Raw genomic sequence first — 288,358 nt, forward strand, 5'->3', positions numbered from 1 at the left:
ATCTGATGGAAGCAGGGCTAAGGGGTGCGCTCCCCTGCAAAAGGATTGCAGTGCAGGGTGAACTCCCGCCGCGCGTCCGGCCGCGCACCTGGTAAGGGACCGGTTTCTGTTGAATGAATAATACAGGTGTCATAGGAGGGGAAGACGCGCGTTTCATGATGCTTAAGACTTAGTGAGCTTGCAGAGTCCTAGGGGCACTCACTGCATTTTTAACTCCTTTAATCCACCAGAGTCTTGCAATCCTGGTATTGTTCCATATCACAGATGGGGACACTGAGCCACAGAGAAGTGAGAGGAGCTCGTGCAAGGTTATACAGAACCCATAGGATATAGACAACCCCCTAAAGGCTGGCTTCCCAGCTCCTTCTGGTAATTTCCTAAGCGGGCCTGATTTGTAAGAACCCAACTGGGTCACTTCAGAGTGAGAAATCATATTCTTGAGGGCCCACAGTGGAGTCAGTCAAGATTGTGTGGGTTTTTTTGTTTTTGTTTTTTGGCTACACCTGCGGCATGTGGGATCTTAGTTCCCTGACCAGGAATAGAACCTTTGCTCCCTGCAGTGGAAGCTCAGAGTCTTAACCACTGGACCACCAGGGAAGTCCCAAGAACATGTGCTTTCATTATTTAAAAATAGTTTTGTTCTTAAATATGCTGTGAAGATACAGTCCAGTATTTTATTTGTGGTTCAAAAATTTAGGGAGAGCAGAACTCCTCTGCCGCAATTCTTTTCAACAAATGTTCATGGAACATCTTTTATGGGGCCAGCCTAGAGTTGCACACTGGAGTTGCAAAATGAAACTAGTCAAAGTTTCTGCCTGCAGGAAGTTCACTGTCTAAGAGGAGAGATAAACAAGGAAATCAACCACCTTAGAAGCCCAGAAAAGTGCTCACTGAGCCCAACTGCCCTTGGGTGCTTCTGTGCTTGGAGAACAGAAGAGGACTCCCGGGTCAGGAAGACCTGGGGTAAAGTCACCCTTGACTGACTTTTGAAGAATGTTACAATTAGCTTCTCCTGTTGATGTATGACAGAAACCAACACAACATTGTAAAGCAATTACCCTCCAATTAAAAATAGATTAAAAAAAAATTAGCTCCTGGAGGCAGTGGGAATAGCTTGAGGGAAGGCATGGAGGTGTGAGTCCATGACACTGTGTCTCCAGGAGCCAGGTCCTTGTGGCTGGCATGAGAGGCATTCAGACAGGAGCCCATGGGGTACTGAGGTTGAGCTGAGTTTGAGTTGCATGTGGATAGTCATGGCAGCCTCTGAGGGCTCCTGCCTTCCTACTTGCCTTCCTTTCTGGTCCCTACTGTCTTACCCCCTTCTCTTTCTTCTCATCTCTTCTTCAGGTCTCACCATCATCTTCCTCTCTTCCCACCAAGGTCTTCTCTGTTTCTTCAGCCTCCCTATCATTCTTTGCTGTCACCCAACCCTCTCAAGCCTCTTTACTTCCTTCTCTTCATGCAACACAGTCCTCATAAACTTCAGCCCACCACGTGGAAGCATAATCACTTTATACAGTATGAAGATGGATGGAAATTGTACCCACAGAGGGAGGTGACTGCTAGCCTAGTTATAGTCTGTTTATCTTCACTAGTGTCTGTTGGGTGTCATGGCTCCACCCCACTTGATCCTCTGGGCCTCGCCTGGCTGCCCTCTCTCTCCACGTTCTTCTTACATGAGTCCTCTTGTTGTCGTTGTTGAGCCTTAACCACTGGACTGCCAAGGAAGTCCCCACATGAGTCTTTTCTTTTTTTAAGCGTGATTTATTTATTTATGGCTATGCTGGGTCTTCATTGCTGCATATGGGCTTTTTCTAGTTGTGGCAAGTGGGGGCTACTCTTCCTTGCAGTGCACAGGCTTCTCACTATGGTAGCTTCTTTTGTTGAGAAGCACAGGCTCAAGGCACATGGTTTTCACTAATTATAGCTCTCGGGCTCAGTAGTTGTGGCACGTGGTCTTAGTTGCTCTGCCGCATGTGGGATCTTCCTGGAGCAGGGATCGAACCCTTGTCCCCTGCAGTGGCAAGCAGGTTCTTGACCATTGTGTCACCAGGAAGTCCCCCACACGAGTCCTTTTAAACTGGCTCCTTAAGGTCATCCTGAGAGTGGTCTTTGAGTAGCCCTAGATGGTTGGATGGCATCACCGACTCAAGAGACATGGGTTTGGGTGGACTCCAGGAGTTGGTGATGGACAGGGAGGCCTGGCGTGCTGCAGTTCATGGGGTCACAAAGAGTTGGACACGACTGAGCGACTGAACTGAACTGAACTGAAGACACTAAAGCGGGTATTACCCAGGTTTCATGCCTGCATCCCTGACTAAACTTTTTTTCTGGACACCAGGCCATCGTGTTTGTTTGTTCACTGGTTCACTTGTTTATCCATTCACTTATGCATGCTTCAAATATTTATCCAGTTTTGACTCTTTGCTAATGATCTTACGAAGATCAGTGAGATCTAGCCTCTCCTCAAGGAGCAGGCCATCTAGAAGAAGGAAACGGACTTATAATGAAGCGTCTAGGGAGGATGATGGGATGTGGGGGAGGGCACGGGGCGGGACACAGTGGAGAAGCAGAGAATTCATTACATGTTGTGTGATGTGGCAAAAAAAAAAAAAAATGGTGGGACCCAGAGAAATGCATAGGAACTTAGGAACGTTGACAATATCAAACTTTTTACCTTCCTTCCTGGGATGCCCGTTAAGCCTAAGATGTCACACCTGGGACCAGACAAAGCAGCCCCTCGGAGCCGGTAGCTGACACTCTGGAACCACAGAACAAGCAGTCTGGCAGATCTCAAACCTTCTTGGGGCCCGCTCCTCACTCACCAGGCAACAGGTGTGTACACTGAAGATATCTTTAGCTTCTAATATAATTTTTCAATTTAATGTTTGAATAATCCATACATTTACTTGCTCAGATATCCAAAAATGCCAAAGGTGAAGAGAGAAGTTCCTTTCCAGTTCCATCATTTTCTCATCCCCTTCCACAACTGATCACTCTTTCTAGTTTTTTTCAAATCTTCCCAGTTGCTTTATGCACAAATAAGCAAATCGGAAAGTAGATTCTTTTTTTATTCTTTCAGCTGTGCCCCACAGCATGTGGGATCTTAGTTCCCTGACCGGGGATGGAACCTGCATTGGGAGGGGGGAGTCCTAATCACTGGACAGCCAGGGAAGTGCCCTGGAAAGTAAATTCTTATTCCTCCACTTTCGACACAAATTGTATAATCGGACATCCAGCATTCCACCCCTTGCCTTTGCCCATTGGCCATTGGGTCTTGCAGACTTTCCGGGTTGGTTTGCAGGTCCTTCCTTGTTCTTTTCACAGCTGCGTGATATTCTCTGCATCGCTTGTAGGGTTTTCCCGATTCCTGGTTTTTAGGAACAATAGTGCAATTGTATAACATATGTTGATTCCCCAACATGCAAGCATATCTATTGGATACATTTCTAGAATTTCTGGGTCCAAGTGGACAAATTTCCCTTCCTATTTTTTTTTAATATTTATTTGGCTGCACTGAATCTTAGTAGGAGCATGAAGGATCTTTAATCTTCGTTGAGGCATGTGGGAACTATTTCTCTGACCAGGGATCGAACCCAGGCCCCCTCCATTGGGAGTCTTAACCACTGAACCATCAGGGGAGTTTCCTTCTTAGGGGTTTTATCAATATACCTTGCTACTGACCCCACCTGGGCTTCTCAAGTGGCACAGTGGTAAAGAATCTGCCTGCCAATGCGGGAGACACAGGTTTGATCCCTGGGTGGGGAAGATCCCCTGAAGTAGGAAATGACAACCCACTCCAGTATTCTTGCCTGGAAAATTCCATGGACAGAGGAGCCTGGTGGGCTACCAGGATCGCAAAGAGTCAGACATGACTGAGCACGCACGCACACAAGCACATCAGCCTCACCTCTGTCCCTTGGCTTTGGCAATAGTGGGTTTTGAAACCTTCAGGGTTTGACAGTTGAATAGGGTGAAAATTGAGATGCCAAGCAGAATTGTAACTTGCATTCCTTTCACAAATGTGGCTGAGTAGATGTTTAAGAGCCATTCAAATCTGAGTTTTCAGACCATTTTTTCATCTAAAATGAACAATCCTAGAAGTCCAAGCTCAGCACTTTCCACATGTATCTGCAATTCATCTTAAATTTTTGAGAAAATATAGACCTTTATTAAAAAAAAATAACAGCTTTTGACATTCTTTGAAAATGAAAGAAGTTCCATCTATAAGTCACTGCTGAACAGTATGGAAACGCTAGAGGTATTTTGAAATTGACTTTTGGCAAACACGATAGAGTCTGCAAAGACTTAAAATCAGGTCCCCAGAAATTCATGACACTGTTTAAAGCAGCCTGGCTGTGATTAAAACGGATTCACTAGAGTCTTTGTAAATTTAGCATTTTATTTCCTATAATAAATATTTTCCCCATGAATTCACCTGTACTTCCCCCAATAGCACCTGTGTTCTCTTGACTTGAAAATATCAGAAGGAAGCCCAGAGGTGCTTTAGATCAACTCACCCTGTGCCCTGACCCCCCCCTGCAGTGTGGGCCCCCTCCCCTAATGGTCCCCAAATGACCACATTACGGACAGGCTTTTAGGAACCAGGTGAGTGGCAGGGTGGGCTTCCCATGTGGCTCAGTGGTAAAGAGTCTTCCTGCCAATACTGTAGATTCGGGTTTGATCCCTGGGTCAGGAAGACTCCCTGGAGAAGCAAATGGCAACCCACTCCAATATTCTTGCCTGGAGAATCCCATGGACAGAGGAGCCTGGTGGGCTATAATCCATGGGGGTTGCAAAAGAGTTGGACATGACTGAGCCACCAAACAACAACCAGAGGCAGGGCTCTGTCTTTCCCCACATGTAGCAAGCTCCGCTGAGAGAGGCATGCACTGTGGAGGGCATAGCTGCTGGAACACCTGGGCTGTGATGAACCACCCATTCGAGAAAGCTTGGGGTTTTTGCTGTTTTTAACCCTAAAATTAAGATGATGGCCCATTGACTTGTGGGCCTTAATAAACACGAAATAGCTGTTCCCAAATGGCTCACTCCCCAGATAAGGCCCAACCTGAGCCTTTTCTAGTGTCCTCCTCAAGGACCCCCAGCTCAGGTGGCATCCCCAGGTGACATGACCTTGACCAGCGGCTGATAGCAGCTGGGTTCCGTGTTCACTGAGATAGAAGCGTCCCTGCCAAGCACAGCTGTTTTCCTCCCCACCCTTCCTCACCCAGCCCAGCCTGGGAATCCACCCCAGGAACTGGCCTGGCTGGTGTGGCCTCTAATGAGTGGTTGGTCACAGGCTGGGCGGGAGGCGGGAGCCCCCAGGGGCTCATGTGCCCACATAGTTCTCAGCTGACTCAGGTCCCAGCCACCAGGCAGCTCCTGCACTGCCCACCTGGCAGGCCATCCTTGAAAACCCCAGGACTCAAAATCTGGGCCATTGTTGGGCTGGGAGGGCTTGGGGAGCCCTATAGCTCTGTTCGTGGGCCATTCCGCTGGCCTCTACCTTTGTCAGCAAACCCCTAATTCCCGACGTGGCCTCAGCTCCCCTTTTCTGTCCCTTCTCCTAGCAATTCTGGGCCGCAGCCCCTGAGCTCAGCCTCTCCCGTAGGGAAGACTTTCCAGACTGGTGGTTCCAGGGGCAGGAAGGCGCACACCCAACTGTGGGGGTCAGAGGCAGGGGGGCGGGTGCTGAGATTCTGGGGAGCACATGTGCCTTGGCCCCTGTGCCACCCCATCCCTTCTGACTGTTCCTGGGAGCACGCCAGGGATCCTGGCCCAGAGTTCTGACCTGGAGGGGTCTCGCCTGTGGGCCCCTCCAGCAGGAGGTGCCCCGACTCGGAGTCCCACCTGGCTTTGGGTAGGTCACCTGGCACATGGGGACACCCACAGGTGGGGCAGCTACCCACCCCACCCCCAAACTCGCTGGGTTCTAGCCTCGAGGAGGGACGCGTATCTGCTGAGGTGTACCCCCGCTGTGGTTTCTGAGTAGGGGCATCCATCACTTCCTCCCCAGCTTGGAACCTGGAGTTTCCTTCTCAGCTCAGAGTTCCCCTGCCCCACCCAAACTCTTGCCTCAGAGGTCCTGCCTCCTGGTCCTTTCTGATCCCTGCTGGGAGCAAAGAGCCGGGTGATGCCAGTCAGCACCCTTACACCCCATCTCTGCCCCAGGCTGCCCCTGAGGCTCTGTTGGCCAAGGCCGCACTGAGGCCCCTCCCAGGCCACGGCCAGCCTGGCTGTGCGAGCGGGCAGCTTCCAGCGGGGCTCTCTGACTGGTGCCCCCACTCACGCCTGCTTCCTCACCAGCAGCACCCAGGGGAGGATGGCGGCCACCACGGCCACCACGGCGATGAGGGTGATGAGCAGCAGGGCCCGGGAGCGGCAGCAGAAGGACCGGGTGGAGCTGGGCGCCAGGGAGGCCCCAGAGAGCTCTGCCAGGCTGCGCCGCGGCAGGACGCTGTCCTGTTCCCCGAGGGGCATCCCATGGCGGCTGATGATGAAGATCTGTGGCTCCCGGGGCAGGCTGGGTGGCGGGTCCAAGGGCAGCTGGCCACCCTGGCCCGGGGTTGATCTCCAGACTGGCTGGGAGAGGGCCAGGGGGTTGGCGTGGCCCAGGGCATCCGGCAGTGGTGAAGGGGGCAGGCCCACGGGCACGGCCAGGATCTGGGAGCTCTTGTCCAGCTTGGCAGGCCAGCGGGAGCTCTTCCTGCTGAGGAAGGTGACGTAGCGGCAGATGGGGCAGACAATGGTCCTCTGGACCTGGCCATCCACGCGCGTGGACAGGAGGTACTTGACCAGGCAGTCATGGCAGAACACGTGGCCGCAGCTCAGTGTCCGGCTGGCGCCCTGCAGCTCTCGGAACTTCTCATAGCACACGGGGCACTCGCTGCCCGAGCTGTCCTTGCTCTCGCCCTCAGACATGGCCGAGCAGGAGGGCAGGGCCCTCGCTGTGGGCGGGAAGGGTTGAGCATCAGCGCCTTTTCTGGCTTGGTTCCCCTGCCTGCCTCCCTGCTGCCTCTCCTGCCACTCCTCCTCAGGGGCCTCCCCGAATCACACCAGGACCCTGGGGAGGAGACGAGAGGGCACTTGTGGAAGGGGAGTTGGGGGACTGACAAGCAGAGATCCCAGCCACCCCTACTGGAAGGAGGTGTGCGGAGGCCAAGGTGTAGCCCCCTGATCCCTCACCACCACACGTGTGTCGCCTGTGGTCTCCCCTCCCCTCTCCCTGGTCCCAAGCCCACAGTGGAGGCAGCAGGACCCATTCCCCAGGGGAGGCAGGTGGCTAAGCCGAGGTTGCCCCCACTCCGCCTGGTCCAGGCTCCAGTGGGGGCTGTGTGTTGTGCCCATTGTGGCTGTTCTCCAGAAGAGCCTCTGCTGCCACTCCATCTCCCTGCTCAGGCTGGCTGACCCATACAACTGTCCTCAGCCCCTGGCTCCCATCCCTCTATGCTAAGTGCAGCTGGAGAGCAATGAGGGATTTGAGAACAAAACTCAAAACTTACATCCAAATGCCGGCTGGCCAGCCGCGCAGTCACCTCAGGGAGCTGTGGGCTCCTTCCTCCGCCCACCACAGCTCAGTCATCCTTCAGATTCTTCTCGGCAGCCTGCCCAAGGTTGCGAGAGAACCTTCCAATCAACCTCTGTGAAGGCAGGTTTTCATCCTTTGAGGATACGTCTGGTATTTGGAAATAGCCAAAGGTCACCTGGCGCCCAGTCTGGTAAAAGCAAATGAATGCCCAAGTGGCACGAGATTATTTTAAATCAAAGACACAGAGTCACCATGAAGTGACAGGTGGGTTTCAGATGTTGTCTGAGAGCTGGAGAGAGGCTCCAAGGACGCTCTGAGCAGTAGCGGTGTTGTTGGGTTAAGTGCAGTTCCCCAGGTGACGATTTGACGGGAAGCCCCTGTTTGGGTGTGTGACGCAGTGCTGGTGTTCTCATTCCTCCACGCGTTCCCAGTATCGCAGCTGTGTCATCTAAGTCCATTTCCAACAGCCTGTTTATTTATCTATCTATTTATTGGCCTCACTAGGCAGCGTGTGGGATCTTACTTCCCTGGCCAGGGGTGGAACCCATGTCCCTGCACTGGGAGTATGGAATCTTATCCACTGGATCGCCAGTGAAGTCCTAGAACAGCCTCTTTAGAAGGACTGTGATCAAATGGTCACGTGATTGCGTGGTCCTGCTGAAGGGTTACTGATGTGATATATTCTTCCATCAAAACACCCCTGGACACACTGAGAGCTAAAGTGGTGTGTGGCAGCCCCCAGACCTGAGAGATGGCATTGTTATTGTTTAGTCCCTCAGTCGTGTCTGACTCTTTTGTGACCCCACAGACTGTAGCTTGCTGGGCTCCTCTGACCATGGGATTCTCCAGGCAAAAATACTGGAGTGGGTTGCCATTTCCTTCTCCAGGGGATCTTCCTGACCCAGGGATTGAACCCACGTCTCCTGCATAGCAGGCAGATTCTTTACTGCTAAGCCACTGAGAGATGACATAGTGGGAACAAAACTAGTTAATGGGGAAGGACAGACGAGAATTGGTTCAATCACCAATTGAATGCTCTCTTCCCTGTTAGCTTGGTTCCAAGCCCATTTTGCCAAGTTGAAAATATCCCATAACCAACAAAGGGCACAAATATGTAGAGGTGGGGGTAGGGGACCGGGCACCCTGGTGGCAGCACCAAAGCCTTTGCAGGTGTTTTCAAACCTCGATCTCCAAGGTGGTCAGTGTGGCCTCCAGGCCAGGGGAGGGGGTTCAAGTACTCAGACCCTGAAGCTGCCTTCAAATCCTTGATATGCCCACTACTGTCTGTATAACCTATTTGAGCCTCAGTTTCCCATCTCTAAGGTGGGGTTGATAATAATAGTACTGGCTTTTTCTCAGAGTTGTCCAGAGTGTTAAGTGAGGTGCCATGAATGAAAAATCTGGCACATAGTAAATGCTCAATAAATGGCTGTTGTTCCGTCACTAAAAAGTGTCCAACTCTTTGCAACCCCATGGACTGCAACACACCAGGCTTCCCTGTCCTTCATTATCTCATGGCAAACTCATGCCCGTTGAATCAGTGATGCCATCCAACCATCTCATTCTCTGTTGCCCTCTCTCCTGCCCTGAATCTTTCCTAGCATCAGGGTCTTTTCCAGTGAGTCAGCTCTTCACATTAGGTGGCCAAATATTGGAGCTTCAGCTTCAGCATCAGTCCTTCCAATGAATACTCAGGATTGATTTCCTTTCGGATGGACTGGTTGGATCTCCTTGCAGTCCAAGGGACTCTCAAGAGCCTTCTCCAGCACCACAGTTCAGAAGCATCAATTCTTTGGCGCTAGATGTTGTCAATCAGGCTCAGTCCTTTCTCCTCCTAGCACTTGCCTTCCCTCTCCTCCCCAGATGTTTCTTATCATGTAGATGACTAAAAACACTCATGCCCCTGACAAAGGGTAGCTCCCCTGGAGTTAGAATAACAACCAGAAAAGATGACAATGGAGTAGCTAAGTGATGGGCAATAGGTTAAGTTGGTGTTCCAGTGTCTCAGACATTTCTGTTTCATAACATGCAGCTATCTAAACAGGTTTTTCTCAGGATGACCTTGATTTTCTTAAGCTGACCAACTGCTAGCATGTCCCCCTGCGTTTCATAACTCCCCAGAGGCGTATGGTGGCAATTCCATCCGTCCACCTATCCATCCATCCATTCATTCATGTATCCAGTTATTCAACAATTACTTATTGAGTGTTGCAGGCTAGGTACTGAGCCAGACATTGGAAATAAGCAGTGATTAAGAAAACCCTTCAAGGGTGTTCCCTGGTTGTTAGGATTGAATTCTGGGCTCTCACTGCCATGGCTTTGATTGCTGATCAGGGAACTAAGATCATGCAAGAGTGGCATGGGGGTAAGTGTCCTTCATGAAGCTTTTAGAATCTAGTGGACATTTGTAAAGTTCTTGAAGAGAGATTTTTTTTTTTAAAGGAGGAATGATGATCAATACCCTAAGTTGTTTGGAAAACTGAGAAGTGAGGTATCAAGATAGGCAAGAGAATAGAGCAGATAAATTCAAGAATGCTGGAGGGGAAAGGATGTTGGAGGTCATTTAGTAAAATCGAGTGTTATAGATGAAAAGACCTGAGCCCTGGGAAGGGAAGTGACTTGTCTGAGGTCACCTTGGGGAGGGGTTGGAGAGGGAGATGGGAGTGGGGAGATATTCATTGATTTCCTAGAGAGTGTAGAAAATATTTGAATCAGTTGATAGATTGGGTGAGTAGATATTAGCTGCAGCAGGAAGCGCTGTCCTCCTTGGGTTGAGCAGGGGAGCAGAGAGAACTGAGTTTGAGAAATAATGGGACGTGGGGGATGCAGATGACATCCCAGATCCCTGCTGATGGCCTCCTGTGCAGTCCCTTCCCATCCTGTGCTTCAGGAGAGCCTTGTCCTCCATGTCTGGGCAAGGCCACCCGTCCTCCATCCCTACCTTCTTGCCTTCCATGCTCAGTCCCTCCCTTTCTCTTCATATCATTTCATTCTCCATCCTTGAGTTCTTCTTCTGAACCTGACTCTGTCTCAGGTGCTGGGGAGAGGGCAGCAGAAGAAATCTGAGGAACATGCTCTGATTGGGGCACAGACTAGCTAAATGAAGGGGAAGACATTATATCCGAAGGCATTCCCGTTGGTGCTTCAGGAAATTTTGGGGAGAGGAGGGCTGGAAGGTCTTCCTAGGTGAGGTGGGACCAGTGTCCAGCTAATAATAAATAATTACAACAGCAGCTATTTATTGAACACTAATTGTGTGCTTGGCATTCTGCATCCCTTCCTCATTTCATCGTCAACAGCTCCAGGAGGTAGATATTATCTCTGTTTTACAGACGAGGGAACCAAGGCTTAAGTAACTTTGTTCAAAGCCAGGCTGCTGGGACTTCCCTAGTGGTCTAGTGGCTAGGACTCTGAGCTCCCAATGCAGGGGGGCCGGGTTCAACCCCTGCTCAGGGAACTAGATCCCTCATGCTGTAACTAAGACCCAATGAAGCCAAATAAAGAAGCCAAAAAAAAAAAAAGAATAAACAGTATACAGTGGGAATTAAAAGAAAGTCCAGGGCAGATCCAGGGTTTGAGGCCAGGTCAGCCTGGCTACACTGTGAACCACCCCATCCACTGAGAATGTGCATCCATGGAGGGTGTTCCAGACCTCGAGTGAAGGAGTAGGTGAAGAATTGAGAGTAAGATAGCATTACTAGGAGGTCCCAGCCTTTATGCCTCTACAGAAACACCAATTTAACAAACAACCAAGGATGAAAATGCCTCCTGAAAACTCCAGAATCCAGTTGTATATGTTAAATATGTACATCTTGTTGAATGTCAATCATACCTCAATAAAGTTTTTTTTTTTTTTTAAAGAATGATGAGGAAACCTGTATGGGAAAGTGACCCTCCCCCAAACTTCCCTCCTCAAAGTGACTGTAACTGGAGCTGCCCCTCCAGCTATGAGAGGCAGGGGGAGGGGGAGGGCTGGCCCAAGGGTAGCCGACCCCATGAAGCCCCAGTGCCTGGCTTCACCCACAGCAGCAGCCCACCACCCATCTTGAGGACTGGTGGGGGGTGTCACCAGCTCAGGTGACCCCCACCTCCCCACCTTGGGACAGTGAGTCTGTGAGGCGGGGTGACACTTGTGCGCACCTAGGTTTCCCTCCTGGATTCCGAAGGCTTTATAGCTTCCACTGTCTCTCTCACACACACACACACACACCCCTGGCATCAGTGCAGAACTCTGCCAAGCTCCTTCCCTGCCCCCAGCCCGGCCCCCAGACTCACTTTGGCTAGGACCAGGGCGAGCAGCATCCACCTCTCCACCCGCAGGCCTCCACAGAGCAGATCTGAGCCACCCAGAAGCACTGGGCGGGCGGCACGTCCTCCTGCTGCTGTTACTGTGACAGCTGCTGCTGCCGCGGCCGCCGAGGCATTTGCTAATGACTGAGCAGGTCTGGAGGCCAGCGCCGGGAAGTGAATGTCGCCCAACCCGTTTGAGGCCAGGAGGCTTTGGCGTTGCCCAGGGGTTTGGCCCCTGTTGGAGTCAGGTGATCTTGATGAAGATGCTCAGAGAGGAGGGTTCCCCCACCCAAGGAGGAGTACAAGGATGGGTGCTGGAGACAAGCAGAGGGTCTCAGCATGGGGGCAGTGACCCAGGACCCATCCCCAAAGATGAGTCTCCACGTCCCTCCAATAATGAGAAAGTCATACAGTCCTCCAGCCTCCAGAGTTCATTTTGGTGATCCTCCGGTTGCTTCCTGCTCCCTTGCCATGCCAGGGCGCAGGGCGAAGGGCTCAGATCAGCCTCAGTAACTCTTTGCCACCCAAAGTCATACACAAATATTTGGGTGATGTGCTTATATACACTTGTCCTTCATCTCACACTCAGAGGGGCTCAGAGCTCCAAAGATCAAACACCACAGGGATAAAGAAGGAGGCAGAATAAAACCAATAAAGGAGAACTGTCCCTGATACCACGTGAAACAGAAGTAAGTTTCAGAACAGTCTGTGTGACTCTATGGAAATGATAATATATGATCGTTTTTATAGAGGAAAAATCTGGAAGTAGACACATCCAACTTGTTAGTGGTTATCACTAGAGAAACTTTCTGACTCATACATTCCTGTGATCGTTGAATGTATATTTCTTTCATGATCAGAAAAAAATAATCAAGAATAAGGCAGGAGTTGGGACTTCCCTGGTGGCCCAGTGGTTAAGAATCTGTCTTGAAATGCAGACTGGGGCTTCCCTGGCTGTCCAGTGGTTAGGACTGTGGGCTCTCACTGCCACAGGCCCATTTTCAGTCCTTGGTGGGGGAACTAAGATGTCACAGGCTGTGCCGTGAGGCCAAGAAAAATTATATTACCTACTCTATAGGATTGTGATGATGATTAAATAAATGGATACAAATAATGTGCCTGAACCTACAAAAATGGGAGGAAATATTTGCAAATGATATGACTTATAAGGGATTAATATCCAACATATGTAAACAGCTCATACAACCCAACATCACACACACAAAAACCCAAGAAAATGGGCAGAAGAACTGAACATTTTTCCTAAGAAGAAATGCAAATTGGCCAACAGGCACACAAAAAGATCTTCAGCATCAGTAGTCATCAGGGAAATGCAAATCAAGTGTCCGCTCAGCCCATTGCAGGCTGCCCTGTTTGGTTCCAGGCAGATCAGGGGTATCTGGGGGTTTCAGTTCATTCCTGCCCCCATGAGTTTCCTGGACTCACCCCCTCCCGCCAGGCTGCCCATACCTCTGAAATCTCAGTCTTACCTGTTCTCTATGGCCGACCCCCTGGCTCTCCTTCCATCCTTACATAGCCTGGGGCTGCTGGTACTCAGGGGAAACCTGGGGCCTTTGAGCAGAAAACAGGCCCTGCCAGGGCACCCGGCTTGGAAGGTGGACAGGGGCTGCTTTCATTCCCAAGACCCCCGCCCCTGGCCCTCAGCCCCCTCTGTCCAACCTACACTGAAGCAGCCACAGAACATGTTCACGGGTGTTCCTCTTCATCCCTTCCCTCCCTCTAGACTTCCGTGGCTCCCCACTGCCCTCGGTACACGGCCCACCCTCCTCAGTCCGCACATGAGGCCCACACTGCCTTTCTCACACGTTTTCTGGACAGTCCCCTTGCCCTGGGCCATCTCAAGCCACGCAGCATAGCCGCAGGGCTGGCTTCTAGTTCAGATCCCTTGAGGCCTTGGGTTTCTGGGGCTCTGTGATTTTTTTCCTGCCTTTTTTTGTCTGGCTGCAATGCCTTTCTTCCTCATCACTTCCCCGCTGGCATCTTTAAGACCTTGAAGGAGGAGTTCCTAATTCATCTCTGTTGACTGTAGCACAGGGTCTTGTGTCTGGCAATAGTGTTTAATAAGTCAGTGTTTGTGAAATGAATAAATCCAACTTCTCAAGCCTAGTTTATGTGCATGAGGTGTGTGTGTGTGTGTGTGCACGCCTGCACACGAGTGTGTGAAGTTTAGGCAATCAAGTCATTTATCTTCTATTTTTTTTAATAGTTTTATATATTTATTGGCTGCACAGGGTCTTCCTTGCTGCCTGGGCTTTTCTCTGGTTGCACAGAGTGGGTGCTGCTCTAGTTGCCATGCTCAGGCTTCTTGTTGCTGTGGCTTCTCTTGTTGCAGAGCACAGGCTCTAGAGCACAGGTTCAATAGTTGTGGTGCACAGGCTTGGGCTTAGTAGCTCCATGACATGTGGGATCTTCCTGCACCAGGTATCGAACCAGTATCTCCTGCACTGGCAGGCAGGCAGATTCTTTACCACTGAGCCACCAGGGAAGCCCCTACCTTCTATTCTAATGGCTTTTGGAATCCACACCAAAATTCTCCCCACCCCCTCAAGTCATAATAGATTGAGAACTTCCGGTCTGGCTGGAGATGGGAGGATGAGCTCACCACTGGGTTAGAGCCTTACTTAGGCACTGTACACCAATGTTGTCTTTGAAAAAGCCTGATCTCTGGCAGATTCTCCAGGAGGTGAGTCTGGGAAGGGGAGGGAAGATGGGCTAGGAAAGAAGGAGGGACAAGTGATGGAATCTGAGGTTTTTAAAGAAGAAATCCCCCAGGGAAAACTTAATCTAATGGTTTGTCTTGGTAATTTTTGCCACATCAAAATATTGCATGTACAACTGTTGATTTTTCTTAAAAACAAAAATAACAAATAGGAGCCATATTTTAAACATAAATATTTACTCTCACCTCATTCTGAGCATCCATACTGTGAAATCACAGGTCTGATGTTCTAATCATATTTTTAATAAACAGCAATATGAATACATACTAAGTAAAAAAAAGATTCACTTGGGTACCACCAGAAGTGGTGGCGTGCATAGGCCTCTGAACACGCTGATCTGAGACGTGCACGGACCTTTGCACACCCTGATCTGAAACGTATGAATGAGGATGACGACCCTGGGAGCTACAGAGGCTCAGGATGGTCTCGGAGCTGAGAGAGTCCACTTCAGGACTCTTGAAGGCTGAGCCCAAGGCTGGTTTCAGTGCTTGACAGCCCACTGGCCGGGAAGCCACAGAGTGGGATCAACCAAAAGAATCCTGCGCAAAGGAGAAAACTAGCTTGGACTTGAGGATGAAACTGGCAAGGACCGACGGTGACTCGAGGGTGCTGCGGGCTGCGGGAGGAGGCCGAAGGGAGCAGGGGTGGGGCACCGGGAGAGCAGGAAGGCTGAGTCAGGTCCCAGTCGCGTACGAGCCGGCGTGGATTGCGTCCTGCAGCTAACTCACCTGGGCTGCGTGCGCCCCCGCCCCATTCCCTGCACCGTCGTAAAGCGCCGACCGCAGGGGCAGAGATGCTCTGGGACAGGTGGGGGGAAGGGAAGCTAAAGATCCGGGAAGCTCGGAGATTTGGAGATTTGTTCGCCGGGAGGTTCGTGGAAGGGAAACTTCTCACTTCCTGGGGGTGGTGGCAGCTGCAGGAGAAAGACTGTTTGAAATCAGCTCTTTGTTGGAGGATTTTCTCAGCCTTCACTCTTCATCCGGAGCTGAATGCCTCCCAGACAGCTGAGAGTCCTCAGTGCTTGAGACAGGTAAGGCCAGGGTCGGGGAGGAAAAAAATCAGGAATCAGGAGAGGAAGAAAACAAATTTTTTTAAAAAATAAAAATAGCGATTAGTGTTGAAAAAAAGTGGAAATTTCGTAAAAGCACACATGAAAACATCAGCTTTGTGCCACCTCTACAGATAAATATAAATACTTTGATGTTTATTTTTTCAGGTCCTATATATAATATATATGTAGCTATGCTAAAAATAATTATATATTATGTGTAATTATAGCATGTAATGATTTTAGAATAAGTGGACTCATACTGAATAAACACTTTTAGGACCTGATTTTTTCAGCATCTGAAAACTATTTTCTTTTACACCCTTATTTTGAATGGATTGTTGTTGTTCAGTTGCTGAGTTGTATCTGACTCTTTTGGACCCCATGGATTGCAGCATACCAGGTTTCCCTGTCCTTCACTATCTCTTGGAGTTTGCTCAAACTCATGTCCATTGAGTCGATGATATAGTCATTTAACTAATGTATCTATTGATTGATATTTAAGTTTCTAGTTTTCCCCTATTATAAAATTTTCTGTATAAGTGGGTTTTTTTTAATTGCAAAATCTTGGTTTTATTTCCTTTGTCAAACCTAAAAATAAACAGCCAGTTATATTGCTAGCAAAAAAAAAAGTTTTTGTTTTCTTTTTTCCAGAATAGTAGAGAAATTGCAATTTGGGGCAAGAAAGCTATAGCAAAAGTCATAGGCAAGTCCAACAAAGGAGAGGAATGTTACTTTGTAGAGCAAAAGGAGGCAGTTGGGAGGAGTTAATTTGAAGAAAGTCCATTGGGGGAAAAGAAGAGTCAGGCTGGTGGGCACTTCCCATTGGCTGGGCTGGTTGCTGGCCAAGGAAAATTCTTCCTATTGGGGTCTGTAATTGATGTGGAGTGGTAGCATGTGAGTTCTCCCTTCTGGCCACCCAACTTCATTTAATTAAGTTAATTAATTTAATAGCTTTTGGCTACACCACAGGGTATACAGGATCTTGGTTCCTTGATCAGGGATCCAACCCATGCCCCTTGTAGTGGAAGTGGGGAGTCTTAACCACTGGACCATCAGGGAAATCCCTCAGCTTCATTTTAAATGAGGTTTCCTGGGAATTCCTTGGCAGTCCAAAGGTTAGGACCTGAGTTTTTGCTGCTGAGGCCTTGCAGGCCAGCCAAAAAAAAAAAAAAAAAGAGGTTTCCTTTCTTCTGTTTCACACTTTAAATAATTATTAGAAATGGAACTGAGGAGTCAAAGTATAATATAATTCAAAGACGTGGTAAAAATTGTCAAATTCCCTTTCATAAACTGTGCCAATTTAAACTTCCTCCAGTAGCATTTGAAATTGCCTCTTGTCTCACTCACCTTGCTTGGGTATTATAAATTGGTCTTTACCCCTACTGTCCCCAATACATTCAAGAAAGTAGATGGAGAACTGGAAACAATTTTTTTAAAAAGAACTAAGTAGAAATTCTAGAATCGAAAAATATAATTCCTTAAAAAAACCACAACTCTATAGATGAGTTTAACAACAGGTTACTATTTTTATTGTTGTTGTTGATTATTTTTTGGCCACACTGTGTGGCTTGTGGGATCTTAGTTCCCTGACCAGGGATTGAATCTGTGTCACAGCAGTGAAAGTGCTGAATCCCAACCACTGGACTGCCAGGGAATTCCCAGGTTAGACATAACAGAAGACAGGATTAGTAAACTGAAAGCTAAGTGGGCAGAAAATACTCAGTCTGAAGGATGGGACTGCGTTGAGGGGGAAAGATGGAAAATACAGAAAAGAGCATAAGAGAATATGGAATGTGATGTAAAGATCTAAATACATTTAATTTGACTCATTTAAGGAGAGTGACTTGTTCAGAAGCAATAGATGAAGAGTTATGGATCACAAATTTTACAGTATTAGTGAAAGACATTAAACCACAGATTCAAGAAACTCTACAAATCTCCAGCAAAATAAATACCACCCCCCAAAAAAAATCGCTACCTGACCACACTGTAGTAAAACTTCTGAAAACCAAAGTCAAAGATAATTTTGAAAAATTGTCTGAGAAGAAAAGACACATTACCTTCAGAGAAGCAAAATAATAACATCTCATTTTCAAGATAAATGATGCAATCCAAGAGAGGGTGCATGTCAAGAATACATGTTATAATCTTTTAAGGACTGAAAGAAAATAGCTGCCAATCTAGAATTTTATTCAGAGAAAAATATTCTTAAAAAATGTAGGTGGAGGGACTTCCCCGGTGGTCCAGAGGTTAAGACTGTGCACTTCCAATGCAGGGGGCAGGGTTTGATCCCCGTTCAAGGGAACTAAGATCCTACGTGCAGGGTGGCTTGGCCAAAAAAAAAAAAAAAAAATGAAGGTGGAATGAAGAAGTTTACAACTGAAAATAGAATTCACTGCTGAAAGAGCTTCACTAAAAGTCCCTAAATAAACAAATGATACTACTAAATAATTTTCTTTTTTTATTTTTAATTTTTATTGGGGGTAGAGGACGTTCTTTAGGCAGAATGAAAATGATACCCGTGGAAGCAAAATCATACAGGAATGAATGAATGACAGGAGGGAAATGAGTGGGGAAAATCCATGAGTGTTGATTGCATAAAATAAAAATAATATCTTTAGAGTTTAAAAATTCATAAAAATTATAATACTTGATGAAAATAGAAAGCAGGAGGAGGATAAATGGAGTTAAATTGTAATATTCTTGCATTATTCTGGGAATGGGATTGCTTGATAACCATTAAAATGATAGTGTACTAAAAATAATAAAACTATAATTAGGATAATGGAAACAGCAATAATTTTTAAAATCTAATTCAAAAGAAGGTAAGAAAGGTTTAAAATAGGGACATTTCTTTAAAATGTCTTTGACTAATGGTATTTCTTCTGTTATGAGCTTACCTATATCTATTGCATAATACTCTGTTTAGATATTTTCCTTCTGTGATTGACTTTAGATGGATATAAACATAGGTAAATAGAAATATGTCCATGTGAATTCTTTCTTATACAGGTCAGTTTTAAATCTTTATGCCTTGTTTATAACTCTAAGGTCTCGGTTTCTCCACTTGCTTTAATGTTATTGAAAACAGAAATGGTCAAGTCTTAGGCTTTGCACCCCTGATGAGCTGAACTGAATTGAGGTCAAGGGACTAAGCAAACATGAAGTGCTGTATTGCTGTCATTTAGACAGCAAGGAGGAGAAGGCAATGGCACCCCACTCCAGTACTTTTGCCTAGAAAATCCCATGGACGGAGGAGCCTGGTAGGCTGCAGTCCATGGGGTCGCTAGAGTCTGATACGACTGAGCGACTTCACTTTCACTTTTCACTTTCATGCATTGGAGAAGGAAATGGCAACCCACTCCAGCGTTCTTGCCTGGAGAATCCCGGGTACGGGGGAGCCTGGTGGGCTGCCGTCTCTGGGGTCGCACAGAGTCGGACACGACTGAAGCGACTTAGCAGCAGCAGCAGACAGCAAGGAGTTATCTGAATCAGTGACAAGAATAACGAATGGTGAGTGTTGAAGGGTAAAGAAGGAAGAGAAATAAACTGCTGGGAAAAACTACAGAAGTCCCAAAGAGAAGGTTTAGCCCCTGCAGACAAGTAGCCGCCGCTCTGGGATGGGATGCCTGGAGCAGAAACTTGTGATGCATAGCTTAGCATGACCAGAAGGTGGCGCTCTAAAGCCATCCGATTGCTCTCTGAACTTCCAAAGTTGAGATTTTGCTTGAGGACCTAGAAAGCGGAAACTGAGGCGGGGAGGGCCCCAGAGCCCTAAATTTTTGTCTCTGTTCTTTCTCTAGAGGCAAACCCCCCCAGATCTAGAGCCCTGCTGGGTTCTTTGTCTATACTTATTTTGCTTGTGGGTCTGTGTCTTGCGCTACCCATTCAATTCAATTTGGACCAAGGCTAAAATCTTGAAGAGCAAACCAATAACCTGGTTCTCTTGTGAAAATGCAAATTCTAATTCAGTGGGACTGGGGTGGGGCCTGAGGCTCTGCATTTCCAGTCAGCCCTCTGGTGATGACTCAGGCTCAGTATTTCCAAAACTTTGAACAGGCTAACTACAAAACTCCCTTCTCTGTGAGACATAGAGGTGGGAGAGTTTATAGCTTCCTGAAATAAAATCCCACTGAAATGCCTTCAAGTTAAAGTTGGGCCAGTTGTGTGACCTCTTTGGGGCTCAGTTTCCTCATCTGTAAAATGGGAATAGCAACAGCCTTTACTTGGAGAGATATTTGAGGGTTAAAGCAGGATATTATATGTAAATCACTTAGCACACAGGAATTCTCTGCAGTGGACACACCGATTCCACTGCAGAGGGTGTAGGTTCGATCCCTGTTGGGGGAGGTAAGATTCCATGAGCTGTGCATTGCGTCCAAAACAAAACACACTAAGCACAGAGCCTGGCACCCAGTAAGCCTCAACAAGACCTGGGGTATACTAAGAGAAATGTGGAGGTGGGCAGACTTGGTGGGGTGGTAAGTTGGAGGGAACAAGAGGTGAGGGGCAAGGACTTCCCTGCTAGTCCAGTGGTTAAGAATCCTTGTAATGCTAGGGAATAGGGTTTGATCCTTGGTTAAGGAATTATCACTTCATGGCAAATATATGGGAAAACAGTGGAAACAGTGACAGACTTCATTTTCTTGGGCTCCAAAATCACTGCAGATGGTGACTGCAGCTACTAAATTAAAAGACGCTTGCTTCTTGGAAGAAAAGCTATGACAAATCTAGACAGCATATTAAAAAGCAGACATTACTTTGCCAACAAAGGTTCGTCTAGTCGATGCTATGGTTTTTCCAGTGGTCATGTATGGATGTGAGAGTTGGAACATAAAGAAGGCTGAATGCTGAAGAAATGATGCTTTTGAACTGTGGTGTTGGAGAAGACTCTTGAGAGTCCCTTGGACAGCAAGGAGATCCAACCAATACATCCTAAAGGAAATCAATCCTGAATATTCATTGCAAGGACTGATGCCGAAGCTGAAGCCTCAGTACTTTGGCCACCTGATGTGAAGAGCTGACTCACTGGAAAAGCCCCGGATGCTGGGAAAGATTAAAGGCAGGAGGAGAAGGGGATGACAGAGGACAAGATGGCTAGATGGCATCAGTGACTCAATGGACATGAGTTTGAGCAAGCTCCGGGAGATGGTGAAGGACAAGGAAGCCTGGCATGCTGCAGTTCATGGGGTCGCAAAGAGTTGGACATGACTAAGTGACTGAACAACAACAGGGAACTAAGATCCCACATGCCATGGAGCAACTAAGCCTGTGAGCCTCAACTGAGAATCCTTGCACCACAATGAAAGATCCCATGTGCTGCAACTAAGACCTGATTCAACAACAACAAAAAAAGAAGTTAAAAAAAAAAAGAGGTGAGGGGCGATCCTTACAATGTCATCTCAGCTATCAAGATATCTGTCATCTGAAGAAAAGGGGACCAGGGAGCTGAGGACAGAAAGCCAGGAGGAGGGCTGCTCTCCCAATCAGGTGGCAAACCTTAGGCTGCTTTTGAGGGAGATTTATGTATTTTGCAAGCTACCCAGCCTTTCTTCTAGAGATGAGGGCAGGAGCAGGATTTCCAGGCAGCTCGAGCTACAGCATTCAGCATCTTCCCCCACTTCACATCTTTAGTGCTTTTAGGGATTGTGAGAGGAGCTAAGAGGAGCCAAGGATCACCCAGGTCCTGCCTTCCTGCAAGGCTTTGCCACAGCCTGCAAAACTGTTGCTATGGTGACCTCAGCCCAGGTGCAGGAGTTTACCAGAATGCTTTAAATAGGTTGGTGTTACCATAGCATCTTTTTTTTTTTTTTGCACTGAAGATACATATTTTAACAGCTTTACATGTAATATTCATATATAAAAAAACTTCAAGTGCTTTCAATTTAAAAAAATCTTAAAAATTCCAAAATAAGGCATTTAATATTTGAAAAAAGTACAGATGTACAAAATGTTATTCTGTCATGAAAGCTCCACACCAACATTATACACTTGGGGAAAAAATACAAATAGAATATATTACAAATTTATGTAAGCAATAACTTAGTTCATACCATGCAACAAAAAGTACATTCATCGATACACAAGCTTTTGTATGTTCTAAATTGAAGGGCTTTTTCCCCCCTGCAGAATCCTTAAAACCGGTGGCACCTGAAATATGTTAGCCTTTCTACTGAGAGGTAAATTACAATGATGAAGAAGATTAACAGACCATTTGTGTATTATGAATCATTCCAGCCTTATTCAACAATGGCCAAAACTTTCTCATATTCTCATTTGTTTTCCTGATAAAGCTGTGCTGCCTGATTATTGGCTGGACTATTTGGATTTAGTTCATCCAGCAGAGACTAAATTGGTGTTAAGATAGAAGGTCGGACTCCACCAATTCTGAAGGATATCTAAACACCTAACAGTTGGCATTTTATTTGGATATTCTTCAGAAAATTTTATTACTAGTTTAAAAGTACCATCTTCAAAGAGTGTCCCTTCTGGTCCAAATATAACTGCATTGCACTGCAAGATGTTTTCAGATGGTGAGCTACTGACACCCACAGGTGAGTCCTCTTACCATCAACTGAAGTCCTGCATAAGCCTCCTGTAGGCTGGAGACACGGAGAAGGCAATGGCAACCCACTCCAGTACTCTTGCCTCTGAAAATCCCATGGGCGGAGGAGCCTGGTAGGCTGCAGTCCATGGGGTCGTGAAGAGTCGGACACGACTGAGCGACTTCCCTTTCACTTTTCACTTTCATGCATTGGAGAAGGAAATGGCAACCCACTCCAGTATTCTTGCCTGGAGAATCCCAGGGATGGGGAAGCCTGGTGGGCTGCCATCTATGGGGTCGCACAGAGTCCGATACGACTGAAGTGACTTAACAGCAGCAGCAGCCCCAGGCTGGAGACAACATGCTCCTGAGCTGCCCTGAGGTCAGTCTGAAACCTTCATAGCATCTTAAAAGCCCATGAACATTTATGGACTAACTTCCAGTGCTCTGGTAGATGCTCCTGGGGAAAGAGAGACAAATCTACGCAGCCCTTACCCTCCCTGGGTGACCTTGGGGAGATAAACAGCCCGATGGGAAGGAATTATCGGTGAAGGGCCTCAGTCGTAGTTCTTAACCGTGGTGCTTCTCCTACACTGTGGGACTTAGTGACACATTTGACCTGCAGCCACTGTGGAGGCAAGAAGTGACTCCAGACCAGGGTGGCCTGACCTGCCAAAAACTTAAGGAGTGGGTCAGATTTGGAGAGGCAGAAAGGAGGGGGGATGCCACAAACCACTGAAGGGAATGATTGGATGTATATGAAGCCAATTACACATGTTATCTCATTTAAGTCCAAACAACACCATGAGGTCAGTACTGGTGTTACCTCCATTTCATTTTGCAAAGACGAGACACAGAGACACACAGCAGCTCATTCAAGGTCTTGCCACCAAAAGTGGTAGGTGGAGGCTACCACTATCTGACTTCCCATTGTTTCTCTGAAGTGCCACATGTGTGCTTTGCCAGGTTCTGGGCATCTCCTGTGTGCTCAGTTGCACAGTCGTGTCTGACTCTTTTGCAATCCCATGGACTGTAGCCCACCATGCTCCTCTGTTCATGGAATTTTCCAGGCAAGAATACATGGGTTGTCATACCCTCCTCCAAGGGATCGTCCCAACTCAGGGATTGAACCTGAGCCTCCTGTGTCTTCTGCATTGCAGGTGGATTCTTTACGCAGTGAGCCACTGGGGAAGCCCTACCCTTTATTTATTATTTTTGGCTGCACTAGGTCTTTGTTGCTGCACGTCTTTCTCTAGCTGTGAGCAGGGGCTACTCTCTTGTGGTCCACGCGCTTCTCTTTGCAGTGGCTTCTCTTGTTATGGAGCAGGGGCTCTAGGGCACTTAGTGTTTCAGCTCAGTAGTTGTGGAGCATGGGCTTAGTTGCCCTGGGGCATATGGGATCTTGGTTCGAGGACCAGGGATCGAACCTAGGTTGGCAGGTGGATTCTTACCACTGAATCAACAGGGATCCTGCATCTCCTACCCTTCATGTGGGAAAGCTCTCCTTCTCGCCTTTCCCCTCTAATACAGGGCTGGAGACAGACAAAGGGGAAGCTTGAAGTTCTGGCTAAAGAGTTAGGGCTTGAGTTTCTTTTTCTACTTCCTCAATGCTGAAGTCTTGCTCAACAGCAGCTGAGCAGTGGGGCTGCAAGGTTGCCTCACTTCTAGAAGGCCGGCCGCAGCCTTCCTGGCCCAAACCCACTTCCGGTCTTCGTGCCTCTTTTGTCACAAGGTGATTCTCACACTTCCTGTTGATTTCCACTTTGTTTCAGCTGCTTCAGCTCCAGCCACTTTGCGCTGCTGTTTATCTGATCTGCGGGGCCTGGGACACAGGACCAGGTATGTTGGGATGGTGGGGGCTGGGGGGGTCAGCTTGGATAAGGTCAGGGCCAGATCAGGGCCAGAGTGGGGGGCTCCTGGTGGACCCTTTCTGTTCATTGTGGGGGACTGTCAGAGGCTGGGGTCAGTTTGTGAAGTTGGTTATGTCCCTGTGAAGGATGGTACCAGGGGTGGCTTCCTGAAACCACATCATCTGACCTCTACCGCCCCTAAAATCTCATCACCTTGATTTGGTTGTGTGTTACATGAGCTGCCCAGGTAACATTTTTCTAGGCTGTAGAGAGAGCTTCTTGAGTTCTGACAGGCTTCTCTGGGATTGACTTTGACACAGCTGGTGTGATGCCTGAAAGTTTGCTGAGCTGACCAAGCTGGGGCTTGTGATTAAGTCTTGGCTCCTTGTCTTACTGATGGGCAATTCACTGTCCTCTGAACCTTTCTGGTCTACACAGTTCAAAAATGTCTCTGTTTTGTGGGATGTTGGTGATGCTTAAGCAGGACGATGACTGTGAAAGTGTTTTGTAAACTGTAAGGTGGCATTCTCAGGGTGTGAGGTTACTTTCATTTTCTAAATGGAACTAGATACCTTTTTTTCCTGATAGTGGTAATTGGTGAAAATCTAAACAGAGAAAGGGAAAATTTTTACATAATTCCAGCCCCAGAGATTATTAGTGACACTGGTATATAAATTTCTACTTAAAAATTGAAATTTTTTATTTTGGTGAAATATACTGATTTAATGGACACGAACATGGGCAAACTCTGGGAGATGGTAAGGGACAGGAATGTCTGGTGTGCTGCAGTCCATGGGGTCACAAAGAGTTGGACACAACTGAGTGACTGAACAATAACAACAAAATATACATAAAATAAAAATTACTGTTTTTAAGCATACAGTTTAGTGGCATTAAGTTCATTCATGGTGACATGCACCCATCACCAAGATCCATCTCCAGATTTTTCTTCTTCTTCTCCAAGTGAAACTTTGTACCCATTAAACAGTATCTCCCTAATCTTCCCCACCCCCAGTCTCTGGCAACTACCACTCTACTCTCTCTTGAATGGACCTATACAGTATTTGTCCTTTGATGGCTGGCTTATTTCACATAGTGTAATGTCTTCAAGGTTCATGCATGTTGTAGCAGGTGTCAGAATTTCCTTCCCTTTTTAAGGCTGAAAAATATTCCATTGTCTATAGACACCACATTTTGTTTATATTATCTGCTGATGGACAGGATTGCTTCCACCTTTTGGTTATTGTAAATAATGCTGCTGTGAATACGAGTGTACAGATGTCTACTTGAGTCCTTGCTTTTAATTCTTTTTCGTATATACTCACAAATGGATTTGCTGGATCATATGGTAATTCTGTGTTTGCTTTTTTGAGGAACTTTCAGAATGTTTTCCATAGTGGCTGTACCATTTTGGAGTCCTACCAGCAATGCACAAGGGTTCCAATTTCTCTACATCCTTACCAACACTTATGTTCTGGTGGTGGTTTTCTTCCTCCCGGTGGGTGCGGTATCTCATTGTAGTTTTGATTTGTGTTTCCCTGATGATTAGTGATGTAGAGCTCCTTTTCATGTACTTGTTAGCCATCTGTATACTTCTTTGGAGAAATATCTGTTCAAGTTCTTGGCCCATTTTTAAATCGAGTTGTTTGGTATTTTTGTTACTGAGTTGTAGTAGTGGTAGTTGTAGTAGTTCTTTATATATTCTGGAAATTAACTAGACTTCTAAAACAATATTTCTTGTGTCAAACTGTATTTACTGTTCTCTAACCATTGTACAAAAAAGATCTTCACAACCCAGATAATCACGATGGTGTGATCACTGACCTAGAGCCAGACATCCTGGAATGTGAAGTCAAGTGGGCCTTATAAAGCATCACTATGAACAAAGCTAGTGGAGGTGATGGAATTCCAGTTGAGCTATTCCAAATCCTGAAAGATGCTGCTGTGAAAGTGCTGCACTCAATATGCAAGCAAATTTGGAAAACTCAGCAGTGGCCACAGGACTTGAAAAGGTCAGTTTTCATTCCAATCCCAAAGAAAGGCAATGCCAAAGAATGCTCAAACTACCACACAATTGCACTCATCTCACACGCTAGTAAAGTAATGCTAAAAATTCTCCAAGCCAGGCTTCAGCAATACATGAACCGTGAATTTCCTGATGTTCAAGCTGGTTTTAGAAAAGGCAGAGGAACCAGAGATCAAATTGCCAACATCTGCTGGATCATGGAAAAAGCAAGAGAGTTCCAGAAAAACATCTATTTCTGCTTTATTGACTGTGCCAAAGCCTTTGACTGTGTGGATCACAATAAACTGGAAAATTCTGAAAGAGATGGGAATACCAGAGCACCTTACCTGCCTCTTGAGAAATCTGTATGCAGGTCAGGAAGCAACAGTTAGAACTGGACATGGAACAACAGACTGGTTCCAAATAGGAAAAGGAGTACGTCAAGGCTGTATATTGTCACCCTGCTTATTTAACTTATATGCAGAGTACATCATGAGACATGCTGGGCTGGAGGAAGCACAAGCTGGAATCAAGATTGCCGGGAGAAATATCAATAACTTCAGATATGGAGATGACACCACCCTTATGGCAGAAAGTGAAGAGGAACTCAAAAGCCTCTTGATGAAAGTGAAAGTGGAGAGTGAATAAGTTGGCTTAAAGCTCAACATTCAGAAAATGAAGATCATGGCATCCAGTCCCATCACTTCATGGGAAATAGATGGGGAAACAGTGGAAACAGTGTCAGACTTTATTTTTCTGGGCTCCAAAATCACTGCAGATGGTGACTGCAGCCATGAAATTAAAAGACGCTTACTCCTTGGAAGGAAAGTTATGACCAACCTAGATAGCATATTCAAAAGCAGAGACATTACTTTGCCAACAAAGGTCTGTCTAGTCAAGGCTATGGTTTTTCCTGTGGTCATGTATGGATGTGAGAGTTGGACTGTGAAGAAGGCTGAGTGCCTAAGAATTGATGCTTTTGAACTGTGGTGTTGGAGAAGACTCTTGAGAGTCCCTTGGACTGCAAGGAGATCCAACCAGTCCATTCTGAAGGAGATCAGCCCTGGGATTTCTTTGGAAGGAATGATGCTGAAGCTGAAACTCCAGTACTTTGGCCACCTCATGCGAAGAGTTGACTCATTGGAAAAGACTCTGATGCTGGGAGGGATTGGGGGCAGGAGGAGAAGGGGACGACAGAGGATGAGATGGCTGGATGGCATCACTGATTCGATGGATATGAGTCTGAGTGAACTCTGGGAGTTGGTGATGGACAGGGAGGCCTGGCGTGCTGCGATTCAAGGGGGTCGCAAAGAGTCGGACATGACTGAGCGACTGAACTGAACCATTTTTAAACTTATTTTTTATTGGCTGTGCTGGGTCTTTGCTGCCTGTGAGCTTTTCTCTAGTTTTGGGAAGTGAGGGCTACTCTTCTTTGTGGTGCTCGGGATTCTCATTGCAGTGGCTTCTCTCGTTGCAGAGCACGGGCTGTAGGGCACGTGGGCTTCAGTAGTTGTGGTGTGTGGGTTCAATAGTTAGTGGTCACCCGGCTCTAGAGCATAGGCTCAATATTTGTTGTGTGCAGACTTAGTTGCTCTGTAGCATGTGAGATCTTTCCGGATCAGGGATTCAACCTGAGTCTCCTATACTGGCAGGCAGATTCTTTACCACTGAGCCACCAGAGAAGCCCTCTTTTTTTCACTTAGTATCACTTGAGTATCATCTCATGTTAATTTATAAAATCTTCCTTGTCCTTCCTAACAGCTGTGTAGTATTCCAGTGCTTGGATTATACTGTGATTTATTAAATGAGTCTCCTGGGTGTTTAGGTTGTTTCCAGTTTATTGGCATAATGATAAAACAATGCTGCAGTAAACATCATTGAACATATGTCTTTGCATATTACTTCTATAATTTCCTTAGGATAAATCCTTAACAAGTTGAGTGGTGGGTAAAAGGTTATACATATATTCACAGTTTTAATTCATTTGTCCAGATTTCCTCTAATAAATGTCATACCATTTGTTTTACATTTCATATCCACTTTTATTAAGGCAATTACAAAGATTACATTGAAGAATAGCAATTCCTTGCCTCTTCTCCCCTCTTCCAAGTTCTCCCTACTACACACAACATTTCCAATTATTTTAGTTGTTTCTATTTCCAAATAAAGTGCCTGTATGACTAGTTTTTTCTGTTTTAGTTATCATCTATTGACTTTGTATTATGAAAGGTAAGAACACAGCACTCTTACTTGATCCACATTATTGCTCCCCCATCTTCCTGATGTGGTTAATCACATATTCATATAATATCCTTATTTCTCTAAAGATATTTATTAAAGTTCTTTCTCTTTCCAGCTTATTTCTGCTCCCAGTATTGTATTCATTACTCCTATATTTCTTTTGTGTTATTTTGCTATTTCACGTTGGAGAGTGTTTGGTGGTTCCTAGTTGAATGTTTATTTTTATGACCAGGGAACTCGAAGCTGATTGGTGTGTGTGTGTGTGAGTGGAGTTGGGGCTTGTTGACTGTTGGACCAGGGAACTCAAAGCTGATTGGGGTGGGTGGGTGGGTGGGTGTGTGTGTGTGTGTGTGTGTGTGTGTGTGGAGTTGGGGGCTTGTTGACTGTTGGACCAGGGAACTCGAAGCTGATTGGTGTGTGTGTGTGTGTGTGTGTGTGTGTTTGTGTGGAGTTGGGGGCTTGTTGACTGTTGGACCAGGGAACTCGAAGCTGATTGGTGTGTGTGTGTGTGTGGCAGGAGTTGGGGGCTTGTTGACTGTTGGACCTGTGTGTATGTGTATGGGGAGTTGGGAGCTTGTTGACTGTTGGACCTGTGTGTATGTGTATGGGGAGTTGGGAGCTTGTTGACTGTTGGACCAGGGAACTCAAAGCTGATTGGAGGCTGTGTGTGTGTGTGTGTGTGTGTGTGTGTGTAGTTGGGGACTTGTTGACTGTTGGACCAGGGAACTCGAAGCTGATTGGAGGCTGTGTGTGTGTGTGTGTGTGTGTGTGGAGTTGGGGGCTTGTTGACTGTTGGACCAGGGAACTCGAAGCTGATTGGGGTGTGTGTGTGTGTGTGTGTGGAGTTGGGGGCTTGGTGACTGTTGGACCAGGGAACTCGAAGCTGATTGGTGTGTGTGTGTGTGTGTGTGTGTGTGTGTGTGTGTGGAGTTGGGGGCTTGGTGACTGTTGGACCAGGGAACTCGAAGCTGATTGATGTGTGTGTGTGTGTGTGTGTGTGTGTGTGTGTGTGTGTGTGGAGTTGGGGGCTTGGTGACTGTTGGACCAGGGAACTCGAAGCTGATTGGGGGGGGGGGGTGTGTGTGTGTGTGTGTGTGTGTGTGTGTGTGTGTGTGGAGTTGGGGGCTTGTTGACTGTTGGACCAGGGAACTCGAAGCTGATTGGGGGGTGTGTGTGTGTGTGTGTGTGTGGAGTTGGGGGCTTGTTGACTGTTGGACCAGGGAACTCGAAGCTGATTGGTGTGTGTGTGTGTGTGTGTGTGTGTGTGTGTGTGTGTGTGTGGAGTTGGGGGCTTGGTGACTGTTGGACCTGTGTGTATGTGTATGGGGAGTTGGAAGCTTGTTGACTGTTGGACCAGGGAACTCGAAGCTGATTGGAGGCCGTGTGTGTGTGTGTGTGTGTGTGTGGAGTTGGGGGCTTGTTGACTGTTGGACCTCTCTGAGTGATCAAGTGGACAGGCCAGGTCATGTGGTTCTGTTGAGGAAAATTCTTTGATCTCCTGCCTGGAGGGCAGGCTGCCACCAGCATTCTTGGAGGGTCGGTAGGGTAAGGAAGCTGAGTTCTCATCATTTGATACACAGCCTTTGAAGAATCCTCCCTCCCTCTATCCACTTCCTTTTGTAGTGCAGTGACAGCCTAGCCCTCTGCTATGCCCAGGGTCCCCAGGTCTGGAGCTTCTCTGGTTTAATTTCGCCAGAGAAGGCTCCTCCTGCTGGGCCGGTGCTTTGGCTGGTCAACTGCCTGGGCTGTGCGGTCCAAGTGCTTTTGTAAACACACTGGTGCTTTCAACAGCCCTTCCTGTTTTCGGTCTTACCCCACTCTGCCTTCTGACGTAGCTGGTACCTCCAGTTCCTGGGCCTCTCTGCGGTTCACAGGCAGACCCCCACTTGCTTCCAGTTGGCATTCAGTTTCCAGCCTTCTCTGATACAATCTGTCAGCTGCCAGTCACCAGTCTGCTCTCCCTCTTTCAAGATACTGTTGACATCTTGCCCTCTGTGGTCCTCTCCTGTACTCCGTCTTGGTGGGTTTCTGCCTTTTAAAATTTCCGTCCTGCCTTTTTTTGTGGCATTTCAAGAGGAAGAGGAGACATTTAGATTCAATCCATCATGGTAACTGCTATGGTTTATCGCATTTTTCACTCAGACCAGTGTTGTCTGAGAGTGTTGGCTTCCTCACACTGTATCAGCCCTGGATATTATCATTTATTTATTTACTTGGCTGCACCTCGCGACTTGAGGATCTTAGTTCCCCAATCAGGGACTGAACCCATGCCTCCTGCAGTGGAAGCACGTAGTCCTAACCACTGGACCACCAGGGAATTCCCCTATCATTTGTTTTAAGCTCTGCTAATCTGCTAAGCAAATGAACAGTATCGCCTTTGTCATTTTAATTTACATTTTAAAAGTTATTAATGAACCGATTGAGAGTCTTCTCACATGTTTACTGACCATTTGTATTTCTTCAGTGAACTACTTATTTGTGTTAATTGGTCATCTTTCTACTGGAGTAGGATAATTGTTAAATTGCTAGCATATGGCCAGCTCAGAAAAGAGGTTTGTGGTTGATTCCTTACTTTTCTGTATGTGCAATCTCAGAATACAGGCTTCAGAAAACAACAGTTCTTAATGACAATGTCAGCAATTTGAATTTTTTTCTCCTTTGGATTATGAAAGTAATCTGTGTTCACTGTAGAACATTTGGAAGATACAGATAAACACAAAAAAGAAAATATAAATCACCTAGAGATAGCTACTGGGGCTTCCCAGGTGGCGCCAGTGGTAAAGAGCCCGCCTGCCAATGCAGGAGACATAAGAGAAACAAGTTTGATCTCTGGGTCAGGAAGATCCACCGAAGGAGAGCATGGCAACCCACTCTAGTATTCTTGCCTGGAGCATCCCATGGACAGAGGAGCCTGGCAGGCTACAGTTCACGAGGTCACAAAGAGTTGGACGTGACTGAAGCGACTTAGCACACATGCATGCACGCACACACAGAGACAGCTACTAAACACATCTCTTTTTTCCCCCCTATAGATATATACTTATAAAAATGCAGTCATTTTATTTTGTATTTATGCTGTCGACTTACTAATCATAATTTGTTCTCATATTGTTATACAATGTTCTATGACAGTCATGGCTAGCCAGTCTTCCACCGTGTACAATCATTGAGTTTACTCAGTTCCCTTTGGACACTTAGGGTCTTACTGGCTTAAAATTTACATTAACAAGTTCCTCTTTTGATCATGACCCCACCTAACCTTGTTTTCCACTGACTATCTGCTTAGCAATCTCTTTTTTTCGTGGGGAAAGGATGAAGGTAAACTTTAATCTTTTTCTGGTTAAATTATGACTCATTCCAAATTAATGAATACAGACTTATGGAGATTTTCTAGCACTTTTTTTTCTGTAGGTCAGAGGGACAGATGGTGAAGGGTCACCCTAGGATTCTCATTAGATTCCTCCACAGCTTTCAATTAGACAGAAAATGATGAGTGACAAAAGCACCAGGGAGGAGAGATGTATGCAATGATGAGAAAAAGAAATCGATCGGGCAGGCCTCTGAAAAAAATCATCCGAGAAATAACAGCTTACAAGAGAGAATCTGAAAAACAAACAAGTCTGAGAGCTGGGGAGCCAAATTCTGTCCCTGAGTCTGCCACTAGCTGTGTGCCTTTGGGCAGGTTGCTCAACCTCTCTGGTTTCCTCATTGGCATTCCTCATCTCAGGTTGATTTCTACGTTCTCTTGTGTCTTTTTAAGTACAGACTTTGTCACACTAGCTGTGTGACCCTGACCACTTGCTCAGCCTCTCTGGGATGTGGTGTTCTCATCCGTAAAGTGGGAACACTTACAGCTACTTCATAGCGTTGCTGTGAATGGATATGTGTAACCCACTCATCACAGGGCCTGTCCCAGATGAAGTATCTAATAAATGAAAGCTAATTTTATTGCATGTCAATCATTATGTAAGAGGAGGGCCATTATATCATCCCACACCCTGTGGATGGAAAGGACTCTGTCTTCTTAAAAGCCATTTCCAAGTCCAGTCAGCAGCTGGGACACAAGCCAAGGGGCACAGTACAAAGTCACCACCAGCACAGACCTCCCTTTGTAGCGTATCCTTCCCTGAGACCTGGATGCTGTCCAGATGTAGGTCAAGTAAACACCCTCTGCTCAGCACTGATAAGTAGGATGCATGAATGTTGGTCCACAGGGGAGGCAATAGGAAACCCCACTTTCCAAATATAAAATATCCGTGAGTGTAGCAGAAGGGGAACTGAGCCCTAAATGATATGAATCACCGAGGGAGGGATGCTATTAAGAAAAAGCTGACATCCTTTCAAGCTGTGATTAATGACCACAGAGACAGGAGGAAGAAGTCGTGGGTGTAGCCTTGCTCTTTGCTGCTGGTGACTTCTTGGACAAATTACCCTCTTCTGTAAAATCAGGAGGCTGGATTTTTGTTCCCCAAAGGACAGTCTGTGTACTACTGGTGGCACGCACAGTGATGTTATGTGGTACAGAGATAAACATTTGACATCTTGATAGTCGTGTATTTATGAAATAGTAGGGAAAATATGACTAGCCATCAACTCTAGGATTTCATAGATATTATTTTTATAAAGTTCATTATTTATTTTGTATTGGGGTGAAAGTGAAATTCCCTGACTCTTTGCGACTCCATAGATTATACAGTCCATACAGTGCATGGAATTCTCCAGGCCAGAATACTGGAGTGGGAAGCTGTTCCCTTCTCCAAGGGATCTTCCCAACCCAGGGATCAAACCCAGGCCTCCCACATTGCAGGCGGATTCTTTACCAGCTGAGCCACCAGGGAAGCCCTAAGTTCGTTTTTTAGAAAGTGGTCTGAATCAAAGAAAAATTCAAAGATGATATGCAGAAATGGCAAATATTGTGAAGATGGTAACGTTGGAGCATGAGATGTGGTAGGCAGCATAAAAGCCCCCCAAAGATGTCTAGGTCCTAATCCTCAGAACCTGTGAGTATGTTACCTTTTATGGCAAAAGCACTTTGTGGTAGTGATTAAGGATTTAGAAATGAGATGATTCTGTCAAGAAAAGTTCTCCAGGGACCTTCACTGGTGAGCCAGCATTAGGAATCCTCCTTGCAATGCAGGGGATGGGGGTTCAACCTCTGGTGGAGGAGCTAAAATCCCGCATGCCATGGGGCAATTAAACCCACACCATGCCTAGAGAGTCTGTGAGCTACAGTGGAAAGACCCAGCATGACACCACAAAGATCTGGGTGCCACAACGAAGACCTAACACAGCCAGATAAATAAACAAAAGGTCTCTGATCTCCTGCCTAGAGGGTACAGGCTGGCATTCTGGGAGACCATCAGGGAAGGAAGCTGGGGTCTCATCATTTGACATTCAGCCTTTCAAGAATCCCATTCCTCTCTCTTGCTTCCTTTTATATTGCACTAACTTAGCCTGGCTCGAGCATGCCCAGTGGGGCTTCCCAGGTGGCTCAGTGGTAAAGAAACTGCCTGCCAGTGCAGGAGATGCAGGAGACACAGATGTCATCCCTGATCGGGAAGATCCCCTGGAGAAGGGAATGGCTGCCCACTCCAGTATTCTTGCCTGGAGAATCCCATGGACAGAGGAGCCTGGCAGGCTACAGTCTATGGGTTGCAAAGAGTCAGACATGACTGAGCTACTGAGCATAGTATGCCCAGTGTCCCAGGTCTGGAGCGTCTCTGGTTTAGTTTCCCCAGAGAATGAACTTCCTCTTCTTCCCACTGGGCTGGATTATCTGGATGGGCCCAATGTAATCAGAAAGGTTCTTATAAGAGGGAGGTGGAAGGAGTCTGTGATAACAGAAACAGCTGCTGGGGTGATGCGGCCATAAGCTAAGGAATGCTGTGGCTTCTAGAAGCTGGAAATGGCAAGGAACTGATTCTTCCTGGAGCCTCCAGAAGGGACCAGGCCTGCCAACACCTTGATGTTAGCCCCGAAAGTCTCACTTTGGACCTCTGACCTCCAGGACTGTAAGAGAATCAATGTGGGTTGTTTTAAGCACTAAGCTTGTGGTAATTTGTTACAGCAGCTTCAGGAAATGAATACAGCAGACATTAGATGCACTGGAAGGTGATTTAATCTGCAGGTTCAGCGATTCCCTGGACGCAGCAAAGGGATGTTGGCAGGAAGGAGAATGTCCTTGGTCACTGGCCCCCATCCATCTAGGACTGGGCTGGCCCTGCCATCACATTGGGCAAACTGGCCAAGGAGAGGGAGGGTCTGAGCGCCCCCAGGAGGGTGCTTGGCACCTGGAAGACAGGGTGGGTTCTGACTCACGGGAACTATCAACATTGTCATCTGGTCCAACCATCACATTTTACAGAAGAAATTGAGGCTCAGAGAAGGGAAGCAGAGTCACCTGTGATGGGGCTGATTTGGCAGAGAAGAACAAACACCTGAATTCCTGAGGTGCTGGGAGGGAGGAGTCGCAGGTGGGGCGGGGCTGGCGTCTCACACCAGGGTGGGGAGCCTGAGAAGGGGTGGGGCCTGCACCTTTGGCTGGGGGTGGAGGGTGGATCTTGCCACCCTTTGATCACCACCTCTGTGTCTGGGGCCTCTTTCACACTGCTTCCTCTAGCATCTTTTTATCAGGGTTTTAATAACCATCTGTCAACATAAGACTTTGGAAAGTTGTTGAAACAGCAAGATGCTTGAAGAAAGGGTTTCCTTGCTCCCCGCTTATCCTGCCCCCAGCACTTTAACGTCTCCTCTTCTGCCTGGCCTGCACCCCTCCTCATTTGCTTTTCATAGAAGAGACACTTCTACTGTAATTAATAGCAAACCTGGGATGTTTTATTTCTGCATTTAAGCATTTATGGATCAAAATTGGCCTCTGTGGTCAGGACTCTCCTGAGTAAAGCCTTTTCTGCTAATTTTGAGGGGAAAATATTTTTTCATGTAAAGGCCCCCAAGCCCCCTTGTAATCTTCAAAGAGGAGGGATTTCCCTGGAGGTCCAGAGGTTAAGCCTGTACCTTCCAATGCAGGGTATGCAGGTTTGATCCCTGGCTGGGGAGTGAAGATCCCACATGCCTTGAGGCCCAAGGGCAAAAAAAAAAGTAAAACAGAAGCAATATTGTAACACATTCAACAAAGACTTTAAAGATGGTCCATATAAAACAAGAGATCTTTAAAAAAAACAAGACAAACCCCCAAAGTGGACATCAAGGCCTGTGTTGTTTTTATACAGAAATAGATGAAAACTAATGTGAAATTTCTTCTGAGATCCCATGGGCTGTCATTTTACCATAATAGGTTGTAATGATAAATGGTCAAGGTATCATTCCCCTAACATTAGACAATGGTCACCAGGCAAGTGATCCCTGGAGAAGCAATCCTTACATTCCAGATTAGTTACGGTTGACATCCCAGGTGGTTCTACCAAAGTCCCAAATATCATTATGCTGTCAGTTAAAAGATGTGCAGAAGATACGGCATCGAAAAGATTGTAGGGGTGTTCCCTGGTGGCACAGTGGGTAAGAATCTACCTGTCAATGCAGGGGACACAGGTTCGATCCCTAATCCAGGAAGATTCCACATGCTGGGGAGCAACTAAGCCCGTGCGCCACAACTACTGAGCCTGTGCTCTAGAGCCTGTGAGCCGCAACTACTGAGCCCTTGAGCTCTAGGGCCTGTGCTCTGCAATAAGAGAAGCCATAGCAGTGAGAAGCCCGCGCACCACAATGAAGAGTAGCCCCTGCTCACAGCAACCGGAGAAAAGCCCACGTGCAGCAATGAAGACCCAGCGCAGGCAAAAAGAAAAAAAAAGTTTCCTTAAAAAAAAATAAATTGTAGGGTGGAAGCTTTACACCTGTGGAATCAACCCATACGTACAGGAGAGAATAACATCTCTCCTGAGAATAACATAGGGAGTCAGAGCGGAAGGACTTTTTTTTTGGCTGCACCACATGGCTTGTGGGATCTTAGTTCTCTGACCAGGGATTAAACTTGTGCCCACAGCAGAGGAAGAGTGGAGTCTTAACCACTGGACCACCAGGAAATTCCTAATTGCTCATTTTTTATTAGAGGAGTTTTTAAAGTTGAGAGTTCTAAATGATAAAAGTGCTCTGATGAAAGAAAAAAAATAGAGAAAGCAGAAGAGAGCAATGAAAATAACTTATTCACTGCAAGTTTTTTATTCTTCAACAAATGCTAAGAGCCTACCACATGCCAGGTGCTGTCTTAAATGCCATCCTAAATATAAAATATTGAAAAGCTCTGACTCCTTTTTTCTTCCTCAGTGCTTATCACTGCCTGACGTGCTAATGTTTTTTAATTTTTGGTTTCCATTCTTTCTCTTCCCTAAGCTTGTTTTGTTGCCTGCTGTATCTCTGGGGCCTAGAACAGTGTCAGGCACTCAATTATATTCATTTAATGGTTGAATTAATGATCACTTATTCCTGGTAACTTTGACTCATTGGTTTACTGGTCATGGGAATTTGGGTGAATTGCCTGATGACAATCAGCTCAGGTTGCTGGTAAGAAACACTCCATTTTTCTTCCTAGCCCTGTCATTCCATTAGAATGGTTTGGGAGTAGGCAAAACTGGTGCCACCTTGTCTGTGCAAAGGTGTATGAGCAGATACTGCTTTTGTCTGGGGACAGTCACACTGTTTATGTAGGTGTGATGTTAACAGCCCTTGGCGTTGCCAGGTGTTAACCCAATTAGCAATTAACAGTGTTGTGCCAGGCTGTTCCATGGAGGCGGCTCTCACTCTGGGGTGTGGGTAGGGACCATGAAGGGTTGGGGTGGGGGACGGGGCTGACAGTGAAGACCGGCACTCAGTGGAGTGTAGGCTCTGAAGCCAGGAAGCCCAGGAGGCTATAGACAGTTCTGGAACGGGAGGAGTCTGCTATTCAGGTAGGCTTCTGGGGAAGAAATGGGGCAGCCCCAAGAAATTCATGGGGCACAGCAGGATCTCAGGTTCCACTAACAGGGGAAAGAGACTCTGGTGACATCAGTTCGTGCCCCTGGATGAGGACAAGGGCAGCTTTCCTTCCAGCTACCAGTAACGGGGGCAGCGCCCTGGGAGGAAGGCCTTTTGCAGGCTCAACCTAAATTGTCCTCATTTTTCACACCTGCAAGAGCCCTTTACAAGGCCCTCAGAGCGGGGACTCTACCTCCCCCCTGCCCTGCTCTGGCTAGGGCAGAAGCAGGCTGCATTTTCAGACATACCACGCAAGGGAAGGAATGGCAAGGAGGTTTGGAACCTAAACCCCTCATAGCAAATTCTCAGCATACCCATGTCCTGCCTTTCTGTTGACTTAACAGCCAAATTCTGATGGAAGCACTGATTGGGAGTCTGAGTTGCTTTGGATAATTGGTGAGCTCTGTTTGCTTAAGATGCTACCAAAGATGCAATAAAAGCAACAAATGGAATTTTCTTTTCCCTTTGGCACAGGGATACCCTAGGCTGAGCTGTTGATGGCTGGCTGGGTCAAGGGTTAGGGACCCACCAGAAGTGGGAATTTTAAAAAGTTATTTAAGAAAATATTTATTTGGCTGCATCAGGTCTTTTGTGGCATTCAAACTTAGTTGTGACATGTGGGATCTAGTTCCCTGACCAGGGATCAAACCCAGGCCCCCTGCATTGGGAACAGAGAGTCTTATCCACTGGATGACCAGGGAGGTCCCTAAAAAAATATTTTATTGAAGTATAGTTGATTTACAATGTTGTATTAATTTTTGCAGTACAGAAAAGTGATTCAGTTTTTTATATATATATATAATACATACATTCTGTTTCATAGTCTTTATGAAACCATTATGGCTTACCACAGGATATTGAGTGTAGTTTTCTGTGTTATACAATAGGACCTTGTTGTTTATCTGTTCTGTGTATATATGCAGTTTGCATCTGCTAATCCCGAACTCCTGCCTCCACCTTTTCTCCCCTTGGCAACCACATCTATTCTGTACATCTGTGAGTTTGTTTCTGTTTTGCAGATAAATTCATTTGTGTCATATTTCAGATTCCAGATATAAATGATATGATGTCTCTTTCTTACTTCACTTAGTGTGATAATCTCTAGGTCCATCCATGTTGCTGCAAATGGCATTATTTCATTCTTTTTTATGCCTGAGTAATATTCCATTGTATGTGTGCCTGCATAGATCTATACATAGATCTCTCTCTCTATATCCAGATTATATCTAGATATCTATCTCTACATATCTAGATATATATACCATCCCTCCTTTATCCATTCATCTATTGATAGACATTTAGCTTGTTTCCATGTCTTGACTATTGTGAACAGTGCTGTTAGGAACATAGGAGTGCATAGAAGTAGGCATTTAAAAAAATTAGTTTTTGGGTTTTCATTGCTACACATGGGCTTTCTCTAGCTGAAGCTAGCAGGGCCTACTCTCTAGTTGCAGTGCATGGTCTTCTTATTGCCTTGGCTTCTTCTGTGGGGCACGGCCTCTAGGGCATGAGGGCTTCAGAAGCTGCCCTGCAGCATGTAGCACAGGGATCAGAACTGTGCCTCCTGCATTGGCAGGTGGATTCTTAACCACTGGATCACCAGGGAAGCCCTGAAGTGGGCATTTTTGAATCAAACATGGACTGGTTATTCCTTATCTTGGAAGGGTAAATTTACCATTTGGGTCCAGGCTGGGTGGGAGGGGCAGTGGCCTTGGAAGATGATGCCAACACTTTCTGCAGGGCCTGGCCTGCCATTAGGTGACTCAGTGTGTTTCCCAGGACTTCAGCCAGGGACCAGAGTTGCAGCCTTTATTTTTTCCTCTTGGGGTGGGACTTGTCTGTCTTGGCACCAGATCTGCAGGAAGGCCTCCCTGCTTACTCACCTCTGGGGCTCTGCTTTCCTGGCTGGGGCTGTGCTCTGGAGGATGAGATCATAGGCTTCTGTGATGTCCCAGGTCACTGGGCGTGGACTGAGACCTGTTTGGGTTTAAACCTCAGCTCCCCTCGGCCTCAGTTTTCCAACATATAAAATGGATGTAATAATTTCAGTCTCACAAGCTGCTTGTGAGGAGATGTATGTAAAGCTTTCAGCACAGTTCTCTAGCCCAATAAATGGTAGTTATTAATAGCCCTCTTTTTTTTTTTTTGGCTGTGCCACATGGCATGTGGGATCTTAGTTCTCCGAGCAGGGACTGAACCCGTGCCCCTCCAGTGGAAGGGCAGGGTCTTACCGACTGAACCGCCAGGAAGTCCCAATAACCCCCCTTCTTTAGTGGAAGTACAGTAGTGGTTAACAGTCTGGTTTCTAGAGTTAGACAATCCAGACTAGGTGGGTTTGAACCTTAAGTCCTCTTTTTATCTAGCTGAGTGACCTTGGGCAATTCCATCTTGCTGAGTCTCGATTTCCTGTTGGTAAACTGGGAGTAATAACGGTCCCTATATCATGGGGTCATTGTTAAGAATTAAATTATGCAAGCTAAGCATTTAACACAATTGCCAGTATATACAAACGGTAGAACAAAAGCAAACTAGTCTTATTATCATGAGCTTTTCAGAATCTAGTTCAAGGTGTCAGCTTTCCTACAACCCCATTAATTATTTCTTTGATTTTCACTGACTTGGATACCTCTTATAATCTATCTTGCGCTGTTCCTGTTTATGTCCATGCCCTCAAAAATATAACTGAACCTCTCAGGCTCACCTTGTTCTCACCTTGAAATCTGTCTTACACATCACTGTGTCCAAAAACCTCATATACCCAATCCCAAGAGCGCTGACATCACAGAGAATTATGTTGTACATTACACAGCAAAAAGTTCCAAAAATTGTCTTTAAAAACAGCTCTATTCAAGTTTCCCCTCCCTAAGCAGATACCCATCATTCTCCTTCTGAGCTGGTTCCTTTCCCCTCTCTTCCTTCTCCAAGTCTCCTGGGGGGAATATGTATAAATGAAATGGACTCCATTAGTTGGAGGTCCTACGGGAATGAACACACACACACACACACACACTTACATAAATATACGCTTAGGTATATAAAATATACAAGTGGAAATATGTGTATTTCCTTGGTGCCCTCAACGAGTTCAATCAACAAATATTTGAACGCCCACATGGCACCAAGTTATCTTCTGGGAGACAAAAGGAATGAGGTTCCGATTCTCATGGAACTTACGTTTTACTGGAGAAAGACAAGAAGTAGTATAAAATTTCAGCTAATTTCAGCTAGCGGGATTGCTGTAAAAACAACACAGGTCTTTGTCAGAGTGATGGGGACTAGGATACGCCTGGTATTCTACTGCGTGGTGGAGGTGACGCGGAGGTGAAATCTTATTATATATGGGAACACTGAAACAGTCACTTGCGGGACTCGGTTAGTGGCTGAAGATGGGGAAGCAGGTTGTCACCCACGGTGATGCCACTTTCCCGAACTCAGAGCCTTTCCAGGATACCGCGAAGGTCGCAAACTCACCTGCGCAGACGGCCGCCGCCTGTTTAACGTCAGCCCGTCGGGCCTGGCCCGGCCCCCTGTGACGCCGTTCTCCCGACAGCCCCGCCCAGGCCGCCCTCACGCTCGCGCGCATGCTCAGAACCCCGCCCCCGTGCGTCACAGAATGGCCTCGGACACCCAGGCAGCCCCTGACGTGTCGGGGAGGAGCCGGGCGCGGAGGTACGCGGAGTGGAGCTCAGGGCTGCGGAGGGGAGCGGAGCTGAACGTCTGGGCGGGCCTGGCCTGGCCAGCAGAGCGGAGACGTCGGTCGAGCGGCGGCGAACATGCGCTTTTGACACATTGGAGGTGAGTCTGCGGTGCGGGGCCGCTCCGGAGGGCGCCGGGCCAAGCCGGCTACGCCTTAGGCCTGTCCCTGGGGACCTGCCAGCCCGGAGGCTGTGTCCGAGGCCGGGCCGGGCCTGGGTTCCGGGGCGGCCAGTCCGGGGGTAACTGTTCCAACCGCTTTAACTGCCCCTTCCACGCCCTGGTCCGAGGTGTGGCCCACCGGGGGCGCCTGGAAGGAAGCGAGCCGGGCGGTCTCGGGAGGATGTGCCCGCGTCCGGGGGAGGGGTGAGAGGTGGCGGGGACGGAGGCCGGGACGTGGCACCGTGGGCCCGGGCTCTGGTGGCGCAAGGAGCGGCTCCGTTGAAGGTGGCAGCGGCGAGCCCAGCCCGCCCCCCTCCCCCATCCCTTCATCAGGGAAGGTGGTTCGGAGCCGGGTTGGATTTTGAACTCTCCTCGCCTCTTTTCCGCGGGGGGTCGAGGGCAGAAGTTGCCCACCTTTGGCTCCGCTGGCTTTCTGACTGTCCGCCTTAAACTGCGGACACTTCTGGAGTTCAGAAACGTGTCACCAAACGGGTTCGGACTGCTTGTGGTCACCTCTTTTTTTCCCCCCGCATTGGTAAGCAACAAAGTAATCTTAAGTTTGCTGAGGAATTGAGGATTCTTTCAGTGCTGATAATTTCATTACGTTTCTGTAGCGCCTTCACAGAACACTCTTGCTCTTTTGTAACCTCGTCACCTAGTTTTAGTGGTTGTGCCTGGTTCTCATATTGGTTCTCATTTGACGGATGGGGGAATTGAGAACAGGTCGGGTGGGGGCTTAAGTGATTTCTACTGTGGACTCTCCCAACCCGTGAGGGGCTTCATGTGGTTCAGGATTTACGATTCCTGGCTTGGAGTTCTGGTTTCTTTTAGTGGGATTTTTCTACCTTTCTCAGGTAGAAAGCAAAGTAGAAAATCTGGCTTGCTAAAAATATACCAGAAGCTAGTAGATTTATTCAAATATTTTTGAGCAGACCCACCTAGGATAAGAACTGCTACTCAATTATAAGAGAAATTCTACGCTGAAACTTGTTCATGGTTGCTGGCTAATTATTTTGTCGGATGAGTTGTGTTGCTTTTTATCGGTTTATCAAATAGGGCACTGGCTTTGCTAAATCATGAAGTTGGTGAAGTAAAGCAGCATTAGATCATGTGTTGAAAAGAATCAAGGGGAACTAAGATACCTCTTCTGAATCTTTATTAAAGTTTAAAAGATCAGAAGGAACAGCAACAACAAAAAACCTTTGGCTAGTCCTAGTTGCAATTTGACCTGGCCCAGATAGAAATCTTAGGAAGCATTTGTTTTTTAGTTTTGTTTTGGCTTTTTAAATTAAACTGAAATTGGATGAGGAACACTTAAGTAGAAACCTCAGTAAAATCTTAAGAGCTTGCTTTCATGACATCTCCAAAGCTTATTTTTATTTGCATCTTAAGTCATGCTGGGATAAATTTGGTCACTGAAGCTTAAAATTGCTTCTGACATAAGTTTCTGACCACTTCATGAGGTAGAAAAAGAAGTTTGATAGTCAGGACCAAAAGGAGGGCCATATTTATGACTGACTTAAGAGTTTAAAATTCTGTAATTGTCACCTTTGAGAGTAGAAGAATTTTGGTAAAAAAGTATTGGTTATCTGTGGTAAGTTCCAGAATAACTCTTCCAGTCTCACTAGTTGATTCTATAACTATTAACAAGGAGGCAATATCATATGAAATGGATTTTCTTAGCATTGTGCAAAGAATAGTTTCTTTGTAAATATAGCATTTAAGACAGGCAGTTTTATGCACAGTTGCTAGGGATCTGAAGGTCACACACAGTACACCCCATGTAAAAGTTGTCATCATTTTGGGATTCACACTCCATCCCTGTGAGACAGGATATTGAGGGAAGATTTGGGTAGTGGGGAAGAGTATGTAGTTATCTACCTTCATTTCAGCTTCAGGAGATTACAGATGTGTCATTAAAGCATTTTTTTTGGTAGCAGTGTAGTTTTCTGTATTGGCTAATTTTCTGTGGCCTAATATCTCCAGTTACATAGTTTCAAACAACACATCTTCCTGCTCTAACTTGAAGCAAAATGAACAGATTGTCTTTATACACCCTGAGAAGGCCTGTTGAATGTCTGCAGTGGTGGCAAATTTTTATTTGTGAAAAACCCAATTTTTGGAAAGGATAAGTCTGATGAATAAAATTAGAGTGATAAAGCTGGGTAATACCAATTAGGAAGCAGTAGAAATGAGATGTGACCACAAAGAAAGGGTTTTCTGTTTATTTCTTAATCTGGCTCTTCATGGCTGTTCCAAAAGAGATTTTAGAGATGTTTTCAGTAATGGTGGTGTAACTGAAATATGCACAGAACTTCTGGAGGTTTTTAAGGAATCATTTGTTTTAAATTCTGAAGCATTGTGGTTATACTTCACAGGCCTGCAACTGAATGACCAGTTTTTAAGAATAATTTAATGAATTTATGCTGTGTTTACTGTGTACCAGACTCTGTACTTAGTACTTGCAAATATTAACTCCCTTAATCTTCTTTACAACCCTATTTTAATTATTATCCCCATTTTACAGGTGAGGGAATGGGTCATTGAGTGGTTAAGTAACTTGCTCAAGGTCCTGAGTAGAGGACTCTGATTGAAATCTGGGCAGTTTGGCTCCAGAGTCTGGTCTCCTAACTGCAAGTCCAGTTAAAAGCCCAGACTGAGCTACTCCTACCACCTGTTACCCTCTTAAGTGTTTTTAATTGGCTTTTTCTGGAAAAGCTGGTCCTTTAGTAAAAGGCTTCTGGCCTCGATTGTTAGAAGGACCAATAAGCGAGTTCTAAAAGTAGCCTGTTAATTAGAAAAAATTTAGTCAACATTCAGTTCACATAAGATTCAGCAAAAAAAAAAAAAAAAAAGCATAAGCCTTTGTGAAATAAAAACACATTAAAATAATTCTGCTAGAGTCATTTGACTTTGAGCTAAGTAGTTAGACAAGGAGGGTATGAGAAATAGAACTAGATGCTCAAGAAATTTTACAGGAAGGGCTATTTAAAACCTGAGTTGCCAGGGAACACTGATGGAAAAATTTGATAGTTGTATTAATATGGCCCTATTTGAGAACCAGAAAACCAGGAACAAATGGATACCTTATAGTTTACCCACAGGTGTAAACAGTGAGATTGCTCAGGGAACCATTCTTAACAGTCTTCAGAATAGTAATTGCCGTAGGTCTTCTGATACTGTATAAATGGGTCAACAGCTAAAAGCCTCATACAGAAAAGTCTGAAACTGGGCATGTGAATGATAACATTTATAGATAAAAACAACTCTAACCGTATTTGTAGAAGGGTTGGCTCCACATTCAAATATGTTCAAGTAAACACTAGATGGGCTTCCCTGGTGGCTCATACGGTAAAGAGTCTGCCTGCAATGCAGGAGATCCGGGTTCGATTCCTGGGTCAGGATGATCCCTGGGTCGGGACGATCCCTTGGAGAAGGGCATGGCAACCCACTCCAGTATTCTTGCCTGGAAAATCCCATGGATGGAGGAGCCTGGAGGGCCCCAATTCATGGGGTCGAAAAGAGTCAAGAAACGACTGAGCTACTGACACACTCAAGTGTTAGATGCCAAGGAAGGCATCTAGTAGTCCTTACTGCTACTGCTACTGCTAAGTCACTTCAGTCGTGTTTGACTCTGTGCGACCCCAGAGATGGCAGCCCACCAGGCTCCCCCATCCCTGGGATTCTCCAGGCAAGAACACTGGAGTGGGTTGCCATTTCCTTCTCCAATGCATTAGGGACTTCCATAAGGACACTTCCACATGGTCACCAGAATCAAATGCTGCATGCTAACAGAGGGAGTGCTGGAAACTTTAAAGAATCCTACCCATGAATAAAATGTTGATATGCCGAAGTAGCATCAGTTCCTCGCCTTCAGAAAGGCATATATGTAACCCGGAGAAAGTCCAAAGCATGACAACAAAAATATTTAAGGGACTGAGATGGCTGTCAAGTGAACATAAAGCTAAGAAGACGTCTGGGCTGAGTGACTCTCTGGGCGCAATGGACTAGGCTTCATCTTGGGTGGTTTCTTCTTTGCAGTCCTGGGTTGGAGCCACTGTTTCTTGCACCCTGTGCCATCCAGTTCTTGGTTTTCTCTCTTCTTTTGTAGCTGTCTATACACTCCTCTAACCCTCCTGAGGTGTTTTATGAGAAAAAAGTAGTTCTCTCCTTTCCTGAATTATGTTTCCTCTAGGTTCCATAGGTCCTTGGATTTTCTTACTTATGCTACTGGCTTTTCTCATTTGTTTGGTGGTTCTTGGTTGTCCATATATATTTAAGAATTTAGAGCTGGGGAACTTCCCTGTTGGTCCAGTGGCTAATACTCTGCACTCTGCATTCCCAGTGCAGGGGGCCCAGGAATGTCCATCCCTGGGTTGGGAACCGGCTCTCACATGCTGCAACTAAGATTGAAGATCCTGCAGGCTGCAATTAAGACCCAAACGAAGATTAAAAAAAAAAAAAGAATTAAGGGCTAGACACTGATTATTTTAGGTAGCTAGTGTGCAGGGTATCTCTAAGGCTCTCCCCAGTAAGCTCCATCAGCTCCCTATTCTGTGATGTGGAGCTTATATGGAGGCTTTATAAGTGGCTGTGAATGCGGCTTGGCATGCCTCAGACTGATAATTTTGTCTAGCTGAGAATGGTAGGTTTTTATAATCCTGGTATAATACATGGTGGTGTGTTGTGAGGTAGGAATAAACTACCCTCACATTTCTGAAATAGAAATTTCAATATTAATAAAGGAAAGCAGTACTTTGGGAGCAAAGAGGGAATAATTTAAAAAGATTGTAAGTCAGATTCAGATATCAAATTTTTACTGTGTTTCATGTTTCTGGTAATGCAGAAGGGATTTATAAGTAAAACACAGGTCCTGCCTTCACAGAAACTCTTTGCGACCCCATGGACTGCAGCACCGTCTCCCGGAGTTTGCGCGAACTCATGTCCATTGAATCGGTGATGCCGTCCAACCATCTCATTGTCTGTTGCCTCTTTCTCCTGCCCTCAAGACCTTTCCCAGCATCAGGGTCTTTTATTTGTTAATTGGGATATTGACCAACATGCCAAAAGTAGTAATGGACAATGTGGTCAGGAAAGACTTAACTAAAATCAGTTTGAAAAAATTGCTGCTGCTGCTAAGTCACTTCAGTCGTGTCCGACTCTGTGCGACCCCATAGATGGCAGCCCACCAGGCTCCCCTATCCCTGGGATTCTCCAGGCAAGAACACTGGAGTGGGTTGCCATTTCCTAGGCTGCAAAGGCATTACACTGAATGTATATAGTTATATTTTAATTTTATTCAATTAAAAGCCATTCTTTTCTTTTGTATACCTCCTCAAGTTGAAGTTGTATATGTACTCTTGTCTGTGTCTTTTCTAAACATTGATGAGTAGTGGGTTGTGCTGGATGAATTCTACATTCTCTACAACTCCCAAGTTGTATTAATTTACTTTTAAAGCTGGCCTTGAATTCTCACTACCCATTTTGGATTAGGTTGAATCAATTGTGGTTTAATTTAATAAATATTGAGTATCAGCTATAGTACAGGCAGTGTGCTGGAGTTGAAATCAGTAAGAATAATACCAGCCTAACAGGGGACACAGAGTTGTAAGCAAGTGTATTACTATGTGTTAAGTGTATTCATGTAATCTTATGCATAGAGGTATCCAAGATGCTGGGAGATTTTGGTGCTGTATTGGTGAGGACAGGAAATGCTTTCTGGAAAAGATGACAGCTGGCTTTTAAAGGATAAATAGCTTTCCAAATGCACAAGGAAGGAGAGCCATTCCAAGTAGGAAAAATATCTAGACCGAAGCAGAATGGTGCATTAGGACAGTTTTGAACAGTATTGCTGGAATATAAAGTAGAGGAAGTAAGACTGAATCACTTCGGCGTTAATCTGGGACAAGCCCAGCGTCTGTGGTATTCTATTGGGCCTGACAATCAATTGGGAATTTTAGGTAGTCAGTCCAAATGCAAGGTTAATAACTAAACAAATACTTTTTCACCCACTCTGAATGCGTTGGAAGAAGAACCGAGATGAAACAATATTGAAATTTGAGGATTAGTGGACTTTAATGGAGGAAGCTTGGGACTTTTAGAAATGTAGTGATTTAAATTATTGGGAATGTGCTTGATCTTCTGGCAAGGTCACCTGGCATAAAATGTTTCAAGCAGGTGTTTGAAGCAGTTGTATCAATACAACAGAGAAGGATATGCAGGTAATAGCAGCTCTGATAATAAACTTGTTTTCTGTCACCTGATTCCCAGAAGATCAGTTAGCAGTAAACCAGCTGCAGGCAGATCTGTGGGGCCAACCCCAAAACCTAGTGCTGTCACCAAAAGTGCTTCACCTGGCTTCTGTGACCTTGTTCATCTCCTCTCCTGAGCCTGTCCATGATGTTGGTGGTCCCTGCAAGTGGGGCAGCCAAGTGATTTATGTGACTGAGTTTATTGTAGTAGAGTGTTAACCCCTCAGAGTCTTTCATGTTTGACTCCCTCCAGAATGCTGCGGATTGAGTGTTGTCCCAGGCTTTATCCTTTTACTAAGATTCCTATGTTCTCAATTTATTTTCCTCTTTAACATTTCTCAGGCTTTCTTGATCATGGATGGTGAAGATATACCAGATTTTTCAAGTTTAAAGGAGGAAACTGCTTATTGGAAGGAACTTTCCTTGAAGTATAAACAAAGGTAATGCCAGAAAGCATCCTAGAAATAGAAGAGGGCTTTGGAATACATAATCTCTAACTTTTTGCTCTTTTTTCTTTTGTTTGTTTTAACAAAGCTAAATTTAGAGTTTACAGTATAGGATTGGGATTCTAGAAATAGTCATAACAAAATAACATTGCTTGTATTTAAGATAAAGTGCCATAAAAGCTTACATTACTTGAATTATTAAAATAGTAAGAAGACAGTGTCATTTATGATTTCTTCTGGTAGCTTACCTCCTTTTAGAAAGCTTATTATTGCTCTTGGCTATCTTTGGCTTGCTGGGTGTGCACTGATTCTGTCTCATCTTTTTGGTCTTTTGGAGATTCTAATAAGCTCTCTGGGACTCCATAGGGCAGACTCTCTTTGGGCAGGTGTTATCAGTGTCTGGAGCCAACAAAGCTTTGAGGGAGGGACAAGAGCTTCGGGGTATACGGAGTATTTTAGAAAATCTCAATTATTTCAGTTACTTGAGAGAACTTTTAGGTAGCCTTTTAAGTAGTAAAACTGAAATTTCTTTTTAAAATGAAATCTTTTTAAAGTATATATATATCTTCCTACTTTGGTTAGCAGTTTACTAAGACTTATTAAACCTTTTATTGCTATTTCATTATTGCTGAAGCCAGTTATTGTATCATGCTAGTTATATGGAAGGTGTGTCTATGGCAAGACTTGATAGTCCTTTTTTTGTGTCATAGATACCTTCTCAGGCTGGGAAAATCCACGGAACCCTTTTCAGAATAACATTTTTAATGCATAAAATTAAATAGAATTACAGAGGAAACCAATTATATTGGAAAAAACACATCTAAATGTTAAAACTGATTTGTGGATAGTCATATGTGCTTCTTTGTTGATATGTTAAATAAGAAAGGGGTGAGTGTATAAAACGTGAATCCTTCTACGGCTTATAACTTACTTCATTAAACCCTGAATATATAGAGTAAGAGATGCAAAATAGATTGCCTTTATTGTTTAGTATATTTTATGGTAGCATAACACTCAGGTGAAAATTTTTGAATTATATATAATCATCTTCAGGATGATGCTTACGGTTTCTGCTATAACTGATCTCTCCCACTTTGTTTCTGATTAGCTTCCAGGAAGCTCGGGATGAGCTAGTTGAATTCCAGGAAGGAAGCAGAGAATTAGAGGCAGAGTTGGAGGCACAATTAGTACAGGCTGAACAGAGAAATAGAGACTTGCAAGCTGATAACCAAAGACTGAAGTATGAAGTAGAAGCATTGAAGGTAATTGTGGCAGTATAAGCTGGTGTCTCTTTGGCTGGGTTTTGTTAAAGTGAGAAATACATTCTTACAGGTAGAGCTTAAGAGCAGCAGGCAACATAAAAATGTAAAAAGGCCTAAAGTGAGTTTTTGACATAAACTGTTTTCATGGAACCAAGAGAGAGGTGTTTTAGAATTCAGAAATTCACTTCAAAACTCTGTAGCTGTCAATTTTTTTAGCTATAATGTTCCTAGCTCTATAATATTATGTTGTAGTTCTATAATTTTCAAAAGCTGCCTGGAAAAAAAAGGCTGCCTGATTATTTGTTATGATAGAGTGCCTCATTCTGTAGTACTTTAAAATTATCTTTGTATGACACATACTTTTATTTCATTATGGTTTATGGTCACTTTAGTTTTGGAGTTTAATTTTTAAAAATTCCCTTCTAACAAGAAATTTTCAGGAGTAGAAAGGTTAACCTCTCTTGCTGTTGTTCATCACATGCCTAAGCCAAATGTTTGGGGTGTTCCTGTGTCTGGGCAGGGGTAGGTTTAGAGAAGGTGAGGTTGGGCAGGCAAGGTGTAAGAAATTTGAACTCTGTCACTCACCTGCTTTGTGTTTACTCTGGGCTGCATTCAGCCTGAGAACCCAGAGGTTTTTAAGGCAACAATTTTACTATTTTACCTCTTTTCAGAGAGATCATTTTTAGATTTCTTTAAGAGAAGTGATTGACTAATATTATATGAATTAAAGCACTGGAAATGAATGTGTCATTTTAACATTTTAAAAAGGAGAAAAGAGTACTATCAGATTGTGGGTGAATTTTTTTGGATCCTTCCACAGCCTGCCTCTTATTTGGGTTACTTCCTTTATTAAAGAAAACTATATGCTAATGATGCGTTCTTTCCTTCCTATATACCCACTCCTTCAGGAGAAGCTAGAACATCAATATGCACAGAGCTACAAGCAGGTCTCAGTATTAGAAGATGATTTAAGTCAGACTCGGGCCATTAAGGAGCAGTTACATAAGTATGTAAGAGAGCTGGAACAGGCCAATGATGACCTGGAGCGAGCAAAAAGGTAAGTGAATGATGTGCATATTGTTAGAATAACCAAAGTTGGCAATCTGTGATTAAAAAGTCATTTTAGATTTAACCAGTTACCTAAATCTTAGTCCCAGAACAATTCCTTTTGGTATTTCAAGTCACCTGTAAGTCCTCACATTGAAACTTGCCCCAGATCTTTATCTCCCTAGATAATGCCCTTCCAGGCTTTTCTTTCCCTTTTTCCTTCTTTCATGTACCATTGTGGATCCTGTTGGTTTTTCTTTAAAAGGTCTCATTCATTCCTCCGTCTTCCCTCTGTGTTCTCAATACTGCGACACTTTTTGAAGGTCCTCATGTTGTATACCTGAATCCTGCAGTTACTTCCTAACTGATCTGTCTTGAAGTTTTCACTCCTTTTCTCTTCTGTTTTAATACTTACCACTGAATTTTCTTGAAATAATGCTTCTATTATGATTTTGCTGAACAGCCTATAGGAACTTGCCATTACTTTGCCAAGATTTCATATATCTATCATTATTTCTTAACCATCCCAAATGTAATTTGTATTACTTTACAGTCATTGCCTGAGATTTCTTTCCTTAATATTTGAGTAACTCTGAAATGCTTGGCATGATGCTAGAGTTGAGGATACAAAGATAAGCTTGCCATTGCCCTTGGGTATGATAGATATGGACAGTCCATGTGATAGCACTGGTATTAGTACAAAGAATGTACAAGCTGCTCCAGGGAATAGAGAAGGGAGCCGCTCAACTACCCTTAGTAACTGGGGAAGCTGGGTCTGCAAGGAGTAGATGTTAACTGATGAAGAGAGAGATTCGAAGGCAGAGAGGCAGGAAGAGGGCATGAGGTGTTAATATTTTACTTCAGCTGAAGTGCTTAAAGACAGTTTGGCTGAACAAGATAAGACTGGAAGGTGTTTGGGGCCAGGTTGCAGAGAACCTTGTGCTTGGCTATGTTTGAAAGTCATTCTGTAAGCAAAGGGGCACTCATAGTTTTTTAAACAAAGGAGTGTTATCAGGTTGTGATTTGAAAGATTTGAGAAATTAGAAGTAGGGAGGAGAAGATGTGAAGACCATTTTGAAGTAACCTAGATGATGTTTTGGTTTGTTAGTAGCTCAGTTGTGTCTGACTCTGCGACCCCATGGACTATTGCCCACCAGGCTCCTCTGTCCATGGAATTCTCCAGGCAAGAATACCGGAGTGGGTAGCCGTTCCCTTCTCCAGGGATCTTCCCAACCCAGGGAACGAACCTGGGTCTTCTGCATTACAGGCAAATTCTTTATTGTCTGAGCCATCAGGAATGGGTGAAGAATTAAGCCTGGGGCAAAAGATTGGAGCTGAGAGACAGTTGACAGGACTTGGGAAAATTGGACATGGCATTGAGAGTTCTAACTTGAGGTTAGGAAATTTTAATTCTGTAGCAGATAGCACATAGTGGATAGAGGGCACATAGTAGGTACCTGTCAGTGTTTGCTGAATAAATGAGAAATGCAGGAAGAAGAAAAGGGTTGATAGGGAGAAAGTATGTGGATGGGGACCTGAGACTGTGTTTTAAACAAATTCTTAGTACATTTTTACACATTCTTATATACTCTGAAACCACTGAACAGTTTTCTTCCTGAAAATGTGTAAACTTCATTGAAACATGTTTAAAATCCAGTGGGGAGATATAACTTGTATAATAAGTAGCCTGTCTTTAAGAAACTTGAAGGAATTTAGATAGGAATATAAAAGAAAAGAATAGATTGAATGGCCAAATGATAATAGAGACAGTAAATGCACCAGAGATCAGAAGGGGTGAGATCATTTTCTTTCAGCTGGGCCAGGCTTTCTAGGTCAGGAAATAGCATGAGATAAACTGTTTCCTTTTGTAGTAGCTAGTTGCACATTATTTGTTTAATTCTTAGACTCTAATTTTTTTTTTTTAGGGCAACAATAGTTTCACTGGAAGACTTTGAACAAAGGCTAAATCAAGCCATTGAACGAAATGCATTTTTAGAAAGTGAACTTGATGAAAAGGAATCTTTGTTGGTCTCTGTGCAGAGGTTAAAGGATGAAGCAAGAGGTAAAATTTATAACTTAAAAAATATTTATTACTTACTGTCCCTAAGCCAGAGTGCTAAGCTTGCTTCAGGATCAACTTTTTAAAGCTGTTCATTTGTATGCTTTGGTCAGACACTGTGCCACATACTTTTAGTCTGTTAACTTAATAGCTGTATCATCAACTCTAGGAGGTAGGTATTATTATACCCATTTTATAGGTTAGAAAACCAAGGCACAGTAACTTTGGGTTTTGTCCAAGGTCTTCTAGCTTGTCAGTTGGGATTCAGACCTGGTCTGTTTCCCAAAGTCTTAATCATCATCACTGTGCAGATACTGCTTGGTTTATTTGGATTTTTTCCTTTTTCTTGTACCTAAATAATTTTGTGTTAGGCACGTAATAGCATTATATATGTATGCATATTGCAGTATCAGTTCAGCTCAGTCGTATCCACCTCCTCGCAGCGCCATGGATTGCAGCACTCCAGGCGTCCCTGTCCATCACCAACTCCTGTAGCTTACTCAAACTCATGTCCATTGAGTCGGTGATGCCATCTAACCTTCTCATCCTCTGTCGTCCCCTTCTCCTGCCTTCAGTCTTTCCCAGCATCAGGGTCTTTTCCAGTGAGTCAGTTCTTTGCATCAGGTGGCCAAAGTATTGGAGCTAACATTCCAGTGAATATTCAGGACTGATTTCCTTTAGGATGGACTGGTTGAATCTCCTTGCTGTCCATAGGACTCTCAAGAGTCTTCTCTAACACCACAGTTCAAAAGCATCAATTCTTTGGTGTATATTGCAGTATACATGTGTATAATACATAGAGTGAATATATACTTTTCTTTAAAAATTTTCCTTCCCTCCCTCTTTTTTTCTTTTATGCATTATAAAGAAGAAACTGAAAGTCACTGTTAATCTCTTTATCTTGAGAGAATTCACCAAGAGTTTGGTGTCTTTCCAGTCTTCCTATAGCTATACATAAGCATACCTGTTTGTTTTTTTCCTTTATATAATTGAACCATGTTTTTTTTTTTTTTTTTACTCCTTAATAGGTCCTTTGTTATTGGAAGTTACATTTTTGCTATACATAGTGCTGTAAATAGAGTCCTTGTACATAATATTTGGGGGTATCTTTGATTTTCTTAGACTAGATTCTTAGAAATAGCAAAGAATATAAGTGTCTTTAATGGTTGTAACAGATGCTCCTAAATTACTTTTTAGATAAATTGGTACCTTTACTTTGGTAGTGATTGAGAGTCCTCTCAGTCGTCCTCACACTTTACTAGTATTGTGAATAATAAAAATAAATTTAAAAATTATTTAAAAATCTGTTTGAAAATTGATATTATATTGTTTTTATTTATTTATTATTTTTTTTTTAGCATTAGACTTGTCCAAATATTTCCCACATGATTACTGGCTGGGAAAATGGAATGAAATTAAAAAAAATTTTTGGTTGTGTGGTCTTAGTTCCCCAGCCAGGGATTGAACCCCAGCCCTTGATGGTGAAAGTGAGGAATCCTAACAACTGGACTACCAGGGAATTCCCAATATCACACTGTTTGGTTTGTTTTTTTAAAGTTTTTAAAATTTTACTTATTGTTTTAAACTTTTTATTTTGGACTGAGGTTTAGCTAAATAACAATGTGATAGTTTCAGATGAACAGCAAAGGGACTCAGCCATACAATACATATATCCATTTTCCCCCAAACCCGCCTCCCATCCAGGCTGCCACATAACACTGAGCGAAGTTCCATGTACTCTACAGTAGGTTATTGTTGATTATCCTTTTTAAATATAGCAGTGTGTACATGTCCATCTCAAACTTCTTGTCTAATATCACCTTGCTTTTAATTTGTAGTTTTTTGGTTGGTACTTGTGAAAACTTTTTATCTGTTTATTGGGTCTTTTAAAAATTCTTTTTTCAGGAATTCTCTGGCAGTCCAGTGGTTAGGACTCAGGTCTCACTGCTAGGGGCCTAGGTTTAATCCCAGGTCAGGGAACTAAGATCCCACAAACTGTGCAGCCAACAAAAACTTTTTTAATGACTTCCTTTTTTTTGGGGGGGGGAGCTTTATTCATTTGAAGAACTTCTCATAATTTATATAATGTATAAAATAATAACTTTATTCTAAAATTTACAATTATGGTTAAAAGTAACATAAAATTTATCATCTTAATGATTTTTAAGGGTACAAGTCAGTAATGTTAACTATATTCACATTGTTTTGTAGAGCTCTAGAGTTTTTTCGTTTTGTAGTATTGAAACTCTTTGCCTATTGGACAACAAATCCCCATTTCTCCCTTCCCGAGCCCTGACAACCGCAGTTCTACTTTCTGTTGTTATGTGTGACTACAGTAGTCCCCCCTTATCTGTGGTTTTGCTTTCCACGGTTTCAGTAACCCATGGTCAGCTGCAGTCTGCAAATATTAAGTGGAAAATTCCAGAAATAAGCGATTCCTAACTTTTAAATTGTGCACCATTCTGAGTAACAGGGTGATGTTTTTTGCTGTCTCGTTCAGTGCATTATCCGCTGGGGGTCTTGGAACATACCCTCCTCAGATAAGGGAGAACTGCTACATTTTAGATGCCTTATATATGTGGAATCATACAGTTAGCAAGTATTCTTGATATTGGTCAGTTGCATTACAGGAAAAGAGAACATTAATTTTGGGTTAAAAATTCAATATTTGAAAACCAGAAAGCAGTTTGCAACTATTTTGACTACTTCCTTTCTAAAACAAAATATTTCATAGGAAAATGAGTAAAAGAATGTCAACCCATTAAAAATGACAAAATTGCTCTTCATTGATCTTGTAATAATCCCCAAACTACATCATCATTTCAAAATAAATGCAAATAAGTTGGTAAAGAATATTTATATTTGTGTTGTATCTGTTCACTGTGAGTTCTGCTTCAGACTCTGCCTTATTTTTGCATAAAGGCAGAATAATTGTTATAGAATTTTAAAATTCTAAATGACCATTTAGACAATAGGGTTGTCATTTTTATTCCCTTGGAAGTAAAAATTATTAAATATGAAAATCATTTTTGAGAAGTAATTTAGGAAGAATGTCTTGATGGCATCTCAGATGTAACTTTCCTTGATGTATTTGCTCCCTCTAGTGAATATTGCTACCTTTGCAACATTTTACAGATTTAAGGCAAGAACTAGCTGTTCGGGAAAGACAACAGGAAGTAACTAGAAAATCAGCTCCTAGTTCTCCAACGCTGGACTGCGAAAAGATGGATTCTGCTGTCCAAGCATCACTTTCTTTGCCAGCTACCCCTGTTGGCAAAGGAACAGAGAACAATTTTCCTTCACCGAAAGGTTTGTAATGTCTTTTCTTTCTGAACCTATGGCTGATTATCAACTAAGAGGCTTTGCTGATGAAGCAGGGGTTGCTAAGGTTTAAGCAGTCTTTTTAGTTTAAAGGTTGGTTTAGTGTAGCTCTTTGTGAAACAGAAGGAATTGTTCTCCTAGACCACTCACTCATACATAGGAACCAGTGAAGTGAGAGCTACATTTGAGATAAGAACAGCTTAATAAATTGAAATTTTATTTATTTATTTTTAAATTTTATTATTATTATTTTTTAAAATTTTATTTTATTTTTAAACTTTACAATATTGTATTAGTTTTGCCAAATATTGAAATGAATCCGCCACAGGTATACCTGTATTCCCCATCCTGAACCCTCCTCCCTCCTCCCTCCCCATACCCTCCCTCTGGGTCGTCCCAGTGCACCAGCCCCAAGCATCCAGTATCGTGCATCGAACCTGGACTGGCGACTCATTTCATACATGATATTATACATGTTTCAATGCCATTCTCCCAAATCTCCCCACCCTCTCCCTCTCCCACAGAAAATTGAAATTTTAAAAAGTTGAAGATCTTAAGGAAATTTGTTTTGATTATAGCAGTAACACATGTTCATGTAGAAAAATATAAAAATATAAACAAGAGAAAAAGAAAATAAAATTATCTGCAATCTTAGTGCTTAAAGTCAACTATTATTAACACTGAATTTTTTTCTATTGTGTGTACTTTTTTGTGTTCATGCCACTTTGTTACAAGTTTGGGGATCATATTTAAATGCAGTTTTATTTCTGGCCCCTGCCACTGAACATATCATGGGAGACTAGAAGCCTTTATACATGAAAAGTGCAGAGACTCATTGAGTTACCATTCAGGCTCATCTAAGTTGGCTTGGATGGGCATGTCCATTCTATGACATGCCTCAGTAGCTGCCATATTCACAGGTGAGATACTATTCATAGGTGAATAGTGCATAAAAATATTCCTTTTGCCATCAGTCAAGGTGTTTTTTAAAATCCAGATAAAGCAAAAAAAAGGATTAAGTAGCCACTAGATAGAATGTTAAGAATGGAACCCTGAAACTCTTGAGATTTATTTAGTTTTTGCAGCTTGCAGATCATATTTCAGCTACTTCCACTACACTGTACTTTCTTCTTACCCTGTTTTAAAATACAGGATTTTATCTTTCAGAATGATATGAAGTAATTTCAGTTAGTACAGTTAGCCCTCCGTATCTCCATATTTGTGCTACCCAATACAGTAGCCACTCAAGTGTGACTATTTAAATTTTTATTAATTTAAATGAATTAAAATTTTAAACTTGAGTTTCTAATTGTGTTGGCCATACTTCAAGTGCTCAGAAGCCCTTGAATAGATAATTCACCCTTTTTTTGTCTTTTTATGAGGGTGAGGTGAGGTAAGGTATGTAAAAGTTCTGTGTAATTTTGTTGCTGATTGCAGCAGTATGTGTGGAGTTTGCTGCTGAGAATACAGAGTAGGCAGTATATAGATTACAGCAGGCATCAGAAGCTGTCACTTTTCAGAATGGCTGCTTGTATATTTGAGGACCTTAGAATTAGTGGCATATGAGAATTAGCATTTAAGATCTTTTTTTTTTTAATGTTACTAATTAGAATTATGCAGATAAGTTCTGAAAATTCTTCAGCTAAGCACTAATTGGAATTATCTGGAGCCTCAAGGGGGTGTCACTAGGACACAGAGCTTGCTGTGGCACAGAAGGAAGATATTTCAAGCCTAAGGCAAGAATATTTGTCCAGAGAGACACATTTTTAGATTGGAACTGATGGCATAAACTTTCGCTGGCCTAAAAGCTGCTGTTCCATCGGAAGGAAGTTGGCACACAGACAGTGAGAAGCCGAAGGTTAGAGAAATCAGTGGCAGGATTGAAGAGCTGATCTCTATGAAGTGGTCTGGCTGTAATTGCATTTCATTGATAAAATGCCTGTTTCCAAAAAACATTTAAAACAACTTTCCATAAAAGTACAAATTTAATAATACTGAAAATGTAAAATTCGAGTAGAATAGGAACAAGATCCAGAAATCCCTGCCAAGGAAAGTATAGCACTTTGTATCACATTTGGTACCTGTTAAGTGCCATGTATTACTCAGGATGCAGGGAGGAGGGTGGTTAGACAAAGTTGTGACCTTTGGGACTTCCGTGGCGGTCCAGTGACTGAGACTCTGTGCTTCCACTGCAGAAGTACAGGTTTAATCTCTGGTTGGGGAAGTTTCATGTACTGCATAGTGTGGCCAAAAATAAATAAATGTCACATTGGGAGATATATGTAAGAGAAAGGATGTATATCTGTACCCAGCAAGGTTACAAGCGCTCTTGCAGGCTGATGAAAGAAAATACAACCCAGTAGGAAAAAGTGCAGAAGATAAAACAGATGACTTCCAAAAAAAGAGATTTAAATGACTCTTGGATTAAGGAGACAAAAGTTAAAGTGACTAACAAGTTGGACGCAAAAAAAAAAAAGATCTCTGATATTATTGCGAGCACTACCATACGGACCATTATATCTACTACTGCGGGCAGGAATCCCTCAGAAGAAATGGAGTGGCCATCATGGTCAACAAAAGAGTCCGAAATGCAGTACTTGGATGTAATCTCAAAAACGACAGAATGATCTCTGTTCGTTTCCAAGGCAAACCATTCAGTATCACAGTAATCCAAGTCTATGCCCCAACCAGTAATGCTGAAGAAGCTGAAGTTGAATGGTTCTATGAAGACCTACAAGACCTTTTAGAACTAACACCCAAAAAAGATGTCCTTTTCATTATAGGGGACTGAAATGCAAAAGTAGGAATTCAAGAAACACCTGGAGTAACAGGCAGATTTGGCCTTGGAATACGGAATGAAGCAGGGCAAAGACTAATAGAGTTTTGCCAAGAAAATGCACTGGTCATAGCAAACACCCTCTTCCAACAACACAAGAGAAGACTCTACACATGGACATCACCAGATGGACAACACCGAAATCAGATTGATTATATTCTTTGCAGCCAAAGATGGAGAAGCTCTATACAGTCAGCAAAAACAAGACCAGGAACTGACTGTGGCTCAGACCATGAACTCCTTATTGCCAAATTCAGACTTGAATTGAAGAAAGTAGGGAAAACCACTAGACCATTCAGATATGACCTAAACCAAATCCCTTATGATTATACAGTGGAGGTGAGAAATAGATTTAAGGGCCTAGATCTGATAGATAGAGTGCCTGATGAACTATGGAATGAGGTTCGTGACATTGTACAGGAGACAGGGATCAAGACCATCCCCATGGAAAAGAAATGCAAAAAAGCAAAATGGCTGTCTGGGGAGGCCTTACAAATAGCTGTGAAAAGAAGAGAAGCGAAAAGCAAAGGAGAAAAGGAAGGATATAAACATCTGAATACAGAGTTCCAAAGAATAGCAAGGAGAGATAAGAAAGCCTTCTTCAGCGATCAGTGCAAAGAAATAGAGGAAAACAACAGAATGGGAAAGACTAGAGATCTCTTCAAGAAAATCAGAGATACCAAAGGAACATTTCATGCAAAGATGGGCTCGATAAAGGACAGAAATGGTATGGACCTAACAGAAGCAGAAGATAGTAAGAAGAGATGGCAAGAATACACAGAAGAACTGTACAAAAAAGATCTTCACGACCCAGATAATCACGATGGTGTGATCACTGACCTAGAGCCAGACATCCTGGAATGTGAAGTCAAGTGGGCCTTATAAAGCATCACTATGAACAAAGCTAGTGGAGGTGATGGAATTCCAGTTGAGCTATTCCAAATCCTGAAAGATGATGCTGTGAAAGTGCTGCACTCAATATGCCAGCAAATTTGGAAAACTCGGCAGTGGCCACAGGACTGGAAAAGGTCAGTTTTCATTCCAGTCCCAAAGAAAGGCAATGCCAAAGAATGCTCAAACTACCGCACAGTTGCACTCATCTCACACGCTAGTCAAGTAATGCTCAAAATTCTCCAAGCCAGGCTTCAGCAATACGTGAACCGTGAATTTCCTGATGTTCAAGCTGGTTTTAGAAAAGGCAGAGGAACCAGAGATCAAATTGCCAACATCTGCTGGATCATGGAAAAAGCAAGAGAGTTCCAGAAAAACATCTATTTATGCTTTATTGACTATGCCAAAGCCTTTGACTGTGTGGATCACAATAAACTGTGGAAAATTCTGAAAGAGATGGGAATACCAGAGCACCTGACCTGCCTCTTGAGAAATCTGTATGCAGGTCAGGAAGCAACAGTTAGAACTGGACATGGAACAACAGACTGGTTCCAAATAGGGAAAGGAGTACATCAAGGCTGTATATTGTCACCCTGCTTATTTAACTTATATGCAGAATACATCATGAGAAACCTGGACTGGAAGAAACACAAGCTAGAATCAAGATTGCCGGGAGAAATATCAATAACTTCAGATATGCAGATGACACCACCCTTATGGCAGAAAGTGAAGAGGAACTCAAAAGCCTCTTGATGAAAGTGAAAGTGGAGAGTGAAAAAGTTGGCTTAAAGCTCAACATTCAGAAAATGAAGATCATGACATCCGGTCCCATCACTTCATGGGAAATAGATGGGGAAACAGTAGAAACAGTGTCAGACTTTATTTTTCTGGGCTCCAAAATCACTGCAGATGGTGACTGCAGCCATGAAATTAAAAGACGCTTACTCCTTGGAAGGAAAGTTATGATCAACCTAGATAGCATATTCAAAAGCAGAGACATTACTTTGCCAACAAAGGTTTGTCTAGTCAAGGCTATGGTTTTTCCAGTGGATATGTATGGATGTGAGAGTTGGACTGTGAGGAAGGCCTGAGTGCTGAAGAATTGATGCTTTTGAACTGTGGTGTTGGAGAAGACTCTCGAGAGTCCCTTGGACTGCAAGGTGATCCAACCAGTCCATGCTGAAGGAGATCAGCCCTGGGATTTCTTTGGAAGGAATGATGCTAAAGCTGAAACTCCAGTACTTTCTGCCACCTCATGCGAAGAGTTGACTCATTGGAAAAGACTCTGATGCTGGGAGGGATTGGCGGCAGGAGGAGAAGGGGACGACAGAGGATGAGGTAGCTGGATGGCATCACTGACTCGATGGATGTGAGTCTGAGTGAACTCTGGGAGTTGGTGATGGACAGGGAGGCCTGGCTTGCTGCGATTTGTGGGGTCGCAAAGAGTCAGACACGACTGAGCGTCTGATCTGATCTGATCGGACCATATGGACTGCTAATATTGACACAACCTAGAGAGCACTTTAGTAGGATATTAAGGTGAAAACTTGGGCATGTTCTCTGACTCAGCAGTTCTATTTTTAAGAACCTTTTCTCTAGAAATACTTGTCTAGATATTTTAAGGTTATATGTCCATTTAGCATTGTTTATAATAATGAAAAATTGGATATAACCTAAATATCTTTTGGAAAATGGTTAAACGTATTTGTGATATCTCCACTTTATACTATATCCACAGTTTACAATATTATATTGATTTTTCATTGAGTGTATACTGCTTTGTAAACTGAAACAAAACCCAAATGTAAAGAAAGTTGCCAGAGTAATCACTCCCCTTTTACCTTTCTCTAGCTATACCAAATGGTTTTGGTACCAGTCCACTGACTCCTTCAGCTAGGATATCGGCACTGAACATCGTGGGGGATCTCTTACGGAAAGTAGGGGTAAGCATTTCATTATTTATCACTAGGTGTTTCAGCTGCCAAGGTACTGAATTGTTTCTTACCTTGAAGTGAGGGTGAGGTAAAGGCTGTAATTAAGCTTAGAAGCAAGAGCATCCATTGACCACCTGAGACTAGTTCAGATAACACCTCTGGGCTCAGCCTTTCAAGTGCCTCTGCAGGAGGTCGCTGTACTGAACTCCCAAGTCCCTGCTGGGCCTTTGTCATGCTCCCTCTGGGTGTCTCTAAAGCATTGACTCCTCCCACATTCTCTGAAGGCCTGCTGTGTGTCTTATCCCTCCCTCTAATTCTGTTCTGTGCTTTGCCTGCTGTCCTCCTGGTTATCACCTGGCTTTCTCTTCAGAGGACTCTTGCATTGGCTCATGGCATGACTTTTCTGCTCTTGGTCACCACCTTATTGCTGCCTGGCCATCTCCACTCCAGTGCCATCTCCTTGGCTCTAACCTTGGGTTCCAGAACATTTCGGCTTTTGGAATATTAAACCTGGTTTTCTACTTAGTTTTTTACATTGTATAATATCTACTCTTTGACCTTACTGAGTAGTTTGTTGTGATTTTTTTTTTTTAAGTCATCTCTTGCTTTCTTTCACTTGGTTCCTACTTATCTATGATCCATAGGTTACTTTCTCTGTCACTCTGGACTCCTGGTCTCTTTGGTCATAGGGGAGACCTGCAGGTTGGATTAGTCGAGCAACTGGACTTCTTTCTTGCATCAAGATCATTGGAAACATTTATGTAACCTGGTAGATTTTTAAGCCACTATAAACTTAGAATTTCTAGTATTAGTTTCCTGGTTCCCTTAGTGACTTATTTCTGTGATCAGTAATCTACCCCTGAAACTTCCAGTTCTCCACTGCCCTTTCACTTATTTGTGTGTGTGACTCTGAAGAAAGCGGAAATTATATTCTACTTTATATAAAGAAGAAACGGGAGGCCAAGATATGAGATCCTATGTTTACCTTTTATGGCTCATAAAATTATTTTCTGACCATCAATAACTGCATTTTAAAGTTGCTGTAACAAGTCGTGCACACATCATTCATACAGCACATAGAATAATCTTCCTTCACTCCTACCATAATCTTTTTTTTAGACCTATTTGTTGTAAAAACTGTGTTGTAATAGTTTAACCTATTTGTTATAACCTATAATTTGAAATAATATACTTGCTTTTCAGTGTCTTATCGACTTTAAGAAAAAAGATAACTCTACTCCTCCTAATTTTTAAATTTTTCTTGGTTATTTTTGTAACTCTATTTAAATAAAGTGTCCGTTCTTGACTCTCCATTAGTAGTGCTGAGAATTAGTCAGCAGCACCTACAGTATTATGCCCACCTGTGTGTTATTTCCTGCAGAATCATAGAGGAGGAGCTAGGCTCTAGGGCCATTTTACTTATAGTACTCAACAGATGCTTTGGGCATTTTATTCTTTACCTGTTATTTTACTCAGAAGCATATTATTAATAGATTTTTTTTCCTGTGTGTGTGTCATAGCTGACATGTATGCCTTTTTAACATTTTTTAAAATTGGCCATCTTTTTATTATTTTCACTGCAAAACAGTTTTTACCAAATTACAATAAAAAGAAAAAAGCTCTTGAAATCCTGTCATTTCAACAGATTAAGCCATTTTCATTTTTAAAAATTGCACTCAGCGTTTGTATGCATATATAACTTGTGTATCAGTGTATCAGATATTTTTGTTCATGGTTCTTAACATTTCTGATTACTTTTTTTTTTTTCACTGTGGAGAGAAGAAACATACACTTTCTTTGCTGTAAGTTGTATCTTCCGGCTTCTTATTCACACCGTTTGCTGAGTGCTCTGATGTGCTTCTAGGGTGGCAGCATGCTGTCATCCTCGGATTTCTCTTCATTATACTCGTAGGTTAGTTCTGCCTACTTATTCCTGGACCTCTGTTGTCATCTTTCTTTTGTTCCCTGTTTTGCTTTAGTACCTCAAGTAATTTATTCATAAATGGTGCATGAAAGTTGAACTCGGAGTCCTTGCATTGTTTACCCGTTCAGCAGACAGTTTGTCTTTTAAGGTGTCATTAGAATTTCTGCCATTCTCCACCGGCCCCTGCATACTTTTATGAATGTGTCATCCCCTGCTTCTTTGTCCTGTTTTGCCACTGACTTCACCTGGAAGCCCCGTCCCCCTCTGACATCCTCTTCCACTGAGAAATCAAGGCTGTCTACTTACGCTGTGTTCTCTTCACTTTCCTTCCTTTAGTACTCTCCTCTTACTACTCTGTTCCTCCTTTGTGTCTCAGTGGTGAAAGTATCACATTCCTGCTCACGGCTAATTTTGTCCCTCTGTGCTTTGCATCTCATTGCCTTGTCATCTTTATATCTCCTGTATCTTCAACCTTTTCCTGTATATTTTAATATTTATATGCAGTGTTTATGTATACCATATTACGTAATATAAATATATATATCAGTTCAGTTCAGTTGCTCAGTGGTGTCCGACTCTTTGTGAGCCCATGGACTGCAGCACGCTAGGCCTCCCTGTCCATCACCAACTCCTGGAGCTTGCTCAAACTCATGTCCATCGAGTCAGTGATGCCATCCAGCCATCTCATCCTCTGTTGTCCTCTTCTCCTGCCTTCAATCTTTCCCAGCGTTGGGGTCTTTTCCAGCGAGTCAGTTCTTCGCATCAGGTGACCAAAATATTGGAGCTTCAGCTGTCATTGTTTCCACTGTTTCCCCATCTATTTGCCATGAAGTGATGGCCCCAGATGCTATGATCTTATTTTTTCAAATGTTGAGTTTTAAGCCAGCTTTTTCACTCTCCTCTTTCACTTTCATCAAGAGGCTCTTTAGTTCCTCTTTGCTTTCGGCCATAAGGGTGTTGTCATCTGGGTATCTGAGGTTATTGATATTTCTCCTGACAATGTTGATTCCAGGTTGTGCTTCATCCTCCCTGGCATTTCACATGATGTACACTGCATATAAGCTAAATAAGCTGGATGACAATATACAGCCTTGATGTAGTTCTTTGCCAATTTGGAACCAGTCTGTTGTTCCATGTCCGGTTTTAACTGTTACTTCTTGGCCTGCATATAGATTTCTGAGCAGGTAGGTAAGGTGATCTGGTACTCCCATCTCTTTAAATATTCTTCACAGGAGGCTTTGGTGTAGTCAATAAAGCAGAAGTAGATGTTTTTCTGGAACTCTCTTGCTTTTCCTGTGATCCAGCAGATGTTGGCAATTTGATTTCTGTTTCCTGTGTGTAATGTGTAATATGTGCTGGATGAAGCACAAGCTGGAATCAAAATTGCCAGGAGAAATATCAATAACCTCAGATACGCAGAAAGTGAAGAAGAACTAAAAAGCCTCTTAATGAAAGTGAAAGAGGAGCCTGAACAAGCTGGCTGGAAACAGTGGCTGACTTTATTTTTTTGGGCTCCAAAATCACTGCAGATGGTGACTGCAGCCATGAAATTAAAAGACGCTTACTCCTTGGAAGGAAAGTTATGACCAACCTAGACAGCATAGTAAAAAGCAGAGACATTACTTTGCCAACAAAGGTCTGTCTAGTCAAGGCTATGGTTTTTCCAGTAGTCATGTATGGATGTGAGAGTTGGACTATAAAGAAAGCTGAGCACAGAAGAATTGATGCTTCTGAACTGTGGTGTTGGAGAAGACTCTTGAGAGTCCCTTGGACTGCAAGGAGATCCAACCAGTCCATCCTAAAGGAAATCAATCCTGAATATTCATTGGAAGGACTGATGCTGAGTCTGAAGCTCCAATACTTTGGCCACCTAATGCAAAGAACTGACTCACTGGAAAAGACCCTGATGCTGGGAAAGATTGAAGGAGGGAGAAGGGGACGACAGAGGATGAGATGGTTGGATGGCATCACTGACTCAATGGACATGAGTTGGAGTAAACTCTGGGAGTTGGTGATGGACAGGGAGGCCTGGCGTGCTGCGGTTCATGGGGTTGCAAAGAGTTGGACACGATTGAGTGACTGAAGTGAACTGAACTGAATGTGTGATATATAAATGTTAGATATACATACTTTATATCTAATGTTTATATATCTAACATTTATATATTACACATTATACAATTTTTTTAACCTTAAAAGCAAAAATAAAAGCAGTTATTCTTTCCTTCTACCCTGGGTCTCTTTTTAACTTTCAGTTTGTCTCTTTCCTTCCCAGCCAAGCTTTTGAAAGCTCATTTCCGATGTATTTATTGTTAGTATTTGTGACGGCATACTTGCTCCCCAGCTAACCTCGTCTGGGCTCTTGTTTCCTGCTCACTCCGCTCAAATTGCTCATTGATGATCTCAGCGCTGTCAAATCCAGTGGATGCTGCTCTGTCCTCCTTCTACTTGAAATGTTCAGTACTGACTTTTTCTTGAAATGCCTACTTTCCTCTGCTCTTCTGATGATGTGTCATGTCTGCCTCGCGTCTTCCTGCCCATTCCTCTGTCATCTTGTTGCCCTTTCATCTGCCTGCCCTTTCAGTATTGACTTTACTCAGAGTAGTTCTGACCTTAATTTTCTGATTATCTCCTTCACAGCCATGATTTCATCTCCTACTTGGTGTGGATATTGTTTTAAATCTGATTTCTAGGCTATTGTTTTTGAGTGCCAGGCCCAGTACTTGTATTAGGTTGTCTCACTGATGCCTCAGATACAACTTGTACCTATTATATGATAGATCCTCATCTAATATATGAATGAATGTTTTGAATATAGGAAATTAATGGCTCTCAATTTTTACTGTGTATGTATCTGTTTAATAAGATGTGGAAAAAATGCTTATTTAGAGCTTATCCAACCTCTTTTCCTTCTTTTGGTATTTTACTGAGTCATGGTGCTGCTGTTTTAGGAAAGGAGAAGAGAAGGAAGTTTCAGTCTGTTTTTGTCGCTGTTTCTTAATAGCTCTTATTGAAATTATGGGAGGAGGGTTCTCAGGGTGAAGTATGTTAGCTGTGGATTTAATTTACCAGTGCATTCCAAATCCCTTAGTGTCAAGGATAATAGGATTGGAGTGTTTTTTTTTTTTTTGGAGTGTTCTTTGCCCTTTTTTTCCCTCATGGATTATAATCCTCTTCCTTCTCTCTCTTTTTTTGCAAGGAGAGGGGTTTGATTTGGCAAAATGGTTGTGGGAAGGGGGAGTTGGTGATATTTGTGTGTGATGGAAATTGATGAAAAACTTCTCTTCGTGTCATCTGTTGGTTTGTAGAGGCTGCCACTGGCCAGGTGTTGTGGTGACAGGTGCTAAGCAGGCACTCAGTTTAGAGGTAAATGCTAAAGGGCTGGCGTCACTTTCAAATGAATTATTTAATTATAGGCAGAGGGTATAGACGTTTTACAGTGTGCTCTCAGAAGCAGAATAGAATTTAACTTCACATGAGGCGTTGTAAATGCTCTTATCCATTCTGATACACTAGAAACTAACGTGAAGCCCTAAAGAAAGAATTGGCCACTTTAAAAAGTCCTCAATTGATGTTTCTGCGTTTTTTTGTAACGTTTGCTTCCAAAACATATGCACACACCCAACCAGCCAACTAACAGTCCAGAGGTCAGAGGGAAAACAGTGGATTAGGGCCAAGGGACCTGGGATCCATCTCTATCTACTGTGCCACATTTCTTTTAGTTGTAAGGTGAGAATTATATCTGTATCCCTCAATAATACCGAAGGATAAATATTCTGAGTTCATTAGAAAGGGAGCCAGCGTGAATATCCCCTCTTCCTACTAGAAATTGATAATGGCTTAAAAAGCCATCATTACCAACTGAGAGAATAAAGTTTGAGTCTTGAAATAGAAATGGTTTGAAATGCAGATTTTTATGTGCAGCTACTATTTTGACAACCTAATCATTCCTTCTTCCTTTTTAGGCTTTAGAATCCAAATTAGCAGCTTGCAGGAATTTTGCAAAGGACCAAGCATCACGAAAATCCTATATTTCAGGGAATGTTAACTGTGGGGTGATGAATAGCAATGGCACGAAGTTCTCTCGATCAGGGCACACGTCTTTCTTTGACAAAGGGTAAGTTTTGGAAATTCTACATGTTAATTTTTGGGTTCGTGAAGTTACATATTATTGAGTGAGTTTATTGAACTTCAAAAAGATAAACTCAGTTTGATGAATCTACCTGAATCTACCTGAATGAAGTGTTATCATTCAGATCTTTGGGGATGTGAAGTCTGTTATGTCTTCTAGTCCCCATAGAGTCTGTTGCCCTGGGAACCATGACTCTGAAGCTTCTGTCCTGGGAAGCAGACTTGTGAAAGGCAGCCAGGGATTAAAGATGAATGTGATATGGTCCTTGTGTTTTCTCAGGGTGCTTGCAGGATGGTAGACTATCTTGGCAAATATTTGCTAAGAGTAGAAGAGAACATGGTGATCACGTTATGTGTGAACTCTTCAACAAACCTACTGTCTGAAGATTTTAGAGAAAATATAAGACCACTGGATCAAGTAGAGTTTAGGACATAAAAAGTTTTGTAGGATGTGAAGATATTTTGGGGGGAATTGAGAATTAAAAAATTGTCATAAGATTAAAGCAGCAATACATTATTAATACAAAAAAATTTTTGGTGCAGAAAATATATAAAGTAAAAATACGTGTCATCTGTTTTCACACTATTTTTGCATCTTTACAGTTATTCATGTATTCATCTATACAGTTAAGCACGTAAAATCATCTTATGCATCTGCTCTGCTTTTAAAAACTTAGGAGATACCTTAAATACTGCTCGCAACATGCCTATGGTGACTGATACTGCCAGTAGCTTTCCGTGTCAGTACATATTGTTCTGCTTCAATTAAAGGAAAAAAAAAAAGAAAACCACAAAACGCTGCGTGGTTATATTGTTGTATGGGTGTGCCTTGGTCTAGGTAACTGGTTAGAGCCTGTGGTCTGGAATGCTGACCTTGTGACTTAAGGTGGCTGGCAGTGGAATTAGCAGCTGAGGCACCAGTGGTCTGTGTCTCTGCTTTGAGTTAGAGGGGCCATAGGTTCTTGTTCTGTGAAAACAATATAGAAATCTTCATAGTTACCTAAAGGAACTTATATTTTCTGCTTTCCTCAGTGACGGTGGTACATTTGTAGAGAACCTGATTTTTTTTAAAATTTATTTTATATTGGACTATGGCCGATTAACAATGTTGTGATAGTTTTAGGTGGACAGCAAAGGGACTGCACCATACATATACATACGTCCATTCTCCCCCAATGGAGAACCTGATTTGATACGTAGTCCACTCTGTAAGGAGAAGGCAATGGCACCCCACTCCAGTACTCTTGCCTAGAAAATCCCATGGATGGAGGAGCTTGGTTAAGCTGCAATCCATGGGGTAGCGAAGAGTTGGACACGACTGAGCTACTTCACTTTCACTTTTCACTTTCATGCATTGGAGAAGGAAATGGCAACCCACTCCAGTGTTCTTGCCTGGAGAATCCCAGGGATGGGGGAGCCTGGTGGGCTGCCGTCTATGGGGTCGCACAGAGTTGGACACAACTGAAGTGACTTAGCAGCAGCAACAACAGCAGCAGCCACTCTGTAAAGCTTTTTGTTGTTCGTCCTTGTGGAGTGGAGTATTCTGGTTTCTCTCTCTCCCTCAAGAATTCTACCTCAAAGTACGTGTATTTCATTAGGGAACATATTCTCAAATAATATATAAATCAGGGCTTTCTTTATACACATTTCATTAAAAGCCCATTCTAAAATATCAACATATAAATCAGAATTTTATTCTAACCATTGGGGCTCCCCAGTGGTGGTAGGAATAAAATTAATATTCCTTAGGTTTAGGAGTTTCAGGCAACCTTGAGGAGTGCCATTTTTCTACTATAATGGTACGTGTGAAATAAAAAGGTAGATATATTTACATTACAGGTGGCATTTCCCCAGAACAATACAGGGAAAGTTTAAGGAAGTCTTCATGAGGGTTGGAAGTAGTGCCTAATGATTTTTCCTGGAGCTTATGACTATTTCCAAACAGTAGTTATTTGTCTGTCTGGAATATTTCTTAATGGGCCGTGGGCCCCATGTGATGTGAGAACAGGCAAAACTGTAAATAGATTGGTCCGGCAGATGCCTTTGCAAAAAAATAGTCCTTAGAGCAGTCATGACGAAGGAGGCATAATATCATCAGTTCAGGCTCACCATTCTGTCTTCTTACCAGGGCAGTGATTGCCCAGAGAAGAACCCAGTCTAGGCAGATGGCAGAGGATTCAGGGTCACCTGAAACCAGGAGGGGCCCTGGGCACTGTGACAGAGCCCCTGAAGATCCTAGGTGTAGGATAGGCTTTATGTCCTGAACTGAACCTGGAAATATGCTTCTTGATAGAAATAGTTACAGATGGTGTTTAGAATTGTGGAGGACCTGATTAAATAGTACAGATTTTTAATTTTACTCTATTAACAATAAATATTTTTTGTGGTCTGGCCTTTTCTTAAGTGTTAGTTTGTGTAGTAAATAGATGGTATATGCACACTCAGATGTGAACCTGTTATTGCTTGAGTTGTGTGTATCTAGTTGCCGTCTTCCTGAGGATAACTCTTGTGTGGATTTTGCAGTGTTCTTCCTTCTTGATCCTTTGCTTTGATTCTGGCTTCTTTCTGGCCTGCCTGGCTTTTTACCTCTGGCCTTCCTTTCTGCTGACCTAGCAACTAGATAAAAACCATGATGGCTTATACCTGCTGCAAAAGGAAGGGGTAAATATCCCCACTCCCAGCTCCATTATTGCATCTGACTGGTTGAAAGAAAAAGTGCCAGTTCTGGTAGAAACGTAGCTTGTAGTTTCAGCGTGAGAAGAAGCTTTTCATTGGAGAAAAAGCTTTGGCTCCACAAGTTGCCTGGCATGCCTCTCACTCCTAAGGAGTCTGTCTGTGGCTCTGTTAACTGTAGTTTTCCTGGTGCTCCTAGGAGCCCACAGAACGTTGTTTGGGAGAGTTGGTTTGCATGCGTGTGCAAGTATGTGAGTGTACGTGTATGCACTGTACCCTCCTGCGTTCCACAGAATCCTCAGATGGGGTGAGTCTTGACCACATAAACATAAAGCCTTCTTGTTATATATTGCTTTATGGGTTCTGAAAATATTGTGTAAGTTCTGGTTAGTGGAAGGCTTCTTGGAGTCAGGATTTTATCTAGTCTGTGTTCATGTCACCAGTTCCTAAAATGTGGGTCACCGGGCCTGTTTCTCCGTGTTGCTCTGCTTCCTCCAACCTGTACCAGTTGTTCACATTGCTCATCCATAAAGACACTAGTTCACAGGTAGCACAGCTACTTGAGTTCCCCCCAAAATGTTCTTTTTCCTCCATAGCTTTTATTTAGTTTCTTATGCCCTAATTTTGTAAGCCAGTGTGATTTCTTTCAGGCTGTGTGTAGGTGAGTGTAGGCTAATTTTAGGGCATAGTGTGAAAATAGTATTGTGTTACTGTTTAATGTTTTTTCCTTTTTTTATTAGGCAAGAAAAAGTCATATTTCCCACGTTGTTCATGGGTAACTGCATTTGTTTGCTGTGCTCTCTTATTCTTAATCATGGTGTGTGGTGGAAGACGCATTCACATTAACAAACCGGGTTTACTAACTGCATGGGGCTGACTCTACTTTAACCAGCTTCCAGCCCATGAGTGAACTTTCAAGTTTTTGTTTGGTTTGACTGTGTACATTATTATTAGTTCAGCTGTGCAAACAAAAACGAGCAAATGGTAGTGGTCCTGGGGCGGTTGTGAATGGGCTGATGTACTCCTGTACAGGGTGCTGTAGAGAGGACGCCAGCAGTCTGGGGTGGGGGTCAGGGTCACTGCCAGGCTCTGGGACCACATTTGACTGCCTCCATGGGCCTGGGGTGCTTCCTGTTACCCCGTGTCTTCTGTTTTCTCAGCACGGGTGATAGTGGATTCTTGCTGTGTGGGGCCTCTCCTCTGCTCATGCTTGTGTTCCCCAGGAAAGTGGAGTGGTAGCTGGGGACATGTGTGTAAAATCTACCTTCCTTTTGGGGAACGTATGTTTCAGTCTGCAGGGCCTGGGCTGAGGACTGGAGCTGTGCTGGGCTTCCATTTCTCCTTCTAACTGGATGGACGGGTCTGGAGTTGGCCTGTCTGCTCTCCTGAACTAGCTGTAGCGCCTCTGTTCCTTTTCTCTCCTGCCCTCTCAGGTGAACTGTCCTTACTCTGGCAGATTTAGTCCCCAGGCTTTATCTATATTGTGTTAATTTTATTGTCCTTCTGACCAGCTTCTAAACCCTTCTTTTAGTTCTTCTGTTGCCATTTACAACTGACCTTCATTCCTTGTCTTAGCTGAGTTTTCTATTTTTCAGACTCTTAAACTAGATTTTTATGGTAAGATCATGAAATTTCATAGCTTTTGGAACCCTTTTTACATAGATGATTCCCAGATCTGTATCTCCATCCTTGCCCATTCTTTCTCTCTTTGGTCCTGTGTTGTCCACTGGGACATTTCCCTTCAGCTTTTTTGCTGCTCCCTGAGACCAAATGTGGTGAGTATGGAGGTGTTTCTTCTCTCAGAAACCTTTCCTCATTGCACACTTTGCAGTTCCCTCAAGGGACTTCACCAGACTGAGAATTCTCCCTCTGGGTTCAGCTTCCTTCTGGTCTTTTAGTAACTTCTTGACTCAGAGAGGTCCTAGGGAGGACCCTGTTGGATTGTTGTTCTCTCTTCCACCCAACTTTCAAAGTCAGAATTCCCATTTCCAGCCACACAGGGAAGCTATTTAACTTAGTTTCTTGGTTTCTTTTCGTATTTTGGATTGCACTGTGTATTTTTCCTATTAGAGCTGACCTGTATTGGGAGCACCAAGTTGGTTGCGCATGGAGCTTCTCGGACGTCCTTGGGTGGGAGGAGGCTGGGAAAGGATGCTGGCCTGGGTATGCGGAGGCAGGTTGTGGGCCCAGGTCCCCAGTGACAGGCTCACGGGGTGAGCTTGGTGAACAGTGGACCTTCTGTTTTTATTTCCTTGGCAATATAACAGTGGGGATGAACTTGACATTCTTTAAAGGTCCATTACGCTTGAAAATGCAGAAAGCTCAGTTCTAAACCTACATGTGGAGCCATCCTCAAATTTGCTGCTTTTGCCTGCCCTGTGGAACAGGGGTCAGGTTCTTCTTGGTACCCAGCAGTGCTTCCTTCTGCCAAGTTTTGGGGGCTGTCTCTAGCCATGCCTGCTGCCATGCTCTGACAGGCTGGGAATCTGATGGTCAGTGTTCAGGGCTGAAGCTCTTTGTGAGGCCGTCTAGTTCTCCCTGAGGTTCTAGAAGAGGCAGGCATCGGGGCTCGGGGACCAGGCAGACAAATGACAGACAAATGGCTGCTTCTGCGAGCGCAACAATGGCATATAGAGTCTCTGTCCCCAGAAAAGAGGGACAGGCACTTACTCTTGGGAGGATGGAGAGGGATAATTTCAAGTTTTCAAATGTGATGAAGCTCAAAGATCAGACCTCCCCAGCCCAAAGAGAAGAGAAAATTCTGAATGCATCGCTGAGGTGGGGAGAGAACCCTTGTCAGAGCCCCTCCTATTGCTCTTCCCCTGTGTGGGAGGCTTGATTTCCAACTGGAAATCTACACTCAGGTTAGTTTCTTCAGATGTGAACTGTTTCTTCAGAGTAGTCAAGGGTCATTAGTCCAGTCTCTTTGCATGCCTGTTTCTCCATGAGATTACCCTCACCTCCGCAGTGTATGAAACCGTCATCTTGGTGGTGAATGTGTGTCTGTGTTTTGTTTTGTTTAAGAGAATCTCTGTCCATGAGTCTATATATTCAACTCCCCGGGCCCCTCAGATGACTAGGCCAGTGCGGACAGTGGTGGGCATGTGTGGGGCAGTCGGACCCTTGCAGTTGGCTGCATCTCCCAGGCTGTGAATGAGACCCATTTCCCTAGGAAGTTTTTCAGTATGGAAGGGCTGCAGTGGCTTCCTGAGAGGGGTTCCAGGCCTTGCACTCACTCCCTCACGCCTTCCTGCGGCTGCACTGCCAGGTGGCTGGGGCGGGGCAGGGTCCTGGCTGTGGGCACTTGTGTGGGCGGGGCTGGTGTCTCCTGAGCCTGCAGAGAAGCCTCCCCATCTGGCTTGCTTGCTGAACCATCTAAAAAAGTTATTTTTCTCCCCCTTATTTAAGATATTCATGTACATTGTAGGAGATTTGGAAAACAAAAAAAGTACAAAGTAGTAGATAAAATTTACCCACAACTCAGAGGGAAGAAAAGTAACTACTGTTAAATTTTCCTTTTATGATATATGTGAGTGTGTGTGTATGAGTGCCCGCATCCTCACACATTCTAGATTTAGCTCTGTGGATAGCAATGTCTAGCTATATAAGGGGTTATAGCCCAGAACGTATGCTGTTAATTATTTTCTTCATATTGTTGAGCATATCCAGTTCGGTAACCTCCTGCTTTTTCCACCTAGCATTAATTGCATTTGGAATATTTTCCATGCTGTTAAGAACTCTGAAATGTATTTTTAAAGGCTGTGCAATATTTCACTGGTTGTACCCTTCTTAGCTGGTTCCCTACTGGTAGACATTTAACCTGCTCTGTTGGGAAGTGAGTCAGGGCTGCAGCCACCATGGCCAGTGTGATGAGGTTGCCGGGAAGAGAGTCATCCCATTGCTGTGGCACTGTGGGGTGCTCAATGCCGTGCTCTCCTTTGGGCCATCAGGATTCTCCTTGGGGCCAGGAAGAGGAATAGTTGTAGAGAGCAGATGAATTATGCTGTGTGTCGAGTGATTTTAAATGACACTGTCTTTCTCTTCTCCTTCCCTTCTCTGCTCTGGTCACTCCCACAGGGCAGTAAACGGCTTTGACCCGGCTCCTCCTCCTCCTGGTCTGGGCTCCTCGCGCCCGTCATCAGCACCGGGTATGCTGCCGCTCAGTGTGTGAGTGCCCGGCCTCCAGCTGGGGGCTCCTGCCCCACTCCAAGCACCAGGACACCCACGCCTCACCCCTCGGTGCCTGGGCCCAGCTCGTGCCCCTCCGCCCGCCTCCCCACGGCTGGCAGAGGGCAGGCTGCATGCAGTGGCGGCTGCTGGGCCCGGTCCGGCTCCAGGACTCTGCGCGATATCAATACTGGCTATTTTCTCTTCTCGCCGTAGTGCCGTTGGTTTCACATGATTGCACTTTTGTGGGTCACAAGGTGATACATGCGTGTATTACTCGGTCACTGGATGCAGAAGTACCCATTCATCACAGCATCTCCTAGCCCCGCCCTGCTGTACTGATAGGATTTAGTTGTGTTTAGGACATTGCAGATCTTCTAGAAGTTCTTCCCCAAATCAGGTCAACTTGTGGTCTCCTCCTGAGCTCCCAGCCAAGCGTCTCCAGTGCTGATGATCATGTGTTCCCCCCACCCCCCCAGGTTGGGCCTGTGGCTGGTGAAGAGTCAGGAAGGCCACTGAACTAGGGAGCATTTTCTGCACCTTCTGGTTTTACTTTCTCAGTTACCATTCCATAGACTTGCCTCCCCAAGCAGCCACAAAGGCCCGTCTGAGATAGCAGGAGCTTTGGGGCCTGGGTGCTCTCAGGGCTGGGCCCTGCTGTCTCCTCCTCCACTGCCTCAGACTTGGGGGAGGGGGTGGCGGCCGCCCCCTCGGCAGCTCTCTGGTCCTTCAGTGAAATGACATCTTCAGAGCGCTTTTGTTTTGTCTCCGGAGGGCCTGTCCTGTTGTGTCAGGAAGGGTTGCGTGGCCTGATTCCAGGGGCCGGCTGGCGCCAGCTCCGGGGGGCAGACTGACCATAAGTGGTCCTCCCTGTGCATCCTTTGATTACTCTCATGCTGCATTTACTGTTTACATTTGTTTTATTGTACATAGGTTTGTAAACATTATCGCCTAAGATATTTGTATATAACTTGGGCTTTGTAGCTTTTATTTATTCAGAACTCATATGGCATGTTAAAGACTTAACAATGGTGTCCTACTCCGGGCAGCTGTATAGGGTCATCATGTGGTTAAAAAAAATACTTCCCCTCAAAAAAAATCTTTTAATGTGGAAACAATAAATTTCACAGAAAAAAAAAAAAGGATTGAGGTTGCTTTATTGGGTTTCTGCCATCCTGCGAGAGAACAGCTGGAGTGGCAAAGCCAGGTTCCAAGTTCATTTCTGTTCTGACACAGGGCACAGGATGGACAGCAGCCACAGAACCGGGCATAGAAAATTCTTGCGGCCTCATGATGTGTTTAATGTGCTGAGCAGATGTCTTCATGCTGATTTTTATCTTTCTTTTTTTTTAATTGAAGTATGGCCCAATTTTACACAAATTGCAGATATACAGTATTGTGGTTCATGGTTTTTAAAAGTTATATTCCATTAATAGTTACAGTAGAATACAGGCTGTATTCCCTGTGTTGTACAATACGCCCTTGTGGCTAATTTATTCCTCAGGATGACTCTGGTTTCTGCTCTTAGCTGTGATTTCCGGGAGCAGCCTGAGAATGGCCCTGGCCCTGTGCAGACCTCTGGCAGGAAGGGCCTGGACTTTGGAGACGACTTGCTAAGTCCTGGAGTAACTGCAGTGGGTCCAGGAGACTGGTCCTCTTGTTGGACTGCCTTTCACAAAACGTGCTGGTATTCTGGGATCAGAGGTTACTTGGGTCTGGGCTTCTCTCCTCATCCCTTGATAGAACTTGAGGAACAAGTAAACTCGGGGGGTCTGTATGACTGTGTCAGATTCTGAGCTCCGCTTATAACAAAGAGCATAAACAGAATCGTTTTTGTCATTTAAAAACTATATGTAAATGAAAACTAAGTGATTCCGGTTTCTAAGTGAATAAACATTGAGGTGTAGGATACATTAAAATATTTTTCTTCTCTCTGTCAGTTCGCCGGCAGGAATAGCTTCTCTGAGTTCCTGGAGATTTTGTCATAAGCTGACCCACAAGAGATGCTCGCTCGTATGTGTGTGTGTGTCCGTGCGTGCGTGCGTGTGTGCTCTGCCCAGCCCTGCTGGCTGAGTTGAGAACTCCAAGCGTCTCACCGACAGGCAGTCTCCCAGCCTCTCTCCCAGCCATCATGGAAGGGCTGGATGAGGTCAGAGGTGTCAGACCTCTGTCTCTATGCAGGAGCCCCAGATCTAAAGCACAACACACAGAGCTGCTCTAGTTAAAGCGAAGATGAGTTCTGGAGCTTGAATCCTTGTCCCTGGCTCCCCAGCGATGTCTTGGTTCCTCCCCAGCTGTGGACTCCTGGGATCATCTCACCAGACGGCTGTCAGCTGTTACTCAGGCAACGGCTGGGAGTGGGGCCTGTGTGTTGTTCTCTGATGTCACCACTTTTGCTTTGGGTCCAGGAGAGCACAGGCCAGGTCCGTGAAAGCATGGTGGAGTAGGCTGCCTGGCTCACCTTGTGGGGGTGGAGTGGGAACTCCCTTGAAGTTCTGGTTTTGTTACAACTGCAGCACCGTTGGCATATGACCCCCTGAGGAAGCTGCTTGATTCCCTGGGCTTCTTTCAGCTTTCCAGGTCTTCCTCCACTTACAGTCGGACAATGTTCTGATAAATCCATTCATTGTAAATTGAAAATGCATTTACTACATCTAACCCCCTGACCATCACAGCTTAGCCCTGTCTACCTTAAACACGCTCAGAACATTTGAATTAGCCTACAATTGGGCAAAATCATCTAATACAAAGCCTGATAATAAAGTGTTGACTGTCGTATATAATTGATTGAATACTGTACTGAAAGTGAAAAATGGAACGGTCATCTGGGTGCAGAACGGTTGCCGTCATATCTATCATGTGGCTGACTGGGAATTGCCCTGCCAGTGTTGAGTGAGAGGATAGCACCGTGTATCGCTAGCCTGGGAGAAGATGAAAATCTAAAATTCAAAGTGTGGTTTCTGTTGAGTGTTTGCTTTTGCATCATGGTAGAGTCAAAAAATCTTTAAGTCAGACCATTATAAGTCAGTGACCGTTTGTATCTGGCTCACGATGCTGCTTTGTACATGCTCATAGAGAGCCATTGCTTCCTGGTCTGAAAGATCTGCGTATTTGCCTGTCTCCTTTATCTCCTCTGAGTGGGCCCTCCTCCTAGTGCTGCAGGATTGCCTGTGTGTGCCGCTCTCACTGAAACCTCCAGGAATGAGCCCTCCCCCCGGGGCTGGTTCCATGTGGTGGTCTCCCCCATGTGGGCGTGGAGGGGCTGAGCTTCCCGGTGGCCAAGGACAGCTTCTTGCCTCCAGGTATTTTCATCTCACTGCTCAATCCCATCCCTTGCTCCTGAAACTTCGCAGTCCTGCTAGGTGCCAGAGCTGGGGTGTGGAGTCACCAGTGAGGTGAGGGAGAGCTATATACTGTGACCCGGGAGCGGGATGAGCTGGTTTTTCCTCAGTTTACAGAAGGGAAAGCAGGCCCAGGGTTTAGGTGACTGGCCTGAGCTCACACAGCTGGTTCATGGGAAAGCCAGGTTTGGAAGGGGGCCCAGTGTCCTTTTCTGCTGTTTACCACTTCATCAGACTGGAGGCTTCGCTGGTCTTGACTCTGACTTGTGTCTCAGGAGGTGAGCTGATTCTGAACGCTCGTAAATGATGCTCAAGGGGGCAGCAGCAGGAGCACAGTGGCTCATGGCTCATCCATGCGCCTCTTCTCCCTGTGTCAGTTGGTGTTGGCTTTGTTTCTCTCAGAGGCTGCCTTGGAGCTGCCATTAGCATCTTCTGAGAGCCATGGTGGAAGCTGGCACTTGTGGGGAAGGGGACGTGAGGACATGACCTTGGGTGGAGCAGTGGCTTCAGAGACAGCCTGTATCCAGGGAGTATCCAGCTTGGCCGCTGGTGGGAACAGGGCCCGAGGGAGATGGGCCCAGGCTGTCAGTTGTCTGCATTGTTTGCCCAGATGATGCTAAGAAGTCTTTTCTATGTTCTTTTACTTCATGGATTGTTTTTCTCTCTGTATCTGCCTCAAAATTTGAAGCAAATTGAGGGCACTAGCTTGGCCTTTGAAATATAAATGTGTTACTTGATTTTTTTAAAAAAATGAGAGTGGAGGCAGGAGGCATCTTTGTAAGTCATGTTCCTGTGACTTAGAGCATCTTATCTGAAAACTGGTCCCGTGGCTGTTAAAAATATACACGGGGATGTGTGTGTTAGTCACTTAGTCGTGTCCTACTTTTTGAGACCCATGGACTGTCGCCCACCAGGCTCCTCTGTCCATGGGATTCTCCAGGCAAGAAATACAGTAGCCCTTAAAAATTTTTTTTTATAATTTCATTTTTGGCTGTGCTGGGTCTTTGTTGCTGCTCATGAACTTTTCTCTACTCTTCACTGCGGTGCACGAGCTCTAAGGCGTGCAGGCTGCAGTAGTTGCGGCACGTGGCTCAGTAGTTGCGGCTCTCACACTCTAGAGCGCAGGCTCAGGAGTTGTGGTACATGGGCTTCGTTGCTCTGCAGCATGAGGGATCCTCCCAGATCGGAGATTGAACTTGTGTCTCCTCCATTGGCGGGCAGAGTGTTTACCACCGAGCCACCAGGGAAGCTCCTTCTTTTGATTTTAAGGAGGAAAAGTCTCTAGTAATATTAATGTAACAGGCTTCTTATGTAAGATAAGCCCACATGAAGAGGAGGCCAATTTGAAAACAGGACAAAGCTTATGGTGTTGGTGTTCTGCACGTGGGGTAATACTTTACTTTGCTGCTCGCCTGCACCCACAAGAGTTAATGTTTCCTGTCAGCTCTGAAGTCTTCACCAAGGGAAGCTGAACAGATGTTTCACTTGTTCACTTGTGGGGTGTTTTAAAGTTTGCTGCCCCTGTTAATATAGGGGAGATCCTGCCCGGATCATGGTTTGCAGGTGGAGGCCTGGGATAAGGGTGCTGGGCTGGCAGGCCTGGGCAGGTTTTCTGGCACATGCCTGGATCAGCAGTGATGTCATGTGAGGCTCAGAGCCTGAATTACCCTCTGTAAGTTTTGACTCAATCTAACAACGTGTGATAAGCTGTAACAACTCGTCTGTGGTAGTAAGAACAAAGTCAGTCTCAGTAGCACTAATACAAACGTCTGCTGGTGGGGGAATGGAGTGGTTAGGATAACTGCTCAGCTGGACAAGTGACCACGGAGCCACTGACCTGTAAGTCATGCTCATCCGTGCATCAATAAGAAAAGGACACAAAATCGATGAACATGCAGTTGCAGCTTTCTAAAACAGAAGTGAAGCGAAAAGATGGGACTAGTTTTACTCTGTGGATTCTAAATTTGCCTGTAAAGTGGCCCAAATTTTTTAAAAATTGAAGTCACGGGACTGATTTTCTTTCACTGAAGACATGTGCTAGGAGTTGTGAGATCTGAGTAAGTAGCACAAAGCAGGGGCTCCCTGGACCTGCCAGGTGACTGGGCTGAGGCCTCCTTGGGGAAATTTTGCCACGCAGATGCCCTTAGGTTCCACCACAGAACTGCCTAGTGAGGAGAGTTCTGTATTTCATAGACGCTGAAGTGCCAGCAATTATAAGACACACCTTTATTTTGTAAAGCAGTAGGAAAAGTGTGCAATTGTAACTATGAAAATGCTTATTATTAAGACTTTGTATTTAAATTTGTTTAGCTGTGCTTTGTTGCTGCATGGGGTTTCTCCAGTTGTGGAGCGTGGGCTTCTCATTGCGGTGGCTTCTCGTTGCAGAGCACGGGCTCTAGAGCTCAGGTTTCAGTAGGGGCTTTGCTGCTCCACAGAATTTGGAATCTTCCTGGATCAGGGATCAAACACATTGTCTCCTACATTGGCAAGCGGATCCTTATCCACTGAGCTGCTGGCAAAGCCCCAAGACTTTGTATTTATTTAAAGAGCCCTTCTAGACTTCTTTATGCAGATTTTCATCATATCACACTTATTTAATTCATGTACAGAAAGGAAAATGTGAGACATACTCCTAGACTTCACATTGTAATTCCAACGTTCTGAATTGTGTCTTGACCCAAGTGGTCCTTGTACATGTTTTCCTGAGCAATGTCGTCCTCTGTGGCATGGTGAGCACTGGCCATGCAGCTCTGCTCTGCTGCTGGCTCCAGAACTTTCTTCTAAGCTGCTGATACTCTTACTACAAGATCTGGTGCTGGGCTTTAATGACCTCACCAGGAGTCAGGCAATGACAACCACATGACAGCTGCCACCTCCTGAAGGTGATTGTGGGGCGCCTGAATTTACACACGTGAGAACAGGAGCATCTCAGCTTCCATATGGTATGGTCCTTGATGGAGGCAGCACTCTGCTCGGATGTCCCAGTCAGATCCAGTGTTTAATAGTCTGATTATGTCACATTACATCTTGAGTAAGCTTCACAACATCCAGTTAGTGGGCATGGAGTCCATTATTGGGCTTCTTTGAAAAAATAAACAGGCCTCACTGCTGTAGTGCATCAAACGTGAGTTTGTAGTCTTGGTTTAAGGCTTGGGGACAGGATCATACTTGTACATGTGGTACACAGACGCTGTAATTATGGTAATCATACTTTGTGTGGTACATGAATGCTATAATTACGGTAATCATACTTTGTGCATGTACGTGGATGCTGTAATTACGGTAATCATACTTTCTACATGTAGTACATGGTGCTGTAATTAGGGTTAACATTCTTGGGAAACTGGTATTATCATGTCAATATACTCTTATCGATAAGTTTCGTATTACATTTCTGAAAAGGATTGTATGAGACATTTCACATGATTTGCTAGATTCCCAAATGACGGGTGGCTACACAAGGAAGCAGACTGCCCGGTTGGTCCTGATGGTGCACAGATGCAGCATTTCAGCAAATGCTCAGAATTTGGGAAAGGGGCCGGGATTGGGAAACCTCTGTGGATGGAGACTCCCCTCAGGCCTGCCTGCCTGAACTAGGGGGTGAGGAGCCATCGTGTCCACTTTCTAGATTCCAACCCATGGACTGTTGTGATTTTTTTTAGGGGTGGGGCAGGAAGTGGTGGTTCCTAGAGTCTGAACTGTGGGCTCTTCCTGTCTTGATAAACATCTCTGTTGTCATAGCAACGTTGGTTTCAGGAGGAAAGGGCCATGAGTTAGTGATACCCAGAACCATAGGGAAGGCTGGTTAAGAATTTGGTTTCCACCTCATTTCATCTTAGTTGAGGTTTCCAGGGAGGGGGAAGGTTGGTGACAGAAGGGATGCTTGTCTTCCTGATGTCAGCATGCCTAGGATAGGCAGGCTGGGAACAGGTGTGTTATTCCTACTAAAGTAAGAGAGTCTTCTAGAGTGTCTGCATTTTAGGCAAGGGCAGACAGAGCATTTAAAGTGTATGTGACCAAGTTAAAATCCTAAGAGGGCTCGTCTAGACTGCATTCTGCAAAAGGCTAAGGTTTCTCCACACATTCTGGAACCCCTCCTCACATCGGACCATATGCCCATGGCTGGGCGCTGGCCAGCTGCTTTGTCTTTGACATGCCCAGAGCCCAGCTCCCAGCTATAGTTGTGTTTCATGAACAACCTCAGACTATGAAGCAGTGGTTTGTTTAGTGAAGAAAGGTCCCGTCTAGTTGGCGTCTTTGTGGAATCAGGAATTGGAATCTGTTCACGTAGGTCGTGTTTCTCCTGAGCTGGCAAACAGTATGACGTGAACACCAGTTAAACCAGCTAGCAAGGAAGGATTCTTTTTCAGAAAAGCCTCTGGATTCCACAAACCCTTGGACTGAGACACCAAAAGCAAGGGTGAGGACACACGAGAGACGGTAAGTGCAACTCTCCTTTTCTCCTGTGGTGGTGACGATTTTGAGAAAGGGAACAGTTCAGCCCACTTTTCACATCCTCACAACTGCCAAGCAGCTTCAGTATGTACTTCAGACCACCGGAACGAGCCTAACTCGAGCATATCATAAAAAAGCCCCAGCATGGCCACGTGACTGTGTTCCCCTAGATTTCTCTCCAGCCCATCCTACCTGGCCCACAGCTGCCCGTGGATCTCACCACCGAATCCTCCCAAAAGCATTTTTAATATGCATCCTGCCTGAAAATAGCCTGAAACGTCTCAGGCCTCTTGAAATACTCTAATCCAGTAATGGGCTTCATTGATTGGACACTGAAACCATCCTAGAGACTTCATCCCTCAGTCCTGGACCACTCATCGGCAAAGCAGGACAGCCGCCAGCCCGCCCAGAGAACTCACCTGTCACCTGACAGTTTCTGGGCGTGCGGTGCCCTCGGAACAAGTGGCCTGGCTATCAGCACGTAAGTCTATGTAGTGTCCAACCAGAACAGAAGGTGAGAAAACAGATTGCACATTCACATGATTATTCTTGTTTATTGAGGTCTGTTTATTCTCCACGGGTGCTTTTTCCTCCAAGTAAACAGAGCAGGCGTAAATATCTATAATGAATAAATTTATTGTCTTACAAAAATCATTGTCTAGAAATATGGGAATACAAGAAAAGATATTTGCAGTCAGGTGTCTGGTGGTCAACAGCCAGTACAATTCATAAAGGGGGAAAAATCAAAGATTCCAAACCCACATGACAAATTCTTCCCAACAGATGTTAAAGCTTTTAACCCAAAAGGTTTGTGTTTTCAAGCACGTTGCAGAGGATCAAGGATTTATAATTAACACTGATTCATTGTCACTGAATGTTTATAATACCACTTTGACTAGAGAGGTACATGATATGAAGCACAGTCAAAACTTAATACATTAAATTGTTACAGAGGCAAATAATATATTTAACATTGTCTTAGTACTGTAGTGTCTAAGGCACTTTCTGTAATGTCAGTTTGATTAACTATCAACCCAAAACAGAATGCTAAATGTTTACTGTAACACTGTCCCGAGGGGGTGGGGAGGGAGAAATGAAAAAGGAGTCATCCACTGGCATGTCAACATTCAGGCGGGTGGCCTCTGTTCCCGAGGTGCTGTCCCTCTCACTGACAGACTTGAACAAGTCTCGGACACAAAACCAATCTTCCCATTTTGGGCTCAAAGCAGCGGCTGAATTTGCAAGGTCAGCATGAGAGCCTGGCTGGCGAGGAAGAGTGCGCCCCCTAGCTTCTGCTCTGGGGGGCCTGTGGCTGCGAGGAGCAGGCCATCTAGAAGTCACTGTGATGGCTGCCCCTGGGCCTCGGCTGCATCGTGGCCACTGTCCTGTTGGCACAGAGCAGCTCTGGCTGAAGACAGTTCACGTGAAGAGATGCGGGGACCCCACGACTTGAGGGAGAGGGGCACTGCAACCCCCATGGATGCTGCTTCCCCCAACCCACCCCCCCATCTCGCTGAAGCCCCTTTCACAGTTTGCGCACTGAAATAGTATCAATCATCATCTGAAGGAAATGAGAGCTACAGGTGCAGTTTAGGTTCCATAACGTTCTAAGGGACTTGATGTGGCTGCGGAGGCAGGGGCCACGTGAACACAGAACTAAGGTAGCTGTCTGTACGACAGAGCATGCAGAGCGACGGGGCGGCAACCGCTAGGCGGCCCCATGACCCAGCGACTGGCAGCGGGTCTGCAGTTAGTTTGAAAAAGGGTTCTCTTAACATGTATTATAAAATGGTCTCTTGGTGGATATATGGAAAATAGATGCAATGATGAGGCGATCTGTTTAATATGTGTAGGTTTTGTGTATATATATATATAAAAAAAGGGGAGCAATTGTACCTAAATCTGAAGCAGGAGACGTGTGTGTAGGCCATGAGGCCTTAAGACACAATTGATCTCTCAGGAAGGAGTCTCGCAGCTCTCCGGTTCCCCAGATCTGCAGGAGGCCCCAAGGTGGGGCCTGCATATGACTTCCTGCATATCCCGCAGTATTGCTTCCTCCGGCTTCCTTGGACTTACTCGGACTGCGGCGGCTGTGTCTCGTTGATGTCACTGGTCTTACTTTCTGTGTCGTCGTCCGACAGCTCCAGGGACGCGCCCTCAATGTGCAGCTGGCGCCGGCCTGATCGGCTGGAGGAGAAGCTGATCGGGCCGCCTCGCCTGGAGGGAACAGAAAACAGGTGCACGTGGCCGCCAAGTCGTCCACCCACCTGAGGACTCAAACCTCCCCGCCCAGGACACAGCCCCTGGGGTGGTGGGGAAATCAGAAGGGCTCTGTGCTTAGCCACCGCTGCCACCCACTGAGCATCGTCCTGGGGGCCGTGGTGGCTGGCCCCTGCTGTCCCTCCAAGACACAGTGAGGACAGCACCACTGGCTCATCCCTGGCCAGCCGCTCCCCAAAGGGCAGATGGAGAGGAAATGTTGTGTGCAGGCTTTGTGGGCCTCCTAAGGTCTCTGCTGGTCTTTTTACAACCTTTATCACTGTCAGCACCACTCTTAGCGTATGAGAGCAGGGCAGACAGGCTCCAGCCCACAGGCCACACCTGTGCTAAGCTGTCCTTATGGGGAGAAGCCTTGGCTCCCTGTGTCCTGGGGTGCATCAAGTCTGCCGTAGAGAGGCTGCCCCTGCCCACGAGGGACATGGACAGACTCCTGGGCTGGCACGCAAGCCTCAAGCCGTGCATTCGCACAGCCTCTCAGTAAACACAGAGCCAGTGAGTGAGTGGCCTGTTGCTTCCCTGCTCTCCAGCCCACCAATGGTCAGGAGTCCTAAATAGGTACATGCCAAGGAGGATCTGCACACTTGGCCAAGAAAACCACAGTGTCTGGAGCCACTTACCTCAGCCGGTTCTTCAGGGTGCTGACCTCGCGGCTCAGGCCCTCGTTGGCCTCAGTGGCATCATCCAGTTCCCGCTGGAGTTTGCGCCGAGATGCGTTGGCACGTGTAGCTTCTTCCTCTGCTTCCTCCAGCTGCCGCTTGAGCTGCTTCATCCTGGCATTGGCCTTCTCCATCTCGGGGAAGTTATAGGAACCGAGTCAAACCAAACCGCTGAATCCAAATTCACATTGCTGTGTCCTCAATGTTTCAGCACAGGCCTCTGCCCCACTGGCCACACGTGTGTGCACACACAAGGGCCCTGCCTGAGGCCTTTTGAACAGCCTGCCATTCTCTGCACAACTGTGTCTACACAGCATATTAGGCTAAAGGAAACTTTTAAACAACTGAAATCCAATTTTCATCCCTGAGTTTTCTACAGAAAAATGACATCTTCACATGAGTGATCTATGGAATTATGAAAGGAAACTGCTATTACCAGCAACACAGATAGTCTCCACCCCCAGGAGATGGTGTGTTCATTTTACACCTCTTTTCAACACGGGCATGTCAATATTCTAAGTACCAAGCCGCTCTGGAAAACCAAGTGAGAACTTGGCCTGCCACTAGCCCGCCCACTCCTGAGCCACAGAAGCTGGCCAACACCGTGCTGGTCCAGTTCACACCCACCCAGAACTGCTCTCGGAGTTGCTAGGCCCTGGGATGGAGAGGGAAGGGTCTGGGCTAGAGGCAGTGGATCCTCAGGTCTCCCAGACGAGCGAGAGCACAGCCCCCCAGGCTGCAGCCAGTACAGAGCTGACGCGCCCTGACACTTAGGAGACAGACACCTGGACACAGACGAGGACGACCACTTGGGTCCCAGGTGCAGTGCACTCGCTTTTTCTTCCCTTCCCACTACCTCTTGCATCTGCCCCTCCACCCAGCCAATGTTCAGTTCTGTTCAGTCACTCAGTCGTGTCCGACTTTGCGACTCCATGAATTGCAGCACGCCAGGCCTCCCTGTCCATCACCAAGTCCTGGAGTTTACTCACGTCCATCGAGTTGGTGATGCTATCCAGCCATCTCATCCTCTGTCGTCCCCTTCTCCTGCCCCTAATCCCTCCCAGCACCAGAGTCTTCCAATGAGTCAACTCTTATGACTACCAAGTACAACTTTCCTAGGCATTCAGAAGACAGTGGGTAAAACAGGCAGAAATCTCTACTCATGCAGTGTCCACTCTAGTGAAGGAAACATGGTAATAAGATCAGTTCAGGCCTCCCCACTTCAAGCCTTTCTCAAGGCTCTTGCCCACCCCTTCGCAATATGTATTGTGTGGCAGGGCTGCGTCCTAATCACCTCTGTATCCCCAGCACCCAGGAGTGACCAGCAGGAACAAGAAACAGCATGTGTATTGAAACACTAGAAGTAAGAGTTTCAAACAGCTCTTCCTAAGTCAGCGAGTCACATAGTAACATGGCTGGTCTTGTATCTGTGTTCCTGTACAGCATTCAGGGTGGAAGACGTGTTCCCTTTACGTGCCTTCTCTCCTTACCTGTTCTTTATACTGGTCAGCATGGCGGCGTTCATCTTCAACCTGCATGAAGATTTCTTTCAGCTTCTTCTCGGTACGACGGACTAGTTTATTGGCAGTGGCTCTTTCCCTGTGAAAATGATCCACATGTTCATTTTCACAGTTCTTGCAGTAAAAATATTTTAACTCCTTTTCTCTATAAGATGACACATTGGAGTGCTTTCCAGGACCCCTGTATCATCGTGATCAACATAGCCCAGAAACTTCTTCCTTCTGGTCGAACCATGGATTGCCTTTAATGTAGTCTAATGCTGATAGGCAGAACACCTGCATTATTCCCTCACGCATGGGTATTTATCACCTTAGTGATCTTCTGAAGATCAAAGGTCATTTACATCGAGTGTAGAATTTTTGGAAATAAAAACCTTAGTTGGTTACTCTCATCACCTAACATTTTAGCCTGGAAAACAAAACAATTTATTGATTGTTTCAATTTAAAATTACTTCCCACTGACTTGGAGAAGGAAATGGCAACCCACTCCAGTATTCTTGCCTGGAGAATCCCATGGATGGAGGAGCCTGATGGGCTACATGCAGTCCACGTGGTCACAAACAGTCGGACACGACTGAGTGACCTCACTCACTCCCACTGACTAAGATTCCCTGGAGGAGGGCAAGGCAACCCACTTCAGTATTCTTACCTGGAGAATCCCACGGACCCAGGAGCCTGGCAGGCTAGTCCATAGGGTTGCCAAGAGTCTGACATGACTGAAGTGACTGAGCACGTACTTACTAAGATGCTAGAGCAGCTGAACACTGAAACAACTCCCCCCACTTCAGGTAGGAGTTAAGGCACCATGTTCTAGACAGGCCTCCACTGTCCCATGTGAAGGAAGGAGAGTTAACTTACTTGGAGAACTCCACTGAAAACACAAAAGGATCTTTTGTTCCTTCACAAATGTTATGCAAAAATGGATAGGATCGAATCAGCTCAAAGGACCAAGTCATGTCTATTACAACTAACAACAAACAAACCCTCAGCTGTTACATTTGAGAGCAGGGGGACAAAGTTTTGGATGCTAGGCCGGGGAGGACTCTGCGCATAGACCCTGTGTTTCTGGGCCCCCAAGCTCCTCAATAAGAGGGTGAAGTTTAAAGTCTGCTCCAGCTCTGGCCATCTGAGATTCTATTCTAATAGATATGTAAATAAATGCCTGCCAAAAAGCTGCTTTGTGCAATTCCTCATAAATTTCAGAATGAATGGTTTACGTCACCAGAATGCAAACTGTTGAGCAATCCTTTCTTAAAGGAGAAAAAACTTGTCTTTTTTGTTACACTGCATTTCTTCTATGCCAATACACTGTTGCATTTCACGTGATGCCGTGAACTTGGGCTCAGCCTTGGGCAGAGATGTAAACTATGGCACCAGCAAGTCATGGGGCACACACAGCATGATTAGCCCTCAGCTGAGCCTGGGAAGAGCTGACAGGCGAGCCCAGTGCTCCCTGAGGGCTCACACCAGCTTCTCCGGTTATATGTGCCCTTGTGATTCTTCCCCCAGCAACAAAGCTCCCCTAGGACGAGCCATTGGTGTCATCTCTATAAACCTGGACCTGGTCTGTAGCAGAGATACTGTAAAAACCTTTCTTTGGCTTATAGCACTGAAAACCTCTTACTTGGCTTCCTGCTCAAGCTGCTCCTCCAGCTGCCCAATCTTGGCTTCTAGAGCAGAGATGGTGGCCTTGAACTTGGACTTGACAGCGCCTTCCAGCTCCTGCAGCTTGGCCTTCAACTCCTTGTTCTGCCGCTCCAGCTGCTGGCGCGCATTATCGCTCTTCTGGGCAGCGCTGCGCTCGGCCGCCAGCTCAGTGTTCAGCGTGTCCACCTGAAGGGGAGATGGGTCAGTTGTGCAGGGGATGGCACAGTCCCTCCTGGGGTGAGGGGACATGGCAGGCCCACCTGCAGTGTGGTCTTGCGGAAGCGGTCATTGAGCAGCTCCATGTTGCTCTGCTCCTCCTCCAGCTCCTCCTCTAGCTGTGCGATCCGAGCCTCCAGACGCCGCTTCTCATCCAGGAGTGCAGACCTGCGGCCAAGGCGGCGACACTCAGCACAGAGAACTCCCCAGGGCTCCTCCACCCACTGTGCTGCCATTAGCATTCTTAATTTTTCTCCTTCCCCTCCTCCCACCCCGGTCTGCCAGGTCCTGTTGGTTTTGCTTCCAAACATGCTGCCCACTTGTCTCCATCCCCAGGCCTGCTACCTGGCCAGGCCCCGCTATCTTGCGCCTGGATTGCTATGCAGCCCTCCAGCTTTGCCCCACAGCCAGTGTCAGCTTTAAAAGTGCAAAAAGATCCTGGTGTTCCCTAGCTTCTCTAGTGCACCAAGATCCAAAGCCAGCTCCTCACCATGGCACACTAGAAAATGACCACCATGGATCCTTAGGACAGCCATTAAATGGAGAAAGCAACCTCTTAATTGTAAAAAAAAAAAAAAAAAAAAAAAAAACCCAAAAATCTGACTTAATGAAACATACATTGAGGGAAAGAGACCTAAAGAATGTGAAAGTGAGGCCCTGCACTGCAAGGCTGTGCAGTCCTGTGGAAGCCAGATAGGTTCTAAGGGCCTTTCCTGCACACCTGTGTGGACGTGACTATTGCAGGGAGGTGTGACCTGGCAGGGCTTCAGCCAGTTGGCTGAGGCCCAGCATCTCGTGCTTATCTCTCCAGACTTTGAACAGATAAGCAAACCAACCACTGACTCCCCAATGCCAGATGACCCCTGTAGCTGACTTAGTGCCTGTGAGGACCAGTGAGACACCCACCCCTTCCCACCTGTTCAGGAGACTCACTTGCCGGAGGCGCTATTGGCAATCTCGTCCGCCAGCTCGTCTCTCTCCTGCTCAGCATGTCGGCGGGCTCGCTCGGATGAGGCAAGTTCCTGAGTGAGTTCAGATTGTCATGTAAGCTCTGGCTGCTAAGTTTCCTTAAATGTGAGGTCTGACAGTGCCTGTAGGCTGCTGCCACCTTGCTTGAGGCACCAAGTGTGCCTCAAACTGTAAACAGATTTAAGAAATACACTATTCAACCTCTCTGTTTAGTCAGGTAGAACAATATCAAATGGGACCACTTTGCCCAAGTGAAGCAGTAAGATGGTCCAGCACCATATTAAAAAATGGTCAGTGAGATTACACTGGCTACAGAAACACTGAAATGTATTTATCTGGTCTTAGAGAAATTCCAAGGGCAAATATTTGTTAAGCAAATAAATGAATAAACACAAACCTCCTGCAACTGAAGGATTTCTGCTTCCAGGCTTTTCAGTTTCTTCTCACTCTCTTTGGATTGAGCAAAAATCTCATCCCGGGATGCACGAGCTTCTTCTAATTCACGCTGGTAGTCCTTCATCTGAGCCTAAGCATAAGGAGGAGGAAAGTTTTAGGGTAGTGTTTATTCTTATTTAAACGTACCTTTCCCCCCAAATTATAAAATATGAATTTATTATAAACATAAATGTAGAAGTGATGAAAAAGAAAACATTCAAGTCAATATCCCTTATGAATATAGATGCAAAAATCCTCAACAAAATAGAAACCAACAAGATCCATCAACACATCCAAGTGGGATTTATCTGAGGAATTCAAGGTTGATTTGACATCCAACACAACTATGTGATCACTTCAATTGACACAGAAGCAATCTAATACCTTTCAATATAAAAACATTCAATAAACCTTTGACAAAATTCAACATCCATTTATGATAAAAACTCTCCAGAAAGCAGGCACAGAAGAAACATACCTCAACATAATAAAAGCCATATATGATAAACCCACAGCAAACACTACCCTCAATGGTGAAAAATTGAAAGCATTACCCCTAAAGTCAGGAGAACAAGACAAGGATGCCCACTCTCACCACTACTATTCAACATAGTTTTGGAAGTTTTAGCCACAGCAATAAAAGAAGAAAAAGAAATGAATCCAGATTGGAAAAGAAGTAAAACTCACTGTTTGCAGATGACATGCTCCGATACATAGAAAACCCTAAAGACTCCACCAGAAAATTACTAGAGCTAAATCAATGAATATAGTAAAGCTGCAGGATATAAAATTAATACACAGAAATCCCTAGCATTCCTATACACTAACAGTGAGAAAACAAAGAAATTAAGGAAACAATTCCATTTACCATTGCAATGAAAAGAATAAAATACTTAGGAATAAATCTATCAAAAGAAAAGACCTATATATAGAAAACTATAAAACACTGGTGAAATAAATCAAATGACACAAATAGATGGAGAAATATACCATGTTCATCAGTCAGAAGAATCAATATAGTGAAAATGAGTATACTACCCAAAGCAATCTATAGATTCAATGCAATTCCTATCAAGCTACCAATGGTATTTTTCAGAGAACTAGAACAAATAATTTCACAATTTGTATGGAAATACAAAAAAACCTCGAATAGCCAAAGCAATCTTGAGAAAGAAGAATGGAACTGGAAGAATCAACCTGCCTGACTTCAGGCTATACTACAAAGCAACAGTCACCAAGACAGTATGGTACTGGCACAAAGACAGAAATATAGATCAGTGGAACAAAATAGAAAGCCCAGAGATAAATCCATGCACCTATGGACACCATATCTTTGACAAAGGAGGCAACAATATACAATGGAGAAAAGACAATTTCTTTAACAAGTGGTGCTGAGAAAACTGGTCAACCACTTGTAAAAGAATGAAACTAGAACACTTTCTAATACCATACACAAAAATAAAATGGATTAAAGATCTAAATATAAGATCAGAAACTATAAAACTCCTAGAGGAAAACATAGGCAAACCACTCTCTGATGTAAATCATAGCAGGATCCTCTATGACCCACCTCCCAGAGTAATGGAAATAAAAGCAAAAATAAATGGGACCTAATTAAACTTAAAAGCTTTTGCACAACGAAGGAAACTATAAGCAAGGTGGAAAGATAGCCTTCAGAATGGGAGAAAATAATTGCAAATAAAGCAATTGACAAAGAATTAATCTCAAAAACATATAAGCAAATCCTGCAGCTCAATTTCAGAAAAATAAGCGACCCAATCAAAAAAATGGGCCAAAGAACTAAACAGACATTTCTTCAAAGACATACAGATGGCTAACAAACACATGAAAAGATGCTCAACATCACTCATTATCAGAGAAATGCAAATCAAAACCACAATGAGGTACCATCTCACACTAGTCAGAATGGCTGCTATCAAAAAGTCTACAAACAATAAATGCTGGAGAGGGTGCGGAGAAAAAGGAACCTTCTTACACTGTTGGTGGGAATACAAACTAGTAGAGTCACTATGGAGAACAGTGTGGAGATTCCTTAAAACACTGGAAATAGAACTGCCATACGACCCAGGAATCCCACTACTGGGCATACAAACTGAGGAAACCAGAATTGCAAAAGACATGTGTACCCCGATGTTCATCGCAGCACTGTTTACAATAGCCAGGACATGGAAGCAACCTAGGCGTCCATTGGCAGACAAATGGATGAGAAATCTATGGTACATATACACAATGGAATATTACTCAGCTGTTAAGAAGAATGCATTTGAATCAATTCTAATGAGGTGGATGAAACTGGAGCCTACAGAGCAAGTAAGTCATAAAGAAAAACACCAATATATTAACACATATATATGGAATTTAGAAAGATGGTAATGATGACCCTATATGCGAGACAGCAAAAGAGACACAGACGTAAAGAACAGACTTTTGGACTCTGTGGGAGAAGGTGAGGGTGGGGTAATTTGAGAGAATAGCATTGAAACATGTATATATATATATATTTTTCATGTATATCATCATATGTGAAACAGATCACCAGTCCAAGTTTGATGCATGAAATGGTGCTCGGGGCTGGTGCACTGGGATGACCCTGAGGGATGGAATGGGGAGGGAGGGTCAGGATGGGGAACACATGTACACCCATGGCTGATTCATGTGAATGTATGTCAAAAAACCCACCGCAATATTGTAAAGTAATTAGCTTCCAATTAAATTTCAAAAAAAATTAAAAAAACAAAATAAAAACAATAAGATAAAAACAATAAACTAAAGGCAACTTCCCCAACCCTGATAAAGGGAATCAATGAAATGAAAAACTAATATCATACTTAATGGTCAAAGACTGAATGCTTTTCCCTACAATAAGCAATGAGACAAGGATGTTTTTGCCCTTGCCGTTTCTGTCTAACAATGTAATGGAGATGCTAGTCAAAGCATTTAGGCCAAGACAGGGAAATAAAAGATACCCAGATTGAAAAAGAAGAAATAAAACTTAGCTCAATTTGCAGATGAAAATATATAGAAAATCTTAAGGAATCCATTAAAAAAAAGTTACAACTAATAAACAAGTTCAGTGAGGCTGCAGCATACAGGATTAATCAATACAGTTAGTTCTCCATACCTGAACTCCACACCATGGATTCAACCAACAGTGGGTCAAAAATATTCAGGGGAAAAACATTCTCAGAAAATTTCGAAAAGCAAAACTTGAATTTGCCACGTGGGCAACCATTATCTTGTATCAGGTTGTTATGAGTAAACTAGAGTAAACTACAGATGATTTAAAGTATATGAGAAGATATTCACAGGTTATATGCAAGTAATACACCATTTTATATCAGGGACTTAAGCATCAGAGGATTTTGGTATCCACGGGGGCGGAGGGGTTGGTCCTAGAACCAATCCCTCTCGGACACTGAGGGACAACTGTACAAAAATAATTGAAATTCAATACACTAACTGTAGAGACTGTAAATATTAACAAAGCAGCTATACTTAGCATCAAAAGGGTAAAATTTAGCTAATGTATAAGACTTGTATGCCAGAAACTAAAAGCATCATAGAAAAAAATGAAATAGCTCAATGGACTGATAGCCATGTTCATGGACCATGTTCGTGGAAAACTCAAGACCTTCGTGAGGATGGTAATACTCTCCAAATTGATGTACCGAGTCAACGTAAAATAGGAATCCTGGCTGGCTTAGGGGAGGCAGGGGGTAGAAACTGACAAGCTGATCCTAAATGGAATTGCAAGGAGCCCAGAACAGCAGTTATGGAAAAGAAAGTTGGAGAAGTCATACTTCCCAAGTGCAAAATCTGTAAAGCCATGGTAACCAAGACTCTGTGGTCCTGGCAGGACACAGAGATCAAGGAATAGAACTAAGAGTCCAGAAACAGACACAAGTCTGTGGTCAGCTGACTTCTGACAAGAGGGCCAAGAGAATTTCAATGGGGAAAATCTTTTTAACAAATGGTGCTGGGACAATTGAATATCCATATCCCAAAGAATGAAATTGGCTTCATATATCAAACTACATAATAAAAAATGAAGAGGATTTAGAAAGAGCCAGAAGTATAAAACTCGACAGTCATGTCTGACTCTGTGACCCCATGGACTGCATACAACTCTTAGGAGAAAACACAGGACTAAATCTTCAGGACCCTGGATTAGGTAGTGGCTTCATAAATAGTAAAAACAGAAGAAACAAAAAATAATCTGAACTCCATCAAAACAAAAAACTTTTGCACTGTAAAACAGTACCACTGAGGGAGTGAATAGATAATCCAGAGAACGGAAGAAGAGGCAGAATCACCAAGGCCAAAGGAATGGAAATTTTCTAAAGCTTTTGTCTCTCCCTCCAGAGAAGTGTGTCCTTGTACGAGAGAGCCCATCACATCCTGCCAATATAGCAAGTTACTACAGAAATCACTTTGTCACTGTGACAGTGAAAACCAGCATGCCATCTGAGTAGCTAAAGCGATGCTGACTGGACAGAAAGGCGCAGCTGGAGGAGGAGCAACATGGAGCTGCTCAACGACTGCTTCTGCAGACCACGCAGCAGGTGGGCCTGCCGTGTCCCCCTAACCACGGGAGTGGCTCACGGGCCCGGTCGACAAAGTCGACACCACCTACTCTCAGTGGGTGGCTGTGTGTTTAGTTGACCACGAGACGTTATTCAGAGCCCCAAGAGCTTGTCCCTCAATGAGTGCCCACCTGGCAACTCTACCTCACTCAATCCAAATGGGGCCAAGCCCACCCTGTAGACGCTGAGCTATACACCTACCATCTTTATGGCTTATGGCCCCAGCCTACAGCTGAGGATGACAGCAGCCCTGTGCCCTGCAGCAGTGACGTGGCAACGCTGAGCCCACCAGCACGATGGAGGCTGGATGCTGCCCAGAGCCTTCTCTCCAGCATCACTGGCCATGTCGTGCTCAGTGGTCTCAGCAGGGCCCGATGACCCCACCATCACACCCTGATGGCTGGTGGCACTCACCTGGAGTTTGCGGAGCTGCTTGATCACTTCATCCCTTGCTTTGTTAGCTGCCTCGATTTGAGCCTCCAGGTCCTTCAGGTCTATTTCCATTTTCTTCTTCGAGGCAACAGCCAGGGCCCGCTGTTTCCGCTCATCCTCCAGCTCTGCCTCAAGCTCCCGCACCTGACAGGCAGTGTCAGGATACATCAGACCCAGTATCCTCACACGGAGAACAGGCCCATGGGGGCTCGGCTTACTCAGAAGGGGGGCTCTCTGCCTCCAAGCAGTTATTATTATTAGCAGCTGAATTTGTACAGAGAAAACTATAAACATCTCCACCTGGTACAAATCATTTCCATTGACCGACTGACCATGGCGAGAGTGTGTAAGGAGGCAGAATCCCTGATCTCAAGCTCCTAGTCCAGGTGATGCAACGAGATTGGAAGGCACAAGACAAGCTCCTAGGGAAGCTCCCCACTTGCCCCACAACAGGGACACCCCAGCCCCAGCAGAGGGGCCCACGTGTCAACCACATGGGCAAACAGCTTGGACGCACTCCCTCCAGCCCCAGTTAGCCCTTCAGATGATGGATGCTCCCTGCTAATAAGCTGATTCAGAATTCCCAACTCACAGAAACTCATTTAATGTGTGCTGTTTTAAGTCACTAAGCTTGAGCTAACCTGTTATCTAGCAATAAATGACTAATAAAATGTTAGTGGACCAAAAATAAGAAAGTGTCCCAGATCCAAGACTTGATACCATGAACTCCAAGGGAATGTTAAAGTGACAGTCGCTCAGTCATGTCCGAGACTTTTCAACCCCATGGACTATACAGTCCATGGAATTCTCCAGGCCAGAATACTGGCGTGGGCAGCCTTTCCCCTCTCCAAGGGGTCTTCCCAACCCAGGGATCAAACCCAGGTCTCCCGCATTGCAGGTGGTTTCTTTACCAGCTGAGCTATCAGGGAAGCCCTTGGGAATGTTTCACTTTAAAATTTTAAATTAGAAATTTAAATGCACTCAGAAAAGTATATAAATTGTAAGTGCCCAAGCAATGTTTTCAAATAACAAAAATGTAAATACTTAGAGTTTTCCCTTTAGAGTGGTTTAAAGAGGACATGCAATCTGACCTTCAGAATATTCTGAATCACCTTGTCAGGTATGTACTGATTCTTCCCTTTACTGACACTTGTAAGACTCCCAGAACTTGAACCTGACTACATGTCCCTGGACAGCCCACTGGCTTTTAAGTAGTAATGATAATCTGAGAAATAGGAAATAAAACCAATTACATTATATTTTAAAGATAAAGTTATATGACCCAATAAATTTCCTGGAAATCAAAACCAATTACATTATATTTTAAAGATAAAGTTATATGACCCAATAAATTTCCTCCAGCTACTATGTTCCAACGCAAATATCACTGGCCAAAAACTGGTCTTTGAGCACAAACAAGGGCCTGTTCTGGGGGCCACACCTCTAAGATCTACCTGTTTAATGAGCAGCCGCTTCTTTTCCTCATTCTGCTCATCCCTGGTCTGCAAGTCTCTCTCAAACTGGGCTTTCATGGCTTGCATGTTGACCTCTAGGCGAAGCTTGGCGTCTTCTGTAGCCTGGAGCTCATCTTCCAGCTCCTCCAGTTGGGTCCTCATTTCCTCCACCTGCTGCTCTAGGGCCCGTTTGGATTTCTCAAGTTCATGAACCTAGACCACAGGAAGAAGCACAGGTATGACCCTTGGAGGGACATGCATGGACAGTAGTTCCTGTTATATAGCCAACCCCCCAGGCATCCCCCCACCCTGACCCGGCCGCTGCACTAGTCATCTCAGAGTGCACCATCTGAATGATAGGCCTGGCATCATGCACGTGTGCTCTACCATGGATCATGCAGCTGAGAGATCTCTAAAAGCTGGTGATCAAAGAAGAGCATGGTGTCAGGGCAATGGCCTGTTGATTGGCCACTGGCCTGCGGTCTCACAGCAGCTCCCTCTTGCTGTGGTGAAGATCATTTGTGTTGGAAATGCACATGTGCAGACTTTTAAATATGAAGGTGTGTGAATCCTAGGAAGCAGGACAGTACGATAGAGGTCTGACCTTTCTCTGGACAGGGATCCCCACCATGCACACAGGTACTAAGTTCTCTGTGCCCAGCACTAGCTGGGCGCTCCCCGTCATGTTCCCTTTGATCTCAGAGATGACCCCCAGGCAGGCATGTGCAGGCACTATTATTATGTGTCCCTTTGGGCTTCATGGCCATGTTGGTTCTCCTGAGGACAGAAGACGCCTTAGGACGTGAGGAGGCCTGTGTCTCTTGGTGCCTGGCACTTCACAGGCACAGAGGAAATGTTTTTGCAAAGAATGTGTGACTATCGTTTATTCTAGAGAAAACCAATAAGGAACAAGAAGATGGACTCAGTGCTGGAATTTTCTCTTTGCACTTTACTATGTAATCCTGGCCATTTCTATGCTAGGGGGCTCTTGTCCACTGGGCTGTAGAAGATTCAACAGGAAGGGCAGTCCCACACCCTCATTGTATGGCCAGACAGCCCATGTCCCAGGAAAATGAGATTTTATTTTTAGAGAGGACTGTGTTTTTCAGAGCACATCTGTAGCAGCTTCATGAAATAGCTAAGTATCATGTCCATTGGACACAAGAGGAAATGTGGAGAGGCTGAATGGAGCTGGGGGAGAGTCAAACCCTGAACCTGTCCTGACCCCCAGGCCTGGGTCCCCATCGCTCTCCTCAAACCTTCGACACTAAGGGAGGGATACAGGGTGAACAAACATCAGGGCAGCGTCGGGGAAGGCGTGTGCAGCTGGGGGATAAGGGGTTCCCCTGGCTCCTCTCCAGGTTTCCCACTGTGTGCAGGAGACAGACCCCACTGCCCTCAATCTGAGGCAACTTCTGATACTTGGGTTTGATAACCACCCATGACCCAGGGACAAAGAAACACTCCATTCACAGGGCCCCCGCGAGGATACAGGTTACGGTGGGGAGGGTCCGTGGAAACCACGTGAATGCCCTGCCTGGCTTTGGCGCAGGTAACTGGGAACAGACAGGAGAAAACCTGACAGCTCATCCCGGGAGACGCTGACGTGATGGGCTGAGACCACCTTGTCCATGTCGCTCTGGGCTGGCCCTTCCCAGAGCTGCTGCCCCCCAACGGCCTGGGCCCTGGCACTCACGTTCTTGCCCACATCGTCCTTGGAGCTCATGAGGTCCTCCATGTCCGCCCGCAGCTGCTTATTCTGTCGCTCAGCCTCCTCCCTGGCCTCTAGGGCCTCCTCCAGGGCGCGGGCCAGGGACAGGGCTTTGGTCTCCTTCTCTCGGGCCTCTGCCTCTGCCCGGTCGCGCTCTTCTGCGTAGCGGGCAGAGATGTTCTTCTCTTCCGCTAACAGCTACACGGGATGGTGTCAGGAAACAGTAAAGATCAATGTTGGACTTCTCTCATTTGCTGCATGTCTGATTTATAGCGGAGAATACCACTAGATCATGGGTGTTCTCCTATTTCCTCCTTTATACTGAACTTTTTCCAGTTTTGCTACAAATACATCTTGTTTTAAATAAGGGATTATTTTAAACCCAAATGATCAAAGTGAGGGCTGTGCTAGGAGGAAACGTGGGGTGCTGGCCCTGGAGCCTGGGGTTGGGAGTGTGGGCCCCACCTGATCAAACTTCTTCTGCTTCTTCTCCAAGTTGGAGACGATCTGGCGCTGGTGGTCCAGGTCTACCAGCAGGTCATCCAGCTCCTGCTGCAGGCGGGTCTTGGTCTTCTCCAGCTTGTCATAGGCCAGGGCCTTCTCCTCCAGGCGCTGGCTCAGCACCTCCACATCCTTGAGGAGCTTCTTCTTGGCTTCTTCCAAATTTTCAATTGTCCCCAGGTCATCATCTACTTTCTTCTTGGTATCCGTCAACTAAAAGAGAAAAGATCAACATTAAAGAACTCACCTGAATTACACATTTGAGGAAAAAAGGTAAAACTTGTTTTCATTATCTTGTGAGAAGAAATAAAACAAGTCAATACTTTGTGACTCTGAGCAAATGAATCTTAGACGATAAACTTCTTCACTAACCATCTACACACAATGAATGGACTGGAACCTTACATCTCCCAGCATTGTAACCAGCATAGGGTCAGTGTGTGATGAGGTTGAAGAAAATACACTTAAGGGGTTTCACTTAGGACAAGGCCCACTTAACTGTCCCAAATGGAGCTGGAACCACCCAGCAGGACAGGGACATGACCCACGTGGAGGCCCACAGTCCCCATGGCCTCGCGCACCTGGGCCTGCAGGGCCTGCAGCTGCTTCTCCAGGCTCCTCCTGGCCTCCTCCTCTTCCTCCTGCTGCTCCTGGAGGCTGCTCCTCTCCTCCTCCAGCTGCCGGATCCGACTGCTCAGGTTCAGTTTCTGGCGCGTCTCCTCCTGAAGAAGCTCCTGTTCATTTTGATAGAAGGTCAGTACTCAGGTTATAGTCATTACCCAAACCACCATATCCTTGTTAAAAATACGGAGTGTGAGGAATACCCAGTGATAACAACAAGTGATTTTAAAACACATGATCATTTAAACAGCGCCCTTAATACAAGAGTGCTTTAAACTTGTTCACTGGGGAATACCCTGGTGGTCCAGTAGGTTAGGACTCTGAGCTTTGTCACTGTCCAGGGCATGGGTTCAATCCCTGGTTGGGGAACTAAGATCCCCAAAACCAAGTGGTGGCCAAAAAAACACCACCACAAAATCAATCCTGTCCCCAAGCAATGGCAACACCACCCCCAGGGGCCAGGGCCAGGGACCTGCAAGCTTCCCTTTCCCACATCCTTCATCACTTCATGAATCCCTTTCTGCTGCTCTCAGGTCAGCGGAATGGGTCAAAAACCATAAGAAAACCATCTCATTCAACACGGCCAGCAATGCAAGAGCATACAACAGGACCACCGCCTGGTGAACCACACCCCAGGCAGCGCCCAGGTGGCTGGCCAGAGCCCCATCCCAGGCGCCCACACAACCTACAGACAAGGAAACACGGGCTCTAAGGGAGGGCTCTTCAAGGCTTGTGGTACAAGATGGTTGAAAATAAAAGTAAAACAGGAAATCAGAAAGAGGTGATAAGAGGCCAGTTCTGGGATGAGCGTGTTTCACCAGCTCACAGATGATAGAAACAGGAGAGTTATGATGAAAACCCTTCCCACCCCCAGAATACCTGTGTGTCTTGGAGCTGAGACTCCAGACCAGCTGCATCCTTAGCAAATTTAATACCCTTCTTCTCTGCTTCTTCTAGAAGAGTTGAGACATTATCCAATTCATTCTGCAAGGAGGAATAAAAGATCAGACTCCCTTCAACAGTGGTCAGATAGAAAAGAGTGGTGATTCTGTTATGGAAAAACTGCATCTTTTTGACCAACCCAATAGTGTCCACAATCACGTGAGCAAAGGGACGGCACATGGAAGATGCAGCAGTCTTGGCCACAGAGGGTGGGGAAGGCTCTGGGCTGCCTGTCTGCAGCTCTACCCCTGAGAACTGCCAGCTGAGTCCCAGAGGCAGTCGAGCTAGTCACGTCCTCATCTACCAGACTCATCTGGGGGTGATGTGAGCTTTAAGTGGGAGAACCAACACAAGGAGCCTAATGTGTGCTGGGGGCTGCCTGTGTGCCCCTGAATGTCAGTCCCTGCCCGACACTGAGGGTGACGTCTGGGAATGGTTTCCCAGGCCTACCTGTAACTTATTGGCTTTCTCTGCCAGCTCCACCCTGAGTCTGTCTCCCTCTGAGACCTTGGCGTGGAGCTCCTGGACCTGGGCGTCCAGCTTCTTCCTCTTGTGCTCGGACTCAGCCTTGACCTGCTGCAGCACCTTGACCTCGCACGCCAGCTCCTTGTTGTCTGTCTCCAGGCCCTGCTTGTTCTTTTCCAGATTTGCTTTGAACTAGGAGAGGGGAAGAAAAACAGTTCACTAGCAGTTTTATAATGAAGGCCACAGAGGGCGCTGCTCTGGTATCTGGAGAACTGTGCTGGCACTGGGTGAGCCTGCAGTCCACCTCTGTTGAATGAATGAATGCAAACACTTGTTCTGAGTGTGGAGATGTCTGCTGCAGGAACATACCACTCAGGACAGCAGATACAGATACGGGGGAGGGTGGGGGGGCCTTCTGGAAGCCAGCACGAGACCCGGAAGCGGGAACAACGAACAAAGGCGCCCTGTGTGGTGCCTGGGACAGATCAGAGGTGGGGGATGGGGGTGGGGGAGGCACCAGGTGAGCGAGGGCAGGACACCAACTGTTCAAGGTTTTGCACTGAGTCATCAGGAGGAAGCAGGTGTCAGTGAGGAGACACCGAGAGGACCAGGTCTGGAGACCAGAGCTGACCCACCCAGCTCAGGGGTGTGTGGCTCTCCCAGGCCAGCAGCGTGCTTTCAGAGCCCAGCCGCTGCCGTGCCCCGTGGCCCCCTACCCTCTTGGCCTGCTCCAGCTGCTCCGACAGCTCCTCCAAGGCGGTCGCATGCCTCTGCCTCATGTCCTGGATCTGAGCCTCGTGGCTCTTCGTTTCCTCCTCGAGAGCCTTCTTCAGCTCCGCCACTTCTTGTTCTCGTTTTGTACTACAGACATTAAATTAGCTCAGAGTTAGTCGAATGATTAAATTACAGTTCTGCTTTTGTCCGAAATATGAGTGGGTTCCTCTGGCTATCTCACATGATGTTCTCCAGCAGGCTGGCACGTCCATCACCGTGAGCAGCTTTCTCTAGAAACGGGGCTTTCTGGTCACCGCCCCCCCCCACCATGTGCCCTGGGTCGTCCACCCGCACACCTGTGCTCCTGCCACAGGCTGGATGGATTCTGACCACCGAGGTGTGGTTCCTGCTCCACCTGCCGTTGTCTCCAGGAGGGAGAGGACATGCCCCACCCCCGCTCACCGCAGTTCCTGCTGGGCCGCCGTGGTGTCCAGCGTGTCCTCCAGCTCCGTCTTGAGTGCCTCCAGCTCCTCACTCAAGTCCCTCTTCTGCTTCTCTGCTTTGTTCCGCGAGGCCTTCTCAGATTCAAAGTCCTCCTGCAGCTCGGCGATCTGGGCCTGCAGCTCTCGCACGACTTTTAGTGCGTTGTTCTTGTGTAGCGTCTCGTCGTCACCCCTGCGCAGGACACCCAGGCACAGGAGGCACTCAGAGCCAGCGCCCGGAGACTCCTCCCATGGGGCCCCATCACACACCCCTCCACCCTCAGACATGGCCCGGGCAGGGGTGGCTGCACCCACGAGCGGCTCGGGCCCAGAGCTGCTATCGGGATGGGGCTCAGGCCCTGTCCAAAGGGCTCACGGGCACGAAAAGGTAGGACCTTCTAACTTTAATGATTATTTAAAAATTCCCTCAAGCAAAATGTTCCTCTAATTAAGCAGAGCCACCCCCTTCACTCCCTCCACCCTGTGCTTCTCGTTCCTCTGGTGCACCTTTCTGCCCACACGCGGGGTTCAGTGTAGGTGGAGTTCTGACTGGGGGAGGTGGGATGCTGATGCATTATGGGGGTGGAGAGCTGTAGTTCTGGGTTCTAAGCAGTCACCTGCTAAGGGGCCAGAGACCAACAGCAATTGCAGAGGAGAATTTCTAAGATTTTCCTGATCATAATAAATTATAAACAGCCAAATATTAATAGTTATCTTGATAAAGAAATGAAGTATCAGGTATAACTATACTTATACTATATGACTTCCATTCTATAACTGAATGTTTAAGGACTGAACACCAACCTATGCTAGATGCAGGAGGGAGGGATTTAATTCCTGAAAAGTGATTTCCTCGAAACTTGTAAAACATACTGTTTTACAAGTTATACTGTACAGAAACCAGAATATTTGATATGGTTAAAACCATTTGATCTGGTGTAGATTTCCAAGGATTTCATGATATGACTCATGATTTTTGAATATAAATACCAAGAAAGGCTGGTGAGCTTTTCTGGCTGCCTTGACACAAAGGCTCCCAAGTTCCCCAGGTCCTTATGTCACCCTAACCACCAGGAAGCCACGTGTCTAGTGCACACCTGGCCAGGGCGCCCTGCAGCTCCTCCTCTTTCTTGGCCACCTGGATCTTAAGCTCGTCAATCTGCGCCTGGAGCTCGGCGATCTGGTCTTGCAGGTCCGTGGTCTCCCCGTCCAGTTTCCTTTTGGCCTTCTCCAGCTCCTGGCGCGTCTTCTCCTCCTTCTTTAAGCGCTCTTAGGGCAAGATACAAGAAGCTCTTCAACACACTGAACATCACTCCATAGGGACACATTCAAAACACAGACTGGTTAGAGTCGAAAACAAGCCACTGTATTCTAAAGCCTGTTGCTGCCTTAGTATCATCTGCGGGTAATAATGGTTTATGGGAAGAATCTCATGCTGAGAATGAGGACAACAAAATCCCAAATATTTTCTAGAAACCACTTATTTCCTCCGGTTATAAAAGATCTGGGGACAGCAGGGTGATTGGAGCTACACTCTTGCTCCCTCAGACACCTGTGTGCAGCTGCTGGTCAAAGGGAGGGTTTTCTGTGCTCCTAACTTCCACCCTGATGTTTCTTTTGCATAAGGCAATGATTTGGATTTTGCAAAAAATTCTAGCATTTCCTGACATGACTTGGGCCATCAGAGTGAGACACTGCCAGCCTCCACATACTCTCCTGTCTCTGCCATTCCTGTGTCAGCAGTTGTCCCTTTGTGAAGTGAGAACCAGGCACCTTAACACAGCGTTTAAACACATCCAAGTTCAACAGTCTGCGTGGCTCCAACGTGACTTAGATCCCAACTGTGCCCACCAAAGGGCAGTGTGTATTACCACAGAAACTGACTTTAAAAAATCAAAGTTTAAAGATAATTTAGTGCCTTTCCATCATAAATATTAGTATTTGGTGACTAGGCAAAGGACAGTCCCATTTAAGAGGCCTAGTCTAGCAAACCCAAACTGATGAGCAATCCTCATGTACATTTACTATTACGGCATGTTCTGATGTAAGTTATCTGGGCTTCCCTGATAGCTCAGCTGGTGAAGAATCCATCTGCAATGCAGGAGACCCCAGTGTGATTCCTGTGTCGGGAAGATACGGAGAAGGGATAGGCTACCCACTCTAGTATTCTTGGGGTTCCCTGGTGGCTCCACTGGTAAAGAATCCACCCACAGTGTGGGAGACCTGGGTTTGATCCCTGGGTTGGGAAGATGCCCAGGAGAAGGGAAAGGCTGCCAATTCCAGTATTCTGGCCTGGAGAATTCCATGGGCAGTATAGTCCATGGGGTCGCAGAGTCAGACACCACTGAGCAACTTTCAATTCACTGATATAAGTAAAATCTTAAAGGCTAACATGTCATAGTCCTACAATTTCTCTAACCCCCAAACACTAACCTTCTAAATCCGAGATCATTACTTCTTGCTTATTCCTGATTTTGGCCAAGTTTTTTGCCTTTTCTTCCTCTTCAGCCAGCTGAGAGGAACATTCTGCAATGCGATCTTCCATGAGTTTCTTTTCCTGAACAAGAAAAACAGCTTCAGAAAAGGCATTCGAAACGACAATTGGATTTGACTGTTACTTAGGAAACAAGTATTACTAATATGGCACTATGTCCCCCAGCAGACTGTATATTCCAAAAAAGGGCAGAAAAGGAAGAACTACTTGTTGTGGGACAACCCCTGGAGCTCAGCCTGCAGAGCCCCGCAGCCAGTGCTCGATCAGTGACCACAGAGAGGGGATCAAGGTGAGGGATCCACGTGCAGGTTAAACCATCTCAGCGATTACAAGGCTGTCTGGTGAATTTAGAAAGTGAAATAGTTTCTGCCTTTAGACATCTATAGTCTGTGTAGTACAGACTATAAATCCAGAGAGACTTAAGAGAGAAAACTGAATAAATGAAATCCCAAGATTTCCTGAAAGTGTTGACATTAAGTATTTTCCATATTCTCAGATCAGCTCTTCAATGGAAATACTCCCTTACTTTGATAAACTTGGAGTTCTGGTCCTCCAGAAGCAGAATCTCTTCTTCCATCTTCTTGATCTTGGCCTCCGCCGTCACCTTCTCCAGCTGCAGCTTCTGGCGAGCCCCCTCCTCCTCATCTAGCTGCTCCTCCAGGTCCTGGTAAAGGAGCCATGTGGTCAGTCTCCCTGCTTCCTCCACGAGACTCCGTACACACCAACCATCAAGGAGTTCAGGTCACAACAAAATACCAAGTTTTGATTTTCAAAATAGCAGGGATATTTTTTAAAATGTAAAATGTAATTATGTGAAACAGACACTTGTATGCACTATAGGTTAAGTACAAAGTGGATCAATCCTTCTAGAAGCCAGCATGGGAAAAACAGCTGCTCTGAAAAAGAGCATTTCTTTTAAAAGGCAATTTCAGGAAAAGTCATATGTGACTTTTTAAAAAACCTGTAGCAAAGTGTTATTTATCATATCGAGGAGCTATAAACATACTTAAAGTCTTGGTAATTAAAAGTGGGTATATTTGTAAAATGGAATAACATATAGTAATTACAACTCATATTTTAGAATAGTTAACACAGGACACATACTTACCTCATTGATCAGAGATGTATTTATATGTATTTGGGGCCACAAATGTTAGTTTATGCAAAAATCACTGTCAGTAATGTGTTGATTTATTCTACTATGTATGTCCGGCCGATAGAGAAGAGAAAGAGAACTCAGAAACAACAGAAACAGTACAGGTGGTTGAGGAAGGGCTGCCTCAGGTCACGCCAGGTTCACAGCGTGAATGCATCACCAAACTGGGTGGGATTCCAGCATTTACGCACAGTTTTACTGCAATGGCTTCTCTGTATTTCATACTTTACCTTAGTGTAGCTAATAAACATGTGTATCAACAGGATTCGACATAATTGCTGAAGTTTATCACAACTGGTTTTGGAATGAAACCTTTGCACTAGATTAACTACTGGGAAAAACTTCAAGCGCACAGTAAGTTGACAGTAGCATGGTGAACTTGACACAGAGGCGTCAGCCCACACTGAGTGAAGTAATACCACGGAAATGAGCACACACTCGTCAACAAAGGGAACATGGAAACTGTCGACAATACCACCAGAACGCACCACTGTTGGTGAATATTATTCTAGGGCTTCTGCACAGTCCCGTATAAAATCATATGTAAAGTTTGTAAGTTATATATAAATACTTTTAGTTAGAGCTTATTGTATATATTCTTTTATAACTCTATTATGTTATTAATACCCATAAAAATAAACATCTTTTTAATTTAAAACTGTATATTACCATAGTTTAAGAATCCCCCGTTGTTAGATAGTAAGTAGGCTTCCATTGATTTGTGGTTAGAATAAAGTCCTAGAACTAGAATTGCTGGATTAATGTGTACTGTTTACAGTTTTTGTGTTACTCTGCCAACCTACTAGAGGATGCTTGAAAGCTGTCTGTGTTGAAGAGTGGAGAGAGTCTGGATAAATTACCATACTGGGTATTTGTCAAGGAAACAATACGGTCTCTTTCATGGCTTTGAGAAATGTCTGAATTGTTTGTGCTTTGCAAAGATAACCTAAGTGATGGGAAAAAATTAAGGGAGAGACCTAGCAGAAAGCAAGTCTGGCCCTAGACCCATGAAAAGTGGTGTTAGATATAGAAACACTGACGCTCAAGGCCATACTGGATAGGCTGGGGTGAGGTTCAAGGAGAAAAAGCAGCGGGTGAGCTGCAGGGTACAGGCACAGTTACTGCTGTCTCTATCAGTCGTCTGGGTATTCAGTCAGAGAGAGCGCTGTGCTTCATGTGAGGGCAGCTCCATCTCCATAAGGAAGTAGCTACCAGGGACTTCCCTGATGGTCCACTGGCTAAGACTCCACACTCCCAATTCAGGGGGCCTGGGTTCAATCCTGGGGGCAGGGAACCAGATCCTGCATGCCACAACTGAGACCTAGCGCAGCCAAGTAAATAAATAAAGCAGTTACCACAAAGGCAGCTTTGTGGCTTATTCTGGTTCCTGGCCACCTCCTGCATCAGCACTGAGCATTTCTTATGACCAAACCACCTCGCAGGTGCCTCACTAATGACTGCAGTGAGCAGTAGAATTAATTGTATTAATGGTAATACAAAGGAAAAGGTCAGCCTCAGCCCCCACACACCCTGGCATGTTTCTCCTCTGAATCACTTTGCATCCTATAAGGTGTTAATAAGAACATACGGAAAAAAAACACAAAAAACAGTCCCATTCAAAAGAACAAATCTATGTTTGAAGGAACCCAGTACGTGTGTGATTCGAATGCTGGTCATCTTTTAAGGGTGGGGACTCACCACTTAGGCTCCTCTTGCTCCTCAGTGAACACGAGAATCCAAACCCACATCATCTATTCACTCAACAGATACACTTGGAAAACCCAGACCGGAATCCTATGAGAACGGCCACCGATACCTGAATGTGTGCTTGCATTTTCTTCTTTTCATTTTGGAGGATTTGGTTTCTTTCTTCTTCTTCTTCTACCCTAGATTCCAAGTCATGGAGAATCTCTTCTAATTCCTGCTTCTTAGCGGCAAGTCTGGCCCTCATCTCCTCTGCTTCGGCAAAGAGCTCGGTCTCCGCCTGCAGCTGCTCTGCCAGGATATTCTTCTCCTCCAGCAGCTGCAATCACAACAAAGTGCCCACTGCTGTGACTGGCTGGTTAGCACGAGGGACGGTCACTGGAGGGACTGCAGTGGTCAGGGCACGTCACCAAAGAAACCCAGGGTTAAACATATATATCACGGACCACACTTTCAAAATATGTCTTCAGCGCAAGCAAAATAAGCTGAATGAAAACATTATGGGTTGTTTTTGTTGTCTCAAGTTATCCTGAATAGTACACATTAAATTCGTGCTATTTTAAGAACTCCTGTTCTTACTATTAAGGTAATTCACAAAAGTGCCAAGGAATTGGAGGAAAATACTATGCAAATGCTATCAAGTTAGCACAAAGACAGTGACTCTATATACACACACACACATACATTCTGGCCTCTGTTATTACAGTTTTTGGCCCTGAACACATTAGTCCTGTCACTTCAACCACAAACACTTCCCAGGTCTCTGCTCTGTCCATGAAGCACAGTTCCTAAGAACGGGATGTGGATGCATGACCACTGTGGCTGGAGAAGAGGCAGGTGGGGGCCTTGAACAATCTCATCCTTTTACTTTTTTGTGTTTCCCTCGTGAGCCACAGAAGGTGACAATACTGGGAGGAGTCTCACAGGTGTTAAACACACACCTGAGAGCAAGTGTGATCCCCTGTGTGTCAGAGTGCCCGAGGCAAACATGCAGGAGGTCAAGCTGATTCCTGTGTATAGAAATCCTAATGCCTGGCCTAGGGCATCTGCTCCCTCTAGGTTCAAACGGCTGTGCTTTGGAAAGGAGTAGAAAATACACATAAAGTAAGACGCTGTTTACTGATAATTCACTGGGTGGTTCCTGCCAGCAGGAACGAGCATCTTCACTCTGGGCCATGTGGGAGCTGGTGAGCTGTACCTGTTGGTGCTTCCTCTCCATCTCCTCCAGCTCCCCTTCCACCTTCGTCTGCTTCTCTTTCACCTTCAGCAGCTCTTCATCTTTGGCCTGGAGCTCCTCCTCTTGACGAGTGACTTGTAGGAGTGGTTTCACCTAGGACAATGCACACCCAATGTTGCATCCCCGCTACCCCCCGGGGCTCCCCTGGCCCCGCCTGCCGTCCGGGGAGCCAGGCGCCCACCTTGGTGAAGACGCGCCACCACTGCCAGTGCCGCAGCTTCAGGTACGCGGCACAGTTGCGCTGCAGCACCTTCAGGGCACTCAGCTGCTGCTGCTTCTTGGCGAAGGCCCTGAAGAAGAGGAGGGAAAACTGGTTCAAGAAACCCTGTTTGTGTTTTTGTCCTGCTGATTAACAACGACAGTCACCTCTCCCAGCTCTGGAGGCCGAAGGCCAAGCCGTGGTCCTGGCAGATTCCCTGTGTGAGGACCCACTTCCTCACCAACAGCTGTCTTCTCGCTGTCACCTCACATGGTGGAGGAACAAGGAAGCTCTCTGGGGTCTCACTCACAAGGGCACTAATCCCATTCATGAGGGCCCTACCTTCATGCACTAATCACCCCTAAGCACCGCCCCCGCCATAAACACTATCCCTCTGGGGATTAGATTCCAACCTAGGAATTTGAGGGACATATCCAGTCTATGGCAAATAAGAGAACTGTGTTAGACAGCTGTTGTCATGGAGACTCACTAGAGGCAAACGATCCAGGAGGGCTGGGCTGGCGGTCAGGGATGTGATCACATCCCCGCTGGATCACTGGCCTGCTCAGCTGACCTCGGCATGTGTCACAGGACCTGGCACTTGGTTCACAGATGCGGTCCAAACATCCCCTGCCAACTACCTCCATACACGTGTGTGTCCGTGTCGGTCTGAACAAGGCTCTACTCCCCCTTCCCTGTGCCATGCTCATCACTCCTCTGTTACTCTTTTCTTTCTGGATCTGTCACAGGAGAAACATTCCTCTCTCTACGGTACTCTTTCTCTTCCCTCCTGGAGGTCATCACGTTGATGCCTCTCATTCATAGACCAAGGCTCAGAGAAGCCTTTGTGGAGGACGTGGACTGAGCAGGACCCGACCCTGCACTGTCTCTCTCCGCCCACTGTTTACGTCCTAATTTAGATGCGTTACCTGCTTACTTGCCTCTCAGACCCCGAGGACAGGGACCTCACGTCGCGCATGCCTTTGTATTATTTCTAGTACAAAACACATCTCAGCACAAGCACACACTTCAAGCATTTAGTTCATGATTTTCTACTCACTTTCTGGCTAAATAACCCCTGCAAACAGCCTGGAAGAAGATAATGATGTCGGTAATTTTTAAATCTCGTTCTTCCTCTAAGTGTGCCAAGACTCCAGCTCTGAAAAATATCTTGCTCTGTCCAATTCTGTACAAGTTTGGGTCCAATTCTAAAGCCCGGATCTAAAAGAGAAAGTGTCTGCTTATTATTTTTGCTATAGGAAAGATTGCATCAACAGTCCTCGAACCAGAAAAATCCAGAAGAGCTCACCATTCGTTCACAAGCCTGTTTTCCATCCATGAAACCCTTAGGGATAGCATTTGGAGTGAGGATCTCGTATCTGTAAGAAAAGCAGCCAAAAAGCCTTTTGTCAAAATCTGTGGAAATGTTCACCTACTAATGATGAGTTCTGCTTTCTCTAAGAGGCAATAATATGATGGGCAATTGTGTCAAATTAAGAGTAAAGAAATGACCAGCTGATGATCGGAGGTTTTCTGCAGATCTAGTTTCTACTTCTTAAAAGTGGCAAAGTGAAAATGCAGTGAATTCCCAGGTCAGAGACCATATTTAAGTAGTTGTGGCAGAGAAGAATCAAAAACACGGTGATGAAAAAACCTTCTGTTTTGTTTTTCATTTCCTATAAAATATCCACATCCTTAAGACGCAAGGAGAATCTGACTCTGCATTTTCAGTCACTGTCAGCTTGTAGGCACTTACCAGATAACAGGAAAAGCTGTGAGAGCAACATTCAGAGGCCTCTGTCTAGAACATGAGGAAGTACTGGGGTGACTCAGAACAGTGCTGGGCTGGGAGCACACACACTCACTGACCTGCACACTCAAGGCCCATGCATTTAGTGTGTGTGGGCTACTCTCCAAGAAAATGTTAGTACAAAGACAGTGACTATATATATGTATGTTTTCAATATTTATTTGGCTGCACTGGGTCTTAGTTGCGGCATGTGGATTCTCTTTCTTGCAGTACATGGGATCTAGTTCCCTGACCTGGGATCGAACCTGAGTCCTCTGCACTGAAAGCGTGGAATCTTAGCCACTGAACCACCAGGGAGGTCCCAGTCTCAGATAATGGCTGTACTAAAAGATGAATCCTGGCTACACGAACAGTTTTCTGGAAGCCAGTTACTATGTTTCCTTTTCCCTGTCAATGAAAAGTGAAACACTATCAGCCCATTTATCATACAGTGGGGCCATGATAAGGGTTTCCTGAAAACCTGTAAGGACTGGAACAGATTTTCAACTGGTTTCTCTCTGGAACAGTGGGAGGAAAGGCTACTCTTTGACCTACAGTCCTGTTTATTTTATGGAACAACAAATGTTATCATACTTGGAAACCTGATTTCCAGGAGAAAAAAGGCAAACCAGACTATTTAACAAAATTACATTAACAGACTCTTAAAATAACTGCAGCCCATCATATGTTTTCATCCATTTCTACCTCACTTGATCTTCTCTCGTCTTTTTCTTAATTCTCCTTTTCTGATCGCTCCTATTCCTATTCTACTTTAGTAAAATGACTGTAAGTACACACTGATGGGCGCGCACTGCATGAAAACACACATACACACACACAAACAGATACATTCATTGAAGACAGACAGAAACATCCCAAACACTTTCAGGAGTCACACCTGAGTAATTCTTATTACCTTTTACATGTTTAAAACATTTCCTAAAAGGAATATACATTATTCATATATTAAAAAAAACATTAGTTTAAATCCCAGGTAGAACTGTCTGAATGAGTGAACTGTACGTTCTCAGCTCTCAGTGTTTCCTCACAACTGCCTCAGCACCCCGAGGACAGGAGCTGTCTGTGCTGCACCCACAGAAGTTATCGGCACCCTGCACCTCTGCAAAGCAGGCAGTAGATGTTCCTGACCAACCAGAAAGGTAATGATGATGACGACCCTCTTCCTTCGTGAAAAGAAAACGAGACTCTCCGGGAAACAAGGAAAAGTCTTTCCTCCTCATCACACTGTTGGATATTCAGGTAAGCACAGGTCAAGGTGAGCAATACCTCTGTCTGAATTCCTGGAAAACGATCCGGTTGGGGAAGCCCTGGCGGCAGATGCGGATCCCTTCCAGGACGCCATTGCAGCGGAGCTGATCCAGCACCAGGTGTGGGTCCAGTTTCCCAGCCTAATCAAGCAGACGACAGTTTCAGAGCCTCATCTCTGTGAGCTGGCCCAGATCCGTCTCCAGTGGCAGCACCTGCTCTGAAACACATACCCGCTTCTCGTGATTCGGGATGATGCAGCGCACGAAGTTCGGGTTGGTGTTCCGGAGCGTCGCCATCAGCTTGGTGAGCGATTCTTTGTAGAGCTGCCCGACAGTGCGGAACATGCCCTTCTTGGTTTTATAGGCGGAGCCGAATGCCGTCTCCGTCATCCCCGTGACCTGATCCAGACCCACGATCCGGTCCACTGGTGGAAATAAGAGAGACAAGGGAAAAGAAGTCAGACCTAACTCTTTAGCAGGGAAAGAAAAGACAGAGTGAAAGTGCGGCAGCACAAGCTTTGTGGGACAGATGATAGGAGATGCCATAGAGGTAAGGCAGTCAGCATATTTAGACACTGCACAAGCCGTGAACTAACAGCCACACACTTCCAGGGAGGATACGGTAGTGCTTCGTACCACATACCAGCAGGTGCCTTCCGCTGCGCTAGTGTCAGGAACTCACTGTCTCTGATAACATCTGCCTGTTACATATACAATTATTTGGTAAATGAAAGGTCATTGGCTGGCATTGCTAATACAAACTGGCACTGTAAATCTCAAAATACGAAATGGCTTCTAAAAACTGTACTTTAAAACTTATGACTGTACAAAGCAAATCCACTGAGTGAATATGCTCCAATTAAGGGGCCAGAGTCATTTCTTATTGGTCGTTTGATTGCCAATGAGAAAAGCCAACAAACGCAGGAAGGTTATAGCAAATCAGCTCAGATTTTCAGGGATGAGTAAGCTTCAGCTCTCTCTTCAAAGCACCAGGACATGCATGAAAGGGCCAGGATGCAACATTGGAAGGCTGTTCTGGAAAGAATCAGTGCCTGAGCTGAGTTCAACGAGGGCTAAACCACTCAGACACGATGCTCTTATGAAAGCAGCCGTCAGCGTCCACTGTCCACGTAGACCCACTGCTTCAAGTGACAGGCTCACACCAAGAGCCCGGCAAGTGGACCAGCTGCTGGCCAAATGCTTGGTGCCTAATATGCTCTCATTTAAAAGCATCTAATGAAAGAATAAAACACTCAACTGAAATAGTATTTTGAAAAAAAATCAAAATAACAGTTGCACTAGCCTCATTATCGCTCTCTTTGACCCTGTCAGTCCCGTTTCTTTCATGTGTTCTCCAGGGCAGAGAGCATGCAGGGACCTGGCACCATGTGAAGTGTGCCCAAGTCACGCAGGCCTGCTGTGGAAGGCGCGGGAAGGCTGGGTGGTGCCTGCACATGCCGGGACGATGAACTTGTGTGACCTCCTGCTTCGTCTCCTCGAGCCTCTCTCTAGGGCGGGCCCCACACGTGCCACTCACTCCTCACCCTTCCTCTTCTCTGTGCAGCCAGCTGGCTTCCAGGCCTCCCTCTTTCCCAGCCTTATACAACCCCAGTCCAGGGCTTATCTCACTTGACCCTGGTCCATTTAAAACCCCTGCTGACCATCACAGCAGCATTCTAGAGTCTCCATACCTGGCTTCTTTGTGAACTGTGAATCCCACCGTTTGCTGGCCCTCTACCCACCTCTCTAACTACTACACGCTCCTTGATGACCTGACTGCTGCTTCTTTCTGTATCTCACGATGCTCACTAGGGGCCCAAACTCAGCTCACCTGAAATCCTTTTTAGACTAAGGCAGGACACAAGCGCACTTGACCTTCTGCCTTCCTCAAGCCTCAGTCTCCTCCTGGGCATCTCACTTATGCCTTGAACCCCTATACCTGACTACCCAGCACCAGTCACCAAACACCTATACTCTCGTGTCTACCAGGTCACAAAGAGCCTCTCAACATCTGTTTTTCCTCAGTATCACCTCCCTCTAACCTAGCACAATGTCTGGCACATAACCTGCTTGATACACGTATGTTAGCAAATAAATGCGGTACAAATTAAATGCTTTCAGAACTATAACTAGTGAGAAATGCATCAAAAGAAAAGAACAAGATGCTTGTTCAGGAGCCGGGAGGCGAGGACACGCCCACAGTAAGAGGGTGGACTGGGAAGGGATCAGCAAGGTGACAGGGATCCATGTCGAAGTCTAGGCTCTAAGAGACATGATGGCAGCCTGAACTTGTGAGGTCATGGAGGAGATCGAAGAGGAAGAGGATTCCAGATGCAATTTGGTGGGAGAACTGACTTGCTCTTAGGATGAACTTGACATGGAGAATCAGGTAGAGGGCCAGGGCAAGAATTCCTGGGATCTGGGCTTGAGTGGGTAAGTGGCTGGTGGTACCATGGGAAAGATGATGAGAGAAAGAGGTTCTGTGGGAAGGGAGACGGACCCAAGCTCTATGTATGTCTGGGTACCCGTGAGACACTGAGGTGGAGATGTTGAGTGGACAGTGGAACATTGCCGTCTGCTGCTAGGCAAGTAGGTCTGAGGGAGAGAAGGCAGGTTTGGGAGGTGCTGACTTTCAGGTAGGGTTTAAAGTTACAGGGCTGGATGAGCCCCTTAAAGGGTGAATGAACAGAGATGGGGGTGCCAGGCAAGCCCCAAGGAGCCGGAGTAAGGAGGAGCTGGTGAAGAGGAGGAGACGGGGCTGTCAGAAGAGGGGAGCTGAGGTCAAAGTCCTGAACTGAAGCAGATGCTCCCTGTCTCTCCTCCTGGGCAGACGTGGCCACTGGTGACTCCAGCCAGAAACCCAGAGTCAGCGTCAACAACCCTCCCATGTCCAGCCTCTGATTTATGGGAACTTCAAGACAGACCACCAGAGTCTTTCCCCTGGTCTGTGTGACGACACCCTTCCTGGCTCCTTCCTCCCGTTTCATCCTCCCACCCCTGCAGCCACACTGTGCTTTCCACTCATACCTTTAGTTCCAGTGTCATGATTAACAGATATTTCTAAAACTAAACAAGCTACTTGTTCCTAGACTTAAAATCCTATTTCTCCTATAGCCTGTAGGACACGGTCCAAGTAGCCCCAGTGGGAGAGTGCAAGATGAGGAACTCCACTCAGACAAACTCCTGCCAGCCACAAGCTGTGTGATCTTGGGTCAAGTCACCCAGCTTCTCCAAGCCTCAGTTTGTTTCTCTGTGCAATGGAGCCAAGGAACCCTGCCCCCATGCAGGGGGTCCCAGCAAACTCATAATGGCTTTTAGGTCTCCATTCCTCTCCCGCCACCTCTTTTTAGGCTCCAACATCCACCTGCCTCCAGACTAAACAGGCCACTCCCTCCTCTAACCTTCCAATCACAGACCCCATACTCTGGGACAAACCTTCCACTCTGTTCCATGGATATTTCCACTGGACTGAGCTTCTGGGGACGTTTCTCCAGCACTGAACACACAAGGGATCCTGAGAGTTGATCCCCAGTGTCCCGGGGCCCCTCTGATCACCAGCTCAGACAGCTTCTTCTGCCCATCCCACCACCCAATGTTGGCCTGAGTAGGGTCCCTGGTGCACAGTAATTTGTTTAAACAAACATCCACTGAATGAACACAAAATGATCCACAGGAACGAGTCATGCCCACAATAAGAGAAGAAGCACCATGTGAACTCTGGGGATTCAGCTGTACTGGTCTGCAGGGACCCACGAGGCAGTTCCAAGGAAGGACTATTTTGTTTTTTTTTAAATAATAAAAAAAAAAGAACCTGATTTTCAAATTTAACTCTAATAGAGGTAAGTCCAAGCTAAATACACAACAGTTTTAAAAAATTAATGCTTTAGACTTTCAGGTTTTTTTTAAATTGAAAAACTTAAACTTGGGGTTAGTTTCTACCACTGAGCAAAATTATCTTGTAGGTAAAACAGAAACACTGTGGGAACTTCATTAAATAATCAGGGCCCTAATACTCATACAGTTTAACTCAAAAAACCAAGACGAAGAAAAACCTCTATTTAAAAAAATATTTTCTTGTTGAAAATTACAGCAGCAATCAGGAAAATGCAGACAAGATCCTAGCAGTTCCCCGAGAAGAGCGGCACTGCTTCTCCTAAGACCTAATATCGCTACTGAAACCTCAAAGCGCCTCACAGCCCCAGCCCAGGGCTTCAGGGTGGAGTGGCTTTGTTTCTCCTGCTGCTCTTCGGTCTGAGGGGCCAGGCAAGGCCGATTAGGGTGCTGGTGGGAACTGCAATTCATTACTTGGTTGCCTGGTAGCCTGTAAAGAGTTCAAAGTATTTCACATCAACACTTAATTTATTAACAAACTCCATGTGGACAGTCAGAAATGAGATGAGCTCCACACACCTGGGACCTGTAAGGGTATACACACAGTTTAAGAGAAAAAAAAGTGCAGCTGTAATCACCCATCTCATAAAACTGCCATCAATAGTTTTACATAAGGAATGGCATCGTGTGGGGCCAGAATGCTTAACTGGCTCTTCTTCTAGCAGACAGTCTCAGGAGACAGATGTTTGTGTTCTTTAAATCTGTGCATGGGACAAAATACTAGTGATCTAATAGCACTTGACACAGTTAAGCCAGTTCTTCAGAAATTCTCTCTAGTTAATAGAGCTGGAAATCAAAAAGGGGAGTAGAAACCTATTTTAAGGTTAACTTTAACACCCAGCCTTGATGAGCAGGAACTCTATCTCACACTCCTACCCGAGAGAGGCCCTCAGCGCTCATTCACACCGACTAAGACAGTTCTACTGTGAGGTACACGAAAGCATTACTAAGTCAAGATTCTGAGGGACTTGCCTGCTGGTCCAGTGATTAAAAGTCCACGATTCCACTGCAGGGGGCACGGGTTCAATCCCTGGTTAGGGAAATAAGATCCCACATGCCATGCAGCACGGCCCCAAAAAAGGGTTCTGAAACAAACATTTAAGTACTGTGCATTTCCAGAAACAACCTTAACACTGAGCAGACTATCTCCAGTGTACCCCCTATTATATAGAAGTAACAAATTTACAATGGTTACCTAACTGGGTTGTAGAACCAATCTCTTAAATGTTCTAGAGTATTTAGAAGAATTCCAGGAAGCCTGGAGGTTGACAGGGAGCATGTGATTTAAAGAGAATGCAACCTTGCTTCTCCCAAGCACCAGTGTTGAGCTGACCTTGAATCTGTCTCCTTTACTGTCCCATCTGTACTTTCTGTCCCTGCAGAAGCCAGTCTGGGCACAGGGAGCCCCTCTCCTCACCACAGTCTCTCCTGCACGGCTGCTCCTGTTGATGGTCCTTACTACCCCATAAAGGAGGTGGTAGGTGTCAACTAGCGTCAGGGCAGACTGCACACAAGTGTCCCCTGACACAGGATCAAGACCAAAGCCATGGACAGCAGCCCCTATCATCATAGGCCTTTTAGTTTAAAAACCCCGCCTACAACTCTGAGGGTTAGGAAACTGCTTAGCTAATTCATTGCATCCTCCATTACCAGTTTATCCCAGGAGTCTAGACTTTCAAATTATTTGGAAGAAAATACAGACCTTTGGTTTACAGCAGAAACTTGCATGACCTCCTTATTCTGCCTCCAGGAATTCTGTTCCATTCTCCCCGTTCTTATTTTTTGATGGTTTTGGAAACCTCTCTTTACCCATCTCTCATTTTTAACCTCAAAGGCCTGCATGTTCTTCCGGTGGCGTCTTCCTAATGTCCCGACTGTACTTTAAGGCACAGGGCCCGTGTGAGCACGTGTCCTCTCATTCAGAGGTGCCGCCACCTCAACGCATCAAAGGCCATCATGATTTCATCCCTAGGATCCCTCTCATCGTCTCCAGAGAAATCACTGAGAATACTAATGCCTGTGTTTTCATTGAAAGCCTGTTACCCCTCCTTGGGCTTTGATTCCATAAGCAGATGTTGAGAACATTTTTGCTGTAGAAATACTATACACAGCTTCAAGACCACATGGAGCCATGGTGGATGGAAGGCTCATCAGGAGGAGAGACTGAGACTCTGATACTCAGAGGTCAGCGGAGCGACTCAACCAGGGGCCACCTCACAAGAGAGATGGACCAGGCATGTTTCCAGTTACGAGGCCAGCAGCGGAGGAGGGGTGAGCTGGCCCTCTGTGGGAATGCTGTCATCCAGGGTAGCCACGGACCCGATCCAGCAGGTATGGAAAGCACCTGGTCCACAGACCCCAAAGATCACAGCCCCACAGGAAAGAGCCTCTGTGCTGTGGGAGAGGGAAAGGCCGTGGCAGGAGGCTGGGCGAGGCTGTTGCGCCCACCCAGCCCCTCCCTCTGTGACTTCATGGTGTGCCTGCTTGGTGCCAGGAGCAGGGGAGTGACAGTGGGCAACAAGTCTCTTAAACAACTAGAAACCCAAGAGGTAGAGGAATGAATTTAAAGAGGGCAGTCTGCTTTGGGAGCAAGTTCAAAAGTTCGACCGCTGACCTTTTATCACAGCACAAGTCCCAGGCAGACCACAAGCATCAAACCGCCTCCTGACTCCCTCTTCACTTCCTCAGCTCCATCAGTACCAGCTGCCCCCACCGCCACCCCCAAGGCCAAAGATGACCAACTGTGAAGGTGTCTCCTGTGGGCAGTCATCCCAGCTCATGGAGCAATCTTTGGCATCATCTATTCCTCCCTCCCACACCCTTACTTGCAACCTATTTTTTTCACGGTAGGTGATCTAGAACTGACAGCAGGAATCTTGGGTTAAAATGGGCATGTTTGTTTCAACATATTTTTTAAAACCTTTTGAGATGGATTTGGATCTCAGCATTATGTTCCAAAATCATGAAGGAAATTTTATAATATGAATTTGACTTTATCGAATTTTCACTTGACAGTTTCACTAAACAAGTAGGTTACATGATCTTCATTTACATTAGCCTTTGCCATGTTTAGGCTGTATTCTTTCTCTTTATTCATTTATTTTTAAAGTATAGTTGATCTATAGGTTGGGCTGTATTTTAAACAGGGCTATGGACTCAAACCTTTAGGCTCAAATGTCTAATACTCAACTTCAGGTTCAAGGTACAGGTTCTAACACTCCACTCTTTGTCTCAGTGTGCATAAATCTAGCCTTGTATTGACAGGTAGTACCTGGTCAGTTCAAAAGAAAATGCCAAGTAGCCAGATATGCACATCAATTCCAATTAAAAGGCATAATGATGAGTCCAACATACATGAGGTAATTATGCAATTAATTGTTCACAAAATGTTAATGACTTGAAAAAGAAAAAAAAAAAAATTCCTCCTTGGAGTTCCTTAGAGTTGAAAATCTAAAGGTAACTCAAAGACAAGGGACATATTATTTGGCACATCAAGTCCTAACAATTCCCTTAGAGGACTGGGTATCAGATGGCACTACTGGAAAAGGTGGGCACAGACCTTTTGCTATGCGGTGCTTTGGGCTACGCATAAAATAAGAAGCGATGTGTAGGCAGTAGCGATTGAATTGTTTATGCGCTCAAACAGTTGCCTTTAAGGATAATAAAACTGAGCATGAAATGAAGGTTCATGCAGGTCTATGAGCAAAACAAAAACAGAAACCCAGAAACCACCCCTCCACCCTCCCGGCCCCCCTGCCAGCCCCCCGCAAGTGCCTCCTCTGGGTTGAAACCCTTTGTGTCTAGAAGACCTACAGGCTTTATCCATTCACCTGGTGGCTCATGAAGACCAGAAACACTGTCATAGAAAGAAGCTCTCTGAATATTCTGAATCTCTAAAGCAGAGAAACAGCAAAAACAGGAGGACAGAAGGGCAGATACACAAACACTTCAGTTAGTGTGAGAGACATTTGACATCACAAGTCAATTTTGCAATCGGGCTACAGAAGTAGCTAGTCCAGGGCAGACCCCATGCAAACATTACTGTTTCAGAATTTGCACATCTGGACAAAGTTCTTTACAAAATAAATGAATACAGCTGAACCACTCCCAGCTCCAGGTGTAAGCATTATACAATGTATCAAAGGCAAATGGTTACCCCCATGTAAATGCAGGATGAAATTTAAGAGCAACAAGATACCATGTGCATTGTCTTTTATAATATTGTCTTGCAAATTATTAACAAATCAGGACAAAACTAATAGTAAGTTAGATTACTCTGAAAAAGGTGGCATTTACTATTAAAAATACACTGTTCTGTAATTTTATTTCCAATTCAGATTTTGGAAATACACTTTACTTCAAATACAAATAGTAACTACCATTATGGAAAACAAAATTCTGTTGTATAAAATGTTAAAGTAACAGTCAAATAATAACTAAGACGATACTTATTGATCATACCGTTACTGATGAAAATATCTCAGGAGGCACATTTACAGGAAAATGTAATTTTTAGGTCTTTTCCCCCTGTATGTTAGCCCCTAGAAGTAGTAAGAAATCAAGTGTAGCTGCTAAGAGATCCCATGACATCTTTTAGCAAAAAGTTGGGCACTATGAGTCTCTAGGGCAGGGCTGCCACCAATAAATCTGAATTCTCCTGGTCTGGCCTGGAGAAAATTCTGACACAAAGTCTATTTTAACACGAGTGTTTTATACTCAAGGTATTGCATCTTTGCAGGCAAACTACACTCACCCATCATATCCTCAAACATTCAGTCAACTTGTCATTTTCTGCTTTTGTACTGACGTGGCTATAAAAATATTCAACTATTTTTACGTTTTTTTCCAGGACTATTTTTTTCCCAGAAGCTCTTCTTCTCCCAAGACATCCCTACATCTAGAGTGAACAAGATGAATTCTCCACCCTACAACCCTTTTCAAACTCCTGGGCCTGCCGCTGAGCTCACACATAAAACATGCAGTCCTCGCAATCGGGGAAGCCTGGCATCCGGCTCTGCTTGCCCCGCCCCCGACCCACCCAACGGTGGGTCACCTCCGAGAACCTGTCACTCGGATTACACCAAGTGACTGCACCTGAGCTGACGGATGGCAAGACCTCCTGCTAAGAGCAGCAAACACGCAGGATGACTCTGGAGCAGACACTGGCACAGCCAGGGCACGCTCGGGGTAGGAGTCCACTTGGCCTGTTCAGACCGAAGTGGTGACATGTGTTCCGGAGCTGCCTGTGGGGAAAGGTGAGGCCCTGGGAGAGTAGTGCAAACAGCTGAGGACAGCTGGACAGGGCCCGGGCAGGACAGGAGGGCCCTGCAGGCCTCACGCCTTTCAGAGTTTCTGTCATCAAGTGAAAAACCTCTCTATAGCTCATTCGGGAAAGCATAAACAGGCAGGTAAAGGCTCTCCAGACAGGGTCCTCCCTGTACCTGTGACATGGATACGCGTCACATCTTCACGGCAACTGCAGCCTCCCCTCCCACCTTCCCGACCAGATCTCTCATTCCTGAAACTTCTGACCTGATGCGGACAAATGCCCTTCTGTACCTGGACGGGGAGGGTGGGGCTGATGAGGAGCTGGGAAGGAGGAAGCCAAGGCAGAGGCCCCTCCGTCCTGCTCCCGCTTCTGAGTGTGTCCTGGGAAAGCCCTGGGTGGGCGCAGAACAAGTCTTTCATGGTTCTGGGATCCGCTTGACTGTGTATGATCCAGTGTGAGGCTGGACGAGTGAACGGGTCAGGGACTCAGCAGGTGATTCCCACCAAACTGCTTTTGGTCAAGCCCAGGACCTCCTGCCATGATTCCCCAAACACCTGCTTCTCTTCTCATTCAAAATGAAGAGAGAAAACCCACTTTTGAGACTTTAACGGTAGACCACTAGTTTCCTCTGTTCCTTTTCTCCTAGGCTTTGCTCTTCCATGCCCGCTGCTTTTGTCCTCGGTCACCTTGCTCTGAACTCCCCGCTTCTGGGGTCTTTCACCCCAATCCATCCGACAAGCCACTGCCCGCTTTGCTTCTTCAAGTTCACACTGTGTTCCTACGCTGACCTACAAACCTACTGATGCCATTCAGTTCATGAAGACAAATCCATGGTACTTGCCAGAGGGTTTCTCTGTGGTCCAGCCTCTTCTGTCACCATTCTCATCTGCAAAATTCGCTCCGCCTGCTGGTCCCAGCCCTGCCCTAAAGCCTCAATGGGATTCTTACCCTGAGCTGGGATTTTCCACTTCCTCACTGTGATCATTCCTTCCACTGGCTCAACAACCCCTTTGCCCACACAAACATCACTTCTAAAAACACCACCCACTCCGATATGAGTTCAGGTAAACTTTGTCACTCTGCGGTTAAGGCCCGATCAGGATGTAAATGCTCACCAGTGATGCTGGGAGACTGCCAGGCCCTTAGCACGTGCTCAGGAGATACTGGCTTTGTTTTTTCAACAAATTATTATTTTTCAAGGACAAGAAAGACTGCCTCCTCCTTCGTGACATCTGACCTTAGCACCCCAGGAACAAGGCAGCCCTCCTCCATTCTGCATGTGACAATCATCTCAGGGGTCACCGACACTCAGCAGTCATCCACACGTCTCACCCACTTTGCTCTGAGACCTGAGCGAAGCTGGGGGGCCCCACACTGCCCAGGGCAGCACAACAATCCATTCCTGACTGAACACTACATTCCTGCCAAGCAGTGTCAGTCATTTTTGCCTCCTCTTCTTGGGATGTTTCCCACTGACCTGTGTGGTCTTCCTGGCCCTGTGGACCCAGTGGCCACCAGATCTCAGGGTCCCCTTTCCACTCTAGACTCACAGCTCAGACCTACTCTCATACTTCCCAGAGCACAGAGCCGAGAGTCCCTCTGCTGCATGGCACTGTGGACGCCACCTTGGGGTCCTGCCCTCTCCTCAGACCTCAAAAGGCTGCCTTGGTGAAGCAAGTTACTGCCAGCAACAGCGAGCAGCAGCGGCCACGTGCAGATGTCCACCCAGAGGGACAGTGATGAAAAGCTTGTTTCACCTGCTGGAAACCGCACCTTTCCCCTAGTCCCTGCCTGTGCAGTCTCACAGCCACAGTCTCTCTCCAGAACACGTGCTGGAGCACATGCACTGTGCCCACCCCCACACTTGCTGGAGCTGACCTAAGTGACCTGACTAGACCGTCTTTGACATGGTCATCATCCCCAGCTCACTGTCTCTGCGGTCATTCTTTCTTTCTCTTTGCCCTGATGGCCCTAAGCCCTCTGATCTGCATCCTGGGTTTCTTTCTTGCTACCTGTGCGGAGACACCTAGGTGACGAGGTCTTGAGATGCTACAGAAAAAGCAGAAGTGAGCTGACAAGCCTGGGGTCAGGGTCACGGCCTAGGCAGAGACAGACTCGAAGCTAAGGTCCTCATGACCTGAGGCCAAGTGAAGTGGGGGGAACAACCAGGATGAAACATGTAGACAGCTAAGCTCAGAAAACGCTGGTCCCACTACAAACATGGACACAGGTGCTTTGCTCCTCTGGTCTACGATAAAGCCACTGAAACCGCCACCTGAGGACTGGTGGCGATAAAGACAACTGACCTATATGCAGATGGTCTGAGAATGCAGAGGCTTCCAGGGTTCTGCATCCCAACACCCCTGGGTTACGACTGTGTGGGGACCAGGGTGGCCTGAGGCAAACGTGCAGGTCTTATGGCTGTGCTACTAGAATGTTCCCACAGCATCTGACCAAGAAGGCAGATATCTTGTTACTCAAGTTTCCTTAAAGTGGGTAAAATCCGACACAACGGCAGCCCTGCTCTAGGGAAATTAAAGAGCTTTAAAGTAAGAAAATATACACACATCTCTATGTAAAAGAACCGTACATAAGCCTTAACTGTAAAAGATTCCAGTCAAGCTCGATGACAAACACGAGCACATTCTTACCATCCTTCCAGAGCTCTGCCACGAATCTGTCAGAGGACTGGTGCAGGAGGGTGGCCACGTTGTCATTCAGGGGGTCCATGTTCTTCATCAGCCACTCGTCTGCCTTGTAGTCCACCTGCCGGACCACAGCCAAAGGCGGAGAGAGGGGAAAAAACAAAAGCAAGAAAAACATATTCAGCCTTAACCCCAAACATTCACAGAACCTCTGCCAGGCAAAAGATGGCAACTTCAGGCTGAACCCAAGGTGCCTGGAGTACCGCCCTGTTCCCTCCCCAGCAACCAATCAAAAGGAAGTCACATATTCTGCAGCCTTCACCCTAAAAACCTTCCTCCCAAAGCACTGGGGAGCCTGGGGATTTTAAGCATGAGCGGCCCATTCTCACTGCTTGGCCGTGCAATCCCTGCTTCACATCCCAGCACATTTGTTACAACCCTCATCAAAAGTAGCAAAATTTCAAGCGTGGTACTTTTAATGGAATTCTTTCACTCTTACCTTCCCTGCATAATGGATAATGCAAAAATCAGCTTTGTCTTTCAATTGACGTGGTTTCTGAAACTTGGAGTGGGACCCTTGCTCTTGAACGAGCTTTTCAACAAAGGTCTTATCTGTGGCTTTAGGGAACCAGCACTCTTCATCCAGAAGGGCCAGCACGCCAGGAGGGTTAGCCTGATAACAGAGGCAAGAAGAACTGACATAGTTTGCACATCACTGTACATGTAAGGATGTTTTCCACTGGGTTTGGCAGTTTAACTTCCAAAACAATTAGAGCTTCACGAGTATCTATGGAAAGCAAACTTCTAGGATAACAGGTACTGCCAAACTATAACTGTAACGCAAATGCTGAGATCTCAAATGGCTGAGTACTGGCAAGAAAACAGATGAATACTGTATTTCATAAACTTATTAAAAAAAAAAAATTCCAAGTAGATTAACTCCCAAAAAGTAGCAAATAAGAGACACCAGAAAGGAAACAGAAGGTATAGAGAAACTTAGTCTTTATAGTCAATAAACCCTCCACAACCTGGAATGCTTCAGACATTTTATATCTTATCCAGGTCAATTTAAGATTTCTGTTTAAGTGATGATTAAATGAGCATTTCACACTTTGTGAAATATTTAAAACTACAGTTAAGTAGAATATATGGAAGGTGATGATATAATTTATCAATTACTTTTTAGGTTTGTGTTGAGAGCCTGTGTTATTTCACTCAACTAACTCACTGAAAAAAGCCTGAGAGGCACAAAGACAGAAAGTAGACTAGTGCCTGGGGTGCTGAGGAAAGGGAACGGGAATGACCGCCAAACGTACCAAGTTTCCTTCTGGGATGATGAAAACGTTGTGGGATTAGACAGTGGTAATGGCTGTACAACTCTATGCTGAAGCTCACTGAATTCTGTACTTCAGAAAAAATTTTAGGGTAGTGAACTCTGTCTCAAATAAAAAAGTGTCCGGAGCATGCTATTCTGGAAGGTCAAAAACCCTTTTTGGGGAAGAGAGTGGGCGTATACCTGAAAGCTAAACGAAATATTACAATAGCAATGGCCTACGCTATAGAGGTTTGGGGTCATGGTTTACCGCCATACTGCAAATATGGCAAGTTTCTGATCCAAGACTGAACAGACCAATTCTAGGGTACCACGATGAAATCAGCATTTGGGATAAATCCCTACCAGTTTTCCTCAACTCACAGGCCCTTTGTATTTATTAGAGAAGAGCTAACTCTGTACAAATAATGACTAAAAAGTAACTGGAAGGACGTCTCTAGTGGTCCAGTGGTTATGTATACTCCTTGCAATGTAGAGGACATGGGTTTGATCCCTGGTCAGGGAACTAAGATCTCACATGCTGTGCAGCATCTAAGCCACAGCTACTGAAGCCTGTGTGTTACAACTAGAGAATCTGTGCGCCATAAGGAAAGATCTGGCATGGCGCAACAAAGATCCCGTGTATGGCAACGAAAGACCTGACACAGCCAAATAAATAAACATTAAAAAAAAAAAGTAACTGGAGGTCCTAGTTAAACATGATTGAAATGTCATAACGTGGTCAGAGAAAGGCTGAGGTTAACAGAACAGGAGCAGGTAGAAGCAGCTGAAAGCCCAGGACTAAGACCCTCACTCCCCGGCTGTTTAGTTTCCGGCTCCTCTATTTAAAAGAATTTGCAGGGTTCAGAGATGCTGAAAGAACGCTATAATCAAAGGCAAGCAGGTTTAGTAGGGATCCTACAGAAGAGATGGGCCAGAGAGGCATTTAACCCGATTTTACCCACTCACGAGAACCTTGAGAAATGAAGTTCTGGACTAAGGTAAGTGAAACACACATCTTTCTGCCATAATTTTTACATTTTTAATCTTTCAATGAAAATATTTCTAAATTCTGAAAGAGGAGCCCAAATATAATTTAATCTTTTCTAAAGGACTCCAAGACAGCATGACTCAGAAGATCCATAATTTTGTCTCCTTTTTATTCTTCCGATTTCATCCTTTAGTGTCAAGATCTCTGTTATCACTTTTCCTTTTAATTGAGGATTTCTAAAGAGTTGTTTGGGAGACGATGTTTCGTCTCCTGGTCAGAGTTTCAGAAGAAGCTGGCCGGAGGCTGGGCTACGAGAGGTCAGGACAGATGACAGCCTGGCAGGCGCCCCCCAGAGTCACTGTTTGATATCTTCTTTCCAGAAAATACTGCCCTCACTCTACATTTTGAAAGGCTCCTCAAACGAATCATACTCCCATATCATTCTACATGTTATTGTTAAATGTTTTACGATTATAAACTCTTACAAACATTGTAAAGAGCACCTTTGTACTTACGAGGATAAGCTTCAGTGATCCCCCAAAATGGATCTGCACGACCCACCTAATTCATAGCTAGACACAGAACCAATAAGTCTTGGACATGTGCCTGGTTGAGCCCCACACCCACGAGAGGACAGGACACGACTGAGAGAAAAGACAGCTCGAGAAGGGTCTTACTTGCAGGCTCTTCACTTTTTAAATGGGTATTTCATCAAAGCATCCTAGTAAATTTAGATCAGAAAATTATCTTCACGCTGATGAGACAGGAACATTTCCGTCTCAGTTTATGGGAAGAAAAGCTCAAGGCACCGCCTGAACCCGGGTGGAGAGCCGGCCGGCAGGAGAGGGTCTTACAGGTCTCTCGATGAGGTCAATGCAGGGCTGCAGGTCGAGGCCAAAGTCGATGAAGTTCCACTCGATGCCCTCGCGCTGGTACTCCTCCTGCTCCAGGATGAACATGGTGTGGTTGAAGAGCTGCTGCAGCTTCTCGTTGGTGTAGTTGATGCACAGTTGCTCGAATGAGTTCAGCTGCGGAAGTGGGGCGGGGGAGAAGGAGAGGAGGGGGAGGAAGAGAGGACCAGTCAGCTTGTTCTCAAAATGTTCTTGAGGAGTTATTAACCAGGTCTCAACTACCCTAGACTGATGAGGATCTCTCTTAATCTACGCACAAGCCCCGCCACCCCACCCCCAGATCATGTTACTGAGAAACTAAAATGAGAACGTGATAAACTCAGTCTGCTATTGTAACTCAGTTCAGTTCAGCCGCCCAGTCGTGTCCGACTCTGTGACCCCATGGACTGCAGCACGCCAGGCCTCCCTGTCCATCACCAACTCCCGGAGTTTACTCAAACTCATGTCCAGAGAGTTGGTGATGCCATCCAACCATCTCATCCACTGTCGTCCGCTTCTCCTCCTGCCTTCAATCTTTCCCAGCATCAGGGTCTTTTCAAATGAGTCAGTTCTTTGCATCAGGTGGCCAAAGTATTGGAGTTTCAGCTTCAGCATCAGTCCTTCCAATGAATATTCAGGACTGATCTCCTTTAGGATGGATTGGTTGGATCTCCTTGCTGTCCAAGGGACTCTCAAGAGTCTTCTCCAACACCACAGTTCAAAAGCATCAATTCTTCGGTGCTCAGCTTTCTTTATGGTCAAACTCTCACATCCATACATGACTACTGGAAAAACCATAGCCTTGACTAGACAGACCTTTGTTGGCAAAATAATGTCTCTGCTTTTTAATATGCTATCTAGGTTAGTCATAGCTTTTCTTCCAAGGAGCAAAAGTCTTTTAATTTCATGGCTGCAGTCACCATCTGCAGTGATTTTGGAGCCCAAAAATATAAAGTCTGTCACTGTTTCCCCATCTATTTGCCATGAAGTGATGGGACCAGATGCCATGATCTTAGTTTTCTGAATGTAGAGCTTTAAGCCAACTTTTTCACTCTCCTCTTTCACCTTTATCAAGAGACTCTTTAGTTCTTCACTTTCTAGCATAAGGGTGGTATCATCTGCATATCTGAAGTTATTGATATTTCTCCTGGCAATCTTGATTCCAGCTTGTGCTGCATCCAGCCCAGCATTTCTCATGATGTACTCTGTATATAAGCTAAATAAGCAGGGTGATGTACTCCTTTCCCTACTTGGAACCAGTCTGTTGTTACAGTAGCTGACATACTCCTTTCCCCACAGATTGGTTCCAAATAGTGAAAGGAGTACGTCAGTTACTGTAACTGATTATCTACAAATAAAACCATCTTTACTAGTGAATGCTTAATGAAGAGAAATGAATAAATGAGAAAGTGAGAAAAATGAAAAAAGACTCGGGAAGGTCAGAGGCTGAGGAGGCAAGCGCATCTCTGAGCACTTTGTGGGTCTGGAGAACAGATGGGCTGCTGTCCTGTCCCCTCTGCTCCTTACTTAGGCCAGTAGCTCCAGAATGAGTTAGGAAAAAAAAAAAAAAATTTTTTTTTTCATCTGTTACAGACATTTCAGTTTTTCTCTGTGTGAACTCTGCCCATTTCTCCACGGTGCTGTTGATGGGATGAAAAATGAAAGGATAAAGTAACAGGGGTAATTTTCTTAAAGCAACTGCATTCTTTGAGAAGTACTCAGTCTTGTTTTCTGCCTCCATGCTGTCCACACAAGTACCATGGGGCCATAAATAACGTCTTTCATTATAAAAAGTGATCTTCAATTACAGAAGGTTTAATCAATCCCCAAGGAATAGACTTATGGTCTGAAAAAGCCACTCCAATCTTCCCTGGGAGGTGCTGCACTCTGTTTTAGAATGAGCTCATGCTAGGAGGGCGGGGCAGCGTCTGCCTTGTTCAATGCTGTATTTCTGGTGAACCGCATCAGCATTTGCAGAGCGCCTGATGGTGGTGATGTTTATGTGAATGGATTTTTCTCTGCCTTAAGATCACGGGACTTAGTGCTCTACTCAGCCTGAGCTACCATGTATGATGGTATTTTTGTTAAATAAAGGTCTACTTGCCTTCCATATTTAAGCTACTAAAAATATTTTTAAATTATTTGTTTTTAAATTGGTTAATGCCTGGTATAAAATTTGAAATGTACAGAGAGTTGCACTGAGAAGTCTCACTCTGATCACCCGCTTGATCACGCTAATCAACCACTGTCACCTATTTCCTGCAATCTTTCCAGAAAGTCTGCGCACTCATAAATGTGTGTGCTACCTCGGCTTTTTAAGCTTAACAAAGTATCTTGGGGTCTGTACTATAAAGCCACCCCATGCTTTACAATGGGTGCACAATTCTCTACTTCACGGATATATGTCATAATTAATCAAATCAACCTCCTGTGGTGAACATAAATCTCCTAATGGTGGACAGTTAGGCCTTTCCCATTCTTTTCCCATGATAAATAATGCTCACTAAATAATTCTGCATTTTTAGTATCTAAAACATTTTTCTACTATGTATATTCATGTCAAATCTGAAGTTCTACAGCTTTATATTTTATATCTCTTAGTATCCTCTTTTTATTTCTTTTTCAGAATTTTACTATCTATGCTTTATTAGTTTATTTTTCAAATTAGTTTTAGAAGCAGGTCACCTAGTCTTCCTCTACCCCTTAAAATTCCTATGAATGGTTTTTAAACAAGTATGTTCTATTTCAAGATAAATTTGGGGAAGATTTACACCCTTATAATGCTGAATTTTCTCACCCAAGAACAAGGCACATTTTTACATTTCTTCAAGTCTTTTGCTTTTTACAGTAGCACTGTAAAGTTGTCTTCAACTAAATCTTATCCATTTTTTCTCAAATTTATTCTTAGGTATTTCATCCGTTTTTTGCAGTTGGAAGTGGAGGTCTTTTTCATCATTATATCTGCTGATTGTTTACAGACAGGAAAGCAACAGACATGCAATTTGCATGCAGCCACCTTTCATGATTTTTCAGTTATTCAGAAATCAATACATATTAAAGCAATCTCTTACAGTGTCAGTGGCAGTTTGGTGGATAAAACTACTATACCATAACAGTTCAGATTTTATGAGGACAGACATAATCCAAAAGGGTTCATTTCAAAACAAGACAATTCAATTTGGCCAAAGTATTACCCTGATCCCAAGAAGTATTTATGCCTTACTATATAATTGGTCTATCAAAAGAGAGATAAAGTTTTACATTTTTAGGAGACCAAAATTTTATCAAGGTTTTAGCAAAACCACAGTAGGTATGTGAATACAAACCTTTGATGGATTGATGCTGTCTGGAGAATCTAGTCAGATTAATAATGAAATATATTGAAACACATCAACAAATGCTGTGGGTGTGTCTTCAGAACAGAGACCATCACGTCTCTTCATTTCTCCATCTCACAAGGCTGCTCCCGACCCCCACCCAAACCACCATCATCTGGCCCCTGAGCTATGACACCACCACCCTCCACACTCTCCCCACGTCTGCTTTTCCATCTCACACTCTGTGTTTCCGGCTCCTCTGCCCCTCTGGTCAGCTACGTCTAGATACCCTGGCTTTTGGCAGTTTCTAACATCTAACAAATTCTCTCCCACACAGGACACTAGACCTACTCTTATGTTGCCGGGGATTCTTCCTGAGGCTGGGCTTCTCATGCTGAGCTCTTAGCAGCTGCGAGCACACTTTGCACTGTGGGTCTCCCCAATTCCTTCCATCACAGCCCCTTTCTCACTTCATTATTCAAAATCCCGAGAATTTGGTGGTTTTTCTTAATGTTTGACTCTCTACTAGAATGGCAGGGACTGTACCTGCTTATCTGCCATCATATCCCTGGTGCCTGGCACTGCAGTTGGTACACTGTGAGCCTGGAAGATTATTTGATGAAGGAATAAACAGAAGCAAGAAGAGCAGGAGGGAGAATGACATACCTCAAAAATCTCAAATCCAGCGATGTCCAGGATCCCAATGAAGGAGGCCCCTTGCCGTTTGGTCCTGTCCAGAGCTTTATTGATGCGGTGAACGAGCCAGCGGAAGAGCCGCTCATAGGTAGCTTTTGCCAAAGCTTCTACTGCAAAATCTGCCTGTAATCAGACAACAGCAACCTTTTAGTCTGAAAATAATCTCAGCAAAACACTAAAAGCTGTTAGATGGAAGGAATTTAATGATCTACAGTGCCCTCCAAACCCTAAAAGAGCACTTACCGCTTAATCATGTCTCAGTTTTATACATCAACAGAGGATATTAGTACAATTAGATACAGAGTGGAGATAATCAATATAGGAGATGGATGAAAATGCCCAGTAAAAATGACTTCCTCCCCCTGCCCCTGGGCTTCTGTGCAGCATTATAAGCCCAGAGTCCACCATGAAACAGGTGATTCTAACTCCTACATTCCCGGTGCTGTGCCCTCCTCCCCTTACAGGAACAAGGGATCAGTCAGGGCAACCCCTGCTGGGTGGGATGCCAGGGTACACAGCTTTTTCCTCCTGGACGGTTCATCTACCTAGGGAAAATTCAAGGTTATATTTCAAACTTCCTTTTTTATAAGTCACCTCTAAAAATTTTCTGTGAGGAAACAGTCAACTAGTACCAAGAAACATCTGGATGATGGAGCTTTTATTGGTTCAATTTGCTACATGCCAATCAGAGTGTGTCATGACCACGGTTATCAATCACTCAAGCAACTGTGTGATAACTGCGTTAAACTTACTTGTTCTTTGGTCTGGGCTTTCTGCACGTAGTCTCGGCCGACCTTGATCCGGGGGGTGAGAATGGCCCGAGTGAACTCCATCACATTCATGCCAAGAAGATGGCAGAGCTTCTGTGCAACTAGAGGGTAAAAGGCCTCCTAAATACCAGGCTTCTCCTTACCAACCTACTCATAGCACATTCAATAAACACTTGAAACACCTTAGTAATCACCTAATTGTATTAAGAAATTAAATATAACTTTTAAGGTTAGACAGGTGTTAGGTCTCATAAAAACTACCTTCATCCTTTCATATTAACAACACTTATCCTTAGGCCATAAGAGATGATTAGTCAGCAATTACTCTGGATAGCTTAATAGAAGTTACTAAGTCTTAGAACTCATGGATAATGCAGAGAATGAGAAAAATGGTGTTCAAAATATTTTAAATCATGTTACCAAGATAATTTGTCATGCCTACAGAGTGATCCTAGTACTTTAGCAGGCAAGAAACCTAAGGGATTTTAAAAATCAATTATTTGATTACATGGCTCACATTAAAAAGCTGCTAATTTTGTTATTGTGGATTCTCACCAAATTTAGGGCACTTTCCTCAACAGAAGTTCACTGCCTAATGTCACTAAGGTCCAACAAGTGTTCCAATTACTAATAAATGTTTAAGCGTTAAAAGAACAATAAAATTCTCTAAGGAGAAACACATTTTGAGTCATATAAAGGCATAACCAAGTTCATTCTCAAAGATGCACTGCATCCCACTCCCCTGATCCAAGTCAACTGCTGGCCACCCAGCAGCACCCCTGGGTGGGCAGGGAGGCTGTGCCTCAGGGAACACTTCCTTTGGTTTATGAGTCTTCTCACCAGCTACCCTCCTCACCCTCTACCCTCCTGGCTCCTTTCAGTTAATGTACATATATGTGCATGTGTGTGCGTGCTGGGAAGCTGAAAAATACACAGAAGTAGAAAAAGCAAATTGCTCACATTCTTTTTTGTGATGATAAACATCATTTTAGCAGCTAAAAAACACACTTTACAGAGTGACTATCTTGGCTTACTCTCCTCCACGAGGAAAACAAGTTCCCTTACTACATTTTCTACTTCTAAGCCTTATTACTCTGCTATTTGCCACTTTTGTTTTTCTTTATAGTTATTTTCAATCTAAAATGTAACAATCTGCCTATATCGCTGAGAAAACTCCAGTGGGGAGCAGGTAAATGTTTGGGTGTCACTGGGAACAGAGCCCTTCACCCTGACTGTGCCCCGTGGTCACTCAACACATGCCTCTGGCGCCCGCCATCCCACAGATCAGTGGTTGGACCTGGCAGACTTTTCTTGGTTTTCATAGTGGCAATAATGACCCTAATTTCCCAGTTCTCACCTGCTCTGTTTGTGACTGTTTTTCAGATTTTAATCTAGTTTCACATTCCCTTATATCCAAAGCCCAGTAACTGAAATGTGCTCTTCCTTTTGGTTCATTATTATGTTTGTGCTAAATTTCTGTGACTAGATGTACTTTTCTTGTTCAAATCTGTGGTGCTTCTGGTACTACAGGTTAACAGCTATTTGCTGTATTTACCTTATTCATCGAGGGTGAGGGGGTGGGGATGGGGTGGGGAGGGTGAGGAAGAATGGTCGGGAGTGATGTGCTAATGAAGGTAATTTTAGTTTTAGTCTTATTAATGATAGCAGAGAATAAGACTTTTCTGAAAAATGCCATTTTGATACCAACATGTAAAAATGCCATGGGAAATTAACATATAATAATATATTAACCTGATGAAAAAAGCCAGTCACAAAAGACAAACACGGAATGATTCTACTTATACAAGGTACCCAGACTCGTCCTATTCACAGAGACAAAGTAGAATGGCGGTTGCTGGGGGAGGGGGATATGGGGACTTGTTTTAGAGTTTAAGTTTGCAAGATGAAGTCTAGCGAGTGACTGCATGATAATGTGAATATATATTACTGAACTATATGCTTAAAAAAGAGTTAAAATGACAAGTTTTGTTATGTGTAATTTTACTAGAATTAAAAAATTTGAAATACTGATAACCTGAAAGACTCTGGTAAGAGAAAGCAGAAATATCATCAATACAAACAGAAGTCCAGGTGTATATATCCACTTCAAGCCCTCATTTTCTGATCCTGAGTTGAGCATCAGACTGAAATGTTTACAAACGAAGTATCTGGGATTTGCTTTGAAATAATCTAGGAAAGGGGAAGTGGTATAAATGAAACACAGGCCATGGGTTGGTGGTCATCTATGCCAGGAGACAAGAACGTGGTAGGAGGTCCTTCCACTCTGCTCTCCCCTCTCACACGTTTAAATTATGCTGTAATCAAAAAGTACACACTCTGGCACACTACAACAGTGCAAGTGTTAATTAACCACCACTACTACCTAATATAGGTAATAATTCAAGAAAATTTATAGAGTTGTAATTTTTTAAAGCTTCTTATTCAATAAAAAGCAATTAATTTGTTACTTCTATTACTGGGGATGTAATGAACGGCCATGAGGCAATGACATTGGAGCCATTTTGGCTTTTAAAAAACAGTTGTTCTATAAACGAATCAGGAAAGGAAAAGGAGAGAAGGATGCTCCCGGGAGGCAAAAGAACGTTCTGGTGACCAAGCACTGAGTCAACACACAGATGCGTCAGCTTTGTGTCTCTGGACTGTCGGAAGCAGACCTCACAAGGCTTGCAAACACATTTTGAAGTGAAGTCGCTCAGTCGTGTCCGACTCTTTGCAACCGCATGGGCTGTAGCCCACCAGGCTCCTCCATCCATGGAATTTTCTAGGCAAGAGTACTGGAGTCGGTTGCCATTTCCTTATGGTTCTCAAATTTTTGTTTTTAACTGCTGTGAATTTCAAGCCATTTTCAATATTTAAAAGTTTGAAAATTTTCTATTAAAATCTAGGTTTCCACCTTTCTCTGAAAAATCAGTTCTAGTTGGCAGCCCTGGACCTGCATTCTGGCAAGGAGAAAACAGGCTGGAAGCCAACAGCTGCACTCTCTTAGGGATGAGCCGTGTGGTCTCTTCAGCCCACCCCCAAGTCCTAACCCCCGTTACTAAGGCAGGGTCCCTACACCCGCTTCTCAGCTGGCACTCCATCCTCCTCCCTCCTTTCTGGAATCAGACTGACCCTTATGTAGGCATGTGGAGCCTCGTGGGAGACACCTCAAGATGCTTTTATGCTCGTGTTGTAACACATTTTTGGAGAACACAACAGGCCATAGAAACAGAAATAAAATCAGTGTTCATCAGCCTACCTGTATTTTCCGGCATGGAGGCTTGATCAGTGTTTCGCTCCTTTTTGAAAGAAATATTTCCAAACTGAAGCACTGAAGATACCACTTTAAGCATTGCTGTATGTTGATATAAAAAGAAAAAAAAAAGTAAGATATGACATCAAAACGTAGAGGACATATTCTAATGTATTTTGTGCTAAAAATTAGCTATATAAAACTTTTCAGAAAGATAAATCTCAGGATTTCATAAAATTAAGAGGTAGGTCCCATTAATTTCACAATCATTTTCTAGTTTAGGTTTTTTACCCCTAATGTATAAGTCTTGGTAAAACTGAGCATCAGAATCTTATTAGAGAAATCATACATACACAGAATCTCTTCATGGGAGAAGCCCATTATATGCATTGCCTCCATTGTCTCCTGGAAGTTATCTTTGTCTTGTTGTCCCGGAATAGGAATATAGCCATTGGAGAGAAATCTGTAGTTATTAAATCCTTCAAGGAGCAAATCAGCTGAAAGAAAACAGAATACAATGTCATAAATAGTCATCAACAGACTGAAGCACAGCCCCATCTTCAAACTGGACCCACAGGACAGAAAAACATCTAATCCACCACCACCACAGACTTTTGCTTCCTTTACATTCTTACATTAAATACACAGTCTTCCATGATCTGTACAACGAAAGAAATGATGATGTAAACAACAGAAATCTCAACAGGGGCTTTGGGGACAGTGGTTTATACAATATTATATTTGAAATCAGATAGCTGGGAAATGATATCAATTTTCCAGATAACTAAACTTTATTGTTTTCAGATTTAAATACTTCTGACATCTTTTGAGGAGAAGCCTTCAAACCCGTATTCTATGTTCCTGGTGTGGAACATGGGCCCGCCAAGTCCTGAGCCCAGTCAGCACCCTGGAACCCTTTCTCCAGGTCAGTCTGCTTAGTGGTCCATTTGCCTTTGAGAGCGAGGTCTGACATAGCACTAGTCTGACAGGGTATTATAACAGACACGCCCACTGACTCTCTTACTTCAGGGGACATGAATAAGCAAGAACAAGCTCCTTTTCAATAAATGTGTTCTTAAGAAAAGAAGAGTGTGCAAAATAGTAAAACATGGTTTTTCCTACAATAGATGTTATCTGTGCTTCTGGCTTTCTATGTCACTGGCTCTCCTGCAGAGAACTCCTGATCACATCAATCCCTTAATTCTTATCTACATCACATGGAGCTTCCACTGGGTATTGCTTAAAAAAAAAAAAAAAAAGAAAATTCCTTCTTTTAACAGTTATTTTCTTGATTCATTACTGCTTTCAGTCTGCCAGGCTGAAAATGAGGGTTTTCTTCCCTTTAGCATTACCTACTGCATAACCTTGAAATTTTAGTCTCTCAATGGCAATTACTCTATTTATTGCTTTTTTTTTTTCCTTGCAGGTTTTTAACTAATTTCTGGGTTTAACGCTTCCACAGATGATCCATGGTTAGTAAAAGCCTAGATCTCAAGTGAGAAAAGGATCATAGGGTTTTATATGTCTATTGTGATATCTAAATAACATACATACTAATTCTAGAGAAGCAGCATTTACTCTGAGACTCAGAAGAAACCAAGAAGTTGTGCATCTTCTTCTGACCCAGCAAAATTCTGACCCAGGAAAGAACTTACTTTTTACCTTGTCCAACTCTAAATTTCTGGTCTTTGTGATTCACAAAATAAATAAAAATCCACACAGGCTCTTTCTAGTACTACTGGAAGCATAACATACATTCAGTTGTAAATCTAGGAATACACACATGTATTCAATTTAACTTTATTAAATAAATTTATTTATTACTTTTATATTTACAAATTTTGAAACAATATTTGTATAAAACACATCATATGCCTTCAAATTTAAAATTATTTTAAAAGAAAAGTACAAAAGATAATATACCACCACCCATATGCCTGCCACTTAAAGTACCTATCCCATGGCTTGAAGTTCAATTTCACTTTCATAATTGAGCCAGCTAGAATTTTGGTGTGTGTATGTGCATAATTTTACAACTGTTCTCTTTGTCAAAAAAAAGTATTATAAAAGATATTCAACTGAACATAAAACAGTAAAAAAAAAAAATCTGTAACTTACACTTCAGATGTTCTCCTGCTCCAGATAACAATTGGTAAAAGATATGAAAAGTACGCTCATCTTTTGCTTGACGAACAGCACGAGATTTTTCCAGAAGGTCTGAGCAACGGTGGTTAAGGGTGACAATGAAAAGGTGGTCTCCTCTCAGTGTACACATTTAATTTGTAAGATTTTTCTTTCTTTAGAATACAGTAACTAGTCTGCAATGAATCACTCTAAATGATGGAATTTTGTATGCGGAAAAAGAAAAGACATGCAGTTTCTGTTTCTCACTAATCTTCTAGAACCTCTGAACTTGCAGGGAGCTTGAAGATCAGAGTGCTTCCCTCACCCCTCCCTCCACCCACACTACCCTGACTTGGATTATGTTCAAAGAACACAGCTCTACACAAGGAGCCGTGAGACGCTATAAAAAAAAGGGAAGCCAAGTTGTCTGAGGTGGAAAAGCCTTTTAACAGCAGACTTATTATTGCAATTTCACAAAGAAGGAAACCAGGGCACAAAGAAATTACTCAAACAGCACAGTCAGAAACCAAGACTTTGCTGGACTCCAAAATGTGCATAACTCTGGTACCACTCCAGTCAGTCAGTACCCATGTGTCAGAACACCGCAGCCCCGTGTGGGTATTTGGGGCGTGGATCTGGGGCCTGTTTTGGTTTCTCTGTCCACTGAGTCTGGATGCTCCTGGAATATCTCTGCACTGACAGTCCCACTGGACTCCCAAGAGTCTCAGTTCCACTGCCCTGGGAGAGAATTATCTCTGAATTAAATCTTCCTGGGGCCACCAAAGCAAACTGGGTATGTGCATATAGCCTAATTAAAAATTGGACTATCCCAAACACACCCTCCACATTCGGTGAAGAGTGCATGCACATGAAGGATGCTCTTCAACGTGAAGAGACTCCAGCGCAGCGGTCGCCAACCCTTTTGGCACCAGGGATTGGTTCTGCGGAAGATGATTTCTCCATGGCCCAGAGTGGGGGTGGTCTGGGGATGATTCAAGCGCGTTACAGTCATTGTGCACTTCTTCTATTATTACATTAGTTCCACCTTGGATCTTCAGGTGGTAGAGGCTGGGGACCCCTGCTCTGGATCCATTTGCCTGTCATGTTCAAGTGTTTGTTTTGTTTTCTGGCTCTGAGCATATTTAGAGACATAAAACATAGTTCTGAATTAACAGGAAAAATCCGATCCATCCCCGACCCAAGGGCCAGAAACAATATCTATGACAAAGAGTATTAACAAGTATAGAGAACTTCAGCTGTTATTTCCTAACTGGGACATTATCATTCAGAATCATTTCTAATTTATTCTTTTTAATCACACTAATTCTCTCTATAGATCCATCGTTCCTTAAGGCTACTCTACGCTTGTGACATTTCTGAGGACTAGTCTACGTGTTTGACCTTTCTTTCCCCTCTGACTTTATTCTGCTTAACACTAAGTGAAACTGCTTCAACTCTGTAGATTATAAGGTTCATCTCAATGGGACATGGTCTCTACTAAAATCAAAAGTAGATGGGGGAAAAATGGGCTAATACAGCAGAACTGAAGATGTTACTCACCTAAATGTGCTATGAGCACACAAACACTTCCTGGGTCCATTTGCCTGTTCAAATGCCAGTATATGTACAGGTGTTCTCACCTTAGTGGGACCCTCCACTTCCCCAGCCACGCTACCAGATCATGACCCAGTGTCAAAAACAAACAACAACAAAATATCACTTTGGAGTTCATATTCAGTAGTTGAAAGTATCTAAACAAGTCACAATTTCTCTGGGCTTAAGTTTTATCATCTGGGAAATGGAAGAGGCGTCACAGAGGATGGCCACCAGGCCGCAGGAAGATTAAATCATTCTCTATTTTGAATAATGCAATTATGAAAAAGGATACATGTTTCAATGTTGGCCCCAACGATATAGCCAGTTACATCAAAGTTGATCCGAATAAACTTGCCCTGAAAATAAATTACAAAAAAAAAAAACTGAAAATAAATTAAGGACACAGGAGATCTGAACACTATAATAAATAAGCCAAAGTTACTCTGTCATGTATCCACAAGTTGGTTACAAAAATGGAATCTTAAATATATTATCCCAAATAAAAGGAAAAGAAAAAGCCTCAATAAACTTAGGGCTGGGGTAGGTTACTTTACTGGACATAATAAAAATAAAATGCTAACCATTTAAAACTTTTTAAAAGCTCTTCTAACACCTCCCAGAATATTGGAAATAAAAGCAAAAATAAACACATGGGACCTAATTAAACTTAAAAGCTTCTGCACAACAAAGGAAACTATTAGCAAGGTGAAAAGGCAGCCTTCAGAATGGGAAAAAATAATAGCAAATGAAGCAACTGACAAACAACTAATCTCAAAAATATACAAGCAACTCCTACAGCTCAACTCCAGAAAAATAAATGACCCAATCAAAAAATGGGCCAAAGAACTAAATAGACATTTCTCCAAAGAAGACATACAGATGGCTAACAAACACATGAAAAGATGCTCAACATCACTCATTATCAGAGAAATGCAAATCAAAACCACTATGAGGTACCATTTCACGCCAGTCAGAATGGCTGCGATCCAAAAGTCTACAAGCAATAAATGCTGGAGAGGGTGTGGAGAAAAGGGAACTCTCTTACACTGTTGGTGGGAATGCAAACTAGTACAGCTACTATGGAGAACAGTGTGGAGATTCCTTAAAAAACTGGAAATAGAACTGCCTTATGATCCAGCAATCCCACTGCTGGGCATACACACTGAGGAAACCAGAAGGGAAAGAGACACGTGTACCCCAATGTTCATCGCAGCACTGTTTATAATAGCCAGGACATGGAAGCAACCTAGATGTCCATCAGCAGATGAATGGATAAGAAAGCTGTGGTACATATACACAATGGAGTATTACTCAGCCATTAAAAAGAATACATTTGAATCAGTTCTAATGAGATGGATGAAACTGGAGCCTATTATACAGAGTGAAGTAAGCCAGAAAGAAAAACACCAATACAGTATACTAACGCATATATATGGAATTTAGAAAGATGGTAACAATAACCCTGTGTACGAGATTGCAAAAGAGACACCGATGTATAGATCAGTCTTATGAACTCTGTGGGAGAGGGCGAGGGTGGGGAGATTTGGGAGAATAGCATTGAAACAAACAAACAAAAAAAAGCTCTTCTAAATAATCTGAAAGATTTTAATAGCTTTAAAAGAACACTGTATCCAGTCCTCTAATGCTAGATTTGAGAAAAGTGAAAAATAAAGATGATTTCCTAAGAAAACAGAAATTCATTCAAAGAAAAACAAGAGAAAAGTTGAACAGACCATAAACACAGAAAATAATAAAATATAATTACTCCTTTAAAAATGATGGATTGGTCTTGAATAGTTTAGCAAATTCCTTAGGGAATATTGAATTGTCTTATTACACATATAACTGTTTCAGGGAAACAGAAAATAGTGATCTTTCACAATCCATTTTATAAAGTTATCGTAACACTGAATATACAAGCTGGCAAATATATCATAAAAAACATATCAGAAAGCAAAATAAAAGCAAATATCTTACTTGCAAATATAGATATAAAAGACCAAATTAAGTATACTTTGTAAAACCAAAGAACACAACAATGATTGAGAATCCCAGGACTGCTAAGGACTGATATTTGTAAACATACCACAACTATTCATCACAGGAAAAGGCAAGGGATGGGATGACTTTCTCGGTGGACGTGGACAAGATTTAATTTAAGGGAAATGAAGACCTAAAGAAGTCACAATGATTTTGAGAGCTCTAGGACTCACACTACTTGATTTCAAGAAGCTATAGGATAATTAGGACAGCTATAGCATAATTAAGAAGGTGTGGTACTGGTGTATGGACAGAGATACAGCTCAACAGAGCAGTGTACAGTCCAGGAACTGAAAGCCTTGCTCTGCACAGGAAATGCATGGCTAGTTGATATAGCTAAAGTATCATGCCATCACAGTAACAGATGCACATTTCACTAAGGGTCTCCTTTAGATGCCCCTAAACCCCAAAGTGTTTGAGAGGGAGGTAAAAAACATAATTCCTGGATGAAGCGAAAGCATTTTGTGAAAAACAGCCTCTTAGCACCTCTCAAACAGTTATGTATAAAGTCACTCACTACGTTTATAAATTATCAAAACACTGGTTAAACTGAAACAACTCTGGACATGGGTCTAACATTTGTAACTGAGTATATGTGGACAACAGAATACATTAACAGAACGTGAAGCTGAAAAAGAGGATGGTGACACCAATATCAGCAATACCCTCAAGCTTAAAAGCGGATCTTTGTGTCACAGAACTTAAGGAGGCAACAATTTAAATTCTATCGACTACCGCGCAAATCCATCTTTAAGAGGCTGCTGGTGAGCATTTAGCAATTACTTCCATAGGGAATTTGTTAATTACTTCAGAGTCACAAAATAAACATGACAGTTTGCTTGCTTATTTGGTTAGTTTTATTTCATGAAGGGAGACAAAGTTTTGTTTGGATTTTTTTTTAAACAGGAGAAAAAACTTTTCCTCCTTTTCAGATGGACTAGTGATATTATGTAAGCGGACTTAATAATAACAGTTAGTACAAATAACAGTTAACACAAATAACAGTTAATAAAAATAAAATGGTTGAGGCACTGAGAGATGCTGACACAATGCTCCCAACTCCAGGGGCAGCAAGGCCATGCTTTTTCAGCACCTGCAGAACAACGTGGCCCAAGCACGTCCAGGGGGCTGAGACAGAGCTGAGGGAACAGAGAAAGGATTCCCCTGGTAGTCGGGTGGAGCTGAGTAGTCTTTCGGGTTACCCAGTACATTCATTAGCTTCAAGATGAACAGTAATTTAAAGGGAGGTTCTGTGCTTGTTTTGAGTTCTCTTAAAACTACTACAGAGAGTAGCAGTCCATGATAACAGTGCAGTCTGATTTCAACTTCTAAACTGTAAGGAAAACTACTCCACTGTTTTCAAGTCTGGGCACATAGCTATTCAGAGTGGCAACCATAAACACCTTTATTCTCTTCTGACAACAGCTTCTCACTTGTTATTGCCTTTGCATTGTCAGAATGCAATACTAGAAGAATACCCAAAGCGTCTGACAGTCTGTAATTCTGTGAAGAGAGGAAGATCTTTTTTGATCTAGAACTGTAAAACATTTTCATTTTTAGATTTACAAGCACCAATTAGAATGGTCAATCCAACGAATCTCTTCATTTCGACACCATCTACTTCCCTTTAATCACTCTGATATACAATTTTGCCTCCAGCGTTTGTCCTTTTATAAACCATACTGGATAAATGCTGATTCACAAACATCACAAAAGATGAAAGAGCACTGTCACTCGGTCATTCAGAACACCAGTGGTCCAGATTCTTATTACAACATTCTCAGTGAGGAAATTCTTCCTCTTCAAAGACTAACTGGATGCCAAAGACATATTTCCTTTTGGTCTTTAGAAATACACTGTTCTTGGATCTGAGAAAATTCAAGGCTACACTATTTAGAGACTCAATCTGAGACTTCTGGAACCAAGTTCACCATCATCGTTCAGAGTCTACAATGTTGCCTATCTCTCTGCATTCATCTCATTCATCTAACGTTTGTGAAAAGTGTTCCTCTGTCATTCTTTTCTCTTGGCCATTTTGGTGAAAACTTTTGATTTTTCAACTGTGTTCACTGAAAGCTAAAAGTAGACTAAAAAATGCTCTCTGCAGCACTCTTTCATACCTTCTTGAAAGATAGTGCATTCTTTGGGCAATGTAATAAGCAAACTAAAGGACGATGCAGTAGTCATTGTGATAGCATCCTACTAGGCAATTCCATTACTCTTTATTATTCTGGTCTTGTTTTAACATTGTTGGGGATAACTGATGAGTAATGATGAATCAATTCCCAGGATGATGAAATAGCAAAGTGTTACAAAACACAGAAAAGATCACTAATATATCATAGTGATAAGATTACTAAAACCCTTAATTTTTCTTAGATTTAATAATGGTCCAAAGGAATCATATGGTAATTATGAGAGAAATGAGTTTTACTCTATTTTTAAAAATAAGTCAATTCCATCCTTTTTATGTGGAAGACCCTTAAGAAAGAATAAAGTTTAAAAACTAACAGTCCTTACAGATAGTTAGAACTGCTCAAAAAAGAAACTAAATTAAAATCAGGTCCTGATGGTTATAATGAGGATTACAATTCTTTACGACTTTTAAATAGCTGTATCATTTATACAATACTTCACTGAGCTAAAAAAAAAATAGCTATTTAAAAGAGAGTAGTCAAGATAATGTTATTACTTCAAAACTGCAAAGAATAAACTGCCAACCCGCTGCTCAGATACTTTTTCAAACTTTTCTTTAACACTGTAGAAAAGTTAATCAAAATCATATCATACCACCTAATTCTTGCTGAGTACTTCACTTAAAACTTTGTTGTATAGTAAAATAAACTTTCAGCTTTCAATAAATTGTCTAATTTCTTTATTATATACTAGTCTACATGCAGTTTAAGTTTTCAACTTCTTTACTATTTTCTATTCCCTTTTCTTTACACTCTACATCACAAGTTCAAAATTCATTAAAAAATTCTTTATTTGGGCAAAAGAACAAAGTTGCCATACTGGCAATGTTGAACTCTAATAAATTTAAAATCTTACACTGAACATAATCCATTTTATATTTGGTGAGCTTATTTTTCCTTTACTTCATCAGAGAATATAAACTAAAAAAAGGAAGTTACATTCAGAGGAGCAATTGGAAGAAAAAAAAGCACCCTAAATTTTGGGCTTCTGAACAGGTAACCTAAAAAGAAATGTCCCAGGTTATTTTAGACATGTGCTCACTTACTTGGATAAACAAGCAAAGTCACCAACACACAACACCTAACTTTCATATCAGCTCCCTAGCCATAGGGAGCTTTTCATAACCAGCACCTGTAGCTGCTCTAACCATTACAATTAGTGCCAAACAAGTATCTTTTGGCTGAATGAAAAGGGCCAGGCAAAAAATCATGAAGAAAGTGGGGTGAGCGAGCCTACACGTGGAGAGGGAGCAGAGTGGACAGGGGTGTCCCTCCAGCCCTCCCCTGACCCCAAAGTAAATTAGTACCTCCTCACATACCGAATCAATACTCTTTCAGAATTAGCATTTTTGTTAACATACAAATCTAGACCAAAGTGGAAAACAAGTTGAGTTTTACTATTAAGTGGGCTGGGTCCTCTAATCTTTTAAACACAATATGAAGAAACTTGTGGAAGATTTTGTTGTTGTTCAGTCGCTAAGTCATGTCCTAAGTCAGGACTCTTTGTGACCCTATGGACTGCAGCATGCCAGCCTCCCCTGTCCGTCACCTTCTCCCAGAGGATGCTCAAACCCATGGCCATTGAATCACTGTGGAAGATGTCTGCTCTGTATCTGATTCCCATACAGGTCAGATTGGGGTACTCAGAATAGTCAAACCAGGATTTCGTCAACAAAGACAAAAACAAAGGAAAAAGCAAAAACAGGACAAGTATTTTCCGTTACGTATGAATGACAGAGGGTGCATTTTGATGCCATGCACACTGTGTTCCGATCCAAGGACAACTAAGACAGTGCGTTACCTGCAAGAGTCTGAACAGCAGACAACTAGCATCCTCTCTGTTATGTAAAACTGAAACTGTTAAGAATTTCACTCAAAGGAGGCAATAGGACAACTTGGATATTTTGATACTATTAAGAAAATAAGAAAATTATCTTAAAGAATTTTATCCCCTCTGAATTGACATCGACTTTCTAGAGCTTATTCTGGTGGGTGGTTACGACATATCCATAGTAACTAAACCTACATTGTTAGCACCTTACTACAGGGACAATGCAGTCTTCATGCTTTTTTCCTTCTTCCTAATTTGTATTTAAAGTTGTTGTAAGATCTGTACTTTGCTAGAAAACACAGCAGCCTAGACAGTGTGCTCTGTGTGTGAGTGAGTTTGCTCCAGGAAGAATCTCCAGTCTGGAGGTAGCTATTTGCCCTAAATGGGAAAACTCAATCGGGAAGTAATTAGCCAGGACACAATCCTGAGGCCAGATGGCTATTTTAAATGCTCCAGCTATTTTAATCTCTGAACTACACCAGAAGCTTTGTTAATTAGTAAAATGAGTTTTCTTATGAATTAAGTGGCCTTGTTACTTAGTATAATGGATGTTTGAAATTCCTGGGGGAAAATGAGTGACATTAAGAGCCCTGGTCTGACTGGAAATACAGACATCCGCCAGCCAGTCTGGTGTGGGCCGGGTGTCAGGGCTGCAACAAGCCCCAAGGGCTGGGAGGGCAGCAGCTCGCTTGGAGGACGAGGGATGCCCGTGTAGACCCCATCCTGTCTCGGATGCCGTCACGTTGGCCTCAGTAAGTCTACAGAAAGTCTGGGTGAGGGTACTAAAGACAGAGCATCGACCGTGTTCAATTTACCTACAAAACTGATTTTGGTGCCTCCTGGCCCATACAGGTCAGGGTACAGAACTCTGACTCACTTCCGCTGTAACTTGGTAGCCAAGCAGTAGGGAGGTCACCTGGAGCCTTTATCTGGCTCCAATGGTTGGAAGCTAATTAGCTATTAATACCTTGAGGTGCATAACTTGGGAATTGCCAAACTGGCTTAAATATTTGCAAAAGAAGGAAAAAAAGAGAAAAGAACCAAAAGGGAAAAGATGTGGGGAAGTATGGAGCGTGATCCCCACTAAAACTTTCTGAGGGAAGATGTATCTGCCGATACAATCATTTTGAAATTGAAATCCCTGTTTCAAAGTTTCATTACAAGAGATTCATTTTACACAAACCTCTCCATCTGGAATGCATCTGACTTTTCAGTAAACAGAGAGCTGGACTAACTGTGAACAATTATTTTCATAAGGGTAATGCTCTCCTAAAGAATCTTCTTTAATACAAACCATATGCTAGCATCTTTGGAAAAAAAGATATTCTTCAGGAAATTACTCAGATCAAAGAAATGGAAACAAATGGATTCTAAAGTTTATGGAATTTATAGTTTCAAATATTTTCACTGCAAGCACGTGGCTTTAAATAATGACTGCATGGAATTCCACTGGACACACAATTCATCTTTTAACATCACACTGCTCTTTCATGTTGAGGTCCCACACCAACCCCAACCCCAGGCCTGGCCTAGCCATGGTGCCAGAGCCTCCCTCCTGGCCAGAGCCCCACACTTCTAAATCTGGGGCATAGGCACTATGGAAAACAGTATGGAGGTTCCTTAAAAAGCTACAAATAGTTATCATATGATCCAGCAATCCTGTTCCCAGGCATATATCCAGAAAAGATGAAAACTCGAATTCAAAAAGATAATATGCACCCTAATGTTCACAGCAGCACTATTTATAATAGCCAAGACATGGAAGCAGCCTAAATGTCCATCAACATGTTTATCAACAATGGATAAAAATGTGGCGTGTGTGTGTCTATATATATATACACATATACATATATATACACATACACAATAGAAGTCATTCATAAAAAAGAATGAAATTGCCATCTGTAACAAGATGGATGGAACTAGAGATTATCATACAGAGTGAGTAAGTTAGAAAAAGAAAGACACATATATGATACTGCTTACATGTGGAATCTAAAAAATAATGCAAATGGATTTATTTACAAAACAGAATCAGACTCACAGACATAAAAAACAAACTTATGGCTACCAAAGGGAAAGGGGAGGACAGGGACAAATTAAGAGTATGGGATTAACAGATATATACTACCACATATGAAACAGATAAGCCACTAGGATTTACTGTATAGCACTGGGAATGATATAGGTTAATATCTTGTAATAACCTATAACAGAACAGAATCTAAAAATATATATATATGTATAACTGAATCATTTTTGCTGTATAACTGAAACTAACACAATGTTGCAAATCAACTATAAAAAAAAAAGCAAAAAAATGAGGGCATGCACATTCCCTGAGGGCCTGGCACGTGCACATGCTACCTGAGCTCAAATGCATGTGATGGCAAGTGATCAAAAAGTTGAAATGAAGGTGAGCTCTGTCCACTGATTAGTCCAAGGGTCTAAAAGACTGTCTAGCACTTAGTAGGCAACTACACTGTAACTGAATGGATTCCAAAGACTTCTGCACACCTACTATGTACGTGGGAGGCACAGAGCCAGCAACTAAGGATCTGGAAAGCAAGATGGGAAGGGCCTCTACCATCAGGGATCTTATATCCTAGGAGGAAAGAAATCACAGATGAGCACAGCACAAACCACAGACTGTGGGAAGTGCTATGAAGGAAAACAGCAGGAGGCTGGGAGAGAGAACACAGGGAAACCTCCTCAGATCTGATTTAGGTTTTGAGACAAATGAGGCGTATAGGGGACAAGGATGGAGAAACTTGGACAGGCTGGAAATACGTTCTGGAAGTGGACCCACACAATTCAGTCCTGGCCTGGACATGAACAAAAAGTCAAGGATGACTCCTAGGTATTTCGGTTTTCTAGGTTTTGTTGATTCTATTTTGTTTTATGCTTAAGCAACTGGGTGACTTGATTGTATCATTTATTCACCTAAGACTTACAAAAAGATACTTTGAAAGAAAAAGAAAAAAGTTCCATTTGGAATATGTCAATTTGAGAAATCTATTAGACATCCAACTGGAGATAACAAGTAAGCAGCACAGTGACCAGCAAAGAATAGGTGCTTACTTAATAATTAACTGAAATGCACAATAAAAAATCCCATCACGTAAAATTTGAAAATGAGTCTACACTGGCTACTGTCTAACCCCGAGAACCAGGGTTGGCAACGCCCACTGAAGACTGCTGAGATGTTTTAACTGAATGTGGAAGGAGAGTTGATCAGCGGAACTAATATTGCTAAAATCAACCTTCTCGTGTTATTGCGCAGTTAAAGCCTTACGATAATAGTAACTGGTTACGCAACTCTTTCTTTAAAAAAATACTATACATATCAACGTAAAGTTGACTTTCTAAACATTAAAACTCAAAGTCAACAATTTAAAGGCATCTTTGTTTCTTGGTTGAATGATTAGCTATGTCTAACAACACTGCCTTAATAAAAAACCTTTTCTAAAAAGATCAGCTTTTACTATATTAGAGCATACTTAGTGATGATTATTCAGTAGCACAAGCACTTGGGAAAGCAGAACCTCAGCTGAATCAGGGTTTGTTGAGAATTTACACTGATGGATGATTCTTGCTAGAATCAATTTTCCTGGAAACAATCTAAGAAATTCTTCCCACCAGTAGAATGTATAACAAGTTCCCATCAGAATAATCTTTATCAACTTTTGGACAAGCTGTGCCAATAACAAGCATTAAGGGGACTATGTACAGTTACTACTTTACAATGAATTTCCTAATTTAGACTACCATTTAAAGGAGAACATCAGAGGAGTTTCTTAACCTCCATATAACTGATGTGTGGGGATAACTCTGGTGTGGGGCCTCCTGTACATTGCAGAACGTTCAGCAATATGCCTGGCCTCCACCCACGAGATGCCAAGTGTAGGAAACCTAGGGGATCCCAAATTGAGAACCACTGATCTACAGTAATGCAAATTACAGATTTGTTATTTTAGACGCTAAGTTGTGTCTGACTCTTTTGCGACCCCACGGACTGTTGCCCACCAGGCTCCTCTCTCTATCCATGGGATTTCCCAGGTAAGAATACTAGAGTGGGTTACCATTCCCTTCTCTAGGGGATCTTTCCAACCCAGGGATCAAACTTGTGTCTCCAGCACTGGCAGGCGGATTTTTTTTTTTTTTAACCTCTGAGCCACCTGGGAAGCCTGTGGAACTGAGGCCTCTTGCCAAAAGCTACCCGAGTAACAAGCTGGGAAGCTAAGCTCCTCCAGTCTCAGCAGCCTTCAGATGCTTAGCGCTAGCCAATCACACGGTAATGACGACCTCCCAGCAGACCCTGAACCAGAACCAGCACCCAGCAACACTGAGACAACAAATGCTCTACATCACTAGGACTTATGGCATCTGGTTACAAAGCAGTAGCCTCTAACACCTGTCTCTCTGCCCCAAACACAAGGTCCCCATCCGCTGAGTCCTTACCTTTTAATAATGGGATCACCACATTCTAGACCAAAGGACAGGTCTGGTTAGTAGCAGTTTACCTTTTCTAGGCAAAAGTGAGACAAATGGGCACAAAACTGTTTCTCTTGGATTTGGAATGTGGTTTGGGGGACGGGGGTGTTTAGAAATCAGGAGAGACTGGCACCTTGATTTATGTGGTAAAATAAGACATTATCCACTACGAAGTCCTTGAAAATCTTTACAACACTCTCATACCAAAGCTGGAGAAGGCAATGGCACCCCACTCCAGTACTCTTGCTTAGAAAATCCCATGGACAAAGGAGCCTGTTAGGCTGCAATCCATGGGGTCGCTAAGAGTCGGACACAACTGAGCGACTTCACTTTCACTTTTCACTTTCATGGATTGGAGAAGGAAACAGCAGCCCACTCCAGTGTTCTTGCCTGGAGAATCCCAGGGACGGGGGAGCCTGGTGGGCTGCCGTCTATGGGGTCGCACAGAGTCGGACACGACTGAAGTGACTTAGCATAGCATAGCATACCAAAGCTGGTAGCTACCTCCGGCTCCATGACATAGCCACTAAACACAGGGCTTTCAGCAAAAAGAATTTAATTGTGGCTCAGACTCAACTCTGATGATCCATGGAATGACAGAAACTCTAAACGCAGCTCAATTTCCTCAGATCTGAAAGTCACAGCCATGCTTCTTACTGACACAGGCATATTTGTTATCCCACTCTGTAGAGACAAAGCTAAAATAATTACTAAATGAACTTGGACGAAGCAGATCTTCAGATTTTATCTTACTAGGAATAAACAGTATTCCAAGCAAATACGTCCCTACTGCTTTTCACATAACCTGGAAAGCCTCTTGCACTTCAACTACCTCTGAGGGTATTAGGTGTTAGGGTGGAGTTGTCCCCACCACCCCCAAATTCATATGCTGAAATCCTAATGTCTACTAGCTCAGAACAAGACTATATTCAAAGAAAGGGTCTGCACAAATGTAATTAAGTTAAAATGAGGTCATAATGGTGGGCTGAATCCAACGTGACTGGGGTCTTAGAAGAACAGAACAAACATGCAGAGGGAAGACCACATGAATTCCCAGGAGATGGCTGTCCACAAGCCAAGGAGACAGACCTCAGAAGAAACCAACCCTGGCCACACACTGATCTCAGACTTTATCCTGCACTGTGAAAAAACACAGTCTGCAGTGCTGTTTCGGCAGCCTGGGCACAAGTAATACAGAGGGTTATCGGCTGCCTTTGTATACCAGGTCCCATATGGTCTGGTCACTCACCTAGAGTCAGACATTCTGGAGTGCGAAGTCAAGTGGGCCTTAGGAAGCATCACCATGAACAAAGCTAGTGGAAGTGATAGAATTCTAGTCGAGCTATTTCAAGTCCTAAAAGATACTGTTAAAGCGCTGCACTCAATATGCCAGCAAATTTAGAAAACTCACCAGTGGCCACAGGACTGGAAAAGGTCAGTTTTCATTCCAATCCCTAAGAAAGGGAATGCCAAAGAATGTTCAAACTACTGCACAATTGCACTCATCTTACACGCTAGCAAAGTAATGCTCAGAATGCTCCAAGCTGGGCTTCAAAATAGTACGTGAATGGAGAACTTCCAGATGTTCAAGCTGGATTTAGAAAAGGCAAGAGGAACCAGAGATCAAATTGCCAACATCCACTGGATCACAGAAAAAGCAAGAGAGTTACAGAAAAATATCTACTTCTGCTTTATTGATTACACCAAAGCCTTTGACTGTGTGGATCACAACAAACTGTAAAGAATTCTTAAAGAGATGGGAATTCCAGACCACCTTACCTGCCTCCTGAGAAATCTATACACAGGTCAAGAAGAAACAGTTAGAACTGGACATGGAACAACAGACTGGTTCCAAATTGGGAAAGGAGTACATCAAGGCTGTATATTGTCACCCTGCTTATTTAACTTCTATGAAGAGTATATCACATGAAATGCCAGGCTGGATGAAGCACAAGCCGGAATCAAGACTGCCGGGAGAAATATTAATAACCTCAGATATACAGATGACACCACCCTTACAGTAGAAAGCAAAGAGGAACTAAAGAGCCTCTTGATGAAAGTGAAAGAGGAGAGTGAAAAAGTTGGCTTAAAATTCAACATTCAAAAAACTAAGATCAAGGCATCTGGTCCTGTCACTTCATGGCAAACAGATGGGGAAACAACAGAAACAGTGACAGGTTTTATTTTTGGGGACTCCAAAATCACTGCAGATGGTGACTGCAGCCATGAAATTAAAAGATGCTTGCTCCTTGGAAGAAAAGCTATGAACAACCTAGACAGCATATTAAAAAGCAGAGACATTACCTTGCCAACAAAGGTCCGTCTAGTCCAAGCTATGGTTTTTTCAGGAGTCATGTATGGATGTGAGAGTTTGGACTATAAAGAAGGCTGAGCACCTAAAAATTGATGCTTCTGAATTGTGGTATTGGAGAAGATTCATGAGAGTCCCTTGGACTGCAAGGAGATCCAACCAGTCCATCCTAAAGGAAATCAGTCCTGTTATTCACTGCAAGGACTGACGATGAAGCTCCAATACTCTGGCTACCTGATTCGAAGAACGGACTCACTGGAAAGACCCTGATGCCAGGAAAGGTTGAAGGCAGGAGAAGGGGATGACAGAGGATGAGACGGTTGGATGGTATCACCGACTCGATGGACATGAGTGTGAGCAAGCTCCAGGAGTTTGTGATGGACAGGGAGGCCTGGGGTGCTGCAGTCCATGGGGTCACAAAGAGTCGGACACGACTGAGTGACAGAAATGAACTGAACTATGGTCTGGTGGCTTCTAATTCCAGAAACCACGTCATCAGACTATTGCATGGACCGCAACTTTACACCCCCATGGTTAAAAAAAAAAGTCACAGTTATCCTGATTTCCAAAAACCGCCCATTAAGGAATCGTTAGAATTAAAGTTGCTTTGATTCTGGCCTTCTTAACTTTAACCAAGACGTCTAATACCAGAGGAGGGAGGAAAAACAGAGAAACAACTCCAGCTATTGAAGCAGAAATAGCAGAAGCTGAACAACTTGCTATCCAAGTATTGACTCTGAGAAGCTGGAAAAGGGAAGGCCATGTCCTGTGACACTGATCTTGCTGTCATTCAGGAAAATGTCCCTAGACGAGCTGTGCGAGCTGAGGGAGAAAGTAAAGTTTTCACTGAATTCAGAGAGTGGAATGGCTGAGAAGAAAATTTTAGAGAAGTACCATCCCAATATTCTGTGATAATCTATATGAGAAAAGAACCTAAGAAATGAATGAACACACGGGCCTGTATAACTGAATCACTCTGCTGTACACCTGAAACTAACACCACTCTGTAAATCAACTACACCCCAATAAAACCAAAATATCAAAAATAAATAAAGAGAAGTAACAGTAGTGATAAATTATTCTGAGATCCATATACCATAGAAACAGCAAGGTACAAAGACAACAATTTACCACATCAAATTCCAACTTCACTTTGTTCAGGGTTAATTGTGCCCAGTGCTGTGTTAAGTACTTGACATGCACCTCATTTAATCTCCATGACAAGCCCGGAATTATTTATATCATCCCCAACCAAAGTGAAGAAATAAGTTCAGAGAGGTTATTAACAACACAACCATAGAATACATAACTATATATTTATATATAATAAACATACGATTTAAATTACTTTCCCATTTGTTTTTTCCTTTTTTTTGCTTTTCAAAATGTGACTACTAGGAAAATTTTAATTACATGTGACTTGCACTGTATTTCTGTTCACTGTTCCATACTACATCTGTTAGGGAGGAAGATACTTTATTTGCTTAATCATAGTAGACATTTAACTAGAAGTCTGAGGAACGAAAGGTTTCTGGCACTTTTAGACTTACAAAACGAGATGAGTTATCATTTTTCACAGTCTTTGCGTTTCCAAATGATTCCAGGATTGGATTTGCTTGCAAAAGCTGCCGTTCAAGTTCCCCCTAAAAGACATCACACATAAACACACACATAAATAAAAGCAAATGTATCTTAATCTCTCTACTCCATTCCTCAAAGGAAAAGCAAACAAAACACTGCCTCTTTCCTCAGTTTTCTCATTTGCCATCTAACAAATTTTGTTGTTGGCTTCTTATTCTCGGTCTTATGGGCTCTGCTAAAGGAAAAAAAAAAAATCAGCCTCTATCAACTGACCACAAGGAGAAGAAGATGTCACATTGAACAGAGATGCTAAACATAAGGTAATAAGACTTGCACAGACAGGGCAACACCCTCATCTCCAAATTCAGAGATGACAAAGATGGTGAGGCTACTGAATTCTTGCTCAAATTTAAAAAAGCTAAGCATATCATATTTGATGTAGTGTATGCTTTATGCAGTGTCCTTACTTACATGCAAATTAAGCTATAAAACAGTTCACAAACAAAAGATGTAAGTATATTAATATGTGCTTTAATCATGAAATACAACAGAAAGCTGCATGAGAAAGCATGAAGCCATTTCTGGTCATAAAAAGCACTACAAAATGACCCTATGCCCGGGGAATAGAATTTCAGAATTATACTGTAAGACTTAAAATCCTTTTCCAAACACAAATCTTACCTGTGTATTTTAAAATACCCACCATTATTCTAAACCTAAATAAAGAAATAAAAAACACTAATATGCTTCTCTAAGCCAAAAAAAAAAAAAAGAGTATAAGGAACCTCAGGTAAGATTTTTAAATGAATGGCCAGTTGCCACGTGACGTGACACTATCATCAGACCCAAAGCCAGGAACTAGCATATACCATGAGGCAGTCTCAGCCAGTGGTTAGACGTCAGGAGGCGCCGCTCCCTCCGGGGCAAGGGCGGGGAATGTGCCTGAGGCCCGTGACACAGTGTGTACTCTAGAGCGTTTGTCTGGACTGCCGGGTTTCCCAGGTCTTCACCACAGTCTACAGTTGTGTTCAACAGAAACCAGTCAAGGACTGGTGCTGCCACGTGAACGTCAGGACAAGCGTCAACTCACGTTCTCAGCTCTAGATAATACGCCCCCTGTACAGGGAATCTTCCTGTTTATGGACTTCAAGGGACACCAGACAATTTCTGATGTAAATCTTTCTAAACTCTATATGCTATCAAAGTTTCTCAAACACAGTATCCTGAACCAATGTTAACAAGGCTGAAGGTCATCATTAAGGACAGCAGCCACTGTGCTGTGACACAACAGAGAGCCTTTTCCCTAGAGGTCAGAGGTCACAGCCATCACTGAGTCTGTGGCCACCATCTTGCAAAGCCCTTGGTGCACGGGCTCTGCAACAATGCTTTGGGCTATAAGATTCCTTAACCTCACTGTGTGATAAGGGTGTAGAAACTGTCAGAAAAAATACTGACTGATAGATAGGTGGGGCATTGCATTTATCTGACACAGCCACAGTTAGCTCAAGGAATCAGAACATAGATTCCTTAAAACTACACACTATCCTACCAAATCATAATAAAAACACTTCCAATAATAATTTATCTTTTAAATGTTCTCCTAACTTGAAGACAAAACAAGAATTGTATACCTCATTTTAATATTCCCTAGACATGGCTTCACAAGAGTTGTTTGGGTCAAGATAATTGTTTTTTTCCCCCTCCCTGGCGTGTATATGTTGTGTGTGTACACATGGTGTGCATGTGATCCACTGATCTTGATCCCATTCTTTCATTTGGCTTAAAGGCACCGGTTGCATCCTCTACATCAAGTCAACATCAAGTCAAAATAATGTTCTGTGAATGTCTGCTGAATGGACAGATAATGACAGGTCCAAGCACACTCTATCAGTATCTGGGGAGGGGGTGGTGGTGAGCCAGAGGTGGCAGGAAGATTTGGATTAAGGGTCCTCATAGTCATTGTGGTGGGTGTGGAGATGTGGGTCCCAGCTATGGGGGCCACTCCATTAACGGGATGTGGTGGTACTTCTCTTCCAATGGGTTTCTGACATGATTGAGCCCAATTATAGACCTCAAAGACTCAGGAATGAATCATATAAAGCTTGACCCAAAGCTAGTACTATACAATACACAAAAATGATCTTTAGGTAAGAAATTACCACTAAATTTGATCATTGCTACACTGAATAATTCCATACTTAGGTAGAAAGTGCTTACAGCTCTCAACCAAATTATGAAGCCATTTATAAACCTCCAGGGGCAGTGACTAAAGTGTTAACCTTTCCACTGGAACAGCACGGGCAATGTTCCTGTATTTCTATTCTATGTGGTAACAAGAAATGTCACTGTGGACCATGGGGAAAAGAAATTACTATTAACTACTGAAATTATTTTTAAAGTTCTAAGTATTTAAATTATTAGTGCTTTAAAGGTTTGCCAATCGTGATAAAAACTACACCCCTGTGTTTATTACATAATGTATTACATGTACTTGCTATATGATAGATACAGAATGAGTTTGAAGTTGGTGAAAATAAAAAAAACACAAAAAAACCACACACACACATCTTTCAAAATTCCAGTTCAGCCAGCAAGGGGACTCGGGCTGGCCTCCTGCTGCCCTCAGGCAAAGCTGTGGCTTTCCCACTGACCACAGAGTAGGGTTGGAAGCTGGTGAAAGTGAAAGTCACTCAGTTGTGCCTGACTCTGCGACCCAATGGACTATACAGTCCATGGAATTCTCCAGGCCAGAATACTGGAGGGGATAACCTTTCCCTTCTCCAGGGGATCTTCCCAACCCAGGGATCGAACCCAGGTCTCCCACATTACAGGCGGATTCTTTACCAGCTGAGCTAGAAGGGAGGCTCTAGAATACTGGAGTGGGTAGTCTATCCCTTCTCCAGGGGATCTTCCCAACCCAGGAATCGAACTGGGGTCTCCAGCATTGCAGGCAGATTCTTTAGCAACTGAGCTATGAGGGAAGCTGGTGGCAGCAACTAATCACATGTTGAGAACCAATCTCCAGGATAGGCTATAATTTCTGTGCTTGCCACTTGCTATCTGTTACCCTTCTGTCTCAGTTCAAGGCAGTTTAGACCAGTAGATACAAAGTCATCTGGAAGCTGCCATCTGACATGGCTGACTGAGCAGTCGGTGGGGAGGTGGGTGGGCCTGAAGAGGCCATTCTCGGGGGATGGTCAAGTTTAAGAAATCAGTTGTCTTCAAACCAGCTCTGAAATTGCACCTGGTCCAGGCTTCAGAGTGGCCTTGAATACCATGCCAGACAGCAAGGGTCTGTAACAGCGACACACGACGAGGGAACTTAGCCTGAAGATCGACTTGCAGTCGGCTGGGGCATTAAGCCAAATGACAACTCATTTTGTTACAACAAGTAAAAGTTTACAGGTAAACGTTTTACTTCTTAAATACTGTGGCCTTAATTTTGAAAATTTATTTCTTATATTTGTTCATATGTCTATAGTGAAGTTACAAAATACATTAAAAACAAATGAACACTTAACAGTGCTAGGAAGGCCTCAATAAAAAGACAATGACAGGTACTGACCAGGATATGGAGAAACTGGCATGCCCATACATTGCTGGGAATGTAAAGTGGTATAGCCTCTACACAGAAGTCTGGCAGTTCCCCAAAACGTTAAACAGAAAGTTTCCACAACCCAGCAATTCCACTCCCGGTATACACCCAAGAGAAGTGAAAACGTATGTCCGTGTGAAAACTGATACATTGTGGCATTTTTCATAATGGTCCCAAAGCGCAAACAATCCAAACGTCCATCAACTGATGAATGGTAAACCAAACATGACGAATATAATATAACGGGTTGTTACTCGGCCGTAAGAAGGAATGGAGCACTTACACATGCTCCAACAAGGACAAACCTTTGCAAACATTATGCAAAGTGACAACCAGTCACAGAGAACCACATGTTACGTGATGCCACTCACATAAAATCCGCAGAACAGGTGGATTCAGAGGCACAGAAAGTGATTAATGATTTCCAGGGGGGGCATGGAAGGTGATTCCTATGGGTAAAGGGTTTCTTTTTGGGGGCCATGAAAATATTCCAAAATTGATTGTAGTAGTAACTGTGTGACTAGACTAAAAAATAAACAAACCCCACTGAACTGTATGCTTTAAAAGGGTGAATTTTGTGGGACATGAATTTAAACCTCAATAAAGTTGTTGAGGGAAAAAGAGCCAAGGGCAAATAAAGATTCACAAAATCTGGAGGCTACAAATGCCTTTCCTTTTTTTTTTTTTTTACAATTTATACTGCTGTTTAGTGATAAAATGCTATCAATTTATACAAATGGTTCCTGGGAATCCAAGTTTTGCCTATAAGGTTCAACATAAATTCAGAAACCAGTTACAGGGAACCAAAAGAAACACTGACCTTACAAAGTAAAACCATTATTTTATGGCAGTCATCCTCACAATGGGGTGAGGAAATCAGGCCTAGGGGCACTCAGGAGAGGATGGGGGTGTAGGGAGAGAAGTAAGTTCCTGAGATGACCCTCCCCAGGGTATGACCAGTAGTCTCTAGGCTCAGGAGTGTCTCATATTCCTCAGTGTGCTGGGGAAGAAAAATTAATGGAGAACCAGGGGTCTCCTCATGTTTCTAAAGACATGGCATAACTACTACTTGACTAGTGTTAAAATAAACTTGGGAAAGCAGCACAGAAGAGTCTGCACAGAGAACATGCAGAAAGACATGCAAGTCAGCAACAACAGCACAGCATGGCCTAGAGAAGCTGGTGCCTTCTGGAGGAACCTGGCTTGACTGGACCCAAAGTGAAATCTCGGGGCAAGCATGCTACTCACAGGGGTCCACTCTGTAGTTGTTTCTGACATTGAAACAAAACGTTAACGATGATGATGTATGTAAGCCAAAGGATTAGGAAACCTAAATCTGTAGGTTAATTATTTAATGCTATTTTGCTAGTGATCTAGGTACATATTAAAAGGTCATTTAGCATGTACTCTAAAGCTCAAAAATCTGGCTGCTGGTCTAGAGATTCCTTCTTTAACTGGCCAAAGAGCCTTTCACGATCATGTAGGATAGTGATGATTTCATTCATCCTCCCAATTCACATCACTGGTGTGGTCTACAGTTAAAAGCAAAGGAACATCATGGGATTTTATGGGTGTGGTACAAGCTTTGGCATCTGAGAATCTCTTAAGAATTCTAAAGAAAGGTATCTGAACATCTGTCTGTGACTATTCCTTTAGAGGCTTCTGATTGCTTCTTCATGGTGATAGGTTGTTTTCATAACACTATCATTTACTGCTTTATGCTAGCTTTGCAGCAGCATGCTTGCAGAAAGACATACAAACCAAAACCATTCCAATGCTAGGAAAGGGTTGGTCCAGGTGCAGACGCCTCAGTCTGTCTAAGGCATGCGGCTCAGCCCTGCCCTCCCCCTCTATCAGGACATGCTCTGGTCCACGATCTGCCAGATGCTATGCTCTGTGGGGCTAAAAGCGAGGCATCTGATAGGAAGAATAACACTTCTCTACAACTTGCCCAGGACAAAAAAATTCTAAATTTATATATTAAATACAATGAGACTTTCAGGTTACACATATCAGACCACACAGTGTTAGCAGATCAGAAACTGTTACAGTTGCAACCCTAAATTCAAAATTTAATATACGGCATGAAGTTAGGTTTCCACATGCTTAAGAAGTATTAAAGTGATTGTGCCTGGCCACTGACACATGAAACCCTAAGTTTACAGGCTTCACAAACATATGATTCCAAGTCATAATGAAAGGGTAAATAAACATCAAAGTTCCTCTAGAAAACAAAGGTAAAGCAAAAGGGCATGCTGCTTCTCAGGAACAGTGAGCCTCAAAGCAACACATTTTCAAAAAGAAACATTTTGTTCATAAGAAATTTCGCTCAGAGCTGATGGTATTTGTGCCTAGTAGCGACTCAGTCTAAAGACAGAAATTAGTGCAAACATTCATGACTAAGAAACAAAGAAAAGCACTTGCCTGGTGTTTCACTGGTTTAGGTGATTCCTGCTGCTCAGTTACAAACAGACAAACGCAAACGTTAGCAAGTTTGGGTCTTTTCCTAGCGGTAAAGCCACATCCAAAGCACCAAGTCAGCGTGAGGGTCAGAACTGTGACAGCGGGTTTGGCTGGCATCTCTCAGGGGGTATTAACGACTACATCTGCATATCTACAAGTCAAGGGTAACTGACGTGTTATATTCTTACACCTTTTGTCATCAATTCTCCCCCAAATTTCTATCCTGCCCTCAGGCGGCTGTTGGTGGTAGCTCTCTAAGTTCAGAAAGAACCACTGAAAATATCTGAGGATATTTCTCTGGTGGTTAAAAACTGAGAAGTCTTCATGAGCCTTGCTTATTGACCTCTAACAATCCTTACCACAACTCTGCAAGAGATCGGGCTTTGAGTTACAACCGTAATTTCAGTTTGCCCTGTTGGAATTGCCAGTTACCAGCAATTTCTTGATGTCCTAGCCCCTCCTTGCTGGGGGCGACAAGGAAGCTGTCAATAAAGGCAGCGCACTGAGCACCCTCACTTCCTTATTCTTGTTTCTGAAATTACTAAAGAATAAATCTAAGGGTTTTAAAAACAAGGGCAGAACAAAAACTTACAGGAATATTATGGTCCTTTCGTCCTTTGTGTGAAGAAGCAACATGAGCAAGGTACTGAATGACTTTCTTAGTGTTTTCTGTCTTCCCGGCACCTGATTCGCCCCTGGAAGATATAGTAACACAGTCTGCTTTACAGAAAGCACAGCACACACATTCCCAACCTATAATCAACAAAAGTAAACTGATTTGAAACTAGAATTAGTAAGAAGTAAAATGAGAGTAAGTAGGGAAAAAAAAGAAACAAAACACAACACTATCACCAGTAGCTGGAAAATGATTTTTAAATGGTATAAATTAAATACATTCTTTTGGTAGATGCCAGTTAAGAGGACAGAGGAAAATGTTCACAACACTTCCCCACCTGTGCTAGGTATCAGTGGCTCTGCCAGAAAAGTGAAGTTTATTAGAATGTTTACAAAGAAATTCCTCAGCACCAGAAACATATCCAGCACTAGAACCAGAATTTCTAGAACAATTAGACTAAGGTAACTGAATCTGCAGGAATCGAATGAACCCCAGGATCCCCGCTGATCACGGACAGCATCTTCAAGGCCTGAATACCTTTTAGGCTCATCCCTCAGAGCTGAAGATGGTTCACTCCCCTGGACCCACAGAGCATCTTGTACATACCTCATACATACAGCTTTTCTATTACTATCACCTACACTGTTAAATCCATCTATGTTTTCCTTCCAGGACTTTGATGTCTTCACTTTTTACAACTATATTTTAATTAATCGAAAAAAATGTACAGTCTAAGGTCAAGTTGTTATTTTTTTAACTTTATTATTTCTGGCTGTGCTGGGTCTTTGCTGCTCCTCGGGCTTTTCTCTAGTTGCAGCAAGTGGGGCTACTCTCTAGCTCAGTATGTGGGCTTCTCCTGTTGCAGAGCACGAGCTCTAGGGTGTGTGGGCTCAGGAGTTGCAGCTCCCTGGCTCCGAGCACAAGCTCAGTAGTTGAGATGCATGGGCTCAGGAGCTCCAGGCAGAAGGGATCTTCCTTGATTACGGATCAAACCCGTGTCTCCAGTATTGGCAGGTGGGTTCTTTACCACAGAGCCACCAGGGAAGCCCTGAGGTAAATATTTAATCTCATTTTCCAGTCACATGATTCAGCTCACATCCCATTATCAATGGCTGACCAAGACACTGATTATCTTGGTCAAAGTGATTTGAAATGTTATCTTTACCTTACACTTATGACTTTATTCCAAAGCCTATGCAGTATTTCTGAAGTATGACTAACCACATTACCCATCATTGTTTTTTAAAACCTCAGAGACAAGTAGTCTCTGAGGTTTATTTTTTTCAGATAAATTTCAAGTATTTTGTTCTGCTATATCCCTTCCCTGTCTCCTCCCACCTGCCACCTCTATAAAAACAGGCAGTCAGAATTTTGAGCTAAATAATATACATGCTGTTTTTAGGAGAAATGATGGCTTCATCGCTCAGTTAAATTCTGTATTTTTCTAAGTTCAAAACAAGCAAGGACCCAGGTTTGTCTTATTCACCTATTAAGTCATAGTGCCTAGCACAGCAAGTACTCAATACATTCTGTTGAATAAAAGAATGTAAGTCTTATATGAGTTTATTTCTAGGCTCTATTTGATATTTTTGGTCCTGTCATTAATGTCCTTTTATCATCATTATACTTTCTACTTGGTCATCATTGGTACCTGCTAATGAGTTTCGTTCATTCCTTTATTCAACACATTTCCAAATCAATTCAGGCATCCCTTAAATGCTAGAGATTGAGCTGTGGATACAATCTTCCTGGAGCTCAAGATTAGAAGAGATTTAAAACAAACAAGAAAAACAAATTGGGCCTCTGTAGGATGTGAGGAGGGTGACGAAGGAAACAAAGTGACTGAGGGGGAAAAGGCAGAAGAGCAAAGGACAACTCCCTGAACATTCAATGGTGGCGGGGGTGGGGGCACTCGACTCCTGAACGCTGAGCAGGACTAGGCACGAGAGGGCCTGAGACAGAGCATGGAGGCAGATGGAAAGACAAACGCAAAGGCCTCAAAGCAGGAAAAAAGTTCGGTATATTCCAGCAACCAGCAGCCGGAGTACAGGATCTGATATAAATAACCAGCCGGGCAGACACAGCAGGAGGGACGCCGCCGAGGTGGAAAGGCGTGGATGGGATGCACGCTGGAGCCATGGGGATGAATCTGGATTTTACTCAAGTGCAATTTCATAAGAGCTATGCCAGTGGTTTTCTCTGTTGTGTTCTTAACTTTATTTAAAATACCTAGTGTTTCAAGCTAATCACGATGTTGGCTGTTGGTTTCAGATAATTTTTCAAGATGCTAAGAAATGTGCCTCATGTAGACTGACGATGACTTGTCTTGAAGCAGTTATGATCGGTACTCATCAGCTTGGTCTGACTCTGCAGTTTCTTGGCTAACCCCTCTCAACTGGACATACTTCACTGTATCCTGAAAGCATTTTTTTCCCTGTCACACTTAACTCAGCTGTACTGAGCCGTCCGTCAACAACTGCCTATGAACTCTGCTAAATTTTCTGTATTTCAGGTCTAAGATACCTCTGCTAATATTACACATAAGGCTGTGTTGTAAAGGAAAAAAAATACAGTCCATCTAAAGCACGTAATTGGGCTTTCCCAGTGGTTCAGTCGGAGAAGGCAATGGCACCCCACTCCAGTACTCTTGCCTGGAAAATCCCATGGATGGAGGAGCCTGGTGGGCTGCAGTCCATGGGGTCGCTAAGAGTCAGACACAACTGAGCGACTTCACTTTCACTTCTCACTTTCATGCATTGGAGAAGGAAATGGCAACCCACTCCAGTGTTCTTGCCTGGAGAATCCCAGGGAAGGGGGAGCCTGGTGGGCTACCGTCTATGGGGTCGCACAGAGTCGGACATGACTGAAGCAACTTAGCAGCAGAATCAACAGCAGCAGCAGTGGCCCAGTGGTAAAGAATCTACTTGTAATGCAGGAGCCGAGGGTTGGACTCCTGGGTCAGGAAGATCCCCTGCAGGAGGGCACGGCAACCCACTTCAGGATTCTTGCCTGGAGAATCCCAAGGACAGACAAGGCTGGTGGGCTACAGTCCTTGGGGCCACAGAGTCATATATGACTGAAGCGACTTAGCACACACAAAGCATACAATTAGTATTCAATAAACATTACCCATTATTGTCCACTCAGCTGTTCGTCCACCATATAGAAGGGAATTTGAATTACCAAACTCTAAATTACTTCATGAATCTATCATGCTGGTAAAGTGGTTAAGAAGTGGGCCATGGTATCTTGATGACTGCTGCTACTGCTAAGTCGCTTCAGTCGTGTCCAGCGATGTGCGACCCCATAGACAGCAGCCCACCAGGCTCCCCTGTCCCTGGGATTCTCCAGGCAAGAAAGCTGGAGGGGGTTGCCACTTCCTTCTCCAATGCATGAAAGTGAAAAGTGAAAGTGAAGTTGCTCAGTCGTGTCCGACTCTTAGCGACCCCATGGACTGGAGCCTACCAGGCTCCTCCGTCCATGGGATTTTCCAGGCAAGGGTACTGGAGTGCGTTGCCTTTTCCTTCTCCGTCTTGATGACCTACGTAGATTCCAATCCAGCCTACCACTTCTTAGCTATGGGGCTTTGGGCAAAGTGATTGGCCTCTGAACGTCGGTATGAAGTGAAGTGAAGTCGCTCAGTCGTGTCCAACTCTTTGCGACCCCATGGACAGAAGCCTACCAGGCTCCGCTGTCCATGGGGTTTTCCAGCCAAGAATACTGGAGTGGGCTGCCATTTCCTTAGACTCCTTTAAAATGAGATATGATTACTCTGCAAGATTGAATCACGCCTGCAAGGAGCCTAGCATGGCACCTGGCACTATGATGGTCAACAGTGATGATGAATAAATTGACAGAAGTAGAAAGATGATAATCTCTGATTAGAATATGAAAGACAAGGGTGGGAAGATTTGGGAGAATGGCATTGAAACATGTAAAACATCATGTATGAAACGAGATGCCAGTCCAGGTTCGATGCACCATACTGGATGCTTGGGGCTAGAGCACTGGGACGACCCAGAGGGATGGTATGGGGAGGGAGGAGGGAGGAGGGTTCAGGATGGGGAACACATGTATATCTGTGGCAGATTCATTTTGATATTTGGCAAAACTAATACAATTCTGTAAAGTTTAAAAATAAAATTTAAAAAAAAAATTAAAAAAAAAAAGAATATGAAAGACACAGCAGAATCATTTTGGATAACAGTCCTTTAGCAGTTGTGTCTTCCACAAATATTTCTTCTCAGTCTGTGGTTTATCTTCTCAATCTTTTAACACTGTCTCTTGCAGAGTGGAATTTTTAATGAAGTCTAGTTTATCAGTTATTTCTTTGATGGATGTCTCTGGTTTTGTACTAAAAAGGTATTACCATGCCCAAGGTCATGTAGGTTTTCTCTTATGTTACCCTCTAGGAGTTTTATAGTTTTATATTTTATATTTAGGCAAAGAGTTGGACATGACTGAGCACACACACACACAATCAAATGAAGTGAGGGTAGGAATTTGCTGCGTACAGGAGGGAACTTTACAGGATGATCAAAATGATAATGTTCTCTATCTTAACAGAGGTTTACGTTATACAAATAACTCAGCCCATATATACTTAAAGCACATAAACACTTAAGAGTTTTGCATTCTGTTATACCGTAAGTCCCCTACATATGAAGGAGTTCTGTTTCAAGAGCACATTCAGAAGTCCAATTTCTTCCTAAGTCCAACAAAGTTAGCCTAAGTACCTAACACAATGTGCTATATAGTACTGTACTGTAATAGGTTCCTAGGACTTTCCACACAAATCCACAAAAACAAATAAAAAAAACATTTTTAATCTTACAGTATAATAGTACCTTGAAAAGTACAGTAGTACAACAGCTGGCACACAGAGTTGTCATCGAGTGAAGAAGCAAGAAGTGTTACCAACTGGAGGAGGGAAAGGACGTGGGAGACGGTAGAGCTGAAGGATCGTCAGCAACAGGAGACGGAGGGCAAGCTGCAATGTCACTCTCGTCTGATGTTGATGGAACACAGGTTCATATCTTTGAAAGTTCACAACGTGAAGGTTTGTATGTAGGGGACTTAAGTGCATGTGAATTTTGTCTCAAAAAGATAAAGATGCAAATCCTGAACTTTACTTAATGTTATGTATGCTGAAGTATTTAGGGGGAAGCACACTGATCTACAAATGCATCAAATGAAGGGATTAATAGCCCAAAGAGTGGTTTTTCAGTTGAAAATGAAAACATCTGATCAATCAGCAGTCACCGAAAGAAATACCATCCAACCTTAAGCAGTCAAAGTGTTAGTAGCTTAGTCGTGTCAGATTCTTTGCGACCCCATGGAATGTAGACCACCAGGCTCCTCTATTCATGAAATTCTCCAGGCAAGAATACTGCAGTGGGTAGCCATTCCCTTCTCCCGGAGATCTAACCAACTCAGGGATGGAACCCAGGTCTCCTGCTTAAGCTGAGCCTCCTGAAAATGCAGCTCCCATGGAACCCCATCCCAAGGAGTTTCTGGACTGGGGGAAGTCTGACCCTGAGCACCAGCAAGTACAAATTCAGCTGTCCACTGGCATCACAAAGCCCCATAGAACCCTCCATACTCTCCCCTAGAAGCCCCAATCCACCTACACCACCCCCCGTTTCTTAAATTTAGTATGGAAGCCTTTTATTTCTGGTTTTCACCCAGTTACTCATCACTGAATACTCCCACACGTGTGCATACATAAACTCTGTCTTCTCTCCTGTTAGTCCACTGTCCATTTGTAGATCCCCAACCACAGGACCCAAGTTGGAAAAGTTTCCCTCCCAACACAAACAACAAAATGGATTGATAGAGGGATGACCAGACCAATATATAATAAGCAAACATAGTAAAATATTAATGGCAGAATCTAGATGGTAGATATATAGCACTTGACTGCAAAAATTCTTTCACCTTTATGTTTGAAAATATTCCTAATAAAATGTTCAGAAAACTCAAAAAAAAAAAACAAAAAAGCAAATATGGTTTATCTGATGACTGCTTTCTGCACACAAAGAGATACCCCAGCTGCTGTAGCTCATAAACCCACACCTCATCACTGATGCATACATCAGTCTCAAACGACAATGACCATCTAATTATAAGTGCTAGAGCTTACAATGGTCACTTTCGGTGACAAGAGTAAAGCAGTGCTCACTAACCTTAGGTTTTGTCAAACAGCAGTCACTCCCTCCCCAAGTGTTTCCTGCTTCCAAACATTCCAAAGAGTCCTCATCCAAAATGATCATCCAAGCTCACAAACCACCCAAAAAGAAGAGGAATGTGTCCTGCCCTAATCCCGTCTGCTGCATGCAGGGTCACCGTGACTGCGACACTGCAGGCAGGTGACCCGAGTGCTACTCCTCTCTCACTCGTGAGCAGCCGTCCTGGGCCCCGGGGCGGGAAGGAGGGGCCCGGCTCACATGCTGGAAGCACCGCCGTTCTTGCGGGGCTCTGTGAGCCGTCCGGAGGCCCAGGGAACGCGTGTGAGGAAGAAAGGGGGCGGATTTACCATACCTTACCATACCCATTTCATGGAGCTTCAGTGGTTAGATTCTCAGGGCAGTTTTCCTCTACTAACTGATGCTCTATAGTGAAGAACCTGGCTGCTCTTTGTTCCTGATTCCTGGGAGGTCTGGAGCCTCCAGGTACCTGGAATGTTAGGTACCCCCCATGTTAGTCATGGTGGGCACTTGGCTAGCTATAGGATGGGGACTGGACAAGCTGAAAAGCCAAACGGGCAATTAGAGGTTTGTGCCTTTGATCCAAGTGACCCTCCTGGGAGGGGAAAGGGGATGGACATGGATTCAATAACCGTGCCTACATAGTGAAGCCTAATAAAAACTCTTTGAAGCTCAGGTGAGCTTCCTGGTTGGTAATATACACCAATGCACTGGGAGCGGAAGTGACCAGAGCAAATGGAAGCTGTGCCTTTGGGAAACTCCAGCTCTCACCCTCTCTAGCTCTGATTTGTCACTCTAGCAAAGTATTGAATCTGAGTGGGTAGTGGCCACCCTCAAATGTGTAGCTATTTGGTCAGAAGTACGGGTGGCGTGGGAACCCCTGAGCTTGTGGCTGGTATCTGCAGAGCCAGCCCACACGATGGGTGTGCCTTGGGAAATCAAGGTCAAAATTGCTTCAAAACCGGTAGTTTTAAAAAGATGTTTGCGGCTCACTTTCTGAATAACTGACTTTTCTGAAGAATATGCCCAGTGGAATAAAATAAAATAAAAAACTGAGCAGACTATTCTAGAATATAGACTTAAAATGAAGAGACATAAGTAATGCAAGGAATGAGACCTGACAGGATTGTGGATCTTTGGAAGTCATAAGAAACACGTTGAAGACTATTATAGAAATTCACATATGGATTTCATATGAGACAACATTACTGTTTCATTGTCAAGTATGACAATGTGTGTTATGTGGGCACACCCTTGCTCTTAGGAATCACCTGTGGCGTATCCAGGGGTCAAGTGTCAGAGTATCTGCAAACAGTCTTGTGTGTGTACAGAAACAAGGGACACATTGAAGTAAAGAGTACACGAGCACTTAACGTATCACTCTTTCAACTTTTCAATAAAACTTAGGTTTGTATTCGTTTTACATGAAAACTTGGGAGAAATGCAAAGGTTTAAAAAAAAGAAAAAACATAAAATTTGGTAAAATTTAACTCACTGAAGTTAGGGGATGGGTATCTGGGGGTCTCCAACTATTCTATTTTTGTGTAGGTTTGAAATTTCAAAATAAAACACCTTTATAAAATAGTATCGGAAAGGTTTTGCCCTTTGAAAACACATACAGTATTCAATTGTTTCTAAAACTTCCTAATCTTAAGGCTGTTTCCTTGGTTCCTACTTAATTAAGAGATTCATTGTTTTGTTTGCATTTTTATCCATTGACTTAGGATGCCCAAAAGCAGTGTTCCAGGTTCTCAGAGGATAATTAAAAAGCAATCAAAGTCACAGTTCCTACCCTTCTGTCTAGCTGTAAAACAAGACACAAAGACCCAAATAGGTAATGAATCACAGCATGTGAGGAACAGGGCCTGACGAGAGGAAATCAGTGTGGGCTGGAGCCAGCTGCACCATGGGGCTTATGTCCTCCCTGGAGGGAGAGAGAGGAGAAAGGCAAGGGAGTCAGCCAGGATCCCAGAAGACGGGGCAGACAGTAGGTGCTGGCGGAGCTAGGGCAGGGCAGGACAGGAGAAATACGAAATGAGGCGACAACTGGAAATGGGAATGAAAGAGAGCAGGGAGTCAAAGCAGACGGCAACGTTTTAAGCCTTGAGTCTGGAAACACAAAGCGCTGATGATGGAAAGAAAGATACTGGGAGACCCATCTTGTTTGTGTGAGAACAGAGGTTAATTTGTCGGCGTGTTCAGTTTAAACTGGCTTTTATTCCCTGCTTCACAGCTTGCGCTCCAGGAAGACCCAAACACCTGTAATTGCCTGACACCGTTCTCACTTTCTGTCCCCTGTGCCCGTAAGGTCCACTGATTCTGTCAGAAGCTATAAGAAATTGTGACAAAGGTGAAGGTCCAGAAACTCATCTAGCTGTGGGGCCACCCACCTGAGCTAAAAAACCCCTGGAAGCCAGTAAGGCCCAGCCTAGACTGCCATCTCCCATGGGCCCAATTTCCCCACCCTGCCCCTGCCAGATCCACCAGGGCCCAGAGGTGAGCTCTGCAGGGGACTTCAGATCGCGCCCCCACCAGCCTTGATCGCTGCTCAAAATGCAGCTCCTCTGGCCACTCTTCATTCTTACCCTCTCATTTTCTTTCTCCTGATTCCAAACCCAATTATTGTCTGCTCTGCTGCTGCGTCGCTTCAGTCGTGTCCGATTCTGTGCAACCCCATAGACAGCAGCCCACCAGGCTCCCCCGTCCCTGGGACTCTCTAGGCAAGAACACTGGAGTGGGTTGCCATTTCCTTCTCCAATGCGTGAAAGTGAAAAGTGAAAGTGAAGTCGCTCAGTCGTGTCTGACCCTCAGCAACCCCATGGACTGCAGCCTACCAGGCTCCTCCGTCCATGGGATTTTCCAGCCAAGAGTACTGGAGTGGGTTGCCATTGCCTTTTCCAATACATGAAAGTGAAGAGTCAAAGTGAAGTCACTCAGTCGTGTCTGACTCTTAGCGACCCCATGGACTACAGCCTACCAGGCTCCTCCGTCCATAGGATTTTCCAGGTAACAGTACTGGAGTGGGTTGCCATTGCCTTCTCCGATTTTCTGTTCTAGCCCCCCTCTTTTCCTCCATACTCTGTGGGATCCCCATTCCACAGTGTGCAAAGTCACCCACGTTCTCGGCTTCCTGACTGAACATTCCCCTCCGCTTGGCCATACTTCATATCACACACCTGTGTGAGCATACACACACATATACATCATCACACACACACACACACACACATCAGGGGCATCCTTCTCACTCCCCCAGTGCTGTTTCTAGACTCTCTTGTTCTTCTTTTTTTTTTTTTTAGACTCTCTTGTTCTAAAAGCCCCTACCTCTCACCTCTCTGAGGTCACACACAGCAGGAGGAGTGGTTCTGACACTGGATTTATTTTGCTTAGTAAGATCTTAAAAAACAACCCCCCCACCCCGCCACCCACGCTGTTTCAAAAAAGAAAGCACTTTTATTTCCAAAGAAAACAGGAAGGGTCTTATCTTGGAATAAAGGACATTCCTCTAAGTGAAATAATTTAGCTTTATGAAGGGCTTATCAGAGGCCACTGCCCTCAAACCATCACTTGTGTGTGTGTGTGTGTGTGTGTGTGTGTATGTCAAAGCCCCTCCTCTCCTTGTGTGAGCAACACACCCAACCCTTTGACTCAGTGACACCCTCCACCCCATGCCCTCCTGCCCTCCCCCCCACTTCTCAGCTGCCCACTCCTTCGGCCACACTTGAGGAGCTCCCTCCCAACACCTGCGGCCACGACGCCTGTTCTTCCTGCTCCTGCTTCCCCAGGAGGCCCTGCTCTCCAGTTTCCTGACCCATCTCCCTCCAATCAGTCCCCCGTCGTGTGCCACACCCCATGGTCCATCATGACAGTCTCTCTCGCTGACGTTCTCAGTTCTCTCATCTCAGTGACCCCCACCTGAACCCACTTATAAAAACTTTGGTGGATTAAATATGATTCCCCATTTCGACACCCTGGTAGGGGAGTGTCCACAGCAAAGGCCCCAAGTGGCTCTGGGCAGCCAGGGCTAGCCCACTGGAGAATGAAAGGATCCACCAAGGCACCCCAGTCAACAGTCAACCAGCCCCCTGGCCCTCAGCTGCCCCCAGCCGCCGGGTGAGCCCCAGGTGAGACGGCTGGGGCTGGCTCGGCTCAGCAGACAGGCCCAGCTGAGTCCAATCCAAGGGCTTGGAAAACTGCTTTCAGTCACTAAGTGTCTGGTAGTTTGTTGTTTAAGAAAAGCTAATTTGTATAACTCAGAAGCTAAACATCACTGGAAGAAAATTTACATGAGACAGGCTTATTTTCTACTTCTCTTACACTTCTTGTTATCAAACACCAAAGTTTCTATGGGAAAGAAAAGCCAAGAGATGAGAACTTTCTCTGTTTCTGGGCCCCCCCACCTGCCCACATCAGGCCCTGTCGCCTCCCTGACCCTGGCCCTCTAGGGGCCCTGACTCTCACCCATCTTGTCCTACCCCACCCCCATCAGTTTAACCTCTCCTACCTTAAAGACACCACTAGTAAAAAAAAAAAAAAAAAAAAAAGACACCACCAGTAACAACAAAAATTGATTCCTTACTGCTTTTCAAATGCTACAATTTTCACTCTAGAGCTATTTGGAAGTTGTAGGCCCAGACTTAGCTTTTTGCTGCTTTTTAAAAACTTTCTCTCTCACACACACATACACCCATGTCATTCCTTGACTGCTGTCTGGCCTGACTCCCTGCCCACCCCAGTGCACTGAGGGGACCACGACCAGCCTCCCTCGCCCACGTGAAACCCCAGGCACGTGTTCCTGTGTATTTCAGTCTCTATGGTGTCTGCAGCCTATGGCTTGGGCGTCTCTGTGGAGTCTCACCCGCCTCCCCACCCTTGAACCCCGTCTGGGGATCCCACACTCTGAGGGGACCTCACTTACCGCATGGCTTCCGTCATCTAGGCTGCCAGCTCTGCATTCCAGGCACAGCTCCGACTCCACGTCGAATAACCTAGAGACGGCTCCCCCAGGAGCGCCTCAGGCACCTCAAAGTCAATGTCCTCTACCAAACTCCTCCCCCTTTGCCCTGAACCTGTTCCTCCTCCTTCCCGAGTCTCTGAAATCCTCTGAAATCCACACAACTCCACCCTCTCCGAGCTCCTCTTTCTCAGGCCTGTCTCGCAACCTAAGCCCCACTTAGACATGCCCACTTCCACGAGCACCTCCCCACTTGAAGGCACTTCCAGCTCTCACGTGGGTAACTTATTAGCCTTCCACTCGGTCTTCTCGCGATAACACTTCCCGGTCCTCCATCTTCCCCACTGCAGCTAACATGACTGTCCTAACCAGCAAAAATGATCACTTCCTGCTGTGGATGTTGTATTCAATCCTGACTTTCCAGTACTTCACACACCGGCATATGATAATCAATAATGCTTCCTGGGTGATACAGGGAAATTACTGAAAAGTCCAGGAGGTCAACACTTGGACAAACCTACTAAAGACGTAAGTTTCACAGATTAACATTATGAAATGTGTGAAAAGCCCAGTCTGACAGCCAAACAGTAACACCAAAGCTAAGCAGAGCTTGCATACCTTAGACTTAAAACAGTTAACAGCAAGGTTTACATCAATCTCTTTAAATTACTGCTCTCCTGTCCCCCTTCCTCTCTCAAATACCAAAATTGCTTTTACTTTCCAACAGAACAGAAAAGAAGTCTGAACGTTTAACATTTACTTACGTGCAAAGAATTGACTGGTCCTCACGATCTAGAAAACAAAATAAACAGAAAGACATTGAATATCTGCCTGTTTTTTAAAATATTTGATAAATAATAAATAGCCTGATAGCCTCTAAAATACTAGGAACTCTGCCCCTCTTAGGCCAAGTTAACGCTTTCCAATCCTGTTATGCATCATACAGTCCTAAATTCAGTCAAGTTCATCATTCTTATGCCAGATTATCTGGGGAAGGTAACAATGCAGGCTCAGACAACTTTATATGCCTAATGAACCTGGATTCTCGAAGCCTGATGCTCATCAGAGTCAACCAGGAAATTTTATAGAAACAAACTTCCCAGAGCTCCACCTTTAGGGGAGGGACTGAACACCGCTTTTTACTTAGGTTCCTCAAGTGATTCTGATGCAGGGCCAGGCTTGGAAACCATTACCTTACAAGAAAACCCATAACCAGAGAGAAATCGTTATCAATATACACCTTAAAGAAGAAAAAAAAAGTATCAAACACTGAATGGAAAAGAAGATTAAGGGAGGATAAACATCTGTAAGAGTTTAACCACTGTATGAAGTCAGAACATTAAATACAGCAAAAATAAGGAAAGAATATAAAAGGAAAAAACCATCATGACTTTAAAGTGATAAATAATTTAAAGTACTCATATTTAGGGCTTCCCTGGTAGCTCAGCTGGTAAAGAATCCACCTGCAAAAGCAAGAGACCCCAGTTCGATTCCTGGGTTGGGAGGATCCCCTGGAGAAGGGAATGGCTACCCACTCCAGTACTCTGGGTCTGGAGAATTCCATGGACCGTATAGTCCATGGGGTCCACATATAAAAAGGTTAAATGCAAGCCAACAGCCTTTCTTGGGCACGTCCTTCCCGGATCCACAAGCACTTGGATGATCTCTGCCTGCCCTTCCTGCTCAGCTCAGTTGTATCTCCTCTGTGGGTCCCCTCCAGACCCTCTTCCTTAGGCTCCTCACTGCTTCCTTCTTTTGACCATATTTTGGGGTTAGACAAACAATACTGCCAACTGCCTGCCCAACTAGTATGTGCTAAGATCAGAGCCCATCTTGCTTCTTTACTCCCAGACTTAACACCAGCCTTAGGTCAACTGAGAGAATCCAGTGCGAGGAGCCAGGCGGCACTGGCAAGACACTGGGAACTGGAATCTTCTGTCCTAGTTCCAACCTTGCAGCAAACTGCCCACATATCTATAAATGAAACGTTGATTCCTTGCTGGTTTCGGGCTCTTCACCTATAAAACTAGGATTTTACCAAGTTTTTAAATATTATTCACTCTAAACATGAACCCTTGCCCCAAATTCTCCTGGTCTGAGAATGTTTATAGAACTCCACTTTTCCAAGTTTTCACGGCTTTGCTGAACTAGTTTACACATTAGAGAAATCAAAACACACGCCAAAAAGTAACCACAATCAAATGGCCTCCTAACTTATTCAGAGCAGCTTTCTTCCTGCATCTGGACATGCTATTTTCATTGTGTGAAATCTGAGCTCTTCACAACCACAATCTACCCTTCAAATCTGTTCTGTATTTCTTCTCCCATGCTTCTCATCCTACCCACCCCAATAAAACAAAGGAACTCTCTTTGCAGGTGGCCCCATATGTTCTTGTCATGTCTTACATCAGCTTTGGGCCTCAGTTTCACTATCAGTACAATCAGGTGAGGGCTTGGCAACCTTCACGATTCCCTCCATAGAATACTCTATAACTGAATCATTCCTTCTTTCTGCTTCACTGAATTCTCTTCACCCTTTGAGGATCAGCTTAGGCACCCCAAATGTTTCCAGTGAACTTTATACTCTAAGAACCTATCGATGTAACCAGACTCAGCATATATCATATATTATAGTGACATTTAAGGGAAATACTTTATGTTCAGAAATGCAACTAGCCTTCTAAAGAGGAGCGATTCATTTGATAGCTCAGTTACTGTCCACAGCACCTCCCCAAAACCATAAATGGAGGTACTCAATAAATCCATGTTGAATTAAATTGTATTTTCAACAGTGAAAGTGATTTTAGATCAGTGACCTCAGCTCCTACCTTAAAAACACTAGAAAAGAACAAATTAAACCCAAAATGAGTAGAACAAAAAAAAGTATAAGGAACAAAAATCAGTGAAATGGGAAAACAGGAAAAGAAAATGGTGGCCAAATGCTGGATCTTTGAGGTAAATCTCTAGACAAAATGATCAGAAATAAGACACACATTGCCAACATCTGGAACAAGAAAGGGAAAACCACTATAGATCCCAGAGATACTAAAAGGATAATAAGAAAATATTAGGAGCCACTTTCTGCTAAAAAATTCCACAACTAAAATGAACAGAATAATTTCTTTAAAGGATAGACTACTAAAGTTCACTCAAGACGAATCAATAACCTGAACAGATGTAGAAAAGACATTCAATGAAACAACATCCATTCATGAGTGAAAACAAAAAAGAGAGCAAACGAGGAATACAAGGGACTTCAACGACTTGATAAAGGGCATCCACACAACACCTGCAGCTAACATCATGCTTAACGGTGAAAACTGAATGCTGCCCCCGGAGACCAGGAATAAGACAAGGATGTCTGTTCTCACACCTATTCAACATCACCAATAAAAATAATTTAAAAGCATACACTTGAAAAGGAGGAAATAACAATGTCTATCTGCAGAGGACATGACTGTCTAGAGAGAATTCCAAAGAGTCTACCAAAAAACTTTACAGAATAAGTGACTTCTGCAAGGTTACAAAAGATGTCAATATATGTATTTTTAAAATAATATATATATTTTAAATTTCTATATATCAATAGTGAACAATTGGTAATTAAAATTGTAAAGTTCCATTTAACACTAAAAACATGAAATACTTAGTTATCCTAAGGTATATGCTACACTTATAATGAATATGTGTGAGATCTATGTGCTAAAGACTGTAAAACACCAATGAAATAAAAGAAGACCTACATTAACAGAGAGACAAACCATGTTCATGGATTGGAAGACTCAATACTCTTGTCAGTTCTGCCCTTTTTGTTCTATAGATTCAGTGCAACCCAATCAAAACGTGAAAAGTGGGCCATTTTTAGAAAATGGCAAGTTGATTTCTAAAATTTATATTGAAAGACAAAGGAACAATTTACGATTTATTATATGACTATTATAATCAAGATGGTATGAAAAAGGACAAATGTACAGATCAAAGGAACAGAATCCTGACAAAGCAATTCATTGGAGGAAAAAAATGTTTTCTCAATAAATGATGCCAAGATCTACTGGATATTCACATGCAGAACAATGAACTTCAATCCATACCTTACACCATACATGAAAATTAACTCAAGATGGATCACAGATTGAGTGGGAAAAAAATCACAAATCACTTATCCAATAAAGGACTTGTGGCTAAAAGAGAGTTCTCAAAAGTGAATAAGAAAACAAACCATCCAATTTCTTTAATGGTTAAAAGATTTGAACACTTCACAAAAGAAGACATACAGGTGGCATAAGCAAGCAAAAGATGCTTACTGTCCTTAGTCATCCGGGAAGTGCAATTTAAGACCACAATCAAATAGCACAGCACACTTATCAGACTACAGTTTAATAAGCAACCGACAACACCAAGTGCTGACAGAAAGCAGAACCGGAACTTTCACCCACTGATGGTACAGACGAAAAATGGCACAGCCACCTGGAAAAGAGCGCGGTAGTTTCTTACAAAGTTAAAATACACCTACCGTGTCACCCAGCAATCCTACTCCCGATTATTGAGTCATATGAAATTAAAACTTACCCTCACAAAAACCTGTACACAATCGACCCTAGTGTCTTAACTGCCAAGAAACGTGAACCATATAAATGCCCCTCAGGTAAGTGAGTGAACAACTGTAGAACATGCACACGATGGAACACTCTAGAAACCACAAGGAGTGAACTACTGGTAGGTGACGCTCAAGTGCACTGCGTCAGTGAAAGAAGCCAGACTGAAAAGGCTAACCTGCGTCTGATTACATGACGTCCTGGAAAAGGCGAAACTACAGTGACAAAGGAAAACATCGGTGGCTGTCATGGACTAGGGGAGAGGGAATGACTATGAGGAGCGTGTAGAAATTTGCATGGAAGATAGAACTGTTCTATATCTTGACTGTAGTTATATAACTAGATGTATTTGTCAAAACTCAAAGAACTATATCCTAAAAAGGCTGAATTTTACTGCATATAAATGATACCTTAAATAAAAGTACATATATTTAGTTTTCCCATCCAGCAACATGTTACATATTTCTCTACACTTAAGACTTCAAAAATGTTTAGCAATATAAGAAATACTGCCTTATATTCGGGTTCTACCTATTTTTGCTCACTGCTAACATTTATTGGAGAAGACCCTGATGCTTGGAAAGACTGAAGACAAAAAGAGAAGGGGTCAACAAAAGGTCAGATGGTTAGATAGCATCACTGACTCAAAGGACATGAATCAGAGCAAACTCCAGGAGATAGTGAGGGCCAGGGAAGCCTGGCGTGCTGCAGTCCATGGGGGCGCAGAGAGTCAGACACGACTTAACAACTGAACAACAATATGTATTTTTGGCTAGAGGATAAGCACATCGTTAAACTTGTTGCCCCGTCAAATCACCGTCTCGCCCCTCACGAGCCCTTTCGCCTCTGATGCTCGCGCCCCCTTAGTTGTCTTCATAGCCCTTATCACATTATGATAGTGTCTTCATTTGCTGGTATCCTCAGTGAGATAACAGATCTCTAACACAAGTCACTAGCAAGGTTTGCCTACATTTCACAGTTTCTCAGGGTAACGAGTATTACTGTTTCCCACTGTCTGTATTTCCACATTGTAAGAATCATTACATAGATTCAAGGCAACTATAATTCATTATAAAACATTCTTGCACCTAACATAAAATAATGCCCATTGTCCGCTTCTGCTTTGACTTCTACTTTGGACTTGAGGTGACTTAACTGGGGCTTTCTTTTTGTACTCATTTGGCTGAGGAAATGCTCATCACTGCACTGCTATTATTCTTCTACTTGGAGAGGTCTCTCTCGTAAGGGGCATATGATTATATTAGGCTCTGCTATTTATAGGGGGTTAAAGAGTTGACTCATTGGAAAAGACTCTGATGCTGGGAGGGATTGGGGGCAGGAGGAGAAGGGGACAACAGAGGATGAGATGGCTGGATGGCATCACCGACTCGATGGATGTGAGTCTGAGTGAACTCCGGGAGTTGGTGATGGACAGGGAGGCCTGGCGTGCTGCGATTCATGGGGTCGCAAAGAGTCGGACACGACTGAACGACTGAACTGAGCTGAAAAGTATATTTACTGCTGTAGCTGGTGTTACCTGTTTTCTGACCTTTCAAACCCTTCCTTGATGTTCCTTTTATTTATTTTTTTTAATTTAATTTTATTTTTTTAAATTTTATTTTATTTTTAAACTTTACAATATTGTATTAGTTTTGCCAAATATCAAAATGAATCCACCACAGGTATACCTGTGTTCCTTTTAAAAGATGGTCTGTTTTCCTTGCTTTTCTTTCTCCTAATGGGGTCTCTTTGGCTTCAAGGCATGTGGGATCCCACTTCCCCGACCAGGGATTGAACCCTCATGCCTTATATTGGAAGGTGAAGTCTTCAACCAAAAGTGAAGTGAAGTGCAAGTCGCTCAGTCATGCCCGACTTTTTGCAATCCCATGAACTGTACAGTCCATGGGATTCTCCAGGCCAGAATACTGGAGTGGGTAGCCTTTTCTCCCTAATCTACATGTAAAGGTTCACATTTTAATGTATATCAATCCTAGTCTTAAAGTACTTATTGGAGAGAGGAGTTGGTATATGTGATTATTATTATTATTATACTAGTACATCACTCGGTGTATCAGACATAGTTTCAAGACAGCCGCTCAGGATTCCACTATAGAAATGAGCCATCCATTAAGTAGTTACTTACTGCTAGAACAACTGGTTATTTTCAGTGTTTCGCAGGAAGCTGTGTCAGACTCTTTGTGTCCTATGGATTGTAGCCCGCCAAGCTCCTCTGTCCATGGGACTCTCCAGGCAAGAATACTGGAGTGGGTTGCCATGTCCTCCTTCAGGGGATCTTCCCAACCCAGGGATTGAACCTGTGTCTCTTATGTCTCCCGCACTGGCAGGCAGGTTCTTTACCACTAGTGCCTCCTGGGAACCCCCGTCAGGAAGCTACTGGAGGTTATTCTCCATCCAAAATACAGCCTATAGGACCCATAAATTAAGACAGGAAAACAAGCATGGAAAGAAGCAAGGGATTTCCAGGGTGCAGGCGCAGGCAAGTCGGAGGGGCACTAAGCGAAGAGTGGAGGACAGAGGGTCCCAGGAGGCGTGGCTCTGGCGGAGGAAAGACACCGATCACTTACTTGATACACGTCCCTGTACTGAAAGAAGACCTGTAGTTCTGTCAAATCAATGCTGGTCACTGCAAAACTCCTTTGTTCCCCCCAAAATAGGAAAATTACTAACCCCAGGGAAAACAGCAAATTGTGTAAGAAGAGAAATGTGATCACAGGAGAAACAGTTTACACGTTGACTACTACTAAAACGCCAAAAAATGTTGACTTAACTTCAATCAGGAAGATGGGGGGAATGTAGTTAAAAACTTTTTTCATAGTAGGAAGTCTATAGAAAACAACATAAGTTAAAAAAAAATATCATAAGCCTATTACTCATAAATACATACAAACACAAGACAAAACAAACAAAATGACTTCCTCTTAGGAGGAAATCCAGAATGGGCAGGGGGAGGACAGCTATTTGTTTTCTTTATCAATAATGTAACCTTGTTGTGGGCTTCCCAGGTGGCTCAGTGGTAAAGAATCCGCCTGCCAATGCAGGTTGGATCCCTGGTCCGGGAAGATCTCCTGGAGCAGGAAATGGCAACTCACTCCAGTATTTGCCTGGGAAATCCCATCAACAGAAGAGCCTGGCGGGCTACAGTCCATGGGGTTGCAGAGTTGGACAGAACTTACTGACTAAACAACAGTGACAATTACTGCTATACCATGTGTTTCATTGTTTAACTATCTTTATGCATTATTTTTTAATAAAAAGTAAGCATTCAAAGTCCTTTGGCAGCTTCTGATCTTGATGTTATCCAGACTATTCTGCATTGTCTAATGGTTTAAAACCATTTAGATAACACAGGAATTATTTAGTCCTCGAGATTGGAGAGACTTCATTGTTGAAATTATTTGGGCCTCATGTCTTTGGGACATAAAGGTAAATGTCTCACAACCTTTACCATTTCTCCCACTGGCATTGTTCAGAGTTTTCCACCTTATTTCAAGGCATTTTTGTCTCTGTTTATAGTGTTATAAAACCTTTATCCTTTCTGGTGATTCTCTCTTCTTAGTCACACTTGCCAAACACTTGTCTGTTTTATGGTCTTTTCATGGAACCAGTTCAAGTTTTACTTAAAATTTTATGTTTTTCTTCTTATTTAGGTTCATTTCATGCTGTACTATTTTGTTTAAATTGAGGTATAACTGATACATAACATTATATTAGTTTCAGGTGTACAACACAATGATTCAATATTTGTATATACTGTGAAATGATCACCACAGTTACATCTAACATCCAGGCTGTATTTTTAAAGGACTTTTTTTTTTTATGTGTGTGAAATGAAACACAGAAAACCTCATGAGACAAAAAGCTCAGTAAATTATCATAAAGTTGCTTTTTATCTACCTTGTGAGTAAAAGGTCTGTGTATAAATTTTTGTTTACTAATAAAATATTTATAACTATGAATTATTTCTTAAAGCGGTTTTTGCCATAAGCCATCAGTTTTTTACACACGATATTTTGTTGTGATTAATGTCTAAAGAATCTGTAATAGCAGTTTTGATTTCTACTTTTACCAAAAAGCCATATGGATGAACAGTTAGCTGCAGAAACAGTAAGAAGTCATTGAGCAGCACTTGCACCAAACAGGTGGGAATCTGTAAATACCTTGCCTTACTGCACTGTGGTTGGAGAATGTGGCCAGATCTGAGATTTTTAATGGTGACTTAGCATCAAAATTACAAGTTGAGGTTGTAAACCTTCTTTCTAGTTGACGGGCAGTAGTCCTGTATGTAGTTTTCAATTCAAGCTTGCTAAATTGTGTTGATCACATTCTTTATGTTCTTTTCCCGCCTCCTGCTCCTGCTAAGTCGTTTCAGTTGTGTCCGACTCCATGCAACCCCAGAGACAGCAGGCCACCAGGCTCCCCCGTCCCTGGGATTCTCCAAGGCAAGAACACTGGAGTGGGTTGCCATTTCCTTCTCCAATGCGTGAAAGTGAAAAGTGAAAGGGAAGTCGCTCAGTCGTGTCCGACTCTTCGTGACCCCATGGATTACAGCCTACCTGGCTCCTCCGTCCATGGGATTTTCCAGGCAAGAGTACTGGAGTGGGGTGCCACTGCCTTCTCCCTTTTCCTCCCTACTTATCTCAAATTCTAAGAGAAGCACATTAAAGCTCCCCGTCTACTTATGGGTCACATTTCCTTTGTATTTCCAACAGTGACCCAATGTCAATGATGCAAATGTAAGTATTGCCTGACTCTCCTAGAGGATTCCATCACAGTGTTTCTCACTTAAATCTCCAATCTCTGCTCCCTCCTCATTCTTAGCTGAGACCCTGCTTCATGTTTCCCTGAGAGCACAGGAGCAAGCGTTTTCACAAGTTCCTACCCAACGACTGGCAGATGCTTCCAAGAAATCTGGCTGTGAAGGGAAGGAGAGGAGGGAAGAGAGAACTTTCTAAAGTAACGAAGAAAACTTCAGCACGTTTAACACTAACATTAAGAGCCCGTACAAAGGCAAGCAGAAGACAATGGACACTGTGAGCTTCCTGAGATGGATCCTGGGAGAGATGTGACAGGCGTCAGAGATGAAGGAGGTGGGAAGACTGGCCTCGGACAGGAGCGGGTTCAAGAGAGGATGGTTTGTAAATGTGGCTCAGGAGACTGGGGCACTTCCACTTGGGTAGTTTCTAACTTCTCCATGGAACAGGGGAAGCAGCCATCAGCTGGGGAGGAAAGCAGGGACCCACGAAGCTGCAGGGGGCAGAGGCCTGAGGCAGACATTAGGGAGAATGAGATTATAACCTTAATAGACAATCAAGGAAGGATTAACAAGGGTGTTCTGTGTGGAATCTGGGCTTGTGGTCACACAATTACAGGAGTACTGATTCAATTGTATGACGAGAACTCCAGAGGCGTCAGAAACCCAAGTAAGAGCATTAAAAAAAGACAAACAACTTGATTGATCTGGGGTGAGAATTCTGCCAACCAAGTATAACTTCCCTGGTGGTCCAGTGGCTAAGACTCCGTGCTCCCAGTGCAGGGCACCTAGGGTTCCCTGGTCGAGGAACTGGACCCACATGCCACAACCGAAAGATCCCATGTGCCCCAACCAAGACCTCGTGCAGCCAAATAAGTAAATTTTTTTTTTTTAAAGTATAACAAAAGAGCAAAGGGACAGGGTGTAGGATACTGACAAAGATGGCTGAAATGATACTATGAAATCCAAACTAAGTGAGGAAGAAAGTTAAGGCAGCACTGATAATACACAGGGGAAAGGCAGAGCAACACATGGGCCCTGAGAGCCAAACAGTCAAAGAACACGGGCAGGAGACTTGCTGACTGAGCTGCCAAGACGGAAGGATTTTGCAAGAGAATTTCTGAAATACTATTTGAAAAATAAGATCATTTCAGAAGGCGTCAAAGTCTAGGGTGTCAGCAGCATAAGTGAGAAGAGAAGAAGATTAAGGATCTGCGAGACCAAGGGGTTGGCTGTTAACGAGAAACTAGGAAGTAACACAGGGTTATGTCAGGCCTTGAGGCAGAGAAAAATGACATGTCGGGGGCCAGACCAACCAAATAATGAGGCGAGGAGGAGGGAGGAGGGGGCCCCAGAAGAAAGATGCTACAGTGATGAGGGCAGGCAGAGGAGGGGCAGCATTTTCAAGGGGTGAAGAGTAATTAATGAACAGTCCAGCAGACACCCTGGGAGTAAAGACAGTGACCTCGCCTCCCGGTGCATAGGGTCTGAGTGCAGGAGCCATCGCAGGGCAAAGCCAGGTTTCAGTTAAAGCCCGGAGGAAAAGAAAACATTCGATGCAGACACTGAATGGGTAGGGAGGTTTGCACATCACAGAGTGGGAGTAAGGCTAAATGAAAAGAGAGCTTTATGGAAACAAAGATGTGGCTGGGAAACTGAAGACTAAGATGTGGATTTCATTCTAAGCCTCCAGGGAGAGAGGAGAATCTCAGTTCTTGGACATTCACGGTGGCTCCTGCAACTACTGTTACAGCAGAACTTGCCTTTAGGTGTGTCTAGGTCAACAGGTCGGTAGCCATGAGGGCTGCTGCTGAATGGAGGCTTGCTGGGGTGGACGGCCATGAGGGGGCGTCAGGGTCCAAGGAGGAAGAATGACACCCCAGGGAGCCCGGGGTGTCAGTAGTCTTTGGGCCCCGCGCATGGTTATGTACCAGGCACAGCCCTCAGAATTGCTGGGTTCAGGACTGCAAGCGAGAAGTCTGAGCCCATTGACTCCATAGGGATCACGTGACTGTGCCCCGTCCACACCATGCTACCTGAGACCCAGCACGGGTCTCCTTTCAGGATCCCTGCCTGGCGCTTTGTGAACCCTCTGTCTCAAGACTCAAGACTTTCTTCAGCTCTGGTCAACTTTTTCAAAACTATCACTTCTTTCTTGGCTCTTGAGAGCCACGGAGTTTTGATTATATTGGCCTGCGGTAGAGTTCAAAAATATATGAAAACTAGATGCTTTTAAACACAAAAACTAACATGATGTATTTATGAAGCAACATGCATACTTACCGGCTGCCTATAGAAAACAGCCGTGTCACCCAGTCTAACCTTAAGAATTCACAATTTTTCTACAATAAACATATATTACTTTTCCTTTAATCTTTAAAAGAAAAAAAAAAAACAAAAAAACAACTTAAAGCCCTCTGTAGAGAAGACAGAAACAGGGCTTTCCTGGTGGCTCAGTGGTAAAGAATCCACCTGCCAATGCAGGAGATCTGGGTTCTATCCCTGGTCTGGGAAGATCGCATGTGCCGAGCAACTAAGCCTGCGTACCACAACTACTAAGCCTGTACTCTAGAGCTCAGGAACTGTAACCACTGAGCCCGAGTGCTACTGGAGCCCGCACACCTAGAGCCTATGTTCTGCAACAAGAGGAGCCACTGCTAAAAGAAGCCACACACCGCAACGTAGAGTAGGCCCCACCTGCCACAAGCCTGCGCAGCGATGAAGACCCAGCACAGACAAAAAATAATTTTTTAAAAAAGGTAAAAAAAAAAGACAAGGCTGAGACATTAAACAACAAAAACCCAGGTTACATTTAAGAAATTCTGAGTATTCGGCACTGTAAACGTCATTTCCAGTTACCTTGAAGCATGCATCTGTAAGCAGATTCTGATATAGCGTAGATGTGTGGAGGCATCTCGTGACGCTTCTTCCCTCTGTACATTTCAATAATATTCTCAGAGTAAATTGGAAGGTTCTTGTAAGGATTTATGACTACACAGAAGAGTCCAGAATAGGTCTAGAACAGATAAAAATAAGATACAGTGTTAAAAACTACTGCATGTTATCAGGTGGGGTCCAATCAGGAGACAAACCACACAGTAATGTGAACAGGGGATCTTTATCATTTGCATAATTAATCTATCCCTGAAATTAAATCTAGCCCGTAATGGGCAATTCCAAACCACAAGCGGTTCTCCCACAGATGCGATTGCTAAATGGTACTTCCTTAGATTCAATTCCCTCATCTGTCAAATAGAAACAATAATAAATGCTTCATGGCTTTACAGGGTCATTATTCAAACAGCATGTCATTTGCTTTTTCAAATTCATTCTCTTGAAAGTGTACGAGGTAGGAAAAGTCCATCACGGTGGTTTCAGGTTCCACTCTGCAATTCATCTTGAAGGAAATACTCATGGTCAAATTTGGGTATAATATCAATTATATTTTTTGGAAAATATAGATTTTTTTCATAACAGTAATTTATGTCAACTTGTTACAGGTTTATTTTTAAATGAGGTAATAAACATTTAAAATATTTAATTTCTAAACACAGTAAATATCATTAAAAATAATCCACATAAACAGCTCTTTGGAGGCCCTCAATAATTTTTAAGTCACAAGTCTAAGAAGATAAAAACCCTCCTCATCAGTAAGGTAATCATTACTCAGAATTAATAGTAGGAGCATTTTTGCCTTTGGTTTTTTTTTTTTTTTTAATTCACACAGACATGATTTCTGAGAACTGCCTTTGGGAATAATGGAAAAACGAGTGGTTAGGACTGCTGCCAGATTCTCCAGTCCTGGCGGGCCGAACACACCTCAGCTGCACTGGAAACCAGACCCTTTACTTTGGGTGATTCTAAGTCTAAAGGTGAGAGGACCCTAGAAAAGGCTGAAGACTGATGATGCTCGTTCCCCTCATGGAGCATGGAGGGGCCTCTAACCATCGGCTGCTTAGAAAGGCTGAAACTCTTGACAGTGGCCACCAGGGGGCACTGTCGAGACCATGCTGCTCTGAATGCAGCAGTTAATGATGCTGAAAGGAAAGGCTGCCGGAAAAAAAAAAAGTTGAAGTGATCAGAATCAACTCTCTAGCTGTTCTTTATCTTTGCTTCCCTCCCAACAGAAGATGGAATGCACTTCCTACCTAGATTAGTGCTTGGGACTAAAACAAAGGCAAGCAAGGGCCCCCTGCCTGAGCTCACCGATTTGGCCGGACCTCTAAACTGACCAGATGGACACCCTCCCTGTTTGCCCGAGGCCACAGTAATTACCTGCCCCTCCCTAGCTGACCCCTGGGTCTGCAGCCGCTGGCTTTCTCACATCCAGCATCACACTCTGAGATGCAGGGCTGGCTCTCAGTCTTGCACCCAGCACCCTGACACCTTCCACCAACCTTCTACCAACGGGTCTCTACTCTGACTAGCCCAGCCTCTCTCTGCCACACACAGGACAAAAAGGAAACAAGAGATGATTAAAAACAGATTTTATTAATGGCGAGAAAACTAAGAGGCAATCTTAACATTAAAATTTTTTTGAGTTTCATTTACACACAGTAAATTTGACAAATCATAACTATATCTCAATGAACTGTAATATATAAACATCTACTTTTTTATTCAAAAATGAGATGATATCTCTATCATGAAGTTACACTGCACTTTTCATTTGTAAGAGGCAAATAATTGCAGACTAGCCCAAAATGAGAACAAGAACTCAAACGAAGTTAAAACATGCAAATTCAGTCTAACACCCCATAGCATGTACAGTATGCTAACAGACCCTAACAACGACATTTGTAATCAGAAATCATTCCAGCATGTGTGTCCACCATGTGGTGGAGGCTTTTCTGAGAACTAGGATTACAGATGAGTAAGTCTCACAAGTATGATTAAGTCATCAAAAAACAAGATGGAATAATCATCAGTATTCTATGCTTGCCAAAGAGGAGCAGTGACAGAGGTTTAAGTGAAGATACTAAACTGAGGTGCTTAAAGAGCTAAACTTCTATCTCAAAATTAGCTCAAATGCTGGGCTCCTGCATTAACTGATCACTGCACCTTGGTCTTCCCCAAGTCACATGGAAGAAGAGCGGTGGGGATGTTAAAACCATCTCTCTGGAGGCCTCAAGTTCAAAGTAGGCTTCATTACTGTTTGAATACACACGCATGATGTTAAGCACCTTTAAGAAGGATACACTCTAGGGATGAACACAATAAAGACACATTAAATAAGATGCAGTATAAGGTATTAAGAAGAGAATGATACAAAAAGAAAAAGATGCACAGGTCTTTGCAGTACAGAAAACTCTGGAGCATAACAAACAACAAGCCTATGGCCACCTGGTCAGAAACAGTAAAACCAGGTGCAAAGTCCAGGCCCAGAGGGTTGCTGATGTTCTTTCTAAAGACAAATAGGTCAAAACGAAGGATAAAGGAATTCCTATTAAAACAGTAAGAAGGTACAGCCTGGGAGGGTACATCCAGGACAGAGTGAAGGGCAGTGTAGCTGACAATGGTCTGTTCTGTGGAAGGTGAGAGGAAGAGCCTAGACAGGCAAATGGCAGCACTGAGATTCTGTCCTCTCCAGGTGATTAGGTATCCGGGGCTCAGGGAGAAGTGTGATGGAAGGGAGGAGGCATTCCTCACACAGTATAAATCTGGCAGCCACATGGAAGAGAGCCTGAAGAGGCAAGAGGTGGGAAGCAGAAGGTGGAGGTGTCTCCAGGCACAGTAACAGGCCTGCAGGAGAGAAAAGCAAGACAAAAACGGAGCAGCGGGACACTTCCCTCGTGGTCCAGTGATTAAGACTCAGTACTCCCAGTGCAGGGGGCACAGGTTTGATCCCTGGTCGAGGAACTAAGATCCCACACGACGCATGGCATGGTCAAAAATAAATAAATTAATTTTTTAAAAAAAGAGCAGAATTGAGTCATGAAGAAAGTAGACTAAAAACTCAATAGCACTCAGAACTCTGACTAGAGAAATCCATTCAAGGCGTGTGTTAAAATTGACTCCAAGGTCACCAAGCTTCAGAGAATGGAAAAGTTATGGGCGGATAGGAAAAATCATTTGATTTGTGGGGAAAGATAATGAATCCCTCTTCAACATATTAAGACTGTGGCTTGTTAAAAGGAGAGTCATTACAAGAGGGGAGCCCAAGAGAATGAATGCCTACTGAATAGTGGGAAACACTGAAATCCTAAAGTCATGAGAACATTTTGAAAAACTGCAAAGTCTTGAAGAAGCTTGTACAGTAGTTTTAGGACAGCAAGTAACAGTTATTAAGGTGAAGGGGGTGGCAGAAGATGAGATGGTTAGATAGCATCACTGACTCAATGGACACGAATCTGAGGAAACTCCAGGAGATGGTAAAGAACAAGGAAGCCTGGTATGCTGCAGTCCTTGGGGTCGCAGAGAATCGGACAGGACTTACTGACTGAACAACAAACCAAAAAGAGACATACAAAAACACTAGCACACAAAAGAGACTCATTAATTTTTTAGCACCCTATGCTGCTGAGTTGGTGACAGACAGAAGTCTGGCGCTGCAGTCCATGGGGTCGCAAAGAGATGGACAAGTCTGAGCGGCTGAACTGAACTGATGCTGCTTTCATGCTTCCAAGCTTCTCTGTATGCTTATCCCTCTGCTTAGAACACCCATCTTCTACCCAGTATTGGAAAATGTTACTCATCCTTTAGGGCTGGGCCTCAGTTTAAGAAAGCAGGGATACGCATATACATTATTACTTTGAAGCTTTGAAGGATTAGAGAACCAGAAAACTAAGGCCGGTAGAGATGCCAGTGCAATGGAGCAGATACGACAGTCTCCTGTTAGAGACAGGGCACTGAACTGGGGGCATCACACAAACCTCCACCCCAACCACAGCCCTTGGAAGAAATCACACATCCACCCGAGAGGAAAGGAAGGGAAGAAAGAACAATTCACTCACACCATCTGCAAACACCACACCTGGATGAAATTCACATGTGGCTTAGGGGAAAAGAACCTGCCTGCCAATGTGGAGACTCGGGTTCGATCCCTGGGTCAGGAAGATCCCCTGGAGAAGGCAATGGCACCCCACTCCAGCACTCTTGCATGGGAAATCCCATGGACGGTGGATCCTGGAGGGCTACAGCCCATGGGGTCAGAAAACTTACCAACTTATGACACAACACAATTTAAAAAACAACAACAACCCTACATAATGAGGGAAAGTTCATCATCCAGAATATTCAGAGAGAGAAATGACCTCTGGACATTCTCTATAAAATAAGCTGAAAGAAAACCTGAAGAAATAGATTTATGGCTACAACAGAATGGAGTATGATGTAGACTCTTAAAGACACAACAAAGGTAGATAATAAAAGAAAAAGGAGGTACAGAGATAAAAATAATTTGACAAATATGAAAGTTAAATTGAATAAATTAAAGATAAACATGAAGAGCACAGAAAGGATTACTAAAATATTCATCATTATCACTCCTTAGGGGGGAAAATGACCAAAATTCTGTAAAAAGAACAACAATAAAAAATAAACTTGAAGAAAACTGTGTGTGTGCGGGAGCTGCTGCTGCTGCTAAGTCGCTTCAGGCGTGTCCAACTCTGTGCGACCCCATAGACGGCAGCCCACCAGGCTTCCCCGTCCCTGGGATTCTCAAGGCAAGAACACTGGAGTGGGGTGCCATTTCCTTCTCCAATGCAGGGAAGTGAAAAGTGAAAGTGAAGTCGCTCAGTCGTGTCTCACTCCTAGTGACCCCATGGACTGCAGCTTACCAGGCTCCTCCGTCCATGGGATTTTCCAGGCAAGAGTACTGGAGTGGGGTGCCATTGCCTTCTCCGTGTGCAGGAGAGGGGCAGGTAATACACAGTGAGTTAATAAATAATGTATCAAGCCAATAAACATAGAAGGAATGACATTAAATTATCACCATTTGGCTTCCTAATGAAATGATGGATCAGGACAGTGCCCATCACAGGTGCTAAAACCCTTCAGGAAGGGCAGACATTCCTAAAACAGGAATCAGGCCGACAAAGCCCAAACTGACTCACTGACCCATCTCAGCATCGTGAAGTGAGACAGCCGGCATCCTGTGCCTCTGGAATCCGAATGTGATCAAGCCTCTGCATTCAGTTTACAGGAGGCACCACGGGAATGCAATCAACAGAATCCAGACTATGGGAAACTCTACAGCACAACAGACCTTGTTTCTTTACAAAAAAAAAAAAAAAGCCACCCAGGAGGATGGTAAACATCCCAGGCTTTCAGCTGGGACCCTAACTGGTGTACCCTGAGAGGTTAGAGAGTACCAGAAATAGACCAGCCCAAAGCCGGGGAGGGAGGGAGGTAAACCCCTGAGTGACCTACACGCACACTCGTTCCCCTTGATCTAACTGCCTGCCCAGAGCGTGAGGTCACCCAGAGCCTCAGATTACCTCCACAACCTCTCATATACAGTAACTGGCACAGAGGTGACGGTTGTAACTAAAATCCAGAATAATATGTGGGTCTCCTATGAGTCTGGAGAAGGCAATGGCACCCCACTCCAGTACTCTTGCCTGGAAAATCTCATGGACAGAGGAACCTGGTAGGCTGCAGTCCATGGGGTCGCTAAGAGTTGGACATGACTGAGCGAATTCACTTTCACGCATTGGAGAAGGAAATGGCAGCCCACTCCAGTGTTCTTGCTTGGAGAATCCCAGGGAAGGCAGAGCCTGGTGGGCTGCCGTCTATGGGGTTGCACAGAGTCGGACATGACTAAAGCGACTTAGCAGCAGCAGCAGCTCCTATGAGTCTACTTTTAATGCCCTTGTATCTTGTATCCTAGACAATCATAGGCTCAAGTAATAAAAAGACATGATTGAAATTACTAAAATTGATAAGCCTCTGGTGAGACTCATTTTAAAAAGGGTAGAACAGATGCTCAGTACTGGGAATGCAAGAGAACATCACAGCAAATCCTACAGGAGAAAAGAGGGTTATTGGGAACACATCAGGCGAATTAATTTGAAAATTTAGATGAAATACACAAATTCCTAGAAAAACTCAATTATCAAAACTGTTACCCGAAGTTTTTAATCTGAAAAATTCAAGAACTATGAAAGAAAAACTTCCCCACAAAGGAAACTATATCATTATTTTTAAATGAAATAACATCAATACTATCCACATTCTTCCAGAGAAAATACAAAGATAAAATAGTCCCAGATTCATTTTAAAAAGCCAGCATAATTTTGACAGCAAAACATGACAAGGACATTATAAGAAAGGGAAATTTTCAGTCAATCGCCTTTATGAATATAGATACAAAAATTCTACACAAAATATTAGCAAACAAAATCTAGGAATCCAGTAATATATATAAAGAATACTGGTCCTTGCCAGGTTAGTCTACCACTAAAAAATACAGTATACGATTCACCACAATAACTAAATAACCAGAAAAATCACACTATCGTCTGATCAGAAGCTGAAAAATGTTTGATAAATTAACACCCAGTCCGTATTTAAAATGGCATAGACAATGGCAATCCACTCCAGGATTCTTGCCTGGAAAATTCCATGGACAGAGGAGCCCAGCGGACTACGGTCCATAGGGTTACAAAGAGTTGGACAGGAATCGGTATGTAAACAGTATTTAAAAAAACTCATCCATGCAGAATAAAAACTAGCAATAGAAGGAAACTTCCCTGAATCTGATAAAAGAATATTCAAAACAAATCATTCTTAGTAGTGAAATGTTGAAAAGTTTCTGATACAAAGATGCCTTCAATAACCACTACTATCCAGCAAACATTTACTGAACTTCTTAGACAATGCAATAAAGCAACGTACAAGAATTAGAAAGGAAAAAATAACACTGTCATCTGCAGACAACATGAGTGTATTCAATATCCGTAAGACTCAACAAAACTATTACAAACAAAACAAAACAAAACAAAACTATTACAATCAGTAAGTAAACTGAGTAAGGTTGGTGAATATAAAGTCAATATATAAAAGTTAACTGTAAAAACATGGCAACTGTATTCCTACCTCATGGTAACAATTTAAAAACATGGAAAACACCACTTAAATGCATAAAAGATTAAATACCTAAAAATAAATCCAATAAAGGATGTACAAAACCTAAAACATATTGCGAAAGGTTAAGAACTAATAAGACAAGAACTAGAGGAACAGATACTGTAGAGATCTCATTTCTCCTCTAAGCTGATCTACCGAATCAGCAAAAATCCAATTAAAATTCCAATCAGGTTTTGTGTGTACGAAAAACTGACAAGAGGGTTCTAAAATTATACTGAAATGCAGAGGCCCTAACAACCAAAACAATCTCAAAGAACAGAAGTGAGGGTTTACCATACTGGATACCAAGACATACTGTGTATGTGCAAAGTCGCTTCAGCCGTGTCTGACTCTGCAGCCCTATGCACTGTAGCCTGCCAGGCTCCTCTGTCCATGGGATTCTACAGGCAAGAGTATCAGAGTGGGCTGCCATGCCCTCCTCCAGGGGATCTTCCCCACCTAGGGATCGAACACACATCTCTTGCGTCTCCTGCCTTGGCTGGTGGGTTTTTTACCACTAGCACCATCTGCAAAGCACATAAGACATAGTATAAAGCTGTAAGAATCAAGATAATGTGACATCAGCCCAAGGATGGGCATAACAGACCCATGAAACAGAACAGGAAGTCAAGCACACATTTGTGAGCACCTGATTTATGATAAAGGTGACACTTGAGCGCAGTGGAGAGAGGGCTGTGTTTCAATAAATGGCACTGGACTAATTGAATAGACATCTGGGGGGAAAAAATTAACCTTGCCCATACCTTGTACCATACACTAAATTCACTTCCCCAAATAGAACTGAGACTGACTCTAAGAAACATATCATCAAATTCCCTTTCCTCTGAGTCAGGCAGCAGGAGACTGAGGGTGGGGAGAGAATGAGGCCAGGATGTTTACCCCCCAGGCCAGGGCATCAGGTTCCCTCTGAAAGGGGCCACAGTTTCCACCAGGAAGCCCTCTCCACAAAGCATCCTCTCCTGATCAAGGTACCAGCTCTTTGTTTCTTTCAAGATCAAGGTGGGTCCAGGGCTCTCAGCCATCACTAGTGGCAGGATACTGCAACATTTCTGCATCTGTTTTCTCAACTCTATTCACGTGTTTGTAAATCCTCCCCTTATTAAATGTGCCGAATACCTATTTAGAGGGCCGTGTGTTTACTGATGGAATCTATCTCAGGTATTATCTAGAAAGGCTCAAGATATGAGTTAAGGATATGCATGTCCTGTGTCACCCAGAAATTCCACTCCTGGTTATATACCTTACAGAAAGCCATGCTTATACGCACCAGGACATGACCAAAGCTGTTCACTGAAGCAATGTTTGCAATAGTCCCAAACTTGGGGGGAGACAGGGGGAATATTCAAAATCAGTTGAGAGGATAAATAAATTGGGACAAAAATCTTACACTGGAACATTACATTCCACAAAAATGAACAAAATACTTTTATAGTTCAGGGCACTTGACTACTCTTAGAAACTGTTAAAGATCCCCCAAATCTTCTGTGTTATGTATTTTTATATAAATATACAAATATCAATAAACTGGGTTTTTAAATGTGTATTTATTCATTTAAAAATAAAAATAATATTTTTAGGAAAAATAACCTTTTGTTTTCTAAAACAAAAGCAAGAAGAGTGGCACTGGTTTTTATTCGCAAATCTTTTGTTGTCTGGCTTAATAGAAAACACTCAATTTTCTTAATAGAAAACATTCAACATTCTGTTTCAGCGTTCAATCTATTTGTGATGTTGTTTTGACTGAAATACATGAAGTATCTTACACTGATACTTAATTTGAAAAGGGAGGAGTAGTTTAGCAGTCTTTTCATGAAGTTATAGATATTTCTCTGTGATACTACACCAAAACTCGACAAGCGAGAATTTCTCAAAATGAGATGCAATGTAACATCTGACACCCTGTCAGTGAACTTTCCATATTCTGTCACATCAAAGTCACTGGCTGAACACTTGTATGCTGAACGAATCTTTTACCCAGGCATGAGTTTGTAACATCATGTAAACATCATTTGGAAAACTTTGGCTCAATGAATTATACAAGTCTTCTAAATGATAACATCTCACACTATATGACATTATAAAAAAAAAAACATTCATTAATATTGCCATCTACCTCATCAGAAAGGTTTTATGTATTGACAAGGTATTAAGTTCAGTGGCAGATGCAACTTTTAATTTTCATGTGGAAAATCAAATTTTATCATTATTGACAAATATATTCAATTGTTTTCTTTGAAGTGTCAGGCTCACTCCGTTCATTTTCTTTTCACACCACCATGCACAGTGTGTGGGACCTTAGCTTCCCAACCAGGGTTGGAACCCACATCCCCTGAACTTGAGGTGCAGTCTTAACCACTGGACCACCTAGGAAGTCCCTGTTCATTTTCAAGAAAATGGCTGGCCAAGTACCCTGGTGTCAATTAACCATAGCTTATCTACCAGTCATTCTATCAAATAAAAATGGCATTCTATTACAAAAAAAATGGCAAGTTTAGCTTGCAACTCATATAGCTCTACATTCATGCTTTTCTTCAAAGCAACCATTCTAGTTCAATACGCAGAAGTGTTTTATGCATACTTATCATTTAATCACAAAGAATATTAAAAGACACGTTCCCAAGAGCTGAGATTTCATAAAACCCTCATTTCTCCTGCTTTATCAAGGACGCTCTTGAACAAAACTAGATCAGCACAACCACCAGGACAGTAGGGGTTACTGCCTCACCCGTGATAAGGAGTCAGCAGTTTTCCTCACCACAGCTTTCGCACCATCAGTATCAGTGTCAACAGTGAAGGGGCAAATCAAGTCATGAAAACAGTTTTGGTCTCAAGGATGTCATGAAAGGGTCTTGAAGAAGCCCCTAGGAGTCTATGAAGCACCTTTGAGAACTACTGAGTTACATTAACACAAAGTAACATGAGTGAATCTAAAAAATATAATGCTGAGCAAAAGGAAAAAAAAAAACAGACACAAAAAGGAATATATTAAGACATTCATTCATATAAAAACTCATCAACAGGCAAAACTATATTTTTAAGGAATACATACGTAAGTTTGATCAAATACACCGTGAGTTTTTAAGATATTTCTCAGTAACACATAGACAAAGAAAAAAAATTAGTAAAGTTTACACAGTTAAAAAGCTTAGTCTAATGGCCACATATAGAACTCCACACCCAACAGTAACAGAATACACATTCTTTTTTTTTTCCCAATTGTTTGAGTCTGCAAAAATCAAAGGCAGTGACAGACAGCTAACCCATGGTGCCCTGAATGAAAACAAGTCAGTTTAGATATATGATGGACTAAAATCCCACTACTTAAGGCTGCACGCAGTGAGCAGAACAGCCATCAAAAGAGAATATACGTTCTTTACAAACATACAGAACACTCATAAATGTAAGTGACAGTGTGCAACAAGCAGCAAGTCTCAACAAAAGCAAGGAATGATAAATACTATGTGGACTATATTCTTTAACTAAAATGAAATTAACTTAAAAATCAGTAACAAAGATAACTTAAAAACCAACGTTTAGGTACACTTTTAAGTACACTTTTAAACGGTTTACAGGTTGAAGAAGAAAGACGTTAGAAAATATTTAGAACTGAACAATAAAAATACTACACATCAAAATCTGTGAAGGGCATGTGTCCACAGGGTTGCAAAAGAGTTGGACATGACCTGGCGACTGAACAACAACAAACAAAGCTAAAAGTCAGTAGAGATGACATTTGCAGTTTTTAAATGATTTTATTACGAAAGAAAATGAAAATTAATGACCAGAGAGCTGGATGTTGGGGAGATTAAATCTAAAGATATAAGGAAGTAACATAACCAAACCTGTTAGTAACCTAAGTAACTTACATTGTATCTTATCTATAGAAATATATCCCAGAGGTCCCAGCCAGGCTATTATAGTGTCTGTATCATGGTACCTCAACTGATCAATTTCAACTGCCTGGTACATTTCAAAGCCCAACACACCTTTCATTCAATGCTTAGCAATCATGGCCACCCACAGCCCCATTCCTTAGCAGGTTTCTTTAGAGTCAAGTGCTCCGACCTGAATCTTCCGTAGGAACCTTTTCTCCACCCCACTAACTGAAGGTATGATCCTCCCAAACCCTCACCTCTCTTGAGACCCTAGAACTTCTTAAAAAACTCAAGATTCTCCTTTTCTAAAGACCATGCAGCCACGCTTTGAGAAGAAATTCAAGATAATTTACTCATGTTGACCCTGAATTAAGCTGGAAATAAGTCAAACTCAATAAAAGATACTTGCAAAGTCTTAGAGTTGTCATGAGGAATAGCTACAATAAACTGAACTGCCTTTCCCTTCATCCTTCGCTTTTACCCACAGCCTCCTACCCCTCTATTTCTGTCCTCTGTCCTAAGTGCAGTCGCCCACAGGGGCCAGTGGGAATCAAGGTGAAGACAGACTCCTGTTCTCAGGGCAGTGCTCCACACCTTTTTGGCTGTGTCCCTGCTTTTCCAGCCCTTCACGATTCACTGCACAGGGGATCATCCAAAATGGATCCCTCTCTGATCTCAACATTATGATCTGCCCACAATCCCTGCATGTCGCAGTTTTCTCACTCCCTCTCTCCAGGCAAAAATATACTCTGCTGCTCAGTCTCCGCTGGATTCCCAACGCTGCTCTCCAACTGTTTTCTTATCCCTTGCTTCCTTCCTTTTCCAAGGCATCCCCATTCTCCTCAAGCCACCTACCCAACCCTGGTGCCTCTTACTCTCTTACTTTGCATCCTAACTCACCGAGAAAAAATAAAAGAGACCATCAGGATTGATTCAAACCACTCTGGCAAAAGTCATGAATGAACTACTCCTTTTCAGATGCTCCCATGGCAAACTCCTTCCTACCAGCCAGATTCCAGCTCAAATGCTACCTTCTCAGAATCCTTCCCATACTCACGGGGGAAAGCCATCCCCACAGTCCTGTTTCATTTCCTAATAAGGAAGTATCACGAAGGCAGGGATTGGCCTGGCCTGTTCCCTGCACTCTCTCCAGCACCTGGAATATAGTTGTTATTCAGTCACTACGCAGTGTCTGACTCTTTAGGACTCCATGAACTGCAGCACGCCAGGCTTCCCTGTCCTTTACTATCTCCCGGAGTTTGCTCAAACTCATGTCCATTGAGTCATCCAACCATCTCATCCTGTGCCACCCCCATCTCCTCCTGCTCTCAATCTTTCCCAGTATCAGGGTCTTTTCCAATGAGTCAGCTCTTCACGTCAGGTGACCAAAGTATTGGGCCTTCAGCATCAGTCCTTCCAATGAATATTCGGGGTAGAACATAGTAGGTGCTCAGTACATATCCACTAAATAAACTAATTCTATGGGAAAATGACCTCTGAGTTGCTGAAGTTCTGACTTACGCCTGAACATTAGTAGTACAAATGCTGCCTCTGCCTAAAATTCAAGTGGTTTCCCAAATTCAGACCATTATAATGTCAAACCTTCCTCTCAATGTCTCTTCTTTCTAAATCTACCTTCTATCTGACATGCCTTCTTTATTCTTTTACATTTATTTTATTGAAGTATAGTTGATTTAAAATGTGTTAATTTCTACTATACAACAGTGATTCATATATACATATACATATATGTAAAAGAATTTGAAAACGTGTACCTACACACTCTTTTTCATATTCTTTTCCATTATGGTTTATCAAAGGATACTGAATACAGTTCCCTGGGCTATTCAGTAGGAACTTGCTGTTCTTCCATTCTCTATATGATAGCTTGCATCTACCTATCTCAAACCCCCAAACCACCCCTCCTCCACCTCTCCCCCACGGCAAACACAAGTCTGTTCTCTAGGTCTGCGAGTCTGTTTCTGTTCCGTGGATAAGTTTGTGTCATGTTTTAGACTCCACGTATGAGTGATATCACATGGTCGTTGTCTTTCTCCATCTGACTGACTTCATTTATGATCATCTCTAGGTCCACCCGTGATGCTGCTAATTAACTACCCTGCCTTCTTTAAACCAACGCCACCACCTGTGTCTACCACCCCTTCAAACGTATTTTGGCTTTCTAGATTCTTGCAGTATCTGGCTTGCATATTTCTTCTCAACCTTACCCCTTATTATTTTCGGGAACTTCTATATGCTCAGCAACATTGTCAGTGACTGTGACATGTGTCAACTACTAACCACAGGACAGCCCCAGCTTCAATCTGACCCTGAACTGTTTCCTCTTAAAAACCTCAGCATTCAGCTTTCCCACTTCCCTGTGCCCAATGCCCTTGGTCTCGCTCTTCACTGAAACCTCTAAGCTCGCAGCCCCGCTTCTTTACACCCCTGGGTGTATACTAGAAACCCACTGTATTATCCTACTGTGAATGCAACTCTCATTACCATGTTAAGCTCCCTGATCTTTCTGCCACATGCTCTCCTCCATCTTATTAGGCTCCAGAGCACCCCTACACAAAAGTCTCAAATCCGTTTTAGTGTATTTAATCCAGACTGGATTATTTAAAATTAAGATTTAAAGCAAAGTAAGACTTGGGGCAATCTTCCCATCTTTAGTACAAATAGTCATGTTAAACAGAGACAGAGAGTATTCCACATTGATTAGGGCAGTGTGTACGATTTTCATGAATTCCCAGGCACCAACTCACATGATTATTTAGAGGGCATACTTACATAGATAAGTCCTGAATAGTAACGATCCTTCAGATTATGTAGAACAGAAGCTTCATTCAAGCATGTCAATTCTGCCATATCCTCCACCTTGGAAAACTTAGGTGGGTTCATCTTCTGAATATCATCTTTGTTGACCATTGCTTTCTTTCCATTCTCTGCCAACTCCACCAGAACTTCATCTCCCCGTTCTTCTTTGATACTAGCTGCCTCAAAACCATGGCGTTCTGACGGGATCCACACTAGCTTTTTGGCCGTCCAATCAGCCTGAGTGGCAGGGTTGTAGATGACTGCCCTGTCCACAAAGAGATACCTCTCTGGATCTTCGAGTCCAGTTCTCTGTGCCATTGTAAACAGGAAGCTCCAAGAGCGATCGCCTCTACGAGAAGAGGAAGAAAACAAAGTCAGATATTTAGAAATAAGCTATGGTTTACAACTCTTCTAAGAAACTTAAAAACAAAAGCTCTGGTAAACAAAATGCATGAACTTGGAGTGAAGAAGTTGGTGTAGCCCCCTCCAGGGCCACAGTAACTGGGTTTCCAAGATAAACTTCAGGAGTGACCATAAATGATGACTGGTTCTCTGAGGACCACTCAAGATGTACCCTCAGTCACTGAGGGCTGAAAAACAAGTGGAAGAAAACAGCAAAGTTGCAGTTGGACTCTGTTTTTCTCTTCATCTCCTATTTCACCCTCACCACAAATTAAACAAGGAGAAGGGGGGAAAGGAAAACTAAGAAAACGAAAACAGAAATTCAGGATAAAAGACCCCGGGAGTGGTGCTAGAATGACTGCAACCACCTGGATGTCACTACAGAAATGCATGGTGACTACCAGTGGAGCAAACCTCAGGTCTAGAACGCTCCTCCCATCCTGTGTGTGTGCACAGTCACTCAGTCACGTCCACTCTATATGACCCCATGGATTGGAGCCCGCCAGGCTCCTCTGTCCATGGAATTTTCCAGGCAAGAATACTGGAGTGGGTTGCCATTTCCTCCTCCAGGGCATCTTCCCAACCCAGGGATCGAACCTGTGTCTCTTTGTTTCCTGCGTTGGCTGGCAAATTCTTTACCACTGTGCCACCTGGGAAGATGCCCTTCAGACAACAGACTCAACACTCTTACGATTCCCCTAAGCCAGCCCCCTGCAGCTTCTCCATGGCCCACGTGATCTCAGTGTGATCCCATGAGGCCACAGAGGGTGAGTGCATGAGTTGGTGTCACACCCAGCCTTTCAAGTATGTGATGGTGGCGGTCCAGGTCTCCACTCCCAAGGCCTGCAGCTGCTCCCCTCCAGCTCCTCTTCTGCATTCCGTCCTGCACCAAGACTCACTCCCCGACTCTGGTCTCTCGCCTCGAAACAGACTCCATGTGTTTACACCCCTTTAGAGGGGCCGGAAGCAAACAGAATATTCCAGACATAGTGTGACTGGTGCAGAAGAGAAAGAAACTGTTTACAGCCTCAGCCCTGGCAGGGAGAGCAAAGCATGTTTCTGGGACTTCTACAATGACTGTATCTAAGACCTCAGTGGTTTATTGAGTGCTCACTGCTGGCTCACATGGAGCTGTCAGCCAAAACCCGACGCATAGTCCTTGAAGCTACTTCTCCTCTCACGCTTGTGGGACTGACTTTGCAGATCAAGTGACAGGATTTTACATTCGTCACTCACCTTTCTGACGTGACTCATCATTCCTGCCTGACAAGTGTCTTTCTGGAATCCAACACCATCATTAAACACTTCCCTTATGACTTGGAGTAGTAAGTCATTTTCCAGCCAAATTCCAGGTTATCACAAACCTCACTCAGGTCAATGCAAGAAGGCAAGGAAGCAGCTGCTCTTGCTCCTCCATCCAACTCTCCCAACTTCTCTCTCTCCCCCAAATGAGGGGGATTCTTGGTAAGCTCTTGCCTGCCTGCCTACCTACCTACGCACCTCTTAGATGGAAGGCTGCAAGGGAAATAAAAATCACCCCAGGTTGTGAAGAGGTTTTTTTTTGTTGTTTTGGCCATGCCATATGACATTTGGGACCATAGTTCCCCAGCCAGGGATCAAACATGGGCCCCCTGCGGTGGAAGCGTGGAGTCCTAACCACTGGACCACCAGGGAAGTCCCATCAAGAGGTTCTTAACCTTCAGTGCACAGACAAAGTTCAGGCTTCATGAAGACACTGAAATGGGTCTAAATACACTGTATAATTTTTTGTAGACCTGTGCTTTTCTGAAGAGAACACGCATAACTTTCTTCAGATTCTTAAAGAGATCTAGCTATTTTTATCCTAAAAGATTAAACACTGATAGAGGAAACAAAATACTAGCCCTTTCAGACCCAGTAAGAATGTACTAGAATCAAATAGCTAAGATTCTTCAGAAACTAGTTGTTACAATGTAAAGGATTACAAACACTCATAGCCTGGAGCAGGGTTCTCAAACTTTGGCTCTTACAGCAACACCTGAAGGGTTTATTAGAAGACAGACTGCCAGGCCTTATTCTCAGTAGGGCTGGGGTGGAGACCGTTGGTCATTTGCATTTCTAACAAATTCCCAGATGCTGCTGCTAATGCTGGTCCTGGGAGCACACTTTGAGAACCATCACTCCACAGTTCTCTGGTTGCCATGGTGAACCACTGCTACCACCAGGTATGTTGGGAAGGCAAAAAAGGTTGAAAACCAGTGTTTCAGACTAATTCTAACTGAATTAGAGGATATGCTTACCAGTTTTAGGAGTATACAATCGGGTAAAACAAAAATCACAAAACACGTAACATTAAGACTTCTACCAACAGATTTACTAATATGCTTTCTAACTAAAAGGCATCCACGTGGGAGAAGGCAATAGAAAAAATATTCATGCATATATGTACATTCTGAAGCATGGTTTCAAAAACACATCACCTCTCCAGACTGCATTAATAAGATTAATAACAAGTCTTCTATCTTCCCAACCTATACATTACCCACTGCTAGGAAGAAGATGGCTCTGAAGTGGGAATCACCCTGGATAAATGTGGATAGACTATAGGACACATTCTGCCTTAGGAAGAACAGTCTCTTAGAGAAAATGTCCAACTAGAACAAAAATAGGATAACAAGTTACTCTTATTATCCATATTAGGTATAAACTGTATACCCAATACTTCAGAAAAATGCATGCATTTCTTTCCTTTTACAATGGGCATGTAAATTATCTGCTGAGATTTAGCAAGTGACTATAAATTAGAATAACTTAACAGGTCATTTCTAGGGCAGGTCTTTTTTTTTTTAAGTAACTGATGGACTTACAAAATTATTTGATCAAATCAATACATTTTAAATTTATTAGTATGTACTACTGCTAGGTGGGGAAACACCTGTAATTTAACATAAGAAGAAAAGGGATCACAAAAGTGTGATTATAATATGTTCCCAATTTTGTGGGGAAAAATTACATATAAATGTCTTTTTTTGTTTCAAAGGAAACAAATAGTCACTGGGTCTTCACTGGGTAGTGGGATTACAAACTTCTTTTACCTTTTACTTTTCCAGAGTTTTCTATAACTAACTAAATGCTGCAAGGATGGTTTTGTCCTTGCTATATGGTGAGCTGACTCCCTGGTCCACAGGAGGGCATTTATATACCTACTGATCAACATTACATGAACGGTCCTGACCCTCAGAGTAAGCTTCGGCTTCTCCTCCACCACCAAAACCCGACCATTCCTTTAAATCCTGACCCAAATGCCATCCTTTCACAAGTTCTTTTAAGGTCAACCTGGCAATTTAATCCTTCTCCTCCTCCTAACATTTTGTGCTGCTCTTCTGGCACCCTTCTCGTCTCTGTACCAGAGGACTCAGCAGGCAGTAGGTGGTCAAATCCTTGTTTAGATGGTAGAGTCCCTGAGGCCAGGGAAAAGGTTTTGTTCATTTTAACTGTTCACTTGAGGTTACCAAACATATTGTATTTTTATCATTCCATTGCACATCTGGCAACTTGTCTTGATAGTGCTGGTATTTAATAGGGAAACCACTTGCAAATGCTTTGCCTTGTAGGAAGGGTAACATTAGAATTTTGAAAACAGCAAATACTGTTGTTATATACCACTAATGATGGCCAGGCGCTATTCTTAAGTGGTTTAAGTGTATATATATCAACTCTTAATCCTCACAACAGGCTCACCAGGCAGGTGCTTTTAATATCTCCATTTTACAGGTGAGGAACCCAAGGTTCAGAGAAAGCCAAAAACTGGCCCAAAGTCACAGAGCTAACAAAGAACAGAGCTGGGAGGAAACCCAGAGTTCAGCTCCAGAACACGTGCTACAAGGATGGAAGGTGAGGAGGGGAAAATTTTGACATGTAGTATACGCTACCTACTGCCTGTCGATCAATGATCAATTATGGTTTCAAGAGTACATGCTCAGGGAATTCCCTGGCAGTCCAATGGTCGGGACTCTGCACTTCCACTGCTGGGGGCCCAGGTTTGATCCTTGGTTGGGGAACCAAGATCCCACAAGCCACATGGTGTGGCCAAAAAAAAGAAAAATGAGGACAGGCTCAGCCAATGAACACACTAGCACAATCTGGCAAAGGCTTTACATTTCATAAAAAAGGAATAAATAGGAAACTCTTTGTAACAGACAGAATCTGAAAGTTCTTGGTGTCCTCTGAAGTAACTGCCTAATTATACTTAAATCATTTATCAGCTGCCCCCCACCCCAGAGTCGAAGCCCCATCACCTTCACTGATTTTTCGACACACACACACCCCTGGGGGTCCATCCCCAAGGCCGTCTTTTACTCCCAAAGAAACACCACCCACTAAGCTTCTCAACTGCCTCCCAGCGCCTATGGTAGGTAGAGGCACAGGGAAAGTTTTATGACTATCTTGCATACCAAAATCCAAACAAAAACGCTGGATAAACGATCCATGATAGCACATCTCTCTGAGACAGATAAACTGAAACAGAATCGTCTACAATTTGTGTAAAGCTACCACTGAGGTCATTCATCTTGAGTGAAAGTCTGTTCACTCATCAAAATCATGTTTAACCAAAAATGAGCAGAAATGCAAATCAAGTGCAAAGGACACTACTGCTCTTCATGGCCCAAGCCACCTCTGTGAATATCTTTACACTGTGTTAAACGTTTCTGAAGCGGGGAGACTGACACCAGGAGTTTTTATTCTTCCTACATGACAAGAAGGTACAGAAACCGCTGAAGACTACAGTCTTTCACCATACAACGTGCCCTTGAAAATTTCCTCTGTCTCACCTTCCATCCAGCCTGTCTTCCTTGAAATGATTTCCCTAAGGGGCCCAAGTAAAAAGGCAAGCTCTCGGGTCACATCTCTTTGCTGCAAAAGCTGGTGCTATATCGCCCAATTACACCATATGCTTTCTCCAGATAAGGACGGGGAGGAACTGAATTTAAGATGCAGAAGTAAGGAGATGCATAAAATGGCCACTTTTCCAGGATCCGTGACAGACAGGGCATACTTAAACATCAAAAGCATGGGACTAAAAGGATAATTAATGACGGCCGATGGATGAAGGAAATGAAACAATAAATAGATTAAAGTTTTCCAGAGTGAGATACTATCAAGAATAATGAAGCCTGACTCAAAGAATCCTCAGTTTCAATGTTAAAAAACAAAAATCTCGGCAAAACTAAAGTATTAAAATTGGCATTATATTATTCAGCGAAAACAGCCGTCTTTGTTTCTTTTGCACTAGGGATCTACCCGCCTGCTTTCCCCTACCCACCCCACCCCACCCCACCCCACCCCCTTTCATCAACCGCAGTGATCTTGAAGGGAGCTGCAGAGGCCCTAAGGAACGGAGATAACGGTCATAGGCAGAGGCCACGTTAGCCAAAACTCACCAGCCGAGCTCAGACCCGCCAGGTCGCCAGCCTCCTTCCCAAGGCCCGGGTTCCCAGGCAGGCCGGGCTGGGGGCCTGGCCGGTCCCCGGGCCGCATCCGCCCACCGCAGGCCCACAAAGCCCGCGCGGACGCCGGGACTCGGCGCCTTCAACTTCCCTCCGACCTCGTTCCAGGCCGATTTTATGGGCTCAAGGTTGGACCCCCCCACTGCAGAAGGCCAAGAAGAGACTCCGCGGCGAGCCATGCCCAGATCCCTTACACAATAAAGGGATCCCGAAGCAAGGGCTGACCCTCCCCCTCAGCCGCCCTGCTGCAGCGCGCCCCCGCCACATTTCCCGCCTCGCCCCCCCAAGCCGCCCGGGCCTGGCCGGACGTCCACCCCCGGCCCCCGCAAACCCCACAGAGCCTGGTCTGACGCCGCCCCTCCCGCCCTGCTCCCCCGGGACCAGCGGAGCCCGACCCTCCCCAAGCCCGCGGCCGGCTGATCAGACCTTCACCCGCCGCGCGCTGCCCCGGCCGTGCGCAGCCCTGCCCTCGCGTCCCTCCTCCACCCAGCAGGTCCAGGCGCGCCGCCCGCCTTCCGACCCCTCGGCGAACTCCGCACCGCACTCCGGGTGCCGCAGCCGGCCTAAGCCACCCAGCAGCCCACCCAAGGGCCCTTCCCGTCCAGCTCTCCCCCCACCCCCAATCGGGATTGCGCTTTCCAGCCCGCCCCAAGACTCCCTCCCCTCCTGAGAAACAGGCAAAGACTCGTGGGATCCCCAGGGACCCCCATTAGCGCACGAGGTTCCCCCAACCACGCGCCGCACGGATCCCGAACGCGGAGGACCAGGTCCGCACATGCCCACCCGGAGATCTCCATCCCCAGTCCCCCAGGGGCAGTCCTCCCGCACCTCCAGGCCCTCATCCCCGCAAGAGTCTCTCACTCTCAAGGATCTCATTCCCCACCCCACCCCCAGGGGTCTCTCCACCCACTGGGGTCCCGTTCCCCGCCACCACCCCGCAATGTCCTTCCTCGCAGGAATCTACGGCCCCCGCAGCACAAACCCTCCGCCCAGAGTCCCTTCTCTCTTCCCCAGCTCCCGCTTCGGTTCCGTCCTCGCCCTCCAGAGCCGCGGAGGATCCCTCCCCCCACCACAAACCGTCCCCGGTCTCCGGTCGCCGGTTTCGGACCGGGACAACCGCACCTCTCACCTTCAGCCGAAGATGGTGGCGCCGGCGCACGTCCCCAGCCGCGACCACAGAACCGGCGCCTCAGTCCCAAACCCACCGCTGCCTCCGCCGGGCTCCTTTAGCACTGCTACTCCGGGCTGCCCCACCCACTCCCACCCTCATTGGGCCAGCTCCACGCCCGTCACCACGGCCCCCAGACCCACTGGTCCGTTTGCGCGCCCATCTCCAAGGGAAGACGTTAGCAACCCGAACGAAGCTACCTTCCCGAGGTCCGTTCCCTCCACCCACCTGAAACGATGCTCATTGGCTTCCGCTCCCAGCCCAGGCGGCCGAGGCCCCCATATTACAGGCTAAGCCGCACGTCCATCAGAGATTCCGGGAGGTGCGGCCGGGGCAGTCGTGGGTGATTGGCTGGCTAGGGCAGAGATGGACAGCTGAGACTGGCAGGGCGTCCCGCGATCCCGCGGGGCAGTGGGTGCGGACCCCGCAGCGGCTTTGGCTGTGCGGACGGCGGGGCAGGTGTGCCGCGGCCAGAGCCCCGAGCTCCGCCTGGACGCTCCACGCCCTGGCGTCGGGCCGCCGCGGCAGCCCAGTACGGAGCCTCGCCGCCCCCCCTGCCTGTCGCAGCCGGCGGGTCCCACAGTGGGACCGGCTTCCACCGCTGAGTCGCGAGCTCCCGGCGCTGCCTGCATGGGCGGGGCCGGAGCGCGGTCCAGAGGCCTGACGTCACCCCCGGGGCTGCGGGGAGTGGGGGCCACGGCTCTGCGGCTCACCTGCAGTGGGGGAGGGGAGCCAGGGCTCGGGCTGCGGTTCTGCCCATGCGCACCAGCTGGGGGAGTGGGGCTGGGGGAAGACAGACCTCGCCTGCCGTCGGCGGTCGGCATTCAGGCCCCTGTCGCGACCTCGGGCCCAGGCTGACCCTGCCTAGGTCCGCTGAGCGCCGGCTGCCGGGTTTGCGAGGGGAGAGGCCTCCCTACCCAGATGCCTGGCTGGGCTGAGATTCCAGAATATTGAGAAGGGAACCCACCTTGGGAAAACGACTTCACGTCATTCATTCCTTCGTTACTTTCCTTCTTTTTGTTAGTATACAGCTCCCTACATGAGAGGGGCTATGAGGAGGTTCTGCTGGACTCTTATACCTCAGGGCCTATTAACTTTTCAAAGGCCTTGTAAAAAACGCTTGAGACCTGAGGAAAAAAATAAAAAAGGTTCCAAAATAAGGAAAGGCAACTAGAAAAATCCGAGTTAATATTTAATGAAATGTCTGCAATATCTAATCAACTGTGACACGACCCTAATTATATATAAATATAATAAAGTTTGGGTAAGTCACAAGAATAAAATCATTTAGTCTTAAAAAAGTTGAAATTTGCAAAATCTTATCCAAAAAATTTGTATAGCAAGATGTTAGTTTATGTTCAATAAGGATGCATTTTAATATTTACGACATGATGTATGTAAGTGGCTAAGCCTAGGAAACTTCCAGTCTGGTAAAAGGTGAATAAAGCAAAAAAAACAAGGCAGGAAATGATGAGGAGGTGTTGGTAGAATTCAGAGACAATTTCAAGGCAGCTGAATGCAGAGTCCTTCCTGGGGAAGTGGAATCGGGTCCTGTATTGTCCTTTGTCCTACTGCATCTGGTCCCCCACCCCCACCTGCCTACTGGAGTAAGCTGCCCCTTATCCAGGTGTCTTGTGACTTGGCTGCATGAAGTCTGTCCTTAATGCAGCCTGCACGTGGAGTACAAGTTAACTGTACATAGTATGTGACAAGTATTCCTCTTCTGAATTAAAAAATAAACTTTTTACAGAAGACCATACACTCCATTTCTAACATCTGAGTCTCAGCTTTGCCAGCCACTGAAGTCATTTCTGAGTGCACAGAGCATTCACACACAAACCGCCCCATCAGCCACCAAGTCTGTGATTTCCCATAATTATAAAACAAAGTCAGTGGACCATCAGAAGAGGAGACCGGGAAGCTCAGCTCAACAGAATTCAACATCATAAAGACGTCAGTCTCAATGAGAAATCAATAATGAAAAGACTGTCTCCAGAAATTCCCTGGCAGTCCAGTGGTTAGGACTTGGGAGTGTTCACTGCCAGAGCTCAGGTTCGATCCCTAGTCAGGTAATTAAGATCCTGTAAGTTACGTGGCTCAGCCAAAAACAAAAACACTGTCCCCTAATGTCTCTCTGGGTTTCCCCGGTAGCACTTCGGTAAAGACTCAGCCTGCCAATGTAGGAAACACAGGTTTGATCCCTGGGTCAGGAAGATCCCCAGCATAGGAAATGACAGCCCACTCCAGTATTCTTGCCTGGAGAATTCCATGGACAGAGGAGCCTGGCGGGCTACAGTCCCTAGAGTCACAAAGAGTCAGACATGACTTAGCACACACTCCTGCACACAAAAGTATCTCTAGCCATGGCATCTCTCCAGCCTTGGGGCCTTACATTTTCAACTGTCTGCTAAGTGTCCTTACCTGGATTGGAGGACAACTGCAAAAGCAGGAAGTTCAAAACTTATCTTCTTCCCACATCCACTTCATCTCACCCAAATTCTTTTTCTTCCCAACTTCCCTTTGTCTTTTAATACAACCAACCTTGAAACCACTTTGATTTCTTCCTCTCCCTTGCTCCCACACTGTGTTCCCCTCCACCTCGATCAGCTAGCCAGCCAGGCTCTTCAGACTCCAGTCTCACCCCACGTAGCTCCATCCCAGAATCTGTTGCTGTTTTGAGCAGGAAAACACAGGATTTAGGACCACATAGACCTGGCTTTAAATCTGTCTCTGCCACTGGTTGTTGTTTAGTCGCTCAGCTGTGTCCAACTCTTTGTGACCCTGTGGACTGTAGCCCACAAGGCTCCTCTGTCCTTGGGATTCTCCAGGCAAGCATATGGGAGTGGGTTGTCAATTCCTTCCCCATGGTATCTTCCCAACCCAGGAATGGAACCCATGTCTTCTGCTTGGCAGGCAGATTCTTTGCCATTGAGCCACCTGGGAATCCCCACCAGAGTTTTAATCTTTGACAAATTCCTTAACCTCATTTCTCAAAAGAGGGTACAAATATATACCTAAAGGACTCATTCAATTCATATGTAACAGGTTGATTTACTGGGGTAAAAAGCATGGTGTTATGAACATATCGATGAAAATGGTCTTTTTTTCCCCCTAGTCTACAAGTTCATTACAAAAGAGTGAGAAATCTTTGTCCTCTCTCCATAATAATTTTTGCTGGCAGTCTAGGCTGCTTTTACTCCCAAAAGAAAAAGGTCACAGGCCATTGTTTTACAGAGTCCAAGTCACAAGTCCAAACTCATTCACTGATGACAGGCCCATGAACCTGGTTTGTTCTAAGCTGTTTTGTTCCATCTGTACAAGGCTGATATGAAGCATTTTTAAAATAAATTTGAGTGAATTCCAACACTTAATAATCAAGAGCTATCCAACATCATTAGCCATTTGGGAAATGCAAATCAAAACCACAATAAGATACCACTTCACACCCACTGAAATGACTGTAATCAAAAGGGCAGACAATAACAAATGTTGGTGAGGATGCAGAGAAACAGGAACTCTCAGCGATTTCTGGCAGGAATGTAAAATGGTGTAGCTACTCTGGAAAACAGTTTGCCAATTTCCTTTAAGTTAAACATGAATGTACTGGACTTCCTTGGTGGTCCAGTAGTAAAGAATCCACCTGCCGATGCAGGGGATACAGGTTCGATCCCTGGTCCAGGAAGATTCCACATGCTGGGGGACTAAGCAACTAAGTCTGCACACGGCAAGTACTGAAGCCCATCCACCCTACAGTCCATGCTCTGCAGCACTAGAAGCCACCACGATGAGAAGCCCATGCACTGCAACTAGAGAAAGCCTGCAGGCCGCGGTGCAGCCAAAAATAAATAACAAAAACAAACAAACAAAAAGCCAGAAATGTACCATGTCACTCACAATTCTATCCTTAGATATCTACCAAAAAAAAAAAAACAAAAACAAAAGTAAATATATATGGACACAAAAACTTGTACATAAATGTTCATAGCAGCATTATTCATTATGTCCATTCATTATGTCCATCAACTGGTAAACGGGTTGACAAAATGTTGTACACCCACACAATGGAATACTATTCAGTAATAAAAAGAAATAAACTACAGACTCATGCAGCAACAGGGATGAACCTTGAATACATGTTCAGTGAAAGAAGTCAGACAGGGAAACCACATTCTGTATTATTCCATCTATATGAAGTGTCCCCCAAAGGCAAAGCTCTAGAGATAAGAAGTAGAACATTAGCTGCCCAGGGTGAGGGCTGGGGTGAGAAGAAGGGAGGACAGTACAGGGATTAACAGTAAATATACACGTGGGATCTTATTGTGATGATGAAAGTGTTATAAAATTGATTTATGGTGATGGTTACACAACTGGATAAATTTACCAAAACGTCTATTTTATGGGATTCCCAAGTGGCTCAGTGGTAAAGAATCCACCTGCCAATGCAGGAGATGAAGGAGACACAGGTTCTGTCTCTGGGTGAGGAAGATCTCCCGGAAAAGGAAATGGTGACCCATGCCAGTACTCCTGCCTGGAAAATTCCATGGACAGAGGAGCCTGGTGGGCTATAGTCCAGGGGGTTGCAAAGAGTTGGACATGACTGAGCACACACACACACTGAATTTTATACTGTAAATTACATGATTTGAAAAATATACCTTAACAGGTAATGTTTTAAGAAAGAAGAGAGTTCTCTCATGAAAATTCAGATTTCTGGCTTCCCTTGAAAACATGGAAGATCTGGAAATTCAGCACCCATTGGCTGGTGCCTGAGTTGCTGCTCATTTTGAAACAAAGCCTGTGTTCCAGAGCATTCTCAGCCGCCACCACTCCCTCTAGTCTCTTAAAGCCGACCTGCCTTATTCACTGACATTCTTTGCTTGGTCTTTTTAGGTGTCTATGAGTTTTTAGCTCCTATCATGCCTGTCAAGGGATTTCATGTCAGATCATTCCAGAGAGATAAGAGGAAAGGTGGTGTTTTTGAATTGAAGAGCTGTTCCCCTGCAAGAGGTGAAGGTATAGGAGATTTGTGGCACCCATGAGAAGGGTTTCCCTTTCAACATGCTTCCTGGAAGAGGTAGGACTTCCAGGCAGAGGTTACTCCACTGACCACCCTACAGCCCACTCAGGGCAACAATTCCTGACTGATAAGAAGGATGGGTGCTCAACTATGGTATCTTGAAACAGAAGGAGGAATAATTAAAAACAAACAAACAAACAAATCTCTCATGAGTTGAGAAAGAAGGAACTTTCCAGAATTTTCTTGGGCCCCTTAAGTGCTGGAGTTTTGAGGGGGGGGGGGAACAGAAGAGTAGGCTGAAAATGACTAATTTAAGACATCTCACCAACCACGCAGGATAGGGCTAACTCACATCTGATTTTAGAAAAACAAAGGATGATAGTCCTTGCATCCTAATGTCTTAGAACAAGTCATACCTGTAACAAATGCTTTTTGTATCTGCGAGTGATGCCCATTGCTATGGAGACATCTGTATCGACAGGCAGGGTCCCTATCCTGAAGGGGCACACAGTTCAGCTGGAAATAAAAGCAAATTGGCAAATGATTGTAAGAGAGCAGGGGTTTTTAATCTGGAGTGCATGGAAACCTAAAGAGTTTTAGGGGTTTTATAAAATCTCTAAAATTACATAAAAAATGTATTGTGTTCTCCCCACCACCACCCCCTCAGGGAGAAGATGTACAGTTTTTAGTAGATTCTCATAGAACACTCTGATCCAAAAAGTTTGCAAGAATGCAACATAGCATTAAGTACTACATCAAGTTTAGTGAGATCTAAGGACACGTAAGAGGGTCACTTAACCCAGAACGGTGGCAGGGGTGGGCATCAGGGAAGTTCCAGAAAGTCTTCTTAGAGACAGTAATTTTGAAATTATAATCTGAAGAAGGCGGCACTAACCAGACCAAGAGAGGAGAATAATGCTTTCAGAGAAAAATAGCACAGAGAAGAGACAGTACAGGGCTTTCCAAGCTCAGAAAAAAGCTCACAGCAGAGCAGTGCTACAGCAAAGCAAACAAGTGTGAAGGAGTGTGAAATACAGGGCTGGGGAGGTAGGCAGGGGCCAGATGGGAGGTGTAGACCAGGAAATGGAATTCAGATTTTATCTGGAGGACAGTGGAGAACGATGGGAGAGGTTTCATCTGACGAGTAAAATGACCAAGCTTGTGTTTCTTCCAGGATTCCTTTGGTTATAACATAGAGAATGGATCAAAGTGGCGGGGCAGGGTGGGGGCGGTTAAGAGGCTGCTGCCACAAACAGTCCAGCGAGATGATGGTGACTTGGTCAAAGCAGCCTGGAAAGATGTGGTCAGATTGCGGTGATTACTCTTGCAAAGGTTAAGGGAGCTATTTCAAGCGCCAAACCAACACATGAAGATATAAAAGTGCTTTAACATGTGTGAGGATATCTTCAAGTGCCTGATGGTGGTTTAGTCATTCAGTCCTGTCCGACTCTTGCGACCCCATGAACTGTGGCCAACCAGGCTCCTCTGTCCATGGGATTTTCCAGGCAAGAATCCTGGAGGGGGTTGCCATTTCCTTCTCCAGGAGACCTTCCTGACCCAAGGATCAAACCCAGGTCTCCCACAGTGCAGGCAGATTCTTTACCGATTGAGCTTCAAGTGACTAGCACATTATAAACTCAATCCCTTCCTCCATTTTCTCATGGCCCCCTGAATTAAAAAAAAGCCCTCACTGCACCCTGTACACACACTTATAAAAGCACCTATATAAACCTTCTCATATGTTTTCATCTCTATCCCTGTATCCCCCTTCGAAACCAGTGCTGTCCAGCACAAGTAGAATGGGAGCCACTAGTGCAAGCCACATATATAAGTTTAAACTTTCTAGGGGATACATTTTAAAGGTAAAGCAAAATAACTGATTAGTTATAATGACATATTAACCCAATACAAAAAGAATATTACATTTCAACATGTCGATTAAGAAATCACTAACAGGCTATTTCACATTTTTTTTCTTGTGCTAAGTGTTTAAAATCTGATGTCTCTTGCGGACATACAGCACATCTCATTTCAGGTTGGCCACAAGGAAATGGCAACCTACTTCAGTATCTTGCCTGGAGAATCCCATGGACAGAGAAGCCTGGAGGGCTACAGTCCATTGGGTTGCAAAAGAGTCAGACACGACTGAGCGATTAATGCTACATTTAAGTGCTGGAGAGCTACATGTGGCTGGTGGCTTCCATAGAGGACCCTACAGGGATAGACTGTAAACTTGCAGCCAAAGTCAATGTTTTCAGCTGTATCCCCAGTAACTAGCTCAGTGATTGATATGGAGCAGCTGCTTAGTAAACGCTTGTTGAACCGAAAGATGGAGGGATGAATGGGGAGATCCTTTGAATGGGAGACAGCTTTCCAGATGTCATTTGAGCTGAGCCTGAATCCCAATCGCCTTCCCAGGGCTTCCCTGGTGGCTCAGCTGGCTCAGCTGGTAAAGAATCTGCCTGCAATGAGGGAGACCTGGGTTCAATCCCTGGGTTGGGAAGATTGCCTGGAAAAGGGAAAGGCTACCACTCCAGGATTCTGGCCTGGAGAATTCCATGGACTGCATAAGTCCATGGGGTTGCAAAGAGTTGGACACAACTGGGCGACTTTCACTTCACTTCACTTGAATCCCAATCAGGATTGCAACAGTAGAGGATAGTGGACAGACTGCAAGGGCCAGGATACAAGGAACCGAAGCACGGACAAGGAAAAGTGATACCAGGACACAGTGGGAAGTAACAGCGTTTGACTGAAGTACAGAATACATGCTGCAGAAAAGGTGAGAAGTGACCCTGAAGGTTCCTGGAAGCTGACACTGGAACCCTATACACGTCTGGGGATTCCCAAGCTGCCAGTGTAATTGCCATCAGTAAATATTTAAGGGACAAATGAAAAGAGAGGGAAGAGGACAGGGCAGCAGGAAAGAGACAAGGAAGCAAGAAAGAAAGGGAAGAGAGAGCAAAGTGATAATGACCACTGGCGTGAACATTGGCAAATCACAAACAGTAGGCAAATTTCTTAAAGGATCCAGGTTGTCTCAATGGAAAGAGGAACAGGTTACTGGAGTGTTTGCAAACAGATGGAGAAGTCTGAAGTCTGGTGAGTGGTTAGAGATGAAAACAGGGTCATTGGTCTCAAGAGTATCTGTGGTCCCTGGTGGGAAGGTGAAGGAGTTACATGTTGGTCCAGAGAACTCCAGTTTGAAACCAAGCCTCGGGGCTTCCCTGGTGGCTCATTGGTAAAGAATCTGCCTGCTAATGCAGGAGACACGGGTTCGGTCCCTGGTTCAGGAAGACCCCACATGCTGCAGAGCAACTAAGCCCATGCGCCACAACTATTGAACCTGTGCTCAGAGCCCTGGAGCTGCAACTATTGAGCCCATGTGACCGCAGCTACTGAAGCCTGCGAGCCCTAGAGCCCATGCTCTGCAACGAGAGAAGCCCTCGCAATGAGAACCCTGCCCACCACAACTAGTGAGTAGCCGCTGCTCTCCACAACTAGAGAAAAGCCCCAGAAGCAATGAAGAGCCAGTACCATCATGAGTAAATAAATAAGAAATCAAGCCTGATTGCTATTATATGACACAGAATTATTGTCACCTCTGCATTAAGCAGCCAGGCCTGGTTTGCATTGCTCCTACTTACCAGGTGAAGAGAAAAATCAAGAAATTGCCCTGGATTTGCTAAAAAATGGATTTTTACCCCTATGATTCTTAGGGGTAAAAAAAAAAGCACGTGGATATCTCATTGGAGGTTGCTTTAAAAATCCAAATCACAGGACTTGGGACTTCCATGGTGGCCCAGTGGTTAAGACTCTACATTTCCACTCCAGGAGAATCTGGTTCAATCCCTGTTTGGGGAACTAAGAACCCACTAGCCTCGAGAAGCAGCAAAAAAAAAAAAAAAAAAAAAATCCTGCCTGATACTGGGTACGTCCTTAATCTCTCTAAGCCTTGGTTTACTTTTGTGCAAAACAGGAAAAACAATACCTACTTAGTAGGGTAGCTACAAGGCTTAGATACAGTGAGGTAACACTGGTAAAGGTCTTGGCACAAATTACCCCTCAGTAGTGTTAACTCTTTATTGTGCCTGAGTGCACAGTTGCTTCAGTTATGTCCAACTCTTTGCAACCCTATGGACTGTAACCCTCCAGGCTCCTCTGTCCTTGAGATTCTCCAGGCAAGAATACTGGAGTGTGTTGCCATGCCCTCCTCCAGGCGATCTTCCCAACCCAGGCCTTGAACCTGAGTCCCCTGTATCACTGGTGGATTCTTTACCCACTGAGCCATCTGGGGAGCCCATTACTCTTTATTATTATCATGCTATTCATTAGCAGTATCATTACCCTTTGACAAGACTTATACACAGCTTTTCAGAGGATGTTTATAGTGTTCCACTATTTTCTCTAGATGTGTATTCATTCTGTTGCATTACTAGCCTCTCTACTTTTGCATATCTTTTAAATTCTCCACAACATAAAATTCAAATATTATTTTTGTTGATGATTTCTACTGAAAGGGCTAGATTCTAAGGAAAGGAAATGAGATCCTGGAGAAAAATAAAAAAATATTTGGCTTTGATTTTCACAATCCTGCATAATCTGATCTCAACCAACCTTCTTAAATTCATGTTGCCTGCCTCATCACAGCTGTTTCTCCTAATAATCACCTCTCCTGGGCCTTCTCCATCTGCCTTTTTTTTTCTGGCCATCTTCTCCCTTTTGCTTATGCTATTTTCCATTGGACAGCCTTTTCCAAATCCACCTGGACAAGTCCTCCCAGGAGGGGAGCCCTGTTGAAGCTCTTCAGTGTGAGGAACACCAGTGAGCAGCTCAAGCAAAGGCCCTCGTTCTCTTCAATTTTAGACTCAAGTTTCACAGTCACGCAGCGTTTTTGGCACATTCAGAAAGGGTGGTTCCTGCTCTGCCTTTAGATGTTCTTATGAGAGGAGATTTCCCAATTTCCTTCTATTGAAAGCACTGATGGGTGTGAGCCCACTGATAATAACACCATTCTCCACACCAGGTATATGAAAGTCGGCTGGCAGGAAACAGAGGGCCACCCAGGAAGCCCGCTTCCTCACAGGAGCTCCAGAGCCTGCAGATGCCCTTCAGGTGGATGTGTGGGACTCACAGAATCTAGACCTCGAGGATCAGAAGAGCCCGGTGCCCTGCGTTCTCCTGCTCAACATGGTGAGCATCCCCTGCCCGGACCCACACTTTTCCCAGCAGGACCTGGCACTGGTTCTGGTTTCTCTCTCTCCATGGCCACATGAAGAGGCTGTAGAAGCCACCCAGTCACCATTTCACAGATGACATATGGAGTTGGGGACTTGCCCAGTAGCACAGAGCCAATCAGTGCAGAGCCAGGACTCAGCCCTCCGTCACCTGCCCACGCTCCATCCAGGACTTTGTGTGTGTCATCGTTGTCAGCCGTGGCCATTTTGTGGTGCACCTACTGTGTGCAGCAGAAAAGAACACAGAGCATCTCAGGAAGGGTTGTGGAATTCAGAAGATGCTAGTGTGTTTAGTGGGGCGAGGGGGACAGGTTGGGGAGGAGTGGGAAAGGACTCATGGAGATAGGCTGATTCTCAGCTTGGACAGAAGTAGGGAGGGAATGGCCCAGGGCATCAAGATAACAGGGACTTCCCTGGTGGTCCAGTGGCTAAGACTCCATGCTCCCAAGGCAGGGGTCCCGGGTTCGATCCCTGGTCAGGGAACTAGATCCCACATGCCACATGCAACTGAGAATTCACGTACTGCAACTAAAAGATTCTGAATGCTGAAACTAAAGATCCCACAATGAAGATTGAAGATCTGTGCACTGCAACTAAGACCAGCCAAATAAATAAATAAGATAATGGGGAGACAGAGCTAGAAACCTGAGGAAGATTTAAGTAAAGGTGTGCCCTTCCTCCCCCAAAGCACCCATTCACGACTCATGGAGACAGCCAGTTACCTTCTCTACCTGTCAGCCTGTGAAAACACCTAAAACTCTTTCCATGTCCCCAGATGAAGGGCCAGAGGCTCCAGGCTCAAGCTAAAGAAGGTACTATCTAGATAATATGGATATCAGCAGGGAATATGCAGCAGAATGATCATACAGAGATGCTTAGGAGACACAGCCTGAGTCCAAATCCCGGCTCAGGGGTGACTTGACCTTGGACCAGTCACTGAAGCTCTCCGGGTCTCCTTCTCCTCCCTCCTTGACCTGAGTTCTGGAGCCGCTGCACACAGAGTGATAAGCATGGTGCCTGGCACACAGGTGACCGCTTAGAAGATGGCAGCTGTTATTCTGGATCTTTGCTCCTTGGTCTCCCTCCTCCTGGCTGCTGAGTCAACAGGAAGTTGGCCTGTAGACAAGCGAGCTCCCCGGAACATACCTGGAGTCGAGACCTAGTCAAAAATTTTCTCTCTTCATGGCCACATCTTTCATTTCGGGGGAAATCTGGAAGAGCTAAATTGGGAACGGAAAATTTGCATCTGACGAAAGGTATGTGCAAACACATGTTTGCAAATGAGGTCAAGGTTTCAAAATACCCCTTCTCTGACAGATGAGTCAAGCCCCACACAGTGGTCTTACTATTTACCATGCATGACGGCACATTCCCTCAGAGACTGATAGCGTCGTCTGCCAGGAGTTATATCGGAAGGAGTTACTCATTGGAAAATGTGGCTGCCTTGCCCAGACTGAGATCTGAACTTGGACTTCCAGGGATTTCACCCAAAATAAGCTGAATTCCTCAGTTATAACTGTCAAAGAAACAGAGCCAAGGAATCTGTGTGCCAGACCAGCGCCAGTTCCTGCTGGGAGACGTGTGGGTCCAGGCAGGGGATGCTCACGGTGTTGATCGGGAGAACACAAGGCACCAAGGCTCTTCTGACCCTCATGGCATCTGTCATTACTGCCTGGGACTGCGGCCAATTGGTCATCACTTGTCCTTGATTCAGTTATCCCCTACTCCCTCGGCAACTATTTTATGATCACCTAATAATAATAGCAAACAACTGTTTAGTACTGATTGTCTTCCAGACACTGTGCCAGATGCCTTACATGTGTCATCTCGAGTCATCCTTCCAACACTCCTGTGAAGTATTACCATAGACCAAGTAGGTCAACCACAAGAGAGATGTATGGAAAAATGTAAAAGCCTGGCTATAATGAAGCGGGACTTCTTTCTGAGTCTCCTGCCCCCTCCACTCACATGTGATGGGGTGGAATGAACTAAATGGCTCATCCAATTGAAATCTCTATCTGATCTTTTTATTATTATTAATTTGGCCATGCCACTGTGTCACGTGAGGTCTTAGTTCCCAACTGGGGATCGAACTCACTGCCCCTGTATTGGAAGTGTGGGACCTGGACTACAGGGGAAGTCCCCTTATCTGATTATTTAAATAGTCCTTTTAGGTAATGCTCAGTCTCTCAGACCACCTGCTTCCCCAGTTCCTGCTGCATCTCTTTCTTTTTTTTTTTTTCTTAGCCCCTCCCCCTGCTCCTGCCCCCTCCCCCTAGTCCCTCCCTCTCTGCATCTCTTTCTTTCTTTCTCCCTCCATCTTCCTCCATCTTCCTCCATCTTCCTAATTGTGTTGGGATATGTGGAGAAGGGTATATGACTCACTCCGTCTTGTGGTTGAGGGTAAGTTTGGAAGTTGCTGATTTACTTTCCTCTGGTCTCTGAGGAATGCCCATGTCTTCTCATTTGACCTCTGGGCACACACCATTCTCCTCCTCCAACCACTTGCCCAAGAAGACCATACTCCTCAGCCTGGCTTTCAAGTCTCTCTCCACGCTAGGAGTTGGATTTTCACCTTCCAGGTTTCTCTCTCTCCACGCTAGGAGTTGGATTTTCACCTTCCAGTTTTCTCTCATCTGTTTCTAGTCTGTTCCACAAGACCCAGCTTAGATCCAGCTACACTTTAATAAAGCCTTTTGGGCACCACTGCCTGATCATTCCCTATCTCTGGACTTCTAGGGCCATTACATCTGATGATGAACTCTGTATTTCTTTGAAAGCGCTCTTTTCTTACTGTTTCATAAAATTACTTATATCCATTGTTGTTATTTAATCTTCTTAGGGCTTCCCTGTTGGCTCAGCTAGTAAAGAATCCGCCTGCAATGTGGGAGACCTGGGTTCGATCCCTGGGTTGAGAAGATCCCCTGGAGAAGGGAAAGGCTACCCCCTCCAGTATTTTGGCCTGGAGAATTCCATGGACTGTGCAGTCCATGGGGTCGCAAAGAATCAGACATGACTTTCACTATCACTTTCAAGCTCCTCTGGGGGCATAGATGATGCTTTGTATCTTGTTGAACACCCCACCACACCAGCAAATCTAATCCAGAGTCTACTACACAGAAGGATTGTGGTTGTTCACAGACAAAAGATACATATCCCTGGTATATTAGGAGCTTCTAAAAATGGAGACGAAAATAACCAGTAACACCAGGGAAACCAGCTAAAGATATGAATAGATAATTCACAGAAAAAGAAATGAAAACAGTCCTTAATCATATGGGAAAATGCTCAAACTCGCTCGAAACAAGAACGATACAAATGAAAGCTCACAGATATAATTTCCAACCTATCAGATTGGCCCAAACTCAAAAGTTTTACAACATACTCTTGGCAAGAAACAGGCACACACCATGTGACCAGGGAACCATACTTCGTTACGTAAGAGTCTATCGCATGTACGTGGGGAGGAAGAATTTGACGAGGCAGTTTATTTGTCTTTGCTCTAACCTGAACGCTTTCCATGCTCAAATCCTCCCTATCCTTCAAAGCTGTGTCCAGTGTTGACACAGACAAACATCTCCAGTGTTGGCAACAGCATGACCCACACACATTCATGGCACCGGACACAGTCATCGTTGTCTCAGGCCAGAGGGCAAGAGACAGGAAGTTATTTCCCTGGCGCCTTAATGGTGTTAGTTATGACAGAGGGTGTTTAGGGCCCTGCATCACAGTGTACCAGTGCTAAGTACTGGTGGACCAGTGTCCAAGGCACTCATGGGTCCTTTGGTAAGTGTATTGTTTGTGTTTGTGATACGTGGAGCCCTCTACAACATGGATTCTGGAGCAGGATCCAGGGTCCTGGGGCTTCCTGGGTGGTGCGAGTGGTGAAGAACCCGCCTGCCAGTGCAGGGGACATGGGTTCTATCCATAGTCTGAGAAGATCCTATGTGCCTCAGAACAACAAAGGCCGTGTGTCACAGATACTGAGCCTGTGCTCTCGAGCCTGCCATCTGCGACTACTGAGCCCATGCACCCTAGAGCCCGTGCTCCACAACAAGAGAAGCCGCCGCAATGAGAAGCCTGTGCACCGCAACAGAGAGTAGCCCACATGCAGCACTGAAGACCCGGCGCAGCCGAAAATAAATAAATACACATAAAATCTAAAAAAGTGTTTCCTAGCTCTGCCCACGGAAAAGGCCTAGAAACAATGGGCACCCCTAGAGCACCCCTATTGTGGTCTACAAATGCCATCTTCCTTGGGGAAGTGGCAGAGTCCAGGCCCCAGACAGGAAATATGAGCTGAGCCTGAAATATCTTATCGGAACAGAAAGCAAGGAAACAAAATATCAAAACCTACTGAGTTGTGACAAAAGGACACACAGGAGCAAAGTTGATGAGGCTCCCTCTGGTCAAAGACAGGAGGCAGGCGCTGCTTGAGTATCAAAATGATATAACAATGGCGATGAATGGAAACATGTTAAATAATACAAGAGTTCATAATGATTAAAACAAAAAATCGAATGCATGGGCTACCTCTGAAGAACGCAAGGGAACAATCTCATGATTCTAAAAACAAGAATGGAATGTGCTTAGTCACTCAGTCACGTCCAACGCTTTTGGACCCCATAGACCACCACTCTTGGACCACCAGGTTCCTCTATGGGATTTCCCAGGCAAGAATACTGGAGTGGATTGCCATTTCCTTCTCCAAGGGGGATCTTCCCAATCCAGGAATCAAACCTGGGTCTCCTGCTTCGCAGGTAGATTCTCTACCAACTGAGCTACAAGGGAATCCCATGAACAAGTAAATACATGTTTAAAAAAATCAAGCATTTATCTTGCCTTCCCTATGTAAACTGTACCTTCAGGATAACCAAAGAACTAATGAGGGAAAAGTTTGTCTCTTTATAGAAGCACTGTAATTACTGGGGCTTCCGAGGTGGCGCAGTGATAAAGAACCCGCCTGCCAATGCAGGGGTCATGAGTTTGATCCCTGGTCCAGGAAGATCCCACATGCCATGGGGCAACAAAGCCTGTGAGCCACAACTCTTGAGCCCACACTTCCTAGAGCCCATGCTCTGCAGCAAGAGAAGCCATTGCAATGAGAAGCCCATGTACTGCGACTAGAAAGTAGCCCCTGCTCACTGCAACTGGAGAAAGCCTGAACAGCAATGAAAATAGAAGAAAAAGTAAAAAAAAAAAAAAAAATATATATATATATATGTAAAACAATGGAGGGGTTGAATATTCCTTAGATATTTGGTAATATAAAGTAATCAGTGTTAATTTTTTTGTTGTGATAATGATACTGCAGCTATCTTTTTAAAAATATTCCCTATCTAGAGGTACCTGCCAACATATTTAAAGCAAAATGATGCTGGGAGTTATTCAAAATAATCTAGAAGAAGGTGTGAGTAACATTATCATTGAAACAAGACTGTCTATGAGTGAAGAACTATTGGTAGATGGGAGACAGATCATGGTGGGGATGATCCTTAAACTATTCTGTCTTTGGCTTAGTTTTGAATTTTCCATAATAAAAAGTTAAAAGTAAATAAAATTGAAAGGTTATTTTTAATTATAAAAATAGTGCATGCTTTCTTGAAAAATATTAAGGAACATAGAAAGTGAAAGGTAAAATCTCCTTAATGCTTGACCCTTGATCTCAGCAGTAATCACTACAAATGGTTCAGTAGATTCTGTTTTTGTTTTTTTTTTTTTAATGTATTTTATTTATTTGACCCCACTGGGTCTTAGCAGTGGCACATGGGATCTTCAGTTGTGGTCCACAAGTTCTTAGTTGTAGATTCTTGTGGAATCTAGTTCCCTGACCAGGGATTGAACCCGGGCCCCCTGCATGGGGAGTGTGGAGTCTTAGCCACTGGACCACCAGGTAAGTCCGGAGGTAAGGTTTTGAGTTACTGCTCAGACACTGTCACTAGGCTACTCTAAGTGGGGGATATATTCCCCCAACTCTGGGTGCTCAGGCTTAATCATGGGACTCACTGGACCAAAGTTCAGAGACTCTTTAAGAGCCAGAACATGTTCTCTTGCCTGTCACCATATTCCATGAAGTTTAATCCCAGAGTGAAGACAACGAGCCATAACCTGCCCACAACACCCTGTGTACATGACAAGTAAACCATCATCGTGGCAGACACTGAGATTTTTAGTCATTTATCACTGGGACACACCCCTCACCTGTTCTGAAGAATATCATATCCTTCTGAGTCTTTTCACTGTGCATCAATAAAATAGTTTTCCTCCAAATACACAGATTATTATATTCAATTTGCCTTTTTTTTTTAACTCAACATATCATGGGCATTTGAGTCTACTCTAAAATCTGAGTTTGCAAAGCCCTCCCGCCCCCCAAATAATTTCCCGAAGCCAAAAATATCTGTTTCTTTAAAACATGGGACAGTGGAGAAAGTTCTCCAGCAAAAACTCATGCAGGAAGTAAGCTGAGGGGGTCAGGGTGTGAATTCCAACATTACAGCCCTTCTTGTTATCAGAGGATAATTGGCAGTGGATTTGCACGATTCCAAGGGTTTTCCTGCCCAAGGAAGGAAGGAAATCTCCAAGGTTGTTGAAGGGCCCGTCTTTCTCTTTGTAATCTCGTAGGCGCTGCCTGTGGTTAGAAGCAAAATCCTGGATTTCCTCTACAGCCTGGAGTCAGAGGGCTGTTACTGCACTTCTGACTGCAGCTAAAGTGCGGGGAGAACTGAGCTTTTAGTTTTTCAGTTATATTATCAAACTCGAATTCAAACTGGCCTCCTGGGCTCCCTCTGCCTTATCATGGCACCCCCATGCTGCCAGGTCCAGACATTGGAAACCATCTCTCACTCTCCAAACACCTAGCATATGAGCTCCAAGGGGGCAGAGATCTTTCTCTGTTTTGTTCACTGCCATGTCCTGTCTGTAACACTGCCTGACACATAGTAGGTACTCAATAAATAAGTCAGGAGTGAATCAACCTAAGCAGCTGCCCAGTCCTGTGGCTTCTCCCTCTATAATTTAGCTCTGATCTATAATCCTCTGTTAAAGAGAGTCACCATTTCTTGACAATGTTCCCATCGAGATGTGGAGTGTATGTCCCCAACTCTTGACGCTGGGTAGATTCTGTGACTATTTGAACCTACAGAATATGGCAGAAGTGGGAGTGCTACTCTCCAGGCCCAAAATTTGAGAGACAAGCAAGTTCTACTTCCTGTCTCTCCAAACTCTCACACTTCCAGCCCTGGGCAGCTGGGCAGGTCCTGAGAGACGACATGCAGAGAGAGAAACGACCGAGACCAGCTTTCCAGCCAAGGAGCTGGACACAAGAGTGATGCTCTCTTGGACCCTCCAGACCATCTCAACCTACCAGCTGAACAGCACTGAGTGACTCTAGTTGGGTGTTTTGCTGAACAGAAGAATCATTTAGCTGAACCTGGGGCTGATCCACCTAACTGCAGCTAAGTCCAAGTTCTCAACCTCCACGATGAAGAGGTAATAAAATTGTTGTCATTTGAAGCCATTAAGTTTTGGGGTGATTTGTTAATGCATCAATAAATTACCAAATTCTACCCTGCATGGGACCTTATAACTTCTTACCTAGAGAACTGACTCCTGCATTTAGCCCCCTGCCATTCCAACCATGCTCTACACTGCTCAGTTTATTTTCTTGAAAAAGTTGTGGGAGTCCTGTTCGGGGTGGGGGAAAGTATTTTCAAGAGAATATAGCCCAATCTCTTTAACCTGGTCCATCTGGCCTTCCAAGATCGCTCTTAAAAATATATATATATATATATGTGTGTGTGTGTGTGTGTGTGTATTTTATTTGACTGTGCCAGGTGTTAGTTGCAGCTCGTGGGATCTTTGATCTTTGTGACATGTGGGATGGTTAGTTGCAACATGCAGAAATTTTAGTTGTGGAATGCACACTCTTAGTTGTGGCACGTGGGGTCTAGTTCCCTGGCCACGGATGGAACATGGGCCCCCTGCATGAGGGAAATTGCTAAGATCACTCTTTGAACTCAACTTTCCAAGTTCTCCTATTTTCTCCTATGTTCCAGCCAAGTTTAATCTTTGGTTCACTCCTTTGACACCCTATAATTTTTATTTTGTTCATAAAGTTCCTCCTCCTGGAATGCCCTTCATCTTATCTGCATATATCCACATCCTGCTTGCCTTCTAAAGACATCTGAGAATGTCAATTTCCCTCATGGCAATAACCCTCTCTCCTGAATTTCCACATCATTTGATCTAAGATTCTCATAAAATGTACCCTTTTCTGCCTTGTTAACATTATACTTTAAAACTGTGTTTTTAGGACTTATAGGGTGGTCCAGTGTTAAGACTCCATGCCTCCAAAGCAGGGGACATGGGTTTGATCCCTGAACAGGGAAATTCCACATGCCATGCTGTGCGGCGAAAAAATAAAACCAAAACCATGTCTCTAACTTCCTAATAGACCATGGAATCTTGGAAGGCGGGGTTCATATCTTATTTACTTATTACCAAAACTAGCAAAGAACCCAGGTCTTGGTAGGTCCTTACTAATTATTTGCTGGACTGACAGGAGGATAAACAGGGTGAATGGGCCAAATTTGCTGGAACTACACTGCTGGGCCTTTGGGCCTCTCTCCGCTTCTCAGCTCTGTTTTCTTCTGTCTTGGTTGCTTTCAGAGGCAGGCTCTGCCAGGTGGTAGCACAGATGGTCTCTGGCAGCTTTTCGCTTACACCCCACCAGTTTAGCACCACCCCCATCCCCACCCCCCCACCAGTCAAAAAGGGTGCCTCTTTTTTCCCAATAGTTCCAGAAAAAGTCTAGGAATGAGGACTCACTAGACATACAGGAGGCCTTTCCCTGAGCCAATCACCCTGACTCTAGTGAAGGAATGGACTTTTCTGAGTGTCTAGTCCCCTGAGTTTTCAGGGGACCCATGGGCTTCCCAGGTGGCTCAGTGGTAAAGAATCCACCTGCCGATGCAGGAGATGCAGGTTTGATTCCTGGGTAGGGAAGATTCCCTGGAGAAGAAAATGGCAACCTGCTCCAGGATCCTTGCCCGGGGAAATCCCATGGACTGAGGAGCCTGGCAGGCTACAGTCCATGGGGCTGCAAAGAGTCAGATACAACTCTGCGACTGAACAACAACAAGGAAGCTACAGCTGGAGCTGGTGGTGGAGGGAATCGTCCTAATGGAAAAAGATGGGCTGTTAACCAGGAGTGTGGAATGGAGGTTGGATAGGAAACACCACAGATTCCACCCCACCCATCCTGGAAGGAGAGACCGAGCCCTACAGAAAAACACTGCTTTTCCTCAAGCTTAGTGTTAGGTACCTGCTCTTTACTGGCCCCTTTAAAAAGAACTGTGCCGGGAATTCCCTGGTGGTCCAGTGGCTAAAAATCCAACAATCCCTGGTCAGGGAACTAAGATCCCCCATGCTGCAGAGTATGGGGTCTTGGGTTCCCCGGGTCCACTCGCCGCAACTAGGGAGCCCAAGTGCCACAGCTAGGGAGCCCACATGCCATAACAGAAGATCCTGTGTGCTGCAACTAAGACCCGACACAGCCAAATAAATATGTATTTTTTAAAGATAAGCCTGGCTATATAAAAAGGCAAAGTCCCTGGCAGTCCAGTGTTAGGACTCTCTGCCTCCACTGCCAGGGAACTGGGTTTGAATCTTGGTCAGGGAACTAAGATCCTGCAAGCTGTGTGGTGTGGCAAATAAATAAATAAATAGATCTATGCCATCCAGGTATCCAAACACAGTATCCAGGGCCCATGATGGCTCTGCCCCTCCCCCATCTCTGCTCTTTATCCAAACCACCTTTTATTTGTCTCTGATTTGCCTTTCTTACTAACGTCCTCTTTCCTGGCTCACTAGCCCCCTTAGCATCCATGTGCATAAAATATAAGAGCTGTTTAATGCCACTTCCCTGCCCAGCCCTACCTGTACCACCATTATGTATTTATATCCTCGGTCTGCTATTGTCCATCAGACAGAAAAGCCAATCTGAGCAACAGGAAGACAGAGTCCTGATGATACAGCTTGGGCTCCTGAAGCCAGCTGTACTTGAAGCTGGCTCTGCTGTGGGTTGAATGGTGTCCTCCAAATTGAAATGTTGAAGTCCCAACCCATGGCATCTGTGAACATGACTGTATTTGGACACAGGGTCTTTGCAGATATAATCAAGTTCAGATGAGGTTGTACAGGTGTCTGTATAAGAAGGTGGGAGCCTTTTAAGAAGACAAGAGACACAGAGACAGACACATAGGGAGGGTGGCATATGATGATGGAGCAGAGATGGGAGAGATGTGTCTCCAAGTTAAGGGCTGCTGGCAACACCCGAAGTTGAGAAAAGCATGGGAAAGATCTCCCCTGGAGACTCCAGAGAGGGAGAAAGCTTCCAGAAGGAACTACCTTGCTGATAACCTGACTTCAGACTTCTAATCTCCAGTATGGTGAGGGAATGTCTCTCTTGTTTTACGCCACCCACTTTGTGATGATTTCTTAGGGCAGATGAGAAGGAAAGTTATGCTATTCCTGTATTTCTCCTTTACTCTCACAATTCTGCCAAACTTCATGATACTTCTATATTTAATACATAATTTTCCTTATTCAGTTTTGGCTGTGCTGGATCTTCATTGCTGCTTGGGCCTTTTCTGTAGTCGCAGTGAGCAGGGGCTACTTGCTAGTTGCAGTCCTCTGGTTTCTCATTGTGGTGGCTTATCTTGTTGTAGAGCGTGGGCTCCAGGCACTCAGGCTTCGGTAGTTGCCATGTGTGGGCTCAGTAGTTGTGGTTCTGGGCTCTAGAACACAGGCTCATTAGTGGTGATGCACAGGCTTAGCTGCCCTTCAACATGTGGGCTCCATCTGGACCAGGGATCAAACTCATGTCTCCTGCATCAGCAGGCAGATTGTTTACTACTGAGCCACCAGGGACGACTTCATGATACTTCTGACCCCAGATGGGTGAGGGTTCCCCCACACCAAGCCACCCTCTGAGCCCAACTGGGTGTCCCACAACTCAGTTCTGACACTGTCTACCTGGAGAACGCATTAGATTCCATAGACAAAAGGCTCAATCCTCTAAGACAGTCCTCACCCCGACTTCTGATACCAATTTCAAGTCCAGACTGTCACCTGAGCTTCTAACCAACTGGCTATAGGCCAGAGGTTCCAATGTCTCCCTCCTCAAGTTGGATTCATTGGCTACAAAGGCTCACAGAACTCAACATTTTACTCAGTGGATCACTGGTTTATTATAAAAGGACACAGCTCAGGAACAACCAGATGCAAGAGATGCAGAGGGCAAGAGGGAAAAAGGCTCAGAGTTCCCATGCCCTCTCTAAGCAACCACACTAACAGAACCTTCGCATGATCACCAACCCAAAAGCTGGGGTTTTATGGTGGCTTCACGACGCAAGCATGAGTGATTACATCACCAGTCACTGTGATCCTTGAATGCAATCTCCAGCCCTATCCCGTCCTTGGAGACCAAGAGTGGGACTGTAAGTTCCAACCTTCTAGTCACACAGTCGGTTCCCCCGGCAACTAGCCTCATCCTCAGATGACTTAGGGGTTTTCCAAAAGTCACCTCATTAATGTAACAAGACACCCTTGATGGCTCTCATCACTTAGGAAATTCCAAGAGTTTTAGGAGCTCTGTGCCGGGAACTGGGATGGAGACCAAATATATACTTCTTAGTATAAATCACAATATCACAGTAGCCCTAGGAAACTAATATGCTTTCTCATTTTTGTCCTGTTTTGTGAGCCAGTGAATTCCCTGGTTGCTTAAGCAGAACTGTCTGTTGCTTACAGCTAAAGTCCTGAATAACACGTGTTACCTATTCTATGCACTAAGGGTGCCAAGGTAAATTAGACCCTGTTCTTAAAAAAAAAAGCTTTTTAATGTTACTTTTGCATCATTCAATCCCACTCCCCATGTTTAATAGAAAATATATAATAAAGGGTTTTTTATTTTGTTTTTTGGTTGTTGTATTTTTAAACCAAGAACTGATTAGCTGATTCACTCAATTCATTCAGCAAATATTGTGTGCTCATCAACTACGGAAAGCACAGTTTAGTGGTAAACCCATTGAACTATGCCCAACATTGCTTTTTCCTTTTCTTTCCTCCCCCTCTCCTGACCACTAATCTGTTCTCTGCATAGTTCAAGGTCTGATAAAAAATGCTAATGGCTTCGCATGCCATCCAAGACAAGGGCCAGACTCCTTAGCCAGGCACTCAAGGTGCCAGCCTGTATTTCCATAAGCTCCTACTGTATTTGGCTCCCTCTTCTCCTCTACCTCCTTGGCCCCAGCCAATCAAATTACTGATTATTCCACAAAGACCTCTTATGCTTTCCACAGTTGTTACAATCACTCATAGTGACTCTCTCTATACAAAGTCCTTTCCTCCATTTCAAAGTCCTACCCATCTATACCGGTTTCTAGGGCTGTCATAATAAATTACTGCAAATGGGGTGGCTTAAACTGATGGAAATTTCTTCTCTCCACTTCTGGAGGCTACACGTCTGACATCAGGGCAGCACCGTCTGGCTCCCTCTGAAGGCTCTAGGGGAGGTGCTTCCTTGCTTCTTCCTAGCTTCTGGTGACTGCAATCATCATCGGCACTCCTTGGCTTATAGGCCCATCATTCCAACCTCTGTCTCTGCTGTCACACAGCATCAGTATGGGTAATGTTTTTCTTCATTTTCCAGGAAGGCAATTAAGAATAAGTAGCAGATCATTTGATACCCAGTAGGTGGAAAAGACCAGGTAGACAGATGTCTACAATAAAACATAACTGGTTACCTAGTGAGCTAGACTCATCAGTATGCAAAGCAGGAAGCAACCTCGTTCCACACTGTTCTCTTTCAGGAATTAACAATTTCGTCATAAGAGATTTAAAAACTGAGATCAAATCTTTTACCAAAACTCCAGTCTCCCCCAGTGCCACTTTCTGACCAAGGTAATATACTACCTGGCTGATCACTTAGGACCAGTTTCTGCATCCAACCTCTTTCTGCTGGGGGAAGAAGATCTACTTACATGGAATATGGCTTTACTGAGATATCATTGGTTTACAATAACCTATACATTCTTACACAAAGTGTACTACTGATAAGTTTTGATTTTAAAGAGGCTCACTGAACCAAGAATCAAGATAATGAACAGTCCATCATTCCCAAAAGTTTCCTCTGGGCCTTCAGTGATCCTCTCTCCTGTTCTTCCCCCACCCCCTGGGCACCATTCATCTGCTTTCTGGCACTACAGATAAACTTGCCTTTCCCTGCAGAAGGGAAAGGCTACCCACTCCAGTATTCTGGCCTGGAGAATTCCATGGACTGTATAGTCCATGAGGTCGCAAAGAGTCAGACATGACTGAGCGACTTTCACTTCACTTCACTTCCTAGAATTTTATATAAATGGCATCATACCACATGTACTCTCTCTTTTTTTTTTTTTTGGTTGGGCCGTTCTCACCTAGCATCATTCTTTTTAGGTTCATCACAGAGTTCCTCTTCCAGAGGACTGAAGCCTGGCCTCCTTCACAGGTGCACAGGGCCCGTGGGAAAGGCCACTCACCCGTGTCCTGAAACAGAATCCGAGGACGGCCCGATCCCAAGCATCTGCCTCGAGCAGCTCCGCCTTCATTTTCCAGGTGCAGCAGGTTCCAGGGTGAGGCCACTCCAGAGGGATACAGGCCAGGCCACCTGGATTTGAGAAAGGGAAGGGCACCCCATTCTCACCTTCGCACCCCATCCTAATGATTCTGGGGAAACCTGTCCAATTTCGTTGTGGACACTTCTGCTTCCCCTGTGCAGCCTCCAGTGGCTGATGCTTGGAAAGTCCCCTGCTAGGTTTGGGGGCATGACTTTAGTGAGTTCTGCACAGATGGTCTGGAGCCTTTCTGGAGAATATGTGGGCATCTCACGTCCTCTGTTCTCAACGTGGGGGCCTCAGAGCAAACAGAGACAGCAGAAAAAGTTACATGTTAATACCGGTGCAATTACAGGTTGTCAGAGGACACCGTGCACAGAAATACCCCTGTAAGAGTACTGACCCTAGCTAGTTCAGGTGCCTATCACAGGACTGATTTCTAGGAGCCCAGGCTCTTGCGTCATCCCATGCATAGAAAAGCGCCAAAAGCTTTAACTTGGTGTCTGCTTTTCTTTAATTAACAGCCATCTTTTGATGTTCCAACTATTTGGGGTTTTGCTGCAAAAACTCCTCTATATCCTGGCACCCCACACCTTGCCTCTCCGGAGCAGTCCCTCACAGATATCTGACAGACTGCCTCCCTGGCATAAGTTCTCAGAAAGTCTGCCGAGTAAAACATACTTCTCAGCTTTTAGGCTGTACTTTTCCTTTTTTTTTCAGTTGACACAACTCAGGAACAGCCAGATGGAAAGGATGCAGAAGGCAAGGTGTGTGGGAAGAGGGTGGAGCTTCTGCGCCCCGTCCAGCATCAGTGTCCCAGACCCTCCACGCGTTCACCAACCCGAAAGCCCCTCCTTTGGGGGTTTTTGGAGGCTTCACTGCAGAAGTTCAGTTGATTAAATCACCAGCTACTGGTGATGGATTCACCAGTCCCTCTGGAGAATGAAATGGCAAACCACTCCAGTATTCTTGCCTGGAAAATTCCATGGGCAGAGGAGTCTAACGGGCTTCAGGCCATGGGGTCACAAAGAGTCGGACATGACCTAGCGACTAAACAACAACAACCCTTCTCCAGAGGTCGGGGGTGGGGTAAGGTCAGCGGGGGTGGGGGGAACTGAATGGTCTAACTCTCTAATCACACGGTTGGTTCTCCCAGCAACCAGCCCCAGCCATAGGTGTTTTCCAAGACTCTCCTCACTAACCTAACAAAAGACACCATATCAAGCTATTTCCAGGCAATTCCAAGGGTTTTCGGAGCTCCGTGCCAGAAATGGGGTCAAAGACCAAATACATATTTTATATTATGAATCACAACATCACAGTCTTCAACTCTGAGGCTGAAAATTGAATTTGTAACCCCAGTATCCCACACGTCATCAGCTTATGAGGTCACTCTGTCACAATCATAGTAGCCAGGGCCCCAGCCGCCTTGACCACACACTTTTACCAGGATCCTCTGCAAGTTTTCTAGAACTCCAGATGAAATGCCCATGAGACATCTGTCCTGACTCCACTTGCACCATCAGCCCTGAGATCCTGAGTGACTCCACCACTCTTCTCTCCCCAAGGACCCCCTCCTCCACCTACAGCCTGACTCCTTTGGCCTTGGGGAGCCCTCTGAGCCAGTATGGCTCACCCCAGCAGGGCACAGACCCCTTCTTCAAGTGCCCCCAGCAACGCTGATCCTGACTTATTTCATATTTAATACAGGAAATTTGGAGCAAACAGAGAAGATAGCATGGAGGGTCTTCACAGAGGTTCCCTTCTTAGAGTTGTCAATTTATCAAATAAAAATCTAGGTTGCCCAGTTTAAATTGTATGTCAGACAAACAATTTTTTAGTGTCACTACGTTTTGGGCGATATTAGGAACCATGCAACAGTCGGAACATATTTATGCTAAAATATTATTTGTTGTCTATCTGAAATGCAAGTTTAAGTGGGCATCCAGCCTTTTTTTTTCTGGCATCCAGCATCTTATCTGGAGATCCCACCCCCTTCTGATGCCTTTCAGTCGCCCTTGACATGTCCCCTCCCACAGTGTGGGTATCCTGAATAAACCCTCCTTTCCAGGGAGTCCGGGAGTCCAGGTTTTCCTTCCTTGAGGCTCAAAGCAATAGAAGCAGTTTTCTCCTGCAGAGTCGAGAGTTCCTTCCAAGTTCTGATTTTAGGTCCCAGGATGACTGATCAAGAGAACAACCATTCCTGGTAAGGGAAACCCCACCCACTCCCAGAAGAATGTGCTCTTACCCTTTGGCCCCCAAAAGTCATTAGAACAATATTCTGGAGTCAGGACATTTCCTAAGGTCTTAGTTTGCGTGGCTGTTCTAGAATAACCCGGCCTGGAAGGATATCTGTGGGAGAGTTCAGGTTGCCTGAGGCCTGGACAGGCCATCTAGCTGCCTTTAGGGGCCTCAGTCAGCCATCAGTGAAGATAAGGCTTCAGGCCGCTTTCCTGGATGTTCTGATAACAGCTCCCAGTCCTGGACAAGACACATCACACACCTTCCCAGAAGAAACAGTCATTCTGGAAATATCCGTGATGTGGCTCTGCCCACGGGAAGACGTGTATTAACATTATCACACAGGGAAGTGAAGGGCTTCCCTCGTGCCTCAGACAGTAAAGAATCTGCCTGCAACGCAGGAGAGGTGGGTTTGATCCCTGGGCGGGGAAGATTCCCTGGAGGAGGAAATGGCAACCCACACCAGTATTCTTGCCTGGGAAACCCAGGAACAAAGGAGCCTGATGGGCTACAGCCCATGGGGTCTCAGAAGAGTCAGACATGACTGAGCAACTAAAAAACAGCAGAGAAGCGAACCTCTGCATCCAGAACAGAGTAACTCAGCTCCTTTACCTTTATAGCATTGAAGGCCTATTAAAAGTTTTCCCCTAAATCAAGGCCAAAATCCCAGCCTCAGTTTAAACAAGAGGACAGCTTGTATATTTTAAATGTTGGGTTTTCCTCCATAGAACCACCAAACTTTCATAGAATCTAGGAGTCCAGTCTTAGCCAAGACCTCAGCAGCTTCCCCAGCTCCATACATACCACGAGTGACTCATTCAACAGATAGATTAAAAAAAACTTTGAATGCCTTGCTAGGTTTTTGTGGGTTTTTTTTTTTGGTTCAAAAATACAGTGATGCTTCAATTACGTAGCTCTGCTGGCACCAAATTCTTAAAAAAACCAATGAGTTTTCCAGATAACTGAAGCTTATCTTTCCGAAAGTCAGTACTTGGTTGACTTTAGGTGTTTTGATTGGAATCTGTCAAAAATGTCACAGCACAGTTCTATGTCTGCTTTTTTTAGTTTTCCGTCTCCTTTGTCCTCGGGCTACCAGATGGTTTAACACTGTTGCTAACACAGTCTGTCTGCAGCGGCTCCCTCCCCGGTCTTGACTCGATGTTGAGGAGGATGTGCTAAAAAAGAGTGAATAGAATTTCTGGGTCTAAAGACTCTTATTCTTACAAATAGAGCTCTTGTCTCTAGTGTGGGACTTTGTGAAGGTTATTCCAGGGGCTCGGGGTTGGGGTAGGGGCTTTATTTTGCTTTGTGGATTAATTTTAGATTTTCATCATTCCAAAAGGTTAAGATTTCTTCCCTTCCGGATCAGTGAGGTGTTATTATCATGAAATGTGCAAGTTCCTTTAGGATGAGCTATAAAAGTTAGGGCTGTTGCTAAGGGAACCAGGCAAAGCTTGCTTAATGTATAAACCTGGTTATTATATTTAAAATTCAAGGAGCAGCCAGAGATTCCTAATGGGAGAGGAAAGACTCTGCCTTTGAAAAAGAAAGTGGAAAATCGCTCCTCTCTCGTGGGACAGGGAGGCTTCTGAAGCTCATCAATTGAAGCCTAGAGACAAGCTTCTGTGACCCTTCTCTCTTTTGTGTTTCTAATAGGAGGAGAAAAGGAAAGCTGCTCTTCCCATAGCAAAGTGAGGAGAACACACAGGCAGCCCTCTCTTCCCTCGGAGCAGTTTGGCTGATGGAGGAGGAGGGAGAAAGAGCAGAGGAAGGTCACCAGCTCAGGGACTAAAGGGCAAGTCGGAGACAGAGACCCTGAAGCAACGTGAGGAAAGAGCTAAACATCTTTGCCCCCCACAAAAGGAAATAGGTTTTAAAAAAAAATTAAAAATTTTTAATTGAAGGACAAAGACCTGACAGTGTCCCTCAACGCAGGCTCTCTCTCTGCATCGCTCCCTCTACCCCAACCCAATTCTGCCTCCATCCTGGTCTCAGATCACGTGGGAGGTGGACCGAGTCAGGTCAGAGAATCTGAGATTTCAAGAGCTTGTCCAGTTCATCATACTCAGTTAACCGCTATAGAAACCAAGAGCCACGGAGGTCCTCAGGGAGGAATGTGAATTCGAACTCCTAACTCCAGAGGTTTTCCCACTGCATCAGCCACAGCAGGAATATCCCTGGAAAATTAGGGCATTTTCTCACTTAACAGCTCCCTCAGAACTATAAAGAGTAATGTTCCCAAAGTGTGTTCCAGAGAACACTAGCCCAAGAGATACTTTGGCAATTCCACATCTGAGCATCTACCCCCAAAAATTGAAAGCAGGACTCAAAGAGATATTTGCACAGCCCTTTCACAGCATCACCGTTCACAACAGCCAAATGCTGGAAACAACCCCAGCATCCACCAGTGTATGAATGGAAAAACAAAAGGCAGTTAATACACACAACGGGATATTATTCAACTTGAAAGGGACACTGGCACTTCCCTGGTGGCCCTGTGGCTTAAGACTCTGAGCTCTGAATGCAAGGGGCCCAGGTTCGACCCCGGGGCAGGGAACTAGATCCTTCACATGAAGATCCTGTGAGGCACAGCCAAATAAACAAACAAATTTTTTTTTTTTAAAGGACAGAGATTCTGACACCTGCTACAACACGGATGAACCTTGGGGAACATCCACCAAGTCAGGCACAAAAGGACTAAGCCAGTCACAAAAGGACAAATATTGTGTGCCTGCATTTATATGAGGTCTCTAGAGCGTCAAATTCATAGAGACAGAAAGGAGAGTGGTGGTGGCCGCGGGCTGGTGGGGGCTGGGGGGAATGGGGAGTTACTGGTTAATAGGTGCAGTTATTTGAGAGCAGATGGCAAGGTTCTAGGATGGACGGTTGCACAGCAGTGTGAACTGACTTACCACTGCTGCGTGGTAAATTTTGTCGTATGCATATTTCGCCACCAAAACACACACACACACACACACACACACACACACACACACACACACACGATGCTCCACTAATGAGTGCTATCACTGAGGTCTGAATTCCGCCCCTTCCAGCCCCACTCACAGACAGCCTCAGCCCCGGCAAGTCAGTGCACATTCAATAAAAGACTCAGAGAAGTCCTAAATCAAAGGCAGTTTAATTTGATTTAGTCAAGCGTTTCCTCAACTGAATACAGACCCTTTTTATTTTCCTGGAGCGCTATTAATAGCCCACATCCTTGGTGTACCCTCGGGAAATGCTGATAAAGAGCTTCGTGCCTCTCAAAGCACTTCTATCAATTCCTCACTGGATGCAGCCAGCAGCCTAAAGATAGTCCCTGACAGTGAGAGCTCAGTAAGATTTATTAACTATTGGACAATCAATGAGCTTATTAATTGTCTCTGGTACACTGATGAAGAAACTGGGGCCCAGAAAAGTCAAGGCCTGGCTCAAGGCCTCACAGAGCTACTCTGCCAAGACCGGTGGCAGAGTGAAGGCAGACCCACGCCCCGCCCCCCAATCCAGTTCTCCATGGTCAGGAATGGGTCCAACAACCCTGTGCTGACCTCCTGCTGCCCCTCCTCGGTGCCAGTGTATGAGCACATTCCTTACAAATTCAGAGCCCCAGGGTTCCTGGATAGCAGGTGGGGATACCAAGGTGGGCAGAAGGACTCAGGGATTCAGGCTCTAATTCCTGACATCACAGGGTCCCTAATGACCCCACAGGGTCCCAGCTTCCATCTCCCTTCTCTGTTCCTTTCTCAAAAATAGAAGTGGGAGCGTTTAGAGGTGTCCCACCCCCTAAAGCAATTCCTGATTTTTCCTAATACAAGACTCATCTGCCTGCATGCATGCTCAGTCATGTCTGACTTTTTGTGACTCCCGGGACTGCAGTCCGCCAGGCTCCTCTGTCCACTGGATTTCCCAGGCAGGAGTACTGGAGTGGGCTGCCACTTTCTTCTTCAGGGAATCTTCCCAACCTAGGGATCGAACCTGTGTCTCCTGCATTGGCAGGCAGATTCTTTACCATTTGTGCCACCTGGGAAGCCCCTGAAGACTCATCTGGGTGAGTAAGTGAAAGTTGCGAAGTTGTGTCTGACTCTTTGCAACCCCATGGACTGTACTGTCCATGGAATTCTCCAGGCCAGAATACTGGAGTGGGTAGCCAGCCATTCCCTTCTCCAGGGGATCTTCCAAGCCCAGGGATCAAACCCAGGTCTCCTGGATTGCAGGCGAATTCTTTACCAGCTGAGCCACCAGGGAAGCCCTTGAAGACTCATTTAGGTACCACTAAAATACAGACTAAAATGAAATAAGTCAGACACAGAAAGCCAGGTATGTTCTCACTTGTATATGGAATCAAAAACACAGCAAAACAAACTCATAGGAAACAAAATCAGATTTAAGATTGCCAGAGGCAGGGAGTAGGGGTGCAGGAATGGGATGAAGGTACAAACTTCCAGTTATAAGATACAGAAGTCCTGGGGATGTACTATGTAACATTATATTTTAAAATATTGTATTGATATAGTCAAAAGCTGCTAAGAGAATAGATCCTGAAAGTCTTCATCAAAAGGAGAAAGATTTTGTAATTACCCATGGTGATAGATGGTAACTAACTTTACTGTGGTAATCATTTCACAGTGTATATGTATATCAAGTCATTACGCTGTACACCTTGAACTTACACAGTGTGATATGTTAATTATATCTCAATAAACCTAAAAAAAAAGTATGCTTCAGTATCCTCATCTATTAAAAAGACAAGTAAATATAAAATAAAACAGAGGTGTCCAGGCTCCCTCCCTGGGAGATTCTAACTCAGCAGGTCCGGGACAGAACTCAGGAATGTCTTGAGTATCTTTGAGCTTCACACTAAAAGGGACCTTAACAGAACATCTGCAGGTCTAGGTCCCTGTTCCACAGATACTGCAGCTGAGACTCAACAGATTGTCCAAGTTCACACAGCTACATTTCTAACCATTTAAGAACAGACACAAAAGCAAAATCCTCCAGGAAAGATGTCCCTTGGTTTGTTTTTAAATCAAAATGGATCATCTGTGTAAACCTGACTGTTCATCCTTTCCTGCCCAGTGGAAACCACCCTTCTCTGCTTCCTTTGGGGGGGTCCAGCCCCCAGGAAATGGTCCCAGCCACCCAACTCTGCCCGCAGCCTTGACCCAAGCTGCTTTCTGAGCAGTGTGTGCTGTGTGTCAGTAGCTCAGTCGTGTCTGACTCTGCAACCCCATGCACTGCAACCCGCCAGGCTCCTCTGTCCATGGAATTCTCCAGGCATGGAGACCAAATGGGGTTTGGCTCTGCTCCCTCAACCCACTTCCGTGTGAGCACACCACTATCTCAGGCTTGAGCTATGCTGTGAGAGGGAGCTGGCAACCGCCAGGCTCTCCCTCCCTGGGAGCCCCCACTCCCTCCCGCCCCACCCCAGCCGACCCCACCCCCAACCCACCACCTCTGTTGTAGAACCTGAGGCCCCCGCCCCATCGGTTGCAGGAGATGGATGAGCCGCGACCAGGCTGGGCACACACACAGCATTCCGGCATCACTGGCAGGGCCTTGTCAGAGCAGATGGAAAAGTCAGAGGACACTCCATTCCCCAAATTCCTTTTCTGAGAGCTCTACCCTGTCCCAGCCTCCACAAGTTAGTCTTTTCAAAACGAGTTAAAACCCAGCTCCTCCCCACCCACACAGACACCAATTTTCTTACTTCAGGTCCCAGGAGGAGGGTAACTAAGAGATGGAGAGATCACCGGGGATGCTGGGGAACACATCTGGCTTTGCTGGTGAAGTCCCTGCTCCCCATCTAGAGGGCCTGGGGTCGTGGCCTCTCAGTGTGCAGGGGTCTTACCCACCTCGGCCTCACCCCAAAAGGGCCGCAATGTCCACGTGGTCCCACAGTCCTTGCCAGCCACAAGAGCGTGGCTTGGAGTCACAGACCCAACTTCAAACCCTGGCTTTCTGGCAGTGTGACACTGAACCACTCTGGGACTATTTCCCCATCTGTAAAATGTGTATGATCGTATCCAGGTATCTACGTCATCAGGTAGTGGTGAGAGGCTGCAGGTCAAGTGCACTGCACAGAGCTGAACGCTCAGTGAACCGCAGTGATGGTTATTTCCTGACCTCTGGCGATACCGGTTCTCCTTTGCCCTAAAGGATGCCAGAAAGCACAGGATATGGGACCTGGACTCCAGCCATCATAGAGCAAATAATGGCCATCTAGAAATCACCAATTCAGTTAAATAAAAATTTACCCCACACACAAACAACAAAAAAATAATAATGGATATGGTGGCGGGGTGGGTGGGTTGGGTGGTGCATTTTCATGTAAAATAAAAATCGGGGATATAAGAATACCTGAAATTTGACCCAAGAATGTGTAATTTGATCTGTTTTGCTAAACTGCTTTCCAGAAGGTTGCATCAATTTACACCTCCTCACACAATGTAGGAACACGCCAATTCGATAACCTCTCCTCAACAATGTTTACAGCAACTTTTTTGTTTTTGGCCGGCATGCTGGATCTTAGTTCCCTGATCAGGGATGCAAGTGGTGCCCCCTGAAGCAGAAGCAAGGAGTCTTAACCACTGGACTGCCAGGGAAGTTCCTATAGCAATATTATTTTAAGGCATTGCCAGATTGACAAACTGTCTCATGGTTGTCCCGATTGGTCAATCTGTGATTATAAGTCAGGCTGAAGTTTTTTTCGTATTTATTGGACATTTCTATTTCTTCTTTTGTGATGTTTCCTATTCATGTTCTTTGTTTCTTTTTCTAAGGCTTGTTTCTAAATTATATTACAGTATTAACTTACAACTTATGCATTAACTTATAAGTCATTTCCTATAAAAATATAAATGTCTAAATTTGTCTTTTCTTGTATTGTTTCCATGTATTCCGAAGTTTAACACTTTTTATGTAGTGAAAGCCATCTTTTCTAATTTCTGCTTTTGATATGACAATGAAGACATTATTTACCGCCAAGATTATATATTTGCTTAAATATATTTTATTCTAGCATTATTTTCTTTCCTATATTTTACCTTTAGTCCCTCTAGAACAGTGCTGTTCCATATGGCAGTCACCAATCACAAATAGCTATTTACATTTCAATTAAAATAAAAAATTCAGTTGCCCAATGCAATAGCCCTATTGCAAGTGCTCAGTAAACAAATGTGGCCAGTGGCTATCATGTTGAACAGTACAGATATAGGATATGTCCATCATCAAAGAAAATTCTGTTGGAGAGCACTGGTCTATAATTTATTTTGTGAATGACGGAGAAAAAAGTTAGGTAGGGAACCCAACTCTTTTTTCAAAATAATTCAGGTAGTTGTTCCTGAAACATATTTTGGATAATCCATTGTCTTTTTATCTCAATTTGACATGTCACATTTAAAATATTTACAAGTCTGGGGACTTTCCTGGTGGTCCAGTAGTTAAGACTCCATGCTTCCAATGCAGGGGGTTTGGGTTTGATCCTTGGTCAGGGAACTAAAATTCCAACATGTTGCAAGGCTGGCCAAAAAACAAAATAAAAAAAATATGTTTATAAGTCTAGTAATATATACCTGGATCCATTTCTGTACTGCCCATTGTATTCCTTATCTTTCTAATCCCCACCAGGACCACACAGTCCCTACCACTGTGGTCTTGTATTTCAATACTTAGTACAGTAATAGTTTTTTCCTTTCCTCATTATTCTTTTTTTAAAAATCCTGGCAATTCTCACACTTATTTTTTTCCTATAAAATCATTTTTCAGTTTGGAGTTGAATTTATATCTATACAATAACTCAGCTCATGAAGAGCCTTTATCTGGTCCCGTTTTCTCAACTTCCTCGACTTCCCATGGAACTCTGTGTCACCACTAGCCTCAGCTGCTTGCCCTTCCACGGTGTGCCTGTGCCCTCGGCCCTCCTCCTGGATCTCACTCCTCTGGTCCCCTCAGGACTTTGGTTTGCTCTCTCAACTCACAGGCATCTGGGGATGCCCCCGGGGTGGATGGAGGTGCTTCTTCTCCTTCTGTACTTTGTACACTCCTACCTTGGAACAACTACCTTATGATTTTGCGTTGTTTACAAGTCTGTCTTCTCACCATGGAAAACAATTTGAGGACAAGGACTATCACCTTTCAACTCTGAATTCCCACAGCCTAGCACAGTACTTTGGCTTAAGGCTGAGCAGACATATCTTGAGTCAGACAGCATAACTCAGGTAACATTGGCAGAGTTGGTCATGACTTGCCATGGAAGACTGGATGGGCTTGGAGCTGGCTGGGGCTGAGACAGAGGTGTACTGTGTTGGTTTAATCTGGCAGTGAGCGATAACTGCATTGGAGCTGGGAAGCAGCAAAAAGCCAGGAGACTAGTTAAGAGGCCATTATAAAGTTCAAGGCAGACAGAGGAAAGGGTTGAGTAAGGGTGGTGACTGGGGCTTGGAAAGAACAGGACATTGTAGCAGGATGACACAGGGTCAGAACTGTCAGGAGACTGACGGCAGACAGAGTTAAAACTAACAGGATCTTTCTGCAATTTAGTCTCGCTGGATTTTCAATACCCTTAAGTGTTTTGTGTCATTCATCAACATTATAATGAGATTTACTATAAAATTGAAATGAATTATAACCTAACCAATGATTTTTCTAGCACTAGCTGAATTGCCTCAGTCAAGACCCTTAACCTGGGACCTCCCTGGTGGTTTGGTGAATTAAGAATCCACCTTCCAATGCAGGGGACACGGGTTCAATCCCTACTCTGGGAACTGAGTTCTTACATGCCACAGGGCAACTAAGCCTGTGTACCACAACAAAGACCCAGAGCAGCCAAAAAAAACCCCAAACAAGCAAGCAAAAAAAACCCCTCCCTATAACTGTTTCCTTGCCTGTACAATAGATATTGTTATGGTACCTCCTTTAGAAGGCCATGGTGGGAATTACACGTGTTAAGACTTGGCACGCGCTTAGTATGTATGTGAAAGTCACTCAGTCGCGTCCAACTCTTTGCAACCCCACGGACTATACAGTCCATGGAATTCTCTAGGCCAGAATACTGGAGTGGGTAGCTTTTCCCTTCTCCAGGGGATCTTCGCAACCCAGAGATCGAACCCAGGTCTCCTGCATTGCAGGCAGATTGTTTACCAGCTGAACCACCAAATGTGCTTAGAGCAACTGCTTAGTAATTATTGGCTATACAAAAGATGAGTATTTAATACATTTCCACACAGAGAAGCATCCATTTATCCCCACACTTACGGTACCTCTCTCCTTGTGACAAAAGCGACCAGTCACCCAATTACTCATGGACACTTACTTACATGGGGCAACTCAGCAAAGGCTTTTTGAAGAATAAAGTCTATTACGTGGATACAGGTATGCACTGGGGAAAGAAACTCTCCTCCCATTAAGTCAAGTTTGTTCAAGGCTATCATTACCTCTCTCCATTCATGGCTATAACTGGTAACAACTGGTCTGTTTCCTCTGAGAGGCAGTGCACATGTAGCGAGGCCAAGAGTTCCTGGTGTGTGTAGGGTGTGACTGGGGGGAAGCGGACCACGTGAATGGAGAGTGAGGGGAGATCACCCCAAGTGAGATGCACTTGTGTCCCAGGAACAGGGCGGGATGTTGTATTTTCCCATGTGACTCCTATAATCCATGGACACAACGTGAGTGGAGAGGGAGGAATCAGAGGTGGAAGCTATCTTGTTCTTCCTATCCATGGAGAAGGATGCTGGAGGATTTACGATACCCCATGAGCCACAATCTGCTACTACCAGCGGATTTTAAAATCACCAGGGTTCATGGCATTTCCTGGCCATCCAGTAGTTAAGACTCCAAGCTTCCACTGCTGGAAGGGTGGGGGGTTTCAATCCCTGGACAGGGGACTAAGATCCCGCATGCCATGTGGCACAACCAAAAAAAAAAAATCACATGGGTTCAGGTCAAAGGCATCTCATCCTTGACATTGCTCAGTGGACACCTTGACTTCTATGGACCAAGTGCAGCTACTGGCTGTGTTGGCTTCATGCCACCCATTTTACCATTCATTCTGCCATTGTGCCCATAGAGAGAGTGAGATGTGTGCTGATCATAGCTCTTATATCTTGAGAGGAGAAAGTGAACTATCCCAGGATGCCTGTTACAGATTTGACCATCTCGTTCATCGTAACAGTGAACACAGCATATGTAGCATTTATTATGATGATTCTTTCCTCTTTCCCAGAACAAGAGTGAGGGTTGACACTACCTTTATCAGAGCTTCTATTGGTCCTCCCTGTGAATGGAGGTGAAAATGGCCTCACCTAAAGCCTGGTCTGTCGAGCTCGCCTGGAGCTCCCTCTCCATCCATCCGCCCTCAAGCTCAGCCTCGTCCATCTCAGCCCTCCAGGACAGGACTCTGAGGGCTTTGTTGAGCGTTGCCGTGTGTGTGAGGGGTCACGCTAACAGTTAATGCCTTTGTGCTGGAACAAGGTCTCCACTGTGTCTCTCTGGGTGAAAACAAAAATCCCTGAGACACTGAGTTGACTTCCAGAAAAGGCTCCCGTGCTAAGTCAGCCAACAGACTCCAGAGCTAATCGGAACCAGATGTGAGCTCTTTCACTGAAATATATGGCAGGTCACAGATTTATTTTTCGACAGCACCTATAATAACAATTAAAATCATAAAATGTGTTTTCCCTAGATATTTTTTCCTAGTCGGCCGAGCGATCTAGTCTGATACATTGGGCCCAACCTATGCCAGAATCAACATATTTGCTTTGTTAGAAATCTGCAGAATATGTCTGTCTGCGGAGGTGTGCTCTGGTCAAGCCAAGGACAGCTGCCAACATAGGAACAGTTTCCTAAAATATCCTGTGAATACAGGAGTGATAAGCAGACTCCATGGGTTTGTGGCTGAGAGGTGGAGAGAGAGAAGTCGTGCCGAGAGGCACAGAATGATGGCCTTAAGCGTGATTCATGTAATGTGGCGGATCCTTCCTGTGTCGAAAGACAGTCTACAAAGAGTTCAGTGACTGCCGACAACTTTCTCCATCCTGGTATCACTGCCAAAGTTCAAATGCTGGGCTCAAGTCAGCCTCTGGGAAGAACAACTAGCAAATTCCTGGGACTGTTCTTTCATATAAAGCCTCCTACCAAGACACATTCTGTTTTTGGAGACGCCATCAGGCCTTTCTAAGAGCTGATTCTCTGCCCTGAATAGCCCCCCACCCCCAACTCAGGTGCCACCAGTTTTCCCCACTTGGGTCCCAAGTTCACGGAAAGTAGCCTGGCTTCCAACTCGAAATGCCAGGGAGCAGAGGCCTCATTCCCTTGTGATCACCCTCTGACCTTGGCCCTTGTTCCTTCACTTGTTGGTACCCATTCCCATTCTCACACACGCCCTATTTCCCAACTCAAGACTCCAAGGCCCTCTAGTCAGTCTCTTTTCTGAGTTTTGTTGTTTTTACATCCACTATTGTCTTTGCTAAAGCTGAAGCTCCAATACTTTGGCCACCTGATGCAAAGAGCTGATTCATGGGAAAAGACCCTGATGCGGAGAAAGATTGAGGGCAAAAGGAGAAGGAGGCGGCAGAGGATGAGATGGTTAGACAGCATCACCAACTCAATGGACATGAATTTGAGCAAACTCCAGGAGATGGTAAAGGACAGGGGAGTCTGGAGTGCTGCAGTCCATGGGGTTGCAAAGAATCAGACACAACTTAGTGACTGAACAACAACTGTCCTTGCTGTCTAGTTTCCATTTTCCCTGCTTCTCCATCTTCCATGTGGGGGGAAGGTCTCTCTCTACTCAGTTCTGAGTTCCACTGGGGTTGCTATCACCCCCTCTATCCCCATCACGCACACCCCAGGCACCTTCTGTGGTACATGCCCTGAGCTTGGTCAAGGGATAATGATGAATTTCAGTCAAGGTTCGTGATTGGTGGAGGTTTTAGACTTCAGGTTCTTTCTTTATAAAAATTAATTTTTAAAATAGTTTTAAAAATTAGTTTTCAATATCCACTCACATGGTTTCAAAAAAAGTAAAGCACAGAAAGGGAAGTAGTAATAAAATAGGAAACTATGAGTCTATAAATTTAAAAATGAATACATTAAAAATTTGAGACAGCCCAGGGCACTTACACAAAGTATAAAGTCCTCATTCATGACAAAGGAGAAAAGAGAACTTTAGAGGAGAGAATTCTAGCCGGCACTACCTTAAAAAAAGTGACCAAAGTTAATGTCATCAGTAAGGGGACAAATCAAAATTGTGCGCCACCTGATAGACTGTAGTGAAAATATATATCACTTCTACGATATTTCACCCATGATTCATAACCTGAATCTAACTGAGGAAACATCAGACAAACCTGAACTGAAAGACATTCTGTAAGATTACGGGCCTGCAAGATTACAAAGTCTACAAATAGCAAACATTGGCAAGGGTGTGGCAGGGGACTCGGTCTCCATCCCTGGTGAGAGAACTAAGGTCACACGTGCCATGGAGGCACCTAAGCCTGTGGGCCACAACCATTGAGGCCTGCACGCGCCAGAGCTCTGCAACAAGAGAAACCCACGCACTGCAACTCAGGAGAAGCCCCCACACGCCGCAACTAGAGAAAGCTTGCGAGCTGCAACAAAGACCCAGCTTAGCCAAAAAATAAAGAAAGAACCACAAAACCCATCTCTCCACAGAAAAAGCCGGAGTCGTGGCATATTCTTATACACTCTGGTACGGCGGACTCTGAAACTGGCATGAGGAAATGGTTACCATTAACGCAAGTATTCAGGTGGGCTGACTTCACAGTCTGTTTAAAAACAATCGATGGATACCAGCTTTATATCTGTGCAATAAAGAGTTACTGTGCAATAATTTATACATAATTCTAGTGTACTTTGCCAAAATAAACAACAATAAAAAAAACAGCTGGCCTTAGGGTCCAGTGGTTAAGATTCCACACTTTCAATGCAGGGGACGTGGTTTCGATCCCTGGTTGGGGAACTAAGATCCCACTTGCCGTGGCCAGAAAAAACCAAAACAACTAGAACAACAACAAAAATCAGTTGGCCTTAAAGATAAATATAGCACTCCATCTTTAGTGACAGAAAATTGCTCCCAACTTTTAAATTAGAGTCCCCTCTCTCACCCCGCCTCAAAGTTTCGACAGTATGAATGTCCCCCTCCCCCTTGTGTCAGTTAGGTCTGTTTAGGGAATACATTTCATTTCCATATTTTCCAGGAATTAATCATTTTAGAAATACCCTTTCATACCATAATAATAGCTTCTTGTATATTTTTGTGAAGCTGTTAGTAAATAAGATCCCACTTACTGGTATGAAATGCTGATGATAGTGTTTAGAAAATTGAGTCTTGGTTGAAAAATGTGTTTTCTTTTTTTAAAAAAAATAGTGGCGTAAAACCACACACTCTTTTTCTCTTATGGTTCTAGGAGTCAGAATGAACCATATTCTCTTATGGTTCTAAGGGTCTCTTCTTCACTCCTTATACTACCTAGCAGAGGAAGGCACATATTAAGGACCGAGAGGTTGAGTTTCAGAATGTCTCCATTTCCATCTTCCCGCGACTCTGTCTCTTCCTCCTAAGTCACCTTTCCACAATCTTTTCTATTTTGGGTATCACGCTTTATTCTTCCAGGTTCTATTATTGTTGGGCTGCCCGTAACAACTGTGGGGCCTGGGCCAGGAGTATAGATGGAGGCCTGGCCTGTTATACTTCTAAATATTTAGAAACTGAAAGCCAAAACGTCAAATTGTTAAATAAAATATGTTCTTGTTTCCTACCTTGACATTTACCTTCAAAACAACCTGGCAGGCCAGGTCTGAATTTAGAATACTCACACTCCTTGGAACATTCACATGAGAATGTGAAAGCTTAGACAGTCTCACCAACCCCTACCTAGGCTGCAGCCCACCACCCCTGAGGGGCTAGAACCAGGGGGAGAGGCCAGTGTAGGCCCTGGAAATGGACTTGAGGCTATTTGAGCAGCAGCTTTAGAGTCCTGGTACTGACAGTGTGGTTTAATGGGGAGGAGGAAGACAGGACAAGCCTTTTTGGCCCAGAGGCATCCCTTCATCCTTTGGGAGAAGCTGGGCTGGAGGTGGGCCAAGGCAGGTGGCCCTGTAGCCCAGGTCCAAGGGCAGTACTGATTGTCTAGATAAATTGTATTATAGATTTCCTGATATTCATCCATCCTTGTGATTCTGGAATAAACCCTGCTGAGTCATGTTTTTTTTAATATATACTGCTGGATTCCATTTGCTAATGTTCCACATAGGAATTTTCCATCCATATTCATAAGTGACATTGATCTCTAGTCCTCCTGATTTGTGCTAACACAATCAGGCTTTAATATCAGGGTTATGCTAGTTCTATAAATTGAACTGGGAAGCTTTCCATCTTCTACATTCTGTAACAGTTATTTTGTTCCTTTTAATATGTGAGGCATTTAGAAAAACATTCTCACTGTAAAAAATTCAAACCATACAGAAAATGCAAAAATTCCCTCTGACTCTCCCTCAAATCCTAATCTGCTACCTAGAAGTGGTTTTGACCCCATGGACTGTAGCCCACCAGGCTCCTCTGCCCATGGGATTCTCCAGGCAAGAATACTGGAGTGGGCTGCTATTCCCTTCTCCAGTGCATCTTCCTGACCCAGGGATCGAAGCTGGGTCTCCTGAATTGCAGGCAGATTCTTGACCGACTGAGCCACCAGGAAAGCCCCATATTATCTTCTAGACCTTTTCATTTCCACATATTCAGGTACCTCTGTATAATTTGGTACTTTTTTTTTTTTTACAGAAATGGGATTAAATCCACATACTGAATTGCAAGGTTTTGTGGGTTTTTTGGTTCTATTTTTACTTTTACATTTATTTTTAAATGTATGTCTTAGAGAACTTAGCACATTAATACACAGTTACTTATGTTTCCCTATTCAGTCAGTTCAGTCACTGAGTTGTGTCCAACTCTTTGCAACCCCATGAACCGCAGCACACCAGGCCTCCCTGTCCATCACCAACTTCCGGAGTCTACCCAAACCCATGTCCATTGAGTCGGTGATGCCATCCAACCATCTCATCCTCTGTCGTCCCCTGCTCCTCCTGCCCTCAATATTTGCCAGCATCAGGGTCTTTTCAAATGAGTCAGCTTATTTTGGGGAAAAAAAATTGTTAAACACATGACCATTATTTCTCCTAACCTGTTGCTTTTGTCTCTGTTTATATTATCTTTTTAGTCTACGATAAGTATGTTATATATCTTAGTTCCCCAACCAGGGATCAAACCCTTGCCCCCTGCAGGGGAAGCGTGGAGTCATAACCACTGGACTGCCAGGGAAGTGGTCTTGGCCTATACTTTTAAAGCAGTACGTGGAACCTCTTTTCTTTCTCTTTCAATGCCACTCCAATTTAAGTTAAGAGTTTAGGGCTCAGTAAGTAATTGTCAACAACTCCTCCTCCTCCTCTCTACCCTCCTTGTGGATAATCAGTAACCCTTTTGAGAAAAGACCAGCTACCAAAGTCAGTGGTTCTCAACTAGGGGGTGCACAGCAGAGTTACTCAAGCAACTTAAACAAAAATAGACTCCTGGGCTCTATCCTAGATTCCACTGAATCAGAATCACCAGGGGTGGGGCCCAGAATTCTGAACCATTTAAGATCTCCCCAGGTGATACTGATGTGCAGCCAGGGATGAGAATACCCAGGTCTTGAATCTTAACATACGACTTTCTCCTTAAAGAACAGTTAAACCACCCGAAGAGAATTCTGTCAGCCAATGTGACTAATTCTAAAGGACAAATGACCCAGTTTCTTTGACAAATAAATGACATGAAAAACTGAGCAAGAGAGTGGAAAGTGTTATCAACGAAAAGACTCGAAACATGTCATCCAAATGCAATGCATCAACCTTGTTTGGATTCCCCAATGTGAACAAACGAAAAAGAGGCATTTCTGAGACAATTAAAGAAAATGAAACACAGATTATTTTATATTAAGGAGTTATTATTAGTTTTGTTGGATGTAATACTGTTATGATGGTTGTGTTAAAAAAAGGAACAAAGTCCTTATCTGTTAGAGATAAAAATACTGATGTATTCGGGGTGACATAATATATCTGAAATTTACTTTTAAACGTTCCAGAAAAAAAATGGAGGGAATGATGAAGCAAGAATGGCAGAGTGTTGCCAACTGTTGGGACTGGGAGACGGGTACGAGGGGGTTCTTGGTACTATTTGCTCTCCCTTGGTGTGTGTATGAGAATTTCGATAAGACAAACACTTTGAAAGAATGACACCACCCATGAGGATTTGAAGACCGGGGCCCCTCCCAAGTCTAGTTTTCCTGACCCAGCCTCACCTGGGCCTTGTCGGCTTCTCCCCTTGTGTGTGCCTGCTCAGTCGTGTCTGACTCCGTGACCCCAGGGACTGCAGCTCACCAGGCTCCTCCATCCACGGGATTCTCCAGGCAAGAAGACTGGAGTGGTTCACCATCTCCTCCTCCAGGGGATCTTCCCCACCGGGGATAAAACCCAGGTTCTCCTGCATTGGTAGGAGGATTCTTTACCACTGCACCCCCTGGGAATCCCGAGCAGCTCCCTTTGGTGATTCACTTTCTCTGGATGTACCTGATTGGAACAAGAAGCCTTATCCCAGCTCTCCTCAAAGTTCCCTTACCTGTAGCTTCCGCCTCGCAGCAAAGTGCAAAACTAGATCCAGAGGGATGCTCTGACACCACAGTTTCTATCATCAGCGCTGGAGCAGGAAGTTTCATCATCAGAGCTTCATGGGGGTGGCTTCCCTCTCCCACCTTCAAGCCTGGCTTAGGTAGCCCTGAGGCAGGAAGAGCCCTGGATACAGCTGCTTTGCTGAGCCCCAAACACCTCTCAGGGGACGGGGTGTGTGGCACCCAAGCAAGAGAAACAAAAAGGCCAGGTTTTCTCACCAAAACCATCTGAGAAGAAGAGCCAGAACCATGGAGTCCAGCCTTAGTTTGAGAAGCACCTGGAAACAGATTTCTCTTTATTTTGTCATATAAAGTTATTCTTCAAATTGGTTTTCTTGATTTTTACCTTAAGAGTATGTGTGTGTGTCTTTAATAAAAACGATGAGAGGGAAAGGATACTGATGGCACCACTACCCTCGCTCTTACTTCCCTCACACAGTTCAAACACCTTGACCAAAGTCCCACCGATAGCAGGCAAAGAACCTCTGAGGCAGTCAACCACCTCTCGAACTCGAGGGTCTCAAGTCCAACTTTCATTATGTTGACCAAGACCACACAAGGGCAAAACCACTGCTCTGACCTCTCTCGCTTGACCTCTTGGCTTTTCCTGCTGCTAAGTCGCTTCAGTCGTGTCCGACTCTGTGTGACCCCATAGACGACAGCCCACCAGGCTCCCCCGTCCCTGGGATTCTCCAGGCAAGAACACTGGAGTGGGTTGCCATTTCCTTCTCCAATGCATGAAAGTGAAAAGTGAAAGTGAAGTCACTCAGTCGTGTCCGACTCCTAGCGACCCCAGGGACTGCAGCCTATGAGGCTCCTCCATCCATGGGATTTTCCAGGCAAGAGTACTGGAGTGGGGTGCCATCGCCTTCTCCATCTTGGCTTTTCCTAGACTTGCCAGTTTCAGTCACCACAGCCCAGATTCCTGATTCGGGCTGCTTCTGCCTTTACCCATCATGACACTAACCTCATCTTTAAACTTCTTTTAAACTCAAATCTCTCTTCCTTCTGATTCTGCTCAAAGAAGATGGAAGGTGGAGGAGGAATGGAGGACACCAGAACCTACACGCTTCTGCACAGGTTCACTGTTCACTCAGTCACTCTCCTCCTGTTTTGTTTTTTCTTTCCTTCCTGATGGGCTGAGATGGGGTGCTCTTCTCTCTCAGCTGACTGCTGTCACATCTTTGGGCCAACTGCTATTTTCTGCTTTTAGTCAATGAAGTGGCTGCCCCCTTGGCAGCCACTATGGAGGGCAGGAGAAGTATCATGTTGCTTGTGCCAGAACCAGGGAGCTGGCCAGGGGCATTTCTCTGCACGACCTGAAGTGTCTCCGCAGGGTCATCATACCAGGTTTGGCCTTGACATTCTGGAAGAGACAGCCAGTGGCCAGTCCCTCCATGCCCACTGGGTGCGTAAACCAGGGGTGGTGCTTAGGCCTGCAGGCTCTGGAGTCATGTTCCGGCTCTCCCACACGTTAGTGGTGGTGGGACCTTGGCCAGGTGATTCGGCCTCTCTGAGCCTCAATTCTCTCATCTTAAAAGTGGGCTGGGGGCTTCCCTGGCAGTCCAGTGGCTAAGACTTCACACTCCCAATGTAGGGGGCCCAGGTTTGATCCCTGGTCAGGGAACTAGACCCCACATGTCACAACTAAGAGTTCACATGCCACAACGAAGACCTGGTGAAGCCAAATACATAAATAAATATTTAAATAAAAAGTGGGCAGAGTAGTAGGACCCTGTCTTCAGCACCCAGCATGTTGTGGGTACACAGTAATAGCATTGCTGTTGTTCAGTCACTCAGTCGTGTCTGACTCTGCAACCCCATGGACTGCAGCACACCAGGCTTCCCTGTCCTTAACTATCTCCCTGAGTTTGCTCAAACTCACGTCCATTGAGTTGGTGATGCCATCCAACCATCTCATCCTCTGTTGTCCCCTTCTCCTCCTGCCTTCAATCAGGAGCCTTTTCCACTGAGTTGGCTCTCTGCATCAGTCGGCTCTTAGTAGTATCTTACAGGTCCTTCTAGAACTTCTCTACCTCCTGATCTTGTGGCGGAAGGAACTGGGATTTTAAGAAATTCAGAGCATTGTGTAGGGAGCTCTGGTAATTTAGGGCAGAGCCATGGGGGAGTCAGCTTCTGACGTCCAGGCCCAGGCTCATCCTCTCTGGCCAGCTGGACCACTTAGCTCCCTGGACAGGGGCTTTGCCTGGGGGACCCGAGGCTGCCATAGGTGGGGGGAACAGGAGCTGGGGGCCTCAGGTCAGATGCCCCAGGAAGAGCGAGCCTGTCTGCAGCTGTGCACACATCAGATCACCAGGGAACCCGAGGAGAATAGATAGGTAACACATCACTCGCTCAAGACCTACCCCAGACCGTTAGGTCAGAAGGTTCCCGGCCCAGACACCAGTAGCTTGTTTCTCGTGTGTAACAGGGTTGAGCTCCCGACCTGTGCTGGAGGCACCAGGGCTGCACTGCTAGAAGAACCAGACCCTGTTATTTGGAGTGAATTAGAAGATGGAATCACCAAAATCGCATTTCCCCTGGGGTGTACTCCCTAAGGATGCTGCTGGACACCATGCAAAAAAGGCTGGCCGCCTGCCCTCCTCACCTGTGATGTCAGAGGTGCAGCTGCTTCTAGGAACACCCTCAAGCCTGCCTTCCTGGTCTAACTTCTCTCCATCTGTCTTTGCTTTAGGACTGAGCCTCCACCCATGGGTGACAGTACCGCCTCTGACCTGTGATTCTGAAGCTCTGGGCCAAAGTATAAACCGTTTTTTTTCTTTTTGGCTGCGCTGCAGCAGCTTGTGGGATTTTAGTTCCCTGATCAGGGATTGAACATGGGCTTCAGCAGTGAGAGCATGGAGTCCAAAACACTGGACCACCAGGGAATTCCCTTAAACCTTGGAAATCTGCCTGCCTCAGGTTGGAGGTATAAAGTGAGGTCCAGACAGTAGCTTCCGGGGATCACCAGTGTTTACGTGCGTGGCACCCCACTCCAGTACTCCTGCCTGGAAAATCCCATGGACGGAGGAGCCTGGTAGGCTGCAGTCCATGGGGTCGCTGAGGGTCGGACACGACTGAGCGACTTCACTTTCACTTTTCACTTTCATGCATTGGAGAAGGAAATGGCAACCCACTCCAGTGCTCCTGCCTGGAGAATCCCAGGGACGGGGGAGCCTGGTGGGCTGCCGTCTATGGGGTCGCACAGAGTCGGACACGACTGAAGCGACTTAGCAGCAGCAGCAGCAGACTCTTAGGGGTTGGTGTCCTGTGCTACCATTTGGGGTCCCTGGGAAGGCAGGGGCAGCGTTTCCTGCTTGGGTCAGGCCAGCTGGGGAGAGCGAACCTCCAGCATCTGGCAAAAGACGGGTCCTGGGAGCTGGGGCGCCATGTCTGTGGTGACTCCACACTTCTCTGAATCCCCAACAGCCTCCGGGGCTCATCTGCACCTGGCCAGCCTCACCTGGGCTGGAGGGGTGCAGGCAAGGAGGGGACTCTGGCAAGGCGAGAAACGAGGTGAGTCAATATAGGAGGCCCTCTGGGGGAAGGGAGAGGGAAGGGGAGGGTCAGAGGATGAAGGACGGGAAATGGCCCCTGCAGATCTCTTCCCCCACATTCCTCCTGGCATTTTTGTCGTTCCCCTGGTTATAGAAGAATAGCAATTAGCAGATTCAGTAAAAAAAAAAGAGCCAGAAACGGAGATTGTTTGCGCATTTGGGGGCCAACACGCATTAGTGAAGGAATGTGAGCAGAACTATATATAACCCCTCTCTTGGCCCACCCACCTGTCTGGCGGGTGAGCGATGGTCTGTTTGTTCTGGGCTGGTATGTAGCTCACTTCACTCTGGGAGCCCACCATCTGGGTCCGAGCCTCGCTGCCAGTAGCTCTCGTTGACCATATATGGCAAAATGATATATGTGATAAAAAGAAGCCAAATTCTCCAGTTGCGTCAGCCCCCGGAGCATGCAGCCCGCGGGGCTCGAAACCCCTTCCAGCCCCGCTCCCTGCCTCCCGCCCTCCATCCCTGCTCCGGAAACCGAAGGGGCTCCGTGATTGGCTGGGGGCGGGGCCCCCTCCTTAGAAGCCTTCCACCCCCACTAAAGCGCAGACTGACTTCAAAGTTTGTTTTGGGGTGGGGAGGATAATGACTTAGGGAGTTTGACCCTGGCCTTAAACCAGAGAGATTAGAAGTTGAGTGATAAAAGCAGCCTAGTGTGGTACCGGTGTGTATGTGGGTAGCAGGGCGGAGGGGCACCCTCAATTCCAAGGATAAAATGAACCCACATTCGCCAGCACCCCTACAATTCCCTTGAACATCACTTAAGCCACCAGAACAAAAGTTCAGTCTAGATTGCTTAGCTGGGTGAAAAACATTTCTCTCTCTCGCTCTCTTGCTCTCTAGGGCTATGGTTTGATATATATAGTTATCATTTTCATTCATCCCTCTGCAGGGAGTTCCCACACGGGGCCTAGTAGCAGGTGGGATGCTAGGGGAAGGTGACCAGCACAGGCAAGGTCCTGGCTTCCAGGAGCTGCCCTGGGGAGAAAAGAGGCAGTGGGCATAGCTGTAGGTACATCCAGCCCAGATCCAGGGGCCCTCGGAGGCTCCTGGGAGGAGGGAACACTTGAGCAGAGCCTTAAAGGACAAGCAGTAGTTTGCCCAATAGTGGATTGGGATTGGGAACAGAAACCCTAGGCTGAGGAGAGAGAGAGGGCAGGGGCTGGGTGAGTTCATGGGGAGTGGTAAGCTCTGAGGCTGAGAGGTGGGCAGGGGCCAGGGCAGTGGGGGCGGGGGTCTTTTCCAGGAGGTGCTAAAGAATCTGGACTTCTGCCTGACTCCCCACTCCTCCACATCTGAGCCTGGGACCCCCAGCTTATGTATATTCCCCTGTGCCACATGTGGCTTCTACCTAATATCCAATCCTGAACATGCTCTCTCTCTCTCTCACACACACACACACACCCATGCTCACGCCCACCCAGAGCCAGGTCAGGTAAACAAGGACATTTAGCAAAAGGAAAGAGACAAAGAACAATGAAGGACAGACTGGAAGCAGGGGGAACAGACAGGCCTGGCCAAGGCACTCTGCCAGGAAGGGGCTCCTGGGAGTGGGAAATTCGTGGGCTGGGAAACACGTAGGCAGGGACAAAAGGAGCTGCTGGTAGAGGGGAGGGGCGTCGGGGTCTGCCCCAGGCTCCCCGGGGGAGGGCACAGGCCAGGATGATGAGGGCAGTCAGCAGAGGGGGCGGGGGCCCTCAAGGACTGGCTGGCAGCACCTGTGCTCAGGACAAGCATCGCTGTGTGTCTACAGGAGTCAGCAACTCCTCTCTGACTCTCACCTCCACCACCCGCTACTCCTGGATGGTGGGGACTGTGGCTCCCCTTTCGCTGCACTGACCACAGAGCCTGGGGCACTGGCATACAGGACCCGCAGAGGTCCCTGAGAGAGTGCTCCTGTGTGGCCCAGCCAGGAAATAGGGTCTGGGGGCCCTGTCTGGCTTACTTCCCTCCAGCATGTACACATGGACCAGATGTGTCCCTGGAGGTCCTGGGAGGCGGCGTGAGAGCCTGTCCTGAATGGATGAGATCATCCTTGAACGTGCCTTCAGGGGCCTGTGTCCACTGAGCAGTCAGAGGGAAGATGAGGTTTTAGGATGCAGTTCGCCAATGCTTCCACCAGGAAGCCCTCGATGACTCCCCAGGACTAGGCCAGGGACCCTCCTGTGTGCCTGCTCAGACATCACAATGCAGTGGGATGCTCTCCGTGGAAGCAAGTGTCAAGTTCAACATCTTTTATGACCTAGACGGGCAGTCACACGTCATCACTTCTGTTACACTCTGCTGGTCTATTAGAGTAACCTGGATAGAATATGGGAGGAGAGGGCACGGGGCACAAATACCAGGAGGTGGGGATCTTTAGAGGCCTTCTCAGAGATGGGGCCATACTACTAAATGTGGGGTCATTTGTTATACAGCCATGGATAACTAATACAGCACTAGATGCCCTTGAAAGGGACATGGGCCCACAGAACGGGGCAAATAAGGTTAGGTCTCTAGATTAGACAGGATTCTCTTCAAAGAAAAAAAAATCACATCAAAATGAAGTCTAGTCTGGAGGACTTCCCTGGTGGTCCAGTGGTTAAGAATCTGCCAGCCTATGCAGGGGACACGAGTTCAATCCCTGGTCCAGGAAGATCCCACATGCCGCAGAACTAAGCTCTCAAGCTGCAGCTATTGAAGCCTGCACACCTAAAGCCCGTGCTCTGCAATCAGAGAAGCCACTGCAATGAGAAGCCTGAGCACCACAACTAAAGAGTAACCCCCGCTTGCTACAGCTACAGAAAGCCTGGGCGCTGCAAAGAAGGTCCAGTGCAGCCAAAAATAAATAAGTAAATAAATTTAAAAAATGAAGTCTAGAAAGAAATGTATTGGTTCACATAACAGAAAAGCCCAGAAATGGTGCTGGTTTCAGCAGGAACAGAAACTAAGATATCATGAGAAAGTACGTGACAAATTGCCAAGTGGGAGGCATGGACAAGTCAGAGGTGTTTGGAGGAGGAAACGTCAGTGGTGGTGAGAAGGATGGGCCATGGAGGTTCACTGCACTATTTTCTCCATTTTCGTATGCAGGTGCACACACATACTTAATTGTGTCCAACTCTTTGTGACCCCATGAACTGTAGCTCACCAGGCACCTCGGTACATGGGATTTCCCAGGCAAGAATACTGGAGTGGGCTGCCATTTCCTTCTCCAGGGGAATCTTCCCAATCCAGGGATCAAACTCAAGTCTCTTCTGTTTCCTGCATTGGCAGGCTGATTCTTTACCACTAGCGCCACCTGGGAAGCCCTAATTTATATAACAAAAGGATAAAAAGCAACCACAAAGAACCAGAATGGGCAAGCTTCCTAGAAGGATGCCACTCAGGTGGTCTGGCTCTTTTGCTTCACACAAGTCGACCACAACCACATTCAACATATTCAGAGGGGTTCTCTGCATCAAGCTGCCCCGGAAACACACACACACCTCCCTTCTCCAAAGTCCCTAAGACTTTCCAAAGGACAAGCCTTATCCAAGCCCCTTCCTATTAAGGGAAATCTGTTTTCCTTTGACCCCCCATGTCTGTTGCATCTATCTGCTGCTATTCAAGAAATCGGTCCAAATGGAGAGCACCTTCCTGGCCAAAGAGGGTGCTGCCACTTGGCTTCTTTGGAGGCAGGGATAGATTCTGAGGCTGAGGATGGCTTCTGTTGACTGTGCTCAGAACTCAGCTTGGGACATAGCAGGTAGCTCCATAAATATTTATTGAATAAATGAAATCTTTTCAAGAAAAAGGACCAGCTCCATCAACAGATGAATAAAGATGTAGTACATATATACAATGGAATACTACTCAGTCATAAAAAAGAATGAAATAATGCCATTTGCAGCAATATGCATGGACCTAAAGATTATCATACTAAGTGAAGTTAAGTCAGACAGAAAGAAAAATATCACATGACATCGCTTATATGTGGCATCTAAAAAGAATGATACAGCATTGGAGCAACTAAGCCTGTGCGCCACAACTACTGAGCCCGTGCTGTGGAATCCAGGCACTGCAACTACTGAAGCCCGCATGCCTCGAGTCTGTGCTCTGCAACGAGAGAAGCCACCCCAGGAGAAGCCCTTGCACTGCAACTGGAGAGTAGCCCCTGCTCACCACAACTAGAGGAATGCCTTCGCAGCAAGGAAGACCCAGCACAGCCAAAAATAGATAAACTAAAAATTTAAAAAGGATACAGATGAAGTTATTTATGAAACAGAAATAGACCCACAGACATAGAAAACAAACTCACAGTTACCAAAACAGAAATTGGGAGGAGGTATAATTTAGGAGTTTGGGATTAACATATACACACTACTATGTATGCAGGTCAGGAAGCAACAGTTAGAACTGGACATGGAACAACAGACTGGTTCCAAATAGGAAAAGGAGTACGTCAAGGCTGTATATTGTCACCCTGCTTATTTAACTTATATGCAGAGTACATCATGAGAAACACTGGATTGGAAGAAACACAGCTGAAATCAAGATTGCCGGGAGAAATATCAATAACTTCAGTTATGCAGATGACACCACCCTTATGGCAGAAAGTGAAGAGGAACTAAAAAGCCTCTTGATGAAATTGAAAGTGGAGAGTGAAAAAGTTGGCTTAAAGCTCAACATTCAGAAAACGAAGATCATGGCATCCGGTCCCATCACTTCATGGGAAATAGATGGGGAAACAGTGGAAACAGTGTCAGACTTTATTTTTTTGGGCTCCAAAATCACTGCAGATGGTGACTGCAGCCATGAAATTAAAAGACGCTTACTCCTTGGAAGGAAAGTTACGACCAACCTAGATAACATATTCAAAAGCAGAGACATTATTTTGTCAACAAAGGTCCGTCTAGTCAAGGCTATGGTTTTTCCAGTGGTCATGTACAGATGTGAGAGTTGAACTGTGAAGAAGGCTGAGCGCCAAAGAATTGATGCTTTTGAACTGTGGTGTTGGAGAAGACTCCTGAGAGTCCCTTGGACTGCAAAGAGATCCAACCTGTCCATTCTGAAGGAGATCAGCCCTGGGATTTCTTTGGAAGGACTGATGCTAAAGCTGAAACTCCAATACTTTGGCCACCTTATGCGACGAGCTGACTCATTGGAAAAGACCCTAATGCTGGGAGGGATTGGGGGCAGGAGGAGAAGGGGACGACAGAAGATGAGATGGCTGGATGGCATCACCGACTCAATGGACATGAGTTTGAGTAGGCTCCAGGAGTTGGTGATGGACAGGGAGGCCTGGCATGCTGCGATTCATGGGGTCACAAAGAGTCGGACATGACTGAGCGACTGAACTGAACTGAACTGATGTATAAAGCAGATAACCAACAAGAACCTATTGTATAGCACAAGGAACCATATTTTGCAATAGTCTATATGGGAAGAGAATCTGACAAATATATATATATATACACACACACATATATGTATCTATGTGTGTGTGTGTATAACTGAATCACTTTGCTGTACACTGGAAACTAATACAACATTGTAAATCAACTGCAATTCAATTTAAAGAAAAGAAAAGTAAAAGAAAAAGGATCATCAAGACTCTGCTGCAGGGTTGTCCCGCCCCCTCTTCATCTCGCTGTGTGTGCTTGCTCTGCTTGCCTTTCTCTCCCTCTGGCTTCCCTGCTGCCTGGTTCCACTCACACCAGCTCAGCCTTTCAACCACTCACACTTCACAGCCTTTCACCACCGACTTTTGAGTCCCACCTTCCAGGAACCTTATTGTCCCTGACTCCCTTCTCTTACCTATTCCCCACTTTCCCCAAACTAGATTGTTCCCATCAACAATTTAAGCATCCTCTGGGCTCTCCCACTGAAATAACAAACAAATCCTCTCTTAACACGTCCTCCACTGACTGCCTTCCTTCCTTCACCACTGACTTCTTAAAAAAGTGTCCACGTTCTGCTTTCCTTCACTCCACACCCACACTCAGTTCTTACTTGTTTCATTCTGGCTTCTACCACCATCACTCTGTTGACATCACCTCGTCTGGGTACCAGTGACATCCTAGTTGCCTGAATCCTCCTTTTACTCAATCCCTCAGTCACATGAGTCCAGCCCCTTCATGGACTCACCTGGTTTCTGCCCTCTCTCTGGTTGCTCCATCTCAGCCTCCCAGGCAGGCTCTCCCCTTCTCTCGGGCTGGTGAGAGATCCCAGCCACAACAGCCACATCCCAGGGCCCTCTGATCCACTCTGTGCTCTCTCAGCGGGCAGGTCATTAATGTTAGTTGTTTGGGGTCTCCCGTTACTAGATGGGGAAACAGTGGAAACAGTGACAGACTTTATTTTTGGGGGCTCCAAAATCACTGCAGATGGTGATCGCAGCCATGAAATCAAAAGACGCTTGCTCCTTGGAAGAAAAGTTATGACCATCCTAGACAGCATATTAAAAAGCAGAGACATTACTTTGCCAACAAAGGTCCATCTAGTCAAAGCTATGTTTTTTCCAGTGGTCATGTATGGATATGAGAGTTGGACTATAAAGAAAGCTGAGTGCTGAAGAATTGATGCTTTTGAACTGTGATGTTGGAGAAGACTCTTGAGAGTCCCTTGGACTGCAAGGAGACCTATCCAGTCCATCCTAAAGGAGATCAGTCCTGAATATTCATTGGAAGGACTGATGCTGAAGTTGAAACTCCAATACTTTGGCCATCTGACACGAAGTACTGACTCATTTGAAAAGACCCTGATGCTGGGAAAGATTGAAGGCAGGAAGAAAAGGGGATAACAGAGAATGAGATGGTTGGATGGCATCACCAACTCAATGGACATGAGTTTGAATAAACTCCGAGAGTTGGTGATGGACAGGGAGTCCATGGGGTCACAAAGAGTCAGACACAACTGAGTGACTGAACTGAACTGTTACTATATATGCATCTATGACTCCTGAGATGATCATTGTCCACTTTCCTCTCCTCCCAAAAACATGTTAGGCACCCCACCATCCCTTTGGGACATGGCCAGGGACATGAGCCTAAGTGACAAATGTCACTTCAGGGCAAGAGCTTTAAGAATCAGTATGCAATTCGCTGCATCTCCTTTCTCGGCCTTCCTCGTAGTGGAAGTTTCTGTTGAGACAGAAGTTTCATCAGCCGGGTCCCTGAGTGCCTGTGACAAGCACAGTCTTCCTGATGACCCATTTTGGATTTGTGTCCTAGTAAGAAATAAATCTTGTTAATTACGGTGCTGAGATCTGGATTCAATCTGCTTACAATGTCTTTGTTGTTTTGGTATCAGGGTACTGCTGACCTCATAAAATGAATAGCTTCCTGCTCTATTTTCTCAAAATGTGAGTTTGGTGTTATTTCTTCCTTAAACATTTGATAGAATTCACCAGTGAAACTATCTGGGCTTAACATTTCCTTAAAAAGGGTTTTGATAATGAATTCAAATTCTTTATAGATAGAACTCTTTGGCTTTTCAGTTTCATCGTGTGTCCATTTTGGTCAACTGTAATCTGTCCATTTCATCTGTGTTGTCAAACTGATTGGCATGAAGTTTATAATACTTTCTTATTATTCTTCTGTTTCATTATTTATTATTTTTCTTATTTTTTTCACCTCTGAAGGTTCTGTGGTGATATCGTCTTTTTTTATTCTTTATATTCATAATTTATTTTCTTCCTTTCTCTCCTTGATCAATCTAACTAAGAATTTACCAATTTTGTTTATATTTTCAATGAACTGACTTTTGGCTTTGTTGATTTTGTTTGTCTATTTTCTATGCCACAAATATTTGCTCTTAATATTTCTTTCCTTCTCCTTACTTTGGGTTTACCTGGTTCTTCTTGTTCTAGTTTTTAAAGTGGAATCTTAAGATCGTTGATTTTTTATCTTTCTTCTTTTCTAACAAGCTAAATATTTTCCGTTAAGTACCCCTCTAGCTGTATATTACAAATTTTGATAGGTTATATTTTCATTGATCATTCAGCTCAAAATATTTAATTTCTAATGTTCCCTGTATTAAAAACAAGGCAACGGGCCCAAAATGGAGTTGCCTAGGCCCCATGTCACCAAACTGAGACTTGCAGTTTCAGCTCTCCCAGGAGTGATACGTTAAACCAGCCAGTCCGGCATCACCAGAGAGACATTAGTTAGATAACCTGCCTGTCAGACACCCACCTCCCACCCTGCCAGGAAAATGATCTTGCAATAACCAACCCGCTTTTGTGTCAAGTCTGACTTCCTTGTTCCTGCTGCTCCTCTCTGCCTATTAAAGTCTCTCATTTTGTACAGCTCCTCAGAGTTCCTTTCTATCTGCTGGACTGGATGCTGCCCTATCTGTGAATCAGTCAGTAAAGCCAACAAGGTCTTTAAAATGTACTCAATTGAGTTACGCTTTTTTAACCAGAAGCAGATGCCAGAATGGCATGAAGGGGAAGAAGGGAGCAGGAGCAGGTGGCGAGAGGGTCCAGGTGTGACTCGTGAAAGGGGAGAGGGAAGGAGGAGCTCTGGACACTGCAGGAGCACGGGGCTGGGTGCTGTGGTGTCCCCACTGCGCTGCCATTGCTGCGAGCTGCCTGGGGAGGGTGTAGCCCTGGTGTGAACACCCGAAGCTGCAGCAGCTGGGGGCTGTCAGCCAACTACCTTCCTCATAAGAGGGTGTCTTGAAGGGACCTGTGAGTGGTGCCCCTCCACGGCCACATACACCTCCCTGAACTAGGTCACCCTCCCTTGATACCTACTGTCACAGAACGACGTTCCTTCCCTTCGGAGATCTCACTTCCAGTTGTAACTACGCCCCTCAGGAACTTTATTTATGCATAAGGTCTGTCTCCCATGGAGGGCAGGAACACAGAACTTGTTCACCACTGCGTCTCCCACACACAGCAGCGTGCTCAGTAAGTGCTCGTTAGAGAAAGGAAAGAAAGAATGGGTGACTAGTAACTAACTCAGCTTCTCAGAACCCCCTGGCAGCAGGCGGCCCACCTGGGGGCGGCTGCTGCCCCCGTGAAATCAGCCGTGAGGGCGAGGGAGCTGTGCGGTTCTAATCGGCATGCAACAAGGGATACTTCAGGGGCTTCCCTGGTGGTCCAGTGGTTAAGAATCCGCCTTGCAATGCAGGGGACACCTATTTGATCCCTGGTCTGGAAGTTGCTCCTGGCCACAGAGCAACGAAGCCCATGTGCCACAATTACTGAATCCCGAGCCCTAGGGCGCATGCTTCACAAAAAGAGAAGCCATTGCAATGAGAAGCCCACACACTGCAATTAGAGAGTAGATCCCACCCGCCACAACTAGAGAAAGCCCACGCATGGCACAAAGACCCAGCACAGCCCAAAAATTACATCATAAAAAATTAAAAAGAAATAATGTTTCTAAAACCAGCAGATCTGAACGGCCACAAGTCCCCAGGAATCCTTCTTGTGAAGGGCACAACACTCCTTCCCCTGACTTACTCCAGAGGCAGTCACAGTTGTGAGGAGTGGCACAGACTTCTGCGACTCCCCACCCCTTACCCCCAGTGAACCGTCCCCAGGAAACAGCTACGAGTCCCTATACCGGATGTATACCCGCAACACACCCCCTCACTGTCCCCTCTCCTGCCACAGAAAGCTGCCCTTCACTCTGATTCCTTTGAAGGGCTTCAGCTCAGACAAGAGCAGCCCCTCAGGGTCCATAACATGGGATGAAAATACAGCCTCGTGTTAGGAGCACAGCTATAGACTCAGGTCCCAACTATCCAAGCTGCAGGACTCTGGGCAAATCACTTAACCTCTCTGAGCCCCCTCTTCTCATCTGTGAAGTGGAAATAGTAAAAAGGGCAAAACAGAGGCTGTTCTCAAGCATAAGCAGAATGTCTGCAATGATGGCTCTGAGTTCAAGGCTCTCAGAAACCCAGCTTTCCCCAGACTTTTTGGATCACAGGATGGCAAAGCTCAGGCCCACGTGGAATCCCAGTGTTCCGCGGAAAGCAGTTCAAGGGACACTGCTCTAGAGAATTCAGCTTTTCTCTTCAGATTGCTGTGGACCTTCTGAACTGTCACAGAGGAGATCTGGCTGGCAGTGGCCTCCTGCAACATCGTTCTGAGTTGTTGGGGGTCAGGTCTGGACTTCAGTGAGAGATGCTGTAATTCTTGAGTGCCTTCCAGACGGATGCTCTGTGGGATGCTGTGGGTGACCTTGTGTGACGCTCTTCTCTTTAATGATAAAAGGACCCTTTCTCTGGTAGGAATCCGTCATGCTTACAGAGCCATGGCATGTTTTAAACTGAGTTGCACCTAAGGGCTTCCCTGGTCGTTCAGATGGTAAAGAATCTGTCTGCAATGCAGGAGACCTGGGTTCAATCCCTGGATCGGGAAGATTCCCCTGGAGAAGGGAATGGCAACCCACTCCAGTATTCTTGCCTGGAGAATCCCATGGACAGACCATGGGGTCACAAAGAGTCGGACATGACTGAGCATCTAACATTTCACTAAGGTTAGAGGCCCACTCATTCTGCTCTTCATTTTGTAGATGGGAAAACAGGCTGGGTGAGGAAGCCAAGTTACTTGTCCAAGGTCACACGGAAGTGAGGGGTCTTGCTCAGGACCAGCCATTGGGCTGCATGGGAGATGACGTCTCCTTGGATAGAACTGGGCGAGTGAAGAGCCATTTGGTGGAGACTGGGAGGTCCCTCAGCCCTCAGCTCCTTCTCCCAACGTGGATTTATGAAGGATGTGAGGGGAGGGATGATGGCTGAAGGTTAGGGGTTAATAGGCGTGAGTCCAGATGACAAGCAGCTGGGCCCAGGCACAGACAAAGGTCTGCTTCCTCCCCTTTCTGGTGGTTCCAGGGATGAGAAGGCCGGGAAGGAACTTGCAACAGATGGAAGGGAGACCAGAGGAATTTGGAGTGGGCCCAAGGGGCCCGGCTCTAGGAAAATAAGGGGGAAGCATTCTCTGCTCCGAGAGAATGTTGTTTACGAGAGAAGAGCAGAGTCAGGGTCCCACCAGGGCAGGCTGGTGGGCTCTGGCTTCCATCTCCTGGCCATGACCGATCATACCAATTCACGTTTCTAGGACAACTGGAGAACCAAACAGGAACAACATTGAGGGTGATAAGAGGTGGCGGTAGCAGGCCGGGCCCAGCCAGACAAGTTGAGCTCAAAGATCAGAAGTTTTGAGGCCAGTTCTAAATTTAGCGTCCAATTTTTGAGGAAGCCAAAATGAGTTCTCCCTGCATGAAGTGTGTCAGAAGAAAAGATACAAATCCCAGGGAGCAGCTAGCACAGAGGGGGCGGCCCCCTCCCCCTTTTCAGCCAGAGAGGCTAAGAATGAGATCAACCAGGCTCTTTTTTAAAAAATAAATACCGCAGTGTCTTTTCAAACTAAGAGCTTTGAAAGAACTGCATATTGCATCCCCTCTTCTCTCTAACCTTGCTGCTTTTCTTTTTAAAAGGTATTACTCAGAAAGACCCTCAAAGCGGGACTTCCCTGGTGGTCCAGTGGTTAACATTTCACCTTTCAAGGCAGGGGGTGCAGGTTCAATCCCTACTCCAGGAGCTAAGATCCCACATGCGTTATGGCCAAAAAACCACAACATACAACAAGCAATATTAAAACAAATTCAATAAGGAGTTTTTAAAAAATGGTCCACAGCAAAAAAAAAAAAAAAGTCTTGAAAAAAATAAAAGAAAAAGACACTCAAAACAACTCAGGGTGTGTACGGAGATGGCAATTCAGGCCTCCGTTTCCCCATCCACACCAGACCTATCTGGCCTCACTCCCCACAAGTGGGCTCCTGGCCCTGGGAAGAGGGTGGGTCCCCCACCAGCGTGGGCTCTTTCTTTTGGCTCAAGTCAATCATCTCCTCAATAGATAATTCATCTGATTGACAACCCATCCGTTGCTGATGCCAGCATGCCCCACAAGAGAAGCCACCGGAGGCCCAGCTTCTCTGATAGGCACCATGGACGGTCCTACTGTGTTTGAATGGATGAAGGTCCAAAGACCTGGACCCCACCCTCGTTTTATTCTTTTGCCCATTTTATCTGAAATGTCCTCCACATTCTCCTGTCTGACCTTTACCCTCCTGAACCCTCACAGCCTGTTAGCTGTATGACCCTCAGCAAGTTATTTAAACCCCGTGTCGGTGTCAGGTTGTTTGCAAAGACAGCCACGGCGAGTCCTTCCATCCTGCATGCCCTTTGCAACGTGACTCGGCCACCCCACCCATGTCAGTTTCCTTCCATTTGACCCTGGGCTGGCTCGGTGACATCTGTGAACAAACCGAACTTGGTGGGCGTGATGCAATGTCACTTGCAGCTCCTGTGTTTGCACTCTGGGAAGAAGAGTAAAGAAGTCCCGGCCACCCTGCCGGACAGAGGAATCGCATACAGGACAACTGGAGCGCCCCAGCTAACGGCCAGTCCAAGGCCCTACTCACGGGACAAGGCCATGTGGGTCCTCCAGCAGCAGCCACGAGCATGGCTAATAACACTGTGGGGCAGAGAGGAGCGAGCTGCCCCTGCTGATCCCTGCCTGGATTCCTGGCCCTCAGGCCCGTGATCCAGGAAGACAACAGCTGTCTGAAGCTACTGCACTTGGGGATGGATCACTATGTAGCCATAGAGAAATCAGTCTCCTCATCAAACAGGGATATTGGTGGCTTCCTGCCTCACCGAAGGGTCGGGAAAATTAAACAAGTCAATCTGTATAAAGCACTTAGTGTCAGCACGGTGTAAGCACTCAACAAATGACAGTTCCCCACAACCTGAAATTACCTTGTTTACTTTTTTCTTTGTTGTTCAGTCGCTAAATTGTGGCTGACTCTTTGGCTTCCCTGTCCTTCACTGTCTCCCAGAATTTGCTCAAACTCATGTCCATTGGGTCGATGATGCCATCCAACCATCTCATCCTCTGTCATCCCCTTCGCCTACCTTCAATCTTTCCCAGCATCAGGGTCTTTTCCAATGAGTTGGCTCTTTGCATCAGGTGGCCAAAGTGTCAGAGCTTCAGCATCAGTCCTTTCAATGAATATTCAGGATTGATTTCCTTTAGGATTAACTGGTTTGATCTCCTTGCCATCCAAGGGACTCTCGAGTCTTCTCCAGCACCACAATTCAAAAGCATCAATTTTTTGGCACTCAGCCTTCTTTATGGTCCAACTCTCCCTTCCATACATGACTACTGGAAAAACCATAGCTTTGACTAGACAGACTTTTTCCTTGCTCATCCACAAACCCCTCCCACAATGGTGCCTGGCATATAGTGGTTACCCAGTAAACACAGATGAATGTCAAATGCCCTCTCTGTTCTGTGATGGCCTTCTACCCGAGGGATATTACCCTCCCTCCCCTGAGCCCCACCGCACTTCCCACACTGTAAATTCTGTTAAGCCCTGAGCTCTGACTGGTGGTCTCCCTTATAGAAACCTTGCAATAAATTGTTCAGTGAACGAATGAGGCGTGGGAAGAATGCCACCTGCCTTAGTCGCCTACCCAGGCTTACTGTGATTTATAGAGAGATGAGTAGAGAAGGACTCAGGCACCTCAGAGCTTCTGCCAGAGGAGTGCAGTGCTGCTGCTGCTGTCTTCTGCTGCCATCTGTGTGAACTTTAACCTTTATGGTGGGAGAGAACCCAACATAGGGCTCCTGGAGGAAGCCTCCCTATTTCCTGCCCTGATCGCCAGCTGCTCTCACAGGTTTGAAAGTACAGGGTATGATGTCGCAGACCTGGGAAGGAACTGATGACCTTTTGAGTTCATTCCCATTGTTGACGGAAGCCTGGAGTTCCACTTTTAGCTGGAAAATAGCTGATTCTTAAGCCATAATTCAATCAGGTATCAGTTTAATATCTCTTAAGATTTGTATCGCAAATCTTAAGATTTTGGCTTCCCAGCTGGTGTCAGTGGTAAAGAACCCATCTGCCAATGCAGGAGACACGAGGGATGTGGATTTGATTGCTGGGTTGGGAAGATCGCCTGGAGGAGAGCATGGCCATCCACGCCAGTATTCTTGCCTGGAGAAACCCATGGACAGAGGAGCTGGAAGGCTACAGTCCATGGGGTTGCAAAGAGTCGGACATGACTAAAGCGACTTAGCACAGCACGAGATTTGCATGGTCCAAAGAGATAACAGAACATGAAGGAATGCAGGATTCCATCTGGTTTGAACCTCTTATGCTTTAGATAGAAAATGGTCTGACTAACCATAAAAGCCAAAGATGCAAAATCAAATCCGGCAGTAGACTTTCCTGGCAGGTGTGTAACATATCACTTAAATCTAGGTGCCCTAGCCAGGTGGCACCTCCTCTGAATGATGGGGTCAGGGACACAGCAATGACAGGGCACAGAAGATGTTCCGTAATCTCAGAAGAGTCAAGATGGCAAACCCCCAAACCATGTGAAATTAATATTATTATAGTTCCCTTGGTGAATGGGCATCTTTATAGATGTAAAAGTATAGAACTTTAAGGAAGCCAAATAATGGTATTAATGTTTTTATGTAAAAGAATCTGTGTACATTTGATATTCATGGATTTAAAACTCAATAGCACTTGGCCTATTTAGAGTAAAAATCTTGAAATTCCAATGAAAACTCAGTAAGAATGGAATTGATTCAGATTTACAATTTTAAACTGAGAACTCCCTGAACTTATAGTATGGGAACATTTAAGAGAACACAAAGTTCACCATATTTATAAGTTGAATTTATTGGAAGAATAATTTAAATTTAAATACTTGGAAAGGTTCTGTCTGTTAAGTCAGACCGCTATAGTACATAAAAGGAAACTGAACACAATAAATGTTTAAATGCAATTTAAAATGTTTAAAAGAGTTTAACTTCGTAACTGGAATCAAACATTCCAAATCTTTGTAAAAGTGATTGTGAAAATACATTGAACACAAATAAAGTAAGACTTGTAAGCTGAAGCTTAAGGAAGAACCAGGGTTTGTGAATTCCAATAAATCAAATTATTAATTTAATTTAATTTTTTTAAATTTAAATTTATTTAATTGGAGACTAATTACTTTACAATATCGTAAAAATATGGAACGCTTCACAAATTTGCGTGTCATCCTTGCGCAGGGGCCATGCTAATCTCTGTATCGTTCCAATTTTAGTATATGTGCTGCCGAAGCGAGCACCAAATTATTAATTTTAAAAGTCAGTGAAACCTTTGAATCATCTTTGTCTAGAAAATAAGATTTATGGTAATCTCTGGTGCCTTGTAGGATTGTTGAGAGGATTAAATGAGACACTGGGTTTAAAGAGTTTGGCACCATGACTGGTGCGTGGTAAGCTTTCAACACGACAGGCCAGCAATGACTAGTTTATTACGTATTTTTGTTGTTGTTTATCAGAGCTTCTTTTATTTATATATTTACTTGTATTTTATTTTTGGTTGCGCCGGGTCTCCGCTGCAGCCCGTGGGCTTTCTCTAGTTGCCGTGAACAGGGGCTACTCTGTGCTGCAGTGTGTGGCCTTCTCGTTGCTGTGACTTCTCCTGCTGGGGAGCTCCGGCTCTAGGCACTCAGGCTTCAACAGTTGTGGCGTACGGGCTTAGTTGCTCCACAGCACAGGGAATCTTCCCGGACCAGGGGGATCAAACCTGTGTGCCCAGCATTGGCAGGCATATTTCTATCTTATCCCTGTACCAGAGAAGTCCTAGTTTATTTAACTCTTTATTTTTTCTTTTTGTTCTTGGCCTTGTCCAGCATCTGACACTTAGTTCTCCAACCAGCTTGGGCCCCTGGCAGTGGAAGCATGGAGTCCTGGCAGTTACCAGACTTCCAGGGAATTCCTTCTGAACATTTTTATTTTGGCTGTGCCAGGTCTTAGTTGAGGCACACGGAAACTTCAGTTGAAACTTTAGAACTCTTAGTTGCAGCATGGTGGGATCTAGTTTCCAGACCAGGGATTGAACCCAGGCCCCCTGCCTCGGGAGTGTTGAATCTTAGCCACTGGACCACCAGGGGGGCAGGCTCATCCTCACTTTGTCTGTTGTTGTTCACTCGCTAAGTCATGTCCAAGTCTCTGTGGCCCCATGAACTACAGAACGCCAGGTTTCCCTGTCCTTCGCTATCTCCTGGAGGTTGCTCAAGTTCATGTCCATACGGCAGTCATAATGCTACTTTAAAAAAATACATCCTTGAGCAAGGTGGTCTCCCTGCATGCACTCTAGCCTCCCTGCTCTCTAGCACCCTGATTAACCCATTCTCCACACAGGAGCCAAAGCCATATCCTCCAAGGGTGAATCTCGCCACGTTCTTCCCTGGCTCAACATTGATATGCCATGTAGCCTGCTGACAGCGCTGCAGGTCTGGCTTCTGCTCAAGCAACTGCGTGCCATCACCCCAGATCAGGCACCTCGCCTTGCATCCGACAGTGGGACGGCCCCCACAGAAGGAGCTCTGCGCTGGGGGCCCTGAGCCCACCTGATTAAGCCCAGACTTCACCAGCAGCACTCAGAGCCCTGCCTTCCTAGCACAGGACAGAGGGGGTCTGTGAGTTCTGTTTTTCAGATTTAAAGATCTGCTCCCTTTCTGTTCCCCCAAATCTCATCCCCCAGATCCTAGATTCTAGGCCAAATTGGCTCTGTAAGCTTGTGACTATAAAATCAAAACCAAATACATTTCTTGTCAGACCCCAACCTTTGGCCTCTTACTCTTTACTTTCTTTCTTTACTACAATCCTCTAGTGCTCTTTAGTTTCCTTAGAATAAAACACAAGATCCTGGGCTTCCCTGGAGACTCAGTGGTAAAGAATCCCCCTTGCCAATGCAAGAGATGTGGGTTCGAGTCCTAGTCCAGGAAGATCAGACATGTGGAGGGGCAACTAAGCCTGTGGGCCACAATTACTGAGCCACGTGCAGCAACTGCTGAAGCCCGCCTGCCATAGAGCCTGCGCTCCACAAGAGAAACCACCACGAGAAGCCTGAGCACTGCAGCTAGAGAGCAGCCCCCACTCGCCGCAAGCAGAGAAAAGCCTGAGCAGTAATGAAGATCCAGCACAGCCAAAATAAATAAATAAAATTAAACAAACAAACACGAGATCCCTGGAAAGGCCCACCGCAAAGGCCCCCCATGCTCTAGCCCATCTCCTGTCCTCATCTTCTCTGTTCTAGTGACATTGGCCTTCTGATCCAGCCATCCAGACCCAGAGGCCCCCTGTTAGGACAGCCTTGCTCTCCTCTCTCCTCTTCCTCCTCACCACTATCTGGCTAAAAAAAATACCTATTCATCCTACAAGTCTCTTCCTAAATATTACACAACTTCCTCAAAAAGACCTGGTTGGTTCCCTGCCTCCATCTCCCATCAGATCTCAACACCCAGCACACCCAATGCACACAGCACTCCAGCTGTGGAGTGATAATTATTTATCTAACTATTTATAAATATTGGTTTAGTATCTCTTACCCCAAAGACTATAAGCTCCAAGAAGCAGGAACCATATCAATTGTTTGCTAATCTGTCCCCTCTGCTCCTCCCGGTGCCTGGCACACAGGAGGTACCCAGCAACACCACTGTTTGTTGATCGAGAGAAGGGTGCTGACGCCAGGTGTGAGAGTGTGGATGGGGAGGGAGGGAGGGGCGATGGCATACGTGGGGGCTGTAAGTGAATTACCAGTAGGACTGGGACGGCTCCCTTGTCTCTAATTCACGGTTCAGCCTCCTTCCCTCGAGTCTGTATCTGGGTGTTGTATTCATTAGTCTTGAACTGTCCCAAGTCATTGTTTCATCAAACCTTGGCTTCCCATCTGGCTATTCCCTTTTTGCTAATTTGCTATTAATCCCTGAAATGAAAGTCCTCCCAGAATATCTCAAAATGCAGTAGTTCCAAACAGTTTAGCAGTTCCTCAAGACGTTAAACAGAACCAACAGTTCCACTCAAATGTATACAGCCAAGAGAAACGAACACCTGTGTCTGCAGAAAAATTTGTACAAAAATGTTCATAGCAGTCTTCTTCATAATATCCTCAAATCAGAAATGACTCAAATGTCCATCCACTGATGACTGGTTACATAAAATGCAGTAAACCCATACAACACAATATTATTCATTTGTAAAAAAAAAAACAAAAAAAAGCAATGGTGTATCTGATACATGCTACAACATAGATGAACCTTGAGGACATGCTAAGTGGACAAAGCCGAACACAAAAGACAACACTTTGTATGGTTCCATTTACAAGAAATGTCTGGAACAGGAAACACAGAGAGACAGAAAGTCTATTAGTGGTTGGGGGTTTGGAAGGAAAGGGGAATGACTACTAATGGGTATGATTTTGAGGGGAGTGATGAAAATGTTCTCAAGTTGACTGTACTAATCCCTCAACTCTGTCAGTATACTAAAACCCACCAAACTGGACATTTTAAATGAGTGAATTGTATGGTATATGAGTTATATCTCAATACAGTTGCTGATTTTTTAATGGGAGGATAATTGCTTTACAGTGCTGTGCTGGTTTCTGCCACATGCCAACATGAACTTGCCACAGGAGCACGGATGCCCCCTCCCTCCCGAACCTCCCTGCCCCTCCCACCCTACCCCATCCCTCGAGGTTGTCACAGCTCACGGCATCATACAGCAAATTCACACTGGCTGTCTGTTTTACATATGGTGAAATGTATGTTTCAATGCTGCTCTCTCAATTCATTCCACTCTCTCAAGGCTGTTAACTTTAGAGAAAAAAAAAAAAGAAAGAAAGAAAAGCAGGAGTTCTTAACATCATTGGGTTAAGATTCTTTCGAGAATCTACTGAAAGGCATGGACTTTCTCCTGCCCCACCCTACCCCCCGGCTCATGAAAAATCCATATGTGCTTGTATATAAAAGTTTCATAAAACATCAGGATACTCCCAGTCTGACTAAACCCCATTTATTGCCTCCCGAGACGGTTATTAGCCCCAGGAGAACCCCGTCTTGATGAAACTATCACCAGTAAATGTTAGGTCAGGAGCACAGCTGGAAGGCTTCTTTCCACCCCTGTCTTATCTTGGCTTTGGACCATCCTCAACCATCCTAGACTTCTCCCCCCACTTCCTCTTCCTTTTCAAGCTGTCTTGACATCTTTTTAAAATGAGGTATAACTGACATACGGGCTTCCCTGTTGGTGCTAGTGGTAAAGAACCCACCTGCCAATGCAAGAGACATAAGAGACATGAATTCAATCCCTGGGTTGGGAAGATGCCCTGGAGGAGGGCACGGCCACCTACTCCAGTACGCTTGCCTGGAGAATCCCATGGACAGAGGAGACCCCAGGCTATGGTCCACTGGGTTGCAAAGAGTTGGGCAGGACTGAAGCAACTTAGCGCAGCACATAACTGACATACAATATTGTAATAGTCTCAGGTGTGCCACATAATGATTTGGTATTTGCATACGGTGCAAAAATCATCACAATATGTCTAGTTCACATCCATCACCACACAGTTACATTTTTTTCTCTTGTGATGAGAACTGTTAAGATCTATTAATATACTCTTAGCAGCTTTCAAATATGCACTATAGTATTAACAATGGTTGCCATGCTAGGCATTCCATCCCCATCCTTTTTATAAGATGCTATATTATTCTACTATCGTTAAATATTTACTATTAATATTATTATTAAAATATTATTTTATTTTTTGCCACGCCACATGGGGCCTTAGGTTCCCCAACCAGGGATTGAACCCACATCCTTTGCACCTCTGTACTGGAAGTGCAAAGTCCCAACCACTGGACCACCAGGGAAGTCCCTCCACATCTGTTTTAAAATTTATTTTTGGCTGTGTCAGGTCTTAGTTGCAGTGTGCAAGCTTCTCTCTAGTTGTGGTGTGTGGGCTGAGTTGTGACACACAGGCTTAGTTGTCCCGAGGCGTGCAGGATCTTAGTTCCCTGACCAGGGATCAAACCCACGTCGCTCGCGTTGGAAGGCAGATTTTTAACCCCTGGACCACCAGGGAAATCCCTCCCAATCTTTGTTTCCTTTTGAACTTTTTATTTTGTATTGGGGTACAGCCGATTAACAATGCTGCTGTCGTTTCAGGTGAACAGTGAAGGGACTCAGCCGTACATACACACCTCCACACCTTTCCCTGATCAGTGTGGTAGGCACAGTTTCAAAATGGCCTGCATGGCCTTTATGCCCTCGTGGTTTTCTCCTTATATGGCAAAAGGGCAAAAGAGCCTAGTCTTATCACATGGAAGTTTTCTCAGGATGATACTGGAAGAGAAAGTCGGAGGGATTCAGGGAGTGACAATGACTCCATCGCTGGCTTTGAAGATGGCAGACATGGCACACGACAAGGGATGCAGGCAGCCTTGAGGAGCAGAGAGTGGCCCAGGCTGGCAGCAGGCAAGGAAAGGGGACCTTAGAGCCACAGCTGCAAGGAACCCTGCCGACAACTGGACGAGCTGGGAAGTAGATTGTTTCCTACACTCTCCAGACAAGAGCCCAGCCTGACCAATATGTCGATTTCAGCTGTGAGTGGAGAACCCATTGAGTCCACAGGGACTTCTGATCTGCGATTGTGAGATACACAGTGGGTGTTGCCTTAAGTCCCCGAGTTTGTGGGAATCTGTCACACAGGATGGAAAACTAATAAAACCAGTTTCACACCATGATGCAGCTGACTTTCCTTCTGCTGGATGTTTCTAGATTCAGCTCCTTTCCTGATAAAACTCCTAAAATGGTTATTTTGCCCCCCAGAAGGTGGAACCATCATGTTCTGGATGCTTCTGAGCCAGGCTCTTACCATCCCCAATCCTGTGGCCTGCAGTGGGAGCCTTCTCAATTTCAAAAAGTTTCAAAGAGATGAAGCTAGGGGGAATGTCGGGGTGTTGCAGGTGAGGAAACAGAGATGAGGCCCATGGCTCTCAGTGGGGGCTCACCTCTCTGGGGAAGGGGTTGCCTGGGGTCTTGAGGGACTCTGCGTGCTCTCCACACCATGCTGTGGCCCCTTTCAGTAGATACTGCTGCATTAAAAGTCCCAGACCAGAGGCACTGGCTCAGGTGCCCAGGAACGACCCCTGAGATGACTTGAAATGACAGGAAGATTCGCCAAAAGCTGCCTGAATGCCTTGGATGTACGATGTGGGACCCCAGCTTGGGATCTGAAAAAGGGGTGTGAGGGAGGGATCTGATCCTGAGGACTAATAGTTAATCCCACAGAAGCACGAACTCTGTAGGTACTCCAGAGAAACTGACATCACCTCAAAAGCTTTCAACTCTCTGTTCTAAGCCCATCCATCACCAACAGCTTTGGGACATTGATTGCCATGTGGGGGTTGTGTGTGTGATGTGGAATGTGTAACACACAGGGGGATGTCTTTCTACCTGGACTCTTTCACGCCTCAAAGTCTTATTCCTACCCACCTCTGCCCCCCACCCCAATCAGGAAGAGCTAACAGCATTGAGAGTAAGTCTCTGAAGGTCTTCCCTTTGCTTGCCTCCCTTTATCCATAAAACACCCGGAACCCTACTTCCTGCCTTTGTTGATGGGAACCATTCATTTCTGGAACCAATCAGTTATTTCTGCTTTAACAGGCTGGTGTCTTTTCTTGCTGGGAAAACGCCAATCATCTTAACTCCATCTTTTTTTTTTTCTTTTTCTTGGAACACTAGCTCCTGCATCTGGGAACCCAAATCTCTCTTGAGTGGTGATCTTGGGCTTCTTTCTGTGGCTCCAGGGTCCGGGGTGGACATGCCCAGGGGCTGGAGAGGAGTGAGGTTCTTTCTGTGACCACTGCTTGGAGCCCCCTCCAAGGGGAAGCCTTCTCACTCAGGCTCAGGAGAATCGCTGGCCTTCTGGATTGACTCCACCCCTTTCTGTGGGTTTGGGAAGGAGTCCGTGGATCTGTGGCTTTGCTTGCAATCAAGAAATCTGCCTAGACCCACAGAATTTCTTCTGCCCCAGGGCTGGGCCCCTTTTGAAACCTGAAAAATGCAAGTGGTCTCAGAGTGAGTTATACACACATGCATAAACCCATGTGGGTTACGATAAGCTTGTGTGTGATCACAGTAACTCTAAGTGTGACTCTCCACGATTTCTCATTTCAGTCAAGCAGGAAACGTGACACTCCAAGATGGAAGACCCAGGAAGGAGAGGGGAAGGGAGGAGGGAGGGGCCCTCTGCCTCTCTGGCAAGGGCCTGAGGCAGGGCTGAGGGCACCTCCCGCCCCCGCAGCCTCCCACAAAGTGTGTGCAGCCCTTACAGGCTGAACCTCTCAACCACCAACTCACAGACATGGCAGAAGATGGTGGGGGGTGGTGGTATGAGGGGTTGGAGTAACTGTCTGTCCAGCACCCTTTCCTGCCTCCCAGGACACAGCCCAGGAGGCTCAAAGATGAGGGCCATATGTTTTGCCCATAACCCTGTTTCTGGGGGCCCTGACACCTCTGTCCAATGAGAGGTTCTACCCCTCCCCCTCTGAGCACCACCCCCAGACTCACCCATCTTGGGTTCGGAGAAGACCTCTGCCCTCCTGAAACCCAGGCCCCCTAAAACTGAGTTCCCTGACGAGTTCATGATTAACCTCTCTATCCAAAACTGTATTCCCTTTCCTGTCCCATCCCTATTCTCCTCAGGACTGAGGAGGATCAGAGAAAAGGGGGGGCACTGAAACCAAACAGGACCCTTTGGGGCCTTCCCAGTACAAAAGCTCCTTCATGTTCCATTTCTTCTTTGTAGGAAAAAAAGCATTAGTCACGTGAACTAAGCAGGATCAAGCAGTTAGTAATCAGGAACAGTCACAGGATGTGGGGTCCTCCTGAAGGGACTCAGATAATGACATCACCCATCTCTTCGAGTTGTTCTGCAGAAGCTAAGACTCCCAGCAGGTGGAGGATGGTAACTGCAGACTGACTGTGAGCACCAGACCCCAGACTTGCTGGAACCCAGAGGTCAATGAAGGAGATGCCCAAACATCACATGACCTCACCACCACCGTTAGCAGGAGGTCCATGAGCTGGTGAGGCACCTATGACCCTCTCCCCTACACTGTCTTTAAAATCTCTTGCCTGAAAGCATCAGGGTCTTCGGGTTTCCTGAGTAAGAGTTGCCCATTCTCCTTGTTTGGTCCCCTGCAAGTACACCCCAACTTTGCTGCCAACACCTGCTATCGGAGCTTGGCTTTCTGCCCTGCCAGGACAGGAGCCCTTGCTCCGTTACACTCCCTTTCCAGAGAGAAGTCCCTTTGGCGGGGGCCAGCCAGCTCCCCTCCCCTTCCCATTCCTTCCCCTCTGAAGCAGATGATGGTCACAGGGAGGCTTGGGGACAGGGCCAGTTGGCCATATTCCCCAGACCTCTGTTTTTGGGTTTTCTGAGGTCGGGGGGCAAGCCACAGAGGCTCCAGTGGAAGGCCTGGAGGGTGGAGGGGAGCACCAGCCACGCGGAAGCTCCCACAAGCTTCCTGCTCCGCCCACTCCCCTCATCCGAAGCACAGCTGCCCCTCCCTCCCTGAACCCTCCTGCCGTGTCTCCGGCTCCTGGGCCAAGTGTGGGCGCTCAGCTCTGTAATCTAGGCCAGGCCTCTGCAGACGCCCACCCCTCCAGGCTTAGAGGCCATGAACTACCATGGGTTTCTGTCAACCCTCGTGAGTCCAGCTTGTGGCCGTGGGTTCCAACTCACTCTCCATCTGCTCCACTTCACGTCTGTGTTTCCTTCCCAAATACCCCGTTCTGGGGCTTCAAGCTCCAGCATCAGCCAGGAAGACATCATGTTTGCAGAGACCACTGAACCAGCGCCCACCTTGCCTGAGGTCAGACCGTGGGGACAAAGCCGTTGCTGTCGGTCTGTCTGTCTGCATCCCCCTCCTGCTGGGTCTGCTCCTGACTGCATGGACTCTACAGGTAGGATCACTGATGGGCATGACTTCACGTGGTGCGACCTCAGGTCCTTGAAAGTGTTTGGCTCACGCTGAAGCGGTGGTTCTCAAACTTGGAGCTTGTACCTGGAGACCTTGTTATTAACAAGGCACAGAGGGCTTCGCCCCACCCCCCCCAAGTTTCTGATGCTCCGGTCTGGCATGGGGCCTGAGAGTGTGTCTCTCTAGTAAATTCCTAGGGGACATTGATGCTGCTGTCAGGCGGTGAACACAAAGGTGAGAGGCGACCGCTGCCCATGACCACTGCCCCCAGCAGGATCCGGAGATAGGGGCATTTCTGAAGACTCCCCTGGAGATAGAGGTCTCTCCTGTGGAGCATCTTAGATCACAGGGAGGAGCCATGTTGCGGCTGCCTCCTCAGGTGCCCCAGAGGGAAAACAGCACTGCCTCTACCTCCTGGGAGGCAACCTGGCCAGGAGGGAGACCAGCTGGGGACAGACAGGCCAAACGTGACTCCCGACCCTGTCATCTGGAGCCAGTGTCCATGGGCAAGTGTCCCATTTGGTAATTCAGGGCTGATAGGGCTGATGGTGTCCCATGGTTTTCACCAGGATGACATAACCTGAAATATATGCTCAATGAATGCTGCTTTTTCGGTCCAGTCTCTGACCTGCCTTTTGCTCTTGATGACTGAGAACGGTGCTGCTGAGTTTTTGACCATAAGTACAAGGCTTCACGGGCTTCCCAGGTGGCTCAGTGGGCAAAGAATCTGCCTACAATGCAGCAGATGTGGGTTTGATCCCTGGGTCAGGAAAATCCCCAGGAGGAGGGCATGGCAACACACTCCAGCATTCTTGCCTGGAGAAACCCACGGACAGAAGAGTCTGGTGGGCTACAGTCCATGGGGTCACAGAGTCGGACACGACCGAGCACACATGCCGTGAGGCTTCCCATTCACCTCCACTCAGTTCAGATTTGCTGGTTTGAAGCCATCATTCCAGCCTAAGGTGCTAAGATGCCATCACCTGGAGGCCTGCCTGCTACTCCTACATCAGCGTGGCTGATACCATACTGCAGGTCTTGGGGACCAGTGGGGACAGCGGGAGGGCAGGGCTGCCTCCTGAGGTCAGAGAAGAAAGAGTTCCTCACTCTCAAGAAAGAGTTGCCCACTGAGCCACCTGGGAAGCCCGTGAAGCCTTGTACTTATGGTCAAAAACTCAGTAGTCAAACCCTTTGCTGCTCTGACCCGGAAAGCTGCCTCCAGGTTTCCGGTGAGTTTCTGCACTCCAACTGGAAACACCAACTTAAGAAAAAAATTGAGGTAGCAGAGGAGAAGGGGCCTATGTCCTCACTCCACTGTATGTTGCCATGTGGATCCTTCCTGTGCAAACAGCAAAGCCTGCTGCTGTTGCTGCTGCTAAGTCGCTTCAGTCGTGTCCAACTCTGTGCGACCCCATAGATGGCAGCCCACCAGGCTCCCCTGTCCCTGGGATTCTCCAGGTAAGAACACTGGAGTGGGTTGCCATTGCCTTCTCCGAAACAGCAAAGCCTAGGAGACATCAAACCTGAGCAGCCTAAGTGACTAGCTTCCAGAGAGAGTGCTTTGGGGGGTTCTTCCCTCAGTGTACCCTCTTCCCCATGAATAAACCACCAAAAAGAGAGAGAACTTAGGAACAAAGTTCTTATAGCATTTAATGTCTTCAGGGATAGGATGGGCTGAGGCCTGACGTGAATAACAGGGATTTCACCAGCAGAAGGCACGATAGTGGATGGGAGTATGTCCCAGGGAGCTGGACTGGGCTGACTGGATGGCAAGGTCACCAGCAACTTCCTCCCTCCCTTCTCCATCTTGGAACATTCTGGAACCACGGCTGCTCTTCAAACCCGGATTTGCTGTAGCTCCTTCTTCTTCACCTCTGCCCAGATGTCTGACAGGTCCTGGATAAACTGCTGGATCTAGCGAGGCCAAAGGACTGCACTCAATCCCAAGCTGGTGACAGGCCACCCATCCAAAAACATCTGGGCATAGCCTGCTTGTAAGGAGTCACCATTTCCTGTGACTGAGGTCACTTTCCCTCATTTGATAATTATTCTAGTTGATGTGGAGAATCAGGCTTAGCAGACTAGAAGTAATGAAGAGGGATGGAGGTGGGAACCCCTAGAGGCAGACGCAGTGAGAGGATGAAGTTCAGGCTCACCGTCTCACAGGGAGACAGGGTGGAGGCTCCACAGAGGACTCTGGGGATAGAAGCGTCAGCAGAAAGGAGTCAGCCAGGGTCGGGGCAGATGCCTCTCCACTAGTTAATAGCCTTCAAGCAGGTTAATTTACTTGAAACCCAGAACAGAGGCACATTATGTTAATGCTGAGTCATCAAGGGAAATTTCAATTTTATTTACTAACTTTAGTTGTAAAAAACATGCAATCGTGGAGATAGGAGGGAGGTTCAAAAAGGAGGGACATGTGTATACCTATGGCTGATTTATAGTGATATATGGCAGAAACCAACACAACATTGTAAAGCCATTATCCTCTAATTAAAAATAAATAAATTTTTAAAAACAATATTAAAAAAGGAACATGCAATCAGTATGATACAGTGGAAAGAGCACAGCCTCATAAGTTAGAAGACCTGTGGTTCTGCATCAATAGATGAATAGATAAAGAAAATATATGTGTGTGTGTGTATATATATATATATGGATGCACACACACTGAAATATTACTCAGCCATAAAAAATGAAATAATTCCATTTGTAGCAATACAGATGGACCTAGAAATCATCGTACTAAGTGAAGTAAGTCAAAGACATATATGATTATCACTTATATGTGGAATCTAAAAATAGTACAAATGAACTTATTTACAAACAGAAACAGACTCACAGACATAAAAAACCAACTTATGGTTGGTTACCAAAGGGGAAGGGGGCAGGGATAGGGAGTGTGGATTAACTGATGCACACTACCATATATTAAACAGAGAAACAATAAGGACTTACCATTGATACATAGCCCAGGGAGCTATATTCAATATCTTAAACTATTATAATTGAAAAGAATTTGAAAAAAAGAATATGGATATATGTATTTATCCATTCATATATACACACACACACACACCAGTCACTTTGCTGTACACCTGAAACTATTATAACTCAACACTGTAAATGAATTACACTTCAATTTAAAAAACAAAAAAGACGACGTGGGGTCCTGACACAACTCTGAGAAAATCACTTCATCATTCTGGGACTCAATTTCTTTATCTTTAAAAAGGAAAGAGGGAGAAAAGGTTGGCCTGGATGGCCTCTTAGATCTCAGTCCGACAGTTTCTCCTTTTCAAGAGTGTTCCAAAAGACTGTCCAAAACTCTCAACAACCTGCTAGTTGCTAACACTATTACGATTACCAACATAATTCCTATTTTGCAAAAGAGGAAACAAAGAATCAGAGTAACTTTCCCGAGGTTACAGAGATGCCAAGTGCAGTATTTCCCAAACTATGTTCTTATAGTAAGTCATCACACCCCAAAATGGATCCTGTGGGCAAGCAAATTGTAGAAACCTGATCAGCTTGGAGTCTCAGGACAGAGCCACAGCAAAGGCACTGTGAAGTTCTGCATTTTAAACCCAGAAAACGTCATTTGTTTTCTAAATTTTTTTAGTCCACATGCTGTGCTGTGCTAAGTTGCTTCAGTTGTATCCGACTTTTTGCAAACCCATGGACTGTAACCCATTAGGCTCTTCTGTCAATGGGATTCTCCAGGCAAGAATACCTGAGTGGGCTGCCATGCCCTCCCTCCTCCAGGGGAATCTTACTGACCCAGGGATCGAACCCTTGGCAGGTGGGTTCTTTACCACTAGCGCCACCTGGGAAGCCCCTTTTTAGTCCATAGAGTCCATTTATTTTTCTGGAGGAAACTTAATCACCTTGGGATTCTAGGATTTGCCAAGCACAGTTTGGATTTTATTCAGAGATAATAATGCTGGACCTTGCACAGACAGTGAGTGGAATGCAAATTGTCTTGGCCTTTTGCAGAATCACTTTCCCTGAGTGGTACCCTGCTCCCAGTTCTAGATGAGTTGACTCCCTTCTGAAGCCCACAACGTGCATCCATTGTAGGGATGCTACTGAGAACATAATTCACTAAGTGTCTCTGAAGCCTCTGTGAAAATTTTCAGCTAGAGGTTAGGTGCTGGGAAAGGATCTCTCTCTCTAAGCAAACCTTATGTTTTCTTATTTTGGTTCAAGAACAGTGTGTTGCTTTTCCTCTGGTTATAAGGCAGCTCAGAGCCAACTTCTGTTCCTGTCGAACTACTGTCCTTTAGAATCCAAGAACCAAGAGTCCATACATCTCTCTCTTACCTTGACCTTAGATTTTAACTTATATTTACTATAAATGTAACATGTATTATTTATAATACTATTTATATATTTATCTTATATAAAGTTTCAACTTATTACAATATTTTCCTAGGTCTTTATTTTCCATTTTTCAGGCTACTTAATCACGTATATGTGTCAGTAGGCTCATATCCTACAGGAATCAAGTGGGATATTTAAAAATAACATTTGGGCATATGAGGAATTCCTGTGCAGGCAAGTCAAGGTTGAGAACAGGAATTCCCTGGTGGTCCGGAGGTTAGGACTTGGTGCTTTCACTGCCTGGGGCCCAGGTTTGATCCCAGGTTCGATCCCTGGTTGCGAAATTAAGATCCCAAAGGCCATGCAGCATGCCCGGGGTTGGGGTGGGGGGTTGGGGGGACGACAACAAATGGTCGAGGGAGTCTGAACACTCAGAATTTGGAGTGGATGGACTGTAAGCTACTATCCGAACAGGGGGTGCTCGGGCAGGGGCCATGGGCTGGAGATCACCACCTCCTGCCCTATCTCTCTTTACAACAGCTAAAGCGGAGGTGCCTGAGGACGCCTCGAGTCCTGAGACCCTACAGCAGGGAAGAGGGGCCTGCAAGGCCAAAACTCTTTCTACAATAATGCTAAGGTGTTACCTGTCTTTTGTTACTTCTGCTACTTGTCTTTTGTCTGGTGAGTCTACGTGGACTTTTACCCAAGTGGGATGTTCCCATCACAGAGGCTATCATGACAGACTGGATACAGAAGCAGGTGTGAGAATCCACCTGTCCTTCAGGAAGCAGCATTTTAGGGATTTGCAAAGTGTTGAAATGCCACCCATCCCACAAAATACTTTTTGAAAATGTATTTTTCATTAAAAATGCTATTTATGGGACTTTCCTGGTGGTCCAGTGGTTAAGAATCCACGTTCCAGCGCAGGGAACGTGAATTTGATCCCTGATCAGGGAACGAAGATCCCTCGTGCAAAGTGGGGCAACTAAAGCTACGTGCGTCAACTACAGAGCCCAGGCACTCTGCAGCCCTCACGCCAGGATGAAAGATTCCACGTGCCGCAACTAAGACCCAAGGCAGCCATGAATAAATACATCTATTTCTTAAATATGCTATTTGTGTTAACATGTTTCTTACTGTCATTTTAAATGAATTAAATAGTTTTAGTTTTTCTGCTTGAGTTTCCCATAAAGTAAATATCAACTGATATAACCCATATAAACAAAAGCTCTTTGGGGGTCTTCAACAAATTTTATGAGTGTAAAGGTATCCTGCTACCAAAAAAAGCTTGAGGATCGCTGTTTCACAACAAACTTTCTTACAAACTCCCTTTACAGTCTTTGGACTGTTAATATGAATAATTCAGTTCTAACATGCCTTACGATGCAGGCTGATTCTTTGGTTTAAGGAAATTCTGCTGGTCAGTGGGTGAAATTCTTTACATTTCATGAATTTCAGGTTGCTGGGTTTTTTTGGGTTGTTGTTTTTTTTTTTTTCTGGCTGTGCTGTGAGGCTTGCAGGATCTTAGTTCCCTGTTCAGGGACAGAACATGGGTCCCCTGCAGTGGAAGTGCAGAGTCCTAACAACGGGACCCCCAGGGAATTCCCATCTTTTCTGTTTAAAAACAAACAAACAAACAGACAAAGCACTTCTCAGTCAATTGCTTTCATTAGCTTGTGTTTCATATTCATTCACTGAATACTTATTGAGTGGTGCCTACTATCTGCCTGGCATAGTTCTAGAGGCTGGGGATACAACAGAGAACAAAGCAAACAGAAATTCCAGCCTTTAGGAGCCTACTTTCCACTGTTTCACGGCAGAGCTAAAGGCTAAAAGGATATGCCAAAAGGATAAATAATTCGTCATGGTTCTCCACATGTCACAAGAAGCATGGTGCAGAGTTTCCCAAGTTAAGGGATGCGGCTTTCCTTTGGTCAGAAGTGAGATTATTCCAGGGGGCACACAGACATGGCATCAGACAGCTTTGTATGATACACAGTGAGAACGTTAATTCCTTTTCAGTTTCCTTTCAATTACTTCAAAGAGAAAAATCTCAGAATGGTACTAATAAGACTGATACTGTCACCCCCTTGCTAATTCCCGCCCCTGCAGATGTTCTCTTTTCCCCAAGGATGGGCCCCAGTTACAGGCCTTCAGCATCTCACTAGAACTTTGTAAGACTCTTGTGCAGCAGCTAAGGAATTCAGTAATGGGTTTCTCTACTGACCTGTTGATGGGGCCAACAGAATCTTAGCACTAATGCAGTGGTTCTCAAAGTGTGGAACCCAGACCAGAACTATCACCTGGAAACTTGCGGAAAATGAAAATTCATGGTTTCTCATCTCAGATCTACCGAGTCCAACACTCTGGGGCTGGGTCCAGCAACAAGCTCGAGTCCCCAGGCGATTCTGAAAACTTGAGGACCACTGCTCTTTAGCCCTCAGGCCTCCCCTCAACCCATGGGGAACCATCATGGCTACTTCCAGCCTGCCTGCCAGGCACTTGGGCTCCTCTTACCATGTCCAGCTGTTTGTGCGTGTCCTCCAGGGACACGAAGGTCGCCTCCTTCAGCTGTTTGCTGACGATCTGGAAGAGGTTCAGCGTTGCCATCTTAATGGTGCCAAGCAAGAGTGTCTTCTTGGCGGCGGTGTTCTGAATGTGCGCCCAGCGAGATTCCTGGGGAGGGGAATGAGGGCGGGGTGTGAGCGCTAAGTGCGGGTGTGTATGTGTTTTTGTGTGCGTGCCTTACCCGTGTTTGTGTGTGTGTGCTGGTATGTGTGTCCCTTACCTGTGTGTGCTGAGGTATGTGTGTGTGTGTGTATCCCTTACGCGCCTGCCTGTGTGTGCGTGTCTGTGTCTATGTGTGTCTGTCTGTGTCCCCCCCGCCTGCCCGGCACTCACCCAGATAATGACGTCGCTGCGGGCACGGTCGAAGCGCATCTGCAGACGCGCCAGCTCGTTGTTGTGCTGCAGGATCTCGTCGTCCTTTTCCTCTTTGTAGCGTGCCAGCCGCGCCTTGGCACGCTCAATCTTCTCCTGGCCCTCCTGTGCCGACTGCATGAGGTCGTGGTGCATGCTCACCAGTGTCTTGTAGCGCGCGATCACCTCGTGGATCTCCTCAAACTGCACGAGGGCGGGGGAGGGGGGGGGCGCCGGGCGGGGTAGTGGTGGGGTTTGGGGGCTCAGGTCAGTGCACCTCCGCCCGAGGGGGCCTCGACCCCACTCTACGCCCCCAGCTCCCACCCTCTGCGCCTCTGCCTGGTAGGGAGGCCCTGGGCTAAGTTCAAGGGCCAAAGGCTGTAAAGCCCTCGGAGTCTCTCCTGCGCCACACCACCCCCCCGAGTTGGTACAGGCCGTGGGTCACATGGTGTGGGTCGTGGACCCCGGTGTCATGTCGGGAGCATGTGCACCTGGCTCGGCAGGTTCTCTGGCTTGGCTGCACTTTATTGGAATCACCTGGGAGCTTCAATGAGGCCACGTGCCAGGCTCCACCCTCAGAGACCCGGATGAATAAACCGGTCTGAAGGGTCCCCATATGATTCTAGGGTTGAGCATTGCTGGGCGGGGGCGGGGTAGACTTTGCGCTGTCTCGGATGGCAATCATGAGCCTATTCAGCAGGAATGCACCACGAACCACTTAGTAGCCAGGAAGTGTGCTAAACGCTAGGGACAGAGCAGGAGATAAGACAGCCAGACACTGCTTTTAGGAAGCCTTACCACAGGCGGTGGCGCGGTAGGACACACAGACAAGTAAACAGTCAGTTACGACACAGAGTGATAAGCCTTATCGGTGACTGGGGGATGGGGCCGCGGCAGAGTGTTAGGTAGTATCTTGCACCTGGTGCTCTCGTGTTTGTTCAGCAATGGCTGAGGCCTCCCTCCGGGGCTGGAGAGGGCGGGTACCAGAGGAGCGGACCCGGCCAGGCTCAGCCACCCTTCCCCCACACACAACGCGTCTCTGACCCTAAGCAGAACAAAAGCCCTGCGACCTTCCCTCCCTTCAAGGCGCTGTGAGCACCAGCTTCAGGATGCCAACTCATGCCTGGGGGATTTATCAACACGTGCCTTCCAGCCACCCAGGGGACACTCCCTGAGTGTTCTCTCCATCTCATGACATTTCCAGCAATAGACTGGTGTTCCGGGAACTCGCCTTTCCAGCAAACACTTCCTCTGTGGGCAAGAGCCACTTAACTCAGTATTAGAGGAGATAGGGACTGCCAGAAGAGGCTTCTTCAGGGAAAGGGTGGTTAAAAAATGAGACCAGAGGTATGAAGAGAAGATGGCCGAGCAAAGGCAGGTGAGGAAGTCGTACAGGTAGACAGAACAGCCTGGATAAAGCTGATGAGGTGTGTGTGGCATATTCAGGATGAGCAAGAGAGTTTAGTAGGAATGGCCCAAGTTCAAGATGGGGAGAGAGAGATCACCCTGGAGAAGTTTTAAAAAAAGTGCTCAGTAAACACTGAGGAGTGTGGATTGCATCCACTGGAGGAGTGAGCAGAGAGATAACTTCCGGTCTGCATTTCTAAGAGGTGCAACAATATATAACAGTTAAAAAGAATTGGCTAGGAAGGTGGGAGGGAGGTAAAAGGGAGGGGCCATATGTACACTTATAGCTAATTCATGTTGATGTATGGCAGAAATCAAACCAATATTGTAAAGCATTTATCCTTCAATTAAAAATAAATTAATTTAAAAAGTGGGCTACATCAGAGCAATCAGGACTACCGCTCCTAAACTTAACACCAATTTCAAAAGCACTCAGATACCAATTTGAAGAGGCTCCCATTATCCAATGATGGGACCCTTTGAACATCAGTAAGAATAAGTGCAAAGGATTGAAACATATCAAATATGTTAAAAACCCATGAGTTTGCAATAATACTAATAACGTTACAGGGCACTTGTCGAGGATGCTGGAGAACCAACTCATTATTCTGGAGACTCAAAGAGTCAAGCATTTAACAAGCTTTTGCTTTATGGCTAATATAGTCACCAAATAGTTGATGAAGGGAAGATTCTCTTTCTGAAGTCCTTTTTCTTCTTCCTACATTTTGGCCATGCAACACAGCATGTGGGATCTGAATTCCCTAACCAGGGATTCCCTGTGCCCCCTTCAGTGGAAGCACAGCGTCTTAACCACTGGACTGCCAGGGAAGTCTCTATGAAGTCCTTTTCTTGATGGTGTTCATAGTATTCTAGCTAATAACTGAAGAAGGGAGCTCAGAACATTCTGAACACCTTAGAAGGGTCTTTGGCCCCCTTTCAGTATCTGCCCCCACCACTACCAAGAAAACCAGAATTGTGACTTCTATCCCCAAAGATTCATTTTACCTGTTTTTACACATATCAATCACCGTCTCAATGGAGATGAGTTTGAGTAAACTCCGGGAGTTGGTGATGGACAGGGAGGCCTGGCATGCTGTGGTCCATGGGGTCGCGAAGAGTCGGACATGACTGAACAACTGAACTGAACTGAAAAATTTCAATGGGATCATACAGTATGTCTGGCTTCTTTTGATCAGCATAATAATGATGTCTAGAACACCTGATAAACACACCAACCAAACCTGGAGTCGGGACCTCGTTTGGACCCTGATTGGAACAAACTAGCTGTACTAAAAGTGTTTGTACAATACCAGGAAATTTTGACGTCAGCTGGATATGGGTTCATGGGATTGCAGAGTTGGACACAACTAAGCGACTGAGCAAGCAGACACACGTGATATGGGTACTGTGGATATGTTACAAAGAGCTCTAGAGTGATATACTGAAGCACTTATGGGTTAAAAACATATCATCTGCTTCACAATAGCAGAGATGGGGATCTGACAGTAAGTTGATAATTGTTGCAATTAGGTGATGAGGAGATCGGTCCTGGATGTTCATTGGAAAGACTGATACTGAAGCTAAAACTCCAATACTTTGGCCACCTCATGCGAAGAGTTGACTCATTGGAAAAGACTCTGATGCTGGGAGGGATTGGGGGCAAGAGGAGAAAGGGACGACAGAGGATGAGATGGCTGGATGGCATCACTGACTCGATAGACATGAGTTTGAGTGAACTCTGGGAGTTGGTGATGGACAGGGAGGCCTAACGTGCTGCGATTCATGAGGTCACAGAGTTGGACACGACTGAGCGACTGAATTGGACTGAACTGAATGGGCATTCAGTAGACTATTTTCTTTACTTTTGTATGTTTGAAATTTCCCATGATACAAAAATTTTTTTAAAAATCATTGATTGGAAAAAAGCCATAAAAGGACATGTACATACTATTCATAGCTTATGGGTAATGTATTCTGTTGCCCAAAATAATAACAACAAGCTTGATGGGAATTCCCTGGTGGTCCACTGGTTAGGACTTGGTGGTTTCACTGCGGGGGCCTGGGTTTGATCCCTGGTTGGGGAGCTAAGATCCTGCAATCTGTATGGTTTGGCCAAAAAAAAAAAAAGAAGGGGGGAAAATAGGAGAAAATAATTCCAATTTGATAGAGCTATGGTGGATACTTGGGTGTTGTTATATATTTTGTATAATTTTCAGTATGATTTAAATATTTTGAAAGAAAGGAAGAAAGAAAGAGAAAAAGATTTTGAGTACGCTGGCTGCAGAATGCTGGACAGGAATAACACAGAGCTGAACTCCTAAGAAGTACGTCTGGTGGTCTGAATGAGGAAGGGGCAGGGGCTGGATTCCAGAAATACTTAGGAGAATAGACCAGATCTGCTGATTGATGGCTTCGGGGATTGAGGGAGGAGGAGTCAAGGGTGAGGTCTGGGTTCTGGTGAGGCTGTGGGTGGGTGGTCATGCCATTCACCAGCAACGGACCCACCAGCAGCAGGGTTGGCCTGGGGATGGCAAGAAGCAGTTATGGACTCGGTGAATTAGATGTAGGGGCCTGAGCTTAGGAGGGCGATATGGGCCAGCAAGATCCAGACCAGTCTCCTTGGTCCTAAGACACATTTTACCAGCTCTAAATCTGAGTCACGTCTTGTAATCAATCTACTGCTTTAATGTAGTAGTCTTCCCTCACTCCCCCTAACCCCCAGAAAAACCAACTGTTAAATGAACAATTTCTCATATAGTAGGTACCTTAGAATGCAGGAAATAACAGATTTGGGGCTCACGCATAAATAAACTAGGTTAGTGGTTCTATATGGAAATTGCCAGGACTTTTAAAAAAGCTGTGTGTGCTTTGTCTCCCTGAACCCCTCTCAGGACATGGACTCAGACTCACAGCCCAGAAGGCACACCTCATACCTCGTTCCATCCTGGTGAGGGGCCCTGCTGCTGTCACATGTGGGCGTGGAGAACACAAGTGGGTGGCTGTCGACATGGGTGACATCTATCAGAGGCCCAGGGAATTGCTCAGGGAGAAAAGTGGAGGGTCTGGGACAAAGATCCAAGGAACTTAAGGAAGAGGAGCCCGAGAGGAGCCTGAGGAGGAAGGGCCAGAAGGGAGGAGGAAGAGGGAGGAGCCCCATAGGAAAGGGCGCAGGAATATTTCAGAAAGGAGCATCAACAGTGTCAAATGCCGCAGGAAGCATGGGTGGGCAGAGAGCTGGGCAGTTCCCTTAGCTCTGGCAACAAGGCACCTTGATAAAAAGCAGTGGTCAGTGGCCTACAGAGGGGTGGTTAGACACAAAGGCTCTGCCACCTACAAGCTGTGCAACCCTGAGCAGGTTACGTAACCTCTCTGAGCTTCCAATTCCTCCTCTAACAGGGTGAGATGATGGCTTTCCTCTGGGGCCTAGCGAGCAGACTGAGCAAGGTTCCACTTGCAGCACGCAGCCCAGGGCCCAGCATATGCTAAGTGCCCAGCTCTGCACGAGGCTGGTGTGTCCCAGTCTCTTTCCCTCCCTCTGCCCCTGTACTCTCAACGTAGACCAAAAACACCAGAGAGGAGGGGAAGCAGGGAGAGTGTGGACCACATCAGACAGAGGCAGGCAGAGCTGGTTGCTGGTGCTTCAAAACAAAACCTCGAACCTGTGACCCATATAGAGGCAGGCCCACAGACGTCATGCACACAAAGATGTACAACCAGGCCCCCACCCTTGAGAAATGAGTCCAGTCTCACCAGGGCCCTCTGCCAGCTGCCTTCCTCGTCTGGAGACCTCTCCCCAGAACAGAGGGTCCGCAGCCCAGGCCCCTGGGGACGAGGCGGTAGGGCTGCAGAAGCCCGCCCCCCAGCCCTCCACACACCTCGGAGTTCTCCACCACCTTCTCCAGGTACTTGTTGAAGATGGAGTACTCCTGCAGCTTGGCACTCAGCCGCTGGTGCTCCAGTCGCAGGACTGCCATCTCCTGCTTGGCTTTGGCCAGCTCGCGCATGCGCTGCCTCTTGAGCTCTCGCTCCTTGTTGGCCTTCTTTAGGGCTCGGATCCGTTTCTGGTCATTCTCCTGGGGCCGGGGAGGTGGTGCCAGTCAGGCATGGGCCCTGCCCTCCCTGGGGCCCAGGATGGTGAGGCCCCCACGAAGCTTCTGTCCACCTTGAAAATGGACGGGGGTGGCCGGGCTGCCTGAGTGGGGGTGAGGTGTAAGGAGAAGCATGTCTTAGGGTTATATGAGGCTGGTTGAGGGGATTTCTGTGATTGTCTCAGAGTGGACTCCAGTGCTGGTTCTTCAACTCCAGTGTCTGGAGGGGTGGGGTGAGCTGGGGGCATGGTTCACCTCTGTAACGCCAGGCGTCTGGCCCTGAGTGTGGCACATTCATTCATTCATCATTCCCCATTCACTCATTCACTGGATAAACTGTCCATACCAACAACAGGCAAGGAAGCGGGAAATAGCACCCTAGAGGAGCGGAGACTGACAAGCAGAAAATGACAAACAGGGCAAGAGGACGGGGCCACAAAGCGGGAAGCTCCAGGCATTGGTGAGCACCCAGGAGACCTCCCAACCCAGGATGAGGAGTCAACAGAATACAGCAGAGGTGGGGGGTGGGGGGGCGGGGGAGGAGGGACAACTGCAGAGTGCGGTACCCAGGCTGCAGCAGGCCATGCCCCTTGGTACCTGGATGAACTGCTCAAACTTCTGTATGTGGGCTTTCAGCTGGGCCTCCTTGATGCCCAGTTCCTCCCAGCGCAGGTTCAGGGTTTCCATTCTGCGCTGAAACGTCTAGGGGTGGGGGGCAGCAGGGAGGGCGGGAGGGCCCCTGAGTGGGAACCCAGGAAGGCTCCAGCATCCCCTGTCCCAGAGCCCTGTCCCAGGTGCCCAGTTCCCACCCCCTGTCTGGTTCAGAGCAGAACATCTCAGGACTCTGGTACCCTAAGACTCAGATCTCTCCTGTGCTCTGATCTGATCCCAGGACTCTGGTACCCTGAGAATCAGATCTCTCCTGCGCTCTGCAGAGGAAGCACTGGACCATCACCAGGTTGCCTGACTCTAGCCACCACCACCCACAAAATGGAGGGCTGTCCTCAGGTTCTCCCTGGGAAGGGGTGGGCCCTTCCCATCCCTCACCCTGAGCTGCCCACCTCCTTCTTCTGCTCCATGGCATGGTGCATGATCTTGGCCTCCTTCTTCTTCTCCAGTAGCCGGACGGATGGAGAGTCCGACTGGTCCTCAATACTGGGGAACTTCCTACCCAAGACACAGGCAAGAAGGACGGTGGACGCTGAGCCCCAGGGGCAGGCCAGGGCTGGGAGGAACCCGTGGAGACAGGCACCCGTGGGGAGGGAAAGCACTCATCTGAGCAAAAGGGCTGGTGTGCTGAGAGGGAGAGAGGGCTGTGCTGGGGCCAGGGAATGGGCCAGGGAAAGCACTCATCTGAGCAAAAGGGCTTGGTGTGCTGAGAGGGAGAGAGGGCTGTGCTGGGGCCTGGGTGGTTTGGGGTGCTGGGGGATGGGCGGGCCCTCTGACACTCACTGCAGCAGCTGCAGCAGCCGCTCCCCATACTGCAGCCGGAAGTACTCGGCCAGGTCCTCCTCCTCCATGATGCCCAGACTCATGGCGGTGGTGAGCTAATGGCCCAAGGGCCGAGTCTTCGCAGTGAAACGGGGGTAGTGCAGCTCAGGGGTGGTGACTGGGCTTGTTTCTCCCCTCCTCCTGCTCTTGAGGATTCCACAGAGGGCAAGTGTCTGAGAGACTCAGGGAAGATGGCCGGAGGCTGCCGATGTGCAGTTCAGGATGTGCTGGGAAGGGGCTGGGAGACCTGGTTACCTAGCAACAGGTCTCCGGGTTCTGTGAACCACAGGCAGAACTCAGGCTTTGCCCTCTGACCCCTGTCCCCACTGACCCCACTT

At 45.1% G+C, this 288,358-nt stretch overlaps 4 protein-coding genes, 1 long non-coding RNA gene, 2 other non-coding genes and 1 pseudogene across 15 annotated transcripts; 1 reads left to right on the forward strand and 7 right to left on the reverse strand.

Annotated features, from left to right (window-relative positions):
• Window positions 1–4,760: 4,760 nt before the first annotated feature.
• Window positions 4,761–7,084, reverse strand: RNF222 (ring finger protein 222). Its single transcript, XM_027517793.1, has one exon. It carries the CDS (start codon window positions 6,919–6,921, stop codon window positions 6,286–6,288), a length of 636 nt encoding a protein of 211 aa, XP_027373594.1. The 5' UTR covers window positions 6,922–7,084; the 3' UTR covers window positions 4,761–6,285.
• A 14,445-nt stretch (window positions 7,085–21,529) lies between these two features.
• LOC113877577 lies at window positions 21,530–22,273 on the reverse strand (annotated as a pseudogene).
• A 1,647-nt stretch (window positions 22,274–23,920) lies between these two features.
• NDEL1 (nudE neurodevelopment protein 1 like 1) lies at window positions 23,921–75,933 on the forward strand. Of its 4 annotated transcripts, XM_027517792.1 has the most exons (10): window positions 40,834–41,012; window positions 47,666–47,763; window positions 48,878–49,031; window positions 49,940–50,088; window positions 52,004–52,140; window positions 55,273–55,446; window positions 61,037–61,128; window positions 67,009–67,160; window positions 70,588–70,622; window positions 73,925–75,933. In XM_027517792.1, the coding sequence occupies exons 2-10, from the start codon at window positions 47,678–47,680 to the stop codon at window positions 73,930–73,932; spliced, it is 987 nt and encodes a 328-aa protein (XP_027373593.1). In that variant the 5' UTR covers window positions 40,834–41,012; window positions 47,666–47,677; the 3' UTR covers window positions 73,933–75,933. The 4 variants fall into 4 exon arrangements, with proteins under 4 accessions (XP_027373591.1, XP_027373590.1, XP_027373593.1 ...); XM_027517790.1 differs by lacking the exons at window positions 40,834–41,012; window positions 70,588–70,622 and adding an exon at window positions 23,921–23,993; XM_027517789.1 differs by lacking the exon at window positions 70,588–70,622 and having other exon boundaries at window positions 40,831–41,012.
• On the reverse strand, window positions 29,333–40,747 carry LOC113877579. The gene is made up of 3 exons (XR_003506769.1): window positions 40,689–40,747; window positions 40,392–40,453; window positions 29,333–30,303 (listed from the first exon to the last, which is right to left on the reverse strand). It is a non-coding gene; the product is annotated as an uncharacterized LOC113877579 (long non-coding RNA).
• Window positions 75,934–82,344: 6,411 nt separating the features above from the next.
• Window positions 82,345–203,869, reverse strand: MYH10 (myosin heavy chain 10). Of its 5 annotated transcripts, none has more exons than XM_027518976.1 (43): window positions 203,515–203,628; window positions 196,471–196,846; window positions 182,573–182,729; window positions 171,112–171,139; window positions 159,164–159,266; window positions 158,533–158,562; window positions 152,483–152,575; window positions 138,354–138,417; window positions 136,460–136,558; window positions 134,695–134,838; window positions 134,348–134,443; window positions 131,071–131,189; window positions 130,289–130,441; window positions 126,270–126,443; window positions 123,612–123,785; window positions 123,119–123,233; window positions 119,029–119,091; window positions 111,539–111,732; window positions 111,327–111,448; window positions 109,560–109,629; window positions 109,311–109,471; window positions 108,233–108,341; window positions 108,013–108,144; window positions 106,927–107,133; window positions 104,481–104,618; window positions 103,894–104,017; window positions 102,558–102,729; window positions 101,441–101,653; window positions 100,981–101,125; window positions 100,250–100,456; window positions 99,737–99,841; window positions 98,818–98,970; window positions 98,201–98,449; window positions 97,721–97,933; window positions 96,025–96,237; window positions 94,553–94,714; window positions 89,497–89,625; window positions 89,064–89,152; window positions 88,175–88,298; window positions 87,892–88,100; window positions 86,237–86,345; window positions 84,708–84,880; window positions 82,345–84,027 (listed from the first exon to the last, which is right to left on the reverse strand). In XM_027518976.1, exons 2-43 carry the CDS (start codon window positions 196,813–196,815, stop codon window positions 83,883–83,885), a joined length of 6,024 nt encoding a protein of 2,007 aa, XP_027374777.1. In that variant the 5' UTR covers window positions 196,816–196,846; window positions 203,515–203,628; the 3' UTR covers window positions 82,345–83,882. The 5 variants fall into 5 exon arrangements, with proteins under 5 accessions (XP_027374777.1, XP_027374779.1, XP_027374780.1 ...); XM_027518977.1 differs by lacking the exon at window positions 203,515–203,628 and adding an exon at window positions 203,782–203,869 and having other exon boundaries at window positions 82,351–84,027; XM_027518978.1 differs by lacking the exon at window positions 158,533–158,562 and having other exon boundaries at window positions 203,515–203,627.
• LOC113878682 lies at window positions 193,017–193,157 on the reverse strand. The gene has a single exon (XR_003507101.1). It is a non-coding gene; the product is annotated as a small nucleolar RNA SNORA79 (small nucleolar RNA).
• A 61,113-nt stretch (window positions 203,870–264,982) lies between the features above and the next one.
• LOC113878725 lies at window positions 264,983–265,086 on the reverse strand. Its single transcript, XR_003507139.1, has one exon. It is a non-coding gene; the product is annotated as a U6 spliceosomal RNA (small nuclear RNA).
• A 10,331-nt stretch (window positions 265,087–275,417) lies between these two features.
• CCDC42 (coiled-coil domain containing 42) lies at window positions 275,418–288,273 on the reverse strand. 2 transcript variants are annotated; one of them, XM_027519269.1, is made up of 7 exons: window positions 287,982–288,273; window positions 287,591–287,696; window positions 287,127–287,231; window positions 286,317–286,514; window positions 281,017–281,238; window positions 280,633–280,791; window positions 275,418–275,706 (listed from the first exon to the last, which is right to left on the reverse strand). In XM_027519269.1, exons 1-7 carry the CDS (start codon window positions 288,062–288,064, stop codon window positions 275,629–275,631), a joined length of 951 nt encoding a protein of 316 aa, XP_027375070.1. In that variant the 5' UTR covers window positions 288,065–288,273; the 3' UTR covers window positions 275,418–275,628. The 2 variants fall into 2 exon arrangements, with proteins under 2 accessions (XP_027375070.1, XP_027375071.1); XM_027519270.1 differs by lacking the exon at window positions 281,017–281,238 and having other exon boundaries at window positions 287,982–288,064.
• Between the last annotated feature and the right edge of the window lie 85 nt (window positions 288,274–288,358).

This window comes from Bos indicus x Bos taurus, chromosome 19 (assembly GCF_003369695.1).
Source record: "Bos indicus x Bos taurus breed Angus x Brahman F1 hybrid chromosome 19, Bos_hybrid_MaternalHap_v2.0, whole genome shotgun sequence".
Taxonomy (NCBI): Eukaryota; Metazoa; Chordata; class Mammalia; order Artiodactyla; family Bovidae; genus Bos; species Bos indicus x Bos taurus.

What these genes read in the sequence shown, in the direction of transcription:
- RNF222 (XM_027517793.1), bottom strand. Translation starts at nt 6,921, where the DNA reads ATGTCTGAGGGCGAGAGCAAGGACAGCTCGGGCAGCGAGTGCCCCGTG.
- NDEL1 (XM_027517790.1), top strand. Translation starts at nt 47,678, where the DNA reads ATGGATGGTGAAGATATACCAGATTTTTCAAGTTTAAAGGAGGAAACT. An exon ending in ATGAAGTAGAAGCATTGAAG is followed by an intron (nt 49,032 to 49,939) that starts GTAATTGTGGCA and finishes CCACTCCTTCAG; the next exon opens with GAGAAGCTAGAACATCAATA. An exon ending in ACGTCTTTCTTTGACAAAGG is followed by an intron (nt 67,161 to 73,924) that starts GTAAGTTTTGGA and finishes TCACTCCCACAG; the next exon opens with GGCAGTAAACGGCTTTGACC.
- MYH10 (XM_027518976.1), bottom strand. Translation starts at nt 196,815, where the DNA reads ATGGCACAGAGAACTGGACTCGAAGATCCAGAGAGGTATCTCTTTGTG. An exon ending in GGTGGCGCGTCTTCACCAAG is followed by an intron (nt 108,145 to 108,232) that starts GTGGGCGCCTGG and finishes GCATTGTCCTAG; the next exon opens with GTGAAACCACTCCTACAAGT. An exon ending in AATGATCTCGGATTTAGAAG is followed by an intron (nt 102,730 to 103,893) that starts GTTAGTGTTTGG and finishes TCTTGCCCTAAG; the next exon opens with AGCGCTTAAAGAAGGAGGAG.
- CCDC42 (XM_027519269.1), bottom strand. Translation starts at nt 288,064, where the DNA reads ATGAGTCTGGGCATCATGGAGGAGGAGGACCTGGCCGAGTACTTCCGG. An exon ending in CCATGGAGCAGAAGAAGGAG is followed by an intron (nt 287,232 to 287,590) that starts GTGGGCAGCTCA and finishes CCCCACCCCTAG; the next exon opens with ACGTTTCAGCGCAGAATGGA. An exon ending in AGTTTGAGCAGTTCATCCAG is followed by an intron (nt 286,515 to 287,126) that starts GTACCAAGGGGC and finishes CCCCGGCCCCAG; the next exon opens with GAGAATGACCAGAAACGGAT.